Source organism: Mustela nivalis (assembly GCF_964662115.1).
Source record: "Mustela nivalis genome assembly, chromosome: 17".
NCBI lineage: Eukaryota > Metazoa > Chordata > Mammalia > Carnivora > Mustelidae > Mustela > Mustela nivalis.
In genome coordinates this window covers 6,149,552-6,435,573 of record NC_139036.1, presented here as the reverse complement: position 1 = coordinate 6,435,573, position 286,022 = coordinate 6,149,552, and the positions used below count along the sequence as shown (strand labels likewise).

Here is a 286,022-nt window from a genome sequence, read left to right as displayed (position 1 = left end):
TCCATGGGGAGCCTGCTTCTCCCTTTGCCTGCTGCTCCTCCTGCTTGGGCTTTCTCCCTCTCTGATAAATAAATAAAATATCAAAAGAAACAAAAAATAAATGAAAATAATAGAAAGCAGGGACTCAATCAGATATTTCTACACGCATGTTCAAAGCCGTGGTAGTCACTGTAGCCAAATATGGAAGGACTCCAGGTAGCCCATCGATGGTGGAACGGACAAACAAAATGTGGTGGAGATACACAACGGACTGTTCTTCAGCCTTGACAAGGCAGGACATTCCAACACCACCTACAACATGGGTCGACCAGAAGGACACTGTGCTAAGGGAAATAAGCCAGACATGCAGGACAGACTGCCCAATTCCACTCATGGGAAGCCTTCCAAAGAGCCAGATTCTCAGATCAAGAAAACAGAATAATGGTCACCATGGTCTGGGTGAAGAGGGAAGTGGGGAGTTACGGTCTAAGAGGTATGGAATTTTAGTTGGGGATGATGGGAAAGTTCTGGAGACAGACGGTGGTGATGGTTGTCTGACACTATGAACATTCCTGGTACTACTGAATTGTACACGGGAAAACAAATGGTTAAAATGGTGGATTTTATATTATGTTATTTTACCACAATAAAAAATGCCCAGTGGATGATAACCAGATGCTTGAGAGAGACCTCTCACAGAAAAAGAGCAAAACAGTAAATGTAAATAAGGAGCCTGGATTATTCAGAAATGACTCAAGGAGCAGGAAAAAAATGTATAAATAGTTTCTTGAGGGGAGGGAAAGAAGATACTGCCCTTACAAAACACAAATTATAAAAAGAACAGCATACTATACAAATGATCATCTCAAAAAGAAAGAACTTACGGAAATGAAAACATCTGAGAACGAAATTCAGCAATAGAATATAACATTGAGGAAATATTCCAGAAATTGACCAAAAGATCAAGAGGTAGAAAACAATGAAGGAACAAAAGAGTATTTTTTTTCCAGAAATTACAATATCAGAATAATTGGACTTCCAAATGACAGACAAAATAAAGAAAAGGAAATCACTGGAGGAAATAATAAGGAAAACATTTTTTACAGAACTGAAAGGCGTAAGTGTCTACATTGAAGGGGCCCATAAAATACCCTGCAAGATGAATAATAAAAAGCCAAATAATGCACATCGTTTAGAATTTTCAGAACCCCAGGGATAAAGAGAGGGTTCTAAAAATATCCAGAGAGGAAAATACAATAGATCATACTAAGGAAAAGAAATCAGATACACAAGCTCCTTATAAGCAACAGTTAGAATATAACAAAGAGAAACCTTTAGGATTCTAGGGAAAGACTCATTGCCAACCAGGAACTTTATACCTATTGAAACTGTAAGTTGAATGTGAAAAAGAATACAGATGCTTTAGGACATATATAAGGACTCAGAATGTTTTCTTGCCGTTCAGCCTCTCTTAGGAGCCTACCCCGAACTGAGCGTAAACAGTAAATGCAAAGGGGACGATTTCCACGATAGCATCTGTGCTTTATAGTCTAATGCAGGGGCACCTGGGTGGCTCAGTGGGTTAAGCCTCTGCCTTCAGCTCAGGTCATGATCCCAGGGTCCTGGGATGGAGCCCCACGTCGGGCTCTCTGCTCCGCGGGGAACCTGCTTTCTCCCCTCTCTCTGCCTGCCTCTCTGCCTACTTGTGATTTCTCTCTCTCTGTCAAATAACTAAAATCTTTATAGTCTAATGCAGACTTAAATTCTGCAAATGTGCTTTGATGTCCTTATTTCTCTTGACATCTGAGCAGCAAACACTTGTGTTGTCTTGTTTTCCCAACGAACCCTACAAGGCAGACATGATTTTTAACTTCACATGGTTAAAGGCTAGATAGGCTCTATGCCCGGAGAAGGAACAAGTTCTGGGAAGACGTGAACCTATTTTTGAAACCTTGAACTTGATGATGGTCGGATATATGGATCTGAAGCTTAAAACAAAGTCTGGGCTGGAGAGGCAGATTTTTAAGGGGAGAATGAAATTATGGGAAGGGATGAAATCACCTATGGAAGTCAACATATTTTAAAAACAAAGAGTTGACATAAGAAAAATGATAAATCAATAAGAAAACAGGCAAAAATGATTAGAATAGAAACAGTAGGGGTGCCTGTGTGGCTTAGTGGTTTAAGCCTCTGCCTCTGGCTTACGTCATGAACTCAGGGTCCTGGGATCGAGCCCCACATCGGGCTCTCTGCTCAGCAGGGAGCCTGCTTCCCCCTCTCTCTCTCTGCCTTGTGATCTCTGTCTGTCAAATAAATAAATAAATAAAATCTTGAAAGAAAGAAAGAAAGAAAGAAAGAAAGAAAGAAAGAAAGAGAGAAAGAAAGGGAGAGAGAAAGAAAGGGAGAGAGAGTAGTGACTCCTGGGTGGCTTAGTCAGTTAAGCATGTGATTCTTGATTTCAGCTCAAGTCACTATCTCAGGGTCGTGAGATTGAGCCCCACCTCAGGCTCCATGCCTAGTGTGGAATTTGTTTGGGATTCCCTTTCTCCCTCTGCTCCTCCCCTTGCTCACACGTGTGCATGTGCATTCTCAAATAAATAAATCTTAAAAAAAAAAAAGAATAGAAACAGTAATCAAACCAGTGTAGAAATACCAAAAGCTACCAATGAGAAGGTTTTTCCCATGTAGCTGGAAAGATTAATGAAAAGAGACCAAGATCAAGAGTTGGCTTAATTTGTTATAGTAGAGAAAGAGAGAGAGAGAGAAACAAATTTCCAGATAGAAAATGCTGATTACTATTAAGGGAACCGAACTCCTCACTAGTCTCATGCTTCCATGAAAGTAAACTTCCATGAGAACAACACTCCTACTTTTTCTCTCTACCCCTACTATTTTCTCCACATAAAAGGAGCAGTGATTTATCTGTTATTTGTACTTGAGAGAAGGAACTGAACATGCCTGGCCCAGCCCCTACTCTTGTCTGCCCAAATTGGAAGGTAGAAATTAACAAGCCCTTTGGCCTGGAGAGCTAAAACCGCCTTCTCCAATCAGCCTCAAGACTATACAACTCCCAAAGATACAGATGTAGTGAAAAGTAGGACCATATGCACCCCAGCGTTCGAACATAGCAGCCATGGCCACAATAGCCAGACTGTGGAAAGAGACAAGATGCCCATCAACAGACAAATGGATAAAGAAGATGTGGTCCATATATACCATGGAATATTACTCAGCCATCAAAAAGGATGAATAGTCAACTTTGGCATCAACATAGATGGAACTGGAGGGGATGACACTGAGAGTGAAATAAGTCAAGCAGAGAAAGCCAATTATCAGATGGTTTCACTTATATATGGAACATAAGGAATAGCATGGAGGACATTAGGAGAAGGAAGGGAAAAATGAGGGGGAGGGAGAGACAAACCACGAGTGACAGTGGACTCCTGGAACTAAACTGAGGGTTTCGGAGGGGAAGGGGTGGGGGGTTGGGTTGGCCCGGTGATGGGTATTAAGGAGGGCATGGATTGCATGGAGCACTGGGGGTTATACACAAACAATAAATCATGGAACATGACATCAAAAACTAATGATGTCCTGTACGGTGACTAACATAACATTAAAAAAAAAAAAAAAAAGACAATACCACTGACATTTTGATCTTGCTTTTCCTATCTTCCTGTTCTCAAATTAATCCCATAGTTTTAGACCACATGAGTCATAACTTGAAGGGAAGAGAGGACATAATTATAACACCCGTGGTGACCCACAGAAGATCACCATTGCATTAAATACGAGAAGACACAAACTGCTACTTTCTAGGTAGAATACAGCCCAGGTATATGTATTGTTGGGTGACTTAATTTGGCATACATAGTGCTTTACAAGGTCATGTAACGAGGCAGGTATAATATCTGTTTATAACACATCTCCCTCCAGAGCTGCTGAAGTTAAATAGAATGCTGTAGATCTCTCTGTAAATGCCAAAATGGCTAGACCTCCAAGCCCAGCATGGACTGGAAAAGCAGGGTGCCAGGGCGCCTGGGTGGCTCCGTCAGTTAAGCCTCTGCCTTCGGCTCAGGTCATGATTTCAGGGTCCTGGCATCAAGCCCTGCATCGGGCTCCTGCTCAGTGGGGAGTCTGCATTTTCCTCTCCCACCCGCTGTTGCGCTCTCTTTTAAATAAATAAAATCTTAAAAAAAAAAAAAAACTCAGGATGTAGAATAATGCATACCTGGGATATTATTTAATGTGTATTCAAATACAACATATTTTCTGATTTCCTGTCCCTCAGATGAAAGTGTTTTTTTCTCCTCTCCCGAACACTTTGTATGATTGTTTCTGTGCACTGAGGTACTGAGTTTCCTGATCATATGTCTTATGAACACGAGAGACAAAGATCCTGACCCTCATTCTAAAGGGAAGTAAACAACAAATGAATGAATACATATGCAACAGGGACAGAAATCTATGACTTAAAAAGAAAGAATAAGTAAATCATAGCAAAGGAGCCCCCCCTTACCCCCGTCTTCCCAAGGTTGTGGCTGATCTTTGGTGGTTTGCACAGGGCAGAACCACCGTATGTGGGGTAGGGGGAGAGGCGTGTTCCTGGGTGGCATGTTGGCAAACTCTTGCAAACTGCCTTTCCAGGGGGCCATACTGATTTATAATCCCACCCGCTGTAGGATGCTCTCTCCCCCACCATTTGATCGCTGAAAAATAGTATATCAATTTTTATTTCCTTGATTAATTTGCGATGTGCCTCTTGGTGTTGGTTTTCTATTGGGTTGTCGCGCTGACTCATATTTCTCCTTGACAGACCCAGTTTCTGGCTCCAAGTTTGTCAGTGTCCCCACGGTGCTCTGACCGCAGAGTCCTTCCTGGAAAGAGTACGTGATTCAGTCACCCAGTTTGTATTTAATTCCTGCTCTGGGCTCGATCGGGTGATTCACCACCAGTATCTTACATAGACCCCACCACGAGCTGAAAGGGAAGTGGAGAGTATCCTCATGACGCCGACAAGCAAACAGACTCAAAAGAGAAATGATAAATTGCTTATTTCAAGTTCCCATAGCACATAATCGCCGGGGCCAAGGTTCAAAACCATGCCCGTGGGTTTCTGAAGCCTGTGCTCATCTCCCTTAAATATTCTTGTCAGATTGTAGGAGCCAAAACTCCCTTGCTGCAGCTTGGTTAGTTCAAAGTTCAGCCAAGAATTCAGACTGGCGCTTGCCGTAGTTCCCCTAAATAAAACCTCTGCAGCTGCTTACAGACCTGCCTAGCCCATCCTCCACCTCAACCCAGTGTGAAAGCTGTTTTGTCCCCAAAACGCAAGACCTTCCTTCCCACTCAGGTTCTAGGTCCTCTCTCCCAATTGTGGGTCTTTTTTTTTTTTTTTAAGATTTTAAAAATTTACTTACTGGAGAGAAAGAGAGAGAAAGCAAGAGTAGAGTTAGATGCAGAGGGAAAGAAGCAGACTTCCCACCAAGCAGGGAACCGGAAGCAGGACTCGATCCCAGACCCCGAGATCATGACCTGAGCCAAAGGCAAACGCGTAACCGACGGAGCCACCCAGGTGCCCCAAGAAGCGTATTTTTAACACTTCATGGTAGTTAGAGAGGATCAAACAACCGGAGCTCTTTCTACCTTACAACTTCCACACTTCCTGTTCCATCTGGCAGACATGTCCCTAGGCTACCCGCCCTCAATATGTACGTGGCTGACTCCTTTTTATTCCACGTCTCCCTTCTTTCTCAAAATTCTGGTAAAATATACATAACATGAAATTTGCCATTTTACCTTTTTTTTCAGTGTACCATCCAGTGGTCTTCAGTGCATTTGCAATGTCGTGTGACCCTCTACATGATCTCCTTCCAAGCCTTTTCATCACCCCCAAAGGGAAACTCTGTATCCATTAAGCAACGATTCCCCATTACCCCCTTCCAGCACCCCCATAATCTAGAATGTGCCCATTCTAGAGATTTCGTGGAAATGGCATCATACACTATTTACCCTCTTGTGTTGTTTTATCCCATTTGGCATAACGTTTTCAAGATTCACTCACGTCATAACGGGTGCCCGACTTTCGTTCCTTTTTTATGGCAGAATAATATTCCACTTCACAAACACACCACACTTTGTCTTTCCAGTCATCTGTGCATGGACACGTGGGTAGTTTCCACCTGTGGCTAGCATGAGTAGTGCTGTGCAGGTTCTAAAGCCTGCCTCTCTCTTCCTATCACATCCTCTGCTTCATTTTTATAATCAAACATATCACTGCATAAAATTAATTTTTTCACTGATACATATCCTATCTCCCCACCCTCCCCCCAAGTCACAGTCCGCAGGAACTGAGACCCTTTTCCTTCACCACATTTTCTCCAACATGGCATCCCAGCACAGGGGCAGGCATATAGTGGACACTCAAAATATCTATTTGTAGGATGAATAGAGAAAGCCACAGAGAAATGCAGAGACCAGGCTGGTGGCCATGCTTGTTAACTTGCTCATAAGCCCTGCCCTCCCATCACAGGACAAGTCATGCTGGTTCATACCTTAGCCAGACGACAGTCCTACTTGCTATGGGCCTTAGGGATATGGTGCACAAGGTAGAGAGTGTTCATGTTAAATCCTCAATGCCAAATATCCTCAGCATTATAGGGTTGAAACTTGCGTTCATGGCAATGGGGGCAAAAAAAAAAAAAAAAAAAAAAATCCAGGACACAGAAATGCCAATGGGTACAAAGATGGGGGAAGGGAAGAGGAAAGAAGCTTTGAGCAGCTTTGTGCCTTGAAGGAAGGCCTGGAAATGTCTTTCTTATGCAAGGCAGAGTCTCATTTAGCATAATTGCCCAGGGAGGCATGTGGGAACGTGCCCTTCGGCTCCCCAAACCCTCACCTGATTTGACAGGTCTCTCCTTATGCCCACATTTGGGGCCCACTGGACTCTCCTTGATCTCCTCCCGGGAGACTGTGAAGAATTTCAGTCGGGGCACGTTGATCCGGTTAGGCTTACTACACGGCTATTTCCTGGGGCAGGGATATAATCCAATTCAGCTCATTCCCAGCACAGGGGCATAAAACCATAATGTATAACACATTATGTCGGACGCAGGCTCTGTCCAGCTCAGCATTCTGTCCCTAACACCAAGAGCAGGGGATATTTTGCGAGCACATCTAGTAAGTGTTGCATGTACTGCAACACCAGATCCTGCTTGGGGTCTGTCCACAAAGTCTCATTGCATCCTGCCTCCCGGTCGTTCATTCTCTCCGGACCACGTGCACATCAGAAGATGTCCCCTGGCGCCTTCCCTGGCTAGATTTACTCACCCATCCTTGCAAGTGGTCTTTATAATGGGTACTAGAGATGAAAAGAGGCATGAGCCATGACCATTGGTCCCACGGGGTTTACCATCATGTAGGGGAGGCAGAAAATACATCAGCCGCCATAAAACTCTTGGGTAAGTGCTCAATTAGAGTTTATTATAAAGCTCTCTGAGCATATGAATCAGCGCAGAGTGCCAGAGAGACCGGGTATTTTATCTGGCCCTTGAAGGTGAGTGAGAAGTTCACCAGAGAGACAGAAGGATAGACAGGAGTCCAGGAATGAGCAAGTATCAAAGCACAGAGGGATAAAAATATCTTCGGCGAACAGTGTGCGTTTTTGTGTTGAAACTGAAGTGTAGGGTGTGGTTGGAAATGGGTCTGAAAAGCAATTGGAACCAAGTTGTGATGGGTCTTCAAATGCAGGGCAAGAAGTTTAGACCTTCTCTTCTCGCCGGTGGGAGTGAGACTGTTGACAAACGTTACTAGCCAGTTCGATGAAGATGTGACAAGGGGAGATCTGTCAAGGACACCTCCAAGTTTTTGTAGGTTGGCCGATTTGATAGGGACAGGAGGAATGTTGGCCACATCGATGGAGAAGAGACAGAGAAGACAAAGAGAGAGAGAGAGATGGGAGTGAATGATATTACCACTGAATAACGTATACAGCGGAATCAAACAGGTAAGGGCCGAGGTACAGGGATGCCAACAGAGCAAGGAGTGAGCCATGCCGTGGAAGTCCAGACGGGAAAGTGCCTTAAGAGTTGAAAATCCCATAAATGTTGTATAGCCTGAGGTCTGAGAGGTGTGGACAGAACTGGGGAGTGAAGGGGTCTTTGCAGACCTTAGGAAGTTCCGTTTCAGTATAGATTTGGGATCATAATGCATAGAGATTTGACTTGGAAGTAAGGGAGGAGAGGGGTGGTCGTCAGCCTTGGTCTGTGATGAGAAGTAAGTTTGGGGATCTTTAAGAGCTCCCCCGACCAGATTTCACGGCTCAGCTAGAGGAAGGGCCCCTTGACAGGAGCAAGCAGGTCCTCCTTAGATAGTGAAGACCCAGAAGGCAGGTCTTGAAAGGGAAGCAAAGTAGAAAGAAGAGGGGAAAGTGGGGAGGAGAGAAGGAACGTGGATACACTCATCCATAGGAAAGAAATGCCTGGAGGGAGAGAGAAAGAGATGAGGGAAGGAGTTTAACTTTTCCTAGAGAAGAAAGCAGGAAACGAAAGAGCCCGCGGTCACTGATGGGAAGGTTAACTTTGGCAATGCATAACAACTTCTTGTGATAGAATCAGGGAGGAAGTACATGTAGGTGAACATACAGCTAGCTTTAGAAGACCACGGGTTTATGTGAGATGGGTCACCTCTGCTGGTGTCGGTCTTCTCTGTGGAGCTTCAGCTGGACACAGGCTGGGGATCGGGGTCGGGGGGTGACGGTGGGCTGGACACGGCAAGTGGGGGTCAGGGGCAGCCGCTGAAGGGAAAGGGAGAGAAAGTCAACTAGAGCTCGTTAAAAGGTGGCTGAGCAGCCCTGGCAGCCCAGCAGAGGCCGGGAAGCTCATCAATGTATAATGGAGCCAATCCAGCATGGTTCTGTGATGTTTCTCTAGCGCTGCCCAGCAGCCTCACAAGCAGTGAGACCCACACGGCCCTGGGGGTGGAAGGGAGACATAGCCCGAAGGACAACAGGGAGATGAGGTCACTGCGGGCTTGGATGAGGGTGTCCTTGCCAGGAAGGGTGATTCATCTAGTCTTGGGAGGGGAGAAGGGCAAGGTCAGGAGAGGTCGGACAGGCAGCAGAATCGGGAGTCAACTACAGAGAGTCTGGATTTAAGCCTAAGGCTTTGCATTTGCCAAGGGGCTCCAGAAAAACGGAACCAATTCTTTGTTTATCTCACTAGAAGGAATTGACTCATGTGATCGCAACTGTGGAGGTTGGGGACTCCCATGATCTGCTGTCTGTCTTCAAGCTGGAGAGTTAGGAAAGCTGGTGTGGTTCGGGTCCAGATCTGAAAGCATAAGAACCGGAAGATCCAATGTTGTAAACCCCAGTGCAAAGGCAGGAGAAGACCAGTGTCTCCATTTAAGCAGACAGGCAGAGAAAAAAAAAAAAAAAAAAAAAAAACAAACAAAACGAGAGCCTTCCTCTGCCTTTTTGTTCCATCCAGACCCTCGGTGGGTTGGATGGGGCCCACCCACATTGGGAGAGCCATCTGCTTTGCTGAGTCCACCAATTCAAATGCTAATCTCTTCTGGAAACTCACTCACAGACAGAAATGATGTTTAACCAGATATCTGGGCATCCCATGGCCCAGTCAAGTTGGCACATAAAATTATCCATTACAAGCTGGGTAATAGTAGCCCTTACCACAATCCCTGGCATTTATGCCCTGGGCATTATGCTAAGCGCTTTACACATAGGGTCTCATTCAATCTTCTCTCATTTTACTGAAAAGTAACCACGCTTCAGAGAAATTAAATCACTCTGGACTTCTCTTGACTCCAAAGATCATGTTCTTAAACACCTGGCCCCATGGGGTGGTCGGGCTTGATTTCCAAGCATATGGTTTTGTAGGTTGAGCTATTCCAAGTGAGGAATAAGCCATAGGAGGAAGCAGTGGGTGAGAACTGCTAAAGTAAATGGATGTAGAGTCATCAGCACTGAGGAAGTCAGAGCATTCTGTGACTGGAGCATCAGAGAGTCTCGGAACAAGGATGCCGAAGTTTGGGGGTGGGGGAGAAGGAGTCAGGGACCTCAGAGATCACAAGGAAAGTTTAATTTTCCAGATGGGTTTATGTGAAGAAAAACCAGACCTAAGCCAACTGTGGGGCATAACATTGTAAGCGTCATGCAAACTCCAAAACTTGGCAAAAGGTAGCAATTTATGGTGTTTCCAGTTGGGTCAAGGGTCCCCAAGCCCACCCTCAGGTTCAATGATGCACCGGAAAGACTCATAAAACTCAGTGACACTGTCATACACATGATTATAGTTAATGACAGTGAAAGAATACGAATTCAAATTTGCAAATTTGGCGGATAGGGAAGAGTCAAGGGAGTTATGGCGGATAGGGAAGAGTCAAGGGAGACCAAGTCAAGGGAGACCAGGTGTGAGTTTCCGGCTGCCCTCTCTCCATACAGTAGCACAGATAAGACAAAATTCTTCTGGCGATGATGTTAAACAACACATATGAAGTGTTGCTAGCCAGGGAAGCCTACCTGAACCTTTACGTCCAGGGCTTTTATTGGAGGTCAGTGACATGGTCATGGAGCCTCCACATGACTGAACTTAGGACCCTCCAGAGGTGAAACGGAAATAGCATGTCCCAGAGCCCCAGGTGAACAAGGTGAATTATGTAATTCACCATAAATTACACTGTGCCATAAACTATTTGGGGTGGCCCAAGGCCCCAGATATACAAAGACAACTCCTATCAGGCAGAAAACTCTGAGGGCTTAGAAGGTCTCCCTGATCAGAGGGTCAGTCCTTTCTTTCAAATGTGCAGGTTAGCTGGGCTAACCCTTTATGCAACACCATGCCAGAGACCTGAATAAACAGATCTGTAATGCCTGAGACCCATTCTAACCCAGAATACCACACAGACCTCCAAGGACCAAGGGTGTCCTAGTCAGTTGAAGGTAAATTTTCATTCAAAGCTAGAACGTCATCCTTTGAATTTGGGGTTCATGATGAACCCAGTCTCTGAGGCCAACCCAAGGATTTACATACTGTGGAGGATCTATGCCGTCTCTGCTCAAGGCAGCTCAACTCTCCCAGTTAGCATTAGAAGAAGCAAGCAAACAAATAAACAGACAACGTTAATGCCCAACCTTGGAAAGAGAGATCAGAAGTCCTTGATACCCGTCAGGCCTTATAAACACAGTGCAGTGAGGACCCAGAGATTTCCTCTCTGCACCATGTGTTGGAATCACGTTCCTGGGATCTCCATGGCTGGAGCCCTTCTCGATCCAAGCAACCAGGAAGCTGCTGTGTTCTTTGGGTTAACTTTGCAGTGAGCTCACTGGACAGAACTGAGGTTATCATCCTTTTGCACTTAGAGGACACGGTAAGCAACAGACATCAGTTTCTCCTGGGTCCACAGGCTTGTAAAGAGTAGAGAGAGAGGAGAGAGAGAGGAGGGAAGGGGAGAGAGGGGGAGAGAGGGAGAGGGAGATTAGAGTGGATGCTTCTGTTAGCAGAGCATTTCCATCACTCACTAGCATTCTGCTATACCTTCTGAATAGGGAGGAAAGTAAACAGACCCTTTGCACATAGTACTCTAGACCATGGGCAGCATGGACTATATATATGGACATATGTCATGGTCCCATAGACTACAGACTCTACTCCTCCCCTTCCTACTGCAGCCCCGTCTAAGATCCAACAGCGCTACCTGTTTATTCCTCTCAGTGAGTAACATTTTAGAAGGAAGAATGCTCTGTCCCTGAGAATTTTGCGTGGTTACTCCTTGATTCCCACCTTCTATCAACCAACAGTGAGACTGTTCTGTTCCAGCTGCCCTGGGGGAAGGTTGTTTCTTGTTACAGCAATAAAAAAGGAAAACAATAAATAAACTCATGCTCAGCTTTCATATTTCAAAAACACTGTGGCTGAGGCAGTTTGAGAAAAAGGGATACTGAAACTCCAAAGCAGAACCCATAAAGACCCCATGCAAAAAGCTTATCCCCCCCCCCAAAAGTAGGCAAAAAGAACCTATAAATCAGTTAGAACCAGTTTTTATGAACACTCATATTAAGTTAAAATCTCCTAAAATGGAAAAAAGGGTGAAGTGATGAGTGGTCCTATGAGTGGTCTGCTCTGTGTCCTGTCCCTTTGGGGTCAGGTCTGTAGGGCTAGTGGAGAATCATAAGGCCAAGAACCTTCCTTGTCTCATTCCAAGAAGGAATCATAGCCCACCTGCTGAGCAGGGCCTGGAAAAGTGAACAAGGTCTCAGAGTTCTCCAACTCCACCCCACCATGGAACCACAGTGGTGGAGAAATTGAGTCAAGGGTCTTACTATGGGGTGAGGTGAGAGGACAAATGTTTTCCATTCAATCTCTGGTGTCTCCAGGTCCTCTTGTGGAGATGAGAGCAGATGAACCAACCACCAGGGAAAAGATGAGGGCTCGGACAACCCACCAGAGGCCAGCAAAGAAGGGCTGTGACAACTGGGCAGTAGTGGTAGAAGCAAAAAGAAGATGTGGTAACCAAGAGCCGGACGCCACTCCCAAAGCCTTGATAGACAGCCCTCCGGCCTCCTGGAAGTTATGCAGTCATGGAGGAAAGAGGAGAGGGGGAACCGACTTAGAAACCCTTGAACTGGTTCAATCTGTCCTCATGTGACTCAGGTTAAGTTTCCCCTGGCAGTGGCACGGAGCTGGAGATAGGAATCAAATCCAGTTTTGGTGAAACAAAGACCATCAGCCATGACTTTGCAAACCTGAATTGGAAGTCTATGAAGTGGGCACGTGCCATGTTTGAAATCCCTAAAATCTCAGAGATTTGAAATCCCTAAAAGCTCAGTGGTGGCAGCACTAGAAACAGAAGCAGTGGGCCATTTTTATGCTATAGGCATGAATTCTGATTTGTCCAAACAAAAATTCGGGTTGCATTGTTCTGACCGTGGAACACGTGTGAAAGGGACTGTCCCTGAAAATGTAAAGTGTGTGTGCTCGGGAACATGGACTATGCCATCCAGGTAACAACTGTGTTGACTGTGCATTTCAAAAGGGGAGCTATGTGAGCCGCTTCTGGGTATGCAAAGCTGGGCCCCAAAATATCTGGAATAAGGTAAGGATCAAGTTCAAACTCCTTAGTACAGCAATCGAAGCCCAACATGGTGGTGGGACTTCCCAACAGCATTCTGCTCTTGATGAGCACTGGTAGACTCCTAAACCCGCCGTGTTGCCTTGCCCCTGGGTCTTTGCACAAGCTGCTCCCTCTTTCTGAATTGGCCTGAAAAGCCCTCTTTATCCTTCATGTCCCAGTTTGAACTTACCTCTTCCAGAAAGACCTCCCAAATCTCCCCCAAATGCTTTTGGTGCCCTTCCCATGAACTCCCATGGCATCCTGAGTGTACCCCTGTTGTAGTGCTTATCACACTCTATTTAGTGTCTGTTCACCTATCCACATCCTCCCCTCAACCGTCAGCTACTTGAAGGCAGAGGCACATCTTTGATCATCGTATCCCCAGAACCTGACTGTGGTGCCTGGCAATTAAAAGGTATGCAACAGATGCTTGTCACCTCAACAAGGTTAATGGCCAATGAAGAAGGAATAGCTTAGGTTTGGGCTGTTTTAGAAAATCCAGGTTGACTGGTCTGCCTCCCTGGGGAAATGGCCCCAGGAAATAGACATCAGAGCCAGAGTTGTGGCCAAAGAATTTTTCCTTGCCTGTTCCCCAGGGGAAATGATTGTTCTGAGCAGAAATGTTGTAAACCTGGTTCTCGAAGGAAGAGAAGTTCTCCCAGGGCCAGCAATTCAGTCAAGCAGCCAACCCTCTCTCCAGACCGTGCTGGTTCCACAAAACAAAACCTCCGCCCCCTTCTCCCTGTCTTTTGTAGATTTCTCGTGTGGGCCTCCCAGGGGTCTCCCTTCCACTCGGGGTCTCTCGCTAGGAATGCCCTGAACAGAAAGTCTCAGTGGGAAGCCTCTCAGGGGCGAGCTCTGTGCCAGACACTTCTACGTAGACCATTGATTTAATCCTCAAGAAAACACCGTAAGAGAAAACTGTTACTTTCAGATTTATAGAGGTGAAAACCAAGGTTTGTGGAGGTTAAGCAACTCACCCAAGATCACAGCTAGTCAGGGGCTGAGCTGTTCTTGGGGGGAAAGAAATAAATAACCTCTGTCACGAGATTGTTCAGTTTTTTTTGCATGGCTCACACACACACACACACACACACACACATACACACAAAATGTACTCCACAACTTGTTTCCGAAGTGACAAAACCCGTGAAGCGTCCAGCAGGTGATAATTGGTGTTGTTTCAGCACGAAGGAGTAAAGGGAACTGTGAAATTCTCCACCATCCTGGGAAGGAATCAGGCATTTTTCTACTTTGATGACCACGCTGCTCTCAAACATATTAAGCAATAGTTTCCCATGCTGCTGATTTAAGTTTAAAATTTCCAGGAAGAGCAGAATGTGTCAATTAGTTAGGTCTTTGCTTTTTTTTTTTTTTCCTTTTTCTTTTTAGGGATTATGTAAGTTGTTTACTCTCACAAAGAGCCAGAAAGGGTCCAAGTGCCTTTCCATGGCCGGCACATCGATATCCTGAATAGTCATTAATCCTTCCCAGACTGCTTTATACTCCACACATGCCCTCAAATGCCCCTCTACTTAGGTTGGGCGGCCCAAGTTTAAATGCCAGTGCCTGATGAGAAGCAGACCCATAATACTACACGTCAGAGTCGCAAGGAACATGCACAGAGGGGTCTCGGTGACTCAGAGAGCGAGTGCTCTGCCTGCCTGCAGGGGGCGTCATGACTCAACCTCCTGCTAACCGTTGCCATGTAGGATCCCAGAGTCACTGTGGCTGAGCCTTCTGATTTTTTCCCCCCAGAAGCCACAAATCTGGAATTTTACATAAAATGTCCTGATTTCTAAGACAGGATGTGAGCCAAACCGCATATGCCGGTGGGGAATTTTCCATCCAGTCTACGACCCCCGGATTACTGTCTGCAACGTGCTGTCTCCTGGGACCCAGGTCCTCGATGAGCTCATCACAGTTCATCAGCAGCACAGTCCCAAAAACCCAAGAGCAGACGGTCCCAGCAGGTAAGGATGGGCAACCACGGGGAACAGCAGCGGGATGGCTTCATGTCACAAAATCTTGAGCACCGAGCCAAGGAAAGAAGAAACTATCTGTCCCATCAGAAAAAGGCAAGGCTCAACAAGTCCTTCTGGTTTCAATTTCAACATTTTTTGGTGATTCTGCTGCAGGAGCATCTGCTCAGGCCACGTGAAACTCAGCTTTGGGAACATTGTATGACACCTTTTATCTCAGCTCTGGGTGAGGTGAACTACAAGGACGACTGTTTACAAGCAAGACCATCACAGAGGTGTGCCAGGATGCCTGGTGCAATTCAGAAGGAATCAGACCAAGGGATGAGACCGATCTGCAAAATGGTTGTGCTAGGTGTTATCAGACGGAGGGCTGATGGCGAGCTCATGACGGCGTGTCCATCTCCAGAAGCATCTTCGTTGCTGTAGCAAAGAGGTTGTGGGGCTCTCCTTGTGCCAAACACGATGCTAGACACCAGGGATACGGCCGCAAACCACACTAACCATGTCTACCGGCAGACATGAAGAGGGACCCCCCCCCCCAAGTCCCAGGCAAGAGGACCCTTCACCCAACCTTGCCCTTCCAGCAGCAGACCTGAAAGGAATTTGAGGGCTCCCTGCCCCTGACCACACTGCTCCTCCTTCCCTTCTTATCTGAGACACCAACAGGACTGATTCCATCTTCATCTCTGCTCACTTCTGCCTAAGAAGCCTTAAGACTCCTCAGCTTATCTCTTACCACCCCTTAGACCTCTGTCTACACGTAACCTGACTATTCCCTAACTACCCAGGTTCTCCCATTGGGCCCTCTGGAACCCATAGTTCGTCATCAGCAAAATCCCTACACCTTCAGCAGCATTTCTTAATGGTCCCTTCAGCTCTCTGTCCTAGCAGAACAAGGAACCCACCAGGAGAAGAACATTAATTTTAAAAAATAATAATATTTATAGCAGGAGCTAATATGCACACTTACCATGTTCTAGGCTCTGTTCCAAGCACTGTGCCTGTATTGATTCCATTAATCTTCACAACCACGCCATAATTAAGCCCATTATTACCCCCTGTGTTTCTGATGACGAAACTGAAGCACAGAAAGTTTAATCAATTAGCCTAAGTTCACAGCGTTAATAAGGAACGGAGCAAGATGCAGGTCTGATTTGAATCAGGGCAGTCGGACTCCAAGGTCTGTGTGATGCTGACCGCTGTAATACACTGCCCCACAGAAGGGACTGTGGCCAGACAGAAGACAACTCCAGGACGGGGTAACGTGACCACAGTAGGGAGGCAGCTCTTGGAGGAGGCCGGATCCCTAAGGGTCTAGAACCCGTCTCTAAAAAAAAATCTCCAAGCTATACCTAAGGATACAGCTTCCTCTGCTGCCCTCTCAAGAACTGGCTGGTTTCTTTTCATTCTCCCACCCCCTGTTCCACTGGGCCTAGAGGTGGGGCAGGACTCCTCCCTGCTCTTAATGAATCTCCCATACATCTGCCCTCGACCCCCCAAAACTCTTGGTTTCAAAGGTCATGCTGCCAGACCATTCATCCCCTTCACTCCTACAAGACCTGAGCACCTGCCTCCCTGTCTCCCTCTCTAATAATACTATTTCAGGTTGGGTTCTCAGTGAATTCCCCTTCTGCAGAGAAAAACCCCTGCAGTGCCCTGGACCCACCGTTCCATTACTTCCTTCAGTCCCTTTCTAACTCACCCTAAGTCAGCCACTCCCTCCCACAGCCGTACCCGAGATCTCAATCTCACTCTCTTCACCATTCCGAGCCTTCGTCCAAACAACTGGACTTGGTGGGAGAAAAATAGGCCACTGTTCTGACTGGCTTACTTCGAATGCGTGATGCCCAAGCTTGGTGGGCCTTTCTGCATGCGATCCTGTCTGTGATCCTACCACATTTCCCAAGTCATTCGTTCATCTTCCTTCCCAGTGTAATTCTGAGGAAATCTGATCAGAGAACTAAACAATCGTGTTATAACTACTCTCGCCTGCTCCTCACTCTCCGCTAAGAAAATAAAAGCAATCAGAAGAGAATTCAGCAGACTCCCGACAGCACAACTAGCAGCCTCAGGGCATCTGGCCTGTCTACTCTGCCTTCCCTCCCAATACCGTAGATGAACCAAAAGGCTCCTGTCTAAAGCCAATCCTTCCACTTGAACCTGCATCCTCATCCTCTTTTTCTTTTTTTTTTTTTAACTTTTTATTTTTTATAAACATATATTTTTATCCCCAGGGGTACAGGTCTGTGAATCACCAGGTTTACACACTTCACAGCAAGTCATTGGTCAGTCAATCGCTCCCTTCCAAGCATCATCACATTTTCCCCTCTCTTCTTGATCATTCCTGTCAGATTAGGAGGTGGGGCAAGAGCCTTCCTGACTCTACTCTCTTCCAGCATCTACCATTTCTCTGCTTCCCTTTTCTTTTGAGCCCAGTCTTCCCAGATGGGCTTCTCCATAGCGCCACCAAAACAGCTCTTATCCAGGTCATCAATAACTTCCAGGTTGCCATATCCCATGGTCAGTTCTCAGTCTTCATCTTACTAAATCCCAGAAACATTCAATAAAGTTTGTCCATCCCTCCTTTATGATTCGCCTCCAGAATGTTTTTTTTTTCTTTCTAATTTCTCCTTCTACATGACTGACTACTGATTCTTGGTCTTCTCTCTTGGCTCTGGCTTGTATCCCAGACTTCTAAACTTTGGAGGGACCCAGACTCAGCCCTTAGCTTGCTTGTACCTACCTGTCTTCCTGTCTGGGATCTCATCCAATCTAGTGGCATTAAAACTCACGTACAGTGATGACTTCTGAATTTCTATCTCCAGCTGGTCCTCTCCTCTGAATTCCAGACAACTCAACTTTGCAAAGCTCAACTTTGCATCTCAGTGAAATTTCTAATAGGCACCTCAAACTTCATATGAACAAAACCCAACATCTGATTCACCCACACGCATGCATACACATGCACACACGCACCTCTCCACAGTCTTCAGCAACTGGAACCTCAAGTCTTCTACCTAAAAGCCTTGGAGTCCTTCTTGGCTCTTTCGCATCAATCCCATTACTCAAACAACAAATCCTACAGACTGTTTGGAAAGGAAGTTTCATGCAGTCTTTCTACCCTCCCTTGGCTTCAAAGAATGGGCTTTGGGCCTGGAATGCTTCCTTACCAAGAGATTACAGAGTCTGCACAGCCTGCGTGGTCTTACCGTCTCTCATGTGGGCATATCTTTCCCTGTTTCAGGCACAGTGAATGTTCCCTTGTTCTGCTTAAGTGTGTATATCAGTGGTCTTCATGCACACCCCTAGCTTCTATTATTTTTGACTCCACGAGAGAGAGGTTGAAGTCCTTCCGATGCAGTCCTAGAAGGGTGTGCATAGGCAGTTGGCCTGTGTGCTGGCCGTTGGGGGACCCTGCTTGCTATGAGGGACTGATCCAGCTCTGCCTCTTCTCTCCATGAGTAAAGTATCATCCCACCCAGTGCCAGACAGTGTTGTGTCTTCCTTAGTGATTTCAAAACAGACATGCGGTGGGCAGAAGTGTTTGGAGTTCTCTCCGGGATTGATAACCGGTACATGGTTCGCAACATTCTTCCTGCAGGATATGTAGACCATCTGCTTCTTACCATCCTAGTCTAAGCCACTCTCACCTGGATTGTGCAAGAGGAAATAAGTCCCTGCCTCCGTTCATGACAGTCTGTTCAAATGGCAGCCAAGGGAATCCTTGAAATGTTCATCAGATCATGCTACCAATTCTGCTCAAAAACAGCTTCCCTTCTGGCTCAGAATAATAGCCAGGGCTACCTGATACTTTTTATTATTTTGTCTTCCACCACTCTAGAACTGGGTCCTTCTGCATCAACCACATTGGTGTCCCTGCTCTTTCTTGAACGCATCCACCATGTTCCAGCCTTAAGGCCTTTGCACCTTCCATTCCCTCTTCCCAAGTGCTCTTCCTCCAGATAGCCTCATGACATGGTCCCTCACATTTTGCAGAAATCTCGAATGTCACCCAACCACCATGTTAAGTAGTAGTAATACCATCTATTTCCATCCCTGGAAGGAGACTGGTAGTTCTACAAGGCAGAGAGCAACTGCAGGGCCCAGAACAGTGCCAGGCAAATTGTAGCTATTTGTGGTATGAACGTATGAATGATCCCTGCCCTCCTGGAGCTTACATTCCATGGAGCAAACATTGACCAACTGATGATATATCATTGGCTACATTGTTGATAAATGTTACAAAGGGTAAGGATGAATTAAGGGTATATAACTAGCATGTTCTTGGTCCCAAGAGAAGAAGGAAATGGCTTCTAGATACTAAGCTGTGTTAACTCCTTAAGGATCAAATTTATGTCTTCCTTAACTCTGGAGGAAAAATATATGACGTAGTCATGCCCAAATTAATTTGTCCTTGGAATTCCATATTCTCAAGCATTCACTTCCTCAATAGCTTTGCCTCTGCTTTTATCTATATATAAAGGCAATCTCAGGGTAGGGGGTGAAGGTAGGAGCCATCCACTTTCAGCTTGCCTTGATACAACCCTGTCTCCCCCAGACCCAGGGAGGATTGGACAGGAAAGCTTCTAGTATTCTGTGCCTGGAATAAATCTTCCCTGTGTCAGCTTGAAGATGCAAGTAGACACATGGTAAAGGAGAAATGGTCCCATGCTATTTGGCAAAATTAAAACTTCAAAAGTAGAAAGTATGTGCCTCGTAAGTACAGTACATAGAGCTTGATCAAGGGTGGATGGATGGATGTAGAGACAGATAGCAAACTGGGAAGGTGTCAGATGCTCTGCCTCTTTCCCTCTCTACTTCCTAAAGTTCCTCACCATACCCTGTGGAACAAGAGGGAGAATTCAAGAAGGACCTGTGTCAGCCTGATGGATTAGACTCTTAGGGCCCATACCTTGGAGTTGGAACTCTAGAGAAAATAGTTTTCCACCAACACCCTCATCAACCAGCTTCATTCAGCTTCTTAAACCACAGTGGTTGGGACGTCATCTTGGATAGACTTCCCAAAGATTCCGGAGCTCATAACTGGCTTGTTATGTCATTGGGTATCACCATCACTTGGATGATAGGGTGCTTAGGAGCTATTACTCTATGCAGACAGGTGGATGTGTGTGTAATATAGACCCTTTTCTTTAATTCAGTGTCATCTTCTGTTTGCTTTATAAGTATTCACTATTTGTTTACAGATTAGGAAACAGAGACCCACAGAAAATAAGCAACTTGCCCTAGGTCACAGCCAAAAATGGACAGAACCAAGATTTAAACCCAAATCTGACCCTTACTCATTCCAAACCAACACATAATGGAACCAACAGGCGCCCTGTCTGTGCCTGATACTTGCGCCATGCATTAAACACATTATCTCAAGTGGTTTTATCCTCGTGTCCACTCTCTGCCACTTTTTCCAGATTAAAAAAATGAGTGTCAGGGAGGTATTTATAAATCACTTGCTCAAGGTCATTGTGCAAGTAAATGGCACAGGTGAATCTCACCTAGGGCTATCTGTGATGCCAAACTTCTGCAATTATAAGGAAAAAGACAAGGGGCACCTGGGTGGCTCAATCGATTGAATGTCCGACTCCTGATTTCAGGTTGGGTCACGGTCTCATGGGCCATGGGACAGAGCCCCACATCGGACTCTGCAATCAGCGGGGAGTTTCCTTGAAGAGCCTTTCGCTCTGTCCCTCCCTCCATCTGCTCCCTGTCACTCTCTCTCTGTCTCTCTAAAATACAAATCTTTTCAAAAAAAGAAAAAGAAGGAAAAAATGCAAAGTGAAATGCTGAAGGTCAACATCACTAATGACTGAGAAGTGGGGGGGAGGCTTCGCTAAAAGTTGGCAACTTCTCAAGGGCATCCCGTGCCCTCTAAGCAGGGGGGTTGGCACCCAGCCCCGTGACCCCAGCGCAGTGAATGCAAAGCAGTTACAGAGGCTGAGCCAGGATTCCAGTGGGCGCTCAACCCTTGGTCATTCGCTCCCCAAGACTAGTCTAGCAGACTAGGGTCCAAGTCCAGCAGACCTGGAGGCAGACAAGGACAGGCAGAGGGGATTCAGCTCTGCTTCTGGACCATGCTTCTTCCCAACAAGAGAGCAAGAAGGAAGCCACCGAAAGGCGGCACCCATCCATCCGCACAGCACTTGACCCAGCTGCCGTCTGTTTGTCTGGGGGATGGAGCATAAAATACCGGCCGGATGCTCACCACATTTATCTTGTCCTCTGGGCCCCAGAGTGTGCTGTTTACTTTCTCACTGGAGGTGCAGTTATTAGACGACGTGCCAAAGCCTGGGGAAGATTGCACATTTTAATCAAAGCACCAAATGAGCGCGTCTAGATGACTTTACAAAATGGATCTGAGGCGAATTTTGCACAGCAATGTCTGAGTACCAGGTAATTAAGTGAACGGGAAATAAGTTCCCAAGGGGTGTAAACAAACACACCAAGTCAGTCCCATCTCGGTGTTGTGCTGAGTGGGGAGAACGGATTTCTGAGTGGACTGCAACCCCGGGGCTCCTCCTCCTATGTCAACTTGGGCTTTGCAGGGGTGGGGAGGCCGGGGGCAGGGCTGTGGGGCCATGGCGCCTCCTGCAGGTTGAAAGGAAAAAAATCAACCCTTGGAGAGAGCCTTGTCAAAGGCTCCCCCTGGTTCATAGAGAGGAGGGCTGCCTGGTTACTTTCTCAAGGGCACATGGACTCCAGGGCAGAGCCAAGAGCAGGTGCTGGCTTCTTGATTCCCAGCCCACCGCACCAGTGCTGCCCAGGTGCCAGCTATTAATAACAAGAAAAGCAATGATAATAATAATAATATAATAGTATTAATATATACAATAAGTGTATGACTTATATTAAAATAATATATTTATATTTTATCATTTTATATTATAAATTCTATAATGGTTATATTAAATTATTATATTAAAATATGATATTTTATTATTAATATTATTGTTAATAATATTGTTATTATCGTTAAGCCAGCGATGGCTGATATGCATGAGTATACGTGCCTAGTGCTCTGCTTCACCCTCTTGCTAAACTCCTCCAAGGACCTCAAGGAGACACTGCTCTTACCGCCAGCTTAGAGGAGAGAAAACAGAGGCAGAGATCGAAGAATCCAGCCCCCAGTTATGCCAGCAGAGAGCGCCATAGAGCGGCGATCAGATGCAAACCACCTGACCCTCCATCTAGCTGAGCTTGGGCCAGTCCTGGGCTCCTCAGTCTCTGGGTGTCCAAAGCCTTCCCCAGGGCCCACAGACAAGTGTTTGCACGTCCGCCTCCAAGCACCCGCGTCCAACCAAACCTGCTGTGTCTGTTTGGGACCACCCTAACCCTACCGAGTCATTCAACCTCTTCCTCAATTCCCACAGTGGCACAAGACAATTGACAAAGGTAGGACACACACAATGCAGGATGCCCTCGAGGATGCCACAAACTCAGGGGTCCAAAGACACAAAACATGTCCCAGCCACGCCCCTGAAAACCACTGGCTAGACATTTCCTGCGGAAGCCCGGGCATTGCTTCCCAGTGTTCTCACAGGGATTTCTTACTCTTTTCCTCCATGTAGGTCTCAGCTGTGATTTACTACCCCAGACTTTATCTCCTCCCTTACCCCCACAGTCTTCTATCCCTTTTCTCCCTCCCTCCGTGTGAGGAGAAAACAAACAATTCATTGCACTGGACAGCCATGCCTTCAGGGGTCTCACCTTCTGCCCTGAGCAGCATATCAGGATATTTTCCTGGACTGAGCCAATTTCCTCCTCTGAGAGGGATTCTAGAACTAGCTGCTAAGAAAATTCATTATTCACTTTGTGACACCAATAAATATAAGGTCTCCACTTGCATTTCTTAAGCCCACGTATATGTTTATTTGCCGAGTGTATGGTTTCCTGCCTGATAACCCACGCTGGGACCCAGCGAAGTCAAGCGTATTCATTTATTCTGTATCCTCTAGGAATAATAATCCTTCCTTGACTTTCACTCCTAAGGTCTCCTAATGATGCACACTTTATTCTGGTTGAGGCTGAGGGCTTGTCCACCCACCTCCTGACTTCAAGCCTCATGCAAAAGCTCTCTCAGAAGCTGCTTGAGGGTAGAAGCCTCGTGTGGTTCAATTCTCTATTCCCTGAGTGTAGCACAGGGTCTGCAAACAGAAGGCAATTATCTATTCATTCTTTCACTAAGTGAATCATTCACTGAACAAACAGTTGTTCAACCTACTGTGATCCCGGTTCTACTCTAGGTTTTAAAGACATAAAAATTAAGTGGATGTAGATCCTGAATTTGAGAATGAGTGGATACTGGAGGTTTTTAAGAAAACCAAGGGATGTGGCTCATGGCGTAAAAACTGGCGAAAGCCTTAAATCATCTTTCCTGAAACTACATGGTATTTTGGCACACAGTCCTTGGTAGAGAACAGCACCGGCCCTAAACCTTCCCTTTTTTTCCTCCTGCATCCTTTCCTTGGCCATACAGCTTGGCAAGACCTGCCCCCACCACTTTGCTTTGAGCTAGTTCATGTGCGGAACTTGCTTTGTGAGTGGGAATGAACGAGGCTGAAGCTTGAAATGAGCTTGCACTTTGGGGCTTTCCATCTAGGGCTCCCACTGCCACCGTGAGGAGGACAAGCCTGGGCTAGCTGCCTCACCCAGAAGGGAGATGAGAAACACGGGGAACAGAGCCCAGCTGCCCCAGCAAAGGCCAATCTAGGTCAGCTGAGAGCCGGGATCCCAAGATTTAAACAAGCCCAAGCAAGCTAAACAGAACCCTTGAAAGAACCCCAGGGAATAGTCGCTTGATGTGGGAGGTCACTGGGGTATTGTGGTGGCTTGAATCCACTATGCCTATGGCAGCTGGTACATCATTCAACATGTACCTTAGTGGATACTTAGTGGATGGTCCAAAGGTCTGTAGACCTCCAACTGAGGACCCTTCTTCTCTTAGGGGACAATGAAGACACATGGGAGTAATAGCATGGAGCATTCAGCACTCCAATGGGGCTAAATTTGGGTGCTTTAGGAAAACCCATGGGCTTGCTTTGCAGAGGAGCTGATGCCCAGTCTGAGGTCAGAAGAAGAGGCGGGAGTCTGCCAGCCCAGGGGGGAGGAAGCCCTTGTAGAAGAGGGGATTCATGAGGACAAAACCCATGGGGTGAGCGAAAACACGACCAGTGAGTCATTTTGGTGGGATAGCACAGCATTTTAGTTGAAGTTCCTCAAACACTAAGAGAGGAACCTTGGACACTTCCGAGCTTTGAAGATGCTGATAAAATATTTCTTTTCGAATGAAGATACACTAAAAGAGACTACCAAATAGTGCTATAATTGAAGCATTTCTCAATGAACAGGGGAACAGTTTTGACACCAAGAGAAATGCAACGATCCTAGGTACAGCCTAATTTGGATGTAGCATTAAATGCCTAAGCAGGTCTTCCTTGAACGTGAGTGGAGCCCAGTGGCCTTCCGGTCCTCCTGCCCAACCTTGTCTGAAATAGAAGGAGGGAAACGGCCAGAGCTGAGACTCCATAGTTCCTTGATAAGCTGAATTAAAAGAAAGTGACTCAATTTCAGCGGTCAGCAAGGATGCCTGCCAGCTCAGGGAGGGTCCTTTCAAAAGCCCCCGCGTGGGCAGACAGTGGAAACCCCAACCACAGGGTTCAGTGCCTGGGCCCCATCTTGGCCATCATGGTCACCGAAAGGCTCCCAGCCATGTGGCCCGACCCTCAGAGCTGGCCCACCTTGCTCACTACCCCCCATGGGGAGGTACCGAGGTGACGATGGTGTCACACCGCCATCTAGTGGCCACTTCTGAGAAACCATCTTCCTCACCTTTGGGATTCGTGAACCCACATTCAGGAGGGTCTTCGCTTGGGGAAAAAACTGCTGGGGACTGACAGGATTTAGAGTCTCTACATCATAGGAATATCAGAGTCAACGCAAAGTACTGGCCCAGAGCCTGGCGCGTTATGCCCCGCGTGTAGGGACTGCCATTATTAATAACATCATTATTATTGCCATGATGCTGTAGAAATACTTGAGTCTCTTTAAAATTAATTGGGCTGTGGGAAAATGAAATTTCTGAAGATAATTAAGAATCCATTCCCCCTTTAATTTCATTCAATAAACACGTACTAAATGTTTAATAGATGCCGGCGCCGTGCCGCGTAGCTGGGGCAGCGTGAGGAGGACATTAAAAATGGCTGAGATGTGGTCTGCTGTAAGCAATTCCCAGTCCGAAGGAGAGGTGGGCACATTCGCAGGCAGCGCTCGTGCCCTACACGCAGGCACGGCCGGAGTGCTGGGTATGAATGCACAGAGGTTGCGAAGTCTCCCTGTATCAGAATGAAACCGTGGTCTGTAGTATGACCCTACGCTGGGTGGTGGCTCGAGCTGCCTCTGTCTGGGACTTCTGAAGCTCCTTCCAGAACCTTGGAGAGCTCCTGGCTTTGTGGAGTTGCAAAGACGCAGAAGGTCAGAGAGGGTTGGGAGCACTGTTTCTGGAGTCAAGGTGCAAGCCAGATGACCTTGGGCAAGTTACTTCTCCTCTCTGTGTCTTATTTGCCTCATGGGAGAGAAGGACGCTGTTAAAAACCACCCCTGCCCCGTGGGGCTGTTGCGAGGGTTGAGTTCATGTAAGACACTTTGAACCCTCCATATTTTTGTTATTTTACTCTTCATGAGATCTAGGTCCAATTTTGTGGGCTTTGGGGCGTTTTCCTTTATTAAAGTTTGGTCCAACCCCATTTAAAACTTCATTCTAATACATGATTCATCTCCCCTCACCCAACCATTTCGGACACTAGGACCTGGGGAGAGCGGGGGAGAAGGGGCATCTGGTCAACTTGCTTCTTTCTTCTCTCCTGGCATATTCGCCTCCATCGCTCTATGTGACCCTAAATCCTAAAGGGGTGCTCTCCCTGGTCAATGGTCCAGCAGCAAGAATTGGAGGAAAAAAGATTCCACTCGTGTTACTCATTTTTAACCCTGAATGTGGTTTGGCGGAAGGAAAAGGAAGTTGAATCGTCCTGATGTTGATGGCTTCTGTGAAGACGGGAGCTTGGCACAGGTAGCGTTCCCAGCTACCATGGAAAGTCTCACACTGTCCACTCCCGACTCCTTCCCATAGGCCCCTGGGGCTCCGAAGCCCTTCGACTTTAGTTCACATACTACCTCCCTCTCCAGGTTGCTTCTCATCACCTGGTCTAGACTACGGGATCCCCTCCAGCAGAGGTTACTATGGCCACTACTGTGGTATCAGATCTGGACACAGTGCCTGGCCTATGTGGGTCTACATGGCACACGTCCTTTTTTCCCTTCTCTAGAACAGGAAACAGATGGGATCCCTATCCGTGACCACTGCCTGGTATTCTTAAAGTAGTGGAAGGTACAAGAGCACCTTCCAAAAGGCACACTGTGCATTCTCCAGGGAGAGGAACATATGTGTCACCTACAAGTCCCTGCTGAGGGCTTTGGTGCCCCGAGTCCCTGCTTGTTGGCTCTTCCGGTACATACATCTCTAAACGGTGAAATCGTTATGAAGCAAAGTCAGGTAGAAGAGGTGATTAAAATGAGACTTTTCCTGTCTCGGAGTTCCAGAGCTGAGAACAATGGGTGCCACGTAGACCCATATAGAGGTTGCTGGGCCATCTACACAGACCTAGCCAAGGCGCCACGCAGAGCTACTTCCATTTTCATCAGGCTACCGTTTGTCTCCAAGCTTTGTAGGAGGAAGTCAAGATTCCCAGAAGGGTGAGGGGACGAGAAGTGATAGGGTCTCTAAGGAGAGGTGTGGACATTCTCTACGGGATGCTCTCCAGACAGGGGCAGGACAAAACAGAGAGGGGCTCTGTGGCCACCTCCTCCAGACAAGCAAAAGATGCAGGCTTTGGAAGGACTACTCAGGACACATCAAGCTTCCCGAAGGTTGGACGGGAGCCAGGCTCACGATAAAAGAGTCTACAGTCAAATCAATGAGCAAACGACACTCCATTGAGAATGAAACAAAGAGCTTGTGACCACGAGGAGTTCAGACGGAAGCCTGGAGGAAGGAGCCAGCCATGGACCTTCTCGAAGAAGACCCTCTCTCATTGCGTCGGACAGTAAGCATTTTTCAGAGTTTCGCTGAGTTATAACTGACCTCAGTGAGCTGCACCTTTTTAAAGGATACAACGGGCCACGCCCACAAGATCGCCTCCACCGTCAAGACAATGAACAAGGAACGTATCCATCATCCCCAGATGTCTCCTTCTGCTCCTTTGGAATCCATCCCTCCCACCCTCCGGACTTCCCTCCTGAAAGGCAGTCGCGGATCTGCTTTCTGTCACCATGAACTCGTTTGTACTTCCGAGTGTTCTTTATAAATAGAAGCACACGGTATGCACCCTTTTTATTTTGTCTGCTTCCTGTCACTTGGCATAATTATCTTTATGTCCATCCTTGTCACCGTTGGCTTCCCTCTTACGGCGGAGCATACCCCGGCATAGGAATGTCCCACAATTTGTGTCTCCATTCATCCATTTGGTTGTAGGCTGCAGGCGTTTGACTAATTATCTTTGGTTCCATGATTTCAAGAAATATATCGCCTTTACAATCGGGGCACGATTTTTTTTTTTTTTTAAGTGAAGAGGAAGAAACGAAGCTTGGCCATAAGAGCTTTGTGGTTGAGCTGAGAGGTCGGGAGGCATGTTTCCTAAGCAGCCAGCTGTGATGGTTTTACCAGCTTTCAAGGGTCTGCAGTCAGAGGGCTCGCTGAGGAACTCACAAAAGAACCCTTGGAGAAAGTCATCTGTGCACACCTACAGTCCCGAGTTGCAACTATTACGATAAACCTGTTCTTTCTTCCTCTCCTTCCCACCTCTGGCTCCCCCTGCATTGCCTGCTCAAAGGTCGGGGGAGGTGAGGTAGGAGTGAGAAAAGAAGTAGTCGCAATGCTGGCCCCCAGTACTGATTTCTGGACCCAAAATAGGTCAAAGAGTTGGAAGGGAAGTCGGAGTTTATTTATTAGTCTGGATTAGGCTTTCTATGACCTGAAACTAACCTAATAAATTTTTTTCCCCCTACTGTTGTTTAAGAGTGACCAGAACTAGCTACTGTATTGACCCAAAATGTTACCCAGGGGCAGAGAGCTGGTAAAACATGAAAAGATGTGGTGCACCCGGGTGGCTTGGTTGAGCAGCCGAGTTTTGGTTTTAGTTCAGGTCATGATCTCGGTGCCGTGAGACTGAGTCCTGCTTCGGGCTCCAAGTTCAGCACAGCATCTGCTTGGGACTTTTCTCACTCTCCCCCTGCCCCTCCCCTGATCACTCTCTCTTTCCCAAATAAAACACATAAAATTTTTTTTAAAGATTTTATTTATTTATTTGACAGACAGAGATCACAAGTAGGCAGAGAAGCAGGCAGAGAGAGAAAGGAAAGTAGGCTCCCTCTTGAGCAGAGAGCCCAACTCAGGGATTGATCCCAGAACCCTAGGATCATGACCTAAACCGAAGGCAGAGGCTTTAACCCACTGAGCCACCCAGGCGCCCCCACATAAAATAGTTTTTAAAACCATGGAAAGATGTGAGAAACAGTGAAGCTGCTTTCTGCTTGAGTCTAGCTCATTCAATAAACCAATTGCCAAATTCGGATTGAATGGCATTAGGAGGCCACAATTTCTTCTCTAAGGAAGATCAAAATGTGGGCATACACACACATGCTCACAGCCTTAAGAGCAAACTTGCTTTGCAGGAAGCCACCACTTGATACCTTCAGAGGCTTAACCGACTGAGCCACCCAGGCGCCCCGACCAGAGACATTTAAAACATGTGAGTTCTGCGGTCAGCCCCCACGGAACCAGAACTCTTCCAGGCATTGGTTAAGGCTCCCTGTTCCCTAGGACGGACCCTACCATTGTTTGCCTCTGGTGCTCCCTGCTTTCAGTGGGAGCTGATCCTTCCTCTGATGGACACATCCTTTCTTTATGGTCACGCACTCGTCTGGGGACCGTGGAGGCTTGCGTGCCTGGGAACTGTGCCCTCTCCTTCAGCCGACTTTGCATATCTTTTCAGTTATCCCCCAGGTCCACTCCCACGGGGCAGTCTTCCTTTATTTCCAGGCCTGGAAAGGCGAATGCCTACTCTACTCAGGGAAGGATGACAGAGGGAAAGGAGGGTACAGTCTCTGCCTCTGAAGCATCTTCCATGTCTAACATCAGACTTTTAAAAGACAGAACTCATTATCAGTGGGCTTTTTAAGAAGATTTTATTTATTTATTTATTTATTTATTTATTTATTTAAGAGAGAGAGAGAGAGCATGCCCAAGGAGAGGGAGAGGGACAAGCAGACTCCACACTGAGCGTGGAAGCTGATGCGGGGCTCGATCTTAATGACCCCAAGATCATGACCTGAGCCTAAATTAAGAGGCAGACGTTTAACTGACTGAATCCCACAGGCACCCCCAGACAGAGTTAGGGTTTTTTTTTTTTTTTTTAGATTTTATTTATTTATTTGACAGACAGAGATCACAAGTAGTCAGAGAGGCAGGCAGAGAGAGAAGGGGAAGCAGGCTCCCTGCTGAGCAGAGAGCCTGACGCAGGGTTCGATCCCAGGACCGTGAGATCATGATCCTAGCCGAAGGCAAAGGCTTTAACCCACTGAGCCATCCAGGTGCCCCAAGAGCTAGTTTTAATTAAGGTACATACAAAGGACCCACAAAGGAATGATAACCACGAACTCCCAAATGCTTAATAAAGGTCTGGTTCAATGCAAGGGGCTTTGGGTCCGCCGGGCAATCCTGGGAAAGAACATTAGTTCTCCCACTGTACAGGTGAGAGAAAAGGGACTGCCAGTTCCAGGAAAGCTGGGGTCGCTACACTGGCCTGCCTGAACCTGAGACTCCATCCGGAACTCGAGAGTCAGAGAGAGCGCTAACATGTGTGAGGCGGTTTTGTGAGATGCCTGGGTCTGGAGTCGAAAGGAAAGGAAGGTGTGAAAGGAACCGCACTTCCCAATTAGCAGACGGCTTTTTCAGCTGCAACAGGAGAAACTTTCTAGAATGCTTTGCAAAGAGTCTGTGGTATCTGGACAGGTTGCGTTTCTGTAAGAGCATCGTTTAAATCCTGCCAGACTGAGTCTCCCGACTACAAACAAGCTTAGCAGATCCTTCATGGAACCCCACCCTGAAAGACTAGGGTGATGAGGCCACAGGCTTCCAGGCTCCTTCAAACATAAAAGAAGGGAATGTCCCTGTGAGAAGCCCATGTCTGTCATTAGAGGCATACACAGAGGTCCCCCACACTTGTAGACAGTGAGTCCTTTAAAGACATAATAAGCTGCTTAAAGGGACATGGAGGAAGCTTATTCTAGGCCATGACCAGGAAGCAGTCTACTGGGAACTCTCCAGTAACCCCAACACATCCCGTACTTGGTTCTCTGACCCTTGTCATTCTATGTGGCAAGAAAAGAAAGACAGAAAGAAACCCTAAGGGGCTCCCACTCCCAGAGATCAAAAGATCCCACATATGGGGGAGGGAAGGAAGCAAGAGAACTTTGTGGGTTGCCGTCGTGGCCCAAGGCTTGTTTCGGAGTCCTGGCCCGAGGTCACTTCTGCAGCCAAGACGCAGTGCGTGGTCGCTTGCTTAGAAGGATTCCTAGTATATCTAGTTCGTGCTCCCAGGCCCTCATGATGTGACGAAAAGAAGAGAAAGGGAAAGAGAAGAAAATAGGTATTGATCAAGTTTTAAAAAAAATCATATTTGATTTTGTTTAATTCCCCAAGCAATACCATCACCATCTGCATTTTATGGAGGAGGAAGTTGGGGTGGACCTAAGGCCAAGATGGGGTAGGACAGAGCCCAGCCCTAGAGGACGGGGAAGCCCATTTTCCTTCCACCCAAGTGTGGATTGAGGCTTTCATGTACCAATCGGAAAAGGAAAATCTCCACGTTTACTCCTTTAACCCTCGGGTTTCCGAAGCCAAATGAGTATTTTTAAAGAATGTTATATATCAACATTTTGTCCCCTCTCTCTCTCTCTTTCTCTTGAATCAAGGTACATCTGGTAGCAGAATGATAGCTCCCCCCCACCCCGATGTCCATGACCTAATCCCAAGAACCCGTGAATGCTTAGAGTTACATGGAAAAGGGAAGATAAAGTGACCGATGGAATTAAGGTCCTGGTTAGCTGACCTTGAGATGGAGGGAGGTGCCCACCTTATCCAGGTGGGCCCGGCATAATCACCGGAGGGCTACGAGGGGCTTGCAGACAGTCCGGGAAAGACAAGACAGCAGAGCTGGAGCACGAATGAGCTTTGTTCTGGTTTGAAGCTGGAGGAGGGGACCATGAGGCAAGGGATGCGGACACGCCCCCCGGAAGCTGGAAAAGGACAAGGAAGTGACTTCCCTCTGGAACCAGCAGAAATCATGCAGCCCAGCTGATCCCTGGGTTTCAGGTCAGTGAGACCCATGTCAGACATCCCCCCTAGAGAACTGCAGGTAAAAAAAAAAAAAAATGTATGCTGTTTTAAACCACAAAGTTGGTGTTCATTTTTTCCCAGCAGCATTAGAAAACCAAAATAGCACATGAAAACCAGACCGTTATGCAATGAGGGGCTAGCTTTCGTGGTGCAGGAGATCAGTGGTGGGTTGTCTATCTCAGAAGCAGAGCAGGGTTTGGGGCTCCTGGGTGGCTCAGGCGGTTAAGCATCCAACTCTTGGTTTTGGCTCAGGGCATGATCTCGTGGTCACGGGATCGAGTCCTACATCGGGCTCTGCGCCTGGCGGTGAGTCTGCTTCAGATTCTCTCTCCCTCTCCCTCCTACTCATGCTCTTTCTCTGTCTCAAATAAATAAAATATTTAAAAGAAGGAAGAGAAGGAGGAGGAGGAGGAGGAGAAGGACGGCTTAATTCCTTGCCTGGCCATGTCTGCCTGAAATAGACTGACCTACCCACCCCACGCCTAGGAGGAGGACCTTGCCAGAGGAAACTGAAATGGGCAAGTCTGTTAGCTAAAGTGCCACCTTAGTTAGGATGGTTTCGTTGCATGGACCTATCCCTGCCCACTGAGGTTTGGGTTAGAAAGGAAGGCTATTTAGAAGCATAGGGGGCTCATAAAACCTGAAAAATCAGTCGTGCGCTCTCTCTGTCTCTGTCTCTGTCTCTGTCTCTCTCTCTCTGTCTCTGTCTCTCTCTCTCTCTCTCTGCCCAGCTCTCTCCACTTTTCCGGGCAGATTTATTCTCTCCTTGCGAACGCTTCTTTGCTAAATCGCCTGCTTGCACAAGGCTTCAGCATGGCCATCCCAGGAGGGTGGCCTCGGTCCCAGTGACCTTCCAGACTTTCAGCTTGGATGCCCCCCACCGCTACAGTCAACTGATCCGGTCTCCCCATCCCTGCTCCATATGGTCAGAACAACCAAGTGATAAGCTGAGCAATTCTCTGGGCTTTCCTTCTGACTCAATCAGTCATGGTCGGTGTGGAGGGGCCAGGAGCAAGCGTGTTGGCTCCCAAGGCCTGCCACATTCCGGGGCTGCCGATGCGGACGGCGTCTTTAAGAAGGCATCGGGGAGCAGGGAGGAAATGACTGGCATCTTCAGGACATCAGTGCACTCTAGAGATGGCCTTATCTTTGGAAACAGAGATGCGGCCCTTCTGCTGGCTGGGCTCCCGTTTTGCCCGTGTGACAACTTTTTCTGTTCCTCCATTCTCTGATTGACGTCCCCTTTTTATATATGTTAATATATTCAGCCAAGTTACACTCAGAGGTTACTGGTCTGGGAACCAGTATATTTCTGGTGACTTTGCACAACAGCGCCGTTTAACCCTTACAGGCGAAGAATGGTCGCCTGATTCTTGAAGGAAGGAACCACCTCGCTGCGGACCCCAAGATCTGATGCTTATGATGATCCGCAACAAGGATGATGCTGATGACGGTAAACATTGGAGGTCTGGAAACGCACTCCTGGTAATAACTGAATGTGAGAGAGGAGGTAATAACACAGGTCGCGAAAACGAGGTCCAAAGAGTTGAAATGATTTATGCAAAGCCCCATGGCATTGTGGAATGCCTTGATCTTAAAAAAAAAAAAAAAAAAGTAGTTTTCATTTACTGGAAAGTAATGCTGGCTAGTCGGTTTCTGCTATTTCTAATCTTCACCCTAGTCTTTCTGGGTAGAGTCCCACCGTTTTAGGAGCATCTGACTTGAGAGCCTAGGTCCATCCCCAAGGGTCCCATCCATGTCCCTAAACTCCAAAAGAGTGAATGTCTCAGATGAGATCCTCCGGTCCCCTCCTTCAAAGCTCACTCCAGACACCGGCTCCTGTGAAAAACCCTCCCTGGCTATCCTTGGGGATTTTGCTGCCCCTTCTCCAGGGTCCCACCAGCAATCAACTCATTCACAGACATGTGCCAGACTCCACACTGATGGTGGGGCATAGAGCTGGACGGCGGGATGAAGCAGACATGGCTCCTGTCCTCAGAGTGAAAGCGTGGTAGATGGGAGAGGTATGAAGAAATACAGAAGGGCAGGAGCCCAGCCTGGAAGGCCAGAGAGCTGGCTTCCTGAGGAGTCGGCCTTTACGGTGAGGCCTGAAGGAGGAGCGTAGCCCTAGTAGGTGAGGAGGGGACCTCCTGAATGCTGGGGGCAATTCCAGGCAAGAGCGTGACAGGATGGGGACAGAAGAGAGGACGGCGTGACCGGGAACTGGGAGTTTTCCTGGGATGACAGGAGCCTGGGGATCAAAAGGGGATGAGGCCAAAAGAAGGCTGGAATGATAATCCAAGACTTTGGGCTGGCTTCGGAATTGGGGTTGTATCTTCAAGTCAAGGGGAGTCCAGGGGGCGGGGGGCATGGACATGACGAGTTCACAGTGTGAGCTAAAACCATGTGGCTGGAGGAATAGAAAAGGGCTCAAGGCAGCTTACGCACATGATAAGCAAGACAAAAGGCCCCCAAAACGGCATCACTGATGCTTAGCCCACATCACCAAACCAAGACGTAACTTAATGACAGTCTCGGGGCGCTCCCAGAAATGGAACCTTAAGCCAGTTGATCGGGAGTCACTTGGTCCGCACTAACACGTTGATGTCCCTGTGACTCCCTGGTCTTCCCCCAAAGGGAGGAAGGCGACAGTAACAACCCATATTTTGCTTCTCTGCTTCTCCAAAAACAGCCCCCTTACGAGCCCTAGGTTGTAAATGATCGCCCTAACCCTACAGAGAGACACAAAATGGCGCTGCTTCATCCCAATTCACAATTCCCAGAGAAAGAATTCAACTGAGCCACTGTGGGTCAGAGCATTTACCCCTAATTCCATGAGCGGGGAATCTCATTATACAAATGTGGCTTCCAGGAGATGGGACGGGGGTCCCTGAGAAGGAGACACAGCAGACCTCACATGGCTGCTTTTATAGACCTACTTGGATCCAAAACACACACGGATCACCCTATCTGCCCTGCGGAGGTGTGACGGTGGTGCTAGAGATGCTAAAAATTTATCCCAACCCGATAAGAGAAGGTGAAGACTGACGTCAAGGTGGTGGCTATGGGCCTGGGGGTTGCTCCAGAAATACTGAGGGGGTATGGGTGACTCGTGGGACCTAAGGGGCGAGGGAGAGGATGGCCGCGTGGTTGTCAGTTTCACAGTTATGTCGTTCATAAAACATGGCGGACACTGGAACAGAAGCAGGTTGGGGTGGGCGGAGTTTGGAGAGCAATGGATTCTCTTTGGGGCATGTTCTGTTTGAGACATCCAAGTGGGGATGGCCGTGAAATGTTGGATACATAGGTCCAGAAGAACGGGCTTCCCTTAAGAGACTGGCAGAGAGGAAGTAATTAGAATGACAGAAGTGAAGGAAGTGGTCTGGGTGGAGAACAGAGCATAAGGAGAGAAAGTGGCTGAGGACAGGCATCAGGGGTCTCCAGCTTCTAATTGTCCAGGTGGAGGAAAAGGAGCCCACGGGATAGACCAAGAAGGAACCGCCGAGGGACACAAGGGAAAGCCTTTAGACCAGCCCCGAGCCCAGATGCCACAAGAGTAAAGTCCCGGTAACCGTTGAATGAAAGAAGGAGTACGTCCTAGGCATTCAAAGATACTGAAAACCGCTTCTGGGTGAGAGAGGAAACACACTGAGAGTCTCCAGTAATTCGCGATTAATGAACAGCGCTGCCCGCAGCGTCTCTGGAAGGAAGCGTGGCGCTACCCTGCCCTTTACTGGGGTAAACTGTGGCTTGCAGGGACTGTCTAGCTCTCGTCCTCGTCCTTTCGAGGGCCACCGTCTAGACAGCGACGCGGATGCTTGGAAGCACTTTTATTTATCTGCTTTTAGGACTCAAGTTGTATTTGCATAATTAAATCTCATTATCTCCAAAATCGAGGCCGTCTTTGGTCCCAACCCTTGCTTGAACGATCCGAACTGTGCCATTCGTGGGATGCGCTCCTCTTTATGAAGTCCAAGTCCCACCGCGTGTATCGATGGGCACAGCCAGAAATCGCTGTCGGACGGCAGCTGGCTCAAGCCAAGAGACAGTTGGGAAACTCCGAGAATCACTCTGCTTTCCGTTGGTTGGAAACGCAAACAGCCACCGATTCACAGCGTGGGTAGTGAGTGCTCTTCTCTGAGTACGTGGCTATCGTCAGAGGTCATATGAAGGTTATTTAGCCACGGGCACGGCGCAGGGTACCGGGGAGGCCGGAGTGGAGACCCTGACAAGGCTGTGTCAGGTCAGGAGGTCCCCGCGGGGAGCGGGATGGGGAGAGCCAGGTGAGGGAACCCGAAGCCAGAGCCATGCAGAGGCCATGGGCAAGGGGGGTGGGGCAGGAGGGCTTTGGGGGGTGGGTAACTGCCAGTCACACAGACGCATTCCTGCATTTTATTTATTTTTTAGATTTTTTAAAAATTTATTTTAGAGAGAGAGAAAAAGAGGGAGCGGGGTGCGGGAGGGGAGGAAGCAGAGGGAGAGGGTCAAGTAGACTCTGCACGGAGCCCAGAGCAGACTCTAGGCTCCATTCCACGATCCCAGAGCCCAAACCAAGAGTTGGACCCTCTACCTCCTGAGCCATCCTGATGCCCCTAATTCCTGCATTTTATTAAAAAACTGTGATGTCTATACCTCCTTGCACTCACTGACCACCAGCTCCGGGCAGGAGCCCAAGACACAACTTTCAAAGTCTCACCTGTTTTACAGGTAAAGAAATGAAGGCTTAATGAGGAGAATTTTGAATCGATGTTCCCAAACCAGTGGCAGGAGACCTGGCATTAGACTCAAGTCTTATTCTCAGACCCAACATTTGATTCCTTGTTATCACCCCTGAATTTTCCCTACGACTGTCACGGGACTCAAACACTTATCACTGGTGGGTTCACTAAACCCGGCTTTGTTTAGCAATTGTACCAATGTCACGACCATGTAGCTAACAAGACCGTGTTTTCTTTCCTGGGAAACCCACATGGGATTTTTTTTTTTTTTTATTGAGGAATTATGCCTCCTTCTGAAGACCATTGCAAGGATCTCCCAACAGACAAATTCTAACCCTTCCTCCCGGGGTGAACCCCACCGCGAGGGATCTGTCTCACGACAAGGAGGACCCACCTCGGTGACCTTTTCACGCACCTGATAGACCCTCACTACGAGACACGATAATTAACTGCATGTTCCTTACAAACCGGGTGACAGTTTCAGCCGAGGTTGCTAAGCCGTTCTGAAATCGCTCGCCGTACAAGACGCAGTTTTCGTATCTTGTGACAATGCTCTGAAAAGGACACATAAGGATTCCTTGTGTGGGTGAGGCCCCTGCTAGTTATGTTTTAATTAATAACCCAGTTATAAGAGCAGAGCGAGAGGTAGTAACTTAGCTCCTTTGCTGCCAGTTCATTCTTGCTGGCTGTTCCGGAGCCGTGAAAGGAATTTGTTCCGGAACATATTCAGCTACAACACGGTCCCACCCTCCTGGCTCCCTAACCTTGCGTTCCTGAAATTTTTCGGCAGCAGTGGGTTGGGGGGTGGTCAGGAATAAATGAGCATCATGGTCTGGGTGCAGTGAGATGAGGCAGAACTGGTCCGGGGCGGGGGCCGGGGGTGGGGGACCGGCTGTGACGGCAAAGGCTGGGGGTGCCAAGCGCTGTGTTCGTACAAGGAAGAACTCATTCTCCATTCCAGATTCTCCCCAGGGAGATGATGGAGAGCTTGAATAATCTGCTTGGGTTGGTGGGGGAGGATTTTTCTCGCCAGCCCATTTAAGAGATGGGAATGTGGGTGGTTTCCAGGGTTCATTTTCTGCCCCTAGTGCCTTTCTTGAGTGTTCCACGGTCTTACTTCTCGGGCGAGGCCACCCCATTTCGCTCTGGATAAGGCTGGGATCTGCTTACCTGTGATGCTTCTCTGACTGATGAGGGCTACACCTGGCACATGATGACGGCAGGCAAGGAGGCGCACCCCGGAGGATGTGTGACCCAGGGAAAATAGACTGTGGGGCCTCTCCCTGGAGCCAGGTGTTTGGGAATGTGGTCTCCTTCACAGGTGGTTCCCAGAGTCAGGGGGGAGCCCAGTCTGCAAGACTGGACCCTGAAGCCAAGACTGGGAGGTCACTCACGTAGGTGCGCCGTAGCCAGTTAGAGTTGGTTTTCTAAAAAAAATAGGATGGAGGGACACGCCTGAGTGGCTCCATCAGTTGAGCGTCCCACTCTTAATTTCAGACAGTTCAGGTCCTGATCTCAGGGTCGTGAGATCGAGCCCTGTGTCGGGCTCCCTGCTCAGCGGGGATCCCACTTGAGATTCTGTCTCCCTCTGCCCCTCCCCCCTGCTCGCACCCTCTCTCTGTCTCTCTCTATAAAATAAATAAATAAAATATTTTTTAAAATGGGACAGGATTGGACACTTGCTCTTGCGACTTTTGTAGATAGAAATGTGCACACACGTGTGCGTGTTCAAGAAAACGCTAATCATTCCTACGCCTTTTACCGTTCTGCGGTTGGGTTTTCTTTCATTTCGCGGCATATCATGAACTTCTCTCTACCCACGGCTTTGTTGTTTGGTCATCCAGTGAATGCACGGTCTGGAAATGGGTGCCACGAATCATCTACGGTGGGACATTTTGTTTCAAATTTTTCTCTGTGGGCTGAACATCTGTCTTCTGTCACGGATCTGATATACCGTTGCTGCCTGGTCCCATGTTCCCATAGATAACGGGGGCTTGTTCTAGACCCCGTTCTGGCGCGTTCGTCTCTGCAGCTACTACACACTGAAACACATTGTGCTATTTATCATAACTCTGGTACGTATCTCTTACCCCTCCGAGCCCCTGATTCTTATTTTAAAATTTCCAGGATGTTCTCTGCATTTTCTACTCAGATGCAATTTTTTATTTGAGAAATTCCATGAAAAAGTCCTGTGACGTCTTACGGAAGTGACTTTGTGTGGATGGGTTAGCTTGTACAGAATCAACGTATTAACAGTCTGCGACTACCCACCAGGAACATAACGTGCCCCTGTTCGTTCCTGTCTTCCTTTGTGTCCTTCTGGACCATTACATAGCTTTGCTTCGTATCAAAAACCTGACTTTTTCTAATCAATCCGTCCTAGAGTTTATATACTATATAGTATACAAAAGGAGCACTTTTGAATTTTTTGAATGTTGCTCTTTTGTCCTTTTTTTTTTTTCCCCTCTTGAGGTATCTGCCCTTTTCTTATTGGTCCAAGCATTAATTAGGCTTTCTCGGGTGTCGAAGCAGTAATCACCTTTGGTGATGGGGTAAGTAGGCAGGCAGCACAAGAACAGCCAAAGGGTTAGGTCTTATGGAGGAAAGGGAATTGACAGAGAATGCAAACATCAAGGTAACTCAGAGAGCCCGAGTTATCGGAACACTTGGAGTGTCCTTCCGTCAGCCCTAGGTTCTGGACCTTGTGGTCCCACACACCGCTGCTGGGGTCCAGGACTCTGATATCACAGTCTTTCTCTGCCCCAGGCATTTGCTAACACAGAAATAGCACTTCCTCCTTTTTCCTTCTGCCCTCAGTATCAACTCCTACGTTTCTCTACGTGTTTTGGATGCATCCTCTCTAAGAGAGAGAGGGCCAAGTGCTTTGTTTAATCAGGACTGTCCCTGTCGGGGACATTAGATCCAACACCGAACTGTTATCCGTCCTGTGGATCAGCTGCCCCAAAGCAATCAGCTATGACCCTCATACAGGGTTCGCGGCGCAGAGGAGAACTCGTACAGCACGCACTTATCCTCGGGACATCTTCCCAAAGTGCAGATCCTGCCTCCGTAGGTCGGAGATGGGGCCTGAGGTCCCATCATTCTTGCCAGTTCCCAAGCACACCTGCTATGCGGGTCCGCAGACCACACTTTGAGTAGCAAGGGCTTAGAGCAGGGTTTCCCAATGTCAGCAACGTTGACTTTGGGGGCCAGAGAATTCTTTGTTATAGGGAGCTGTCCTCTGCTTGGAGGATGACTAGCAGCGTCCTTGGCCTCTACCCACAAGCTGCCAGTGGTGCCTCTACCCCACGTTGTAACAACTAAACTATCAGTTGGGGTTGCCAAATATCATCTGGGGAGCAACCCTTGGCCGAGAGCAAAATGGCCTGGAGGTCAAGACACCATCGAGAGGGGCCTCGGGTGTGACGGACATTCTGAAGTGAGGACCAAGTGTCCAGCAAGCAACTTGCTTGGCCTGTCTGGAGCAATGTCAGAGAACTCTTCCCACATGGAATGTTTTCAGTTCCTGCTTATCATATACATTTCAAATACATCCCCCTTTTTGACGATCTACCTTCCGCTTAAATAGTGCTTTCATCCAAAGGTTATTCCCTTTCCGAAGGCAAGAATAGGATCTCTGCCTAATACGGTTACTTTTTACCGATGGAACAATCGGCTGTTTGGGAAGGTCAAGCAGACCAGTGACCACTAACAGGGAAAAAACCCGGGATTCTTGCCACTGTCTTTATTCAAATGATTGAAAACTACATCCCTTGCAGTAGCCTGATTGCAGAACAGGTTTGAGGGAATGTGGGGGAGGGGAACTCTAAGATTCGTATTTTATTTTATTTATTTTTTTAAAGATTTATTTATTTATTTGAGAGAGAAAGAGAGGGCGGGGGGGGCCACAGAGGGAGAGGGAGAGAGAGAAACCCAAGTAGTCTCCTCACTCAGCACAGGGCCCAACTCGGGGCTTGATCCCACGACCCTGAGATCAGATCTGAGCTGAAACCCCACCCAGGTGCCCCCGAGGTCTCCTATTTTAAATCACACGACGTGATGATCACTTGCTTCACCGACACAGATGAGTTTCTAGAATTCTGTCTCATTGTCCATAAGATGATACCTTTTCCCTATTCCTCTCCCAGAGGGGTGGGGACGATCAAATAAGCAAGTACTGCCTTAACTTGCGTTTTCCAATTAAATTCGTGAAAATGAAAGAAAATTAAGATTTTATTTAGCTCTTCGGCCACATCAGCCACCTTTCAAGGACTCCTAACCACGTGTGGCCAGTGCGGTGTGGGACATTGAACCTAGAGGACATATCCGTTCTCAGCGGCGGGAGCTCTAACGACAGCTCTGCTTCCAAGGATAAAGCCTGGTACCCATATAAACAAGTTATGTTGCGATGACTGTTACCGGAAGTTGGAATTCTCATACACTCACAAGGAGGGGTCCCCAGCCACGCGCCAACAAGCCTCGGAGTACTGGCTGCATCTAAGATGTCACGAGAGCAATGAAAACATAATTAAACCCTTGAAAAAAATAGGAGCAGGGTCAAAACATCACGCGTGCATTGCTTTCGGCAAACATCAAGGTCCGGACCACAAGAGCAGCTTCATGGCCCTTGTAATTACAAAGAGTGAGCCTTACTTTCCTATAGGATGACTAGTTCAGACTCGCCACGTATAAACTTAAGCGTGTTATCGTCTAGATTCTAATATCCTTTACTCGTGTTCTGCGAGGCAAGGACTCAGATCCGTGAGCGGGGGAGAGTGGGGGGTAGCTCTAGGACGGCTGTCGCAGCTGGTCCCCTGCTCAGAGATGCCTGCCTGGCAGGCTCTGCTGATACAAGGAAGGGACGGTCATGAATAACACATAGCCCCCGAGCACTTAAAAACAGCAGCCGGCAGTAACAACAACGGGAACAGCATGTGTTATGTGTCAAGGCTCACGCTAAATGCGTTCTGTACCTTCCTGCTTTCACTCTTGCCAAAATACCAGTGAAGTCCGCATTCGGCATTCTTCCAGTATTACAGATGCAGAGACTGGGCTCCAAGAGCTTAAATCAGTTGCCTGAGGTCACCCTAAGTGTCAGACTCAGAGACAAAACTTAATTAAGTATGCCTAACTCCAAAGCCCATACTCCTCATGGCTCATACCCCTTGTCCCGGATCAGGATGGCTCCAAATGGAGGAAGAAATTCCACTTGTTCCTTTAAGGAAAGAATGTTTGGGCCCTGGTCTGACCCTCTCCCCGGTTCTTCCCAAACTTGGCCCCGTCCTAAACGGCAAGGGCCTCACTCAGCGTGTGGACACCCCAACCTGTTCCTCCAACTGCCTCTTCTACTCCCCGTAAAAGACCCCATTCAGGCTCTGGAAGGTGGCTCAAGGCTGCTTGTTGTGGAATTCTGGGATCCCAAATACGGAGAGTATGTCTAGGAGCAGGGAGCATGGGCCCTTGACCCCATAGACTTCTTCCTCACTGCGGAGGGGCACGGCTGCAAGAGGGTCAAGGAAGAATCATCCAAAGACTCATTACTCAAAGTGGGGTCCCAGGACCAGCATCAGCAAGGTCCCCGGGAAGCTGCTAGACATGCAAATTCCTGGAACCCACCCCAGACCTAGACCTAGAGCGAGACAAACACCAGTGGTCCCTCGCACCTGTGTCTCAGCAAGCTCTCCAGTGATCCCAATGCTCACTACGGCTCAAGAACCATTGATCTGGGACACAGGTCTTGCTACACGAGGGTGGTCCATGGGGCAGCTGCATCAGCAGCACCTGGGAGCTCATTAGAAATGCACATTCTAGGCCTCACTACAGACCCGCATCGGAATTGATGAGGGCAGAAACCAGCCATAGGGTCGGGTGTCCTCTCCCTGTGATTCTTACGCACAGAAGTTTGCCTAGAACTGCTGTCATGTAAGGGGTCCTTCCCCTTTCTTCCCTGCTTCCCTGTTGTATTATTATTAGCCAGGGCCATGTCTACCCTAAATAACAGAAACCAAACATAGCGGTTTAAAGGGGGGAAGGGGATTTCATAGATTATGCTAGTGAACAGTCCGTGAGTAGATCTGGCACCACTGGCTGGGTAGCAAGTGGGAGTCTGGGGACCAAACCCGCTCCCCACCAGGGCCTGTTTTCAGAGTTTAATTGGAAACAGCCACACCCATCCATTTACAGGTTGCCTAGGGCTGTCTGCGTACCTCAAGGCAGACGCACTGGTTGTGATGTCAACATTTAGGCCCCCAAAGCCTAAGATACAGAAAAAGCCTGCTGAGCCTTGCTTTCAAGCATGGAGCTCAGCACCAGGACCCCTCCTGCCCAGAGAGGGGGTGGACACTCAGCCTGTGGGCTCAGCAGCCTCTTAGATCTTGTTCACTCGAGGGCCATCAAGCCCCAGGAATTTTAGTAGTCAACCACATTCTTGAGTATCATACGTTTTACACAGACATACACACATACACACACACACACACACACACACACAAGTGTGTGCATGCATAAATACATATATTGCATATATATCTACATATAAATATAAAATATTCCTTTGTACTCATTCAAAAAACCTTTTGGTGTAGATTTATACAGCAACATATGAAGCCCTTTACCTACCACCGCTGGGGTGTAGATTTCTAATTGGGGTGTGTGGCACAATAAGAAATGCATATTTGGTCTTTGATCATAGTTTCTGGCACACAGGTCCTCAAACTCCTGATAGCTCTGGAGGGTGAGAGTGTCTTTTTATGTCATCAAGATGACTAATGGTTAAGAACCCTCAGAGAGGGGCACCCGGGTGGCTCAGTTGGTTGGGCGTCTGCCTTCAGCTCAGGTCATGACCTCAGGGTCTTGGGATCAAGCTCCAAGTCGGGCTCTTTGCTTGGAGGGGAGCCTGCTTCTCCCTCTCCCTCTGCACCTCCCTCTGCCCGTGCTCTCTCTCTCTCTTGCTCATTCTCTCTCTCAAATAAATAAATAAAATCTTAAAAAAAAAAAAAAAAAAAAGAACCTCCAGATTGCTTCAGGACAGAAGAGGGGCTGGAGGTTGGGTTTAATTGCCGATGCTGGATGGCTGAATGCATCCTATCTGTGTCACGGAGCTTCCTAGGAACCCTGACACAAAGCATTTCAGTGTGCTTCTGGATTGGTGAACACACTGAGGTTTGGGGAGGGTAGTGGGCCCAGAGGGAGCATGGCACCGCTGCCGTCCCCCAACCCACATGCCCACACCTTGCCCTGGGCCTCTCTTCCAACCTGCTATTCTTGAACAGCAACCTGTGTAATAAACCGATAAACGAAAGTAGAGTGTTTCCAGTCTAACAAATTTTGATCCCAAAGAGGGTGTCACGGGAACCCACCATTTATAACTGGTTGGTCAGAGGTATGAGAGGTTCCAGACCCATGACTGGTGTCTGAGGTGGGGACAGTCTAGCAGGACCGGGCTCTTGAATCTACGGAATCTGACACTAACTCTAGGTACTCGGCGTCAGAATTGAATTGAATTGTCGGACACGCAGTTGGGGTGTCCAGAGAACTGGAGAATGGGCCATTGGTGTCAGAAAACATCTCAGAGGGTGCCTCAAAGGTTAACTTTAATCTGCATGATCCCAGGGGTAATTTTTATACTGATTTATGTCCCACCGTTAATTCAGAAGAGTTTTGAGCTAAGTCATGGGGTGCTGTAGGGGTAGCTGAGGGATTTGTGGGCGTGGTCTGGAGTCGTCAGCATTGCCACCCTGTACTATCTTGCATGGCGGATTTGTGGACACTGGGGGGCAAGCTATGAGCATATCACTAAGCTGCATTAATTCTGCTAAAGCTACTCCAAGAGCTGGGGGTGAGGGGGGAAATGTGAGATCATAAGCCACGCCCACAGCAGAACCACAACTAATAACAGCAGTCATAGGGAAGGCTTTGAATTTCTGCAGCATTCTAGAATAATCTCGCCTGGGTTTCAAGAAGCAAGGACACCCAAGGACATTTTAGGATTTCCAGAGGAACTGGCTATCTCCATGTGTGGACGCTCCTGATCTTACATCATATTAAACTATGCCCACCCTGAACATAAATCACATATAATGATGTAACTGTCAAGTTGTATTTTAGTAGACTCCTTGAATTTAATGTTATCTTGGCAAAGATTTAATTAATCTTTTCCTTTTGTGTTTTGGAGACTTTTTTTTTTTAATTCCAATGATTTCTGTAAGCTCTGGTGAACTTTGCAGGGCCCTGACCCCGGGGAAGGCCCTGGGCATACATCTAAAATTCTGAGTCCACCCATCTGGACTGGATGGAAAGAGACTGCACAAAAGCCGCCAGCTTGGCAAATGCCGATTCAGATTCCAAGGTTGTGTCCTCTATGATACTGGGGGTGGGGGGTGGGGAACAGCACAGCATAGCTGTTTCATTTCATACTTATGCTTAGGACAGGGGTCCGGGATGCTACAAACACTGGCTGAAATTGTGTGATCCATTTTGAGAACCTCACCAGGGAGGACAGCTTGAGTCAAAGAGGCCCACAGAGAAATTAGTGGGAAAGGACAAGTGAATGTCAATTAAAATCAGCGATTGGCTTTGCAGGACAGGAGGAGACTCTATGGGATACACAGGAAATGCCCATCCTTTGGGGGCATAATCCACTGCAAGAGTCCTCCTCAAAGACCTTGGTGAGATTCTCAGCAAAACAAATGACCTCATTAATTAAATGGGTTAATACTCTCCCCATGCTTTCCCTAATTGCTACACTGACTTTCAGAAGAAGCATTTTCAAGGCAAATTGAGCACCCAGAGCCTCCCGGAGTCAATGTCACAATAAGCCCCATATGCTCTGAAAGCGATTTACGAAGGTAGCTATAGAGGCTGCAGATGCCCAGCTCGCCTCCACCTCCCGAGGGTCTCCTGTGTGAACCCAAGCCCTAAGTGCCCCACCCAACTGGCTTTGTCTTCCAGCCCAGCCAGAAACCCAAGAAGATCCTCCATCATCATCTCCCTACAGAAGGCATTTTCTTCCAATATGAAGACACGCTCTGTTTCCATTTTATTCATTGAATACGTATTACTGGAATACCTTTGTTCCTGCTCTAAGCACAAGAGATAAAGCCGGAAACATAACAGACCAAGATCACAGTTCCGTGGGGCTTGCATTCCATTTGGTGAGTTTCTATGACAACCTCATTGGAGTGTTGTTGGTTTGTATGAGAAGGGGTCCTTTTTCTGTCCTGTGCTGCCCGCCATTTACTCCTGTTGAACCGGAGGACAGGGACCTTTTTCTCATTCGAATTTATTTTTCCGATGCCCAGGTCAGTAGCTGGCACACAGAAGTCGCCTCAGTTAGGAACAGTGTCTGGCTATATGTAACAGGGACTCCTTCGCACATTTCCAAGTATTATTAAATCAAATAATGAGGCCCCCCCACCATGGTTTAGTCCAGAAGTAGGAAGTACAGGGATACCGTAGTGAATCCACAATGTCATTCGTGTCTGAGTTCCTTTTGCACCCATTCCCATCTCTTTCAGACTTCCTTGTTGCCTTCAGATGGCCACTAGACCGATGACAGTCATGCTCACAGTCCAGACCATCAGAAAGATGAAGGGGAAAGGTAAATGAGTCAAGTGTGCCCATCCTTGAAGAAGATGGGGAAACAATTCACCATGGCGTGAGGACATGCAGGTGACCATGAGGGGCTCACATGTCAAGGAAATGAGGTCTCCCACCAAGAACTAGCATTAACCTCCCTGGTCCTTTAGAGTGAGGAGTGGAGGCACTTTGGAAGCATATCCTCCAGCCTCAGGCAAGCCTTCAGGTGACTTGCTGACACCTTGCCACAACTTAGTCGTTGCCCTGGTCAACATGTTGGCCATGACTTCATGAGTAGCCCTGAGCCAGAGACGTCCAGCTAAACTGTTCCCAAATTCTTGACTCACGGAAACTTTGGGAGATAATAACTTTCTGTGGTGTCGCTCTGCTAAGCTTGGGCCTGATTTGTTACACAGCAGTTCGTAACTAATACAGAGGGAGACAATGAAATACAGATTTTGGTCAGCTCTGTGGTAGAGACTGCTGATTTTCCACCAAAGTCTACTCGAACATGGGGCCAGATGACATGTACCTTTGTCCCTTGCAGTCAGACACGGCCATGTGCTATCCAGTGGAATATAAAAGGAGGTAATATATGTATACCGTTCTAGGTCTGGCCAACAAGCCTGCACAAGCTCTTCCAAACATTTTCCCCTTCCAAACTGACTATTCTTCTCCTGCCGTCTCACTGGAGACAATAATGACATGGCCCAGAGAGATAGCACGGCCACAGTTTGGAAGGAGCCTGGGCCCCTGAGTAACCACGTAGAAAAATGTTGCCTTGACAAGCTAAGTCACTGTCAAATATTTTGAGAGCATGAAATAAGCTTCGATTACATTGAGCCACTGAACTTTGGAAACTAGCTCTTATCCCAGTCCAGACTATTCTACCAAATACAGAAATATTTCTGCCCAAAGGCAATTGCAATTGTTACAAAGGAAGAAGGGTGAGTGGGTAGACCCTAGAAGTCTTTGCTACAGGGGTAGTCTGGAGACAATTTCCCTAATGGATGAATATATGGAATGTCTACTTGCCTGTGGGCAGAGGGAGGTCTGCACCTGAGGCTGCTTAAGCTACAAAGGAGTAGAGAGACAGCACCATTGCCTGATCCTAGAGTCCCTAAACCCTCATCCCCACTACTGGGAACCCCTTGCTGGAAATGGAGGGCACCCTGTGTCCTTCAACAAGATATCTGGGACCAGACGTGTCAAAGATATTGTGGGGCAACTCTTGACCTCATTGGACTTGGAATCCTCTTTCAACAGCTTCGTTTGAGGGTTTCCACTAGGTTGGAACCCTGACTTTGAGATCACTATCTTGGGAAAGGAAAGAGGGTACTGGACCTTTAGGGACCCACACTCATCCCGTTATCACTCCCAGAGGCGCCAAACACTGAAGTACACTCAGTCTATCTCTACCCTGGAGTATTCCCCCAAACCTGTGAAAAACCCTACAATCTACCCTTGCTCGAACCTACCTCTTCCCCAGGCTTACCTAGGAATATCTCCTACCTTCCCCTCCCAAGAACATTGCTACCACTGTACTGTTATGCTGAAACCCACACAGGGCTACCCAAGGAAGCCCATCTTTCTGACACGTCCTTCACTCATCCATGGAAGCTAGCATTTGTCAAGACTCTGTTATAGCTTTATCGCAGCCTAGAAGGTGCGGCCAGGTCTGAACCAGCTCGAAATTCCAGCCTCATCATTTGTCACTGTCCCTATTTCTCTGCTCTCCCGCTAACTACCTTCCAAATGAGTCAGGCTCCCCCAGGTTAGGTCTTGGCCTATGATGTCCGCTCAGTCTGCAGGTCTCTATTAAAATGTTCCAGGTTCAGGGGAGCTTCCTTGATCCCTTAAACTAGGACTTTTTAGTCTTTATCACAATGAAGCAATTACTGGTGTAACAACCTATCCAACGCCTACCACTCTTCTGAATGTTCACAGGGAGCAGGGGCTCCATGTCTTTCTGGTCTACCATGCAGGAGAGCCTGGACTAGATAGAGCAGGTAGTGAAGAAGCATCCTTTGAATGAATTCATGTGCTCCAGGTGAGGGAAGTGGGGACAGGATCTCTCACCCCCCATGTCCTTGAGGAGATAAACTGGCTATAGGAGGAGGAACACACGTAGACAATTAGTGCAATAAAGCATAACATTGGATGAAATACACATTCTTAGGTTGGGCTTAAAGGGAAAACCACATTACATCTAAGATTTAACAACCCCATCTTCAGGAAGCCTTTCCAGGAAAGACGCAGGCCACTCAGATGCAAGGGAAGTTCCCTTGTTCAGTATAATTATGTACCCCCCCCCCCACATCCCAGTCTATACTTAGCAGGGATCTAATGAAGGTGCTTTATAAATTTTTGGTGATAGAACCTGCTTGTACAATCCACCAGTCCTGTTTGTTTCTGGTGGTGGAATCTGCAAGAAATCATGGTGCAGTTCCTTGTTTGAGGAAAAATCAGCAAAGAGAGACTGCTACACGATATTTAGAAAGATCATTGTCCTGAGAGAAGGAGTTAATAGAATATTTTGGTGGTGGTGTTGTTTGGTGGTTCAGTGAAGCCTGCCCCTGCCCTACCCTCCAGGGCTCCGGGGCAGGATGGGCACATTTCTTTCCCCTGAAAATTGCAGAAATGCCCTTTTGAGTAGGTTAAATAATAAGGATACAGATAATCTCATTCAAGAAGCCCACAGGTCAATGGCTCGGGGTCAGCGTGATCTGCCACCCACTCCACTTCCCCGCACAGCTCTGGGCTCTGCCTGAACCGAGTGTCACTTCATCCCCGGCCAAACTCCTCTGTTGTCCCTGACTGGTCCTCCCACTCATGACGCTTTGGAGGCTCACCAAGGTCTAAGACCTTTCCATGGCTGAGGGCCTGGCCCACAGCTTTTTAAAAAGAGCTTGACACTGTTCCCTTCTGAACAAATATAATGCTGTGTTGATCTCAGAGTAACAAGAATCAGGAGTTACTGGAATATTCCCCTCTGCTGATGTGACCCATCCCATGCGGTGTGTTACTGCTGTTCTCCGCTAGAACCCACCTTGGCTGATGTTCTTGGGCCCTGCTACCAAAAAGCCAGGAGGTGCACAGATAAGAGTAAAAGGACATGCCACACAAGTGACAGAATCAAAAAAAGAAACCTCGAAAGAGAAAATCTTCTCCACCACGCCCCACTATGTGCATTACCCCATCGTCCCACACCCAACCGTGGGAATGGATTCCCTGAATGGAGAGGCAGAGGTTCACTGGTGTCCTCAGGCTACCATAACCAGGTACCATGACTGGGGCGCTTAAACAATAGAAGTTCACTTTCTCCCAGCTCTGAAGGATGGAGTCCAAGATCAAGGTGTTGCCAGGAGTGGTTTCTTCTGGAAACTTCTCTCCTTGACTTGCAGATGGCCGCGTTCTCTCCGTGTCCTCACATGGTCTTTCCCCCGTGTGCAGGCGCTTCTGGGTCTCTTCCTCTTCTTACCAGTCCTACTGAGTTGGGTTCCCACCCTTAGGACCAAATTTAACCCTCACCACCTTAACGGCCCTATCTCTGATGCAATCACATTGGAGGTTAGGGGTTCAACCTATGAATTTGGGGTTGGGGGAGCGGGGTAAGGAGACGCAATTCAGCCCATAACAGGGGATAAGGGGAGAAAACATAGACGTGATTTCCAGAGACAGGGACCCTGCACCCCATTGCCTGGCCTGAGGCCCATACTGAGGAAGACCTCAGCCCTATTTGGGAGGAAATACAGCAGGAGAGAATGAAGTCTGTCCACCACATGGAGATCCAGGAAAGACGCAGGACGGAGGCCGGATGCTCACGAGAGACGGCCATTCATCGATCCAGAGAAATACCACTTCAGATGGTTGTTGGGCAATTTTTTGCCCCGTCCCCAAGCACTGGGGAAGCAAGAGGATTTCTGAGGACTCAAGAGTGAAGAAGTAGAGGTGAGGTTTCACATCCAACAAGGCCATGAAGGTTAAAGCAGCAGAGGCTTAGCAGTGCCTAGCTCAGAAGCAGCGTCTAGAGATGACTTGAAGATCAGATGTCCCTTTCCAGGCTCTGGCATCCCACAAACTCGCCCCCAAAACGTATAAAGCAAAATTGGATCTACCCATACTAAGTTTCTGTCCCTCAGGCACAATGGTGGCTCAAGACAGAAGTCACGTTATTTAAAAACAAAGGAGAGGCTGGTGATGGTTCTGGCTTCCATGGGTGGATGGAGGTCCAAGCCCACACTAGTGGATTAGGTGCAGGATGAAGATGGCCCTCCGTGCCCTGCTGAGGGAGATGCACATTAGCTGGTGGTCGATGGAAAACAGGGCAGGGCAGGGCCATCATCCATGACCACCTTCCTCGAGAGAAGGAGAAGATTGGCTACACACTGGGAGAAAATACTTGCAAATCACATATCCCCTAATGAAGGACTTGTATCCAGAGTCTATCAAGACATCTCAAAACTCAACAGCGGGAAGCCAGACGACACAATTCAGAAACGGGCAAAGGACATCAGCGGGTACTTCACCGGTGAGGGCATAAGGATGACAAGCATAGGAAGAGAAATTCAGCATCATTCCTCAGGAGGGGGTGTGGAATAGAGATGAGATAACACTACACATCTGTTTGGTTGGCTAAAATAAAAGGAAAAAAAAAAACCACCCTGGCAACGTCAAGCTGATAGGCATGCAGAGAAATGGGAACTCTCATACATTGCTGGTGGGATCCAAATGGTGTGGCTCCCCTGGAAAACAGCCTAGCATCTATAACATTAATTGTGCATTTACACTATGACCCAGAAGGCCCATTCCTGGAGAAAGGAAAACTTACGTTAACCAAAAAAACAACCAAACAAACAAACTAAACAAAACAAAACAAAAAACTAGAAACGAGTGTTTCTAGCAGCTCTAGTGGAAACTGTCAAACACGGAAACAGCTCAGACAGCCTTCGCAGGTGGATGGGTGAACAGTTGGACCCATTGGACCAAAGCGATCTTCCTTGGCCCTAAGAGGGACAAAGCAGGAAAAGCAACAGCCCCAGTGAAAGCTGAAGTCATGACGCTGAAGGAAAGAAGCCAGTCCCAGAGGTTTCCATGGTGCACGACTACATATACCTGCCATTGTTGGGAAAGACAAGTTTGCAGAGACGAGCAACGCATCAACAACTGCCAGCGGAAAGAGAGGTGCTGCCCAGGGATAGCCTACAGGAACACCTTGGGTTCTTTATCCTGATTACAGTGGTGCTTACCCGAAACCCTCCATGTGTTAAAAGTCATAAACGTGTATGCCCGCCGGAAGAAAAGAGCCAGTCTTATCGTGGAATCCTGTAGTGCAGGTATCCCTGGGAAGGGTTTAACCTTCTGTGTCAGCCCAGCTGTGCTCAAGGAAAGTGTTCTGAGTCGGAAAAAGAAACAATTAAGTGGTTCCCCACCTGAAAATCCCCTGCTCTCTCTCTCTGATTTGGAGTAGGGATCGGTACCGTGCACGTGCCCTGAGGTGGTGGAGCTTTCTGCTGGTGGCAGCATGCAGAGGACTGAGGGAGACCAGGACAAAGGTAGGCATGGCCAGACAGCAGCCAAGGGCGAAGGTACACAAAGGACTGGCCGACTCAGGAGCCCCTCTCTCCAAATAGACAACAGCGAGGGGACCCCCGAAAGAGAAGGGCAAGGACCAGACCCTCCCATTGCCTGGATATGGGTTATCTGTTGCCAGTTGTCTACACCTATCTACCTGTCTGTCTCTCCTACTGGACTGTCAGGCCCCTGAGGGCTGGGCCAGAATCTTACACACGAGTCACCAATATGCCTAGCCTGGCACAGAGCAGCTAGTTAAAGCCGTTTGTTGAATTTAAAAGGAAAGAAGGAAGGAAGCGGGGAAGGAAGAAAGGAGATAAAGGAACAAATACATCTGATTCTTCCTGTGGGGATGAGGTCAGAAGAGGGAGCCAGCTAAGATGGGGAGCCCCTTGGGCAGGCTGTTATACACGCCCCTGTCAGACTTGGTCAAGATGCCATCCCAATCCCCCAAGGCACAGGAAGGTACCACTATTTTAGCAGAGAAACTAGGATGCAGTATAAATATTAACAGAAGTATTGCTTAAACATATCAGATATCATTTCTTTGATATCCTTCCCAGCTCCAAAATTCCATAATAATAGTATTATGAATGGAATACTCTGTTAGACAACATACTATAAGATTTTGACTGGATTTCTGGCGTTCACAGCAGAATGCTGGAGAACTCATAGAAGAAGGACCTGAAACGTGGACGCTGTCCCATGGTCTGTTCCCTCTGTCTCCCAACCATGCCACGGTCACCAGCTTTACCTCCTGAATCAGGATCCTCTCCAGCACGACCTTCTCCGCCGACAACTGCCCCACCCCACATCCTCCACCAGAACCTACATCCCCTCCATCATTCTTATCTCTGACTCCTGTACTGTATGTGCTTCAAGACTCATCTTAGCCATCTTCCCCTTCAAGAAGCCTCTCCCCCCGTCTCAGTTACCACCCCAGACCAGTCTGTGCTAAGAGGAGCTCCCAATGTGTTCTCAAAGCACAGCACAGACTTTCCTGCATCGAAGGGTTTCTCCTTCTGGATCAGAACTGTTGGCCGAGTTGCCTGTCTTTTGCACAGTGCACCGAGGCAGTCTCTTTATTTGCAGTGCCCAGCCTGATATATGCCTGGCATCTAAGAAACACACGGTAAGTATTTGATGACGTGATGAATACATGAATCTTCTAAATTATTCAAGAGCCAGCAAGCCTGAACCCTCTGACATGTTGTGATGGTGATGACTATTTTTGTGAAGCCGCTTTTATCAGCAAGCGTCGGGAAGCCGACTTCTCCAGCTTCAGGTCCCGGGTTAAACGCAGACCACTGACAGATTGCCAGGGACCAAGGAGAGCCAAGAAGTCCTTGAACTTCGGACAGCGACACTACCTAGGCTCGCCACTAGATGGCAGCCGCACTCAAGAAGCAAGTGGCTTCTGGCCTCTGACCACGCCCCCGCCCCAGGTCTGCCCCCCCCCCCTCCCCGGCCGGGGGCAGATGACCACAGGCCTTGGAGCCACTGGGACTGGACCTCCTGGTGGCTCTTGATGCCACTGATCCATCTCCCTGAAGATATGTCTTCCTCCTTGGCTCCACTCCCACTGGCTTCGGGTCCCCACCCCCCAGACCCTACCTCACATTATAAAATTCCCGCTGCGGAGGCCGTGCCCAATTTCCCGCACAGAACCTGGCGGGGCTGCTGCGTTAATAGGTGCAGACAAAGAAAAGGCAGTAGTGTCTCCTTGGGTGTCCCCCACCCCCACGCCCAGCCCCCACCACCAACTTCCCCCAGGAAATAAGGACGTCTTGAGAACTGTTAGACAGGAGGAAATGGATAGGTAGACACAAGGGAAAAGTGTGAGAGGAGACAAGAAGAAAGAGAGAAGCTGAGATGGGAGTAGCTGGAGGAGAAGGCCCGAGTCTCAGCCCCAGGCTCTGGACCGGCACCTGACCCGGCAGGAGGGACCAGGAGACAGCTTTACATAACTGAGTCGCTCAAGAGGACAGAGGGGCCAGACCAGGAGAGACTCGGGGCCATCGAGTCCCATCTCCTTGGCCATGGTGCCCTTGATGGGAAAGGCGGCAAAGACGGGCCGGGGAGTTGGGGCCGGTGGAAGGGGGCAGCTCTTCCCGGGCGTGCCTGACTTTGAGTAGTTGCTTTGCATGATTTTCCCGGGCCCCGGAAAGCAAAAGGCCTCTCAACTGTCTTAGAAAGAGCTGAGGGTCCCGCAGACCATGGGGGCAGGGGGGGCCTGGGGGGAGGGCAGGGGGGCCCTCGCCTGGTATCTATATCACCCCACAGGCAAGGTCTGGGTCAGAAACATCACTGCGGTACAAACTTACTCTCCAAAAGTGATGGTGTCTTGGTTTTTTTTCTCCTTTTTTGGTTGTTGGGTTTTCTTAAGCTAGGAAGCCGCCATGAAAGGTTCTTAAGATACGGCAAAAAGACACTGAAGCAAAGAGCGTGAAAGATGGGTGTCAACACAGACACCCCTTTACTAGACTTGTGGCCCCGCAGCCCATCGTGGGACCAGCCCCAGGAGTGGCTCCCACGGAGTGGCTCCACGGAGATGGGCAGAAGGAACATTCCAGAAGAGGACAGCCTGTGTGCAGAGGCACAGAGGCTCCAAATGCCTTTATCAGGGTAGCCAGCTCTTCCTGCTTGGCTTGGCACTGGCTTGGTTGAGCCCCAGGAGTCCCGCGCTGTGTCCCAGAGGCCCCTCCGTTCCGGGCAGACCTGGGTGGTCGGTCACACCATTAGTCATATCCTGGAACACGGGACTAGCAGGCAAGGGGGAGCAGAGATGAACTGCAGCGGCTGGCAGCTCCAGGATGGAGGTCGGAGGGCTAAGAGCCGTCCCCCAGGCAACACTGGACTTTCACTCTGCCCCTTCTGCTGCCCAAATCTCTCAGTAGCCCTTCCTCCCGGGGCGGCTGGAGTCAGCTGCCCAGGGACCATGCTGGCTTCCCACCCCTCCTCTTCTGTCCCACGAGGGTCGAGCTTGAACACAGCGCAGCTTCCACCCCAGACATTTTCCCCTGGACCCAATCCCCCCATCTGCATATATGGTAACCTATGTACATTGCTTCTATGTGTACCTACATACACACATGCGTGTACATATATGTGTATCCCATACACGCATACACTCTGTATATCACAGAGCAGTCCTTGCTGTGTCTGTTTGCTTATTCAACCCCCACACAAGCTTTCCAAGGTCCTAGTGATCACGTCCCCTCGCCAAGTGGAGAAGTCAAGGCTCAGAGAAGTCCTTTGTGCAAAGCCAAGTACCAGGATAGCAGCACGCCTCACAGAGCTACGTCTGAGGGCTCCATGGGGCAGTCAGTGGATTATGACACAGGCCAAGAACATGGACTAGCACGGACGTGGACAAAGTCCTCCGCAAGGGCCGGTCTCCCCCACGGCCATGCCGACGCCACCTGCACCTGCCACACCCCGCGGCCCGCACAGCAAGCATGGGAGCCTGAACAGAGGGGAAAACAGGACTGATTTGATTATGTGCATGGCAGGGTAATTCACTCCAGGGTTTCTTCCCGGATTGGAGAGCGCAGACGCAGAGGCGGTGACGGCAGAGCAGAACGTCCTGGAAAGCCTCCGCTGGGGCTCCCGTGGACACCCTCCCCGTGCCCCCGAGCAGAGAGTGCATGCCGTTCCCGCCACCCCTCCTGCCATCTCTCCCGGTCAGATTCTCCAGACCCTTCGCAGTCTGGGAAGTTCCCGTTCGTTTGTAGTTCAGAGATCCACAGAGATGGAAGATTCCCTTGCCTGTTTTGGTCTTCCACATCCCTGGGAGTCTCCCTGATAGACCATGGAGGAAGCCCCCCCGCTCCGTGGACTGGGACCAGTGGCAAGGACTGTCCCCCACCCCGTGGCCAGTCTGGCTGGCAGGGTTCCAGGCAGTTTTGTTGGCTTCCGGGTACCCCTTGGGGCACCTTGGGGGCAGACAACCCAATGTCTTACAAGCAGCTTGTGAGAGAGGTAGAGACCCTTCCCCACTGGATGGCCCATTCCAGTGGGCCATCGTTCCATTCTCATTATAGTCAGACACAAAGCCAGAGGGGCATAACCGGGGAAGCCAGGCAGGGCAAGGGTGAACATCTGCCTCCTGTCCAGAGAGACACCTGGGCCTGGGGTGGGGCAGGCCCCCGCTGTGCTCCTGCCCTTTTGTCACCCGAGATGCCCACCCACAGGCTCCGGGAAGTTCCCAGAGGCACCCCCACCATCTCAGAACAGAGGACGTTAAGTAAGCCTCCACCTGCCCTCTCCATCCACCCAGAAGGACCACGGCTCCTGGATCTCATTGTCATGGCCTGCGCTGGACAGAGCCTGCAGAGCCTCTGGGAAAGCCAGCCTTTGGCCATCCATCTCCACCACCACCGTCACTCACTCCACCAACCCACAAAGCCCAGCTTGCCTGATGTCTGAGCCGGGGCCAGGAGAATCAGCCCTGCCAAGACACCAGCCTAATGCAGGTCTCCACTCAAACTCGATGACAGACTGCAGAGAAGCCTCATTAATTTTTCACAAGGTTTATCCAACAGTGGCGGAGCCGAGCTGAGACAAAGCCACATCACGGGAGTGCCTGTGCCAGCAGCCCGCAAAGGGTTAACCCATTAGCCCACATCCTGGTGAGCTCATCCCCACTGGAGCCCGCGCAGTGGCTGGGATCAGAGGCACATCAGCTCCTCCATGGGGCCAGGGAGGCTTTCTCTGGCTGGGATGCAGAACTTGAACAGAAACTCGTTGCCGGGTTCCGCCTCCCATGCAAGCCGCGTGTGGTCCCCAGGTTCACCATCCTCTCCCCTGGGACACTGAGGACAGTAAGTAAGGAGGGGATCGGTCCCCTCTGCCCTCCCACGTCCCTGGAGAAACGGGCTGATTTTTAACTTTGCTTCGCGGCGTGCTGAATCTCGAACTGGAATTGGAACGCAAATATGCTGCACCGAGCCTCGGGATGGGGAGAACCGGCCACCAGCAGGCTGGAGGGCACTGCCTGGGGAGAACGGTGACAGCCCAGTGGCAGGGGAGGAGGGGGCTGCCCTGCTGAGGGCCCGGTAGAGGGGAAGCTGTATGCAGACGGGGCCTTCAGCCCTAGGTGTAGACCATCTAGACTTCACCCTTGGCCACTGGGAGGGGCGGGGAGGGCCGGGCAGGGACCTCAGTCTCAAACCTGGGCAGAGGTAGGAACAAAAAGACTAGACAGCAAAGCACCGGGCAGCCCTCCCGTTCCCAGTGTTGCATGGGCGGCGGCAGGGGTGGGGGTGGGGGGTGGGGACTCACACCCAGAATGTCCTCCTGGGAATCCCAGATCAGACCTCAGCGTCTGCTGCTGCCGGCAGCAGGCAGGCGTGGCAGGCGCCGAGGGCAGGTGCCAGGGAAACGAGGGACAGCGGGCTGGCTGGGGCAGGCTTCATCTCAGCAAGGGGGAACGGGGCAGGCACGGAGCCCGGGCTGAAACACGTAGGGCAGACCAATCGTCTGTGGAAAAGCAGGCGCCATCACCTGAGCTGGGCAGGGTCTGGGTGCTGGCTGGGTGACGGGAAGAGGGGGGTGCGTGGCACGGTCTGGGTGGAGCGTGGCCTCTGGGGAACTTCCCTTCCTAGAAGTGCCGTGAGCGGGTGACAGACGGGGTGGCCGAGTGGCAGTGGCAGCGTATTCAGAAATGCTCTGGCCTCTGCTTTATCAGCTCAGGCACTGGGCCCCACTCACCTTATCAGAGGAATGGGGTCACCCGCTGCATGTCTTGTTCAAGGGAGGGCAGTGTCTGGAACTGGTGGCCGTGTGGGGTGGTGAGGGGACAACTCCAGGGGAGGGAGAGAGAGAGAGAGAGCAAGACCTTCCAGGGCTCGGGAATGTCATAAAAAGCCCGTGCACGCGGGTCTTTCTCAGAAATAACCCATCGTGTTATTTCCGATGCTTGTATTGCCAGCTCTCCGTCCCAGAGGCTCCCACGGGACGACCTGGCTCTCTGGGCCCAGCCTCCTGCAAGGCAGTGTGAGCCCCCTCCCCTCCCCGAGCTCTGCTTTGGGTCCCTTGCAATTCCCAGAATAGCCCAGCTCCTATCAGGGAGGAGACACTTGGGAACCGACAGATAACCCCAGGCCCCAGCACAGAGGGGTCTCTTGTGGAGCTTGCTGGAGAGCGCAGAGGCTGCCTGCCCAGCTTAAACCGAAATCGAATCTCTCATAACAACAAATATTTTGGGCGTATGTCCTGTGTATGCAGTCGTTGGCACATTCTTGCACCAAAAAAAAAAAAAAAAAGCATTTGTTGCGATTTCCCTGGGCACCCTGTCATTTTATTAGTTACGTCTCGAACCTGCTAATAGAGACCAAGTTTTGGCACATTCAGAGGAGAACGCCACCAGCAAAGCCCCATAGGAGCGCCGATGTGAAGATGAGCAGGAAGTTGGTGGGGGGAGGGCAGGGAAGACAGCACCGGGGAGAGGCGGGTGCCACGCCTGAGAAAGCCCCGTGCTGTGTATAACAGGCCAGGGCTTGGGGCCAGGCAGCTCTGGACCTCAGTTTCCTTATCTGTAAAATGGGAGTGAGGACAACAGGGGCCCCTCCTAGAGCCACCAGCAGGAAGAGGGGGTGCTCTGGGCGAAGAAAGTGGCCCTAAGTGGTGTATTTCAGGCGCCGGAGGGGAAGCGTTTGGTCTTTATCATCTTGGACCCTCACTGCCGCCCCGGCACCTTGCATAATCCACACGCACGGGGCCCCAGACCATTTCTACACTGGGGGATGAATATGTGATAGCGTGAGAAAATGCCCAGGTCTTCTGGCAGCTTCTCTCCCCTGGCGTCTGAGACATCTCCTCGCATGATTGGTCGGAGACGCCACTGAGCAAGCCACGACGGGCAGGGAGGGAGGAAACACGCGTCCCCCTGAGCTCCTCTGCAGAGCGGGAGACTGGCTTTCTTGTACCCTGGGTGCGGAGGCCGGCGCACAGGAGTGGTTTGGAAAGTGGGGTCGTGCTGGTGAGCACTGTTTGCTGAGCACTGCGTACCGCCCCCCCCCCCCGGGGCGGGGGTTGGGGAATGCAGGTCAGGAGCCAAGCTCTGAAATGACACAGCGTCTCCAAATAAGGGCGTGAAGGCAAACAGCAGCCGGTGAGCGGACCAGCACTAACGAGATTAAGGGACTGTCCTAGGGGTCTGTCCCTTCTGGAGGGGATCATTCGGGCCACCAGACCCAGTCTTTGCTCCCTCCAGCCCCACCTCCCATCCCCCAGCTTGCGGGACGTCTGTGTTTACCTTCACGGGGTGGGAGGTTTCCAGAGACGAGGCGGACAAGGTGAAATTCCTGTCTCTCTCCATCGCTCACCTGCATTTCCTGTCCCCATCCCAGTTTCTCCCAGAAGCACCTTCTCTTCCTTCCCAAACTTCCTCCTCATCTCGGAATCAGCTCCACGGTCTTTCCCGGGTGACTCCCTCACTTTGCCAATCTCCCTGTGACAACACGTCCACCCTGTCCTGGGGTCACTTCGCCCCGGCCCTCACCTCTGATTTTCCAGGTAACGTGTTTCCTGCCCACGCCCTGACGACGGATCCCCGTGATCCACTAGCGACATCCTGCCTTTCTGGTGGGAGCCGTCTTTCCGCCAGCTCTCCACCCAACCCACCAATCATTAGGGTTTTTTCAGTCACTTTCCTGTGGCGTATAGTTTGCACGCAGGGAAATGCACAAGTCTTAGCAGGCTGTATGGACAGACAGACAATCCCCCCTCCCATGTAACCCACAGCAAAAATACCACGATGGAACCCTTCCATCCACCCCGGAGAAAGCCCTTAGTTCCGTCCCATAATTCCCTTCCCTACAAAACTGTTTCGAGTTCTGTCCCCTTAGATTACTTCTTAGAAGCTTCTAGGAGGCCCTATAAATGGAAATAGACAATAACGTTACTCTGATACATTCACCCGGTGTGTCTGGGAGACCTCCAGGCTGTGTGCCCATGTATACATGTGGCCATATATTCTCTTACGTCGTTCAGTCCTTTTCGTGGCTTTAGTATTCTGTTGCGTGAATCTACAATCTGCCGCTGGGTGAGTTTCTGGCCTGGGCTGTTATCAGGAGAGCTGCTAGATGCATATTCTTAAAATAGCCACTAGTGGACACAGGCTTTCATGTCTCCAGGACAAATAAGTAGCTAGGAGCGCAACTCCGGGGATGAAGGGTGGGCACGTGCTTAATTTTGTAAGAAACTACCAAGCCTGTTCCCAAAATGTTTGTGCCATTTTATATTCTGCCAGTAGTGTATGGGTCACCATTTGTCTTGTGAGATTTTTTTTTTTTTTTAAGATTTTATTTATTTGAGAGAGAGAGCGCGTGAGGCGGGTAGGAGGGGCAGAAGGAGAAGGAGAAGCGGACGCCCCGCGGAGCAGGGAGCCCGACACGAGACGCGATCTCAGGGCCCTGAGATCATGACCTGAGCCGAAGGCAGACACTTCACCGACTGACCACCCAGGCGCCCTGTTCTGTGAGATTTGTAAACATTGCGCATTCTAGTGGGCGTCCAACTACATTTCCTTGTGGTCTTGATTTGCATCTCCCTGTTGAGTACCCCTGTCAAGCGTCTTGTCCGTGCTTTCATCTTCCGTTGGGATGGTCTGTCTAAGCCTCTTGCGCATTTTAAAAAATTAGGCTGGCGAATGGTTTTACCCATCAGATGTAGTTCTTCCTGTGTTCCAGATACAGATCCTTTGACAAATACCTATTTTTGCAAAATCTTTTCTCCCAGCCTGTAGTTCGCCTGTTCATCTCTTCTTAGGAGACTTTAATGAGCCAGGAGTTTCCAATGAAGACGAAATCTTACTTAATTGTTTTTGTTTTCACGTTTGCTTGCTGCCTACTCTGTCCTGAGGAAGTTCGCCTGCCTGTGGGTCACAACGGTATTCCTCTCTGTTTGCTCCGAAAATCGTCCTCGTTCTCGCTTTTATGTCCAGGTTATGCCTGTGATCCGTCTGAATTAATTCTTGGGTGGATGCCGTGAGGCGGGGGTCAGGTTTCACTTTTTCCCAGTAGAACATCAGTCGCCCCATCGACACCTGTCGAAAGGACTTTCTTTTCCCCCAAGGAATTGCTTCGTCAAAAGGCAGCTGTCCTCGGTGTCTAGCCTGGTTTTGGGAGACAGTGGTCCGCTTTCCTAAAAGCCAGACTTATACATAGCAGGCTGGCTTCCTGGGCTGGTTCCTGCAGACTGGTGTGTGTGTGTGTGTGTGTGTGTCCGAGTTCTGTTTTTTTAAGTAGTCTCCACTCCCCACATGGGGCTCGAACCTTCAACCTGGGGTTCATCAGCCACTAGCTGAGCCCGCCAGGTGCCCTTCAGAGTTCTGGCTTTAGACATGGTCTGGCCGTGGTCTGTATATTCCGTTTCCCATTACTAGAAGCATTTGCAGACGTACATAGAAGTCGAGATCGTAATCACAGTGAAGGTCCGTGTTTCCACCACCCGGCTTTGCTGTCACTGAGCATCGTGTCAACCTGCCTCTGGCCAGAGTCGGAGGTCTTCATGTGAATCACAGCATCACGGCATTTCTTCCCTGTTATGTTGTTTCAAGCCTTAGCTCCGTGTCGTGAAGACATTTTCTTTGGTGTCCCCGGGATCGTTATCATTCCAAATACAAATGTTAAATTCTTGGTGTCATCTAATCCCCAATCCAAATTCTGACTTCCTTAAAATTATGCCCAGGTGTCTTTGTCCAGTCGGTCTGTTCTAGTCAGAATCCAGAAAAAGGGACCGTGTTGCGTTTAGTTCGACCTTTCAATTACCTTTGTTTACACATTTGATTGCCGTTTAACCTCCACCCAGAAAGGCAGTCCTCCGGCGAGTCTCCGGCACGAACGGGACACGCCCATGGAAGCAGCTGTAGCAGATCGAGAAACAGAACGTTAGAGCCCCCCAGAAGTGTCCAACGTGTCCCCACCCACACCCCCACCAAAGGCAACCGCTCTCCTCATTGAAGGAGCACAGATTTTGAATTTGATGTAAATGGAATCTCATTTTATGTAAATGGGGGTTTTATGTAAATGGCAGTTTGCCTGGCCGCTCGTGGTCGGGGTCCTGTTTGGACATCGGTGCCCGTTCAGGCTCAGGGCTGTCCCCCTTTCCTTCTCGTGGCTGTGGGGTCCCAGCCAGGGCGCCATCTTGGCCTGCCCAACCCCAGCTGTGAGCTACAGTCTCCGTCCGCTAAGTCCGCCTCCGGACCCTCCAAACGTGGCCTCTGGGGGAGAGGGATTCATCCCTCTCTTCTCAAATGGCTGCCCCGAGGGCTGAGCCCATATTCAAATCTTGGGGAGTCCAGGAGGCCCGACCTCCGGCTTTCCTTCCTTCCTTCCGCCTTCTCCCCCACAGGCCCAGCCTCCGGGCCTCAGTACCTGTCCACCACTGAGGTGTCTGGGACGTTAAAAAGAGTCGGGTGTGTTCGGTTTCGCTGTAACAAATTCCCACAGATGCAGTCACTGAAGACAAAGAAGTTTATTCTCTTATGGTTTGGGAGGGCAGAGTCCAAAAATTGAGCAATCCTTAGAGCTGGTTCCTTCTAGAAGCTCTGAGGGAGAGCCGGGCCGTGCCGCCCTCCTAGCTTCTGGCAGCGGCTGGAAATCGTCGGCTCTCCTTGGCTCGTAGGGGCATCGGTTCAGCCTCTGTCTCCACCTTCAGCAGGGTTTCCCCTCTGTGTGTCACATTCTCCTCTCCTTTCTCTTATAAGGACACGGTCCTTGGACCGGTCTACTTGAGGAAGACCTGGGCTGGAGACCCCTGCCTTCCTTCTACTTGCCAACGCCTCTAATCCGAATAAGGTCACATTCTGACGTGCTGGGTGGACCAGTCAACCCACTGCTGGGAGTGAGGGAGCCTCTGAGATGTACGGATCAAGCCCCCAGGAACTTAATCCAAACCTGGAAATTGTTCTCACCGGGCTGGCTCAGCTCCCCAGATGTCCCCTGGTCCCTCACGCAGCTACAGCAGGGGGCCAGGCCCTTGGAGAGCCTGCCAAGGACCATCCCCTTGGAGGATGAGTCAGCTCGGCCTTGGCCCTCGGGCAGCTGCAAGCTAGGCAGGAAGGACAAGCTGGTGTGGAGCTGCGGTCCACACCAGATTGATTTCCCCCTCCCCCACCACACACAGGGGACATCTGGCAATTGCCGGAGACATTTTTTGATCATCATGACCGGAGGAGGTGGTGGTGTTACTGGCATCTGGTGGGCAAAGGTCAAAGCCATTAACACACTCTCCTACAATGCACAGGACAGCCTCCCTACAACAGAATGACCCCGCCCCAATAGTACTGCCGCTGAGAAACCCTGATACTGGAAAAAATAGAGAATATTTTAGGACTTGAATAAAGGGTTATACAACTCGTAGCACCCTGACTTGGGGATTGTCAGGCAGCCCGAAGTCTCAGAATTGAGGTCTAGGTCACCACCGGTGGACTGATCTAAGAGGATTTTAGAAGTCCCTTACCCCAAATTCCTCATTTTACAGATGAGAAAACAGGGACAAAAATAACAATAATAATAATAATTATTATTATTATTGTATTATTTATATATAATATATAATATTATATATTAATAATGTTGTAATATGTTATATTACAATATTAATAATATATATTATTAACATTTATATTATACTATTATAATTATAATTATTATCATCATCATCATCATCATGGTTCTGTCTGGAACACCTATGTTACACAAGGCTGCAGTGCTTATGGAATGTGATGGTCCTCACAGCCCAGTGGGGCAGATGTTGTATTCTCTTATTTTAGTTGGGGGCTAGTAAGCCTCCGGTGTTCACAGAGCGGCCCAGGGTCCCACAGCTCAGGTAAACTCACTTCATGCTGTGGTCCCTCTGATGTCAGGAACTTAGATCTTCCCGTCATCACACACAGATACAACAGATAAGCCCGCGGACTTGCAGGCATCATGAAGGAGTGATTTTTCTCGGAAGCCCTGCCTGTCCCGTGACTGTGCCAAGACCCACATCGCCTCCTAAGTAAGTCAACTAAATGAAAGGTTCCCGTTCTTGGAGATTTCATGAGCCATCACAGTTTAGATAGACAGATGAGAGACAGACAGACGTCTACATCAGGTGACCAACTTCTGCCTTGCCAGGGACAGATACTAACGAAACCGACCATCCTCTTCCCATCACGGTCATTTCATAAAATCAGGAATATTTCAAAGCCAAAAAAGAAAAAACAAAGAAAGACAGACAGACCAGTATCTCAGAATGAGATTGTCCTTTAAATTGAGTCATTGAAAAACTGAGTATGAAAAACCGACCACCATGCTCGTATTTCTCTATTTCACAGGGAATCCCTGTAGAACTACTTCCTGACATGCCTCCATATTCCGTGAGAAGTTACATGTCGGGCGAGCGGGTGAAGCCCCAGAGTGAAAAATTCAGAGTCTCCTTGTTGAAGGGCTCTCAGGCCACATTCAGACCAGCACGATCTGGCGTGCAGAGCTTTTAAGTCCAAAGACCTTGGTGTGAACCCCAGCACAGCTGCACGGGACATTCGGTGAGGCCCTGGCCATGCCCCTCACTCTGTCTTTGCCCTTAGAAAATGGGAATAGACAAGTGACTTCCCTGCAGGGCCAAAGAGCATGTGCTTGGTACTTTCACCCCGTGAGCTCCCCAACCTCCCCCCACCCCCGCCTCCAGATGTGCATGGTGCTGTGAGCTCCCCGCCCCACTCCAGGACCCGTGGCCATGATCCGTGTCTCCAGCAGCATAGTTCCTGCAGGGGAGGCAGAGGACACCTCCCACCCAGACAGGACCTCTCATGGGAACAGGTCCTTCTCCATCCAAGCTACCTCCGACAAGACCGAGAATCTCTGCATTCCTACTTCTCCCTGCCAACACCCCCAGCATCACAAGGCAACAAGTCCTTCTGCCCTGGGTCTCCACTGCCAAGTGGTAGAAAGGGCCACCCAGAGGTTGCGGGGTGGGTGGGTGGGGGGTGGATCCTACTGGAGATGTCAGAACATCCACAGAAAAAACTAGGTGGCAAAAACCAGTGTAAGTCCCCGACCCCCAGGACCTCACATCAGGCTCCGTGATCCCTCCTTTGCCCCCAGCTCGCAGTAGCAGTAGGGCGGGCAGAGGGAGAGATCACTTTACAAAGGGCCTTTGGCTTATGCAAATGGTCCACAGGATCCCAGGGGCAGCAGCAAACACCTGTGTCCCTGTACTCACAAAAGCCCATCGGTTTTTCGAAGTCTTTGGAAACCGAGACCCAAATATCTTCTCTCTAGATGAGTGTCCAGGAGCATAAGTATTCACCTTCTGAAGGCACGGCCCTGTTACGATTCCCATTTCCTCCATGTCAAAGGGGACGGGTCTGTAACTGCTTGTTCTGGAAAGGGGCGGGGGGGGGGGGCATTACGGCTGGAGGAAGTGGTTCAAGCCTGAGCTGCTGCGGGGTGGAGGAGGGTGGGAGTGAGCGATCAAGTTTGGAATGAACATGGTGGGAAATGTTGGGGGAGAAACCATTCACTCCGGGACCCAGCTTTCCATGGGAGAGCCTTGGTAAAGAAGAACCAGCAGGTTCCAGGAACCATCTCCTCCATCCCAGGCTACCCTTCACACAGGGGCCAGACTTGCACCCTCCTCTCCATATTTGGGTCTGACTCACTCCATTTGGGGCATTGGGGGAGCCCACTGTGACTGGGATGAGTTGCCCCCCTTCCCCGATACACTTTTGGCTCTTGGAAAGCAATCTGATTTGGGTGGGGCCCAAAGAGAGCCTCGGGGTTCCTGGAGGACGGAAGGACCAGAAGCCGAGGACACAAGGCAGTTCATGAGAGGAGGGAGACAGAGCAGAGGCTGGAGAGAGTGTTGCTTGAGGGAGGATAGTCATTCTGGGCAGGCAGGCAGGGCCCTGCAGAGAACAGTGGGAGAGTCTGTGGCCTGGGGACACAGGAGGAGAGTGTGGCTGGCAGGGTCCCAGAGCTTAACCCAGGGAGGCACCAGCCTCCGCCAGGAAGAACCCGTCCAAACAGTATTGTAAAAAATGCTGAATTCATGCTCGGGACCACCGGGAGGGAGGAGGCAGAAAGGATAGTCCGTTGTTCGTTCACTTGCTCGCTCACTGAAAGGCAGGCAGCATCTCTGGGGTGCACCAGGCCAGACCTTCTGGAGACAAGTCAAGGATGATGCCTCGGGCCCGGGAGTCGGTGAGGACCTCTGGGAAGCGGACCGGGGCTCTCTACAGCCTCGCCTTCCTCCCACATGCAGAAAGTACCAGGGGAAGAGAGGGCTCTGGTGACTGAGAGGTACACGGACGGGCTCAGATGAGAAGTCGGAGGAGGTCACCGGCTAGAATCCGTACCTTTACAGGCCTGAGATTGACCTGATGTCATCACCACGGAGGACAGGGCAAGGGGGCACTTAGATATTCAAAGGTCACACTCTGAACCCGGGGCATGCCCCTGGCTGAAAAGCACATAAAATCCTGGGCTGGGCTGAAAGATGTCCTCCACACGGTAAGGACGAGAGCAAGAACAGAACGGGTTCAAATCCAGCCTCTGGCAGCTGGACATGGGTAGTACTGTTACCCCCATTTTATAGATAAGAAAGCTGAGGCATAGAGACGTTAAGTAACTCATTCAAGTCATACAGCTAGAAAGTCGTTGAGTCTGAAAATAAGGTGCTATTCGCAAAAACACAGCTTTTGCTTTTTTTTTTGTTTTTGTTTTTTGATGTTTCACTTTCTTTTATTAATTTTTTATTTTTTATAAACATATATTTTTTATCCCCAGGGGTACAGGTCTGTGAATCACACCAGGTTTACACACTTCACAGCACTCACCAAAGCACATACCCTCCCCAATGTCCATAATCCCACCCCCTTCTCCCAAATGCTTTTTTTTTTTAAAAAGAGATACCCCTGTTCCCTGTTTTAAATACTAAAAGCAGTTGATTTGAATGCTGCAATATTTATCTCTCACAAGAAAAAACAAAGAAACGTGCCAGTGCCAGTGAGTGGTTTCTTATTTATGTGGAGCTCATCTGACTTTCTGTTTGGCTTCAGCACAAAACCCAGTGTCGCCCTCCACTGAGAGCCAGACCAGAGACGGATGCTGAGAACAGGAAGGGCGTGTGGGGACCCCTTGGGCTTCACCCTGGTTTCTAAGTGTTGCGGGTGCCAGGTGCCCAGTCCCGTGGAGCCATGACGATGGAGGCTCTCCCCAAGGCCCCGGAGGTCGATGAGAAGTCTCCAGAGTCCAAGGACCTGCTGCCCAGCCAGACGGCCAGCTCCCTGTGCATCAGCTCCAGAAGCGAGTCGGTGTGGACCGCCACCCCCCGGAGTAAGTGGGAAATCTACCGCAAACCCATCATTATCATGTCGGTGGGCGGCGCCATCCTCCTCTTCGGTGTGGTCATCACCTGCTTGGCCTACACCCTGAAGCTGGGTGTCAACAGCCTTAAGGTCCTTAAGATGATAGGGCCTGCCTTCCTGTCTCTGGGACTCATGATGCTGGTGTGCGGGCTGGTGTGGGTGCCCATCATCAAGAAGAAACAGAAGCAGAAACAGAAGTCAGTTTTCTTCCAGACTCTCAAGTCCTTCTTCCTGAATCGCTGATGGTGGCCTCACTTTCTCTTCTCCTCGTCACCCTGCTGCCTCGCCCGGGAGGAGATCTGCAACGTCCAACATTCCCCATCTTCTTGGTGGAGGTGGTGGTGGTGGAGGGGGTTTAGCCATAAGACAGACAGGCAAAGCCTTTTCCTGGCCCTCTGGGAAAGAGCTCAGGGCTCCACATGCAGCTGGGGAGCGCTGCAGGCTCCATCTCATTTCGTCTTTCTGATATTGCTATGCCTCCCTTGACGCTGGCCACAGCCGTCCCCTTTCGTGGCTCATTCCCCACTCCTGCATCTAGGTGCCACTCATCGAACTCTCTCTGCCAAGTGCTATGCATGCTGGGAAATTCCTGGGGCGAAGTTGTGTCCCAAGGTGAACCTCATGTTTACACACATCAGAGTGTCCGAGCTAGACTCCCCGTCTACATCCTTCTAGAACCCAAACTGAACCATGGAGGCCCTAAGAGAGGGAAGACTGGCTTCTGGCTCCCTGGGGTGGCCAGCCCCAGCTCCCTCAGTGGGCAAGATACTGATCTGCATCTCGAGGGACAAGTCACCAGTGTGAAACATTCCAAAGAGGGAACAGTGGAGGGTGTCCGGGGAGAAACCCTTTCCAAGAAGGCGCATTCCCCCCTGGAGAAAGCTCTGGGAGTCAACCAGCGGGGGACATTTAACTCCAAATTACACAGTATTTATGCCAGAGACCATCGGGGTGGGCTGGGGTGCCAGAGTTTGACCTTCTAACATCTTCTCGTTGACTGTTCTCCCCTCTGAACTTGACAATTAGCCATGGACAAGTGCATGTTGCCCTAACTTCTTCCCGCCCCCTCCCTGCACCTCCACCCCCAATTCTAGAGCAGCAAGAGGAAGACTGCAGCGGGTTCTGTAAGATTTTTCTCTCTTTACCTGCATGGAGAACCAAAGCCAAGATCGCATGCCGCATTTGAATGGTCTGTGGGTTTCCAGAGATAGGATTTGTTTCAGAAAACCTTATCTGCTTTCCCCATCCCTACCCATCACACAAGCAAACATTGATGGGGTGCCTGACTCGGGGCCAGGCCCTGGGAGGGAAATGGGCCAAACAAGGTCTGTGCTCTCGTCTTTTTTCCAAAGTGAGACATAAAGGCCGAGAGGCCATTGGACGACCCGCGGAGCGCTCTATGGGGGAAAGGCAGCAGGTGTGGAAACGCAGCGGGACATCTCACCCAGACTGGGGAGAGGGACAGAGACTGTGTCCTCTGAACTGAGAAACAAAAGGAAAGATAAGAGCTAGCAAAGGGGATAAAGGTGGAAGGATTTGGGGCAGCAGGAATTGCCATACAGAAGTTTGGGGGGGGCACATAACAAACACAATTAGGAAACTGCATAACGACTTCCCCTCTCCTTCCTGCTTCCCACTTGCCAGAGTGCAGCCTCTCCCTGTCTTTGGGGACCACACTGAGGTCATGGACTGGAAGGGAGTTTCCAGGGGACTCCCCCACAAAGCAGAGAGCACCCATGGGGTAAGTGCTCCCAGAACCTGGCGCTTCCAGTAGCAACCAGAGGCTCTGGGGTGACAGACCCAGAGGCTGCCCTAGGCCATGCCAGAGGCCCAGTGGAGTGCACTGATAGATAATGAGGTGTGAACGGAGGGCATCCTGCTCTAGAATCACCGTTGGCTTGAGCTGCCTTCCTTCCCTGGTGCTTCTGGGCCCGCCTCCCCTGTCACCATGGCAACCTCTTGTTCTCTCTAACAAGCCACCAGGAGTCTCCATCCTTCCTGGTGGTTCCCTATGCAGAGTCAGAACCTCACCTAGTTCCCTCTGCATCATGGGAAATTCCATGGAAGCAGGAACCTATGACAGGACACACCCCCGACCCATCCCCTCTAAGAAGCCAGAGTTTGGGGGAACCTGTGACTTTTGAACTTCATCCAAAATGACCATGTCTGTCATCCAAACAGTTGTAGCCAGGTCTTCGAGCTAAACTGTCTCCCGTGCAAAGGTGGTCAAGACCAATCCAGGGGGTGGGTGTTGCAAGGCCTTCGTCACTAACTGTAGCTCTGATGCCTCAAGTGGTTGGGCTTATAGATCATTCCCCTTTCCCTGACATGAACACCGATTCCATATTGGTCCTATAATATCACTCTTACATTCCTGGTGCTTTCTGGGAGGGGAGCAAACGGGGTGGGCTCCCAGCGAGCTCCCTGGGAACGCATGACCCCTGGGTCTCATGTCATCTGCCCACAAGCTTGTGGTCCAAGCGCAGCTGTGGTAGAAGGGCCCATGGATATCTTGCTGGAAGGAAGTTTGGGGACAGACATGACTCTAGAAGGTACCCAAAGTCTGGATTCCCCTTGTGGTTTCCACCAATGCTTGCCCATACACCCGGCCCCCTACAGCTAGTGTCTCAGGAAGAAAGATGATTTTGGAAAGCTCTCCAAGCCTCATTCATCCCCACTGGGATCCCCCATATGTGTGTGGACCAAGGAGCATGCCAGCATCACGCGGAGGGACTTTTGCCAAAGACCGTTGCCACACAGGAGACTGGGGTACGGATGGGCTTGCCCTGTAAATTTAGCCCAGACCATATGCCTCATTTCTGGGAGAAAAAAAAAAAAAAAAAAAAACTTCACCACCATGACTCCTTTGGCACCTGTGGATTGGAGGACAGGGCCAGCATCCCCGTGTTCTGCGAAGTGGACTGTATTATTCTGCCCCGTAGCTATTCTGTTTGGGAGACTGTGATTTACTCTGAGTCCCAAAGATGGATGTAATGTTGAATTGTATTCTATTCCCCGGTGTCTGCTGTGTTTTCTTTCTGTTCCATCCACCAGGAGTTCTAAGATCATATCCACTAATTCTTTCCTCTAAAATGCACCCCTTTACCACATGCCCTTCCAAGCAGCCTGGGCGGGGGAGGAGGGGGAGAAAGGGAATGGTGGGGGTTTCCCACGAGGGTCCTTGGGTGCCTGGCAGAAGCTGAGAGCCCCACGCTGAGAGGCTAACACAGCAGGCAGAGCAGAAAAGCTCCCGACTCTTCCTTTCCCCACAAGCCCAATATTGAGACCAAAAAGAGACAGGGAAAAGAACCTTCCAGAATGAGTCAGCAGGCAGGGCTAAGGCAGGCGGCTACCTGGAGGTCAGCCTGTCGATGTCCCCATGAACGTAGGAGACCAAGCATGGTGGGGGGCAGCGCAGCTCCCAAGACCCCCGTGGCCTCCTTCTGCCTCGTAAGCCTTTCTTCTTTGGCTCCTGATCCAGCCTCTTCTGCTTCTCCAGGCCTTAAAGCCTGACCCTCTTCTACTGTCCCCCTGCCCCCACCAGGCTCACCATGTCCTTGACTTTCTGCCTGTCCTGGCTCGCTCTGTCCTTAGAGGGGAAAAGAAAGGACAGCTCTGGGTCTGCACAGACACGCAGTGTTTTATTGCTTCTTCGGTTCCAGCAGCTTTGACCGACTCATGACGCCCCACAGCCCTCCGTCCCCTACATCCATCACTTTACCTCTGTCTCCAGCCCTCGGGGATCAGGGTCCCTAGAAAATGACATCCTAGACCCTGGAATGTGTGTGATATGAGATGCACACAAGGGGGTGGCCTGAGCACGTACCTGGTGGAGTTTCTGGGCCCTACCAGCTGCAGGCCATGGGGGCTGGGGTGGGGGGAGGCTCTGAGAAGGGGCAGCAGGAGAGCAGGAGAGCAGCTGGCAAGGACACTCAGGAGTGGTGTCTGGAGAGCAGAGGAAGGGCCTGGGCTGAAAAGGATGGACATTTCTCGGGTGCTCACTGCATGCCGGGAACTGACCTCAGCACTCAATCATTACCTCAGTCCTTCCCCAAACCTGTTCTCAGGTGCTACTGTTACCATCATCCCCACCTTACAGACGGCATAAGTGAGGCACAGAGACACCACGCTATAGGACAATATCAAGCCAGGATTGAAATCCAGATGGTCCAGCTCCCGTGGACACAGCCATTACTCCCACCCCATCCAGCTCTCCAGAAGCCCCAGGGTCACGGTCGTGGGTGGGGAAATAAAGCAGGAGTGCAGCTGGGGTTGGGAGACTGGCGGGGAGACAAACCAAGCAGGGGCTCAGAACGCCCCAGAACCAGGAATGTGGCCAGGGGCCAAGAGGAGAGACAAAAGGGCCAGGAAAGGACCCAGCAGGCTGAGCACCTCCTGAGAGCCAGGCGGCATGCTAGGGGCAGTCACACGGTAGGGTCAGAGGCAGGAGTGGGGGCCCTCGAATGGCCAGAGCGGGGTGGCCTTGGTACCTCCGGTCTTTGTCCCATCGGCAGGCTCCTCTGCTTGCCGCTGGAAGATCTGGAACCAGCTGACACTTGGCTGTTATGTCCTCACAGCACATCACAGGACAACTTTGTATCCTCCCAAAGTTTAAGACCACCTTCCACAGGGGTGCTTAGAATCAAAGGATCGAAGTCAAGATCCAACGTCACTATTCCAGGAAGCCAAGTGGCTGAGCACCAAAGCTTTCTGCAGGGAAAGGGGCTGGGGCTTGTCCCCTTTTCTCAAAAGACCCTCCTTGCCTCTTTTAAGACTAGAAACAAGTCCCTGATGAGTTGTGGGCCTTGTCCCTCTTTGACCCCATCCAGGTCCCACCTCCTGCCCCGACCCGGATCCCTCAGCCTGTGCTCTCAGCACCCACGGGGCGTGGCTGGTTGCCATCTGAGCTTTCTGTCTGTGCAGACTGCTGCCCACAGCTCTGGGAGCTATGCACACTGAGCCAGGCCCTGGTCTTGGGCCGTCCAACCCCTCCGTTCTCTGGTGGGGACCTGCTGTATCTGAGGGACTCTGCTTTCTTCCCCCTGGAGCTGCAGGCGCAGGAAGGTGGGGCTCTCCAGGTCAGGTCTCCTTCCTCAAGGAGAAAGAAGGCTCAGCAACCATCACCCCCTCTCCCGAAGGAAGACCATCTCCCACTGCCCAGCAGGGCCCTCCGGCAAAGGCACCCAAGTGAGTGATTGCCAAGAATAGGAGAAGCAGCTGCCCACGGTCCCTCTGATAATCATGTGGACCAAGTTGGGCTCATATTCCAGGACTAAAGAGGTGTGGATATAAATAATGGGCATTTTCCTGCAGGGCTGCCGGTGGGGAGGGGAGGCCCGGAAGGGGAGGGACCAAGGAGTCTACTCTGGCCTGGCACCCAGGCCCTCCCTTGCTCCGATCCCTTCTCAGACACAGTTTCTGGATCTGGCCCTCAGGAGTAGCCCTTAACCCAGCATTTCAGTCCCCCAAGCACGGACCGTGCATCAGACATCAGATGTGGGGCCGAGGCATTCATGCTTGGACATGCAAGCAAGCAGGCCTGTCCTCGGAGGAAGGGGCTGAGCGGTCACTGATTGTGGGGGAGTATGACAGGGCCGGAGGGAAGCAGAGGCGCAGTGGGAGGACAGAGGGTGCGCCCCCAGGTCAGCCCGGCCCCTGTCAAACTTTCCAGGCTCTGGGATGGTGGTGCACCAGGTGATCACATCCGGGGTGGGAAGGAGGAGACTGGACCCTGGGGACGGCAGGGCAGGAGGAGTACCTGGCTGGTTAGTGGGGTTGGGGGAGCACATAAAAAGCCAATCCCCCGCGATGATATGCGCTACTCTGTTTCACGGTCTTGGTGTCCACTGCTCCTTCCAAAACAGTTCCTTCATAGTCTCTGAATGTGTCCCAAACGTGCAGCTTTTGAAGAACATGCTCAGAGTTGGGGGGCGGGGCGGGGATCCCTTCTTCCTCTTCTGTCCTGGGACCCTCCCATCTAAGGAACAGTGGTGTGAGTTGCCCTGTCCTGCAGCAATGATCTCTCCGTGGGTTCTGCCCTAGACATCACCTGTCCTCATTCAAACACATCTCTGGGCCGTTTCTTCTTGACAATGGCTTCAATTATCCTGTGTGCTCTGAGTCTCCAAATCCATCCCCATACTGGCAATGTGTTCGCTCCCTATTGCTGCTGTTTAAAAAAAAATTAAATACTTAGTAGCTTAAGACAAGCAAATTTATTACCTTAAACATTCTGGAAGTCACAAGTCCATGACAGATCTCACAGGGCTAATGTCAAGAGGTCAGTGGGGCTGTGTGCCTTCTGAGGGCTCTCGGGGAACACTTGCTCCTGCTTTAGCCAGCTTCCAGAAGCTACCACACCCCTTGGCTTGCTGCCCCTTCCTCCATCTTCAGAGCCGGCAATCACATCAGCCTGACCTCAACTGCTACTGCCTCTTCTCCTTCTTGGACTCTCTTGTTTCCTTCTTTCACGGGTAAAGATCCTTGGGGTTACATTGGGCCCACCCGGAAAACACAAGATAGTCTCCCCAGTAGGAGAGATCCTTGGATGAACTTGCTAGGACCGCCATAACAAAGTACCACTGGCTTAGGGGGCTGACACAACAGACATTTATTTTTGCTCAGTTCTGGGGGCCAAGATCAAGGTGCCCGTGGGGCTGGGTTCTCCTGAGGGCTCTCTCCTTGGCGTGCAGAAAGCCACCTTCCACCAGTGTCTTCATGAGGTCTTCCGGCTGGGTGTGTCTGCATCCGGATGTTCTTTTCTTATAAAGACATCGGTCATAGCTGAGCCAAGCCCACACTCACGACCTCATGTAAATTCAATTCCCTCTTAAAGACCCTGTCTCTAAATTCAGTCATATCGTGAGGGGACTGGAGTGAGGGCATCACCATGAATTTGTGGGGACCACAACTCTCTCCTTAATTCCATCACAATTTCAAATTCCTTTTTGCCATGGAAGGTGACCTCCTGGCAAGTTTCAGGGATTCGGATGCAGACATCTCTGGGATTCTGCCCACCACAAAAAACCTTCATCCGAATACCACCAGCAGCTTAAACTCAACCTGCCCCCAAATAGAATTCATCTTGCTCCCCCTTTGACACCACCATTCGACACCACGCAGCAAGTTTCCCAAACCAGAAATTTGGTGTTCTGGAGAAAATATCAGAAAAAACTATCTGCCTAGCCAATATTCTTTTCCCATCTTCCTTTGTAATAAAACCTCTTGGAGGTAGCAACATGCCCAGCTAAAAAACACAACACTCCCCTGCCTCCCTCATGACAAAGGCTGAGCACTGACGTATACAGGGAGATCGTTAGCAAGAAAAGCTCTTCATCTGCTGGAAGCTCTTTTCCCTTCACCCTTCCTCCTTCGAAGTTGCAGTTGGAGCTGCAACTACCGTCTTGGGGCCATGAAATGAGGTTGAGAATGGAAGCCACCACCAAGGGTAGCAGAGCAGGAAGTGAGAACAGTCCTGCAACACCGATGACCTCCAGGGAGCTGTCGGAATCCTAAGCCCATCTCCCCCAGGAGATGACCATCGCACCTTACCCCCACTTCAGACACCATCATTCTGGATCTGCTACCTGTGGCCAAATGCAGTTCCTGTCTCTGTAGGTGACAAGGCTGGGACGAGCGTGCTTTTCTTCCTCTGAAGTCCAAATCCTATGTGATGAGATCCGGGATGGATAGACTCAGAACAAAGGCTATCATAAAGAAACAGCTCAGTGCAATGTTCCTGGTTCTCCCCCTCCGAGCATTCTCTAAGTCTTCAAGGAGAGAGGAAAGGGAGGGCAAAGTAGGACCATGGTGGTCCCGACTTCTCGCCCTCCTGCCTCTGAGGCAGGAGGGACCCTCCCCAGACTGGGCATCTGGGTGGCAGCCCGGGAAAAGAGCAGGCTTCACCCAGGGCAACCCCCCTTACCCTTTAATCTATCAAGCTAGCCCACCTATTATGAGAGCAGAGGCAGGGGTGTGAGGGAAAGGGTGGTAGGAAAGGACTGAGCCTACAAAACTAGCATTAATTGGACAATCTACGTAAGGTTCCTGTATGGTCAGCCCTGAATATTATGTATTATTAATATAACAGACGGCACGAGGCTGTGACGGCAAGATTTGGTTGTTCTCCTAAATGAGGTTATGTAAGGAAAGAACGTGAGTTTATCTAACTAAGCTTGAGCCGCCTAGGAAAGAAAAGGTCCAGCTTGAGACAAAGAGACGACTTCTTTGGTACGGAGCAGTTATGCTCATGGGAAATTCGGAGCTTTGGCAATCGAGGGGCGTGAGTTCAAAACCCGACTCCACAAGCTAATTCCTACATGGCGTGCCTTCTGCATTACTAGCTCAGATTTCCAGTTATGGGTGAGGATGGTAAGGACCCTCCAAGGGCCTCATCAGGGTTAAATAATAATAGTAATAGGAGGGTCCAACCACACGCAGGTGTTCGGTGAAAGGCAGATGTTGTTGCCATGCTTTATAGAAAGAGAGAATTCTAGGCTACAGATGCAATGCAGGAATTCCCAAACCCTTGGTTAGAAGCGATTTATGTCTGGGCTTGGGAAGCCATAAGGAGACTCCCAGCCAAGACATCGATATCTGATTGTACACGAAGAAAGGCAGCCGTTTCGCAACCGAGTGCTGGGCTCTCCCAGCAGCATCCGTGTAATTGTTAGGGAGCCTCGTCCCAGACTAATTCACAACGTGCACATTTGCACTTAGAATCTGGGTAAGAGCCTCATAAAACTCAGGTAAGAACCCCGAGTGAATAATTCTGAGCACGATCGCCAAGCCATCCCCTGGTGCCCATTCACTGGGAGAGGGAAGCGAAGCTCCATGGAATAAGCCCGCTGTAACTGCCGGTCCTGGGGCGAGGGTGTGTTCACTTTCGGGGGACGATGCAGAGTAACCAGACTAATGAGAGGCGCCGAGTGTGCAAGCCCCAGCCAAGGCTAGGACGGCTGCAGTCAGGTTCAGCCCAGCAAAAGGTTGGAAGGGAGGGAGGCAGGCTCCCTGGAAAGCGGGCGCTGGGGAGCAGAAAGTCTGGGGCGGGTGTGGCCGCCTCTTGGCCAGACAGGTAGCTGCAGAGGAGGCCTGCCTGGTCCAGATGGAAGACGCCACCTGGGAAGGGCCTGGGAGGGCTTACAAAAGCCCTTTCACATGCTGTGGGTGAAAGACAACATTGTTGCCTTCATCCATTCCACCCTGAGCTGTGAGCACCTTGCACCTTGGGAATGCCGGGGGCGGGGGGCGGGGGGGCGGTGGGCAGGGAGAAGGAGTGAACCCGACAGAACCCCCCCCCCTCCCGCGGAGGGCCACGAACAAGGACATGAGCAACAAACGGGCTGTCAGAGAGCGATGCGGACCACGGAGTCAGGGGACAGGGAGAGGGTGGGGAGACCTGAAGGAGGAGGAGGAGGTCTCGGGGAGGGTGTGGGGAGAACATTCCAGCAGAGGGAGCCCCCCTGAGGAGGGAAGCCCAGTGGGTGTTGGAGACGCCATCCCTCCCCTCCTCCTCGCCTCCCCGCTCTCCTCCCCACGGTGGTGTGAGTCCCACCCCAACTCCTTCCCAACGGGACCTGGTGTGGAGGGGGCGCCGTGCTGTTGGCCTGTGGCCTCTCCTTCCGCTCATCCCTCTCCTGCTCTGGCTTCTCCTTCACGACCCACGCCTGTCCAGGATCCTCTTCCTCGTGCCTGTTCAGCCCTCCATCCCGCTGTGCCGGTCACCCCCAGCTGCCCCGCCGCCTGCACCCGAGCCCCGGCTTCGGTGAATGCCACCCAAGCCGGCCGCTGCTGTTGACACCTGTGGCGAGCCCCAGACAGCACGTCCCACCCTGGATGGCCCCTGGACTCAGGCTGGCCGGTGTCAGAAGAATTCACCGTGTGTCCCCACGCTGCGTCCTCCAGACCCACGTGTGTGTCACTGCCACACCCCTACATCCAATCGGTCTCCTAAACCCTCCCAGTCCTCTCTTTCTCCAGCACCAGTGACCCTGGGTTCGGTCACTAGTGTCCTCATTCAGGCCTCTCCTGCTCCAATCTGCTCCAACCTCTACCGAGGAAGAGGTATTCCACAATCCTTTGTGGGTTTGAGAGAGCAGGTCCCAAAGACCCCAGTGCAAGGCCAAGGAGGCCAAGTGTTCTGAGCCCTGGGCCTCCTGCCCTGGAAGGACCCACCCCTGGCCGTGTGGACAGCAGCCCGCTCTGTAGATGTCCCTACAGATAGGTCTGAGCAAAGACATTGATCCTATCCGTTTCCTAGTCTTCCCTCCTTCCGCTTCCCCATCTTCTACCTCCAGGAACCATCTGCCTGCCCACAGACATCATCCCTGGGGAAGAGCCCTGGAGCTTCTCAGAGCCCATGGGTTCCAGTACAGTGTGTAAGGTGCAGGGCTAGACTGGTCCCATGGCTAAAGGGGGCAGAATCAACCTTGAAGCTGGGTCTCTTGATCCTAAGGCCACAGCACCCTCTTTGGAGGTCTAGGGAGCTCAAGAGGGCTCGTTGGGACCTGCCAAATGGGAAATCTCCAAGTCTCTGAAGAAATGGATGGCGCTCTCCAATAGGGTAGCCACATCTGGGTATTTACCTTTAAATTTAGGTTAACTGCAATAAATACTGGAGTGTTTTGTTTGTTTGTTTTTGTTTTTTTGCAAATCCACCAAGTTAGGGCATTAGCCCACAGCTCCCCAGGGACCTTCCCTCCAGGCCAGCACCAGACCCCCATGAGCCAGGCTTCACAGGGTCTTTGGGTTTCAGTTCTCGCTGTAGACTTCGCACCATTTGGGTCCTCGTTCTCATGCATCCTACAGGTAAAAGCTTCCCATGCCAGCTTCCTCTGGCCAAACTTAATAGAGTCAAAGCCCGGGCGGAGTCCACGTGCCTGCAGTGCCAGGAGCCATGGGTTCAAGAGGACAACCAGCAGGTGCACTGCAGAAGAGAAGGGAAGGCAAGGCCATTTTGGTGGATCAGCCCTGCTGGTTGAGCCCTGGGAAGATACATTAGCCGACTTGATCTTTCAACAGCATTCAACACAACAGACCAATCTAACCTCTTCTGAGACATTTTTTCTCCCGTTGGATTCAAGATAGAATGAGCCCGTGGTTTCCCCCTATCTCTGTAGTGTTCTTTTCCGGTCTCCTTGGCTGGCTGACTCTACTCCATCCAGCCATTCAATGGGGAGATGCTCGGGACCCGTCCCAGGGCTTCTTCTCTTATCGTGCTCTATCTCAAGAAGACAACACTTGCGTCTCCGTCACCAACTTGCTGTGGGCCTGCAAATCCCTGTCCCTGACCAGAGCTAGAGCTCCCAGCCCATCTATCATGATTGCTGAGCCCCGCCAGGCCCCCTTCCAGTGTATCCCATCTCAGGAGGCACCACGGGCATCCAGTTTGATGAAAGGTCATGAGCAAGGGGGAGGTGGCAGAAGGGGGGCGCTCTTGAGCTCTGGATGGGAATGATGAGGGTTTAGGCCAGCCTGCTGGGGAATAAGACAGGAAGACCAGGGGAGAGAGCTGAGCCTGTGGGTAGCAGGTGGATGGATTCTAGAAGCCCAGGCAGTACACTCGGGGGAAGTCTCTAAAGTCCAAGTTTATAGCCCAACAGAGGAAGAATGAAGAGCTGTGAGTAGTGTCAGACACGCCTAAGGCAAGCGGGAATATAGTTCTGAAAACTGACCCTAGGCTCCAGCCTGAGAAAACACTGCATTTATCCCCTCTAAAACATGAGACTCTCAGGACTTAATTAGACCAAAAAAAGTACAGGTGTCCGGTTTCAGCAACCTCAGTTTTGCAGGAGTTGATAAGTTTGGCCCACTGCCTGGTTTTGTAAATAAAGTTTTATTAGAACACAGCCCCACCATTCATTTATATATTGTTTATGGCTCTTCTGCTACGACGGCAGAACTGAGTGGTTGTAAAAGAGACCTTATGGCCCACAAAGTCTAAAATGTTTGAGGATCTCTGGTCTACTTCAATTACATTGTTTTGTTTTCAGTGTATGCATTCTAGAATACCTTCTGTCTGTTGTGAGTGACAGTTTTCCACTGAGGCTGACAGTAATGAATTGAAGTTAAAAAAAAAAAAAAGAATCCAAAAAATTCAACAAGTTGCTGTAACAACACATTAACAAATTAACATAATCTATAATAGAAGCAGACCCCAGCTGTGGCCAAATCCTGGACATGGTGCATGAATGATAGACACCGGATTCTGGGAGTAGGAGAAGTCGACAGAATTGAGAATGGTGCAGATAAAGATGAGAGTCTGGGGACTGGAAGGGCATTTCATGAGAAGAAGGGACCCACCACCGCTGGCTCTGTGCCCATCAAAGCTGGAGAAAGGGCTCGGCATGTCCACACTGGACTCAGTGGGTGTCAGGGGACTCAGGAGGGCAGGGAGCTGCAACCAGGCGAAGCCAAGATCGATAAAAGGAAGAGATGCTCGTGAAGAGGGTCGATGTGGATCCCTTCCAATCTGGGGTTTCCCCCACGAATGCATCAGGGCAGAAAGAAGGTAAGGACACCAGTGACAACCACAACAGTAACACTTCCTGTTACAGTGTGCTGGTGCTAAGCTCTTTACATCTACAAACTCATGCAATCTTTCCAATAGCCCTGAGAAATAGGGATTATTTTGCAATGAGGAGATGAAGGCACAGAGAGGGCAAGTGACTTGCCCAAGGTCACACAGCTGGTGAGTAGCACAGGCTGGTGTGAGGCTACACCCGCCCAACATCCGAGCCCTGACAACTCAGCCGGTGACTGGGCCTTGGTCATTCACAGAGTTGGGCCCAGGAACTGTGACTCTGGGTCAGCTGAGCACCTGGCTAGCCTGTCCCCGGTCTCTCGATCTCAGACCGTCCTTTAGAATCCAGGTCACAGAGACACTGTCTGTCATCCTGGTGACATCACAGGCAGATGACAGATGGTGACTTTCCATGGGAGTGACAAGATGCCAGCCGCCAAGATGAAGCCAATCTGTGAGGCAGCAGCAGGAAGACTCACCCCTCTAAGCCCCAGGGGCAGCAGCAGCCCCGGCAGCATGAGAAGTCTTAGAAGTAGAGGCACCAAGGGGCTGGGTTTCCAGCTATGCCCTCCACACTGTGCTCATGGTTTGGAAGGCATCACACATGCCAGCTGTCCTACGTTTCCCCATCTTTGTAATTCTTGTTAAGATTTTATTTATTTTATTTTGGGGGGGAGGGGCCAAGGAGACGGAGAGAAGCAGACTCCCCACAGAGCATGGAGCGCCATATGGGGCTTGATCTCAAGACGCTGACATCGTGACCTGAGCCAAGACCAAAAGTCCAACACTTAGCCGATTGTTAACCCATGTTCTTGTAATTCTTTCCATTGTCGGTATCACCTCCAGACATTAAAGCACTTATGTATTCTTTAATTATTATTCGTCATGACTCCCCCCTTCGACTGTTAGCTCCGTGGTGTCAGGTTCTGTACCAGGTCCTATCCCCAGCTGCCTGACGCAGAGTCGCACTGGTCTAATCTAAATCCCTCTTTGGTTGAGGCTTCTAAGTGTGTTGGGGTCACTCAGGGTTACCCAATTGCGGAGGACGAGCTCCTTGCTTTAGTGGACAAGGGGGGGGGCAGCCAGCCAGAGCCTAGCGGGGCCTCCTCAGCTTCTCTCCCAATGACATAGGAACAGTCAGGACCACCTCTTTCCTTAAGGTTGCCTGGCGGCATGGTGGGCCACCGCTAATAGGGTGCCGACTTTGTAATTATGTCCGTTTCGGAAAGCCCTGTTTTCAAGTCTCAGTCGTTATCTACACTACAGCTAAGTCAAGGGATGTCCAAAAACAAATAAACAAGCTTATTAGCTATTGTCAATGATTGAATTATGTCCCGCCTGAATTCCTGTGTTGACATCCTAACCCCTAATACCCCAGAATGTGACCTAGTTTGAAAACAGGGTTGTCACAGATGCAATTAGCTAAAGGGGGGACAAACTGCAGTAGAATGCACCCTTCATCCTATATAATTGGGGCCCTTACAGAAAGGGGACATTTGGACACAGAGATAGGCGCACAGGAGAGTGATGCTCCAAAGGGAAGGCGATGTACCTACCAGGCAAGGGATTCCCGAAATTGCCAGGAAACCCCTCCAGAAGCAAGCGGGAGGGCAAGGAATGGAGTCTCCCTCCCAACCCTCAGAAAGAACCCACCCTGATCTCACCAAGATCTCAGACTTCTGGCCACCGTTTCTGGGGCTGGAGCTCCCAGTTTGGGGTTCTCTGTCAGAGCAGCCCCAGGAATGCCACAAGGTGATTCCCCACAGTGGCTGCTCCCCGCTGATGAGGGGAGAGGTCAGGAAAGCTCTGTGTGGGAGAAGAAGAGGCTGGCGTCCTTGTTCCAACTGAGACCCCCAAGCTGTGCCGTGTCCAGTCAACTGAGGGTTCCTGCTCGCCACCTGCCCCTGGCCTGGGCTCTCCCTGGCACTCTCTGTGTCCCCTCGGCCAGCCACGCCCTGCCGGCTCCTCCCGTCCCCACCCCCTTTTCCAGCGGTCCCACTCCAGGGCTCTGGTCTCACCTGGCTTTCCACCCCCCACCCCCGCGTCTATCCCAGCTGTGTAAACATCAGAGGGCCTCACGTGCAGGAAATGGGGCACTGGGAAACAGGAGCAGGAAGGACCATGGGCTGGGGGGCAGCAGGGTTCTTCCGGGGCCCACATTCACCCCACGGAAGAATGGCCACACGGTGCAGGGAGAGAAGGCAGGCTGCAGAACTGGGTGTGCAATGTGGCCCGTTTCCAGAAGACAGGAAAGGGGTACTTGTGGCTCTGGAGGATGAGAGCCAAGTGGATGGTGAGGAGCTCTGGATCCGAAGTTGTGAGTGGTTTGGATTTCGTTCCTTTTGCTGGTGAATGTGTCGGAGTTTCTTCAGCTGGAAGCGTGTGCACACACGTGTGTGTGTGTGTGCGCACGTGCATGTGAAAATAGTAGAAACAAAAAGGAGGCCTAGTACCCAAAGAACACGTGTTTTTCTGGGATGCAGAGTGGGGTCCGGGCCGAGTGAGGCCGGGCTGGCTTCTCTTGGACCTGTCCTCTGACATCGGAGGGGAGTGCGGTGACCAACCGCTCCGAGTTTCCCAGTCAGATTGTTCACAGGCATGCAGCACTCTGCAAAGGCACTGGGGAGCCCGCTGGCAGTCAGGCCTGGACACGTCCCGCCACCCTCCCCCCAGCACTACACAGCCACTGTGGGGCCACAGCTGTCCACCAGCTCTTCTTCCCAGACGCTCTTTTCATCAAAGCAGGCGGCAGGGGATGGAGGGGGAGGAGGGGTGTCAGCTTCTCCAGCACTGGCAGGTGCTCCTGCATCGATAGCTAACTGCTTCGGAGGATATACCCAGGAAAGGAAGCCAACACTGTCTGGGAGACTGGCCTCGGCTGCTTCTCACTTGGCGATGTTCCAGAATGGCTCCTTGGCTTGAGTCAAGTCTCTGGGTATTTCAGATCCTGAAGTCTATAACACATGGGCACCTGGGTGACTCAGTCCATGGAGCATCCGACTCTTGGTTTTGGCTCAGGTCATGATCTCAGGATCATGGGATCGAGCCCTTCATTGGGATCTGCGCTGAGCGTGAAGTCTGATTGAGAATTCTCCCTCTCCCTCCCCCCTCCCCCCACTCACATGCTCTCTCTCTCTCTCTCTCAAACAAATAAGTAAAACCTATTACACATAATGCTCTCACCCATTCTGGCCTCTATATTGCACTAGGAAACAAAGTTGGAGCCACTTGTTTATTCTCACCTACCCGGAAAGGTGAAAGAGTGGAAACTGCTCCTCTCACTTGTGTGGGGAAACCGAGTCCCAGAGAGGCTCGGTGCGCAGGTCAAGATCCCACAGCGAACTGGGGACATACCCTGTGAGTGGCCACAGGGACAAGACCACCGTGTTATACATAAGCCCTCAGGGATGTGAGCAGAGTCCCTGAGACACGAGGCAGACGTCAAGGCCAAGGGTCTGGAAAAGAACAGAGAACCAGGTAGACCTTCCTTGACTTGTGCCTGAAGTAAGTAGGCTGTCGGTCCACGCCCAGTCCTCCACAGCCAGAGGCCAGAGCGCCAACCCCCCTTCTCCCCGAGTCTGTCTTCTCAGATACTTTAATCTCTGGGGTGAGCCTCCCCGTGCAGGAAACTGGGTCCCCGGGACTTCAGAGTGCAGAAATCCGTAAGACCCCACCTGCCCCAGCTGCCTGTTCAGTCTCTAACATTGACCAATTCTCATGGCACAATTTCAAAATCTATTTATGTCAACAATCTCCCTTCCCTATCCTTTACTTAAAAACCTCCCTTCTGCACCAGGAAGAGCTGGGCAGAGCAGTGAGGGGGACGAAAACCCCACCCCAGCCCAGGAGATGGAGAAACCTGGAGGGACGTGCCTAGGACTCGGGAGTCCGAGGACAAGGCACCAGACTGCCCCTCGATGGCACCGAAAATCCCTTGGGGGGCGCCCGACTCCTCCCCTGCCACGTCATAACTAAGTGGGCCCAGCCATGACCAGTCCCATTACCAGTGATGTCAGGCTGTTTGGGTCGACCATTCCTGAGTCATGAAGCAGTTAAGGAACACCCTGCCCCAGGACCGCAGGGCTCATAAGGGCAGACCCACGTGGACTTCCTTGTGTATCCAGACAGCCTGACGGCTCCCTCGTTCGCTCACACCCAGCCACGAGCCAGCCAGCGAGGGCAGCGGGAGGCAGAACCACAGCCCGCCCATGCAAATCAGCCCTGGGAGTGCAGCGGGGCTCCTCCTGCAGCTCCCGGGCAATGCTCCTGGGGAGGCGATGGCCAAGATGCAACCCCGGGCGCTGTGCCTTCCTCCTTGTCCTGGCCCTCCTGCTCGACGCGGTGGGTCTGGTCCTTCTGCTGCTGGGTATCTTCGCCTCCCTCGACTACTGGGACTTTTTGGTCTACACAGGGGCGCTGATCCTGGCTTTCAGCCTCGTGTTCTGGATCAGCTGGTACTCCTTCAACATCGAGGAACCTCTTGAGAAACTGAGCTTGTAGTTTGGCCGTGGCAGAGGAGGAGGGACACGGGCTCTACGGGCTACCTCCACGGCTACCTGACTCTGTACCTGGGCTGTCGGAGGCGTGGGGACACGCTGCCACTCCCACACGGAGCGCCCCAGCGGGGACGAGGTGAGTGCCCCGAGGCCTGCCCGGTGGAGTGGGGGTTCTGTCCATCTGGGTTTCGGTTGCACCTGTGCTGGCCACAGGTGTCCCCTCCCCGGGGGCTCTTCAAACTTATGGAGACTAGAAAGAGGGTCTCCACGGCCCCCTCCACGTCCAGTATGCCAGGAGTTGTCCTGCCAGGCAGAACGGAAAGTTGCCTGTTCTGCTCAGAACGTGGGGAGAAAGGAGCCCATCCTGATTCTCTGTTGGCAAGAATCCAGCTTGGGAGTGAGGGGGAAGACTTGAGCCCTGGGAGAGGATGGACAGCTCCCCGATGGTTGGCTGTGCCCTTGCGAGGAGGGAGGTCGTGCAGGCGAGACTGTGGCGGAGAACCGTCCAGAGCAGCCCTTCTCCCTTGCTTCCTCCCTGCACCTGCGGAGGGGACGTGCACCACAAAGGGGGGACCTGCCTCCACATCCCCTCCCAGTGCCACCGGACTCCTCTCCAGCACTGCCCCTACCCCACCCTCCTCACACACACTGCACGCCACCACCCTCCTCCTCAGCACCCCAGCCACGGCCGGCCCAGGAGTCAAAAGACCATGAAGTCAGGAGACCATGGCGGACCTTTCCCTCAGCCCGCTGCCCCTCCCAGCCAGGCCAGCAGCTTGGCTGACTGCATGCACCCGAGGACACAGATAATTGTAAGATTTTTCACAGGGACATGAAGCACCCAGAATAGAGCTGATCTGGGCCCCACAGCCCTGCATTATGAGCAGCTCTCCCCAGGAGACTGAGACAGGAGCCCCGCAGGGGCTGACGATTGTCATCTCCTCCCCCCTCCCCCATGGTGGCCAGGAACCTGGCAGAGCCGGGCACTCCCTTTCCAGCACTGGCTGAGAGGATAAAGGTCATGGCTGGGTTGGAAGGAGGAGGTAGTGATCCCCGTGTCTCTTCTGGGGGATTCCATCTGACCCTTGGAATGAAGAGATCGGAGCAGCAGTTTGACGAGGTTTCTGGAGGTGGGGGGTAAAATCTGGTCCCGGCTGATGAAAGGAAAGGCGATGAGAAGTCTGAGGGCCTGGGTCCTGCTCCAAGTGGCACCACTGGTTCACTGGGTGACACTGGCCAGATTGCAACCTGCTCCAAGCCTCAGTCTTCTTATCTGTGAAACAGGGATAATAGTACCTGCCTTTGTTGTTACCATGGCCAAAAAAGAGGAAATGGCAGGAGAAGGCTCTTGGCACATGATGTGGTTTTTACAAAGGTCACGTGTCCTTACCAAACAGATAATAGAGGATGCGTAAACTGACCCAGAGTCCCCACTGAGAGTACTTGGTACTTGGTGCACCTGAAACTGGTAGTGAAGGCTTATACCTCAAATCAAGAAGGAACACCTAATTTATTGGCTCATTCCAAAGGCACATCAGGCACCAGGCAAGGCACTAGGGATGCAGTGAAGGGTAAGGTGCACAGGTCTCTATCTTCAAGGGATTTCCCGTCTAGTGAGACACAGAGAGTAATCAAATAGTCTCACTCATGGAGGCACGAGAAGAGTCAGGTGAGGACTAGGAAGCAGAGGACCATCACTTCCTGGGAACAGTCTACTGAGAAGCTGACCCAGAAAGTGGAGTCTTTCAGGAAGAGGCAATGGCTTGAGCAAAGGTCCTGGGGCAGGACAGTAAGAAGACAGAACAGTAAGAAGTTATTAAAGAGACCTAAGCAAGGGTGGGAGCTTACCAAGGTTCTGGATCTATGTTTCCAAAAGACTACTCTGGCCATGGCACGGATGATGGTGATGATAAGATGATGGTCACGAGGGTGATGATGACCAGGTCAAGCTCGGGGAGCTAAGCCACTTACCCAAACAACAGGGGTTCCCTCGTGTGAGGCTTCTTGGCCTTTATATCCTTCTCTCATTGAATAGAAAGAAGTTCAATAGCCCAATGGCGACGAGCGTGGGCCAAGACCCAGACTGGTTTGAATCCAGCTTTGTTCCTTGCTAACTATGCGTCCCGGAGTGAGCTACCTCCCATCCCCGTGCCCTACTTTCCAAACCTTTAAAATGGAGATGGTGCTAATGACCATCTACTTCACCTACTTCAGAGATGATGATCAGATTAGCTCCTACCTCGTAAAGATGTTGCACAAATCAAGTGGGTTAATGTGTGTACAGAATCCAAGACTGACAATTAAATGAGACAAGGGACACTCCACCGACACTCTCTCACGGTGCAGGTGGTTGGCGCCTTACAGAGGGGTAAGACTTTCCTCCAAGACAGATACCCTTAAAGCGTTATGATCACATCTTAATACAGGGTAGGGCATTAAAAATTTTCAGTAGGTGTGAGAGAAAGGAGGCTCCCCCCAGAACCCAGCGTTTTGTCCAGGATCAAGGGGGGCTTCAGAAGCTCGAGATCCACTGTCTTCTCTGTTAAATACAGTCATGCAAATGTCACTTTCATCTTTCTAGTTCCCAAACTCCATGTTCAATGGGACCCTCAGAGTCAGCCTCCCTGGGTCCCTCCGTCTCCTGCAATGCCTGAGTCTGACCCAGAGTAACAAATCACTGTGGGCTGGGACCTACCCACCTTTGGGGGGGGTTCCCACCACCCCCAGATGACCTTGGGCAAGTCACCTTACTTCTCTGTAGAGCAGGAGATTTGGTCTCCTTGGAAGGTTCTAGCCAGGCTCTGGGAAGGGCCCCTCAGCGGCTGGGGTGGGAGATGGCAAGCAGGTAGGAATCCAGCGGCCCTACCCACCCCACGACACACACATACCCTCCCAGAATAGTGGGGTTTCCCGCAGTTTGGTCATCTGAACTTTCACGGAAGGCTTCCTGTGAACACGACTTCTGATCCTCACCTGTATTTCTGAAAATGACTCATCTCCATCCCCTTACATTTTATGACCTTTGGCCTGGGCATATCTCCAACCACATCTATGATTTGTGGGCAGCTTTAACTGGCTCTGCCAGTTCTCTCATTCTCGGAGCGGAGTCAAAAGAAAGAGCATGGACCCCCCCCCCCCCCTTATTCCAGGGCCTGATCCTATCCTTCCAAGCTCATCCTTCATTCTCAGGACGGTGAGTTTGCTAGAACACCCCCACCCCTCCCCAAGCTAAGTGGGTAGCATCCCTGGCACGAGGTCAGGTACAGAACTTGGGTCAGGCCCCCCCAGGAGTTTCAGAATGAGTGCCTTGTGTACCAAGCGAGACAACCCACCACCTGATTTTATCACTCGGTCACTATATTTTCGCAAGATCTGTTTGCTCTTTGTTCTCCCTGTGGGGCCTTTCTTGTAGATAGAGATAAGCCTCCAGGCAAAGTCAGGTGAGGACTCTGATCCTTTTACTAGAGGGTGTCTGGCTACAGCCCCCTCCCAAACACACACATGCACGCACACGCACACACACACACATCCTCACACTTGTCACACCCCTACCAGAAATACACACTCACAGAAACACACACCCATTCACCCCTTCTGCAGCGACCAAAGTCCCAAAGGCAGAGAAGGCTCACACCCCCAAGCCCGGGAAAGTGAAACCTGTTTCTCACCATCGACTTTCTCCCCACGTGCAGACATCCCCTGTGCCCACAGAGGGGCTGGTGGGGTTAGCAGGTCAGCTCAGGGTAAGCACGCCAGCTCGGCTGAGCCAGGCCACGTGCAGACGCGGTGCTGGGGCTGTGTGGAGGGCCCAGCATTTCTCGAATCCCTAGAGGAACGTTTAATCTAGAGGGAGCGATAAAGCAAGTACACAACACTCCGGGAAAGTACACGGAAAATGTGCGCCGGAGATAAGCGCCGTCTCGCACTGGGCTCTCAGGGCCCAGTGGAGGAAGAAGAGATCCTACTGATGGGGAGGGGAGGGGGGCCGTGTGTGGCTTCAGACATCTGGCCTGGGTCCCGAAGTGCAGGAAGGAACGTGACAGGCAGAGATGTCACTTGGGGAGAGCGGGAAGGAAGGACTGACAAAAGAAAACAGATGAAAGAATATTCCGGAAAGAGCAGGCGGGCACCTGCGACTGGGCCGGGGGGTGTTCACCGGTGGACACTGGAAGCAAGATGAGCACTGAGATGTTTGGAAATCGGGGAGGAGACTTCGGGGACTGCAGAGGGACGCGGTTGGGCTCTGCCTGTGGTAGCAGGTGCGGGGGTGGGGCAGGCCGGGAGACCATTCGGGAAGCTCAGCAGGCGGGTAGGGAGACAGGGACAGGGACAGGAATGGAGGGCCATGGAAAGCAGAGGAGACAGAGACAGCACAAGCGGACGGTCCCTCCTGGTCTCCTGCAGTCGAGAGAGCTGTCAGAGGTTTGAGAGAGCCCTGCCATGAGTGCCGGGGAGGGGCTGAGGGAGGTCGGGGGTCAGCACAGGTTTGCACATGATTGTGATGATGCGTCTTCCTTTGCACACATGCAGGGGTTGAAGCAGACTGTCCAGTTGGCGTGGAATGTGCAGATTTTAAACTCAGAAGGGAGATCAGGGATGGAGTTGGAGGCAGGGGTGGGAGACGGAGTGTGGCTGGGACTGTACAGACTGTGGAGGCAGGGGAAAGGGGAGGAAAACAGGGCGTGGGGGAGTGGGGACCAGAAGGAGAGGAGGAGGACCGGAGCCCAAGCTTCTCTGAAGGAGGCACCACACGGGACCCCACTCCCCCACCAACAGCACCACCGAAAGCATCAGGATTATTATCAATTGATACTATTATCAATTATTATCAATGATTAATCCCCCTTATAGATGAGGATATCAATGGCCACAGAGTCTAAGTAACTTGTCCAACATAATGGAACCCGTGAGGGGGGCACGCAGATTGTGAAATAGGGTCTACCTGCCCATATGGTCCATACACTTTCCACCAGGTTGGGGAGGGCACACGCCAGCTTCCAGCCAAATCTGGCCCTTCTCCCACTTTGTAAGCTGAGCTGCCCTGCAACACAGCCAGGCACAGTCACTCGTGTGCCGTAACGACAGAGCCCAGTCATTCCAGCAAAGGCCATATAGCCTGCAGCACCTAGTCTTTCCTCTCCAGCATCTTACAGAATGGCCTGCTGACCTCTGACCTGGCCATGGTTACTTCCCACAGGAGCCAAACTCAGAACCCCGAGCCATGCCCGTTTTGGGGGGAGCGGGAGAAGGAAGGCGGGTTGGGAAGCCCACAGAGTAGTTCCCAGTAGTAATAAGAGAGTGACACCTTGCCAGTGACAGGAAGAATGAAGGATGACAGGTTGCCAAGAGTAGGACACTGACCGCGGAATGCCTGAGACCCGTCAAGATGGCTGTGGCCTGAGGAGAGTTGATTGGACTTGGCCATGAGCTTTTGCCACTACATGGTGGGGACAAAATGGGACCAGTGGCGGCTGAGATGTTCGAAGGGACCAGCGCAGATCCATCTTCGGTGTATCTGGGGCAGATATGACAGGAGTAAGGCTGTGCTGGCCTCCCTGGCCGGCAGTAAGATTTCTCTCAGAGATGGGGATCCAGAACATCAAGCAGGATGGTAAGGGGAGGCGAGGAGTCAGAGGACATGGAGTCTGTCCACTCCAGGTGGACGTGGGGGTGGACATCCGGAGCCCCGGGACAGCTGTTAGCTCTGCCTGCAGGGAAGGGCGAGGAGAGGGATGAGTGTCTCGGAATTTACCGGCCAATCACTGATGCGATGCTCACACCTCAGGGATTCAAGGGCCCATTTCACAGATGGAGCAAACTGAGTCTCAGAGCAGTTCACAACTAGCCCCAAAAGACAGCGCTATCAAGACATAGGGCTAGGGGCGCCTGGGTGGCTCGGTGGGTTGAGCCTCTGCCTTCGGCTCGGGTCATGATCTCGGGGTCCTGGGATCAAGCCCCGCTTTGGGCTCTCTGTTCTGCGGGGAGCCTGCTTCCCCCTCTCTCTGCCTGCCTCTCTGCTCTACTTGTGATCTCTGTCTGTCAAATAAATAAAAAAAAGAGAGAGAGAGAGAGAGAGGGCTAGAATTCACACCGAAGTCCCATGGGCTCCAAGCACCGCATACAGGTCTTAAATGCCATATTCAAATCTCGGGCTGACCCATTCCATCCTCATTTATTCATCGCAGATCCCGTTGGATGGAGGAGCATCAAAGCGGGAAGATGCCTCTCTAGGCCACACATCCTTTCCTCGTATCCAGGAGGAAGCAGAGGCCGTGAGGCAGAGGCTTCCAAAGCACCCGCTAGGATGCCCACGAGTGGCAAGAAGGCCGGGCTTCTGGAAGGTTCCGGTCTCCGTCAAGGGCCCAGCGCCCCTGCACCATCCCTGCACCATTCCAGCTGCTCTAGGACAGCCTGAGAAGTCCTTGCCCTGGGCATTCTGACGGAAGCAAGCTTGTCGGGGGCTTCGATGCCCCCAGAAGTCCCGTCCCCTGCTGCTCCTCTTGTCAATGTCCCATTAAAGACTAACAGTCGGGGAAGTCCAAAGGGGGTCCCCTGCAGGCACGCACCACGGTGTGTTATTGCTGCTTTCCCTCTCCGGCTCTGGGGACAGGCCATGCGAGTCCCTGCAGGGCTCTGCCTCACCCATCTCTCGGTGCGGTCTGGAGTGCCCACGGGGCGTACTGCAACATGCTAGTTGCAAAAGCAAAGCACAGGGGAAGCCATGGGCCGGCCGCTGCCCTCCTCGGGGCCGGACACTATTTATGATGCGTGCGGCCCCGCCCGTTTGCACGGCCACACTGCCGGCGGTTCCTATCGAGCTTTCAGTCAATGGAAGCCCTCCTCTGGGTGGTTTTCTGGACGTGAGTGAGCTCCTGTGTGCTGTCCACGTGTTACGCACTTCTTGATCCCACGAGCGGGACCCTATGTTTATCTTAGCTCGATGGCATCCAGTCAGACGCAGCCCAGCCCTGGTTACCTGTGACGGTCACCTTTCAGCTTGCTTCCAGAGGCTAAGCAGACGTGCCTGCACTTGTCCCCAGTGCTTGGCCTGCCTCGATAACTTATATTTCCCCTGGTCTAATTTTGTACTTTTTATTTATATTTAACCTCAAAAAAAAAAGTTTAAGTGTTCTCTATAAGCTGCCTCAGATGTTCTGGGGTGCTAGGTAGTTCTCTAGATATAGAAATAGATTTGGCCTCTGGCCTCACCATGACACGACGTATTTCTGAACCTACATGGTCTCTAGGAATTCTCAAAGTCCCAGTCTTACAGCATCCTCGTCTCAAGAGCTGAACCTGCTTTCGTGCAAGTCCTGGAACTCAATGCTGGGCACAGCACCTCCTTGAAAGGACCACACAGAGACCAGTGGATGGAGACAAGACGGAGCCTATGCTGACACCATGGAATCTTCCAGAAGTTTCCTGCTCAGCCTCCATCCCGGCCTCTCAGAGCTTAGGCTGGGCTCAGAAACTGGACAGACATCATGGACAAACATTCCAGATAAGCCACGAAGAAGGAAGATCCCCCTCCTACTCCAGAAGGCTTCTTGACCACCCGCACGTGTAATACTATTGACTTTTCCGAACTGGACACCTCTTGGCGGTTCCAACACCGTGAGGAAACCTTCCTCTTCCTTGAGGCGTGAACATTAGTATAGAAAGAAGGGTCCCATGTTACTGATGTGGGACAGGAGCCCTGGCGTCCAGGGGTCTGGACTGCCAGTCAGGCCCTCTTCCCCCTCCGTAAACCTCTGACTGGCTTCCCCAGAGCCCTGCTGAGCCTTGGGCAGGGCAAGCAAGCAAGCAGGCAAGCCAGCTGGGCAGTGGCCGGAGGAGGTGAGACACACTCGTGTGAGCGTGAGTCATGAGCCATTACGCCTGGGGCCTCGACGTGACTGTGCTGCGTGCCCAGGAATGTGATCCCGACCTCCCAGGCCTCCATCCTGCTCCATGTCTCCTCAGATGCCAGAGCCATGAGCTCTGAGTGCCCATCCCGCAGGGCAAGGCTGGGCAGAGAGGGAGGAGGAAGCAGGAGGAGCTGAGTTTTAGTGGGCGGGGCCACCTGGAGCTGGTCTCATCTTCCCAAAAGTTCTCCTGCAGGGCTCTCCAGAACCATCTCCGTGGCCCCTCCTCCTGTCTGTCCCCTGAAGGCAGCTGGGCTTTTTCCATGACCTGGACTCAGTTGGCTCAGCTGCCGATGGGCTGAGTGACCTTCTAGGTCATCCTCACCTGTGAGGCCGTAATGATAATGACATCCTAGTCACAAGGATCAAAGGAGATGTGGCACTGGCCTTTGGAGAATCCCACATCCTCCCGAATGGGCATATACCTTTGAGAGCCTCACTTCTCCTTGGTAGAAATCAAGACGCAGAGCTGTCCATTTTAGACTCCTGATGATTCGAGAACCTTAGACAAACAGCCTCAGCCTGGTAACAGATGCTGATTATAAGTGTGCTGGCTCCTTCTGCAGTAACCTCTGTTTGTTCTTGAGAAAAACCCGTCGTAAGACAGCTGAGGCAAGGTTGGGGGAGGGCCAGGGAAGAGGGGAGGCCGTGTGTGATGTTGGGGACCTTGTCTTATCACTTGGAAGCATCTGGTGTAGACTTGGGTTGTGTGAGTAGAGCCCCACAGGCTTAGCAGCTTGGATGCACCTTGGGCCTCAGGCTGCTCCCCAAATACAAGCACCCAGGTGACAAGCATCTCTGTGTCTTTGCTTCCTTGCTGCTCCTCCTTCTCCAAGCCGACTGCTCCCATGTTAGCACTAGCCACTAGGCGGCCATTTTCCTCTTCACCAGCTTCCATTCCAGCCCAAGGCCTAGGGCAGAGGCCCTCTGGAGGGCGTACCCAGGGTCACGTGCTCAGCACACACAGCCTCAGCCCGATGTCCTCTCATCCCGACCCCGCCTTTCTGGCCAGCCTTCCTGGCCCCCATCCATATCAGACTCGGGGCCCCAGTTCCCAAGAGCACATCTACCTCCCTGACAAGAGCCCACCAGCGTCTGAGCTCTGGTCCCTGTTCATTGCCTCTCGTGGTCTGGGACGCCAGGCCCACGTCTCCACGGCCACCTGGGATGACGATGACACAGCCATTCTCCAAGTGCAGCCCTGGGACTAGTAGTATCCGCATCGCCTGGGAAATTGTGAGAAGAGCAAAGTGTCCGGCCCTGGTTGGGGGACCACCTCATCCCAGTTCACCTGCCTCGAGCCAGGGGTTCCTGTTCCAGACCTACAGAGTGAGAGCAACCACGTTCCCCAAGCCCTCCCAGGGGGATTCTGATGCACCTGTGCTCAAGTCTGAGAACTGTCACTGGGAAGATCCCTGATGCTGAACTGGGAACCTGGAGGCTTCCCTGCAGTTGTCCCCAGTTGTTCCCATCTCCTCCATCTCCCATGGGTACTGGAGAGCAGACCTTGCCCCATCACACAGTGTCCTGGTCCCAGGCTGTGCCAGCCCCAGGCAGCTCTATCAGCTGTGGGGAACTTCGTGTCCTGGCCAGCCCATCCTGTCCCCAGTCACCTATGACTAGTGTCCCTTACTAGCCAGGAGGATGGACTGGTTGTTCCTCTGGCCTCGCACCCATTTTGGTTTTCAAGAGACTCAAGTTCCCCATGGCTCAGGAAGAAAGTCGGGTGGGGGAGGCTGCGGGGTGCTGGTGTAGGAACAAAGGAGGGAGGAGGCAAGAGAAGAGTCCAGGGGAGAGGCCTGGAGGGAGTGAGACAGTGGGAGAAAGGCTGGGGTGAGGAAGGGTGACAGGAAAGAAGAGCCATGGAAGAGAGAGCAAGTCGGGGGAGAGCATTTCTCAAAGTGGGGTCCTGGGACCCCCGGCGGCAGCAGCACCTGAGACCTGCTTTGACATTGGGTCTCACCCCAGACCTTCTGAACCAGGAACTCTGGGGATTGGGCCCATTTTGTCTGCGTTGCAAAAAGTCCTCCCTGGGACTCTGATGCAAACCGCAACTGGAGTCCCGCTGGGCTGAACGGCTGTATTCTGTGAAGCCTCTGGATCCTGGGTTTTTTCCAGTGTTTTTGAATATCTGCCTCGGGCATAGCAGCCTCGGAAAAAAGATCAGGGTCTCCCTCGGGCGACTCACACACATACCAAATCTTGCTCTTGACCTACTAACTCCCTGAAAGGGCAGGGACTGTCTCCCCCAATCCCTGTCCTCCATCACTCCCCGTACACCACTGGAACCCCCAGTCTCTGGCAGCTCTACACCAGGCAGCCTTTTCCCGGAAGGTCTGTGGGCTTGGAAAGAACCCCAAGGAGCCTCTGATCTGTTCCTTCTCAACCTACTCAACATCAAGACCCTTCTTTATTATTAAATCCACCCCCCCATCTCTCTTGTCTTCAAATCTGCTGTCTGCCAAGGAGACTGATCATTAAGGAATAATTAATTCATTTCCCCATGATTTATTAATCAAACACATCCACAACTGGGCATGCAAAAAGCAGAAAACAGATGTATTATGATTTCCATTGGAGTTTTGAGACATTTAAAAACACTCCATTACAACTGCCAGGAGCCCCTAGGGACCTGGGGAGGGACAAATGCAGCCAGAGTTTGCAGACCTCAAGTGCCTGTGTGGACAAAAGGTAGAACGAGAAGAGCAAAGTGGCTTTGAGTCTCCTGCCAGTCTCCCCCCATACTCAGCCCACTTTGTCCCTTCCACAAACTGCGCATTAACCCCTCTTTCTGGGGGTCTCCAAAGGACATCTGCTGGACTCACAAACAAGGCCAGTACAAAACCAGGTGAGGTCTGGGAGCAGGGTACCTACTCATCTGCCCTGTCCTGTACCCCGACTTTCCCAGCATGACTGGCCTTCCCACACCAGACCTCCACCTCCTGCAAACGCTGGAGGTGGTCCTGACTCTTCACCATGAAACGGGACCCCAGGCCAACAGTGGTCCCTGGCAGAGTGGGGGTGGGCAGGCCGCTGTTCCCCTCTGTCACAGCAAGATCAAAGCCAAGCTGTTTGGGCCACAGGGCAGTGCAAGGTCCTAGAAAAGGGGTTTCTCTCAGTTCCATCTACGGAGCCCTGCTCAGAGGCAGATCCATGGGACAGTGGGGCTGGAGGCAGATAGAGGGAAGCACCCCCTTCTGCCTGGATGTCAAAGGTTTGCTAGTGCTTCCCTGGGTGGGCGTGGCTCCCTCGTTGCCGGGGACACTTGTCAACCCAGGCATCACGTGGCAGGGGAGAGAAGGAGCCAGGTGCCAGACCTGGGGAGCCGCGGCGGGGTGGGGGTGGGGGGCCGCTGCCCTAAACAAGGAATTCTTTAAAACTTCTCTTGCTCTTTAAAATTTGTACAAAGTTGGCGCCTGGGTGGCTCAGTGGTTAAGCCGCTGCCTTCGGCTCGGGTCATGATCTCAGGGTCCTGGGATCGAGTCCCACATCGGGCTCTCTGCTCAGCAGGGAGCCTGCTTCCTGCTCTCTCTCTGCCTGCCTCTCTGCCTACTTGTGATTTCTCTCTGTCAAATAAATAAAATAAACTGTAAAAAAAAAATGTGTAAAATTTGTACAAAGTTGTCTTTTGCTTCACAATACGTTTGTGCTCAGTCACCACGTTTTAAAATGTCCCTGAGTCTTCAAATAAAACTGGTTTCATTTTACCTGCAGGTTTACTGCACGATGGTATGGACCCCAAGAGGGTCGCGCGGCACAGGTGAGAAGCAATTCCCTCCCCAGAGGCTCCTCAACCCTATTGCACGTGGATCTGTGCCAAGTTCAATGGGCAGGTAGCCAGGTGGGTCCAGCCATGCCTAGCACCTGTGCTCACGATCAGGAAGTACCTCTCTTGCCCCAGCCCCACATTTCCACGTGAGAAAGCCCAGTTCCCAGCATGTGAAACCGACTCACCCAAGGCCACACAGGCCGTCGCTAACACAGCCTTGAAGGGGATCTACGTTTTCTGACTCCTGACCCGCTACTCCTGCTGCCGTCCCCATCCTCCCTCCTCTCCTGGTGACGCAGGGTGCTGCTGGGGACACGGGGACTCTCTCAAGCACAGCTCAGAGAAACTTCCTGAGCCCCTCCTAGAGAATGGGACTATTAGGGCCAGGAGTATGCACTCCAGAGGGCTGTTTGAGACGCATGCTGGGTGACATACATCAGGGGCTTTGGAAAGGTACAAACCTATGACAAGAGAGGGGTTGCTCTTGATCCCGTGCTGGGAAGGCTTGGGTATAGCTTTGCTCACTCAGTCCTGTCCTTTCTCTTGCTCTGTGCACAGTGGCTGGGACGCTGATTCCAATGGTGACGGCAAACCTGGTCCCTCCATGCCCCAATGGAAGGCATCAATCGGGGTCACACAATTATGCCGCTGGGCATGTCATGGCCCGGAGACCCGGACTGCAGGGGCCATGGAAACTGGCTCCCGAGGGGAAATCCATTTATCATCCCCTATCATTTACAGTTGGTCTAAGCCAATTGGCAGGGGCCAACTATTCAGCCACGACAATGGACAGACGCCTATAAATCACAGCCCCCTCCACGCCCTGGGCCACAAGTGATTCAAACCGAAAAGAATCTTGCTAATCAACACTTGCTAATCAACGTGGTTCTACCTTAAACCTATAATACTAGTATTGCCACCATGCTTCATTCCTAAATTTCTCTTGGCTTCCTTGACTCAGTGAAAGTCTGTGCCTTTTATGGGTCAGCTTTTCTAATGGGTTTGAACATGCCCTGCTTCCCCATAAACCAAGGCAGCTTGCAAAGAGACCTCAAAGGAGGCCTGGGATGGAATCAGAGTGTGAAAGCAAGAAAGGGTCAGCGTAGCAGAGGATTGCTTGGAACCTGCCCTTAAGTGCTTGAAGCCTGAACCCAACAAGCTAGCCCCATGGCCTGAGGTTGTACACTTGTTAGTTACCTTATCCATAAATAGACCCTACTCTGTATTATAAATAGCTTTACACTTGAAGGGGTTCTGAATGTGCTGTACTACAGCAGATGGGAGGGGGTGGAGAGGAGGGAGGGAGCAAAGGAACCAGATCATAAACCCAGAGCCCTGCCCTCCCTCCACCGTAAACACACTTCCAATTCCCTGAATCTTGGAGGTCTGGGAAGAGTCACCCAAGAGACATCGACACATGCTATCCTATCAATGGGGGCTTTTATCTGGAGTGTAGTCCAGGACTTAGAATAATAGGAAACACCACCATCTGGGGAATCCCCACAAAGTAGAAAGCTTACAGCTGATTTGGCCCTCACGCAAAGTGAAATGAAGTTTCCCCTCAATATTGCAAATACACAAACACACACACTCACCTGCGGTCCCTCTCCCCTTGGTGGTGGCTCTCTATCCATCTTTCAGATTCAGCTGAGGGAGAAAGAGCTTTGGATTAGCTGCCAGACCTGCGACTCAGCACCAAATGACGGTATCACCAAGTCTCTCGTGGGAGCTGGAACTTCATCTGTAAAGTGGGATCTTATCACCCTCAAATGAGATAACACATATGATAGTAATTAACATTAGGGGCGCTTGGGTGGCTCAGTGGGCTAAAACCTCTGCCTTCTGCTCAGGTCATGATCTCAGGGACCTGGAATCGAGCCCCATGTCGGGCTCTCTGCTCAGCAGGGAGCCTGCTTCCCCCTCTCTCTCTGCCTGCCTCTCTGCCTACTTGTGATCTCTGTCAAATAAATAAAATCTTTAAAAAAAAAAATTGTTCACCAGATGCTAGCACTTTACATGGTTTAACCTCTTACTGAACAATGCTATCAACCAACTTGACTTAATTGGCATTTATGGAACATTTCACCCAATGGCAATGGGATATACTTTCTTCTCAAGGGAACCCAGAACATTTACCAAGATAAACCATATTCTGGGCCATAAAACGAGTGTCAATACATCTTAAATCATTCAAATCATACAAAGCATATTCTCTCACCACAATAGAATTCAGTTATGAACTAATTACAGAAAGATAGCTAGAAAAATCTCCCAAATATTTGGGAAGTTTTTCAAGTAGTTCATCATTCAAAGGAGAAATGAGAACATATTTTGAATTGGATAAAAATTATACATAACATGTCCAAACGTGTGAGATTCAAGTAAAGAAGTGCTTAGAAGGAAAGTATCATTTTAAATTCTTGTATTAGAAAAGGAGTTCTCAAATTAACAACCTAAACTTCCATCTTTAAAAAAACCAACAAAATAAATGCAAATCAAGCCGAAGGGTAGAAAACATAAAGATCAGAGTAGGAATCAATAAAATAGTACAGTTAATTAAAAAAGAGAAGAGAGAGAGAGAAGAAAGCAAGGAAATCAAAAGCTACTTATTTGATAAATAAAATTCATAAACCTCTTGGTAGACAGATCAGGAAAAGAGACACAATTATCAATGTCCTAAGTGAGGAGAGTGACATGATTAGATTTTATGGATATTTTAAAAATATTAAACGAATAATATAAACAACTTTATGCCAGTAAGTTGGATAGACAGAATGAAATGGACAAATTTCCTGAAAGACACAAACTATAAATGCATACTCAATGAAAAAATCAATAGCCATATATCTATTAAAGAAATTGAATATGTAATTAAAAACCTTCAGAGAGAGAACATTTCTCCACATTGAAAACTATAAAACACTGCTGAGAGAAATTAGAGAAAGCCTAAGTAAATGGAAAGATATACCTTATCCACAGGTCAAAGATCTATTATTCTTAAGATGTCAGTTTCCCCCAAATTGACCTATAGAGTTAAACAACCCTAGAAAAAATCCCAACACACTATTCTTTTAATGGACAAATTCATTTTAGTATTCACATGGAAATGGAAAGGACTTATAAGCATTACCTGATTTCATGACCTGTTACAAAGCTAGAATAATCAAGGTCATATGCTGTTGGCATCAAATAAGATAATTTGATCGACATAACAGTATAGAGTCCAAAAATAGGTCCAACAATTTTTAAATTTTTTAAATTTTATTTATTTATCATAATTATTATTATTATTTTTAAAGGCACAAAGACAGTTCAGTCAGGAAAGTCTCATCATTTCAACAAGTCATGTTGGAATAACCAGAGAGTCACATGCAAAAAATGTTCCATATCTAGCACTTTATACAAAAAATTACTCAAAATAGATCACAGACATAAATGGGATACCAAAAACAAGAAGACTTCTTAAAAAAAAAAAAAAAAAGCTTGAAATCAGGTAATGTGATGCCCCCCGTTTTATTTTTGTTTTTCAACATTTCCTTAGCGATTCAAGGTCTCTTCTGATTCCACACAAATTTTTGGAAGAATACCGGTGGAAGTTTGATCGGAATAGCATTAAAAGTATAGATTGCTCTAGGCAGTATAGACATTTTAACAATGTTTATTCTTCCAATCCAAGAGCATGGAATGGTATTCCATCTTTTTGTGTCTTCTTCAATTTCTTTTATGAGTGTTCTGTAGTTCCTCGAGTACAGATCCTTTAACTCTTTGGTTAGGTTTATTCCCAGGTATCTTAAGGTTCTTGGTGCCATAGTAAATGGAATTGATTCTCTAATTTCCCTTTCTGTATTTTCATTATTAGTGTATAAGAAAGCCACTGATTTCTGTACATTGACTCTGTATCCTGCTATGTTGCTGAATTGTTGTATGAGTTCTAGTAGTTTGGGGGTGGAGTCTTTTGGGTTTTCCATATAAAGAATCATGTCATCTGCAAAAAGAGAGAGTTTGACTTCTTCATTACCAATTTGGATACCTTTTATTTCTCTTTGTTGTCTGATTGCTGTTGCTAGGACTTCTAATACTATGTTGAACAAGAGTGGTGAGAGTGGGCATCCTTGTCTTGTTCCTGATCTCAACGGGAAGGCTGCAAGCTTTTTCCCATTGAGGATGATATTTGCTGTGGGTCTTTCATAGATAGGTTTGATGAAGTTCAGGAATGTTCCCTCTATCCCTATACTTTGAAACGTTTTAATAAGGAACGGATGCTGGATTTTGTCAAATGCTTTTTCTGCATCAATTGAGAGGACCATGTGGTTCTTCTCTCTTCTCTTATTAATTTGTTGTATCACACTGATTGATTTGCGAATGTTGAACCATCCTTGTAGCCCAGGGATGAACCCCGAATCGCTAAGGAAATGTTGAAAAACAAAAATAAACGGGGGGCATCACATTACCTGATTTCAAGCTTTACTACAAAGCTGTGATCACCAAGAAAGCATGGTACTGGCATAAAAACAGACACATAGACCAGTGGAACAGAGTAGAGAGCCCAGATATGGACCCTCAACTCTATGGTCAAATAATCTTCGACAAAACAGGAAAAAATATACAGTGGTAAAAAGACAGTCTCTTCAATAAATGGTGCTGGGAAAACTGGGCAGCTATATGTAGAAGAATGAAACTGGACCATTCTCTTACACCGTACACAAAGATAAACTCAAAATGGATAAAAGACCTCAATGTGAGACAGGAATCCATCAGAATGCTAGAGGAGAACACAGGCAGTAATCTCTTTGATATCAGCCACAGCAACTTCTTTCAAGATATGTCTCCAAAGGCAAAGGAAACAAAAGCAAAAATGAACTTTTGGGACTCCATCAAAATCAAAAGCTTCTGCACAGCCAAGGAAACAGTCAAGAAAACAAAGAGGCAACCCACGGAATGGGAGAAGATATTTGCAACTGACAGTACAGACAAAAGGTTGATATCCAGGATCTATAGAAAACTCCTCAAACTCAACACACACAAAACAGACAATCATATCAAAAAATGGGCAGAAGATATGAACAAACACTTCTCCAATGAAGACATACAAATGGCTATCAGACACATGAAAAAATGTTCATCATCACTACCCATCAGGGAGATTCAAATTAAAACCACATTGAGATATCATCTTACACCAGTTAGCATGGCCAAAATTAGCAAGACAGGAAACAAGATATGTTGGAGGGGATGTGGAGAAAGGGGAAACCTCTTCCACTGTTGGTGGGAATGCAAGTTGGTGCAGCCTCTTTGGAGAACAGTGTGGAGATTCCTCAAGAAATAAAAAATAGAACTTCCCTATGACCCTGCAATTGCACTACTGGGTATTTGCCCCAAAGATACAGATGTAGTGAAAAGAAGGGCCATCTGTACCCCAATGTTTATAGCAGCAATGGCCACGGTCGCCAAACTGTGGAAAGAACCAAGATGCCCTTCAACAGACGAATGGATAAGGAAGATGTGGTCCATATACACTATGGAGTATTATGCCTCCATCAGAAAGGATGAATATCCAACTTTTGTAGCAACATGGACGGGACTGGAAGAGATTATGCTGAGTGAAATAAGTCAAGCAGAGAGAGTCAATTATCATATGGTTTCACTTATTTGTGGAGCATAACAAATAGCATGAAGGACATGGGGAGATAGAGAGGAGAAGGGAGTTGGGGGAAATTGGAAGGGGAGGTGAATCATGAAAGACTATGAGCTCTGAAAAATAATCTGAGGGTTTTGAAGGGGCGGGGGGTGGGAGGTTGGGGTACCAGGTAGTGGGTATTAGAGAGGGCATGGATTGCATGGAGCACTGGGTGTGGTACAAAAATAATGAATACTGTTATGCTGAAAATAAATAAAAAATAAATTTAAAAAATGGAAAATAAATAAATAAATAAATAAATAAATTTTTTTAAAAAGGAGAAAATCTTTGTGAACTTGGGGGAGACAAAAAGTTGCAAGTTGTCAGAAATATCAAAAGAAAAAAAACTAAGGAATTTGACTTCTTAAAAATTAAAAATGTGTGTTCTGCAAAAGACACTGTTAAGAGAATTAGAAAACTTTCCAAATCACATATCACATAAAGGACCTGTATCTAAAATAAATAAAATATTCTCAGGAGTGTATGGGTGGCCCAGTCAGTAAGCATCTGACTCTTGATTTCGGCTCAGATCATGATCTTGGTGTTGTAAGATCAAGCCCTGCTTCGGGCTCTGTCCTCAACGTGGAGTCTGTATGTCCCTCTCCTATTCCTCCCCTGTTTCATACTTTCTCTCTCTCAAATAAACAAATAAAATCTCTAAAAAATAAAATTATAAAATACTCTCCAAACTTAACAAGAAGCAAGCGAACAATACAAAATGGGCAAAAGACACTTCAGCGAAGAGGAAGGCAAAAAAGCATGTGAAAAGATGCTCAACATTATTTACCCATTAATAGGTAAATCAAACCCACAACGAAATATCCTTACACATGTTTTAGGATAACTAAAACGCAAAAGACTGATTTGCCAAGTGTTGGCAAGGATGTGAACTCGCTGGTGTTCTCCTGCATTGCTGATGGGAATGTAAAATAAAATGGTACAGTCACTCTGGGCAAGAGCTCAGCACCTTCTTACCTTGAACAAACACCTCCCCAATGATTGGATGATTGAGCCGTTCCAGCCCTGGCTGTTTACCCAAGAGAAAACAAAGTATACATCCAGACAAAGACTGGCACACAGATGTTTGTAGCAGCTTTATTTACAATGGCCAAAAATTGGAAACAACTCAAATATCCATCAACACTTCAACAGGTGAATAGATACACAAATTGCTGTGTGTCCATACATACTCAGCAATAAAACAGAATGAATTATTGATACAGGCAACAAAGAGGAGACATCTCTGAATAATACTGCTGAGTGAGAGAACTCAGGTGTAAAAGAGTACACAGTACACATTGTATCATTCTCTCTATATAAAACTCAAGAAGTGGAGGCTATGCTATAGTAACAGAAAGCAGATCCCTGGAGGGAGGTGGGAGGGGGAGTTGGACAGGGAGAGACAGATTTCAAAATTTAGCGTAGGGATTAAGGGATTACCTCCCTATTTTACTCCCAATTCCAGACTCCATAGCCGATGTTGCCAACTGAATGTGATGCCTTCCTGCACATCTGGGCATGCATGACGCCCATCACTTTGTCCCACGTCCTTCTCCTTGGGTCTTCCATCATGCAGCTGAGCACCTGGGTCTGTCTATGCTCTTGGCACGCTCCTCATCCTCCATGCAAAAAGGTCAAATGGCTCAGACACCTACCCACATCCAGCTTGGGTGATTTGAGAAGGGTCTGGGAAATTTACCACATTTACCATGTAAATGATATTTGCATGAAATATAATGTAAATGTAAATATCATTTATAACATGATATTTAAGATTTGTTTAAAAATGATCCAGCACAAAAAAAGGGGCTGGAGGGGGACAGGATACATGAAACAAGATGGATGAAATGTTGGCAGTTGTTGGAGCTGGATGACGGAGCTTCATTCTACAATTCTCTCTATTTTATGTATGTTCGAAAATTACCTCCATAAAAAGATGTGTGGGGAAGCTTCTCCAGCACAGCTAGGAGAGTACAGACCACACTCAAGGAGACCTGGGAAGAGCGATGTCTTAGTTACTAGACACCTACTTTTATACTTTTGCACCTCCCCTAATCAAAAAGTTCTTATTTGAATAATTATCAATGATCCACTCATTCTGTCTAAATGTCTACCCTTCTATCCACCTATCTACCTATCTACCTATCTTACCCATCTACATCTATTTATCATCTACTTATCCATCTACCTATCTATCCAATCCATCCATCCATCCATCCATCCATCCATCCATCCAACCATCCATCTAGCTATCTTACTGATGTTTTATGTATCTGTCCATCCACATGTCCATCCATCCACCTATCTTCTTATCTATCATCTCTCACTCTTGGATCAATGGAATCAGAACCCCCAAGGGAGGGGCCTGAACATATTTTAAGGAACCCGGGTGACTTTAATGTGCAGCCAGGACTGAGAACCACCAGTAAGGGAAAGTTTCTGAGGGCTTCTGAGGGTAAACCTCAGGTCAATCTTTTTTTTTTTTTAATAAACCAGGCTGCTTTTGCATGTCTGTGAGAGCACAGACTATACAAAAAGAGGCCTGAGTGGCAGTAAGAACCACCACCATTTATGAAGTACCTCATATGTGCCACTGGCAGGTTCCCTTATGCACATAAACTCCTATCACCTAACAGCTGTCTTATGGAGAAATTACAGCTGGAAGAGAAGAGGTAACTCACGCAGGGCCAAATGGCTTCTGAGTAACTGAGCTGGGATTCAACCCCAAGCATCCAAGTCTTTCTGCTCCAACAGAAAAATTAAGAGGTCTGTGGCTCTTGAACAATCTTTCCTCCTCAGCCCATCCTGTTTCTTCATCTCCCCATCTCGCCTGGATATTTAATTTCCTCACTCTTGTGACCTACATTTCAGCTGAAGCAACATCTTCCCTGCCTCTCTAAGCTTCCCCCATTTCTGCCTCGAGGTGTTCAAAACCAGCTGCAGAATGGTAGCGCTCTCCTGCCAACAGCCGCTTTGTGTATATCTATAAAAATCTGTCCTAGAAATGTTTTTCCTGTATTTAAAAAACATGTTCACTGCATTCCATATGTCGTTTATAGCCTTACATTTGGTCAGGTTTCAGAGTGGTGTGACAACAAATGGGCAGAGCTAAGTAACCAAAATTAATTCCAAAATTACATTAAGTTCCTGATGGCAAGTTTCATGTGTAAGATGTACAGTAACTACGACATAAGGGGAAGGGCAGAGACATCTACATTGTGAGAAGGTCTTCACATTCTATGAGAAGCAGCGCAATACTGGTTCTATGTATGCTGAGAGCAGGGAAACCCGGTATCTCCATTGTAATCCCTAGAGCAACCATTTGAAATACGACTTAAAAAAAAAAAAAAAAAAAAGATCGAGTCAAAAACACAAAAGAAAAATTGAAGTGGCATTTGAAGAAGTCAGGAAAGTGGAAACCAGGGAACAATTTTTTTTTTCAGGGAACAAATTTTTAAAAGAGATAGGGAAAACATATAATCAAATGGTAGACCTAAGCCCAATATATAAACAAAAAGGTATTGTACCAATAGATTTGTCTTTAATTATCCAATTATGTGTTATCCACAAGAAACTCACTTTGAATATGATACTGGTATGTTAAAAGTAAATGGATGGGAAAAGATACCACATGCAAACCTGCCCTCCCAAAAGCTGCAGTGGCTATATATATATTATAAAGTTATATTAAATTAAAACAAGCAGACTTCAGAGCAAAGAATTTCACCAGGGATGAAGAGAGATGTTACATAATTATTTAAGGGTCAATTCACCAGAAGGCAGAGCAATCATAAATATATATGTACCTAATAACAGAGCTTCAAAATATATAAAGTAATAACTTACAGAATGGAAAGGAGAAAGAGAGTACATTCAGAATTTGTTAGGAGACTTCACCTCCTCTCTCAGTAATTAAAAGAACGAGTAGGGAGAAATTCGGCAAGGCGTCAACCATAAAATTGAAACTTTCTGTCAGCTCAGAACTGGTAGAAAGGAACAACCATAAACCAACGGAATCTAATTAACATTGATAGCGTGCCCCACCCCACAATGGCAGAACAGACATTCTTTTCAAGTGCTCGTGGAACACTCACGAAGACAGACCCTATGCTGGGTCATAAAACAAATCTTAACAAATTCAAATGAGCTGAAACCATACAGTGTATGTTCTCTGATCATAATGGAACTAAACATAATGGAACCAAATCAAGACCAGTGTCTTGCTTTGGTCCATGCTCCATGCTCTGACGCTGGGGGGAGGGGGTGGTGAGCGCTCAGCAGCTATCAACACCCCTTGTTACCCCTGGTCTACAGTTTGCTCACCTTGACACCCTGCCCATCTTTTCACTTGCTTCCAGGTGAAACATGCCTTTCATATCCGAGGCAACCCTACAGGGACCCTCACTCGGAGAAGGAACACTCAGGGTGGCTGAAATCATGTGAGACAGGGGGATAGAAGCAAATTGGGGGAATAGGGAGGGTGGGAGCCAGGATACTTGGGACCCCCAGACAGAAAAGTGTGAGTCCCCCCAGGGAGCTGTAAAAATATACAGATGCCCCAGCCCCCACCTCAGGCATTATGGGATCCAAGCATTAGAATGTATTAGAAGCTCTCTAAGGTGATTTTTTAAAATTTTATTAACATAAAATGTATTATTTGCTTCAGGGGATTTGCTTCAGGGGTCAGGTCTGTGAATCATCAGTCTTACATAATTCACAGCACCCCCCATAGCATTTCTTTTTTTTTTTTTTTTAAGATTTTATTTATTTATTTGTCAGAGAGAGCGAGCACAGGCAGACAGAGAGGCAGGCAGAGGCAGAGGGAGAAGGAGGATCCCTGCTGAGCAAGGAGCCCGACGTGGGACTCGATCCCAGGACACCGGGATCATGACCTGAGCCGAAGGCAGCCGCTTAACCAACTGAGCCACCCAGGCATCCTTCCCCATAGCATTTCAATGTGCAATCTGGGTTAAGAAGCTTCCCTAGGTCAGGGGTCTGCAAACTTTTTCCATAAAAGGCCAGATATTGAACATTTTGGGTTTTGTAGGCCATGCAAGATCTCTGTCATTTCTCTGACTCCTTTCCCTCCTCCCTCACCTTCTTGTCCTTCTTCTATGAACCTTTAAAAATGTGCAAACCAGGGAGCCTGGGTGGCTTAGTGGGTTAAGCCTCTGCCTTCGGCTCAGGTCATGATCCCAGGGTCCTGGGATCAAGCCCCGCATTGGGCTCTCTGCTCATCAGAGAGCCTGCTTCCCCTTCTCTCTCTCTGCCTTCCTCTCTGCCTACTTGTGATCTCTGTCTGTCAAATAAATAAATAAAATCTTTTTTTTAAAAAATGTACAAACCATTCCTAGCCTATGGGCAATACAAAGCCAGGCAACAGGTTGGACTTGCCCACAGGCTGTCCTTTGCTGATCCCCCTCTAGGTCAACAACTCTCCAATATTAGTCGTTGGACCAGAAATGAGAAGACTCTGTGGCGTGTGGGCAAACCAGCTCTCGTAAAGCAAAACAAAACCCTCATTGGTGGCATTTGCTGGTTTCTGCGGTATGAACGGACCCACCAAGCCCCATACCAAACACCAATGTGATGTCCCTGAACCAGAGTTGAGAGGTGGTGCACAGGTGGCTCCCACAAGCCGGGCTCAGGCAGCTCCAACACATCGCTCTACGGGAATCATCTGGGAGGCTGCTCATTAGCAAAGCAGCTCTGGAAACCTTGTGCTACCAAGTACGGGAGCCACTGCCCTTGGTTCTACGAGGAAACAATTGGATGATCCGTGCACTCCACAAACGACTGCACAAGGCACGAGCTCCCCATGGGGAACCCAAAGGTGAATGACACATGTCCCCACCCCCAGGGTCATCGGACCATGATAAGTGGGTGCAGGAGCTGTAACATGAGTCTGGGAGATAGCTGCTGGGAAATATTACTCATGACATGGAATTATGACAAAAAGATGACTGCATGACCATTTAATGCCATGCTGGAGGGTTTTCTGTAAAACCCTCTGAAGGGTCATGTGACCCTCTTGGGAAATGTATCTTTGTTGTACAAATTCGTCATTAGAGCCTAGCCATAAAATTAGGAGTCAACAGGTATAAGACTGAAAAGAGAGATGATTTTTTTTCTGTCTAGTAAATAAGCACAGAAATAAAAACGGACCCTGATGCTCTTCAATTCTAGCATGATTAAGTTTATACCATAGCTACGGAAAACCATGGTGCTAAAGCAAAAATGACAGGATTACTGTGCCTGGCCCTGGGCCCCTACATCATAAAACCTTGGCTATTTCCCAGAAACTTTAACTTCCTAAAAAAAAAAAAAAAAAATCCACTTATCCTTGATTTTTGCCATGCTGATATCTGAAGATATGCTATGACCTTTGGAATTATAACAATGGCCTGAGAAAGTTGATGCTTTTAACCATGGGAAACCTAATGTAAACTTGACAGCCTTGGTGATTTTGCAGTTTTTTCTTTAAACAGTCGTTGCATTTTGTATTGGGTAATCCAGCGCAGTGTCTAACTCCCTGACACTGTTGGAAGGGAAACTTTCTCTTTCATCTCTTAAACATTATTATCCTCTGAGCCTTTAACAGAAAATAACTCCAAAGGTTACTTTTTATCGTCCTGTTGGATATTAATCAGACTTACACTTTGATGCTAGCACTCTTTTTCCCAGTAACTGCATAAATCCCAATTTCGCATATCGTTAGTGAACCAGCTGTCTTTCTTTCCTTTTTAAAGATTTTGTTTATTTATTTGGCAGAAACAGAGAGAGAGAGAGAGAGAACCCAAGCAGGGAGAGCAGCAGGAAGAGGGAGAGGAAGAAGCAGGTTCCCGGCAGAGCAAGGACCCCAATGCAGGGCTCAGTCCCAGGACCTTGCGATCATGACCTGAGCCGAAGGCAGAGGTCATTACTTAACTGACTGAGCTACCCAGATGCTCCAGCTGTTTTTCTTTCTGTTGATTCCATCAGTTAGCCTCAGCTGTGTAACAAAACCCCAAGGTGAGTGGCTTAAAACAAAGACCATTTAGATAGCTCCTGATTCTGTGTGTTGGCTGGGAAGTTCCTCTGATCTGGGATGGCACGAGGAATCCCTACTGTGCTTGCTCACTCATCTGTAGTTAGCAGGCACAACACCTGCCCCCGAGTGATCTAAGATGGTCTTGTTTCCATGTTCACGGGTGACTGCCCAGCTGCTGACCAAGACAAGAGGGACAACGGGGGCCTGAGTCTCTCATCTTCGGGCAGGCTAGCCCAAGCTTGCTATATAGTGTTGCTGGATTCCAAGAACAGCAAGTGAGGCCAAACACCAAAGTGCAAGAGTTTTCCTTTGCATCTCGGCTTGTATCTCATCTGTTACTCTCCCACTGGTCACAGCATGTCATATGCCTGAGCTGGGCGGAGAGGTGTGGATAAGGTGGTGGCCGTTACTGCAACAACTAGTCGGACACGGGCTAACAAATAACTTGGCCAAAGAACTATGCTTTTGTAGGATGAAGAGGGGGAGCCCTGTATGAACACAGGGGTCAGAGAAGTGAAGGGACGGTGAAGAGGGGTGTGCTCCAGGCAGAGGAAGCAGTGTGTGCAAAACCCTAACGGCCCTGCTCACTTATTCCAGAAAGCTGCTCACTGGGGTTGGAATAGAAGGCCGAGCTGGTGTATCTTCATTTAAAACCTCTGTTCTATGTAGGGGTGCCTGGGTGGCTCAGTTGGGTAAGCATCCCACTTCTGATCCTCAGCTCAGGTCTTGATCTCAGGGACGTGAGTTCAAGCCCTGTGCTGGGGTCCTTCTTGGGCGTGGAGCCTCCTTTTAAAACAAAACAAAAAAACACTTCTGTTTTATTCAAATGTGCTAAAGGCAAAGAGCTATCAATGCAACTTCAACTGTTTTTGCTTTTGCTACCTATCTTTGTCTGCTGAGAAGTTTGGGAGGTCCACACCAGCCTGCCCCCGAAGGAGGAAAATGCGGTCTTCGGCTGACTGAGGATTGGGTCTAACGGGTCACCATGGTCTACAGTGCAAGAACCAGAAGGAGAGAGAAAGAAGATCTTGCCTCTGGGGAAAGGAAGGGATTCCCGGCGATTTAAAAGGAGGTTGTAGGAAGAAGGGAAGAGAGGAAGGTATTGTAAAAGGGGACTGGCAGGGAGCAGGGCCACGATCCTAGGGAAGGGGAGGTAATGCAGTTGGAGGAGGCCAGGGTTGGGAGAGAGACAGAAGACCACAGAAGCACCTGGTTCTAGAGACCAGAAGCGGCAAAGGCTCCCAGCCTCCGCAGGGACCAGTCGCCTTCACCAGCCTACACTCAGTCACCACTCAAGCTAATCCTCCTGCTGGGGCCAGCGGAGACGTGGCTTTGACAGCATTGGGCGATTTACCAAATGACCGCATTCCCTGACCTCTATCTGAGCACCTCACCTCTGTGCCCCCAAGCTCCATAAACCCAAGGAAAGGACCGCCGGGACTGGGACTGTTAGCGAGATGGGGTTGGGACATTCTCTCGCTCTGCTTCGGTTCTTTGGGTCCTGAATCAGCTAAAGAATCCCCTGCCCCAGAAGATTTTGTATAAGAACATGGACCAGCTCAAACATTAGACCCCTCCCCAGGAACAATTACCGTGAATTGTCTCTTGTGCAGTGTTCCAAGTATTTTGTGGGTTTATACGAACTGAGTTGTAACAGCCACAACTGTGTGTTTCCAACAACCAACAACCTGATGAGCATTGCTGGGTCGGCTGTATGAAAGGACGGGGTGATTTCATGCAAAGTAATTCGTACCCGGGGCTCAGTTTCAAAGCCGGCGGGAATGAATGATTTAGCTTCCATCCCAACGTCTCTAGTCCTTAATTGCAGGAAGAAAAAATATGTCAGTCAGTTCCTACAATTGCCTGCCTTACCACTCCAGATCACAGAGAGGAAAGAAAGCTAAAGTGACTTACAAAGAATGGGCCCCTGGGGGGAAGAAAATCAGATTCTCCCCACCCTTAAATGCAAGGCTGGGGGAGGAGCAGAGAAGGCCAGATTGACAGAAGTATGGCTCAAAAGCTAATGAAGTCGGGACGCCTGGGTGGCTCAGTTGGTTGGACGACTGCCTTCAGCTCAGGTCATGATCCCAGAGTCCTGGGATCGAGTCCCCATCCGGCTCCCAGCTCCATGGGGAGTCTGCTTCTCCCTCTGACCTTCTCTTCGAGGGCTCATGCTCTCTCTCACTCTCTCTCTCAAATAAATAAATAAAATCTTAAAAAAAAAAAAAAAAGCTAATGAAGTCTGCACCCCAGCCAAGCAGGCCTCTCCCCGGTTCGCTGCCAGCCGGCAAATCTCTCCAGTGCCGCTGTGAGATGTGAGTGGGCGGGGCCAACTTCAGGCCCCAGAGGGAGGCTTTGGGTTACAATGGACAGAAGTGTCCAGAGAGGAGGAGGCTAAGACCTGGTCTCTGGGCAGAATGAACACCACCCACTGATCTGGCAAGACCGTGTAGGAGGGGCACCGAAACTCTTTGTCTTGATAAATACGTGCTTAGTTCAGTAAGTAACTGTATTTTAGTCAAAGGGGGCCAGACAGGTTCTCCAGGGAGACCTCGACACCCAGGCCACGGATCAGGCGTCACCCAGTGGCAGCTTCTGGAATTACAAGCACAGGCCTTAACGGGATTTGGCTACTTTTGCAAAGTGTTAACTCATAGAATTGAACAAAAACTACAAGCCCCTGAAGCTTCTTTCACTACGACCTTGCTGTAATTACACACCCGCCTCTGGCCTCCTTTTTTGACGACAAAGGGCTGACACAGATAATGCTGGTAATAGCTCCTGGCATTCGTGTGCCTTCCTTTCAGAACGTATAGAACTCTTTTCTCATAAATGACCTCAAACCATGGGCAGCAGGTGGGCAAGAAGGTGCAGGGATTCCCAGCTTATTGAGAAGGGAAATGAGGAACCGGGAAGACAAAGTAACTTGCTCGAGGTCAGAGAGGATTGCACGTCGACGCCCGCACCGAGACCTCCCCGCTCCGAGTTCGGTGCGGCCCCCTCTCAATGCATATGCCCCACGGAAGATGGAGGAGAGCCATGCAGCCCACGCTGTGGCTCAGTCACTAAAGCACCATACATACCAGGGACTGAGTGTGGCAGAGGCAGAATCCAGCTCTGCCCTTCTGATGCCCGTCTCCTCAACACACACGGACACATCCAGATAGACACGTGGGACAGCCTGATGATACGTAATGGATACAGTATGCTTTGCCAGGTCAGGACCGGTGCTCTTTTCTAGGTCATTCATATCCAGACCAAAACAGGGGATTACTAGGTTCTGAGAACTCCAGGATTACAGGACCCCTTTGCGCCTACTGAATACTGTTCATTACCCATGTCAGCTACCGGAACTCAGGAAAATTGCCCAGGCCCTGGCCCATTGCCTGCTTTCTCCGATCTGAGGACCCCAATATCCGGAGAGGTCTCAGGTCAGCGGGTCCACGCCAACCAGTTGTCCACAGAGAAACCCAGAGTGACTTGATGGCCTGAACTTTAGGTGACATTTGGGTATGTCATGTGGCATGTTCTGTACTGGGCAAACACTGGGTTGAAGTAGGACACCTGTCTACCTGTCGGGCCACCCCTGCATGGAAGCCAGCAATACCGGGGTTAGCAGGGGCAGCTGTACATTCCGGTCCAGTCTCCACTTTACACCACGGCCAGGAGACAGCACCCCTACACACACAAGGCTTCAGGTCCTCTGGGTGTGACACAGAACATTTATTCACTCGTTCAACTGTTCTTTAAGGAGCACTTGCTGTGGGCCAGGCTCTGGATATATAGCAGGGAACCAAACACACAAAATCCCCACCTTACAGAAGGTTCCATTCTTGTTGGATGGACAGACAGGAAGGAAAAAAAAATATTAAAAAAAAAAAAGCCAAAACACATGCATATCACCTAACAGTTAAGGCTTAGGAGTAAAGGCGGGAAAGGACAGGATGAAGTGTGGGAATTTAAGATAAGTGGGAAAGAAGGTGACATCTGAGTAAAGGTACACAGAGACACAAGAGCAGCAGTGTGTAGATAGGTATCTGGGAGAAGATGAGAGGAGTATATGCAAAGGTCCTGTGGTGGCTACAGGACCAAGGAGTTCAAGAAACAGTGAAGGGATGAGTCCAGAGTGAAGAGGAAGAAGAAGCAAGAGAGAATCTGAGAAGAAGAAAATCACTCCCCACACATCTTTCTCACCATGGATGGATTTGGACCTGATCCTCCTGACAGTGTCCCATGTTTACTGGCCCACAGTGTCCAGGATCCAAACAGTTCTAAGATCACCCAGGGAAGAAGGGAGACAGGCAGGACCTCCCACTGACTGGGCCCAGCATGTGGGATTGGACCAGGGGTAGAGTGAGATGCTACAACGTGGATGAACCTTGGAACATGTGTGCAAGTGACGGAAGCCAGGCACAAAGGGTCCCCTATTTAACACTGCATTGATACGAAGTATTCAGAAAAGGCAAATCCACGGAGACAGAAAGCAGATGCGGGTGGCCAGGGGAGCAAGAGGTGGGGAGTAACCGCTTCAGGGGGACGGGGCCTCTGGCAATGAAGACAATGTTTTGAATGGAGGCAGAGTCATAGCCTCTAGGCAAATGCAGGCCTGGCCTTTAGGGGCCCAGCAGTGGGTCTGTGTCCCCTTCGCAGCAAGGAGTTCCTATCCAGAGGCCTGGAGCCCATGGTCCACCCCGGATTAAATTGACCTGGGGACACAGCACCGCTGACCCTACCCAGCACAGGTCCGCCACAGGCCAGACCCTACCTGGGGCAAGGTGGCCAGTGTTGGAGCTGGACTGCCACCGAGACCTCCTAAAGGATAAAGACAGCCAGGAGAGTGAAGAGTCTAGGAACTTTTCTCTCTAGGAGGAAGGGCCCTAGGAACTATAAGGTTCAGGCAGACCAATGGAACAGGGTGGGGGGGTGTGCTGTCTTCAACCATGCAAACACCAACTGAAACGAGATGAACTCTGCAGGGACCCAGATAATAGAATTATAGCAAATGGGCAGAAAGATAAACATGCAAGTTTTATTCGATGTGAAGAAAAATGTTCCAAGAACTTAGGATCTGGGGGCGGGGAGGCAGCTAGCCCATACTGTGCCTTTGTGGGGGAAAGAGAAGAGGACCACCACGGCCCCCCACCCCGGGGAAAAGGCCATTCATACAAGTGGACACCTGGGGCTGACGCAGCCAGGAGTTAGGCCCAGGCCTGGTGGACTTCGATGGGCAGCCCTGCATGTGAACAGGACAGGCTGTCCTGGAAAGCAGTGAACCCAGAAGGCTCCAGTTACTGTGGCCCCATAGCTGCTCCAAAAGGTAGTAACTTAAACACCATCACCTGGTTGGTTTTGCTCACCAGTCTGCAAAACTGGGCAGGGCTCAGCAGAGATGGCTTGTATGTGCCCCGTTATGTGTCTGCTGGGGCGGCCTAGAGGCGGAGGGCAGGACCTGCATGGGAGCTGTCCAGCAGAACACCGACATGAGGCCTGTCCCCATGGGCTGGGCTTCCTCACTCCACAGCAGCCCAACAGAGAAAGAGCCAGGTGGCAGCTCTGTTGCCTTTTAGAACCGGTGTTGGATGGGGCGCCTGGGTGGCTCAGTGGGTTAAGCCGCTGCCTTCGGCTCAGGTCGTGATCTCAGGGTCCTGGGATCGAGTCTCGCATCGGGCTCTCTGCTCGGCGGGAGCCTGCTTCCCTCTCTCTCTCTGCCTGCCCCTCTGTCTACTGTGATCTCTCTCTGTCAAATAAATAAATAAGATTAAAAAAAAAAAAGAAGAAGAAGAACCAGTGTTGGAGGCCACATTGCATCTGTCCCCCATGGTCTAGTCCTTGACAGAGTTTCAAGGGGAGCAAAAATGGACTCTGCCTCCTCCCTGGGGGGAGTGACAAGGCTTCTAGAAGCATCTGTGGAACTGGAAAGAGTACTGTGGCCATTCTGGGGGATAGACACTCTGACACACAGGAAGAGGCAATGTGATTGAGACAGCTCCGTTCAAACTGTCCCACAGAGCCAGGTCCCCAGGACACCAATAGCTTGACACCCCACTCTTCCCAGATGCCCACTAAACCCTCAGTGCTGGGAGGATCCTTCTGTCCCAGATAGACCAGGGCTTCAAGTCTCCAGCAATCCCCTGACACATGCTACAAGTTCTAACCCCACAAGCACGGACAGGAATCTATTCTAGATGTACCCCAACGTCTCCATAACTATTTCAAAAGTGTGGAATTTGGGGGTGGGCCAAGCTGGATCAAAGCCAGGTCTGCCGCTGTGTGTCTCTGGGAAAGCTGCCTGGCTACTCTGAGCCTCAGTCCCCCTAGCCCGTAAAACGTGGTAAGTCTAGGGCTGCTATTAGTGGATTTAATGATGTCCTGCAGGTACAGTGCCTCACTCCAGAGCCCCGGAGGGTCCCAGCCAGGCATGCTGTGGAGGGTGGGGCTGGAGGCCGGGCCCCCACAGAGGGGGACATGGCACCACATGGCCGGCACACAGCTGTCTCCCCACCCCTCTCTAGACACAGCCCTGAGGGCTTCTGCACCACCCCCACGACAGCCAGGCCCCGTGTGTCACACTCACGGCGCAGCTCGCCCAGATGTAGCATTCCTGAACCAAAAGCCCTCTGCTCCAGAAGGTCACCTTCCCGGCAGTGCTGCCATGGAGCTAAGAGGAGCGGAGGAGTCTAACAGGATTAGGTTAATGAGGTCGTGGCCGGGTGGCCTGCCTGCTTCTTACATGGCTGCATTTTCCAGCTGGTGATTACGCGGCAGGCCTTGCAGGACTCAGGCTCATTACCACGCAATTGAATCTCTTCCCAGACGCCAGCTGAGGCATGGAGAGGTTAAGCACATTTCTCAAGACCACAAAGTCGCCGTCAGGGCTCCTCGGGGACAGTTCCAGGACGCTGGAAAGTGTCAGGCCCTCTGGGGACTCTTTCTGTCCACTGGCGTGGGCCCCAGCAGGTGCTCCAAACAAGGGCTACAGGTGGAAGGCCATCCCCTTCCCCTCAGCATCCACCCAGTGCTCCCCGAGGGCCTCAGGCCAGAAACACGGGCTTGGTGCCCTCGCTGAGAAGAGTGACAGCAAGAGCCTTGGAGTTGGGTGGCAGGCCAGGGTCCCTTAGCTGAGCTGCTGGGGGGGTGGGGGGTGGGGCATGGAAGCTGGAAGAGTGGGAAGGCAGCAGGACTAAGCAGCGAAGTGCAAGGCTCTAACTCAGCTTCTTCCACTTACTAGCTGAGGGACCGTGGGCAAGCTACCAACCTCTCTGTGTCTCAGCTTCCTCGCCTGTACAATGATGAGAAGAAAATGATCTATCTCAGTAACCAGCATAAAACGCCAGCCAGGGGTTCACAGCTGGTCTCCTCTCCTGGGTTTCAGGCTCTGGGGGGGCTGTTAGGGAGCAAAGGCTGCTCGTCATGCCTGAGTGGGACTGCACGTGCCCAGGACACCATGGGGATATGCAATAAGCACTTTCCATGTTCCATGTTCCATATACTGAACTAGGCACTCATTTCATGGCATCCAATGTCACTGTCTGTTACAAGGGAGCAAGCTCCAGACCCTGCCCAGGGTCTCACACCCATAGCCAGTGAGTGACCAGGCCTTGATCTGATCCCAGGTCTTCATGATTCCAACATTCGTGTTCTCACAGAACATGTCTTGTGATGCTTGAACCGATGGTGGTCTTAAGTCCCAGGAGGGCATCAACCCAGGAGGGTTGCCAAAGAGACTCTCATACCTCTGTGTCAATGGAACACAGATGCCTCAAGATGGGAAACAACATTAGATGCTGTTCATTACGTTGTTTGTGTCTGCATCACTTTCCTCTCTTTATTCAGTGTTGACGCAGACATCTCTGTTCTTTAGCTGCCATCTGCATCACTCTGTCTGTGGGAGAGGCATTAAAGCTGTCTTTAATGAGTGAAGCTCTGGTTTGCAACAGCAAAGTACAAGAAGCAGAAGAGACTTGCTAATTCTACTCTTAGTTAATGCAAAGCTTCTCAACCTGAGCCAGAAGATCCTTTGCTGGGGGGGAAACATCCTGTGCGTTGTAGGATGTGTAGAAGCTAGCAGCCTCTTCTGCTGTTAGATGCCAATAGCACACACATCTTTCGGCCCACCACAAGCTATGACAACCATAAATGTCTCCACAGATTGCCAAATGTCCTGGGGGAGAGGTGGGACTGGGGGCAGAAATCACCCAGGGTTGAGAACCCCCATGCTTAATCTTAATGCCATTCTAGTAAGTTCAAGCCTTTGCAATCAGACAAGAATATGAAATAGAGTTATACAAGGAAGTTAGTTCACTGATAGCTGTTGGTTCACAGTTCAGGTTCAGATGGAAGAAGGGATTGAGGTTTAAAAAGAATCAAGGAATTCAAAGATAGGAGAATGTGAGTCCGTGATCAAAATTTAAGACTCCATAAATCAAAACCACCATAAATCAAAAATAAAATACAATGTTACATAGTCTGCATGACACATGTAACAGATCTAGTAATATATATGACAGTCTACATTCATTGTATCATAATAATACAATGAATGATAAAATTCTGAAGGATAACCTGGTGTTAAAACTGGCACATTTCTGGCCCAAACATGTCACTTCCAGGAATTTTACCCAGGAAAAAAAGCATAAATGTGTAAAAAATGTACCATCAACATTGCTTATTAGAGCAGGAGGCAGCTGGCTGCGTTAATGATGCCATATGGATAAAGGTGAATACAGAGCAGTCTGTTAAAAGGATGCATAGGCAGTATTTTCCAAACTGGCCCTTCCCAAGTCCAAGGCATTCCCTGAGCTGATTCAGTGTTTTCCTGGGGTGTGTGTGTGGGGAGGGGAGATCATAGGAAGGGAGAAAGCCAGGGGACAAGAGCAGGTAAGACTAGGAGCTTCCACCCGTTTCAACAATTCCAGTTCCACTTCTATTTGTTCTATATATTAGGCTGGTAGGGAAAACCTCATAAAGAATGCATGCTAGTTGGGGTGCCTGGGTGGTTCAATGGGTTGAACATGCAACTCTTGGTTTTGGCCCAGTCATGATCTTAGGGTCCTGGGATCAAGCCCTGCATGGATACCCGTGTCAGCCTCTACGCTCAGCATGGAGCCTGCTTAAGATTTCTCTCTCCCTTCCCCCACTCCTGCTTGTGATGTCTCTCTCTTAAAAAAAAATTTAAAAATGCATGCTAGAGCTAAGAGAGAGAGAGAGAGAGAGAATGCCTGAGCTAGAGCTAAGACAATTTGGAGAACATTGGTGTAGAATGACACGGTGGCAGAGCAGGCATGGGTTTGGAGGTCCAAGAGATTTAGTTATAGACCTAGTTCTGCTACAAAACTAGTCGTGTGACCTTAGGCAAGATACATGATTCTTCTGTGCCTTGGTTTCTTTGCCTGTATCACAAGAATAGCAATGCTTCCTCTTATCATTACTGTCCTGAGAATATAACACAGGTAACGGGCCCAGAGCTCCGCACAGGGTAAGCAACAATGAAGGATAGCTATTATTATCTATTATTCAATGAGATGCAAAAATGTTCGCAGATGCCTTGGACAAAGGAGAACATGCATGCTATGTTCACACAGTGTCCACGCATGATGGATTGTGTGTGAGAGAATGTACAGAAGAGGATAGCGCTCATGCTTGCTGGGACGTAGTGTTACGCTGGTGTGGAGTTAAAACTTTTTGCTTCCCCTTCCAGAACGTGCTCTCATAGATTACTAAGACCCTGCATCTTCTTACGTGTAGGGAGGGTCATCTGATATTGACTCACATTCCCTTTTATGATGTTCTGACAGTCTAGACAGAGCTAGACTTCACCTCTAGCCTCCCTGGTACGTAGGATTTATATCACCTTCAGCATTTATCTCATCTACTAATAATGCTGGACATTTCGGAGATGATGTATCGGTGTCAAGATCTGGGGATCATTAAATCCAACTCGGAACTGTCTCCTGGGAGCAGATGGCAGGATGTTGTACATCACCGGATGCCAGCATCTCATGAGCCCCGAGGACAAGTATCTCTGAAATGGGGAGGGGGAAGGAGAGTGCCGATGTACCAGCCATTTCTCCTGTCTCTTTTGATCTACACGCTGCTGCTTATTATGAGATATCCTTCCCATTCTGACAGGAGATGGCGGGATCGCGAAGGGATTGTAGAATGAGAGAAAGGGCATGGCTTATATAAAACCAACTCAGATTTATCTCTTTTGAGCTATGCTTGAGGCACACATTATCTGGCAGCCATCAAGAGGGCAATGACATCTTCAAATCAGACTGACCCCTCTCCTTTTCAGCTACTGCTGGGAGTGCATGTGCATGCATTTTGCAAGGGATTAGGGGGTTGAAATGGTGCAGACAGAAATGTCCAGGTCTACTGCAGAGCTGTGCAGTAAAACTCTCTGGGAGGATGGACACATTCTCTCTCTGTGCTGTCCAATATGGTAGCCATTAGCCACACGTAGAGAGCCATTTGAAATGTGGCTCAGGGGGACTTACTGGATTTGAATGTTGTTTAATATCAACTGATTTATACTTCAATAGCCACGTGTAGCTAGTGGCTACCTTCTTGGATGGCTCAGCACAGTGGTTAAGAACGTAGAGTCTGGATTCATATCGTCTGGGTTTGAATTGCAGCAACTCTCAACGCTGACATTGGGTGAGGTATTTAACCTCACGGTACTTATCCGCGAAATGGAGAGATGCCAGTACCCCAGATTCTTGTGGGAATTCCACGAGTTGCTATGCATGTTATGTGCCACCAAGAACCCACAGGAAGTGTGACGTAGGCAGCGATGCTGGATGTTCTCTATCCATCCTTCCTGATCCACCATCCACTCTTTCCCACCCCACTCAGTCCTCCAAAGCTTGACCCCTATGGACACATCAATGACCTCCTGATTTGCCCTCTGGCTTCTAGTTGGGTTCAGTCACTGAGAAGTACTGACTGGAAGCTGGAGGGCAGAAGGAGAGAGAGGTCACTCCCTCCCTGCCCGGCCGCCAGGTTGTTTCCTCCCGCCATCCCCACCATCCTCACTGAAGGCCCTGGTTCGCCAGGTAGCCCTACCACAAGTACCCTCTCCAGACCCTAGTTGCAGCTCCCTCTTCTTGCCCCTTGGGCCTAGAGGACATGGGGATTCGCTCCTGTCTGTTGTGGGTCCTGTTGCTTCACTGATGATGGTCCTAACTGGTTTCTCCTACTGTTGCATCTTGGTGAAGAGTCTCTTTATTAAGTTTTCTTCAGTCGCTCCGCTTGAGGGTGCTTTCTGTTTCCTGCCAGACTCTGACCCGCAGAGACCATGCTGTTCCCACTGTTATCATTCCACCAGTCCCCATAGTTACCACAGAACCGTGTGCAGGTGCCTTCTAGGCTTGGGGCCCATTGGCTTTCTCTTTTCAACAGACCCCTAAGTCTTATTCACTGACTTCAGCTGGCTGGTTGGGGTCTTTAGAAGTGGGAAGATGATCATCAATGAAGAGAAAATGTGTTTTCTCCACGGGAGTCCCTACCCCAAGAGGACAGTTGGATACACTTCATTAGCAAGTCAAAGCCAGAGAACATTCTAGTTGCTGCTTTTCTGTTCTTTGTCTGGGAATAGTGAAAGCCTAAATCCATTGCCCGTGTCCCAGTGAGAGCAGAGCTCTTCCCTTCCCCACCAGCCTGCCCACTTGTCACACCCCTGACCACAGCTATCATTGAGGATGGCTGGCATTAACGCTGTGTCCTTAAGGAAGAAACAAAGCTATGTCTCTACTGGCCTAGGCATCATTGGCAAGAAAGATGGCCAAGGTCAGGAGGTGACTGCTGGGTGCTCAGGGTAAGGACCAAGGGTTTCGAGATGAAAGCTGGACCAGCAGCTTTGAGCCCAGAGAAGTTGTCCACTGCACCAGCACACACTTCTTGTGAGGGGCCAGAGTATCTGTGAGGGTGTATACGTGCAAGCGGGAGAAGAAGTCAACTCTTCTCGATGTAAGGAGAAAAGTAATTCATTGGGAGGACGTGGACTGGGTCCCAGCATGGCCACAAACACTAGAGAGTCCGGTTCTGAAATGGGCAGCTAGAATTGGGACCCGACCAAAATCATGCCAAAGGGCCAGCCATGCAGCTTCTGCCCCCCAATCCTGGGTCCCCAGCTCACTCTGCCACAAGGTTGCCTCTGGGAACTGGATCCTGCAGTGTCGTCACCCAAATGCCTTCTCCCCTGTCCCTGTTTCTCTGAGTCTCCAGCTCCTGATTCAAGGTCCCAGGTGGGTAGGAATGCTTGGTTGAGACAAAGCCACATGCCCATGCAGCTGCTGCCAGGGGTCTAGGAGGGCAGCATCTAGACCTTCCATCTTCTATGGGGAAGTGGCCTTTGTCTCCTACCAGGACAACATGGCAGGGAATTCCCCAAGCGTGGGAAAGGAGTGAGATCTGGGCAGCCTTCGCCCCAGGGTGTGCATGAATGAACAGCACGGCCTACGGTCTGGAGGGACTGACAGCCTCTAGACCAGTCCATGTCAAACATTTGTGTTAACGTACCTAAGAACCAGCTGGGGTAATTAAGTAGACATACAGATTTGCCACGGCTTTTTTTAAAAAAGATTTTATTTATTTATTATTTATTGAGAGAGCGAGCAGGGTGAGGGGCAGAGGGAGAGAGAGAATCTTAAGTGGACTCCACGATGAGTGTGGGCCTGACGTGGGGCTCAGTCTCACGACTCCGAGATCACAATCTGGGCCGAAATCATGAGTCGGACTCTTAACCAACAGAGCCACCCAGGTGCCCCATGCCCCGCCATCTTAAAAGATTCTGACTCCTTGGGCCGGTGATGAGGTCTGGAAATAGACCAGGATATTGAGGCAAGTAGCTCCCACACAGTGCAGACAACGAAGCAAATGCCAGTCCCATGCCCCAGGTGCTCCGAGGGCACAGGGAAGCTGGGATCTAGCCCACGGAGATAAGTGAAGAATGAGGTAGGCAGGGGAAATGAGGAAGGCGAGAAGACGATTCAGGCAGACAGTACGGGATACGCCCCAAAGTCCCCCGAGGAACTTAAGGAAAACACAGATTGACGAGACTCCAGAACAGGGGAAACAGAAAGAGGTCTGGGTCACCAAGCAGCCTTCTATGCCGTTCCAAGGGTGTCCCGCTTTGTCTTTCCGCAAGTGTTTTCAAACAGATCGCGGCTCAATGGTGGATCGCGAAATCGGTTTAGGGGGTCCTGGCCAGAAGTTTTTAAAAAGCGGTGTTGAATAGAAACCCAAGTGTCAGTTCTTGGAAGCTTTACCTCACTTATAGAAGTAAGTGCCCTGTAAAATCAACTGCAATGTTAAATACATTTCTTACTGCGAGTCAAGGTCACAGAAGCTTGGAAGGCACGGTCACGAGCAGGAAGGTGGTTTGAAGCTTTGTTTAGGAGGAGACTGGTATGATCAGATAGGCAGTATCAGCAAAGACCCCCTGCTGCTAGAGGGGGTGGAGGACAGAAGCGTTGGGAGAAGCGTGCAGCCCCTGTAAAGCAAAGATGCTGAGGGCCAACCCCGGCAGTCCTCACCAGGAGGGAGAGGATGGTTCCAGGCCAAAGCAGTAAAGTCGGCGCTGGCTGGAGGCCTGGCGGAGAAGAGGACGGGCTCCCCGTTGCCAGTGTGGGTGACCAGGAGGAGGATGAGCTGGGGAGCAGTGGGGAGCTGCGCATTTGGCTGTTAGCAGAAGCCGAGCCAGTGCAGAAAATGAGTGGAGGGCTGAACACTGTGATCAGGGAGGCCTGTGGAACCTCACCAGGGTTAGCCTGAGACGTGGGCCACCTGCCCTAAGCCAAGCCACCAGACACCGTCCCTGGGAATTGGAGCCATGGGCAGAGGCACCCAAGACCATTCGTCCTTTCTGGAGGGTCACCCTGGACAGAGCCACATTCCTTCCAGAGGCCTGGTCCTTCGGTTTTCTGCTGAATCAGTGAGCTTCCTTGTACGTGTCCTTTTCAGTTGTTAGCCAAAGCCATTTTCTGTTGCTTATGGCCTAAGAGCTCTGACTGATAAAAAAGCCCCCACCCTACTGAGCTCCCATGTCCGCAGGATTAACGGGCTACGGTTTCAAAGTGTTGCAAACTGTCAAGTGCTGGAGAGATGTAAGGAAGGACATGTCCTTGAGGCCCCTCGCCTCTGCTTGTGCTGGGATGCCACTCCTTCCTCCACTTCTCCCGCTGACCCGCTGAGAACCTCGGGCAGGGCTCAGTGCTAGGGTAGCAGTGAAGAACAGGGGGAGGGACAGTTAATGGTCCTGAACCACCCACCCAGAGAGCAATCAACCAGAACACCATCTGCAACCCCGGCTGCCTACTGCCACCCTTTCCAGAGCAGAGCAGGGTCCCGATGGGCAGGGAAAAGGGGAGGACGGTGACCAGGCATAGGGACAGAAGCTGCAGCTCTGCTGGCCAACTCGGTCGCCCGGTCGAGTCACGGCACCGGGTGTCTATCCTCAGACTCCTCTCTGGTCTCCCCCCCAGGGCTATGCTTGGTTGCCTCCTCTGCATTCCCAACAAGGCCCCTGGGCTTCCGCAGGGTCATCGTCCTTGCTTGACTGTCTCCACAGAAGCTGGCAGACTCAAGAGGGCAAGCACAGTATAGGCACCATGTCCTTTGTACATTGCCTCACGCTCAATGAGTTCCACAGATATCACGAGAATGAATGAATAAGCCATCCTTGTTCCTACCAAGTGGCCCCTCTTCCCGCTGAAGCGTCAGACACAAAGGTCGTAAGCACACGGCCCCGTGTGGCTCATCGCCCCCAGAACCTGCCGTCTTGGTTCCTTCCCTCGGGGCTGTGTGCCGAGCTCTTGTTTACCCGGGAGATAAGCGGAAGCCAGGTCTGGTCACACATCAGGCAGCGGTGGAAAATCCCCAGCCCAGCCCTCAGCTTACCTAGCCACTGCAGGGAACACCTGGGAGCAGGAGCTCTGGTCAGGGACTCCCTTCCTCAGCTGCCCTGGAGGGCAGGTCAGTGCCCAGGATCTCCCTATACCCCCCGTTCCTCTTTAACATTTGGCAGCACCGGCTGAGGAGAAGGCCCAGGCCCAGGTCCTTCTACCTCAGCCCAATCCGCTACACCCCCACAAAGGCTGCACAGGGGCTGGCAAATGTTTCCTGCTAAGGGTCAACTCTTAAATGTTTGAGACTTTGCAAAACCAGACAGCCTACATCAAAACCACTCGACTTTACTATTATAGCAAGAAAGCAGGGTGCGCAACAAGCCGGTGGATAGGCTGGGCTACGTTCCAGGAAGGCCTCGGTTAAAAAAACAGCGAGCAAAATAGGGAGAAGTGGATTTGCCACAACCCTGCAGAACTCCTCCCCAGCAGCCCCACCGCCAGGGCGGAAAGAGCAGGAGTTCTCGCTCAGGGTGACTGCGTCCCCCAGGGGACCAGGGGCAACGTCTGGAGACATCTAGTGGACGGAGACCAGTGATGCCATTTCTACAGTGCACAAGATGGCCTCCCGTCTCCCACAACCACAATCACCCAGCTTCAGATCTCCATGGTGCCCAGGTGGAGAAACTCTGGCCTGAAGCAGGAGGTTTCAAAGCGTGCCCATTATCCACTGGGGAGCTGTTCGATTTGCACACTTTCAGCCCCTGCCCTCTCCCACCTGCATCAGCAACTGGGCAGGAGGCCTAGGATCTGTATTTTAATACCCGCTCCATTCTCTCCACAGCGTCACCAACACATGTCTTTCTTCTTCCTGCTAGGAGCCGGTCAGACAGGTACGCGGTGATGTCTCACTCTGGTTTTGATCTGCGGCTCACGTGATGGGAGTGATACTGAGCCTCTCTGTTCCTGCACCTGCTGCCGCTTGTGTCTTCTTCGGGGAAAGGTCCATTCCGGTCCTTTGCTCGTTTTTTACATCAAATTATTTGCTTGGGTTTTTGGTTTTGGTTTTGGTTTTGGTTTTGGTCCCCCCCCCCCCATCAAACTGTAGGAGTTTCCTTACACGTTTTGTGTATTAACCCGTTACAAATTCTGGAGCTCTTAGGTACGGCGGTAACAGGACTATAGTTAAGGATACTGTACTGTCCGCTTGAAATTTGTGAAGAGAGTAGATCTGAAGTGTCCTCACCACCACAAAAGGAAAAGGAGGATAAATGGTAGCTTTGGGAGGTGACGGATATGCTAATTGGCTTGCCCACGATGATTATTCACAATGGATACATACATAAAGTCACCAGGTGGTCCGCCTGAAATATACAGTTTTTAATTGTCAGTTGTGCCCCCAAGTAAAGCTGGGAAGAAACACAAACTGTCCAGGGGATGGGGCTCCACGCAGAAAGCCGAGAGCCGCTGGGGGAAAGGGAACCGGAGGCCCTGAACAAGGGGAGGGTGGGCAGAGCTGGGAGCAGAGCAAGCTCGGAGCTGGGGGAGAGGGGGCGGGAGCCCCACAGACCAGAGACCTACAACCTTATGACCTGCAGGGACCGGAGCCAGTGGAAGTGGGCAGTGCACAAGGGTGCTAAGACTTCAGGGAAGACTCCAAGGAGGGGAAGGGCTGTAGCAGGAGGGGCTGGGGGGGGGCTGTCGAGACAGAGGCCCGAGAGGGCACCTTCCCTCTGGGACACTGCCAGCCGCCCAGCTGCCCAGCACATCGCTAGCAGGTGGGTGTCATGAAGATGGAAAGGTGGACAGCCAGAACAGATGGGGCTGGCCCGGCACCCCACGGTGGTTCTCAGCCCAGGGGGAACCCAAGAGTCACCTGGGGGGCTTTTTAAAAACACCAGTGTCCAGGCTGTGTTCAAGACTATGGAGTCAGAAAGAGGCAGGAGAGGCCCGCAGAGCCTGCTGGCTGTTTACAGCTCGCAGGAGATGCTACGGGACAGCACCTGAGTTAGGGAGATGGGAAGCTCTGGTGGGGGGGCAATTCCAGCCACTGCTTCATGGGTCCCCCCACTTGGCCAACCTTGGTTTACAGATGAGATCCTCAAGGCTCAGCGAGAGCAGGAAGCTTGCACCAAGTCACAGAGGTCATAGGTGATGGGTCCAGGGCCCAGAGCTGGGGGGCGCAGGGCCCCAGGGCTGGCAGGCAGAGAGGCCCGCAGAGCTCCACTGGCCATATGCTGGCCACTAGAGCCTAAGGACATTGCAGGGGAAAGGCAGGAAGGAACAAGACCTGGTCTCACCTCCAGCCATGGAGTGAACAGCCAGGCCTGGCGAGGGCTGGACTCAGTGGTCATTCGGGAGTCCTCTCCTACCCACAAAACAGGGCTCCGCATCCACTCCCTCCCTATGCCCTTGCCTCTCCCTGCAGCCTGGACCAGGATGGGAAGAAGGACATTCACACCATCTTATTGACTCCTCACAGCAATCCTAAAATGTGGAGTGGACTCTCACCTCTGTTGAATGGATAAGAAAACTGCAGCCCAGAGTGGTTATGGAACCTACCAAGGTCACACAGCAAGGACATGGCAAAGCTGAGACTCCAAGGGCTCAGAAAGGAACCCATGCCCTTGTTGGGGGCATGGAGGTGACTAGAAATCAGGAGGGAACACAGAGCCTGGCTTTCCCTGCAGGGGCCTGCGGTACAAGAGCTGACGGGCACCCATTCATGTCAGCAAGCAGCACGCCTCCAGCGCCCTTCTCCATGCAGTGGCATCCCCGCTCCTTCCCCGCCTTCACTCCCATCCTTTCTCCTGCTGGAGGAGGACCAGCCAACTGAGACGAACAGTTGTGGCAAGTTTCAGAGAAGCCCAGCGCTGGGCGCTAAGAATTCCTCTCCAAGTCTTTTCTCTGCGAGAGATGTGGCCGGGGACAGGGACGCAAAGACGACTCTCCTGTACTTGTCCCCACCTCTTCTGCCCCCTGCTCAGACTCTAAACTACACGATACATCGTCCTTGGATATGCTCCCTGGGTAAGGTTCCTCCCTGCCAGACTTTCTGCTGGATTTCAAGAACGAACCAGAGATTTTTTTCTTTGTGATTTGCTTCTAATGTGTTTGCTCGATGGTTAAGAAAGACAGGCTTCACCACTGGTTACACCTCTTCAAAGGCCCTTTTCTGGCCTCTGAAGAATCGATCTCCTGGCTGCTCCTGGCTGCCCAGCCCAAGCAGAAGGGCACTGAGTGTGCTGCTGGCTGCTGGAGCCCCCCGCACCCCCAGAAAGGAGGGTCTACCAGATGTATCATAAGAGCAAACAGGCAAATGCTATTTGCTCTCTGCCTAAGCAGTGGTGGCTACCTTAATGGGTGGCTTTGAGCTCGTGGGAGAAATGCATAGAAAGGAGGAGCAGCACCTGCCCCCAAGGTGGCCCTTGCTGGCCAGCACCTTGGGAAAAGAAGCACAATCTCTTGGGGCACCCGACGTGCTGGGATGAAGAGAGTCAGAACGGAGGCAACGAGGCAGTGTCCCCACGCTGACCATCCCAGGATTACTTTCTTTATCCAAGGGGACTCACGCACCCTCACCCAGTCCCAAACCAGCCCCAAACCAGCCTGTCCCTTGGGTGGGCCTCAGAGTATAGGCACTGGGAAACCCAGCACATCAGATGGCCCCCACAGTGGCGTCAGTCCCAAGTTCTGGGTCCCGGCTCCAGGCATGGTGCTCAGGAGAGCATACTTTCTGGAAAAGTACAGGAGAGGGGAGATATTTGAGGAGGCCCTGAGGCCAGCAACTCAGAGGCCGGGGGCCTGGGAGCATTTGGAGACATCCAGTCGGGTTGACCAACAGGGAGACAAATCCTTGACTTGTCACAGCAGAAATGTACTTGGGCATGTTTGTCACTTCTCTGAGCATCGCGCTCCACCTCTGTAAAGTGGAACATTGTCCTGCATGGGTGCCAAGTGTCCCCCACCCTGGAGGATGCTGTCCAGGCTGCAGCCCCACCCTACCCCCTCGCATCCCAGACTGCCTGGTCATGCCCCTGTGTGCTCATATGTTATGGGATATTTGGATGGGTGTCCAGCTTTCCTATAAGCGTAGGGTTTACTGACCAGATTAAACAAAACCTGGAGGTCAAGATGTGGGTTTTAAACTCCACACTGGGGCACAGCATGTGAGACCTGTATGCCAACCAGAGATAGTTCCAGAGATAGACACGTGTGAATGGCTTGAGAAATAATACCCAGCAGATGCACTGGTATATTTATTGAGTGAGGGAGTAGGTGAGGGAGTGAATGAACAGATTTGAATCCTCTTGTAGCTCTTCCTGTGAGGACGGACCCAGGACATCTCCCCAGGCTCCTTCCTAGGGGCCTCCATAGGCCCAAGCTCTGGGTAACGGCCCCAGGGGGAGGGGCAGAGACCAGCTGCTGTCCCCCAGCAGGGAGGGCTGGCAGTGGGGCCAGGAGCTCGCCGGACCAACACTCACACAGCACCCCACAATCAGCATGCCAGGACCCTTTGTTCCCTCTGCCCTCTGTGCATACCCCACGCTTCCCCAGGGCTGCCTGTGCCCATGCTGTTGCTAAGGAACCATCTCTTGGGGCACCTAGGGGAGGGGAGCTGTGCTCACCAGGGCTCCGGAGCCTGTGCCTGCACCCCTCTCCAGGGCTTTGTGGTGGGACCAGATAAGGCCACACCTAGACCATCACCTGCACTCACTGGGTGATGCAGCTCCCTTCCCGAAGGGGAGAGAGAGGAGGTGGGCACTCCAGCCTGTCCAGTGAGGCAAGAGGATGATGGCGAGGCCACAAGCTCTGAAATACTAGGAGAAGTTTGGGGGGCATAAGTTCTTTGGTGGGATGTCCCCGAGGGGGGCAGAGAAATGCCAGTGCTGCGGGCAAGGAGACAGGCCTGCTGTGTCTGGCATGCCCTCTCCTCTCTCCTCTCTGTGTCCAGCCTCCCTGCTTCTCCCACAGCACCCATCTTCCCCCTGCCTACAAGGCTCTTCCTTCTTTGTTAATTGCTGCTCATTCTTAGGATTTCCTCTTGCCCAGGAAGGCTTCCCAGACCTCCACGCTGGGTCAGTTGCCACCCCACTCCCTTCTTACTCTCTCGGGACACCCTGCACTCAGCAGCCGTCTTATTCATGGAGTAACCCCCAGTCCCCAGAACGGACAGACTGATGAGGAGCACATTATGTTCGGCGTCCTACTCTCCTTCAAATCTCTCATTTCTTAGCACGGTTGTCCTGCCTTTTTAGACAAATGCCAAATGCCTCAAAGGTGCTTACTGAGACTCTGTGAGTCTCCATGCCCTCCCCCTCCCCACCGCTCAGCCCTTGGTCCAATGTCAGGCACAAGAGGGGGCCATGGAAAGCAGTTGCTGAGTGCCTGCTGACTGCTCACTGCCGGGCCTGGGCCTCCAGGACACCCCTGCCAGGAAACAGTGAAGGATTCTTGGGTGTCTACAGAGACTGAGGGCCAGGAGTCTGGCCTCGGCCCCCAGGCAGCAAGGAAGGAATTAGCTCCAATTGCATTAACGTGCTTCTCAGGAAACGCTGCTGAATCAGAGGTTACAGCCACCACCAGCTGCCTCTGTTTTAATAGGACACTAATGCTCATTCTGAGCAATTACTCTATTTGCAATGGCTTCTTAATGTTCAGCCTCTGGAGCCCTGAGAGGAAGGCGTCTTGTGTTTCCAGTAACCAGCTCTCCACTGGGCAACACAGGAAAATGAGCTGGAGGAAATGCCCTTCCTGGCCAGTCCAGTGGACCCAGGCTCCAGACAGCCTGACGAAGGGGCGGGATGCTGGCTTCCCTACCCAGCTCACACTCCGGGGGCCTCAAAGAGGGTCGGCCTATATAGGCAGAGGCAGGCAGGTCTCTGTGCACAAAAAAGCCTCCCTGAGCCTTCTCTGGGGCTCCCTGCACAGTTGCACCGCTGTTGAAGGCGAGCCCCTGCTAAGTGCTCTAATAGCATCCAGCACCTCTCACAGTGTAATGCTTATCATGCTTAGCATTTTGATTTTAATAGCATTTCCCATATTGATTATTAGAGTAATTAAGGTTGGTTGGGGAGGGGAAAAAAAAGCAAACTATAAAGGAGGAAACAGATTCTATTACCACAGCACTCAAAGATCACGCTTCTAATACATTTTCTATGCATAGGCACACATAAAGATCTGAAAATACCATTAAAAAAAAATAGGGCTAATCATACCATCCACCCTGTCTTTTAACAACAGGATGGCCATACTTTATTGTAATTGCTTATGTAATCTCCTTGCCTTTTCAGTAAGTTTTTGGGGCAATGTGGACAGCACCTACTGGGGAGGAAAAAATCTTCCTCTGTCCCTCAAGATTCCTCGGTTGATCTAAGAATTAAATTGACATAAGGACAGATTAACCAAGGAAAATAAAATTTAATTATGTACATACAGGGGATCCACATAAATATTAGATTCCAAAGACAGGCAAAATGGGGTATATATGTCATTCTGGAATAAGGAACAGGGCGGGTAGGGGTCTGGGGCTACAAAGGGAAGAAAAGCTATTCACAGGAAGAATGGAAATGGTGAATGTTTGGTAAACAAATGTTTGCTGGGCCATTGAAACAGGATTTTGATCACACCAGCTTTGCTGGTTCTTCCTAGTCTACCATACCTACGTCCATATTACACTAAAGTATTCTATGGTGAGAACTCCCTTCCCTGAGCAGGTCTTCTATCCGAATTCTTTTAGGCAGTTAAGGGGAGGGGGAAAAACAGTCTTCTGTGTTTTCAAAATAGCCTAAAAAAATCTGCATACCAAAAAGATGCATTTTGGGGAAGGAAATTTTGTTCCTCTTCATACCCAATTCCACCAAGTTCACTTGTGTTTACTGGGAAGAGAACCTAGCACATTGCAGTCACTCCATAAATGCTAACTGGTGAAGTGGTGTGTTAATCAGGAATCTCTGGGGTTGCAAGCAACCCAATTAAAGTACCTAATTAAGCAACCAATTAAAACTGGCTAAAGCAAAAAAATAAAAAAATAAAAAAATAAAAACCATTTTAGCTAAAAAAATCTTGGATGTTCAGAAAGGATTCTAACCTTAAATGAGACTTGATCAAGTAACTCATCGAAGACCTAATCAATCTCAGTCACCGTGTCTCTCTCTCCTATCTTGTGTGGGATTAGTGTCATCTTTAGTTTCCTCATGGTGGTCCAGAAACTCTGGCTAGACAGCATGCCATGTCCTCATACCACATGGTCCAGGAGAAAGCAAATTACTTCCAATAATGGTAGCATATGTTCTCACTCCCATTAGCCTGTATCAGGGCACACACTTTTCTCTGAACTCACTCCTGTGGTCAAGGGGATGACTAGAGCTCAGGGTGGTGTCTCTTGTCACCCAATCCCCATGGGGGAGAAGAGAGAATAAATGAATTTGACAAAGGAAAATCCCAGTATTGAACAGGAAGAGAAAGGAATATACCCACACATATACCTACTAGAAATGAATGATGGATAGATGGATGGACATGTAAGCAAGTATAAGAATGAATCAGCTGGGACGCCTGGGTGGCTCAGTTGGTTAAGCAGCTGCCTTCGGCTCAGGTCATGATCCCAGTGTCTTGGGATCGAGTCCCACATCGGGCTCCTAGCTCAGCCGGGAGCCTGCTTCTCCCTCTGCCTCTGCCTGCCATTCTGTCTGCCTGTGCTCGCTCTCTCCCCCTCTCTCTCTCTGATAAATAAATAAAATTTAAAAAAAAAAAAAAAGAATGAATCAGCTACTGAGAAGAGCATTACGGTTCCCACTCAGAGAAAGGAGTTTGTGAGGCAGATGGAGTTCATGGGGAAGGTAGGTTCCTGCCCCATTGCATGAAGATGTTAGCACAGAGCTGGGCCATCATGTCCAGAAGCAGTCCAGCTGTCATCCAATCACACAATGACTTGTCAGGCATTTCCTCCTTTTAGGTCTTGGTTTCTCCATTTGAAAATGAACTGGGGTTTGGGGATGGACTAGGCTTTATCTCTTCCAGTTTTAAAATCCTATAGTTGAATCGTGTCAGACATCACTCTGAAAAGTTAGCTGGCTTCAGCACCCCACCCCGGGGTCAGGCAACCCCTGGGAAAGAGTGAGGGTTAGCTGAGTGGAAGGACCCTGACCATCACTAATCGCCAAGAAACCTGAGTAACACAAGGGGAACCTGTAGATGCAGAAAAAGTGTGCTTGGGCCCTCTACCCCAGAGTTCTCTGGAACTTTGGTGATTTGTGTCTGAAACTGAGGACTTTGGCTGACTCTGAGTGGAGTGGGAAGCCTCTGGAGGGTTCCAGGCAAATAAGGATGGGACAGTCTATTCTCAACACAGCAGAGTGAGTGACTCTTAAAAGGGAAGTCCAACCACATCAGTCCCTTGCCCCAAACCCTCCTGTGGCTTCCTATCCACTCAGAGTCAAGCCAAAGTCCTTGCAACGAGGTATGGAAACCATCTGTGTTTCTTACTTAGCGAGTTTATTGTCTGTTTCCCCACTGGCATGTGTGGCTTCCATGGGGGCTGAGTCTTTTCTCTGTTTTGTTCACAACGCTAGTCTACCTCCAGTCCTGATGCCCAGAAGATTCTAAAAAACTGTTTGCTGCCATCTGTTAAGTGCACCCTCCTCTCCGATCCTTCTTTTGGAGTGGGAGGCAGATGGTGGAGCCTTCGCGTGTGTACAGCAGTCCGAGGTAGGTATTTCCAAGCAGGGAGCAGGAGGAGGCAAAGTGGAAATGCAAAAAGTGGCTACAAAAAGCTTGCCTGGGTGATCTCATTATTTATAGAATTAATTCATGCAATTTTGTGTATGCTGAGGTCAAACTTTTTAGTTCATTTATTTCATTCTTTTACCATACTATCAAAATGGAGGCACTCGGGAATGAATAGAAAAACATTTAGCTGGTGCAAGAACTTGGGAATTTTGTTTCCTCAGAGATCTGTCTTGGGTAACTGGTTTCCTTCTATGTCAAGAAAGAAAGTGGAATGCAGCCTCACTGAACCATCAAATGTCTGGGTTTACAAAACTCGCACTCAGGGCCATTTCATTTCCACCAGAGCACCTGGCTTGGCTTGAAGTGAAGTCATGAGGTTGCTCATTGAGAGGAGGTGCCTTAGAGGCAGCAAGAGATTGGGACAGGAATCTGTCCCTAGAAGAAGACTTATAGACCTTCCCACTTCATTATCCTTAATAATAAAGGCAATTTTGCATTACACAAGTCAGTCACAGGGGCGGTGGGCATGGCTACCCTGCAGATGGTGTAAGGACAAGTGCCCCACCCACAGCTCTGGCTGATTGCTATGCCTGCAGGTTTGGTTCCAGGTGGCTTCCATCCTCCCTTCCCCACACCCCCCAACATCCCAGCTCTGCCAAAGCTGATTGAACAATGGTGGGCAGGCAAGCTACCTATGGTGTGGCCTGGGATGGCAAAAGGAGCTAGACAGATATGCTCTCTTAGGAATGTGATGGGGGTGATGATGCTGTTAGCTATGGGAAAAGAGCAAAAAAAAAAAAAAGAGAGAGAGAGAGAGAGAGTGGGGGTGGGGGTTGTGGGGTCGGGAGATGGGCAGAATGATATAGCAGAGAAGAAACAGAGTGGCTGAGTGAGTAAGCCAGCAGAGGCATAAGAACGAATGGACAGCAAAGTAGCTGAGCCCCGTTAAGGATGGGCCATTACTGCCAAACCCAACCCTGAAGTGGATGTGGATGCAGACCCATGTTCCACCTCCAGGTTCTGGGAATCATACCATAGTGACCTCGTCCAGGTTCAAGAATCCACCCGGACCCCACTCTGGGATCTGTTTTTCTCTTTTTGCCTGTGCCATTCTTAAAATAACCACTCTACCCCATCCCATTCTTATCTCTTGAACTAGCCATAGTGCTTTGTCTCTCTTCCAACAGAAAGAGCTCATTCAATGCAATGTCTTCATTAACTTGACCAAGCATCAGTATTAAAGGGTGAAGTGGTTATGTTGGGAGAACTAGTCATTAAAGGGAATTCTGACTTCCCGATTGATGAGCAGTTAGCAACAGCTGCTTAATCTAACATGGGTTCCCCATCTCAGAGTTCAAAACAACTATCATTTATCGGGGGTCTGACACAGAATGTGCCTTTTCTGTGTGCTTTACATATTCCCATTTGCTTAACACGCTATGGGGTCCTACTGCTTTCATATAGCCCTTTTACAGACAAGGACATAAACTGGTAGGAGGTAGAGCTGGGATTTGAACCCACGTAGCCCAGCTCCAGAATCTGTGTTCTGATGTGTTCTAGTTTTCAGTCTGTCAGTGCACATGGCCCTTTCTAACGTACCCTACACCAACAGTTCTTTTAAACCTCTTTTCTCAGTCCGTATATTCCACAGTATAGAGAACAAAACTGGGTGGAGCTGCTCTGATTACAGATGGGGTGAGGCAGCTGGAGTCACAGCCACCTGACCCCCTGCCACGCCCCCACCCTTTCACAGTGGTCCCTGGAGAATCACCACCTCCCTCCTCCCCAACATCAAGTACGGTTTAAAAATCTCCAGTGTGCGTGTTTCTGGGCAGGGGGAGGGAAGCCAAGCATCTGGGACCTAGGCTTCCAGGGGGGCTCTGCCCCCAACACACTCCATGACCGGACAAGTCACTTCACCTCTCAGATTTCAGGGTAACACCTGTAACTCACAAGGGGACCTGACTTTCTGCCCATCCCAAGCTGCTGCTTGATAGTTGGGCCAGACTGCTGCCAAAGCCTCTCTAGCAAATTGTGTCCTTCACAGACCGGCTGGAAGCCAAAGACAAGAAAATGAAGGAAGGAAAGGGCAAGGCTTACTGTGCCCTTAACTCAGCTCACCAACCAGATGCAGAAGGAACCAGACCTCCCGTATTAGTCATCAGCTTGAAACTTTGGGATCACTCCCTCTCAAATGGGAGGGGTTAACTCCCTCCCTTCCCCTTGGCCCACCTAGCCCCTGTATGTGTGTGTTTCTCAACCTCCCCTCTTTGTTTCCCGGCTTTCTATCAGGCATTTGGACTTTAATCAAACGCAAGTACTACATTATCAACCAGGAAAGCACTCAGTAACTATTTGATTGTAGAACTTAAAATGTCCTTTCTGATAAATGAATCCTGCTTCTTTCCATAGACTATGATGTCTTAAAAACACATTTACACAGAACATAATTCAATTTTTAAAGGAGCTATAAAGCAGGTTTCCCCACAGAGATCAAAGGCCCCACTTCCTGCAGGTTGTATGCAGGCCTGTATCTATTTGCAGAGATAAGAAGGGCCAACATCCAAGCTGAACTAATTTCAGAGCAGGACCAGCAGATCAGTGATAAATGTTTTTTAAGAGACTCTGTTGAAATGTGCAATTGCACTGTCTTGCAGACACAAGAAAGCCATATGCTCTGTCTGGGGTGTAATTACTGAGTGGTGGTATGTTAGGATCATTTCAAAGAAATGTTCTCCAGGCAGAAACAGGGTTTGGGGCGCTAAATGAGGAAGGGGCTTAGGGAGGAGAACATAACTATTTACCAGAAAGGGGGTGGCAGTAATTTCTGGGTCATGTGACACACCAGCCTCCAGGTCAACAAAGCAACTTGTGACTCACACCAACAGTGAAACTGCCCAAGGGATTCAGGTATTTTCCACTCAGGTCTCATTTGGGACCAGAATCAGGTCTTCCCCCATTAATTCTGTACTTTTTCTCCATAAAGGGCCATAATCATAAAGGGCCTCATAAAGGGCCATAATGAAAATTATTTTCTGAAAGCATTTTCTAGGCCAACACTGAGTTAGGTGTTTGTTCACTCGTTCATCCATCTTACAAATCTTTACTGTCAAGCCTACTATGTGCCAGGCTCTATTTGGGGTGTTGGGGATACAGGGATGGGTAGAAAACAGAAAGTCTATCTTCTCATGGCTCACATTCAAGTGGGAAGAGTATTTTTAAATGAGCAAATAAAGGGGTGCCTGGGTGGCTCAGTTGCTTAGGCATCTGATTCTTGGTCTCAGCTTAGGTCTTGATCTCAGGGTTGTTGGTTCAAGCCATGGGTTGGGCTCCACACTGGGCATGGAATCTACTTAATAAAAAAAAATTTTTTTTAAAGAGAGAGCAAATAAATATACAATGTTAAGCAATGAGAAGTGCTTAGGAGAAAAATAAATCAGGCTAAAGGGGTAGAAAGTGAAGAGGGGTACTATGTCAGATAGCAAGGTATAGTCTTCAGGATAGGATATCATCTGAGAGTAACCTAAAGGAAGTGAGACATCAAGTAACAGAGAGAGAAAGTAGTCCAAGTAGAAGAAATACCACTGGGAAACACTACAGCAGGCATGTTTGGTATGTTGGAAGAACAGCTGGGAAGTCAGTAGGTATGGTATAGAATGAGCAAAGGAGAGAGAGGTAGGACATGAAATCGGAGAGGTCATGGACCTTGTAGGAAGGATACAGACATGGGACTTTATTTTGGCACCAACGGAGAATCTTGATTTTTTTTTTTTTCTTTACAACAGTCTGGCTGCTAGGAGGAAAACAGAATTTAAGAGGACAATGGTGGAAGATGAGAAGTCATTTAGACAACAAATGGAACATTCCAGGTAAGAGACTTCTGTGCTAACCACAAGGGTGGAGAAGAGTGGTCTCACTGTGAACATATTTCAAAAGTGGCAGCAACAGATCTGTTGCTGAATTGACTATGGAAGAGAAAAATAGGTCAAAGATGATTTTAAGGATTTTGGCTTGAGCAAGTGGGAGAACTGATGGTGCCATTTACAAAATGAAGATTTGAAGGGGGAGCTGGTGGGGAGGGATAAAAAATTTGGCTTTACCACAGGTGGGCCCCATCCCCAGTGCTCTTTTTTGGCCTCACTAAAGCCAAGAGTGTGCATTGTCCCAGCACTCACACCTTGCATCAATAAAACTGTGGACAGGGGCGCCTTGGTAGCTCACTAATTAAGTGTCTGCCACTAGCTCAGGTCATGATCCAAGTGTCCTGGGATCAAGCACTACATAGGGCTCCCTGCTCATCAGGGTAGTCTGCTTCTCCCTCTCCCACTCTCCCTGCTTGTGTTTCCTCTCACGCTGTGTCTCTGTCAAATAAATAAATAAAATCTAAATAAATAAAAATAAAGCTGTGGGCATGTCTCACCCTCCACACTCTCCCAGAACCTTCCTAAAGCTGGTGGGAAACTGCATTCATTCAGGAAACACCTAGTGCTTGTCTGTCTCTGGTGGCCAGAGGAGGATTGTACAATCAGAAAGACAGGTTAGAGCATACTCAGGGCACTCACACACAGAGACTGAAACACACGCCCATTCTGCCTGTGAAAAAGGTCCATTTCTTTGTGGATAGGCTTTAGGTTTGCCACATATATAGAGGTTACAAAGGAACTCCCAGGGAATGTAGGCAGAAAGACATCATTTTTACAGTCTCCCGTGGCCTTGCCAGCTTGCTGGCCCCTCCCAGAAAAGAGCTTATGTGTTTGTCTGAAGTCCTGATTCTTTCAACTGTCATCCAGGGGATACCTCCAGACTTCCAGAGGTCAACAACTGCAGTTCCACAGGACTGTGTATGCCTACATATGTTAAAAGTGGCTGCCTGAGGACCTGGCTTCCAATCAGCCTGAAGCTATGTGCTTACTGAGATCACTCCCTCTGGAAAACACTTGACAGCCCCTCAACAATTAGAAGCTACTGGAACTGATCAAGAATAAATCAGACTACGTTGACCATAATGAAGGTACAAGAGACAACTAAGAGCTAGGGCAAGGTTGAAAGATAAGCTTCCCCTCCTACACAAGCCACTCCTTCAAGACTGGGAGAGGCATCTGTTTTGCATAACACACAGAAACAAACACAGAGAGTTGAGCAAAATTAGAAAACAAAGGAATATGTTCCAAGAAAAAGAACAAGACAAAATCTCAAGGGAAAAGAAAAAAACCACAAACCCTTAATAAAACAGAGATAAGTAATCTGTCTGATAAAGAGGTCAAAGTAATAGAAGCTCGCTAAACTCAGAAGGATGGATGCACACAGTGAGAACTTCAACAAAGAGACAGAAGATATAAGAAAGTACCAAACAGAAGTCACAGAGCTAAAGAACACAATAGCTGAAATGAAAAATAAACTAGAGGGGTTCATCAGAAGACAAAACAGAAGAAAAAATGAACAACCTGGAAGATAGGGCAATGGACCTCCCCAAATAGAGCTGCAAAAAGAAAAAGCTTTTTGAAAAGTGAAGATATCTTGGGGTGCCTGGGTGGCTTAGTAGGTTAAGTGTATGCCTCCGGCTCAGGTCATGGTCTCAGGATCCTGGGATCGAGCCCCCCATCAGGCTCTCTTCTCAGCAGGAATTCTGCTTCTCCCTCTGTCTACTGCTCCCCCCAACTGTTATATCTATCTCTCTAATAAATAAACAAAATCTTTTTTTGAAAAAAGTAAAGCTACCTTAAGAGAATAATAAATAAAATCTTTAAAAAAAAGTGAAGATATCTTAAGAGACACCATTAGCAGAATAACATTCGTATGATAAATGTCCCAGAAGGAGAAGAGAAAGGGACAGAAAACTTACTAGGAGAAATAATGGCTGAAAACTTCCCTCATCTGGGGAAGGAAAGTCTCAGGGAAGGAAAGAGACATCCAAATTCAGGAAGCCAAGAGAGTTCCAGATTAGATGAGCTCAAAGATGTCCACACCAAAACACATTATAATTAAAATGTCAAAAATTAAAGATAAAGAATCTTGAAAGCTGCAAGAGAAAAACAACTTGTTATATACAAAGGGGTCACCATAAAACTAACAACTAATTTTTCAGTAGAAACTCTGCAGGCCAGAAGAAATTGGCTTGATATAGTCAAAGTGCTAAAAGTAAAAAACTTTCAACCAAGAATATCCTAACCATCAAGACTATTATTTAGAATTGAAGGAAAGATAAAGAGTTTTTCAGACAAGCAAAACTAAAGAAGTTCAGCACTACCACACTGGTCTTATAAGAAATGTTAAAGAGACTTTTTTTAAGCAGAAAAGAAGCCATTGACAAGAAAACATATTAAAATAAAAATGTCACTGGTAAAGGTGAATATAAAATAAAGGTATGAACCACTTATAAAGATAGAATTAAGGTTGAAGGAAAAAAGTAGTAAAATTAACTATAGCTATAAAAATTAGTTAAGGGTTACACAAAATAAAAAGATGTAAATACAACATCAAAAACATAAAACATGTGAGGGGAAATAAAAATGTAGAGGTTTTAAAAATGTATTAATATTCAAGCTGCAATTAATTTAAGATACCATATAAATAAATAATATGTAATACCAAATTATTATTCATAGGCTGCTCTTTGTGAACTTCATGTTTCTTAAAAAACAAACAAAACAAAAACAAAAAAACCCACAAAGCAAAAACCTACACAAAAGATCATCAGAAAGGAATATAATAAGCATAATACAAAAAAATGTCATCAAACCACAAAGGAAGAGAACAGGAAAAGAAGAAAGGAAGAGAGAGGAACTATAAATAAATGTAAATGGACTAGAATCTCCAATCAAATGACACAGAGCTAAAACAAAACAAAACAAACAAAAAAGACTCATCTACATATTGCCTATGAGAGACTCACTTCAGATCTAAGGACGCACATAGACCAAAAGTGAAGGGACAGAAAAAGATATTCCCTGAAATAGAAAAGTAAAGAAAGCTTGTGCAGCTTTACCTGTGTCAGACAAAATAGACTTTAAAACAAAGACTGTGATAAAAGACAAGGGCATCCCATAATGATAAAAAGGTCAATCCAATGAGGGGATTTAGTTGTAAATATTGATACATCTAATACAGGAGGACTTAAATATATAAAGCAAATATTAACAGACCTAAAGGGAGAAATTCACAGCAATACAATAATGTAGGGGACTTTAATACTCCACTTACATCAATGAATAGATCATCCAAAGAAAAAATCAACAGGAAAACACTATACTAGATGGAATTAATAGTTTTATATAGAACATTCCATCCAAAAGCAGTAAAATATACATTCTTGTCAAGTGCACATGGAACATTCCCTAGGATAGAGCACATGTTAGGCCATGAAACAAATGTCCATAAACTGAAAAAAACTGAAATCATATCAAGCATCTTTTCCAACTACAATGGTATAAAAGAGAAGTCAATTACATGAAAACTGAATAAATCACAGATATGTAGGGGTTAAACAACATGCTACTGAAAAACTAATGAGTCAATGAAGAAATCACAAGGAAAATTCAAAGAAAATCCCTGAGACAGATGGAAATGGAAATAATCCAAAATTAATAGGATGCGGCAAGAGCAGTTCTAACAAGGAAATTTATAGCCATACAGACCTACCTTCTGAAACAAGAAAAACTCAAACAATCTAGCTTTACACCTAAAGGAACTAGAAAAAGAAGAACAAACTAAACCCAGAGTAGTAGAGGGAAGGAAATCATAAAGAGTAGAGCAAAAATAACTGAAATAGAGACTTTAAAAAAAAAATAGAAAGGATCAATAAAACTAAGACCTGGTTCTTTGAAAGAATAAACAAAGCAGACAATCTTTTAGCTAGATTCACCAAGAAAAAAAAGAGAGAAGGCTCAAATAAATACAATGAAATGAAAGAGGAGAAATTACAACAGATACCACAGAAATATGAAGGAAAGATCATAAGAGACTAATATGGACAATTACATACCAACAACTAGGTAACATAGAACACATGATAAACTCCCAGAAATATACAATCTTCCAAGACTGAACCATGAAGAAAGAGAAGATCTAAATAGACTAATTACCAGTAAGGAGGTTCGATCACTAATCGATATTACCCAAGTGCCCCAATCTGTCATTTTTTTAATAAGTTTCAAGTAAGATGCAGACATTAGGACCCTTCACCTGTAAACACTTCAGTGTGTGTATCATTAACTAGAGTTTAATATTTGCTTACTGCTTTCCTTTTCTGAGATAAAGTTTGCAAACAGAGAAATTAACAAATCTCAAGCTTTTGTATGCTGAGTCTGAACAAATAACATACACACCCGGGAACTGAAACCTCCATCAAGATACAGAGCATTGTCATCACCCCCAGAAAGTTCCCTCCTGCCCTTTGCCCCCTTCACCCCATAGACAACCGCTGATCTAATGTTTTTCCCCATAGATGATTTTGTCTATTCCAGAATTTCCCGTAAATGGAATCCTCCAGCATGCGCTCTTCTGTGCCTGGCTTCCTTGGCTCAGCACAACGCTTTTGCAATTCACTAACACTATAGTGTGTTATTAGTAGTTCATTTCTTGTTTTTTTGTTTTTTTTTTTTTGCTAGTAACATTCCATTATGTGCATATTATCACAAGCTGTTTATCCATTCTCCTGTTCACAGCAGTGATTATTTTGATAAAGAAAATGATTCTTTAACGATTTTCTAGTTGGGATGCTTCTGCTTTTCTGTTAAGAATTCTCTCATTATTTAAAGCAAACTGGGTCCGAGTCATGGCTTTTAGGAGCCATGTCTCTGACATCAGAAAGCTGTGGGTTCCAATTTACTAACAAGGTGATCTCTTGCCAGTCACCTCGCTACCCACACTGTGCTTTGTTTTTCCCAACTCTGGGCATGAAAATATCTAAAGGATGTGAGAGCTTATCCAGATGAGAGCAGCTAGTTCATTCCTTGTAACAATGTAACCATAAGTAACAGGTGCCTGCTCTGTTCTGACTAGGCTAAGCCAGCAGGAAACAAAAGGAGGCAGGTCTTCAGGAGGCTTTCAGACCATGGGTTACACAGAACACCAGACAGCTAGCTGCACAGTTAATGATTTAATTGTCATTGTTACCAGCGCTGCAGGGGGAGAAGAGGCAGCTGGGGGGAGCCTGTAACAGGGTTACTCAAGGGCAGAGCTAAGTAGGGAAAGGAAGGGGAAGCCTTCCAGGAAGAAGGAGCCACAGAGCTACAGGCTCTCTGGAGGGATGGAGCAGCGCATATTGGGAGAAGGGGAGAAGGCTGTGTCAGAGGAGAGCACAGGCAGGTATGGGAGGTGGAGGAGAAGCCAGAAGGGCCATGGAGGAGGGAAGGCTGGCCAGACTGAGTTTTGTAGACAGTGTTCAGAGCTCAGAGCCCTAGGCAGTGAGGACAGGCTGGATTGGATCCTTCACATGAAACTGTTAGCTGGGCGCTGTCTGCTTTGTTCACTGTTACAGCCCCAGTGCTCAGAACAATGTCTGGATGGATCTGGGGAAGGGAGGGAGGGAGGGAGAGTGGGAGGCTTGATTTGAAGCCAAGGTTTGGGATTTGTGTCTGACACAGGTCGCTGGCTGCAGTGCAGAGACTGAGTGGGAGGAAGCTGGCAATGTGCTTGCATTTGCTGGGGGGCCATTAACAAAAGAGCATGGGCTGCGTGGCTGTAGCCACAGAAATCTATTTTCTCACATGTCTGTAGATGGGAAGTCTGAGACCAGGGTACCATCAGGGTGGCTTTCTGGAGAGATCTCTCCTCCTGGCTTGTAGGTGGCCAGCCTCTCACTGTGTCCTTACGTGGCTTTCCACCGTTCCTGCCCAGAGAGATCTCTGTATCTGTTCTTACAAGGATGTCAGTCCTATCAGATTAGCGCCCTACCCTTGTGATTTCACCTAACTTTATCTCACCAGAGCCCCTGGTATCCCAAAGCAATCACCTCTGGCGGTCAGAGCTAAGATACAGGAGTTGGGGGGGGGGGGGCACAGTTCCATCCACAGCAGGATCATCGCAGGGAAACCAGGTAGGAGGTTAGGGAAGAAATGCTGATGGCTGGAGTTAGGTGTTGGCATTGAGCCAAAAAGTCTGCTAGCGTCAGTGGTGGACTTTCACAGGGAAGGAGGAGTTGGAAGTGTCCAGGAGAACACGGAGGTTTCTGCAGTGAGTGTTAGTGAATTGAATGGTGGCCCCCGAAAAGATCTGTCCCCGTCCTAACCCCTGGAAACTATGAATGTGACCTTATTTAGAAAAAGGGCCTTTCCAGATCTCTAGGTGAGATCATCCCAGATTACCCAGGGGGGGCCATACATCCAACAAGCCAGTCCATCTGTCTCTATATAAGAGAAAAAAGAATGAAGACAGGGACCAAAGAAGGTGCTGTGAAGGGACAGTCATGCGACCACAAGGAGCCCCACCCCCTCAAAAGCTGAAAGAGGCAAGAAATGAGTCTCCCAGAGCCTTCAGAGGGGGGTGCATCCCTGCTGTCACCTTAATTTTGGACTTCTGGTCTCCAGATGGTGGGAGAATGCATTTCTGTGGGTTTAAGTCACCAGTTTGGTGATAACTACTAAGGCAACCCTTGGCAGCTAACCCTAAAGAGTAACTGAGTCTCGGGTGAAGAGGTCACCTGGGAGAGCCGGGGCCTGTAGAATGGGAGGGAGGGTTTAGATGAGGAAACGGCTGCTCTGTGGTGACTACAGGGTGCGAAGGACATCCAAGGGCAGAAGCCCGGCTCATTGTGAATTCTCAACATCTGACCGCTAGTATCATTATTATTTACTTTCATTGTGCCCTGGTGTTCGAAGAAGTGATCTCTCCCCTTGGACATACCTGATCTGCCCGGAATCTCAGAGTGGCAAACAATCTGAGTTTCTGCCAGGACACGGTGGAGCTCAGGTCTTCCCCTGCAACACTCCCCTTTGGACACCAGTATTTCCGGGTACAAAGTTCTGTTTGTACCTCTTCGCCTTGGGCTGAGCCCGGCTCCGCACCCTCCAAGAAAGTCTAGGGCACAACCAGGCAGGCGGAGCCAATGGAAACAGCTGGCCTGCCCCGCCCTCCTTCCCTTCTTCCTCCCACAGAACCGCCGCCAAGCCCTGTGGACTCCATTGGTAGCAGGAGTCCGCCATCTTGTGGACACCCACCGTCCTAACAGCCTCGTCCTAAATCAGGTCAGGATGAGAGAGAAGGGGGCTCCAAAGTCCCTTCACTTTTCTCACCTCCAAGTACAGCTTCATGGAACCAGGCTCCAAAGGCCAAGGGTTTGGGTGAAACCATCTTTCTGGTCGTTAAAAGAGCTAAGATGCAAGCACAAGGGCATCGAAGCAAGCCATGAAGGACTGTCCCTTTGGCATCTGGTGGGTCTGCAGGCTCTCCTTTAGGCCCCTGGCTCTCCAGTTAATGGGGCAGGAGCGGCTGTTTGGTGGTAGAGAGAGAGTGATGGGCTTACTCGCCTCTCCGCTTTCACAAACCTACAGGAGGCCTCCTTATGCCCCTGGAGAGGTCCAATTCTGAGTCACAGGTCAGACAAGCTGGGGTCTTTCTCAAGGACTGTACTTAAGAGCTGGCACATGTCTCACTGTCTTCATCCATTAAATGGGGATCATAACCCACTTGCCTGATTGATGTGTTGTTGGCATGAAATGGGTTCCTCTACACACGTGCTTAGAATATTGCCTAACCCTGCAGGCTCAGTACATGTTAACTATCACAGTCCACACACACACACACACATACACACACACACACACCCCAAACCCAACCTTCCAGCAACTTCCTGGATGATGGCTACAAGGTCAAAATTAAGTCGTGCTTTAAAGCAATAAGAGTAAAGTATAAGGAGAAGCAGGAGAAGCTAGGTTCCACCTGAAGAGGCACTGTCCCTCGCCTTCTCCACCGGCACTCTCCCTTCCCTCTCCAGGAAGCTTCTCGAAGCCCTTGGATAAAACCCGATCCCCCTTGTTGCAGACATCCCTATGGTGGTCCACGCTTACCCACAGTTCCCTGCTGGGGTCACATGCCTGTGTATGTGATTACTGTTCCGTCTTCCCATGCCACAGGGCAAGGACCATGTCTGTCCTGTGCACAGTCACAACCTTGGTTATCAGCAGAGTGTCTAACACATAGGAAGTCCTGAATAAATATTTAGTGACTGTGTGATGGGGAGCAGAATGATGCACAGAAATACATGTGGAGGGTACACTGAGCTGTACATATTCCCCCTCTGGAGATATAAGGGAACATCCAGGATTTCAAGGAACACTATTTGAGCCTAGCATCTTTCATTGTCAATCAGGACGATTAAGCCTTAAGGCTTTCACAACATGGTCTGAGTTTTGCTAACAGTAGAAACCAAGTCCTTTATGGAGACCAGATGGGTTTTGCAAAAGCAAATCAGTCCTCGTCACAGTGAGATGCATGTCTGATTTCAGAGAGCCTGGGAGGGAGCAGTCTTCATAGCTGGGAATAGGATCCTTTCCTTGTCCCATTCTAACCCCACCCCCTGCCAACAACAGCAGATTCCTGACACAGACTCGGCAGACTGGAGGGAAGGGTGGACATCCAGCGTGGTGGATGGAGAAAGGTGGATGGGACAGTCTCTGGCACAGGACAGGACTCCTGTTCCCTGTCATCTCAGTCCCCAACACGTCATCCAGGGAGCATCACCAACACCCACATTTAAAACACTCTGCAGAGCGAGGGTCCCCTCACTGATGAGGATCTGGCCGCAGACCCTGTCTCTCCCGCTCCATCCCACTCGAGTGGTTGACCCCCCTGGCAGGAATATGAGCGGGACGGCTACAAGATCAGCGAGTCTAGACAAGAGAACGGTGCTGTCAGGATCACACCTGAACACTCAGAAACCAACCGATGGTTGGCGCCACACGTCATCTCCTTCTCTACTCTGTAGCCCGGGTGGGTGTGAGGCCATTCTCTCTGGATCTAGAGCTCTGGAACCACAGCAACAGGAGGAACAGAGCTTGTGAATCGCCTCCCGGTTCCCACAAGGATGGCTTGATGGGGAAGTGTGAGCGTCCACGGCCAGGGGAGAAAACCACCTCTCTGGCCTGGGCCGGGATGGGCTGTGCCTGCCCTTGCCCTCCGGGCAGACAGGACTCTGTGGTTTTCCACAGCCGCCAATTCCCCTCTGCTGACGCTCTTCTTTTAGATTTGTTTGAGCCTTCCCCAGCCCTCCCTCGCTCCCGTGGCCGCGGAAGTGGGTTTACCAGTGTCTGTTTGGTCCCTTAGTGGTGAATTCATAACCTTACTTGCAGAGAACAAGCAAGCCCCTCTATTTGCAAGCCCTCTGAGGACAGATCCCTGTCTGCTGCCCAGTCCCCTTCACTCGACACTGGGGGCTCTCGCTGATCTCACGATGCTGTCGCTGACCTGGTAGCTGGGGGCCAGCCCAGCAAGATGAAGGCCTTTGGAGCCGGTTCTGCAGAAGCCAGCGGAACAGGCCCCTGTGGCGGTGTGACACGGCAATTTAAAAGGAAGATGAAGTGACTTGCTCATGGGATAGCTCTCTGGGAGACTGGATTCATTTAGACTTGTTTCTCATCACTTTTCAGACCAGGCCTTCTCTTCCTATATTTGCAAAATTGGACTAAAGGATTTCAAGCATCAGCTTAACGACTGAATCATGATTTTGCAAGTCGCCATTTGGTGTCACGGGGGACAAAAACCCAACTCACACAGGTTTATACATAAAAGCGGGACTTCATTGGCTGACAAAACTGAAAGGTGGAGAGGCCGTTCCCAGCGACCCATGGGGATGGTTCTGGAACCTCAAGGGATGGCATCAGGTACCCACCTGCCTTCTTCATCTCGGAGCTCAGATTCTTCTATGTCAGTATACCCTCAGGAAAGGCTTGCTTCTGGTAGCGTTGGCCCATAAGCCATCAGCCCATCATAATCAGCAGAAAAAGAAAGCCCTTCACTAATAGTCTAGCTAGGGTTACCAGTCTTTGCAAATACTGGGGACAGGCTTATACTAAAAAAGCATTCCCTGTTGATCCGAAATGCAAATTCTGTACTTTTTCTGGCAACCTCAGTCCAGCACAGGTCCCAGGACCTGTTTGAACCACTTGGCCAGTTTGAACCACATACTATCCCAGACCCCAGTCACTGTGGTCAGGGGGATGGGTTACGCCAAGCGGCAGGCCAGGGTCACCTCCTTATCTTTGGAAAGGGGGCAGCATGGTCAGCCCTCTGAGTATCTATGCCCCAATAGCAGGAGGTGGCTCCCTTCCCAAATAACTGGGATGCCAACCCTAGAAGAAGGGGAATGAAGCTGGTACAAGTGAAAAGAACCCATGTCCACACAGTGATCCTGAAGGTCTCAGACAACAGGGAAAAGTAAAAAACTCCACAGTGGCTTTATGGCACACCATTTTCACACCGTTCCTTCCTTGCCATGCACACTCCTGTCTGGTTGGCCGAGCAGGTATTAGAATCCCTCCCTGCATGAGTTTGCTACGGCTGCCATGACAATGCACCACAGACTAGTGAGCCTAAACAACAGACAGCTATTTTCAGATTATAATTCTGGAGGCGGGAAGTCCACGGTCAAGGTGTCAACAGGGCGGCTTTCTTCCAAGGCCTCCCTCTTGGCTTTGCGGATGGCCATCTTCTCGCCGTGTCTTCACGTGGTCCTTCTGCTGTGTGTGTTGTGTGTCTGTGTCCTAATCTCCACTTCTTAGAAGGACACGGGTCATATCAGATTAGGACGCACCCTATTGGCCTCATTTTAACTTAATTACTTCTTTGAAGACCCTCACTCCCAGTGGAAGGTGAAATAAAATGGAGTCACTTATGTCAAGGGGTTTTATAAAGGGAGCCAGGGAACCATTAAGGAGGTGGGCGTTACACACATCCTCACTGGGTAGAACTTTGGCACTGGGCCAGACCACAGATATCCCAAGGACTCTGCGTGAACACCTACAGCGGGCTACAGTAACAGACTTTTGCTTAGTGATAGCCTTGGCAACCAATCATATCTCGCCAACATTTGCTTTCTGCCACCAAAGCCAATCCAGATTCTTTGTAAATGACCTATGCAAGCATTCCCCTTTGTCTTTAGGAACCCAACTCCTATTCTCTCGTGAGACACAATTTGGGCTGCTACCCAAAACTGTGTTCCCCAAATTGCAATTAGGGTCAAGACTTCAACGTAGGAATTGGCATGGGGATGCTACCTTCTCCTTCATTTATTACTTTTTTTTTTCCAGGTAAGGAATAGGGCAGTGAGGGTGGTCACGACTTGTCCCCAGTCCCAGGGCTGGCTGAGCAGTGGAACTCACTAAGAAGCCATGTCTTCTGACTGGCCTTTTTCCCCAACACGTAGCCAGCCCTCCACTGGCCTGCTTGATCTCTTCCAGAAAAACACTGGGCAAATCCACCCTCCTGGGCTTGGCACTCAGTACAGGGCCAGGGCCCAGCAGGTGATGTTCTTGAAATAAGCATTCCTTAGGAGGACTGAAACAGAAAAAAAAAAAAAAAAAAAACCTTAAAGCATTTTAGGAGATTAGCTAAAAGGAGAGGAGGACAGGAGCACGTGCTCATGATTTGAAGTGATAAAGACTCCTTAGAACAGCAAAAATGATGAGGCCTATGGATGTGTAAATGAGCCTGGGGAAGACTAATCAGAGGATAAATTACAAAACAAAACAAAACAAAAAAAGACTGTAAAACAAGTAAGAGGGAGAACAGTGAATATTTCAGTGTCTTTTAGTTCATAAGAAATTCATGAGCAATGTGTGTGGAAATTTTGTTGCTTTTGGTAGTGGGAAAGAATTGTAAATATGTATAATATGTAAATACCTTTTATAATAAAAGCCCATGAAGATAAATGAGGCTGTCTGCAGAAAAGCTGTGAGCTGTGTAAGATGCCAGAATTAACCGTCATCACTAAGAAATTACCATAATGCTTACAGGGCACTGAAAGTTCTTCCCGCTCTGGAAAGATATGCATAAATACTAATCAGAAAATGCGCACAGACCCAGCGCCTCTTTCTTTCTCCACCCCGCTCTGGCTCTCCATCTCTCTCTCTCTTTCTCTCTCTCTCTTTTTTTTGTTTTCAAGTGAGGAATGCAGTTTTGGTGACCAGGCAGCAGAGATGGACCTATAGAGTTCAAGTATGACCTCCTTCCGCCACCCATGACCTGCGCTGAAAGTGGACCCTAACCACCTCGAAGACCACCTCAAGCTTTCTGACTCTTTTCCAGCTTATCTCTCAACTGGGGCAAAAGACCCTGCTGGCAAAGCACCCCCTGATGGGAACCAGACCTCCCCTTCAACCAGTAAGGATTTCCCACAGCCAGCAAGACCCCGCCCATGACTGACCCCAAGACAATGACACACCCGACCTGCATGCCCACCTGCACCGCCAGCAGAGCGCACACACGCATCCCTGTCCCTCATTTTCCTCATGTAAATCTGGAAGTATTTTCAGCACTTTGGAGACAGTCTTTGAGCAGCCGTCTGCATTCTTCCCTGGTATCCGCCTCCCTGAAATAAATTCCTTTCTTGTTTCCCCACCACTCCTCTCCCTGCCTGCGGAGTTTGTCAGCGGAGCAGTGACCAGATCTGGTCTGTTTGGGGCGCGCGGAGCCAGGTGCTCTGCGCCTCTAGGCACTGCAATCTTGGCCAAGTCATCCAATCGCTCTGGGACCCGCTTCCCTCATCTGTGAAATGGGGACACCACGCCTTCCTTCCTCACGTTTTGGGGAGAACCTAACAGAACAAGTAAGGGTCTAGTAGTGCCACCTCCTTATCCGGCGGCGGCAGCCAGCGGCCACTCAGCACCTGGGGACCAGAGAAAACTGCGCAGGACAGGTCGGTCCCAGGGGAAGCAAAGAGCTCTGCGGGTGGGCCCAGTCCCCGCCCAGGCACCCGCCCCTACGCCACGCCCCGCTCAGGGCCTTGTCCCGCCCAATCCACCCGCCTCCAAGCCATCGCCACGCCCGGTCCCCGCCCCCCCGCCCCCCCCCCCCCCGGTCTGCGCGGATGCCTCGCCCGCGCCAAGCCCCACCCCGAGCTGGCGGAGCCCATGGCGCCTACGACCGGCCGCTGGGCCCGGGTCCTGTGGCGGGCCTGCAACTGGCTCATGGCCGCGTTCTTCGCGCTGGCGGCTTTGGTGCAGGTCAGCGCCCCGGCCCCGGGAGGCAGGAGGTGGGAGGCGGGCGAGGGGCTCCGCGGGCTCTGCAGGACGCGGGACTAAGAGCTCCGCCCCCGGCCTGGAGCGCTGTGTAGACTTATGGGGCGGGCCGTGTACACCGACAGAGATTGGGGATTACGCCCCGGGGCCCCTACCCAGTTCCCTCCCCGAGAGGCAGGCGTGTCCACGTGACAGCCCGACCCCTCTGCCGTGCCACGTGCTGGGAGCCAGAGGAGCCTGGGATGGGACCCAGCGTGGTTCCGGCGAAGGCGAGGAAGCAGACAGAACCCGCTGTGGCGCCGGGACCCTCTCCGGTCTGCTCTGGGACCCCCTTCATAGGAGCTGTCTTTGTTCCTTAAGACTGGAGGCCCGTACTGTACTTCGGTCAGCCTGTGCGGTTCTGTGCCCAGTCGTGTATGTGCTCAGCCAGAGCCCCCTCAACCGCTGTGACCTCCCAGACTAGGTCTTAGTCCCATTTTGTACCCTCGCTGCCTAGTGCAGCGTCTGGCACAAAACACATCACTGCGGTGGATCCCAGAGCAGGCCAAAGGGAGGGCGGGAGCACCACAGAATGACTGCTAATGCCGCATGTTTTGGCGTTCCAGGTCAATGATCCGGATGCAGAACTGTGGATGGTGAGTATAAGCTGCTTTCCAACGTTTCCAGGAAATGCGCAAGGACACAAAACACGGTTTTCTCTATTTGTTCAGCCTCCCTGCCTTATATACCTAAAAACTTAGAAACCAAATCATTTCCCTAAAATATCAGGGGAGAGGAATCAGAGTGGTGGGTAAGGTAAGGAGTGTGAGCATTCAGAACTTTCCAGAGACATTAGGGGCATTTCAGCAGTACTCCCTTTGAATAAAAATGGGCCAAACAACGACACATTTCTGAAGACACACAGTAGACCTCCGAAGTCAACTGAGCCCTTCCTCATGAGTTTCTACCCAGAAACTCCTACAAACATTCGACCATAAAAATGGTAGGCTTAGGGTGTGCGGTTCTTGGAATTCAGTGAGTTATGTTTATAAAAAGTAATTAAAGCCCATAAAATCTACAGAATACATTTAACCAATGTTCTTGGTTGAGTTATTTGGAGAAGAGGGAGATCATTCCACACATTTTCTGAAATGTGCGGATTTTGTCTGGTTTCTTTCAAAACAGATACATAAGACTGTGTGGGATCACCAATGAGATGATTTTCGGCTTTGGAATAATATTGACTATACAGATTAGCAACAAATGAAAGCATTTGGATCTGTAAGGTAAAGTTCTGGTCAGTGTTTTTAGTGCAGTAGAACTCATTCTGACATTGCTTCTTGTCCAGACTCACATGCCCTTGCACTGAATCAAATTGCCTATTCCTCAGCACTCTGGTCTATATCCTGGGTTCCAAATGTTATTTCCCTGCAGACAAGTCTCCAATACCCAGCTTAATGTTGAATTTCCAACACTGACTTCTCGAACACACCAAGGTCCTACAGCATCTTTCCCTCCTAAACCGCCACCTCCTCCTGACTCAGTCATTTCTGTCAACAGCAGAATCATCCCCAGGGTCATCCTCGCTCCAGACCACAGGCATCCCTAACATCTCTTGGTTCCTTATTACCACCTTAGAGATCCTTTTAAAAAATAAAATGAAGAACAAAGCAATCCAGCAAAATCCAGTCTAGGTCTAGCTACTTATCTGTGAGGTACACGTGTACTTGATCTCCCACTCCATGCTCAGGTGTCACAGCATGAATAATAATAGACACTGTGTCCCCACAGACATCCTCCCTGCTCACCAGTTTAACCCTCTGTCACCTCCCACATGGACTTCTGTAGTAGCTTCCTAATTCTTGGAGCTGCCTCTTTCCAGAATGGTCTTGGAAGCCCAATCCACCTATAATACTGTGTCTTGCCCCTAGAATTCCTGTATGTCATACCCACACTTTGAAGTCTGTCTCAAATGCTCTGTCCCTCAAAAAATCCCTCTACCTCTGTACCATAGGTTCCAACCGTCCTTCCTTTGAACCTTCTAATGCTAACACATTCTATTGTGTATTTGATTTGGTTCTGCACACTCCAGCTCCTTGGAGAACAGCGACCACTTCTTCTTGGTGGTCCTTAGGCAACCTAACACTGAGCCTCCCTAGGGCAGCCCTTCTGTATTGACTCTTGAATGAAAGCATGCACATATGAGCCAGTAGAATGTAATGGGGCTTGGGGACTTGAGCCATGCCTGACTCATTTTCATGTCCCCTACTTCCATCTTGCTCATGAAGGATGCCTGTATCAGGATGCATATGGGAGCAAATAACAGAAAATCTGACTAGCATCAGGTTAGAATAGAGGCACTTAACAAGAAGTCCAGAGACAGCTGCTTAATGCTGACATCATCAAAGAGTTGGGCTTCCTGGGTTTCTTCTCTGCCACCTCCAGTGTGTGAGTGATATATCCCCTCATGTCTACAGAATGGCTGCTGCAGCTCCATACATCGTGTCCAGACAAGAGCATCCCAAGTAGGAAGGAACAGGACAGGAGCAAAACAGTTTTTCCTCCTGAGCTTTCTCCCCTTTTATCAGGGCGGAAATGTTACCCAAAAAGCCCTTCAGACAGTGTGTGCGTACCAATATGGTTTATGGTCTAGGACCCATCCTGCTTGGTCAGTGTCCACATACTGGCTGTTAAAATGTTCTGAGTATCAGCCTTGCCCCTGTAAGACTTCTTACATTTCATGGCCGGAGCATGATCACCCCTAGCTGGAGACACCGGGAAAAAAATATTGGCTTTTTTAGTTTTTATAATGGCAGGTGGACAAAGGAGAGAGACGTTAAGAATGAATGCCATGGCGGGGGTGCCTGCCTGCCTCAGTGGGTAGAGCCTGTGACTCTTGATCTCAGGGTGTGAGTCTGAGCCCCAGGTTGGGTGTAGAGATGACTTAATAAAGTCTTGGGATGCCTGGTGGCTTAGTCAGTTAAGCGTCTACCTTGGGCCCCCACATCATGAACCCAGGATCCTGGGATCGATCCCCCCATCAGACTCCTTGCTCAGCAGGGACCTGCTTGTCCCTTGTCCACACTGCCTGTCATTCCCCCTGCTTGTGCCCACCCTCTCACACTTGCTCTCTCTCACAAATAAAATCTTAAAAATTAAAACAAAATTTTTACAAACAAAACAACAACTACAAAACAAATGCCATTGTACTCAAGAACTAGATAGTGAATGAAATATTGTAAAATGATACTCTGGGTTTAAAAAAAATACACCAACATAAAAATAAAAGATCATGATAAGTGGGTTCTACTGAGTTCATTATTGAATATGTTGTGTATTATTTTACCTTATATACTAGAAACCATTATTTTCAGTCTCTTGGTCCTCAAAAAAATTTATCTTATTTGAGATAGAGAAAAGCATTTAGGGATTAACATGGCACAACTCCCATGAGAAACCACTGTTTAGTTCAAAGGGTTATTTTGTTCATGTGGTTATAACATAAAAGATATAAGAAAGTCTCAGATCCCTTAATCTGCTAATGACAGATATCTCATACATTTGAGTACACACTTTTAAAAATCTCTGCCAAACCTTTCTTACAGAGAGCACAGTTAAATGTTGTATGGTGTGTGTGTAACTTCTCTCTCTCTTTTTCTCTCTCTCCCTCCTCTTTCTCAGTGGCTAGTCATGTAGGTTTTCATTAGGAGAAAACTATCCCCTTCCTGCTCCAGCTGTGGCCCTCAGAACAACGGCAGCAGCGCCCCGTGGGAGCTTGTTAGAAAAGCAGAATTTGGGCCTTACCCCAGACCTCTAGAATCAGATCTACATTTTGGGGGTCTAGCTCAGTGGAAGAGCATTTGACTGCAGATCTACATTTTAACAAGCTTTCCAGGCGATTCACATACATACTGAACTTTGGGAAGCCCTTGTCTTACCCCTCAGTAGCATGAACGCCTTCCTGTGAGAGATGACCAGACTTAGCAAATGTCAGTCCTGGCCCTCATTAGGGATGGAGCAGGAAAGATGGACCCAGCATCTATAATCCAGAAGCCCTCTCCCCGGGATCCAGACAGACATGTTTCTGGAGTGAAAACCAATCACGTAACGTGTGTAGCTCTGACAATTCCCAAATAAGGGAAGACGTCAGATGTGCGTGTCACCGTGGATACAGTGAAGCGGCTGTGTTTCTTGGAAACCCACCACGTCTCTTACTCTGTTTGCTCTCGACCCACAACATGCTCGCCACAGCAGATCTGGCTGGAGCCCATCTGCAGAGCATGAGGCTTGAAAACGGCCTCCACAGGGCCCGTCTTCCCAACTCCAAAACAGCCTGTTGGCAGTTCCAGAATGAAGAGCCCAATCTAACCTAATGCAGACACTGTCGGTCAGTGAGTCTGGGGTCTCACCATCTTTCTGGGCTTCCTGGGTCCCTCTGCACACCCCCAGATCGGGCATACTTCTAACCCCTGTCGTCTCCCTCTTCGCTAACAGGTGGTGTACATGATACCCGCGCTGCTGAGCCTGCTTGTGGGACTTAATCCTCTTGTCACGGGTATGGACCCTGGATTCTGCACGGACACCGAGCAAATCCAATTTCTGACAATAAGGACAGAGTCCGGGAGAAAAACGGGGCCCTCCAGGTCTCCTCATTGCTGATACCAAGAGAGACTAATCCTATATTTAGATCACCCTCACCCATCTTCAGGCAAACTTCACAAGGACCTGTCACACCAAGACAGCCTTTTTAGCAGCTCAGAACCTGAGATCACTTGTGCTGGAGTGGAGCGGGGGTTTTGCAGTGTAGCCCACGAGAGAGAAGGGCTCTGGTCACCACGCTGATTTCTCACGCTAAGGGAAAATCAGCAGCAGAGCGCAGACCATGTGTTTCTCTAGTCAGTGGCCATCAGGGTCCAATACCACTCCCAGGGACCACTTTCTTATTTTGAATCCATTCAATACGTGCGTATATGGCCTGCTACTTATTTAGAAAAGCAGTTTATAATGTCCGTAACAAATGTCTAGGTTTTTTATTCGTCCCTTTTGCTCTCCCTAACCTCCCTCTGTACCATCATAGTACATACAGTGATTTACTGCATGCTTTTGTGTGTGTTTCCCCTGCGAGGCTGTAAGCCTCTTAAAAGGGGGTCCATGTCTAGCCCATCTTTGCCCAAGCCTTGCTGAAATACAGCCAGGAAGATGGTAGGTACTTAATGCTTGTTGAACGTGAATGAATGGCTATAAGAGGCTTTATCACATATTTTCCTGCTCCTTGGAATAAATATATTTATCTCCATCCATCCATCTATCCCAGGTGGGTATACAGGTTTAAAAAAAAATTGCTTAAAATAGCTGGTATGTACTACCTACAGGCTGCCTACCTCAACGCTGGGCGAAACATAGTGGCTTTAATTTTAACAGTCCTAACTAAAATCTCTCATTAAACCTTAAGTTGGACAGTTTTATACCATAAAATGGTGTTTTATAACCCAAAAAAGTACATTTTACACTGTGTGCTAATATTTTCTTATTACTAGGGACTGTCAGTCCTGACAGGTTACTCTCCGCTGTCAGGAAAAGAGCACCCTGGCCAGTGGAGCTGTCAGAGTTCTCAGGGCCTTAGAGGAAAGACCAGTGATTCCCAGCTGGGTGGGGAAAACTCCTGTCCCCTGGATGCACGGGCTTAGTTCGGGCTCCGTTAGTTGCAGGCAAGGAAAAAACTCAAATGGGCTGTGAGCTACAAAGGAGATGTACTGGGACACTTGAGGGAGAAAGTCAGCGGTCCTGGCTTCACACGCTGCTGGTGGCTCAGAACTTGAACTTCCCTGCACCTCGCAGCCCTGCCATGTGCTGCTCTGACTTCAGCCCCAGGCCCCTAGATGGTAGCCTGGCAGCTACCATCAGAGTGTCACTTCTTAGTGACACTCCATCCAACAGAAGATAGAAAATGCTCCCTAGATGTCTAAGCAAAAGTCTCAGAACTGAGCTGTGGGCCCTGATTTGTCATCTGCTCATTTGGAGCCAGATCACGCTTGCCACAGGAATGAAATGCATTGGCTAATCAAACTAAGGTTCAAAGGTTGGGGACACGTGACCTGGGTGTGTGGGAAGGGTGGATCCCCCAAAGAAAATAAAAGGTAGTCGTCACAGAAAGGGGACACATTGGGCAACCAAAACACTAAACGTTCACCTAAGTTTATTGCTACTGCTTTAAACTCTGTCATGTCCCTCAACACAAAACTTAAAGAAACCTAGCTTTTTTTAAGGAGGCTCTATACCCAGCATAGGGCTTGAACTCATAACCCAGAGATCAAGAGTCGCACGCTCTGCTGACCCAGCCAGATGCCACCCCAGCTTTTTCTGAAGGTTTACCTGAAAGTAGACTATGGCAGAGCAGGTACAAAGAGATCGTTTTTCTCTGGAATGTGATTCCAGGATTAACAGCTCCAGAATCTCTGTTTTTAGGCAATTTTATTTGGAAGAGTATCTCCGCGATACACATATTCTTTTGTATCACGTGGGCTGTCGGCTTGGTGGGCCATCTCTGGCTTCACTCCCAACAGAGCATCTTGCATGAGGAAGAAGGCAGGTGAGCCGTGACTTTTGCTCCTTGGAAGGGGTGAGGTAGAAGGGAGAAATCCATTCCTCTGTAACCCCTTAGCCACACCACGATGACTCAGCTCCCCCAACTGCACCGTGAGGATCAGGGGAGGTATTACCTCCTTGATAAGCTGAAGAAGCAGGAAATGAACCAGGATCCATACCCAGCACCGTGTACCACGTTCTGCAACCACAGCCAGAGGCTGTCAGCACGCACGTTATGTTACTGTCTGGCAGTTGACCTTAGCTCCCTTACAATAAACGAGCAAGGACGCCATACAGTAATACTCCGTCCAGTCTCATGAGGTGAAAGCTCTGTCAGCACTCTGATTTAGTTGTGGTTCCGGCCAAAATCTCTACAAGTGTGATCAGCCAAATCAGAGGTCAGTATGTTAAGTCCACCTCTGTCAGCCTTGCCCTGCCACGTCCCATGCCATCTCCTCCCTTTGTCAAGGCCATGTGTTCATCACCTCTTTGCTCCTGACTCCCTGGCCTCACACATAGCCCCTTGTCCTTTCTGCCCATCCTACTGCTAACACTGAGATCTAGAGATGTGGAAGGTAATCAGCCCTGGTGAAGTGTTACAGGCCCTAATCCTTGGGAAACTGGAGAGCAAATCAGGTTGGATCTGCCCATGGGACCATCAACCCAATGGGCTGAATCACCTCCACCACCTTGAGGCCCACGAGTTACAGTGGTACCAGGGCCAAATAGGACTTTTCTACTCTGTGTAAAAGGTGTGTGCTTTTAACACACACGTCTAGAAGCATAGACCCACCCCAAAATCATTAGCCTGACTCATCTTACAAATCATTCCTCTCCCCTAAGATGTGATCCAGTCTTTTGCAGCAGGCGCTCCATTATTTATGGATCTGAGCTCATCCTGACCAACACAGAACACTCTAAAACAATGTAAAATTGATGCCTGATAAATCTGGGATAGTTTTATTGGTTGTACTATACTCCTCCCAGTGACCTGAAATAAGTGATTTATTTGTGTTTTCATTTTGTTGGGTTTTTTTTGTTGTTGTTCACTTAGAAGTTGGGGCAAAAGGATGGCGTTCACATCTGTCTCATAAGATGAAACTTATTTTCAGATAAGCCTTTAAAGTATCTGAAAAAAAAGGTAATTTTTGAGTCATAGCCAGACTTGAGAATATTCTGTAGATACTGTGTATCTTGAGGGAAGTCTTCCAATAACCAGCAGAAGCTAGTGGTCATGGAGAGAATGGGAGGATAGGCATCTCACTCATAGCTACTCCAAAAATCTGAACTGTGTGCTATTTTACAGGGAGCTGTTAGGTCTGCTGATTGTCACAGTGTGGATGGGCCTGTGTCACAGTTCATCCAAGTAAGTTTTCAACTTCATAGCTAAAATCAGATGTCTTCAAGGTTGGTCAGGTCAGACAGGCAAGTCAAAGGTAGCCTAACTGGAGAATTATACCTAATATTTAAGGAAAAAATAATGCCAACCTTTAACAAACACCTCCAGAGAACAGAAGAAGAGACACTTTATAATTCATGTTATAAGAACAGAATAATCTTGATACCAAGACTTGACAGGAACATTTTAAAAGGGGGAGGGAAAGCAAAGAAATTATGAGGCAGTCTCACTTATGACTAAAGATTGAAAAATCCTAAACAAAGCATTAGGGAATCAAATCCAGCAATATATAACCCAACCACCAAGTTTATTCTAGGAACACAGTTTAACATTCAAAAACCAACCAGTGTTTTCTACTACATTAACAGAAAATAATAAACTAACAGGAAAAAATAAACTATCTTCTCAATCTATTCAGAAAGAGCGTTTGGTAAGATTCATCATCTGTTCATAAGAGCTGTTAGCAGGTGTAGAAAGGAACTGAACCTGGGACATGGTGTCAGCACCAAAGCCTGAGACTCAGTGGTGAGCAGCTGAAAACTTTCCTTCTGAGATTAGGATCAAGAAAGGGTTAGCTCCCACTGCCACTTCTGCTCCACACTGCTCTAGCTACGATGGTAGCCAGTCCAATAAGGCAAGAAAAACAAATAAGAGGCACAACAACTGGAAAAGAAACATGTTCATTATCCAAGGCTGACATGATTGCATATGCCAAAAAATCAAACAGGGTCTAAAAAGTTACAGAGTGAGTGAGTTTAGCACGATTGCCACACACCGGGTGAATGTACTGAAATCAGCCACATTTTTATCAACAAGTAACAAAATGATTAAAATGATAAAAACAAAAAGTTAACCAGAGATAATAACATCAAGAAATCAGCTCCCTGGGAGTAAACCTAGAAATGGGTAAAATCTCTATAAATAAGACTGCCAGACATTGTGGGAGAAATGAAAGAAGATCTGAGTAAGTGAAAGGATAAACCTGTACTGGTAAAAGGATAAACTAATGAAAGACTAGACTCTAGGGACAGGTCCACACACAAGCAGACCCTTGACTCAGGACAGAGGGAACAGGGCAGGTACAGCAAAGAAAGGCAGACCTCCGAACACCGTGCTGGATCAACGGAAGCCCACAGGGACGAACTTCCCTAGCTCACTTTCATAAACGTCAGTTCCAGGTGGATTACAGCTCTAAAGTGAGAAGCAGAATGGGAAGGCTTTTAGAGAAGATAACCCCATATCTCCAAGACCTTGGGGAGGAAAAGCTTTCTTAAACACGACACAAAAATCATTAGGAAAAGATCAATTTTAACACTGCCCAATCAATCAGTGACTTCAGTTCCTCAAAAGACAATCATGATGCGAGTGGGAAAAGCTATTTGCAACACATCCAAACAATAAAGATTTGGGCTAAGAAGGAAGATCTCCCGGGGCTGCCTGGGTGGCTCAGTCAATGGATTTTTATTGATAATAATTCCTGTGTGTCTTTATAGGAATCCAGTTGGTGGAAGAATTCAGTTGGCTACTGCCGTGGTGATCACTCTCCTCCCATTCATCTCTTGGATCTACATCTACATAAACAAGGAGATGAGGTCCTCCTGGCCAGTTCACTGCAAGACAGTAATTTAAATGAAGTCAAGAATTCTCCTCTTCAAATGAGTATTGTTAATCAATTGTTTACAGACATGGTTGTAAAGGGGCAATTTCCTAGGAGTTTATTTCAGGTAATTTGAGTGAATATTAGAAGGGATTAAAAAAAAAATTCCCAAGAACTTTTCAAGGATGCCTGCGACATAGCACGGGGATTGCATGGGACTGGGAAGAGATGGGGTCTGACATTCAGTCGTGTCAGTGTAGCAGAAAAGGCAGAACAAAGTTTCAGAAACAAAAATTCTAACTCAGCTTAATCACTATCTAAATGACTTGGGCAAAGATGGGAACCTCCTGCTGGATGTCTTTGTCTGTAAGACAGGATTAATGCCAGATCTCCTACTCACTTGTGCTGTTGCAAGGATTAAACTGCAAGTGCTTATAAGGGGCAACCATTGATTAAAACAGAGCAAAGCGGGGTTTAGGTGACAGGACAGACACAGAGGTTCAAGAAAGGGATGTTACCCCTGCACTGAATTCACTATATGGGACCAGCGCCATGCCACGAACTAAATCAGGATGTAAAATGAACGAGCGTGTCTTAGAAAGAAAGGAGAGGGTAGGTAGAATAAAGGCATTTGAGACCAAAAGGAATGGGAATATAAACTACATTGCAAATAAAAAATAAGACCAAAATCTATACACATTTTTTTTGGAAATGAGTGTCAAAGGTAACCCTGGGGAGAAGACTATGTTGGAGCTGTACTGTCCAAAGTCGTAACTGGCAAGACCACAACCATGATGTGCGCACACACACACACACACACACAAACATGGGAGTGTCACGGTGGTGCAGACTCCCACACAGAACATGGGAACATCACTATGGTGCTTACATATGACATGAGAACATAATGTGGTAACGTATCATGTTGCACTGAGCACCTGAAATGTGGCCAGAATAAGGAAGTAAAATCTTCCTTTTTTCATTTTAATTTTAAAACATGTCAATTCAATTATTAGAAAACATAAATGTGTTTGGAACACTGAAGTGTGTTTGGAACTGGATATGCGAATCTACTTCTTTAACTGCAAGTTTTATACCCCAGTATAGATCAAGTATTTCCAGTGAGAATGTAGTATCAATGGATGGCTTATTAAGTATAAAATACATCCTGCATTTTAACAACATTGTACAAAAAGAATGTAAAATATTCTTATGTTGATTACATGCTGAAATGATATTTTCATATATTTGACTTTAATATAAAATATGTCATTAAAATTGTTATGTTTCTATTTACTTTATAAAATGTGACTACTTTTAAATTACTTCTGTGGCTCATGTCGTATTTTTGTTGGACAGTGATTGTTTTACATCTGCTAGCATCCACCTCTGGAGTCAAGATTCCATTCCATAAGATTTAGGAAATATTTCGCTCAAAAACTATGACTAACCAACCATATATCGGGTGAGTGGAAATAAGTTAGGCCATTTGTCTATTTTTATAGCCTTTAATATGATATTAAGTATTCTATAAACACTTGCTAAAGGAGGTATGTATGGTTTTTGTTTGTTTTACACAATGGCCACTGGACAGGCAAAGTTCTCTATTAAGGTTTAGATGAAGGAAAAGGAAAGAAAATTCTAAAGCAAGTAATGTGAAATTTATTTTAAGGGTCAGTCAAGTACAGATAAAAAACCCCGTGTTCCAGGGAACATTTAGCTTCCATGATACCGTTTGTACATTTGTTTTAATGTAACTACTAAAATCACACGTGAAAAAAAACAACGGATTCACTTGCAAATTCTACTAGAATCTACCTATCCTCCAAGTAATGCGTGATTCTGTGCTTAAAAGACAGAAATGTTCCAATTTTTTAAAAAAGGGGAAAAAAAGGATGTTCAAAACATACTTTGATCTGTACCTCCGGAATCACACTATGAATTCTGTGATTCTAATCATCACAATCCCTTTGCTACGTCCCAAGCACTGCCTCCTGAAAGGGTCTCTGTTGCACAGATTGCTGCACACTCCAGCGCCCAACTGAATTCTGGTAACCTCGAGGTCTCTGTTATCCACGCCTCTGCCTCGCCACCCGTCTCTCTTCTTCCCTCTGGCACTCCTCTCCATCAGCCTCTCGTTATATGCTGCCGGGCCTGAGACACAGATCTAATCACAGCTTCGCCCCCAGAAGCCTTGGCTCCTTGCTGTCTGACAAGCCCAGTCCTAATTGTGGGCTCATCATTCGAGGCTTACCACACAGGCCTGCTTCTCGCCACAACCGCAGGCCCCTTTCCATGACTCTTCAGAGCTAGCTGTCACTCCTAAATTCACATGCCCTTTAACCTCCGCTCACACTGTTCTGCCCGCCTGACAAAACCATTTTCCTCCTCCTTCAACTCATGATCAATCGGGTTAAACTTAAACTGCCCCCACCACCCCCTCCACACTCCAGGCCCTTCTTTACATATTCAGGGTCTATGCATGGTAAGGTCAGTGAATGCAGGGAGCATGTGACAGTCGCCTGTCTGGCGGAATCACGACCCTCAAGGATCTCCAGGCCCTGGTCCCCAGAACCAGGACTGTTACTTGCATCACAAAACAGACTTTGCAGATACAATAAAGCTAAAGATCTTGAGATGGGGAGATGAGCCTGGAGGTAATCACAACTGTTCTGATAAAAGGCAGGCGGACACAGAGGGAGGTTTAAAGAGGATGCCCTGCTGGTCTGAAGATGGAGGAAGGACCCCTGGGCCAGGAATGGAATGCAGGAAGCCAGCTAAGAAGCAGATTCTGCCATGGAGGCCCTGCAGGGGGGACCACGCCTTGAGCTCAGGGAAAACCATTCAGACTTCTGGCTTCCAGAACTGTAAGAGAGCATGTAAGGGCTGTCTGAAAATACCAAAGTGGTGGTCATTTGCGACAGCAGCCAGAGAACACAAACACACCTCTGCTCCCCCAGGGCTTGGGCACTCAGCAGGCACGCGGACACTGACTAGTACTGCTTTCACCTCTCCTGATGTTTTTAGGCCCTGAATCAAACCTTCTCTACATTCCAACAGTCCCTTTGCTATCTAGTAAGTGGTGCCACAAATAAGCCTTAGCACATAGGACTACCCAGTTAACAGGCCCCATTTGTCTAAAAAGGGAGTCAAGAGTAAATTCATTTACCCCTGTTGTCTCTAGCTGCTGCCAAACGGACCACACACCGGCAGGCACACAGCCGCACTGGCCCTTGGTCCTGCTTTGCTTAGAATCACAAGGCCTCCACGTGACTTCTCGGGAGGCCCTTCCCATGGCCTCACGCGGGAGACCACACATTCACCTGTGAAAGAACTTCTTTGTGGTTTACACAACAGGGATACAAGCCTACAAATGCACAAACAAACACGACAGGTATTTGGAGCAAAAAACGTCCAAAGTTCATTCACATGGCAGGATACACAGAGAAAGCTTACCTGAGCTGGTTTTATTTTTTTATTATGAATTTTAAGGTACATGTTAATACAGGGATACATCCTCCTTGTAAAAAGTAAAAAGTTTCAGATAAGGCTAAATGAAGTCAGTTTCGAGAAGTACGCCACCCCCTCTCCTCCCTGGGTGACTCAGGCGGCTTGCTTTCATTCATTTTGTTTCCAATCCTCGGCGCTGGATAGATTACCCAGAAGTGACATTTCAGAATATCTCATGAGCTGGTGCACACTGAGGCCATAAATACATTTTGTTATGCAAATAGAAAACTACACAATCAGCCTGAGGACCGGGGGAGGGGAGAGAGAGACACAAACACAGCGCTCAGCCCCCACTCTCCTTCTACAGCCGTGTTCAAGATAAATCAGACTAAAGCTGGATTTCCCGCTTATAATTCATAATTCTGTCTGGAACTCTGCCTCTACCTTTCAGCACCATTTTGTCAGGATAGACATAAACGGTGCCGAAAGCCTGGCTGTCCGGAGCCGTTTCAATAACCCCTTCTAGATTGATGTGGTGCACACCGAAGGGGTCCTCACAGTAGCCACCATCGTGAGTGTGACCGGCGAAGAAACACACCACACACTTGTGAGACCAAATGACTGCCAGGGCGTCTCTGTAATTCCAGGCCAGGCACACACTGTCGGAGGCCTCTGGGTAAATGGGAAGATGGCCTGTTAGTTAAAGAGAAGAAGAGTTATGAGCCAATGAGGAAATGTCTCTTTCATCAAAATAAATGGCTAAAAACTAGTACTTAAGAAAAAAAAAAAGGGATATTGCTACTTATTTCAAATAGACCAGAGAGAAGAACTAGATCATCTCCAGCCACATCTCTGTAGCATATGGAAGGGGGAGGCAGTCCACGTCCACGGGGAGAGGCCACTGTCCAGGCAGAACCCCTGAGATCCCTATGGCCTAAAACATCCAAAGAGGCACAAACACTGAGAAGAACTGAGGGCATCCCATGCACAATGGCGAGCGAGGGCGGCTAGGAGCCAGGCAGATACCATGCTAGAGTCTCTTAACATGAGTGCTGCGTACACAGAAAGAGGTACTCCTAAATTTAAAACAGTTTGGAGGTGGGTCATGGGTTATAGGTCATTTAGGCACTCAGTGCTTTAAAATGGATTTAAACACCTCCGGGAGCCAGAGCCATTTTACAGATGAGAATGATGAGAACAGCGAGGTAGAGCAGGGAGGTTTTATACTTGGACCCAAAGGACATATGTGGAAGTAGAATGAAGAGGATTTCAAATTCCTGACACCAAGACACACAGGAAATCACATCATGTCTCACTGTGGAGCGCAGGCACAAAGCTCCCTCCCTCGGCTTTGCTTCTTGCCCTGAAATCACTTTCCTATTTTGGTACTATTTATTTGTTACCGACGTTTATTCTGAATTTTTCTTATGAGTATTTTTACTGTTTAGTATCAGTTTGTAATACAAGTTACAAAGGAGGGTGTTAGTGATCCCTAAAGAGTCAAAGGCACCAGAAGAACTTATGAGTATGCACGAGCGCGCACATGCATGTGTGCGCGCGCGCACACACACACACACACACACCCCACAACCACACTTGAAGTTGTGATGATGGCTCAGGGTTCAAAGGGGCCCGTGACTCTCCAGATCAAAAGGTTACACTGGATTTCTCTGACACAGTGACCTGCTCCCCGCCGCTCCTTGAAACACTGGGCTGTGGGGACACCACTAGTCGCCCACATCTTCCTCCAGCCTCAATGGCCACGAGTTCTCATTCCCCTCCATGGGCTCTGTGTCTCTCCACTTCCTACTGGAAGTGCCTGAATGCTTGGACCTTGAGCTCCGCTTCCCTACTAACCCCTAAAGGCCTGGTGATCTAGTAATTTCTCAAATCTAGTAAAGTGATTGGTGACCTAGTGAAGTCTCGAATGTCTTCAGGATTCTTTCCACTCCCACATGTTTATACCCAGCCCAGACTCCCACTCAATTTCAGACCCAACATCCAAACTGCTTTCTCAGCATCTGCACGGATGCCTGACAGGCGTCTGAAACTTAACCTTTTCATGGCCAAACCCCTGAATTCCCCACCACGCACCCACTCTTAAGGCAGCACCCCGTATGTCAACGAACAGCGTGCGAGCCTTCCAACTGCCCAGACAAAACCCCACAGGTGGGGGCAAAATGACCTCTCAATCCCCAAAACGCAAAGTCAAAGTGCAAAGTAAAATGAAAGAAAATTGCTATAAGCCATTTAAAACTTTGCTACAGATAACCTGACGCACCCAGTTGTCAAAGATTTGTTCATCCAGGCTCTGAGCTTATAGTGAAAGAGGAATTTAAGAGGTGGCTAATGTAGACAGGGGTGCAGACGGAAGAGGAGATGGGGGAATCCAGGACAGGGTAGGAAATGAGATGGGAGGGACTCAAGTCTCAGCCAAAAGCATGCGCTGTGACATTACTAGGTCGTTTAATCTCTCAGTCTCCGGATCTCTGAACTGAATGGGTTGATGGCATGACCTGTAGTCCCTCTCAGCTCTAGTATTCTCTGAGGTGACAGGCACAGCCTGGCAGTGGGAAGCCAAACAGCAGAGACAGGTTGGGAAGTGTTCTGGTTTCAGGCCATCTACGGTAGACTGTAAGAGGGTCACATCGCATTACACCTGCTGGGCGTCCCGTACTCTCCAAGCCTGGAAGGACACTTCAAAGTCCCACGGCAGCACACACACTCCTACTCCCATCTACCTATTTGCCCCGCGTCACGGAAAGACTCACAAGTATTTACGGAAGCGTACTTTTAGATCAACTATCAGAAGAGCTTGTCGCTTTTAAGGGATTTTCACGTTCGTAATTCCATTTGTGCCATCCAGAGAAAAACCACAGTTTGTAGGCTCCACATTTACCCAAACTTACTCAGGTCCCATCCTTGGGATCCCGAGCACGGTCTTCTGTGCCATTTGGCCACATCAGTTCTAAAGCGAGGGTCTACACTCAGTGCCCAAAGTGAGTACACCAGCTATGCTGCAAATCCAAATTCAGTACCCCGTGTGTGCACACACGCACACACATGTGTGTGCACCCCTGCAGCTGAGTGAATGTTAAGCACCTCCAGAGTCCTATGACCTGTGATGACAGCATGTCTGCAAAAGACGATTCTACGTGGAAATAACAGCAATCTCGTTTCCTCGCAAACACGTGGCAGAGAGTCTAGAACTGAAGTTCTCACTGCCAGGTGAGTCGCTAACACGAGTCCCGTGACCAGCGTTGCTTCTAACTAGACAGCAGAGGTCCCCAGCTGGCGGCCACCACACTGAACAGCAGGTCTCCTGAGGCTGAGGCCGGGTATGGGGTCTGGCCTGAACTGCTCACTCATGTATCACACTTGACCCATGAACAAGGTTGGAGCCACGCGGGTCCACTTATCCATACATTTTTACAGTAAACACAGAAAATACGGTGAATGTGTTTTCTCTTTCTTATGATTTTCTTAAGACATTTTCTTTTCTCGAGCTTATTTATTGGAAGAAGACAGCATATAATATACATAACATCAAAATATGCATCAAACAACTGTTATCCGTAAAATAGTAGTAGGCCATTTGGAGTTAAGTTACTAGAGAGTCAAAAGTTGTACGTGGATTTTCGACTGTGTGGGGGCCGGGGGGGAGCACCCCTAACCTCCCCCATTGTTCCAGGGTCAACTGTACTACATGAAACGGTTCCATGTGCTGAAATTCTACTCAGAAACCTAAAAGGCCAATGTACAGGCACTAATACATGGCAAGATGCTTTTTTTTCTATTTTACGGTTCTTTCCTGACTCAGCTGTAAAAGTCACCCTCATACTCAGGTTCTCAGTAGAGAAAGGTAAGCATTCACTTGACAGCAGAAGGACATCACGACATAAATACCATTAGTATACTTTCGGGCCTCACTTTTCCGTTCTCTAAAAGGCTGGCATGATCAAGTAATTCAAATACTTACTCACAATCACCACCTTTTCCTGGTTTGTGTCAGAGAATGTGAGAACTTCATTCAACCAGTTCAGCTGGTCTTGGCTGAATCCTCCATTAAACTGGACAAACTGGGGCTCAGAAAGTCCTGAAATGAATGCAGTATGTCAGACCCACCTGATGTCCACTTTTTCCTCCTTTGGGCACACACACTTGGCTAATGGGGGCATGCCTGCACTTTTCTGTAGGAATGCGTGGCAGCAGTTGACTTAAAATAGGAAACCACAAGAATTTAGAGCAACAGACAGATAAATGGCCTGTATCCCACTCCCCTGCTTACCCCACTAGCTCCGTGTTACACTGAGAACAAAACACAGGCTCCTGGCTGTGTCCACAGGGCCCCACAAGTCACCCTGCGCCTCGCTGACCTTTTCCTGAGCCCTTTCATGATGCTAACGTGTCACTCTGCTCAGCACCTTTCCATCTGCCCTACCTCTGTCCTGAACACTCCACCCGCCCCGCACTTCCTGAGGATGACTCCTCCTAATCATTTAGGTTTCTGCATAAATGTTTTTCTCCCTTGGGGAGGCCACCTCTGACCGGCTAAGCTAAAACACTAGCCTGAGTCTTTTACTTTAAAGTTACACATCATTTTCTTGGTAGCATTGATTACTGTGGATGGAATTCTATTGGTTTCATTTATGGTCTATCCTGCCCGCCTACTTATCTTGCTTTCTCCACTCCTTCCATTAAAAGAAAAACAAAGGTGACACTGTCACCCTTGCTCTGGCTCTGGAGAGCCAGCCCCTGAAAAAGGGCCTGCTCAAAAGTGGCATTCAGATGCCCATTAAATAAATGAATCTTGAGCTGACAGCAACCAATCCACGCGCCATGAGGCCTGTGAGAAATCCTGACCCTGAACAACAGCGACAATATACTTTTACCTTAATCATCCATCTTCCTGCTGAATAAAAAGTAGCTGAAGAATGGAAAGACAATGTATTAGACTCTCAGCTCAAAGGAATAATTCACCTTGCGGACTATTCAACTCCGAGTTTGGATTGTGTTCCCTCAGTATCTTCAGACACTGCTGGTATTTCGGAGAGGACTGATCCACGCCTAAGACGCTCAGGTCGTAAGCATCCAGTAAAATGAACCGGAACTGGGGGAAGGGGACAAAGTGATAAGCATAGTAATCCTCCGAAGGCACAGTCTTGGGATCATGCACAATCCGGTCTTCTAGAAACTTTGTGTTAAGTTTAGAATTTGTTAGGTAGTTTCTGCTGAAGTTATAGAACTCGTGGTTCCCCCACGTGTGATGAACGGGGACTTTGAGCATCTGGAAAGTGTTCATAACAAGTTCGAGCGACTTTTCGGACACTTTGTATTGCGCATTATATCCGTCAATGATATCTCCCAGTTGAAGCACGCAGCGGGGCGGGCGGCCCTCCGTATTCCAGTGTTCAATAGCACCCCGTAGGTGAAGCAGACTGTGTCTGTAGTATCTCCGTCTGTTTCCTTGGAAGTTATAGCCATCTTCTAAATCAGCGTATTGGATATCTGCTATCACTCCAAAGGAGAAGAGAACTTCCGAATTCTCACTCAGGGTTCCAGGCTCAGGCTTAACGTCCATAACCTCCAAACGGGTTTCTAAACAAAATAGAGAACATAACTACACTATAAACCTCTTACTTTTCTAAATGGGCTGAAGAGGATGGTAAAGTATTAACAGTTAATCGACCAGGTAGTGTGGTACAGAGAAAAGCACATGGGTCTTAAAATCTAATTGCCCTACGGCCGAAGTCCCAAGTCTTTGAAAAAGTTCAGTGTTCTCATCTGTGAAATAACCTCTATTCTTCAAAAGAATCATTTACAAAAGGGTATTATCTTGTTAATGAACAGGCATTCTGTTAAATTCACATCCGGCAGAACTTATAATGTTTAAGAAATATGCACGAGTTTTTTACACATACACACACACATAGAGTACTTTCTTCCACAAATACCAAAACAATTCTATCAAAACTTCAGGATTCTTTTTATAGAAAGTTATGTATTATACTCATTCACTGTACTTTATACATTAGATTCCTGCTACAGATTATTTCAGGCTGGATCTTTTGTCTTCTTTGGTAGGTAGGTCACTTGAAAGAACTTGCTTATATTTTATATCCGGGATAACAGGGGGAGGCAATGAAAAAGGAGGAGAATCATTTTAAACAAACAAAAACTAAAATATTGATGTGACTATCTTCATTTCTGACAAATAGTTCCTGGTTCTTCGGTGGTTAGATTCCCAACTGAACCAGCTTTTTTTTTGGTTTTTTTTTTTTAAGATTTTATTTATTTATTTGACAGACAGAGATCACAAGCAGGCAGAGAGGCAGGCAGAGAGAGAGGAGGAAGCAGGCTCCCCGCTGAGCCGAGAACCCGATTAGGGGCTCGATCCTAGGACGATGAGATCATTACCTGAGCCAAAGGCAGAGATTTTAACCCACTGAGCCACCCAGGTGCCCCGAACCAGCTTTTTAAAATCTGAATATTAACTACTCTGTCCCCAAAACCAAAATGGAAAATATATCATCTTTTCTTCTCCCCCGTGATCTGCCACACTAGCCAAGAACAAGGGATTTGGACCTGAAAAGCTATTATTTTACTAGACTGTTTACAATCTAAATTTATAATCATTTCTAATGCCTCAAAAGAGCTAAGAACACTAATGACTAAAAATAAAAACCAGGGGCGCCTGGGTGGCTCAGACAGTTAAGCGTCTGCCTTTCGCTCAGGTCATGATCCCAGGGTCCTGGGATCGAGTCTCATGTCATGCTCCCTGCTCAGCAGGGAGTCTGCTTCTCCCTCTCCCTCTGCCCCTCCCCCTGCTTGTTCTCTCTCTCTCAAATAAAATATTTAAAAATAAACTAAAAACCGTGAACCTAAACGATCAACTATTCTTACAAAATCTAGAGTACTACACTGTGCTGTGGGATGGAAGCATATTAAACCCTTGTTGTTTCTGAAACAGCTTCATGTGGCATTTCTAAAATTAATTCCTGACTCCTGGTCTCCAGTAGCCCACTACAGCTCCCAAGTTCTCTTCAATCATCCGCAGATACGTGAAATGCCTGCTGACAGAGCATCACTGGAGGTGACAACTCCACAGCCAGCAAGAGGGCCAGATGGCAGTATGACTTCCTTGAGAATGAGAGGCTTCTTTTCATTCCAAAACTGTTGTCACCAAGGATCCACCCAACTAGGAGCTTCGGCGACTTTCCTTTCTTCCTTAACCAGGTTGGGTATTACTAGCGCTAGCACAGGAATAAAGCAGCATTAGAAAAAGGCTGGAAATCCCAAAAAATGGCTTGGTGTTCTGACACTTTTTTTTTTTTTTTCCCATTTGCTTGTTTCATCCTGCAGTCCCCACCTGAAAACCCAGTAGCTATCATGCCAGCCAATATGCCTGCAGGGTGGCTCAGATCATCTGATTTGAAACGTGGAGAACTCAAGATACAGTAAACTTAAGACTCATCTAAGTTAGATGAAAACCTGTAGTCTTACTAGGTTTCAAAAGTTTGTGATTCAAAGTACAATTAATAAGAGAGTCCAACCAGAAGATAATTGGGTACATGTATCACTGGAACATTATTACCAAGCTTAAGAGAAAACAGTTTCTGGGGAGGCTTTTATCCTTTGCCAAATGAGCTTGCTTTCGTCTGTAAACTCATGGCTTTAAGGTGATAATCCATACTGTGGATCTCCTAAGGGGAGCTTTTGTCCCAATTAATTTGATCTTCTAGAAGAAGCTATTATTTGTGCCTGCCTAGCCAGTATTCATTTCCTGTTCTTCTGGTAACAGCACCTCTGACCTCTCCAGGCATCTGCACATCTCCGTGTATCCGCTGTGACCTTCACCCCCCTGGCTGCCAAAAGGGCACACACGTGAGCCAAGCCTGGCCCATAAGCACCCAGTTTCTCTCTGGTCAGTTGGGGGTAAGCATAGGACCCACACCGGAGACAGTGAGCAACAGCTCAGGGACTTTTGCAGCAACAACTCGTGCGAAGCTGACAACAAAGGCCAGAGCCGCTGGGGAAGGTTACCTGAGAAGAAACCCAACCTGGAAGGAAGCACATTTGAATGATGCAAAGAAGTCAAGTCCTGGAAACATGACTTGAACACCTGGATCCATCCACCTGTCTCTGCTAGAACTGCTCTCAGTCATTCGGTTCTATTGGCCGTTAAGTTCTCCACTGGGGCACTGGGTGGCTCAGTCGGTTAGGCATCCCACTCTTGGTTTCTGTTCAACTCATCATCTCAGGGTCATGAGATCGAGCCTCGCATTGGGCTCAGCGCTCAGCAGAGTCTGCTTGGGATTCTCTCTCCCTCTCTCCCTGACCACCCCACCTCGTGCTCCTACACGCTCTCCCTCTCTCAAAGAAGTAAAATCGTAAATCAATCAATCAATAAACTCACTCTCCTGTGAGTCAAGCCAAACTGAATTGGCTCTAAGATTCCTGTTGTGTTATGCAAGAAGTCTCATCAGATACACTTTCCACTGGAACACTGTTCAATTTAGAGAAACTCAGGGGTAAATGAAGATAAGCCGACCTTTTAAAGAAAATTAAGCAATGTGCTGAGAAGCAGCCAAGGCCGTACACTTCAAAACAGTAATGTGTTTTGGGGTAGAAAACAGATCTGTAATGTCAAAGACATATGGCTTTTGAAAGTAAGGCTAAGGACAGGGAATATACAGTTTTATGAAATAAAGAAATTATTTTTTAATATAGAAGTGCAAACTGATACTGCCAACTGTTAAGAGAAAGACAGGAAGCAAGGACGAGGTAAACGAATTAAGGATAAAGCTGGTAAAAGAATCACTTTGGCAAATGAAACTTAACAGACCAGCTAAAAACAATGCCATATTTTAATTTATATGACTGACATCATTAACATCCAGCAGGGGCAATGACAAAGGTGGACAAAAACTGCATATGCCCATTGCCTGAACGGCTAAGACACTTTGGCGTCTTTCTGGCAATTTGAGAGAAGTCTTCTCCCAGGACAAAGAAATACACAGATACTATTAAAAAAAAAAAAAAAAAATCTCACCCCCGGGTAACCTCAGGACAGAAAAATTCGTTTGAGAACGATGTGAAGTGCACCATGTACTTGGGGGCAGAACTTCCAGAAAATTCCAGCTCAACTCGGGAAGGAAGAAACATGGGTCTCAGCAGAGTCCAGCTCGACTGTTGGGCAGGGGCGCACTTCCCTGGCCAGTTATGCCAACTCAGAGACACATCGGGCATCGGTCCCACAAGCACCGGGGCGCGAGCTGCTTCTGCTCACGGGAAGCTCCCTGATCCTACCGAGCCACGCAGGAGCGAAATCTGAAGTTAGGGAAGAGAATTAGAAGGCCCTTCTCCTTCCCCGCAGCCCCCCACCCTGTTTTTGCTGCTTGCCAAGCCAGCGCGGAGGTGGGCAGGGGAGACGTTTAGGGTGCAGAGACGGGGAGGAAAACACAGGCACAGAAGATGCGCGTGCAAGCTGCACCTTCGCCAGCCTGGAAGGAGCTGCCCGCGGATGCTCCGCGCCCACGAATACGGGGCTGTCCCCGGGCGAGAGACGCGGTCCCAGGGACCTCATCCCCACACCTGAAACGGCGGCGCCGAGGGGAGCCAGCGAGAGCGTCCAAGGACGCGGCGGCCCAGCCGACAGACTTGGGGAGGGGACAGGGCGCAGGACCGGCGAGTTCGTGGGCGCTGCTGCTCCCGGCGAGGTGACAGACAGCGCGACGCGGGAACGGCTGGAAGCGCCCGGCGCTCACCTCCCCAGCCCCTCCGATGAACCCGGCGAGCGAGTCCCGAACGGCCCGAGACTGCGTCAAGTGCAACAGGCCCGCCTGCACCCCGGGAGGGAGGCAGCGGGGTTCGCGCCCTGCGGCTCCGGGCGGACGGCGGGGCGACGCGGGTGGGGACGCGAGCGGGGAGGGGGAGGGCGGCTCTCCCGCGGGTGCCTCCCGCGCCCGCCCGCGCCGCCCGCCAGCCAGCCGGCGCCGCGAAGCCCCCGCCCAGCCCCGACTGGGCCCGCCTCCAGCCGCGAGGAACCACCTACCGCGCGTCGACTCCACAGCCCAGGGGCTCCCTGGCTACCGGCTGGGCGACCTCGCCACCAACGAGTGGAGCGCAGAGAGCGGCCCCCGGCGACTTCCGGAGGAAGTGGGAACGGCGCCGGAAGTCGGGGGGCGGGCCCAGGAGGCGCGGTTCCCCCGAGTGCTTGGCGGGGTTTTGGGTGGACCTCGGCCCCAGCATGCTGCTTCCGGGGGGCCGGCTTTGGCGGCTCCTGCCCTACGGGCTCAGGGTCTGGGGGTCGGCGGAGGGGGCCGCCGGAGTGTGGCTGAGGCAACTCGGCGCGCGGCGAGGGGAGGCGAGGCTGACCTCGCAGCTCGCTCGCTGCGGCTGGGGAAGCCGGTCCTGGAGCACCGGGGTCCCGCCCCCGCCGAGGTCGTCCGGCCCGGAGCCGAAGGGCGGCAGACACCCCACGCGCCCCTCCAAGCCCGGGGTGAGTGTACACCCGCAGCCCTCCCTGGACTTGTCGCGCCTGCACGGTGCCTCGCGGCCTCCCCACCCCGTTTGGTGGTGACCTCGGAAGTGGCCTCCGGCTCAGCCTTACCCGGGTCACAGACTCCCCTCCCGCCTTTCCCTTGCTTCGTCCCGAAGTCCAGCCAGAAAGGGAGAACGGGAGAAGCGACGTCTTCCCCCACGCGGCTGGATTTTCGGGCTTGGTTTTATATTTGCGCCGCCTCCTCCCAAAATAACCCCGAAATAGGGGAGCGTGTTTGCTTCTGTCACTTGAACCCCCTTTAGAGGTTTGGCGTATGTGTTGAAATTGAGCAAAAATGAGGGGTCGTAGTTGCGTGCAGGGTATGCCTTTTTCCTTGGTTTCTCTTGGGTTCTAGTTCTGACCCCAGGAGAACGTGAGAGCCACTACCCACTAGTGTTGGGTAAGAGAAATGGGGTCTAGAAGCTGGGGGAGGTAGGTTAATGAATGAGGCCGAGGCACTCGACATCTTACCTTGGGACTTGAAAAAGAGCGCAAAGAAATAATTTGCAAGAAGCTCATTTCTGCTTTCGCTTTGTTACTTCTGGAAGCCAGAGTTAGAACTACCTCCCGAATTTCGTTTGGTTGATTTATGTTCCCAGTGTCAGCACAATCACATCATTAACCGGTTTTGAAATCAGCATTTGGTGTCAGGGTGACCCTTAGTAACAGTCATGGGACTTGAGCTTTGGGTCATCTTTCACATGAAATGCGCTTAACGACTTTTTTTCTTTTTTTAAGATTTTGTTTATTTGTCACAGGGAGAGAGCACAAGCAGGGGGAGCAGCAGGCTGAGGGAGAATCAGGCTCCCTGCTGAGCAGGTAGCCGATGTGGGGTCAATCCCAGGACCCCAGAATCATGACCTGAGCTGAAGGCAGACGCTTAAACCAACTGAGCCACTCAGGTGTCCTGCACTTAACCACTTTCCCTTTATCAGTGAATGGCCCTGTCATTGTCATCACAGCCCAGATAGAACCACCCACTGTCAGTACTTTCTCACCCCAGAGTCACAGGAACGTTCTGTGTATTTAAGGGGATCAAGACCCATGTTTATGTACATTAAATGCCATGATAGCAAATTTAGTATGGTTAAATGTTTGCATCTTACTAGTATTTTTATCTGAAATCTCTGCCCCAGTAGCCTGTTTCCTGGAAGTCTTTGGCATTCACATTTGCAATCGGTGGAGCTTTATTGGCTGGAATGAAGTACTTCAAGAAAGAAAAGACACAGAGTAAGTAGATCTCCTCTGGGCAGCTCAAAATGAAATCCTTTTCTAACATCTTTTCTTTTGTTTTTAAACTGCTTATCTTTAAATAATTTTAGATGAACAGAATAGTTACAAAGTTGGCATAGAGAGTTCTATGTACCTTTCACCTGGTTTCCGCTGTGTTAACAAATTCTATAACCATGGCTCATTTATCAGAACTAAGAAATTAAAGTTGGTGCAGTACTATTCACTTGAATTGGAATTCACCAGTTTTTTCATTGTCTATCATCTGGTCCAGGATCTAGTCCAAGGTACCAGTGTCTAACAATCTAAAAAGACTTAATGTGGACTGAATTGGAGGAGGGTGGTATGAAGCCCAGAGGGTAGAGAGATGACTAAGATGTAGTCCAGCCATTGAGGTACACAGGACAGGGGAGCAGACACGGAAGGAAAGTATTTCACTAGCTGAGGTTCTGCTAGGCCAGGGGCAAGGGTGCTCTGAGGGCCAAAGAAGAGCCAACTTCTAACCACTTTGAGTATCAGCAGAGGGAGAGGCCGGACAGAGGCTGACCACAGATGATGGACAGAGATTGGGAGAACCTGGTCAGTGGGTGCCAGGAATGGGTCTGGATTAGCAAGGAAATGCTTAGAAATTGTTTGCAAGAACTTTATATTTTAGTGAATGTTCCAGGTTTTTTTTAAAGATTTTATTTATTTGACAGAGAGATCACAAGTAGACAGAGAAGCAGGCAGAGAGAGAGGGAGGAAGCAGGCTCCCTGCTGAGCAGAGAGCCCGATGCGGGACTCGATCCCAGAACCCCGGGATCATGACCTGAGCTGAAGGCAGAGGCTTTAACCTGTTGAGCCACCCAGGCGCCCCAGCGCCCCACCGCTGGACTACATCTTAGTCATCTCTCTACCCTCTGGGCTTCATACCACCCTCCTCCAATTCAGTCCACATTAAGTCTTTTTAGATTGTTAGACACTGGTGCCTTGGACTAGGTCCTGGACCAGATGATAGACAATGAAAAAACTGGTGAATTCCAATTCAAGTGAATAGTACTGCACCAACTTTAATTTCTTAGTTCTGATAAATGAGCCATGGTTATATAAATTTTAGGCTTTTAAGTTTTGGGTTAGAAGTTTCCAATAAACCTTTAAAATATCATTTAAATCTGTTTTGGTTCTTTTAGAGTTTCTTTTGATGCCATGATACAAAGAATGTGTTTAAATCTGCAAGGATTCGTAGGCTTTACACCTTAGCAATATAAGATCCATATCGATATGTAGACGTGTTTCATTTATATCATATATGTATGTGATCATCATGGTCTAATGAGAAGTTATGTTCCTTTAGTTTCACAAAGAAACAGGTCTGAGAAGCTGGGGAAGTAGTGGCAGAGACAGTTCTAGGATATGCAAGCCTTTGGCTTTAGTTTGGAATTTCAGCTGCAGTAGTAGTTGTTTTATTAAAAAAAAAAAAACTATCGAAAGTATTTCTAAATTATCTGAGAGTATTTGCCGACATGATGCCTCATCAAATACCTCATTGTGTACTTCTTACAAACGAGTACATTCTCCCGACATAGTCATAATGCCTCCATCCGATCAGAAAATTAACATCGACGTGTTAACTGCCGTTCAGCCTTCAGACCTCATTCAAGTGCCGCTCCCTGATGTTCTGTGTCGCAGAAGGGTCGGGTCAGAACCATTCCCGCTCCTGCAGGTCTCTGCAGTCCCCTTCCACCTGTCACAGTCTCTTCAGTCTTCATGTGACTTCCATGACCTTGAGAACTGTTATTTTGTACAATGTCCCCTAGTTTGGGTTTGTCTCATTTCCTCACAATTTAGATTGGGTCCTATCTTTTTGGCAGGAATGTCCCCAAAGTGATGCTGTGTTCCCACTGCTTCTAGTCCGGCGCCATGTGATTTCATTCTGTCCCATTACTGATACTGTTCAGGTTGACCGTGTGTCTGTCAGGCTTCTCTACCGAAAATCCAGTTAACATGGATTTTGTGGTGTGTGTTTACACATGTAAATACTGTAGTCCGCACCAAACTCTCTGTGTACATGTGCCCAGATGCCTGCTTTCCTCCGTATTCCGAGAATTGTAATCCGTATTCTCTTTATTTAGAAGCTCAGATTGTCCCATATTGATCCTTGGGAGTCTGAGCAATTTCCTGTTCCTTTTCACCTGCCTCCAATGTTCTCTGAATTATTCCTAAAATCTGGCTCATTTTGTTCGTCCTCCATTTCTCCACAAAACCCTGTTTCCTTTTGGTGAAGGATGATAGAAGTCAGGATGGGCTCATCGCTGCTGCGCTGTGTCTGCTCCAGGGTCCTCTCTGGAGACCAAGCTAGAAACTAGACGTATGTACTTACATGTCTGTTTCCTTCTCTATCTGTATGTGTCTCAGCCCTGAGGTTCACACCGGCACCCGCAGTCTCTGCTCCATGCTATGGGGCACGTTCTGATTGTCTCTGTCCATCTTTCTACCTCTTCTGCCGGGTGTTACTCTTACCTTTAATATGCTTATTTATGATTCATCCCTGCGTGTAACTCAGGTTCCATTGCTGCTGTCCCCACCCCACTCAGATGCCCTCCTCAGGACACTCAGGCTAACCCTGCAGATGCCAGGCCACCCAGCCTGCCACACTTGGGCTCAGACAGTCCACTCTGGGCCATAGCAGCCCCCACCCCACCCGGTCCTAACGACTGGACTGAATTGTTCCAGGAGAGGAAGCAATATCTTTACCACTTGGTTTTCTTACCACCCTTACTACACAGCATAACATTTGATTTGATTTTGTTCATTGCTGGATCTTATTTTTTAAAGAGACTTTTTAAGCTGCTTGGGAACAGTCTGTGCTGCCACAGTCACGAGTATAGAACTGACTGTACCTCAGGCATTTCGGTGCCTGTGGCTAGACTGACTTTTGTAACCTGCGTGTCTGTATCTCTTCCAGAGCTGGAGAAGGAACGGCAGCGAAGCCTGGGAAAGCCTCTGCTCGGGGGCCCATTTTCCCTCACGACGCATACTGGAGAGCCCAAAACTGACAAAGACTACGTGGGTCAGTGGGTGTTGATTTATTTTGGTTTCACTCATTGCCCTGATGTCTGCCCAGAAGAACTAGAAAAAATGATACAAGTCGTGGATGAGATAGGTAAGCTGTTGCTGACTATAAAAAGTACGTTTGCGTTACCATGCTTTTCATGTTCTTACATTTCTGTCAGGTCGCATGTCGTGATTATTGGGGCTCCTTGTGAGAACATAAAATCTCCGCGTCGCATTGTTCGCTGCTTTGATTCCTGTGGCCATATTGTCTACCAGAGAGAGCTTGTTCTGATGCTGAACGTCAGATTGCTTAAAGATGCCGGGGAGGTCTGGTTTCCCATAGCTTTGCATTGTGTCCCTTCCCTGATTGTGGACGCCCGCCACTGACCCTGCTCTCGTCCCCATGACACACAGACCCGGAAATCACCAGTATAGTCTGTCATGTGATCAGTCAGCAGTAGTTCCTACCAGTGAGGGCGCAGTCTACGTCCTTCTTAAAATAATTGTTTCAGGGGATTTGGGCCTCGTTGATGGCTACTTTGCCCTTAAGATACAGTGTGGGGAGCAGACTGCGAACATCAGATTGGATCAGGACACGAGAGAGCCACACGATGTGATCTGGGTAATGTGCACGTGCTGGTGCAGGCATTAGGTGGGATAAGGACCTAGTTCCGCTGCAGAGGCTGTGGACATCTCCTGTCCCGCAGGCTGTCCCATCGCCTGCCCCGGCCTCTCCACTGGAACATCCGGTGTCCATCTATTTCTTGAACGCCTTGCTGTAGCACTTCCTGCTCTCCATTGTTCATGCTGCTGTCCTCTTTTCCCCTAGAGTGTGAATACTGACCGACCAGAACTTTCTTTCAGATAATATTCCAACTCTGCCAAATTTAACTCCACTTTTCATCACCATTGACCCAGAAAGGGACACAAAAGAAGCCATCGCAAATTATGTGAAAGGTATGTTTTGTTAATAATATTTACATCTCGGGGTGTCTGGGTGGGTAAATGAGTTGAAAACATCCAACCCTTGAGTTCAGCTCAGGTCATGTTCTCAGGGTCGTGGGATTGAGCGTCAGGCTGTCTACTCAGCGGGGAATTTTCTGGAGAGTCTCCCTCTGCTCCCCCACCCTACTCATACACGTGCTTTCTCTCTCTCTCAAGTAAATAAAATAAAAATATGAAAAGAATAATAAGACTTTACATCTGTTTAAGCTCTTAAAGTTTCTGAAAGATCACCTCATTTAACCTCACGTGCCTCGTGGAATAGGGAGGGCAAGTGACAGATTCAGATGAGAAGATGCGGCTCTGCTGTAACTTGGGCTGATCAGCAAATAAACAGATTTCTCAATTCCTAATGCACGGCTCTTTTTATTTCGTCCCAGGAAAGGCTGAAATTGGCCTTCACATATCAACAAAGCTGACAATGTTGAGTAGAGAGTGAAGACACATGGCTTCTAGTTCCAGCTCCGCATCTCACTCTGTAAAATTAGGACAGACGTATGTCCTGGGGGCATGCAGATTGGGAGATGAGAGACTATACACAGTTTGCGTTCCTAACACGTATTTTGTAAATCCAGAATGTTTATTATGACAGAGACGTGTAACTTTCCATGGAAAAGTTGAAACGTCTCCACATGCCGGCTAAAACCTATGAGGAGGCACTTTTACAGACTAAGTTATGACAGAATTAAGGATGAGTACCTAGGTTCTTCTGAGCTTGGGCAAATCGTAATTTCTTGGGATTCAAATTTCTTTAACTGAAAAATGACAATAAATCTGTCTTGTTATAGGAGTGACAACATGGGTGCTAAAAAATCAGGAATTGGAATTTTCTTTTATGTTATGTTACTTTATTTATTTGAGAAAGAGACAGTGAGAGCATGAGAGAGGAGAGGGTCAGAGAGAGAAGCAGACTCCCCGTGTAGCTGGGAGCCCAATGCGGGACTCGATCCCGAACTCCAGGATCATGACCTGAGCTGAAGGCAGTTGCTTAACCAACTGAGCCACCCAGGCGCCCAGAAATTGGAATTTTAATTACGGTGAAACTGGCTAAGCTACTGGTCAAAAAAACTAATGAATAGTTTTACATTTAATGTTACATATGACGCATTATCACACATACTGTCTAAAGCTTTGACGTTATTTTAGTGTGTTTCATGGAGGATCTGCTGTGTCTTCTGTCGTGTGACGTATTTATTGAGCTATAACAAACACATGCTAACACGTACATGTATGGAGTGTGCGGTCTGTTAGCTTTCATCGTGTGTCCGCGCTTCTGAGACCATCACTGCAATGGAAAACTGGACGTTACCGTCTGCCCCAGCGGTTTCCTTGCACCCTTGCTTCTCCCTCCCCTTTGCCCCCACTCCGGTCTCTGGCACCCACTTATCTGCTCTCTGTCAATGTAGGTTACTTTGCATTTTCTAGAAGTTGATGTGAAAGAATTGTACACTTTGTACTCTTTTTTTTTTTTCTTTTTTAATGGCTTCTTTCCCCATAAAGAGGCTTTTGAGACTCGTCCATGTTTTCGCCTGTGTCCGTGTTCACCCTTCTGTTGCCGAGCCTTGTTCTGTTGGTGGACACGGGTTACTTCTAGTTCGGGGCTGCTGCAGAGCAGTCAAGTCCAAGTCTTTGTACGGAGACGGACTTTCCATTTCTCTGGAGTAAATGCATCCGAGTAGGTTGTGGGAGCATGTGCTGGGTGCACGTTCATCTTTTTTAGAAACTGATGAACAGTGTTCCAGAGTGGTTGTACATTTTCACACTCCCGTCAGCCATGTGTGAGAGCTCCGGCTCCTGCCCACTCACCCACACCTGATGTGGTCAGCCTTTAATTTTAGCCATTTCACTCGGACTTCAGTGGTTACTCATCGTGGATTTGATATGCTTTACCCTAATGACCCTTGGGAATGGGCACCTGGGGTGCCGGGGTGGCACAGCTGCACAGTTGATTGGAGTATCTGACTCCTGGTTTCCACACAGGCCTGATCTTGGGGTCATGAGATTGAGCCCCTTGTCAGGCTCTACACTCAGCGGGGAGTCTGCTTAGGATTCTCCCTCTGCCCCGTCCCTCCCCCCAGTCGCTCATTCTCTCTCTCGAATAAATAAATGTTTAGAAAAAAATACTAAGCATCTTTTCATGTTCTTATTTTTGATCCTGTCTGTCTTCTTTGGGGCTGTTCGTTTTACTTGCATTTATCACAGACATTTTCTCCCAGCCTGTGGCTTCTCATCTCAGTCTCTCAATGTGCCTTGAAGAGTGGTTTTCAATTTTGATGAAATCCAGTCTATTAGTATATTCTTTTGTACATAATTCTTCTGGTTTCATTTGCAAGAAATTTTTGCCCAACCAGAGGTTAGGTTTATTTTTCCTTGAAGTTTGGAGTTTCTATTAGATATTTAAGGCAAATACATATTCATAGTGTGCAGGCTTAGCAGGAATGTGAACAAGAACAATAGTTACTTCCTAAATAAGTAAAAAGCAGGTCTGGCTCATGGGTGACTGACGATCTCTATTGTAAGTGTGTTATGGTGGCAGTGGTTTGTTACTGCGGGTTACCCGAATCCTAAATGTCCCCAGATGAGAGAGCTGAGTTCTTGCAAAGGAATTGCAAAACCCTTACAGTAATCTTTTTCACTGGCACATACGTACACCTGTTTAAGCTTTTAGAGTTTTTGAAAGCTCCATTCTTTCAAAATTCTTTAAAGATTTATTTATTTATTTATTTATTTATTTATTTATTTGACAGAGAGAAATGACAAGTAGGCCACTAGGCTCAGTGGGTTAAAGCCTCTGCCTTCAGCTCAGGTCATGATCCCAGGTCCTGGGATCAAGCCTTGCATAGGGCTCTCTGCTCAGCAGGGAGCCTACTTCCTCCTCTCTCTCTGCCTGCCTCTCTGCCTACTTGTGATCTATCTGTCAAATAAATAAATAAAATTTTTTAAAAAAATTCTTTCCTAGGTATGTAAATAGGGGGAAATGTAGAAAATTATTGCAATTTCAACAATTTTTCCTTAAAAATGTCTGGACGTGCAACTAATTTAGACGCCATTCACTTTTCTCTCTACTCAGAATGGGAAGGAAAACCTTCTTGCATTTTCAGTATCTGAGCAGTTTTTCAAATCAGAATGAATTAAGAAATGACTGTAGGCTTTTTTCCTCCACTTCTGGAAGAAGGTCCTGCTGTTAGGTGTTGGACTGTCATCTCTGTAGTCTGTTGAACCCAGGTGTTTAAGTGACTTCCGCCAGCTCATTCCCTGAATCCCAAAAACCAAATAGCAGGTGTGTGCCGTGAGATTGTTTGCTGGACAATGAGATACAGCCGTTGGCGTGGGATGACTGAGTCGTGGAGCAAACCTTTTTTTCAGAATATGATGAAAACCTGTCCTGCCTGATTCTTGACAATATCTGTAAACGTCACATGTCTCGGAAGTACATCTAAGTATTTAAAAATAACCAAGTTCTTTAAAAATGTGATTTAAAGGGACGCCTGGGTGGCTCAGCTGGTTAAGCGGCTGCCTTCGGCTCAGGTCATGCATGATCCCAGCATCCTGGGATCGAGTCCCACATCGGGCTCCTTGCTCAGCAGGAAGCCTGCTTCTCCCTCTCCCTCTGCCTGCCACTCTGCCTGCTTGTGCTCACTCTTGCTCCTCTCTCTCTCTGACAAATAAATAAATAAAAATCTTTTAAAAAAAAGTGTGATTTAAATAATTAAAATCCATTCCCTCCTGGTCTTTACAAGATCGTTTTGAAAGGATCTGACTTACATGTTACAAAAAACCAGCTTTGGGTTTCCTTGGTTTATCTCTATCTATTTCTTCTTTTCAGTTTCATTGATTTCTGCACTCATTCTTTTCTTCTGTTCGCTTCAGATCTAATTTGCTCTTCTATTTCTAGCTTCCTGTGGGGGATATTTAGGCCCTGGTTTTAGGTCTCTCATCTTCTCCAGCGTACCAATTTGGTGCCACAAATGTCCCTCGGAGCCGTGCTCTGACTGTATCCCACAAATTTTGATAAGTTGTGTTTTCATTGATTTCTGCTCGCGGGTTTTCATTTTCACTTAGTTCATAATACTTTCCAATTTCTCTTGAGATCTCTTCTCTGATCTGTATTATTATTCAGAAGAGCATTTCATCTCCGTGTGGCTTGGGATTTTCCACTTACTTTTCTGTTACTAACTTCTCGGTTAACTCCACTGGGGTCTGCAAGCACATGTCATACGGGTTCTGTTCTTTTAAATCTGCTGCAGTGCACTTGATGGCCCAGAAGGTGGCCTGTCTTGGAGACATGACATCTTTATCAGAGAGGAGAATTTGCATCTGTTGTTTTCCTGTGGCTCGCGAGGGCAGGTGGTCAGGGACCCACAGAAGAAAGTGGCTTTAGAACTGAGACTGGTTTTTAAAGTCGAGGTGGGGAGGCGGATTTTGCTTGCTTCTCATCTTTCACTGTGTTTCTCACTCCCCCCCCTCCCCCAGAATTTTCTCCCAAACTGGTTGGCCTGACTGGCAGCAAAGAAGAGATTGATCAAGTGGCCCGAGCGTACCGGGTATATTACAGCCCTGGCCCCAAGGACGAGGACGAGGACTACATAGTAAGTAAATGCTCGGGTCGGCCATGGCCGGCTCTCAGGCCCCACATGGTCGTACAGCTCAAGTGACTGGCTTCAGAAATGAAAAAGAGATCTGCACGAATTCCTCAGGAATTGGGGATATTTGAAAGGACAAAAGAAGTATCACCTTTTTAAGGCTGCTTGTTTAATGTAGAGTCACTGTTCATGTAACTTCATTGCCCATTACCTTTCTTAGTGGCCCATAAAATTATGGGAAAGTACACAGCAAGTGATATTTTAGATTCAGTAGAACCTGCTGCTTGGATACCACTTTGGAAATAAAGAGAAGCCATCATTTGGGAACGGTGGTTCTTTGAGTTCAAAACATAGTGTAGGCCAGTCAGAATGACTAAAATTAACAAGTCAGGAAAGGACAGATGCTGGCGAGGATGCAGAGAAAGGGGAACCCTCCTACACTGCTGGTGGGAATGCAAGCTGGTTCAGCCGCTCGGGAACACAGTATGCAGTTCCTCAAAAAGTTGAAAATAGAGCTACCCTACAACCCAGCAATCGCACTACTGGGTATTTACCCTAAAGATACAAATGAAGTGATCCGAAGGGCATGTGCACCCGAATGTTTATAGCAGCAATGTCCACAATAGCCAAACTATGGAAAGAACCTAGATGTCCGTCCACAGATGAATGGATAAAGAAGATGTGGTATATATACACAATGGAATACTATGCAGCCATCAAAAGAAATGAAATCTTGCCATTTGCGACGACGTGGATAGAACTAGAGAGTATTATGCTGAGCGAAATAAGTCAAGCAGAGAAAGATAATTATCATATGATCCCCCTGATATGAGGAAGTGGAGATGCAACGTGGGGGGTTTGGTGGTAGGAAAAGAACAAATGAAACAAGATGGGATCAGGAGGGAGACAAACCATAAGTGACTCTTAATCTCACAAAACAAACTGAAGGTTGTCGGCCTCAGGGGGGTGGTAGGGAGAGGGTGGCTGGGTGATAGACATTGAGGAGGGTATGTGCTATGGTGAGTGCTGTGAAATATGTAAATCTGGTGATTCACAGACCTGTACCCCTGGGGCTAATACTACATTATATGTTAAGGGGGAAAAAAAAACATGGTGTAGATTCTCCCTGTGTCCCCAGGGAAGAAGTGTAAGCAGCAGTGTGAGGGCCCGGGGAACTGCATTTTTGGAATGCCTCAGAGTTCTGAAAAGCAAGAGAAAAGATTGAAAGCTGTGAAAAGGTAGACTTCCTGTAATGTGTGCTTTTCTAGGATTGGTATGCCTTGCACTGTTCTGTGTTTATATTTACCTTCTGCCGAGGAAGGACAGACAGAGCCAGTGTTCAGTAGCGCCGCCCCACGAGCCTGGGGAGGATGGTGCCTTCCTTGTGCACAGCCCCGCCCACCCAGGTTTCTTCTCAAACTGGACATTTCTTCCTGCCCGTGAATAGTTGACCTTGTAGGAGTGGTTCTATTTTTCCCCTCGTGCTCTGGCTTCTCTGTCACGTTGGTTGGGCAAAGCGACTAGTCATGAGTCTGTCTACAAACCGTGGTTTGGGTGAGCCCACTCTCAGATGGATGCCAGGCTGTCCCAAGCTGCTCCCCGTGTGTCCTGTAAAACACCTGGGGACGTCAGGCTGTGTGGTCTGCGTTGACTGGTTGGTCTTGGCTCAGCAGGAACACGTCATTTTCATGGTGTCTGCCTGTAACCAGCAGCGACACCTAGTGCCCTGTGGGTCGTAAACGTGCCTTTGGGCACTGAGGCTTGTACTCAGTCAGAAGGTGGTGCCGCACAGAAATCAGAATGGCAGTGGCCACTTTTTGCATTTTAAAGATTAGAATGCAGATATTTAAGTCTTTTTTTTTTTTTAACATTTTTATTTACTTAGAGAGAGAGAGAGAGAGAGGCTGGATCCCAGGACCCGGGAGATGGTGACTAAAGCTGAAGGCAGACACCTAACAGCCTGAGTCCCCTGGGCACCCCTGTAGACACTTGAGTCTTACAGTGGCTGAAGCCCCTGGAATACATGCTGGACCCTGTCTGAGACCTACTAGTCCACTGCTCTAAGAATTTGACCTTTTGCTCAGACACAGTGAGTTAGATGCCTGAAGCTAATGGAAACCTGCGTGTTACTAAGTGCGCTGGAATTAACAGGTACAGCAAGAACCAGTGAGGTCGTTATACACATTCGCTAAGCCAACCAGTAGGGGGAGGCGCTCTCCAGCTTGTTGGGTTTCTCACTGCTAAGCCTTCTGTGCCTTGAGGTCATAGATCTTCCTCCACGAAACAGTATGGGAAGCTTCCGTCAAGACCTAATGACAGGCCTGCGGGGAGTGAGGGAGTGTCTTAAAAGCTGGGGTGTAACCGAGTAAGGTTTTCTCAATCTCAGGAGCTGCAGAAGGGAAGCTTTCTGGCCCGTGGAGTCTTTGGACAGATAGGACGTGTCAGGTGGGCACGCCAGACACTGAGGATGCCGTCGGAGGCTGAGCGTGTATGTCGCCGTGTTATATATTGATGGTCCCTCCATCTGCGTTACGTACCAAGTGTTTCTGCTACTTGGGGTACCTGGCTGGCTCAGTCCGTTAGGCATCCAACTCTTGATTTTGGCTCAGGTCATCATCTCAAGGTCGTGAGATGGAGCCTCTGCCCCTCGCCTCCCCCTTACTCTCTCTGTTAAAAAAGAGAGAGAGAGAAAAAGAAAAAAAACTACAACTGGCTTTTGAACCCCAGAAAAGATGTTCTGTTCCACTCAAAAGAGTGGGAACTATACGATGTAATGCCACTTTCTACCTGTTAGATCAGCAGAGGTCAGAGATTTGAAGTATTGTCAAAATCTAGTGTGGGTAAAGGGAATACACAGTCGGAGTGCATTTGGAAGAATAGGCAGGACCCTGGGTGGATGGTAGGAATTTAAGCGATACACCCTGTTCGGGCAGCAGTCCGTCACATTGGAGGCGGAATACTTTTTACTTTAGAGATTCCACTCTGGGGGATTTGTCTACACCTGTACCCTACAGCACTGTTCTTGAAGACTGAAAACCGGAAGCCACCGCATACACACTCCGGGAACAGTGTGCGGTTCCATGTAGAATGGGGAAGCAGCTGCCCAGTGCTGGTACTTCTGCACGGATGGTGCTGGTGGTGAAAGAAGTAGGCAGGCGCGGGTAGTTTCTCTGGAAGCATCCAGAAGGAACTGGTGGCAGTGGTTCCCTCTGGGCACAACGGAGGGCCGCTGGGTGTCTGGAACAAGTGGCAGATCTCCAGTGCGTGAGTTCACTGTTGTGCTCATTTTTATGTGTGCACGTTACCTTTTCAAAACATAGGGAACGTATACATGTGTCCAGCAAACTCACCCATTAGAAAATTTGCATTGCTGGTCCTCAGTAGGACGCCAGCATGAGCTGATTGGTAGGAAGGGGGACTGTGAAAGTGGACAGACCCAGGTCCTAAGCTTAGCTCTGGCGCTAACGACTTGGCTTTGGGTCATCTGTAGAGAAGCAGGGTACCAGACTCCCAGGACAAAGGGCGCATGAGAATGAGTATGTCCTTCAGCACAGCTTCCTTCTCTCCTAGGAGCTACTTACTCCCACCTTAAAGTCCTCTGTGTTAGAAACACACAGTGATATGCTGTGCCCACGGGTCGCTGGACATCAAGACGTAACAACCACCGACAAGTTTCGCAGATGCAGATAGAACAATATTTCCGTTGTATATTAGAAAGTAACACATTAAGAACTCTCGTCAAAGAAATCCACTGGAGTTTAGTCTTCTAAGGAAAGAGGGAGCATAGAGTGGGGAAAAAGAAGAAGTCAGGAGAAGGATGTAGGCCACAGAGTCACGCTTGCACAGCAGAGCCTCCGCTGGCCCTCTGGCCGACGTGCAGTGCAGAGAGGCGCAGCTCCCCGTCCTGCTCCTGCAGCGGGTTATTCCAAGATGCGTGGAATCACCAGCTGTTGGAGCCCTTGGCCTACATTCCTTCCTTATGTGCTCGGGCAGGTGACTCTTTCCATTCACTCTGTCTTTACGAACATGTGTGTATAAAGAAGTAATAAGCTCGCAGACCTGTGTTGCCACGGAGGGTGGCCCCAGTGTGCTATGTGTGATCACATTTCTGTCTTCCTTTTCGTCTTGCCAAATAGCAAGTCAAGCCTGCAGTGAATTCCAAGGACGCCAGGCGCCACGTCTTCTGCTCATTTAAACTTGGATTTGGTGGAAGCCTATAAATAAAAACATTGAGGACTAATCTAAGCCTCACTTAGAGCTGAGAATGTTTTCAGAGCTTTGCCTGAAAAAGAGATAATAAATTGAAGATGACCCCTTGGAGACATAGCATTTATGGCTCCTGAGAAGTTTCCAGGTCATCTGCTTCTGATGGGATCATTCTGCATAGTATAGACAAATTTCCTAGGGGAGGAAACCCTTGTTTTCACATTTCCATTTGCATCGCTAATATCAGGACTAAATATTGTGCTGGAATTTATAAATTATAAACTCAGAGTAGGGGTGAGTTTTCTGGATTTTCTCCTAAAATGTGGTAGGCAGCATTGAGGCGCAGTGCACTAACCAGTGCTTCCAAAAGCCCCAGCCGGTTCATGGAAGGAGATTCTCAGAGATTGTGTGGGTACGCATGGTACAGATAGAACCAGAATTCCAAACCCTCCCTGCTGTTCACGGCAGTAGTCCGTGCAGAGTTCTGGAACCCAGAAGATTTTAGTTATTTGTCCCCGTGAGTTTATTACAGCAGGCTTCGAGCCATTCTACAGATGACAGGCTATTGAAGCATGAGCGTGGACTTCTCTACTGCAGCACTCAGTAAAATAAGTGTATTTCGGTAATGTTTGTGTCCGCTCTCTCCCCCCTTCTCTGCAGGTGGATCATACAATAATCATGTACTTGATTGGACCAGATGGTCAGTTCCTAGATTATTTCGGCCAGAACAAGAAGAATGCGGAAATTGCCGGTTCCATCGCTGCGCACATGAGGGAACACAGGAAGAGGAGGTAGCCCGGGCCGCGGCCGGCGGTGTGTTCTCTTGCGAAAGAGAAGAAGAGCTTTGTCTCCCTTAGGAGCCACATGTGTATGCACACGCACTCATATTTGCAACCCACAGAACGTCCTTCGCACCGCAAGAACACCTGTCTTTGGAACAGGGCATGTCACTTTGGGTTCAGCCAGGAGAGTTCTTGGAACCGTGAAGATTCCTGCCAGGCAGGCACTTGAGCGCAGGGGACCAGGTCAGCGTGAAGCTGGAGGAGTGGACCCCGGGAAGTGGGGGAGGCTGGGCAGGTACGTTTCCCCACGGCAGCAGGGCCCTCGGATCAGCGTTGCTGCCTCTCCGGTGCCCTGGACCCTTGTCCAGGGTGTAGGGCTGAATTCCAAAAAGGGTGACATTTCCTTAGTGCCCTTGCTGTTCCTCTTTGAGTTCTTGGTGGCGGGTAACAGTCAGATCGGGCCCTCGGACATTCGTCGTGAATCTTCAGACATGAAAGCATGCATGTGTACAGTCCTGCGTGCTGGCAGCTCTCACGGTCACGTCCACATTGTGTTCCCTTGTCAGCTGCTGAGTTTACTGATGAAGAGGAAATCTGTTGTTTGGGGGAAGACCGCTAGATCAGTTTCTCTAGGGATCTTTTATGTGATTTTAATTGAAAGGTGCTGGGTTTTCCGTGACCTACCAGATGGACAGAAGAGGATCTCGATCATGACTGTGACTCAGGGCGCTTGTCTGCCGAGACCGGGTTGCAGTGGGTGTGAAATAAAGGTGTGTGCGGTTTTGCAAGCCTGACCTTTATCTTGGGTGCGCACAGCCCTTGGACTCGGGGAGCCTCCTGGGTGCTTGCTACAGCCCAGGTTCCTGGCCAGGGCTGGATCTGCAGGCTCGAGTGGGATGCAGACCCCTGCACTCAGAAATCACCTGTAGGAGCCTTAGGTGCCATCGGCCTGGGGCCCAAGCCTGGAGAGACTTGTGTGGGGAAGCAGGGGTTTGATCTGGGCAGGTGAAAACCTGACCAGCTTTTGGTGGGACCATCAGAGTGCGGTGCATACAGCCGTCCAGGAAAGTGACTGCCCAGTCATGGGATGAATCTTCTGTTTGTGAAGTCAGCTTCCCTGGGTATCTGGGCCTGACCGTCTCTCTCTTCCACCTGGAGCTGCTCCCCAGGGCAGCTCTGGAAGGTTCTGTAAATCCTAACACAGCAGGTATCATTTCTAGTCAGACGACAGTTTTCTTAAACGGCGCTTGGGTTTCACATGCACGCGATACAGGCCGGTCTGTCTGTGGAAAAGAAAAGCCGTGAGCCCTGTGGCAGCTCTAGGGCTGCACTGTGTCCCCACCCACCAAAGGATCCATCTGGTGAGGCACAGTGCCCCAGTACCTCAGAGTGTGAGGGTGCCGGGACAGAGGGTCTTTACAGGGGTGACTGAGTGAAAATGAGGCCGGGAGGGTGGGCCCTCGCCTGGTCGGACAGGTGTCCCTGGAGAAGAAGAGACACCAGCTCCACGAGAAGCCACCTCTGCTTCCGCTGACACCTCGCTCTCCGGCTCAGAGGCCCCAGCGCCGTGGGGAGACGGGGGTCTGTTGAAGCCCCCCGCATGCGGGGCTTTGTACCCACAGCTGTTTTCCCCCCTCGGTGCAGGCTCCCTGAGAAACAGCCACAAGATGGAGTTTATGGAAACTCCAGGTGGGGGGCCTTTGCTGGGAACCTTGTCAAGAAGGCGAGGGACTTCACCGAAGGACTGGTCTTGGGTGACAAAAAAGATAATAAATAGGGACGCATGGGGGGCTCCGCCGTCCAGGGCTCTGACTCTTGATCTCAGGATTAGGAGTTCAAGCCCTACACTGGGCTCCGCCCTGGGTGTGGAGCTCACTTAAAAAAGAAAAAAAAAAAAATACTAAATATCTAAAATACCGGACCTCAGAAAAGAAGGTCTGTTTTAAGCCCCAGAGCATCTGTGTGGATCGCTTTGCCACAGGCTGGCTCCCGGATAAAACAGTCCTCGTTCTCAGCTGTCACAGGTTGGAGCTGCTGTCATGATCCCAAAAGGGAACGGCAGCTTTTGAAGAAGCATATTTGCTCCTCATTCCAGTGTCAAGTTTAAGGGCTTATCATCCGGATGTTAGCAGCAGGGAAAGGGGCCTCAGGGATGACGTCCAAATCTCTTTTTACTCGTGAGGGGACAGTCGCAGCCGTTCTGAAGCTACATTAGAACTCGGGTCCCGGTGTCCAGTCAATTCCCAGTCTGTTCCCCTGCCATGGGGGAGCTTACAGTGGCCCCAGGAATCCAACCACACCTGGGGGTGCTGGGAGGCTGGGAAGCATTTAATGGACCCGGCTGTCCACGAGGCTCCGAGGTCCGGGGCTCAGGTGCACCGAACCACCCATCTGGTCCACGGGAAAACACCCACGAGTTGGGAGGCTGACGTGGACCCAGTAACAGCGATTCAAGGTCGCAAACGCACCTGCATTGAAATAGTTAAAAATAGTTCTTATTGTGTTTAAATGAGTAAAAACTGACACGTCTCACATCATCCATGACCCCTCAAATAACCTCTGTTTTTTTCACATAGTCCAGTTTAAATCCCTGTGTGCGAGAGCTGCCGTTGCAAGAGCGGTCACCCGCGGAAACCTCTGTTCCTTAACGCCGCTAGAACTTAGGAGGTCATCGTTGGTTCTTCCACAGCTTCACTACATCCTCAGTAAAGAAAATTTGGAATATACAGAAAAAGGGAACTAACAGTGTTGGGCTCCATTTCCCTTGAATCATCAACATTTTAGAATCTCTTCTTAAATCAAAAATTCACAAGTGGATCCCTTTATAAAGTGAGGCAGGATGTGGCAGGCTCAAGCCCCTCTTGCCCACCACTTCCTGCCCCCCGTGTCCCCGTCACCTGCGGCTTACCGTTGGACGGGTGTCTTCCAAGAGCCCCGGGGCCCGAGTCGGGCTCAAGTTGCGAGCCTGAAGCTAAATGTGTTACTACCATGACTGGCACAGATGTTCCCGGTTTTTATATAACTGGTAATGGTTATATTTTTGTTCTGATATTGCATATTTGTTGTATTACTGAGTTTGATAAATACTGAAATTAGCCCAGAATGCCTGCCAAGGTTAGGGGGTGGATTAGCTAGAGGAAAAATAGTTTTCAGGGTGATCTTCACTTGTCCTCTCAGTGCTCCCCTGACCCCCCCCCCCACACGCACACACACGTGCACACACACAGGTGGGCACTGTGCTCAGCCTGCACGCTCCATCAGGGCACTGTTGCTCAGGAACACGTTGCATTGAAACCAAACCTGGTTTCAATACTGACAGTACAGGGGGGTGTCCGGGGGGCTCAGTCGGCGAAGCGTCTGCCTTCAGTTCAAGTCATGATCTCAGGGTCCTGGGATCGAGCCCCGCGTCGGGGGGTCCCTGCTCAGTGGGAGGCCTGCTTCCCCCTCTGCCTGCCGTTCCCCTTGCTTGTGTGCACGCTTTCTCTCTCTGTCACACAAATAAATAAAATCCTCGAAGCCCTGCAGTACACCAGCACATGCCTGGCCGGTGAGGGCTGCGGTAATTTTGGTCCCGGTGCCAGTGCCAATTTGGGGACTTGCTTGACAGATGGTGTCGATAAGTGGGTTTGGTTATAAGTGCTTCCTGCCCTCCCTTGGTCACCGCTCCGCTTCAGCCTGCCTGGGGTGGGGGTGCTGGTTTCTGCCCCCTACGCCCGCGCCAGCCCACACCTGAGCCTGGAACTGTGGTCACATCACTTTCGTGATCCGTTCACACCTGCTTGCTTCAATGGCATTTGAATTTAGAGACAGTTTCTTGAAACAATGGTGAGGTTCGAACCAGAAACTTGGGGCATTTGGTCTTGATACAGGAACACCAGGGCTCGATCATATAAGAGGAGGCAGCCTGATGGGTTCTTGCTCTAAGGCCGGTAGGCACGGAGGCCCACGAAGTCCCCTTATCTTTAGTGAGGCAGACTGACTATAAACAAATATGATCAATGATGTCAGGTAGTAGTAAGTGTTGTGAACTCAGAAACTAAAGGTTTGGGGATTGATGTGGAGGATGGGCCTTACTAGTCCTGGGAGGACCCTTGGGGGAGGGGAGCGGTGGCCATCTGAAACCCGGCAGTGAGCCACATGAGTATCTTGGGGGTGGGGAGGGCTCCCAGGACCAGAGCCCTGACCCCAGAATGTGCTTGGGAAGCAAGAGAGACAAGAGCCCGGAGCCACAGCAGCTCGTTGAGTCAGGGAGGACAAGAGGTAGAGGCTGGAGGAGGAGCTGGGGTCACACCTGGGGCACAGCCAGGACTCTGGCTCTACTGGGAGTCTGGGGGCCCCGGGGAGCTCTGGAAGGGTTGAGAACAAGAGCCTGGCCTGACCCACCCACACAGGGCCCCGCTGTGATTGCTACTTTGGTTCATGGAGGAGTCGGGGTGCTAATGTCTCCCCTCACAGGGATCTTAAAAGTCACACACCCTGAGTACTATTTCGGGAGAAATCGCTGATTTAATCGAAAGAAAACGAGTTTTCTTTTCTCTTTTTAGTGTGGAAATGCTAAAATATGATCACAGCGAAGACTAGTTCCGTGAACTTGACCGCCAGGCTTCAACAATGATCCGCATGGCCGAGCTTTCTTCACCCACCCCAATCCCACGTGCGTTCGCCTCTGAAAGGTACCAGCGCTGTCTTCTCAAAACAGTCACCGTCCCGTCGTCACCTCCGAAACGAGCTTGTGCATCTTGTTTCTTGCTTTTTCAGCCAGTACGGGTCGGTGAAAGCTCAAGTCCACGCTGGATCCTCTGTCGCAAGAAGCCACGACACTGTTCGTCCTGGAGCATGTTCTGTCCCTGCGGCACATGGGACTCCGTGTCCGTGCCTGCGCTCCGCGTCAGGAGGACACGGGGGTTTTGACGCCACGGCCCCTGCGAGCCTCCCCGCCGTTCCCACCTAGCAGCGACAGTATTTGGGTTGGACCGGATTAGAATGACCGCCCCCCCCCCGTCTTAGTTGTTTTATTTGTACGACAGGAATAACTGGGCACGAGGGGAGGCGCTGTGAGAGCAGGGCCGACTGGCAGATGATGGATGACGGACAGTCATCGCCGGGAGCTGGGCGGTTATGGATGGCAAAGCTCGAGGGGACAGCTCGGTCCTGGTGATGACATTCGCATCTAAAGTGTATTGGGCTATAAACTGAAGGTGTAAGTGGTTGATTGGAGGCAGGGAAAGCGAGTTTCCACGAAGGCAGCCTCCAGAGAAGACCGTGATGTGGAGAAGCAGCTCGTGGTCCCAGGGGTGGTGGCACAAGCTGACGGCCAGTGCCTGGCGGCCGGGTGGGCGGTGGGCTGCACAGAGACCACATGGAAGGCGAAGCCCCCCAGAGCTTCAGCAAACCCAGAGGAGCGATGTCAGCAGAGCCGGGCCCCCGTGCCGCACACGCTCACGCAGGGTCCCTCCTCTCCTTGCCACCAAAGGTACCAGAAGGAGCCCGGTGACCGCCACCCACCCCGGCCCCAGCTGGCAGAGAGGCAGAGAATCCCGCTCAGACCCTTCTGGAGGCTCTCTGGGCCCAGGATGCAGGGCGGAACAAGCAAAAGGAGGGAACAGGCGTGCTCCTCGCTGGCTGTCCCCAGGAGCGGCACCTGGCCCGTGTCAGTCAAGCCCGGAGGCCGCTCTGATGATGCCAGTGCCGGTCAAATCCCTTTTTAGGGACTAACCCGGCGACACTGCCCTTATACTTGAGCCATCTGAAGTATTCTTGGGCAGGTCTGCAGTTGGCACCCGTTATCCATTTTCCACTGAATATGGCGCCAGGGCGGGGGGCCAGGCTGAGCTCTGTGCTCCAGGAGAGCCTTGCTGTCTCCAGGAGTCGCACCAAGAGACTTGGGCTCTGATCCGCTGGGCGGCAAGGTCTCAGGCTGTTCTGCCCCCACGCCGTCGTGGAGGGGAGGAAGGGCCCAACTGGAGCCCCTCTGCCAGTCTGTAGCAAGACCAATACCAGAACCTCTTCTCCAGTCCTCTCCCCACGCACGGCCCCGGCGGCCAACAGCATCGCATCACCTGGGCTTTCTAGAAACGCGGGGTCTTGGGCACCACCCCAGCCTTCCCGAATCAGAAGCTGCATTTTTACCAGCTCCCTAGGTGACTCCTACACACATTAAGGTATGAAAACCACCGCTCTGTGGCACATTGACTTTTCCCCAACAGGAAAGAGAGAAAGTAAAAAAATAACAAAGTAATTCATCCCACCCCCCACCCCGCAGCTGCCAGGAAGCTCTTTCTTTAATTAATTTTCCTTCCGTGGAACACATAACTTGAAAGTTGTCTCTCAAGCAAACAGATTCCATTTCCTGGTAATGGTTTGATGGCTCCATTTTTCAAAATTTAATCAAAGACATCGATCACTCCGTCAAAACTTCTGCAGCGCAGGATGCCAAGGGTTTCTCGGGGGAGAGAATCACAGCAAAAAGCAGAGAGATGGGCTCTTTGGTTAACCTGAGGCCGTATGAGGGTTAAATGCGTTATTTCCATTTGGGCCTTCGGGAGCTGGATTGAAAAATACTGAGGGCCATTGGCCCTGCAGTCTGTCCCGGGGCTGATGAGAATAGCTACTGCGATTAAGTGGGACTGGGAGCTGGGCTGGGAGAGGCTGCACGTGCCCGTGTCCTGGCCAGCCCAGGCTCTGTAGGACTCTTAGTTATAGAAGACCACCAGCCGCGGCTTTCAGTCTCAACAGGGTCCGGCGTTTGGTGTGTAACTTGGGTGTACACGTGACCTGCGTCTCACCCACATATCTCAATAAGCCTTACTTTTAAAAAGTTGCAGTGGCATTTTTGGGGAGCTCAACAGAAAGATTCAGAAATCAGTCTGGAAAAATGCAAGTAGGGAGTGAAAATAAGAGCCAGGAGAAAGGACTTGCCTTCCTACTGGTCAAATTATATCACTGAGCTGTCATTTTTTAAGAAGTGGAGTTAGTGCGTGTACAGCCCTCACCAGATCAAATCACAGAGAGAAGTATGGAAACAGACATATTTTGTACAACTCTCTAACGAGGGTGGTACACTGGATTGGTGAAGGTCCCTTCCAATCAGTACTGGGACTCAGTGAACTTCATGAAGGGAGAAAAGGAAGCCGGCTGCTTTGTATCCTCCACTCACATGGGCATAGGCAGATTAAGGATTTAGGTGTAAAAAATAATACAGGCACTAGCAGGAAATACGTGTGAATAGTTACCCTACGGGGGGGGGGGGTTCCTCCAGGTGTCATGGCCCGCGTTTTGCCCACACGTGCCTAATGGCAGCAGTGGCCCAGGTCCTGTACCACACGGTCACACCCGTGCAGCCCAGAGTCAGTGGCCAGTTCATGGGCCAGACCACTCAGCTCCTGCCCTCGGGAGCAAGAGCAGGGGAAGGCTGAGCTGGTTGGCCTTGGGAGCTGCCACACGGCTGTGGTGAAGCCGGCCTCCAGCCAGGCCAGAGGTGGGGAGCCCTGAGCCACTGAGCCACGCACACACGGAAGTAACACGTGCACAGCAGTGAGCAAAGGGAGCCTCCTGGCAGGCAGGGGGAGACAAGCAGAAACCCCAAAAGAAAGATTTCCTTGAGTGGCATTCCCCAACCTTTTCAAGTAACATTTTTTAAAGATAAAAAAAGGTGACAGGCATCCTCCCAATATATACACTTACTATATATAAATTATATACACATACTACTGCACAAGTACACCTGGCAAGTGGTTGCCAGATGTAGTACATTAAAAAGAAAAAAAAAAATGAAAGGCTGAAATAGCAAATAAGTGATACTTTAGACTGGGTGCTATATACATCAGTATTTATTAGTCTATAAACTGCATGTGTGCACATCTGTGTATCTTATGTATGTTTGCTCTATTTTCCTATAAAAATTTAAAATGTATATCTATGTCTCTAAGTAGAGGGGCTACTATCTTCCCAGTGCCGCCGCGGCCCGTGTTCTTGACCTGGAGACCAACGCTTTAGAATGCCTGGGGCTTCCTGTCTTAGGTCAAAGCTCCACCTGTCCTTACAATGCCCACCCTCCACATCCCACTTCCTTTCTCCGGAGGTTCTGAATGCGCCCGTTTTTTGCAGGCATAAAGATGCCGACTAAAATAGTAGAAAAAGCTTTTGTAAACTAAGGGCAGCAAGCACAGAGTACTTCACTATTAGACCTCATCAGAAACATCTGAAACAGAGTTACCTTTGCTGATGTATAAAGAATGTTTCCAGATCCCTAAGGAAATAGAAGGGAACACCCCAAGGGAAAGCTGATCAAGGGATATAAATGGGCGGCTCAGGAAAGGGGAATATCAAAGAGTGACTCACCATACCAAAACGAAAACAAAAACAAAAACCATTATTAGTGATCAAACAATGCAAATTTAAGGAGTGGAATTTCTGTCTCTCGGGATGACATAACGCTAAGAAGAGCGTTACTCGCTGAGTGTGAGGGTATGGAGAAAGGGACTCTGCCACAGAGCTGGTGGAATAGAAAGTGTGACACGTCCTCTGAACTTGTCACTGTAGTACAGCAAGCCTGCTAGTCTGTGTATATGCATTTATCCACAGAAAGAATTGTAGATGACACACAAAGATTTGGTCACTGCAACGTTTTTGTAATGGTAGATGATGGAAGGTGTAAGTAACAGAAAGCAGCCTAGGTGACCAACTCTAGGGGATCTGGAAGGTGCCCAGCTCCAGGGGATAAATAAACCATGGTCCATTCTGAAGGGAAGCACCGCGGACCACTGAGAGGGAGCAGCTGGCTCATATTTAATGATCAGGAAAGACATCCAATATGTACTGTAAGTGAATAAGTAAGTTGCAAAAGCTTGATCTCATTTTTTTTAAAGATTTTATTCAGAGATCACAAGTAGGCTGAGAGGCAGGCAGAGAGAGAGGAGGAAGCAGGCTCCCTGCTGAGCAGAGAGCCCGATGCGGGGCTCGATCCCGGGACCCTGAGACCATGACCTGAACCGAAGGCAGAGGCTTAACGCACTGAGCCACCCAGGAGCCCCTTGATCTCATTTTTTTGTATAAACCCAAAAATACATACTAAAGTGATTAACAATGATGGCCTTACAGATTATTCCCATTTTCTTAATTTTGACCATCTATTTCCACGGCCCCCAACAAATGTATTTTAATTTTGTCATAAGAAAGTAATCTTTAGGAAAAATATCCTAGTGTCGGGAAGACAAACAGCTTACCCCGTGTCAATTTTGATCAGTTATTGCCTCCAAGAACACAGTTCCAAGGATCTGAAGCTGTGGCCGAGCTCAGATGGTGCGAACTACGATCCACTGATGATGTCTGCAGGGACTGTGGGAAGAGGAAGTAAGTACCTTGACCTAGGACCCTCCATCTGTGACACAGAAATGTTGGAGCTCATCGATGTGGCCTTGTGTCTTGGATTGCTTTTGACTAGAGAGAGACAGAGCCAGAGTCAAGCTCCCAGTTCCAGCCCAGGGAGGTCTAGGAAGGAAACGCTCTTGGTAACACACAGGGACACTCACCCTGCACTTCCTACGTGGACAAAGACAACCCCAGGCCCTCCTGCATGCCACGGACATGCTTCGAGGATACAGACAACACCCTCTTCCACGTGGAGCTCTTTGGCACCTCAAATCACAGAAGCAAAAGACAGTAAAGCTAAAGAGAATGTTAGGATCATTTGACCCGACTCCATTTTTTTTTCTTTCTACAGAAGAGGAAACGAGGAGCAAACAGTTAAGAATTTCTGATTAGTATAGGAGATATTCCTCCCAGAACCCTGAAGGCTGCCATCAGGACCCTGCTGGAGCAGTAGGATAGCTTGGCATGCCAGACTCCAAGCAAGGAAAGCCAAATATTCCCCACTGAGTCATAGTTTCCACATCAATTAAGTGAGGATAACTCCACCTGCTCCGTCTAACCCCAACCCCAGCACTGCTGTGAGGCTCGGATGAGATCAGGAACAAATGAGGGGAAACATGTGCGATATACACAAGAGATTACCAAAATCTTTGACATATGAAAGTTCTTAAAATAGAAGAATAGTAACCTCTCAAGAGGAAAAAGGCAAAGGACGTGAAGACTATTTACAAAAGAACGACAAGTGACCAGAAGCTTATGAGGTCCAACCTCGCGCATAGTAGAAGAAAATCACACCAAGACATCAGGAAGTAACATTTTTCACCTATAAAACTGGCACAAATTAGAGCCGAGATACCCAGGGTTGGCGAAGATGTGAGGAAATAACCTTGACACGGTGGGGGAGGTGGGGTGGGGGGTGGGGAGTAAGTAGATTTGATCCTTTGGGATCAAGGATGTTCGTCACTATGATATTTTCAAAAATGGGATTTATAAAATTAATTATGGGACGTCTACATAATGGAATTGTACAGCACCATTACAAATGGACACAAATCATAAATCCCAAATTCCTGACCTAGAACGATGTCCACAATAACATCGTGTAAAATCGAAGTGGATTACCAATACATTGTTGCATGGTATCGTTGGACGTTTACAGGGAGCATATGCTGCTTTAATAAAAAAAAAAATAGGTACACGTCTCCCCTGTTTATTTTGAAAGGACATATGTGCACAGGCATGTAACAATATTTGGAAATAATATATCGTCCTAGCGGTTGTTAGTCTCAGCTATAATTTACCTTCATTATCTTGTCTAAAATTTTAATGTTTATGACTCTTGACTTTATTTTCAGAAAGCCGTCTTGTCAAAGGGAGCCTTTCCCCACAAGGTCTGGCTGCTACCTCATTTCTAAATGAACTCTTCAGTCATTGTCACTCCCAGGTTTCCGGAGGACCCCAGAACCTGCTTTTCTAGAACGAATTATTCTGCTGGAGAGATGGTCCCCGGCCCGGAGGGCTCGCGTTTCTGGCTGGACCCTCCCTCGTACTGATGGTTGCATTTTCACACCTGAGGAAATTCGCAAAGATTTTGTATCTAATATCGAATATCCAGATTATGCTCAGATTTTCTCAGTTTGTCCCCAAAACGCCTTTCCAGATGGCTCCAGATTGTTCTTTCTTCCCTCTCTCCCAAACTTCCTCTCCTTTCTTTCAATCTAGGATCTCACCAAGGTTCAGGTGCTGCACCTGGTTCTGTCTCTGTGGTCTCTTTTAACCGAAAACAGATTTGAAAGAAAATAACATTGACTCGTTTTGAACTATCTTGGCCAGTTTTTCGTTTTTGTTTTCTTGTGTAATGCCACTCATTCTGGATTGGACTGATGGTTTCTCCTTCCTGGCCTCACTCATCTGCTCCTCTGCTTTCTGAAGGCATGATGCGGGGGCCAGAGGCTTGATGAGATTCGGGTGCTGGAGGGTATTTATAGTTCGTCCAGGTCGTTACCGCAGGATGTGGTGTGTGGTGCTAGGTTTCATTGCCTGGTTAGGGCGGTGACGATCCCCCTCCCTCCCGCCTTCACCCAGTGGTTTTAGCAGCATTAATGATCCTGGCTTGGACCAGCTCTAAGGGAGGTGGCAAAATGATGCTATTTCTCCTCATTCCATCTGGTCTGTTAGTGGCATTCTTCTGTGAAGAAGAGGAAGGGCTTCCCTTCCTCTATGTGCCCACCCCTTCACCCTGTCTTACTTTAGCACTCAAGGATTATTTCCTGTCCAATCTGTTGCTATTCAAATAAAATCATTATTCCTCCGGATACTCCGGTTGATTCATACTAATAGGTCCAATTCACATGAACATCACCGGATTCTCCTAACCTTCTTTTATTTTAGGCTTATGCCTTTTTTCTCTAAGCGTGAAATTTGGGTTTCTCATCAAATGAATATTTTATGAAAATTTTATAATTTCGTTATTTGCATTATCCAAAAACATATGGGTCACTTTGAATTGTAATCCAGTATTACAATTAATGAGCCTACAGAGAAGAGTTCCCAGTCTCTTCGCGGTTTTTTCATGCTTTGAAGGCATCTCCCTAAGAACGTACAGACTAGTTTTCAGAATTGGCATCAGAATTAAGATTTTTCCATGTGTGGGTATGCTATGAATTTGATAGACATGAGGTTTATTTCTTTTGTTTGTATTCAGTGTGGGGAATTGCTTTTTTTCCTGCCTTTTTAATTTAGGTTGATTTTTGAAAATATAAACCACCGACATGTCTCAAAAGTCAAAACCAGGCAGAGCTGTCATGATTCCGATTCCCCCTCGATACCAGACATTTTTCTTAGTTTCTGGTTGATCCTTCTTACGTTTCCTTTTGCAAAAATGGGCAAATATATATAGATATTCTTCTGTCTCCTTTCTATACACACTGTTCTGGATCTTTCCTTTTTCACTTACAACATATCCTGGAAATTACTCCCTAACAGTTCATAGAGATCTTTCTAGGCTGTTTGTTTGTTTATTATGTCTGCAGATGGCAGATTCGGAGAGACCCTCGTGTGGATTTAGCCTCATTTAATTGGTAAGCATCCTGTGTAGATTCTTGGGCTATCTTCAGTCGTTTACTGTGCAACAATAACCTGGTGTTTGTAATGTTTTACTCTTGGGGGACTTCTGTCTTCAGGGTGGGTTCCTAGAATGGGGTCTGGAGCCAAAGGGAACCCGCATATTTAATGTTGCAAATCTTTGAAAATTCTCCTCTGTGGCAGGTGCATACTTTTCCACACCCCCCCCCCAGAGAAGCATGAAAGTGTATGTCCCATCACAGCTCATCAAGGGAATCCGATGCTCATGATATGGATTTTCTCCACTCCCACTGGTAAGAAAGTTTGATTTTCATATAAACTATAGGCAGACATCTTTTCCTATCTTCTTTTTAAAAAGATTTTATTTATTCATTTGACAGAGAGAGACATAGCAAGAGAGGAAACACAAGCAGGAAGACTGGGAGAGGGAGAAGCAGGCTCCGTGCTGAGCAGAGAGCCCGATGTGGGGCTCGATCCCAGGACTCTGGAATCATGACCTGAGCTGAAGGCAGGAGCTTAACAACTGAGCCACCCAGGCGCCCCATTTCTTCCTCTCTTTAAATGCCACCTGCATATCTTTATCTGTGAATTGCCTGCTTGTTAGCCCTTTATTTCTGAGGGTTTTTTTCCTAATTTCTTTTCTTCCCAAGTTCTAAAAATTCATATATTAAGGAAATGGGCCCCATGCACAATTTGAATTGCCAATAATTTCTCCATTTGTCATCTGTCTTTTTTTAAATTATGATTTGTCATTTGTCTTTGACTCTGCTAATTTTTGGTCTTTTTTTTTTTTTTCATTGTATAAACCTGGGGCCCTCGATATGCATTTATTACCTTTCCTCCGGTGAATGATTTTTTGTCTTTCAACTCCCCAAGCTTTAACTGCTATGATACTGAATCTCTCTATTTTTTTAATTTTGCCACTGTGAATCCAGAGGCCTGCTAGACCCTCCCCGTTCCTGGACCGTAAAGGACTTTTGCCCATGATTCTGTGGTGCCTGTTTCATTTTCCCATTTGAAAAGGTGAAGTAACACATTTCATGTGTGTGTTACTTCATCTGGTGGGTGGGACGAGGTACGGGTCCAGACGTACCTTTTTCCAGATGGCCTCCAACGCGATGATGGGAGACGCCATCTTTGCTGCACTGACTTGAGATGCCACCTTCATCCTAAATCACATTTTCATATCTATCCGGGTCTTTCCACTACATAGGGGGCCGCCTGCCTCTTCAGGCACCAAGATGACACTCTTCAATACATCGAGTTTACGGCATACGTTTCAGTATCTGGTAGAATGTCCTGCCTGTGACGTCCCTTCTCAGCGTTGTGCATACGTGGAATCTAGAATTAACTATCCGGCTCCAGGAAGAAAAAAAATTGTTAGTATTTTTATTGGGGTTTCCCTGAATGTCTACATTAATGTGTGCATAATTGGCGTGATTGTGACTGTTGACTCGTCCTGTCCGGAAGCGAGGAAATCACCTTTGTGATTCTCATCACCTGTCCTGTCAAGTTCGCGCTTCGGCATTTCTGTCGTGTTCGTTGCCGTGGAGTCTCCTCCGCAGTGTAACGTCACGTCTTCCAAGTGGCTCTGCAGAGTTTTGGTTTTCTCTGACAGCTCCTCGGGTGACTCTAAGGCAGGGCTAAGTTTGAAAACCACAATTTAAAGTGAAAATTCAGTGTTATCCTTCGATGTAAAGGTCATGCCTTTGGGGCACCACGGCAGTTCAGGTGGCGAGGCATCAGACTCGGTCTTGGCTCAGGTCACGATAGCAGGGTGGTGAGTTCGAGCCCCGTTTGGGGCTCCACAGTCAGCGGGGAGTCTGCCCAAGATTCTCACTCTGCCCCGCCCCCTGCTCATGCTCTAAATAAACAGATAGGTAGATAAAAATCTTTTTTGTCTTTTAAAGGTTATGCTTTAAATTTAACCAACTGCCACCGCCCAAACGGGCCGTCTTTCTTCCAGATTCTCTGTTCTCTGCTGTCTGTCCTCCTACTTGTAAGCTCCCAGGGGTCTCTCTGACCGCTGCCTTCCAAGTCCCACATGCTGCCCGAGGACCGGCTTACGTGCTTCCTTCTGTATGCCGTTGTTCTGACCCTTGTATTACTGTTCATTCCTGTCCCCAAATCCCCTGGCAAGGCCCCGGGCCATGCCTGTGCCCTCCCCTTGGAATGAGCATCTTCTCCCGACCAGCTCTGACCAGCTCGAGCTCGGGGCATTCCTCCCTGCTTCAGTCATGCCCTGCGCTCCAGAGCACAAGGGCCCATCAATCACCTGCATCTCAGGCGGGCTTGGGAGGAAAGCACAGGGGCCCCACCTCAGGCACGGGACTCAGCCCCTCTCTGCCGATCCTGCCCTCACTCATCTCTGGGGGTCCTCTCCTTACACTTTCAGTTTGGGGGGCCACTCCTCACCTGCCCCCCCTTCTGGCACCTGCTCCTGCTTTCCCTTAGGGATTCCGATTTGACATGTTCAAGCGTGTGCTCTGGTTGACTTGACAAGCCCCCGGCTCACGTCCTCGTTCCTGATCCATCCATTCCCTGAGCTCCTCCCAGGCGCACAGTGAGGGGTTCCTACCCACCACGGCTTTGACCTGCGCCCAGCAGCATCGCGGTCCTGCATGTTTCTTTTCTTTACTAGGCTTTGAACTTAGCTGTACATTTGCAGTTTTTCATAATGGAAAGTTGAGAAAAGTGCGTGTTGCGTTGGATTAAAGGACAGCCGTGGGCCCTCTCCGCCTGAATTTCTGTCTGGGGCTCTGGGCCGTGGCACGGGACCCCCACCCTTCATGCCAGTGCCAGGAACAGTCTTGGCTCAGCACAGCCAAGTGCCTTGCATCGAGCAACACCTAATCCCCCTCACAGCGGGACGCGAAGGTCCTTGATCTGGGAGGCATCTGCTCTCCACGCTGACTTCATGCTCTGGCAGAGAGCGGGCCCGCCAGCGCCGCTGTGAAAAGCCCCGTGTCCCCTTGGGCCGGGGACATCAAACAGCAGCAGAGGGAAGAAGCTCCAGAGGAAGCAGCCAGGCCGTTGGAAGGGGAGCCCGGCCGTTCTCCTTTAATGTCTCCCCAGCCAGGGAGCATTCTTGAGACACCAAACAGTTTCTGTCTCCAGCTGACCCGGGAATAAAGGCAGCTCTTTGCCCTGGCTGTGGGGATTAACTCGAGCTCGGGGAGGGCTGGAGGAACAAGGGTGCCTCCTGTTCCCAAAAAGCTAATAATATACTGATAAGTCATCTGTCCCCCGCGACTGGAGAACAGATTCCACACTCCCAGAGCGTTCCTTAGCCCGAGAGGTTGTCTCCTTTAGCGATTCTCTCTTTGGACATCTTTTTAAAATATTCATATTCTGTGTGTCCTTTCCGCTGCTTCATCTCAGTAAACGGACAGTCGCTATCATCTACTCCCGGTTATCAAGAAAACTGGTCACACTGTCCTGGGACGCAGGGAAGCCTTCAGATACAGGAGAAGATTTAAATGTCCACGATGTGCCCTGCGCCGCGCCTGGCATGGTGTGTCTGACAGTTCAAGATCCCGCAGAACACACGTACATAGCCTGGGAGGCAGCGACCTCGTCCCCATTTTACAGGCGGGAACACGGAGGCTCCGAGAAGTGAGGCCCAAGCCCCGCCCCCTGTCCCCCAAGCAATTTCCAAGGGGTTCTTCCCTCTCCTGAAAACACGGTTCCAGAGGACCAAAGTTTTTGGTTCCTGATGTCTAGTTTTTAAGCTGTTTTCTGCCCTGGAGTTGTTCTTGTCCCTTCGTCTGTCTTCCTGGGGGTTTCTTCTGGCATGTGCAGCCCATCCCCCCCCGGGGTGCTCTCCTTTCCGGCTCCCCTCTCCCTCGGAGGAGCTCCCGGGCCCTCCTTCCATGTCCTCACACGAAGATGGAGCTTGGTTAGCAGACGGCCTGTCCAGCCGTTCAGGTGACACATCAGATTCTATGACCACAAATGTGACAGCCAGGAGGGAGGGAGGCCCGTGCTTCTGGAAAAGCCGGGCTCGGGGGCCAGTGACGTTTCAGAGCTGAGCACGGCCATGTGACAAGTGCTGTTTTACAAGGCACTCCAAGGACTCCTGTACCCAATATGTCCCCTCCATCTCCTGGGTATGAATGTGGTTGGACAGGGAGATGGATACACGGGTGACTACAAAACGGAAAACACAAAGTCCCACAAAGTCCGTCCCAGCCCCTTGAGAAGGAAGGGCAAGCACCCACCCGAGCACAGCCTGCTCCGCCTACCCACGACCCAGACGCAGCCGGGCCCCCTCTCGATGGTGCTGGGCCCCTTGGCCTTGCTAACACCCCTGCTCCCAGGGGACACGGCCCTAACCAGGCCTCCCGACGAGAGGGCCAGCCGACAGCATAGGATTTAGACTGAGGTGAACAGGCTCCAGGGAGACCACCGTATTTTGGGGCCTGGATAGAGACCAGGAGCGCCGGTGCTCTCTCCCTGAATGAGGAGGGCGTCCTAGTCCAAACCGGAAGAGAAGGGGCAGGGAAAGGGGCGTCCCGGTGGGGAGGCTCAGTCGGTTAAGCATCTGCCTTCAGCTCGGGTCATGTTCCTAGAGTCCTAGGATCGAGTCCCATGTTGGGCTCCCTGCTCAACAGAGAGTCTGCTTCTCCCTCCCCCTGCCCCAGCTCGTGCTCTCTCTCAAATAAATAAATAAATAAATAAATAAACCCTTTAAGGAAAACAAAAGAAGACGACGGGGCAGGGAAACACAGCCATCCCAGCAGGCTGGAGGGGCAGGCAGGCGGGGTAGCAACTTTGCGTTCTGGTGGCCGCTCACGAATGTGTTACTATGATCTGAAATTGCCTAAATATTTGAAAAACAACTGACTCATCCTTTAGAGCGTAAAGTATTCAGAGCAGCAGAGGAGCTCTACGTCGCATTTCCTTCGTGTCTTCTTGGGTGTCCCACACAGGGACCAGCATCCAGTCGGTGTCTCCTGAAAGTCCCTCCACCTGGGGACGGCAGCCCCACTCCTTCTCCCCCTCCCCCGCTGTCTGCGTGGCCTCCATGCCTGCGCTTGGGATGGGAGGGTCGTCAAGGGGCAGCTCCTGCTCCCCAGTAGAAACGCTGACCCAGTCCTAGCTACAGTTACTCACAGGATGTCCACCCGGCCACCCTCCCAGCGGTCTGACCACGGAATAAAAGGGGGGTGGGGTGGGGGAGAGAAACAAACAAAAAGTAGAATGAGAACAAGCAAAAGCTTCAAATCTAGATCGACTCTCATCTTGAGGTTTTATTTTTCCAACCTCGATTTGGAAACAACCACATGTGTCAGACAGCCCCCCGCCCTCCCTCTCCCTGCGGGGCCCTCCGCTCCCCCTTGCCCCCCACCCAGGCCGGCAGCTGGTCCTCCCCGATTGGCAATATGTCTTAATCCAGCGGCCCCCAGGCAGCTGCTGCCGAGGACACTGGCTGTCAGAATAGCTCCCCAGCGTTCATGCACTTGTCGGTCCTACTGGGGCTTCAACAAGGATTCGGTTAATAATGACGCCAATCAGGCGGAAAATTGCACAGTAAATGGGGAGCAGGAGGAGGCATTATTATTATCAGTGGTGGTGTTCCTGGCGCTGTCCCACACTGCCACAGCCCTGTCAGGGCCCTGCGTTGGGACCACAGTCTTGCTCGCCATCCCCGGGGGATTTTAACTTTCCTTCCTGGGTTGCATTCACTGGGACGAGCTCTGCGCACAGGCGGGCTGGCCCTGACTGTGGAGGGGCAGCTGCCCGCAGGGTCAGGCCCCCAGCAGCCAGACGGCTGCTCCCAGCACGGCGAGCACGGCGGGGCCAGCCCCAAGTCCAGAGAAAGGCATCTCAAACTTCCCACTTCCACAGCTGGAAAACGGTTATGGACCCTGCTCATTTCTATATATACCCTTCCCTTGGCAACGACCAAAAAACGTGAGGAAGGAGCGGCTTCTCAGCTTGTGCTGTCGGTCACTCTCTTTCCAAATATAGAGAAGGAATGAGCCCATGGGGTTGCCGGGGGGCCTATAAAACCCTGGGCGGCCGCAGCCCCTCTGGAGCTCCCTCTCTCCTGGGCGGAGGTAAGTCACAGCGCCCTTCCTGCGCGGTGCACTGCCCTGCCTGGCTTTGGTAAGAATCACTTGGATGTGGGGCTGGATCTCTCCAGCCCAAATGGCCACCCCCTCTGCCTCCAGCACCCCACCCAAGCAGGTGTCCTTTAGCCCTCCTGCGGCCTCCTCACGCTCCCGGTGACCTCATCTTTGGGTGCTTCTTGGGTAGGATCCGTCTGCACACGTCATAGACTGCGGCTTGCCCACCGTGGCCCGTTGTTCTCCCTTGGTGGCTCCCTGGGCTGTGTGCCTGTCCCGTGCCCCATCCCATCAAGACCATGCTGGCTGTGCAGGCATGAGCCACTGTCAGACACCTCTCTGTCCCCCGAAGACTAGACCTGGTCCTGGCTGGAACCACAAGCTTCTTATCAGGGATCAGACCTTACTGCCCGGTTCTACATGGGAGCCACTGCCGGTCGGAGCCAGATTTGGGGACACCTGAGGTTTTTCCTGCCTTAGAAGCTTACCGTGGGTCATGCCCCATTTGCCCCTTCAGCTTGCCTCTGGGGCAAGGCTCTTCTTAAACCACCAGCCTTGGTCCTTATGTCGTTATCCCATCCAGAGCTGAACCAGACACTCCGCCCCCCCACCCGGGTCCTGACTCTGTCTTTTGCATATTTGTTGCAGGTCTGATTCTCCACGGCTGCTGTTTTGTGCTGCCTTCCTGTGGGTGTGACCGATCAGGTGAGAAAGCAGATCAGGTCCCTCGGCTGTTGGAAGCCCCCGGGTAATCCGAGGTTCCCTGCCCTTCCCACCTCCCAGTGGCCTTGAGGGCGCGGAGTCAAATCGAACTCAGACAAGCACATCTTAGGTGGGAGAGGAACCTTCCAGGCGGATGCTGGCATCTGATGCTGCTTCTAGTCTGAGCAAAAGCTGGTCTCCTTGTGAGAGGAGGCAGCCACCTTGAATCAGAATGGTCCCGAAAGTCCTTAGCTATTCGCCACTATCACCCTTGTGAAGAATGATTACTTTTCAGGGTGTTTACTTGTAAAGCTTTCCGCGGCAGCTGCTGGGTTTTGCAGACCAGGAGAGCGAGGTCCCGGGAGCTGCCCTCCCCTGGATCACCTGTGCTCTGTGCCGTTTGCACAGAGAAGCCCCCGGGGAAATACACACACACGTGATTTTTGTAGCCCTCGGGCCCTGTGGGTGGAGGCCCAGGGGATGGAGGGCGGCTGAGCCCGCTCACGGGGCTGCCCCGGACAGGCAGAGTGGGCAGGCATGCAGGCTTGGAGCGGGGTGGCGGCGGGGCTCACCTGTCCCCTGTGCTCTCCAGCGGCACCATGAGTAGCGACACTGAAATGGAAGTGTTCGGCATCGCCGCTCCTTTCCTCCGGAAGTCGGAAAAGGAAAGGATCGAGGCTCAGAACCAGCCCTTCGACGCCAAGACCTACTGCTTTGTGGTCGACTCAAAGGAGGAATACGCCAAGGGGAGAATTAAGAGTAGCCAGGATGGGAAGGTCACGGTGGAAACCGAAGATAACCGGGTAAGCCTCGCGCACGCCCTCTGCCAGCCGCCGGGCCCTCTGTGGGCTTTGCAGGGTCGCCGAGTCAGTGCACCCGCCACCCTCACCACCCGCCTCCAACAACAGCCCAGTCGTGGCCGCTCAAAGCAATTTGAGTTCAAGAGGGAGGCTTTGCCAATGTTCACATTGCTTTAGGGGATCATAAGGGTGTGAGGCTGGAGGGCCAACAGTGAGAACACGGCCTTCGGTAGAACACTCTCCTTTGGTAGCCTGGGTCCCCCCGCTTTTTCTAGCAGTAGCTGTCTAGCTGAGGAAGGAGGGAAAGCGAGTAAGGGATCCTAGTGGACCACAGGCTCCGTGTGAAATGGCAGCCTCCCTGTCTCATGAAGGCCATGAGCAGCGTAGCCCATACATTCTGGCCAAGAACATGGTAGTGAAATCCTGGACTTCACTCGTTTTCTGGAATCAAGACCAGAGGAATCGGGAAATGTTCTGAGAAAAGTTTAGAAAATATTAAAAGAAAAATAAAAAGAAGACAGTGTCACTGGGCTGGGTGTGAAGAAAGTGGGCAGGTGGACTCGCCCTTCAAGGCCATCCCCTCGCCGAGGCTCCTGGAGGGGCTCTCTGTACCCGTCAGATGTCTGGGCTGCCAGGGGGTTTGCAAAGCAGCAGGAATGGTGGGAAGCAGACGGTCCAGACGCATCACAAGGCGGGGGGGGCTAGTTGCTCGGGGTGGTTTAAATTACTCCTACCTGAAGGCAGGAAAAGGCAGGTTTCCCACCCACCTTGCCCAGAGTTGGGAGCGCCGTAGACAGAAAGCAACAACATCCCTGAGGGACAGAGATAATCACACGCTCTCCGTGTTCCCGTGACTCTCCTGGGTCCTGTCTTCTCCCGCTGTCCGGGGGCCCTTTTCCCCAGGGTTTGCCCCTTAGGATTCAGGCTTCTCATAGGAGACAGACAAGAAAATGAAAACGGGGGTGGGGGCAAGACCCCCCGATGACACCAGGTGGTCACCGTCCGTCTTCTCACTCAGACCCTGGTGGTCAAACCAGAGGACGTGTATGCGATGAACCCCCCCAAGTTCGACCGGATCGAGGACATGGCCATGCTGACGCACTTGAACGAGCCGGCCGTGCTGTACAACCTCAAGGACCGTTACACGTCCTGGATGATCTACGTCAGTGCCCAGGGCCCCTGGGGCTGTCGGTGCGGTGGGGGTGGCCCGGGTGTGACGGAGCTGTCCCATGAGAGGGGAGTCGGGAGGAAAAGAAGAAGGGGGGGGAGGAGAAAGGCAGGGAATGAGGGAGGAAGGGGGCATTGGGAAGAAGAGAGGCAGGCAGCCGGGAGTGGGGAGGGAGCAGGAGAGCCAGCCAAGATTTGGGCCTGGGCAGGGTCCCTTGCGAGTCGCAGGAGGGCCGACTGGTCCCCTTTGCATCTCCGTGGCTCATCTCTAAAGAGAAATCCACCCCTCCTTTACAAGTTCAGCATCAAGAGACAGAATAACAGAGGCGAACGGTTTTACGCACGCACATGCGCACACACGTTTTCCACTCCCACAGACCTACTCAGGTCTCTTCTGCGTCACCGTGAACCCCTACAAGTGGCTGCCGGTGTACAACCCCGAGGTGGTGGAAGGCTACCGAGGCAAGAAGCGCCAGGAGGCCCCGCCCCACATCTTCTCCATCTCCGACAACGCCTACCAGTTCATGCTGACCGGTGAGTGTCCAGGAAGGGGCCGTGCTGGGGCTGCTGGCTGGCCTGGGCCTTCCGCAAGAAGGGAGGAGACGAGGAGGTAGTTCAAGAGGCTGCAAGAGGCCAGATCTTTTAGGGCTTTGCAGGCCCGGCGAGGAAGTTTGGATTGAACGTAAGCATTGGTTAAACCCTATGAAACTGACATGGGGGGCGGGGGCCGGGGTGAAGATGAAGACCCACTGCTCCACACGGTTCCGCCCAGTGGGATGAAAGGCCACTGACTGGCTTGAGGTAGAGGCTTCTACTCTGAGTGTTGCCATCAAGAAGGAGGCTCTTCGGGCTGCCCCCAGACCCCCACAAAATACCACAAGGAGGAGGCCTGGAGTAGCAAAGCGTGACTGCTTGACAAGGGGCGGAGGACTGGGGGAAACGTTTCAACGTTTCATTTTGTCAAACGTTTCATTTTGTTTTTGGCAGATCGTGAGAACCAGTCCATTCTGATCACGTAAGTATCCAAGACCCAGGGCAGCTCCGTAGCTGCGGCTCTTTGTCTCCAGGGCAGAAGGCAAAGGCACCGTTTGCTCTATGCTATTCATTAGATGAACTTGGAGCCGGGGCGCCCAGTGGCTCACTCGGGAAAGCGTCCGACTCTTGGTTTTGGCTCAGGTCATGATCTCAGAGTCGTGGGGTCGAGCCCCGTGTCGGGGTCCGCCCCTGTGGGGCGTCTTCCTAAGATTCTCTCTCCCTCTCCCTCTGCTCCTTCTCCCCTTGCGCACTTTCTCTTTAAAAAAGGAAAGAGGAAAGTACTTAAGAGCAGAGTCTGTGATGACAGGACGGAGGTGGGGACGTATACCCAGAAGGGAATATGTAAGGTCTCGGAAACTGGAATCACCCACTGCCGGGGGAGCTCAGCTCTGATGACCCTTCCCTTGGGCCTCTGCCTCTCTGAGTAGTTTCTCACCGTTTGTCTGGCAGGTGTGGGTCTGCTGTCGCTTGGAGTAGGTCCAGGCCTCTGTGGGACACTGTGGGGAGGCTGTTTCTACTAAGAGGACACGTTTCTCTCTCCCTCTCTCTTATATTCTCTCAAATAGCGGAGAATCCGGGGCAGGGAAGACTGTGAACACCAAAAGGGTCATCCAGTACTTTGCAACAATTGCAGCGACTGGAGACCTCGCCAAGAAGAAGGACTCCAAGATGAAGGTGCAGGGAAGGGAGAGGCTTGCCGAGTTTCCACCTCTGACCTTGTGTTAACTTCACAGCGAGGGGGGAGGGCAGGCCCGGATCTGAAGTCCCAGGAGAGCCAGTTATGCAGACAACCCAGGGTGTGTGCTTGATCGTCCAGACCCTGCGGTTCCCTAAAAAGCAAGGCTCTGAGGCTTAACTAAGGAAGGTCATTTGGGGAGCAGCTCAGAGCTTGTTCTTTTCCGCAGAATGACATGCACCGACTTAAGAGAATTGTAGCAATACCTGCTTTTCAAAACAGATAGGTTATAACCCGTAGGAAATGAACGCAGACAACCAGACTCACTAGAGAGAAGCAAGGCACTGAAGCATTAAGGGGATTTTACATCGAGACACTCAAGTGCACGAGAATGTTACAACACAGCCGAAGCGTTTCCGCAGATGTGCAGGAGTTGGTTGAGACTTGTCCTGGAAAGCCAGGGGGACAGGGACGGGCTCTGCCACGGGCTGCCAGGCAGCAAGGGCGGGTAGGTGGGCAGAGTTGGGGGGCATTTCCCAGTGTCATTTGTGGCTGCTTCCTCCCCTGCTGGCTTGCCTTAGGGGACACTGGAAGACCAGATCATCAGTGCCAACCCGTTGCTGGAGGCCTTCGGGAACGCCAAGACCGTGAGGAATGACAACTCCTCCCGCTTTGTGAGTCTGAGTTCAGCTCGGCTGGGGTTTCTAGGGGCCTTCACGACAGGCCAGTTTCCTGTCCTCACAGAAGCTACAGGCTCGGTGGGGAGGGAGGGGTGTAGGGGGGCGGGGGGTAGCCAATGACGGAATGCAACACAGCAGCGAGACAATTTCAGGAAAAGCTCCAATCAACAGGGAGTAACTGGAGGCAGGGTCTCCTTTAGACAGGGTTGGCAGAAAAGGCATCTAGGGGGGCCGGCCTGCGAACCCAGGGCCTGCAGGATGAGGAAGGATAAAGGGGAAGGGAAGCACACACTGTCGGAAGTGGGGAAGGGCTGGGTGTAGTCAAGGGACCCATGGAGAGTTTGCGTGGCGGCAGCAAGGTGGGCAGGAGGCGGGTCCCACGAGGTGGGGGGAAGAGGTAGACAGAGATCTGGTCGCATAGGAGCGTGGAGGCTGTGAGAAGGGAGGAGGAGCGCCTCAGCGATTCTGTAAGCCGGGAAGCGATATGGTTTGATTTGCATCTTGAAAAAAGTCACTCTGTTACTTTACGGTGGGATGGGGACCGGGGGGGGGGGGGGACATTCGAGGAGTTGTGGAGCAAAGGCATGGAAGAAAGGGGACCTATCAAAGTGGGCAGAGAAGGGAGAAGAAGGAAGACACGATTTTAAGTAGGGCAAGAAAGCTCCTGTTCATGCCGCCCAGGAGACTAGCAGGGACACTTGGAGCCATGTAGACACCTGCTGTCCCCTTCCCCCGACAGGGCAAGTTCATCCGAATCCACTTTGGGACCACTGGGAAGCTGGCCTCTGCAGATATTGAAACTTGTAAGTGGACTCCAGGGCAGAGGGCGTGTCAGGGTGGGGGGGCGGTCTGGCAAACAGTGCCGTGTTTGTGGCCATAGATCTGCTGGAAAAATCGAGAGTGACCTTCCAGCTGAAGGCTGAGAGGAGCTACCACATCTTCTACCAGATCCTTTCCAACAAGAAGCCAGAGCTCATAGGTGAGGCATGTGGGCCCTGATGTCACTGCACCAGGGAGAGTTGCACCTGCCTACACACAGGTGTCTCAGCCGCCAACGGAGGATGTTTGTGTTAGAAGTGGGACGGGGCCATTTCTGACAGCCGTGTGCCAATTTGAAAGGAACTGAATCCCCTGGGCAGGAGGGGGATTAAACCACGCTGAATTGCACAGGGGCTCCTGAAAACCAGCTGGAGCTGAGCATTTGGTTGTCCTTCGGCGCCCCCTAGTGTCCGGACACAGGAAGCAGCCTCTCCCCAGACCAACAGCCCCTCTTCCTGCGCCCGACGCAGGCAGGCCTCTGTGAGCGCGGTGGGCTTTGCTCTTCGCAGTGCTTGCTAGGCCCTCTGGTCTCAGTGCCTGGAAACGGGCTGCAGCCCTTCAACGGGTTTGGAAAAGGCTGCGACGATACCGAAGCACCTGTGCTTCCCTCCCTGTGGGCTCCTCTCCTGACCCACGCTCCACCAGCTTCAAGTAGTAAACCTCCCCAGCCTACGCTGAGATGCACCATTTACGCACAAAGCAAGACAATCTAGATGTTCTCTCGGGGGCTCTTAATCCTCCACGCAGCGACAGGCTGCAGGAAAGCAATTTCAACCCTAAATTCAATTTGGGCTTCCCCGGTGAAAGTCTCAGCCCAGAATCTAGGAGCTCAGATACACTGGGTGGGCATTTCCTCTGCATCTGTGTGACATCTTTATTTAAAATTTCTCATTTAAGAGCTGCTGCTGATTACAACCAACCCTTACGACTACCCATTCATCAGCCAGGGTGAAATCCTGGTGGCCAGCATTGATGATGCGGAGGAGCTGTTGGCTACGGACGTAAGTAGAACCGAGAGGAAGCTGCGGGGTGCTCCTCCTCCATCACCAGGGTCAACCGACTAACGTGCTGTCCTTTGACGGGCAGAGCGCTATTGACATCCTGGGCTTCACCCCAGAGGAGAAGTCTGGGCTCTACAAGCTCACGGGCGCCGTGATGCATTACGGGAACATGAAGTTCAAGCAGAAGCAGCGGGAGGAGCAGGCCGAGCCGGACGGCACAGAAGGTACGAGATAACCACAAAGCTGGTCATTGGAGATCACTGGGTCGTCTTTTGAAAGCAATGAATCCTCCTTCCACGTGGAGAGGTGAACCTCTCCGGGGCTCTGACACCTAGCGTTACCACCCCCATTTGCGGAATCACTGGAATGGGCCTGTTTCCAGGGCAGTGAGATGGGACCAGGGCTCTCTGGAACCCAGTCCTGCCTTCCCGTGAATCCTACCATATTCTCAGACTGACTTAGCTTCCACTGGGCACATACAAGCAGCTTAAAGAGAAGGGATGTAAAAACAGCCAAGACAAGCTTCGAGAAGCTTTGAATATCATGCAGACGTTTCAAACTGGGTCTTCTACTTTGCCGGGTATGAGGGGTGCCCCTTTGTGAGCGTCTTTCTTTTCTTGGCAGTGGCGGACAAAACGGCCTATCTGATGGGCCTGAACTCGTCGGACCTCCTGAAAGCTTTGTGCTTCCCCAGGGTGAAAGTCGGGAACGAGTATGTTACCAAAGGTCAAACCGTAGATCAGGTGAGCAGCTGCTTCAGGGCTGTGCGAGACACAGGCTCCCGATGGCCTATGCCTTCTGACCCCAATGATCTTTCCCCCAACAGGTTCACCACGCTGTGAATGCCCTTTCCAAATCTGTTTATGAAAAGCTGTTCTTGTGGATGGTCACTCGCATCAACCAACAACTGGATACGAAGCTGCCAAGACAACACTTTATCGGTGTTCTGGACATTGCTGGCTTCGAGATCTTTGAGGTCTGGGTTCCTTTGCTTTGTGTTTTCGTGTGGGGAGGGATGGGTCTGCATGACCCCATAGGAAAATGTCAAGGTAAGCAACATGTCAGAGCATCACATCGTGTAGGAAACTGTAGGGCAGATCAGGTAGAGAAACACCTTGTGGGGAGGAGAGTTGTGTGATTTCAAGAGAGCCGAAGACTGGGGACAAGTGGAATTTTATAAAGGACACCGTTAAATGGATAAAAGAAAGAACTCAAACGCAATCATTGACATAGGAAGAGCCAGGCATGTGGGGAATTTGATAAGCCAACCATGTGACCTTTACATAAATATCCTGCTGGTTCTGGGTTAGAAGCATATAACCGTTCTTGAGAGCATATATTTCGCCAGACACGCTGGCGAACAAAAGATGAGTTTGTAGCTCCTAGAGGAAAGCAGAAGGTACATATGGTATAGGGAAGAGTAGCTATAAAATAAGGGAGACCGTGGTTGGTGCACAGGAGAGATCCCAAACATGGGGACTCAGGAGACAAAGAAACACCTTCTAGCTGGAAATTCAGAGAAGCTTCCAAGGAAGAGATGTGATCGGGGTTAGACCTTGAAGAACGTGCCCGTAGCTGAAGGAGTAAATGAGCTGGCAGAGCCTGAGGCAAAGAGGAGGAAGGTTGATGGGTCTTGAATTCTGCAGGAAGTCTGACTTTGCACGTGAACCCTCTGTGTTGGTATTAGTACAACAGCCTGGAGCAGCTGTGCATCAACTTCACCAACGAGAAGCTGCAGCAGTTCTTCAACCACCACATGTTCGTGCTGGAGCAGGAGGAGTACAAGAAGGAGGGCATCGAGTGGACCTTCATCGACTTCGGGATGGACTTGGCTGCCTGCATCGAGCTCATCGAGAAGGTCTCCTGAACTGTCCACTCAGTAACGTCTTCTCGTAAACTCCCCGACTCTTCTTACAGCTCATATTTACCCTATATGCATTTTGTTTTGCTTTAATGCAGCCCATGGGCATCTTCTCCATCCTGGAAGAAGAGTGCATGTTCCCCAAGGCCACAGACACCTCCTTCAAGAACAAGCTGTATGACCAGCACCTGGGCAAGTCCAGCAACTTCCAGAAGCCCAAGGTGGTCAAGGGCAGGGCCGAAGCGCACTTCTCGCTGATCCACTACGCGGGGACCGTGGACTACAGTGTTTCGGGCTGGCTGGAGAAGAACAAGGACCCGCTGAATGAGACAGTGGTGGGGCTGTACCAGAAGTCCTCCAACAGGCTCCTGGCGCACCTCTACGCCACCTTCGCGACAGCAGACGGTAACAGACTCCACAGACTGCCTCCTATCTGTGCTTTCTTGTGCCACTCAGTTCACAGGTCCCCAAAACCCCTGGAGATCTGGTAACAGCACGAGCCATCTTTGTCTTTCAGCTGACAGCGGAAAGAAGAAAGTCGCCAAGAAGAAGGGTTCTTCTTTCCAGACTGTCTCTGCCCTTTTCAGGGTAAGAAAAATACAAGTTTATTTGCTTGTCATTGGTTTAAGTGAGCTCAACATGAACAATGTAGAGATTCTGACCTTGGTTTATTCAAGAATAGGAATGTGGTCTTAATCTGTTGTTATTTGGTGAAGCTGAACAGCAGTATGATAAAATATACATATATGAATATATATTATATCTAGTAACTATATAAGTATATATAATATGTAAATGAGGTTTAACAAATGTTGGTCCAGAATTCAGTTATTTTGTACAGTGGGTAGCTGGGTTGGCCGGCCTGGAGGATGAGTCCTTGGCACAAAGTTTCCCACTTTCCTGAGGGACACAGACAAGATCATCTCAAGCTCCCAGTGGAGCCAGACACATTTCTGGAACTTGCTTCGGAAACCATTTTGTACGTGGTTAGTCTCTGGCTCACCATGAGGCAAAAGACCACTAGATCAGTTATGTGCCTGTACCTCTAGTCATTAGATTACTAAAAGAAAGAGTTAAATAATTTCATTCTTTAGAATTCATGGTGTGTTGAAAATACAGATCTTATTTTTCATCACGGTACATCTCCATCTTTTAAAAGCCTACTGTAGACTGTCAAATTTCATCTTTTAGGAAAACCTGAATAAGCTGATGTCAAATTTAAGAACAACTCACCCTCACTTTGTGCGCTGTATAATTCCCAATGAGACCAAAACCCCAGGTAAGACGCCTGCTGACGCTTGGGGTAGACAGTGCTCAGTTTCCACCAAATCCCATGTGAAGCTGATGTCTCTCACTTCTCTTGTCAGGGGCCATGGAACATAGCCTTGTCCTGCACCAGCTACGGTGCAATGGTGTCCTGGAGGGCATCCGCATCTGCAGGAAGGGGTTCCCAAACAGGATTCTCTATGGGGATTTTAAACAAAGGTGTGTAATCAAAACGTTCTGTGTGCTTCTTGCTGCGGTGTGTAGATGCCGGAATTTGAGAGGGAGAAATACCAACATGAAAAGGCCCACTTCAACAGACCCGTTGTAAACTTTCATGTCAAATGATTGACCTACCTCCCAACCAAGGTATACATCTTCTTTCTTCCATGTTTTCTCAAGAGCGTGTCTGGCATATGACACGGTAGGAAAAGACCTGCTTCAATTGTCAGGAGGCTTAGATTCCAGGCCACCACCTAGCAGTGTGATGATGGGCAAGTTTCTTTCTCTCTCTGGACCTTGGCTTTCTTGCCTGTTAGATGGAACAGGGGCCTGAATTAGCTGGTCTCCAAGGTTCACATCTTTGCTAATGGTCTGTGACTGTTTCTGTGTCTGCAATGACAGATACCGAGTGCTGAATGCCAGTGCCATCCCTGAGGGACAGTTCATTGACAGCAAGAAAGCCTGCGAGAAGCTGTTGGCCTCCATTGACATAGACCACACTCAGTACAAATTTGGACACACCAAGGTAATGTCTCTCAGTTCTGACAGATGCTTGCCTGTGGTCCCTTCTGGACTTCATCATGGACTCATAACATCCTTCTTCCCTGGAAGGTATTCTTCAAGGCTGGCTTGCTGGGAACCCTGGAAGAAATGCGAGATGACCGCCTGGCCAAACTGATCACCCGGACCCAAGCGGTGTGCAGAGGGTTCCTCATGCGTGTGGAATTCCAGAAGATGGTGCAGAGAAGGTCAAGCAGGGCCTCTGTTCAAACATGAACTCTTTGGGGGTCGGAGTGGGGGGGATCCTCCTAGAAATAACACATATTTTGTTTTCAGGGAGTCCATCTTCTGCATCCAGTACAACATCCGCGCCTTCATGAACGTCAAGCACTGGCCCTGGATGAAGCTCTTCTTCAAGATCAAGCCACTCCTCAAGAGCGCGGAGACCGAGAAGGAGATGGCCACCATGAAGGAAGAGTTTCAGAAAACCAAAGACGAGCTCGCCAAGTCAGAGGCCAAAAGGAAGGAACTGGAGGAAAAACTGGTGACTCTAGTACAAGAGAAAAATGACCTGCAGCTCCAAGTGCAAGCCGTACGTGTTTAGGATGGTTTACAATTGCTTATGGATTTTATTATTTAGAAAGACTGGATTTGGGGTGGGGATTTTTGCTTTGCAGTTGGGATGCTTCCTAAAGGATTTCACTTATACCAAGGTCCTGGAATGTCACAAACCTTATCTCATTAAAGGAAATCATGATCCCACCCCCCCTTTTCTTTAAAGGAAAGTGAGAACTTGTTGGACGCAGAGGAGAGATGTGACCAGCTGATCAAAGCCAAATTCCAGCTGGAGGCCAAGATCAAGGAGGTGACTGAGAGAGCAGAGGATGAGGAGGAGATTAACGCCGAGCTGACGGCCAAGAAGAGGAAACTGGAGGATGAGTGTTCAGAGCTCAAGAAAGACATTGATGACCTGGAGCTGACCCTGGCCAAGGTTGAAAAGGAGAAGCATGCTACGGAGAACAAGGTGCTCTCTCTGTGGGTCTCTCTGATTTCATGTAGTCACCGTGAACCAGACTATTTCTTCTTCTAATTTGCTTGTGGCCTTTTCTTAGGTTAAAAACCTTACTGAGGAGCTCGCGGGGTTGGATGAAACCATCGCAAAGCTGACCAGGGAGAAGAAGGCCCTCCAAGAGGCCCACCAGCAAGCCCTGGATGACCTCCAAGCTGAAGAAGACAAAGTCAATTCTCTGAGCAAGATCAAGAGCAAACTGGAACAGCAAGTTGATGATGTAAGTAAATAATACTAATGGGAGTCCTAGAACTTCAGGGTGGGAAGAGCCCCCCAGGGATCCTCCAGTGCAAAGCATTTGTTCTCAAAAAGGACATGGTGCCCTTTTCAGCTTGAAAGTTCCCTAGAGCAAGAAAAGAAGCTCCGTGTTGATCTGGAAAGGAACAAAAGGAAGCTTGAGGGAGATCTGAAGCTCGCCCAAGAGTCCATATTAGATCTGGAGAATGACAAGCAGCAGCTGGATGAAAGGCTTAAGAAGTATGTCCTAAAGTCATTGATTTCAGTCTTCTGAGTCTCTGGCTACTCTGTCTTCACACATTCTGCATTTCCCTTCCCAGGAAGGATTTTGAATACAGTCAGTTGCAAAGCAAAATGGAAGATGAGCAGACGCTGGGCCTTCAGTTTCAGAAGAAGATCAAAGAGCTACAGGTAGGAGGTGTCCCAGATTTTCCAGTCGTGGGAAGGTCACGCATGTGGCTGGGTCCCATCTGCTGTAAGCCATTTAGAGCCCGTGGGCAGGACCACGGGCCTGCCCGCCTCATCAGTTTCCTTTCTGCTAGGCTGACATAGCAGTGATGAACTTTGAATTTAATTGAATTTTGAACTTTTGAATTATGAATTTTTCTGCAATTTGAGATAAAATACATAATGAAGGTATTGGTTGGGGGTCAACATTTACTTGAATGGACAATGTCCTAGGTTGGTCCCTGCAGGAATGATGACCACGTTGGGGCACGAAAAACTCCTAGTAAAGGAAATTAACAACAGTCCTATTCCCCTGGGAGAATCCCAACCACTGGTTTGTTTAAAGAGAATGGAAATGAGCCTGTACTTGATGTTCAGAGTGAATCACCCTGGGGACCTACTTCCCGTGGGTGAATGGCCGCCCTCCACAGGCTCGGATTGAGGAACTGGAAGAGGAGATTGAGGCGGAGCGGGCGACCCGTGCAAAGACTGAGAAACAGCGCAGCGACTACGCCAGGGAACTGGAGGAGCTGAGCGAGAGGCTGGAGGAGGCGGGAGGGGTCACTTCCACGCAGATCGAGCTGAACAAGAAGCGCGAGGCCGAGTTCCAGAAGATGCGCAGGGACCTGGAGGAGGCCACGCTGCAGCACGAAGCTGTGCTGGCCACCCTGAGGAAGAAGCACGCAGACAGCGTGGCCGAGCTCGGGGAGCAGATAGACAACCTGCAGAGGGTCAAGCAGAAGCTGGAGAAGGAGAAGAGCGAGTTCAAGCTGGAGATCGATGACCTCGCCAGCAACGTGGAGAGCGTGTCGAAATCCAAGGTGCTCTGGCAGGATGGGGCCCAGTGCTTTTGAGGGAGAGATAGACACCTCTGGGTCGTTCCATAATGATGTTCTCCCCGTTCTCAATCCTTTAGGCTAATCTGGAGAAAATATGCCGAACTCTAGAGGATCAGTTGAGCGAGGCCAGGGGCAAGAATGAGGAAATTCAGAGAAGCATGAGCGAGCTGGCCACACAGAAGTCCCGTCTGCAGACGGAGGCCGGTGAGCGATGAGATGGGAGGGGTGGTCACCTCCGGGGGCAGGGAGGCCACTGGTCAACACCAAAGGGCAGCTCCGTGTAGGGGAGAATCCCTAGGAAAGCATATTTGCGGAGAGAAGAAATCAGAATGACTCAAAAAAGAGTCATTCAAGATATCATGAAGGAGGGAACATTGAGAGTTCAGTAAAAACAGGAGCGAGAAAAGCGGATCTGGACGAGAGGGGAGTCAGAATATCACTTGCTTCAAGCTCTTTCAACATGCATGATACCTTGCATCAAGAAGAATCTAAATGGCAGAAACGATACTAGAAATGAATTCCCAACGCTCTTGATGCACACGAATTTCAGTTCGTGGTCTGCAATCAAGTGTTTTAGACAATAGGTAAAGAAACACAGCCAGTGCGTGTCAGTTCCTGGTGTGTAGGAGAAACATAGGGGAATATTATCTAGGGCTTTCACCTAGAAAACGTGGCCCCGCCCACCTCTGGTCCTCCTGCCCATCATCCAAGTGAATTAATCAATCCTTTGCTGGCAGTCACAAACAAGATTGCGAAGAAAGATGGTTTACTTGCCTCTTCTATAGTCATCTTGGGGCTTCACCTCTGGAGGCACTAGGTCTCTCCCTCCACCTTCTTCCTCTTACTTCTGCGTAAGCCTATAAACCTGAACCCACCACATTTACCCAACTTCAAATTATGAGCTATAAAGTCCTAAGGAAAGCACTATTTCTCTATTGACAAATCGACAAACATTTGGACACACCAGCCACTAGGAGGTCTGATGGGTGTTTTTAGGCGGTAATGTTTAAATTTACAATCGTTCTCAGTGGGTTTTACCGACAAAAGTCACTCCAGGCTTCTAGTAGTTTAGAACAATACCTTATGGGCTGTGTCTTTGGTTTCTCCCTTCTCCCTTGTCATTAACTCTCTCCCTGATCTTAGTACAGTGCCTTAAACACACTAGGAGCTCGATGAATGGATGAGTGCATGAATAAAATGAAAATATTTCCTTCTGGACCTAGGCGAGCTGAGTCGTCAGCTGGAGGAAAAGGAAAGCATAGTGTCCCAGCTTTCCAGGAGCAAGCAAGCATTTACCCAGCAAATAGAAGAGCTCAAGCGGCAGTTGGAGGAAGAAAGCAAGGTAAGGCATTTGACGGACCGCTTTCTTGGTCTAGCCTTCAATTACTCCAGGAAAACAGGGCAACGTTACTCAGCCGCTGGAGAATTTCCTCTTTCTTGACTCCCGCAGGCCAAGAACGCTCTGGCCCACGCCCTGCAGTCCTCCCGCCACGACTGTGACCTGCTGCGGGAACAGTACGAGGAGGAGCAGGAGGGCAAGGCCGAGCTGCAGAGGGCGCTGTCCAAGGCCAACAGTGAGGTGGCCCAGTGGAGGACCAAATACGAGACGGACGCCATCCAGCGCACGGAGGAGCTGGAGGAGGCTAAGTACGCAAGTCCATTTGCCTGTAGAAGAACAAGAGAGCTCAGACGATAAGATGATAGAGGGTGTGGGTGTTAAAGCTCCTCGGGAATAGCTTTGTTCCATTACGAGGGGCTTCCCCACCTCATCTGTGTCTTAATGCAGCGCTGTGCGCGCTGACCTGGCGTTAACACTTCATTAAGACAAACAGCTTTGATCTTGGTTAGAGACAAGGCCAGTTATTGATCACTGGTTTCGAGCACACAGGAGGTTCCCCTGGGCTTAGGAAAGCAAATGACTGCTTCAGTCACACAGAGGAGTGATTCCAAATTGATGAACAGTGATGTTCACGAGAACTGAGATTTGAATACTGCCTGCTTCTTTTTCATATTCTTTAAGGAAAAAACTTGCTCAGCGCCTTCAAGATTCGGAGGAACAAGTCGAGGCAGTGAATGCTAAGTGTGCCTCCTTGGAGAAGACCAAGCAGAGGCTGCAAGGGGAGGTCGAGGACCTGATGGTTGATGTTGAGAGAGCAAACTCTCTGGCCGCCGCTCTGGACAAGAAGCAGAGGAACTTTGACAAGGTATGGGGTCAGCTCCACGCAGGCTGAATGGGGCCCCAGGTAGTCATGGAAGGAGGACGCTAGGACGCTGCCCCCACCAGCCGTGTGGCCTTGCGCAAGTCCTAAGCTTCACTGGGCTGTTGTTTCCTTGTGTGTGAAATGAGACGGGCGTGCGAAGAGGGTGGAGGTCCCTTTCAAGCTGTCAGCAGAGACAAACCAGTTGCTGGCATGTGTTCAGTTCCCCGCTCTGCTGGTCTGTCTGGGGGGCTGACATGTGGGGGTCTAGCTTGGGTCCCCTTGGGAGGCTCTCTGAAAGCCTCCCTTTCAGTATGACATTACGATGACTTGAACCAAAATTTTAAGGAAATATTTAGAAGTGCAGGGTCATTCTCATATTACAAAAAGGGCAGCTGGGCCCAGAGACTACCACCTCAGAAGACTGAGGTGCTTTTGAGAGATGACGACTGTTGCTGATAGGTTACGGATCTCGAGTAAACTTATGGAAAGAAATCTGGGCTCCTCAAATCAAGACCAAGGCACCAGGCAAGAGACGCCGCCAAGGGGAGCCCCAGTTCTAGGAATATTTCCCTTAATGCTGATGCCTAGTTGGGAGCTTGGAGCAGAGCCAATCAAGGGCATACCTGCCATGTCTGTGTTCCAGGTGCTGGCCGAATGGAAAACCAAGTGTGAGGAGAGCCAGGCAGAGCTAGAGGCATCTCTGAAGGAGTCCCGCTCCTTGAGCACCGAGCTCTTCAAGCTGAAAAATGCCTACGAGGAAGCCTTAGATCAACTCGAAACTGTGAAACGGGAAAATAAGAACTTGGAGCGTAAGCGGTTTGACACAGCCTGATGTCCCCCCTTGGCAGTGGTGGGGGGGGCTGGCTTTGGGATGGAGATCCCTGCACACCACTGTCTCGACCCAGTCTTATCTCTAGGAAGCAGCCACCTTAGAAGGACGGGGAACTAGTCACCAAGCATTCAGGAGGTGTTTGTCGTGCCTGGAAACCCGGGCAGAGGCATTCGAATGCAATCCAGACTTCTGTGTTTGCAGAGGAAATTGCGGATCTCACGGAACAAATCGCTGAGAATGGTAAAACCATCCATGAATTGGAGAAATCAAGAAAGCAGATTGAGCTGGAAAAGGCAGATATCCAGCTGGCTCTTGAGGAAGCAGAGGTGAGCAGAATGTGAACAGGCAGCAGCGGGAAGGGTTTGGATACCCCCCCCCCCCAGGTGGAGCTGCAGTCACCCTGGGTGAGGGGGGTGCTGGGAGGCGTGCTAGCCGGCCTCCCTCTGTGGCTCCCTTCCTGCCTCCCCGTTTCTGTCAAGCCACAATCTGGAGGCCGGCTCCTTTCCTATCAAATGGCAAGAAATTACACCTGTGGATTATCTTGGACTTATTGGAGAAAAATCATTACATTAAAATTGGTCTAAAAATGAGCATTTACAAAACTTTAGATGAATTTAAAGTCTCTGTAAGGTGCTTTATGCTCCTGAGAAGTAGAGGGTTTAAATGTGATTACTGTTCGATAGTATAAGAAAAAACAAACAGCAATGCAAGAGATGTTATTTCGGCCCTGAAGGTATGTTAGGGAATTTTTTTTTTTTTTAAGGTCATCTTGAATATTGTAGAGTCACGGTCATGAATCTCTCACTGAAGCTTTCTCATAGGGTGAGGGGTGCGGGGGGTGGTGTACCAGACGCTGTCCCTTCATCGCACCATTTCTGCTCCGCATTTGTGCTCCGCAGGCCGCCCTTGAGCACGAAGAGGCCAAGATCCTCCGAATCCAGCTTGAGCTGACCCAGGTAAAGTCAGAAATCGACAGAAAGATCGCAGAGAAGGACGAAGAGATCGAGCAGCTGAAGAGGAACTACCAGCGGACAGTAGAGACCATGCAGAGCGCCCTGGACGCTGAGGTGCGGAGCCGGAACGAGGCCATCAGGATCAAGAAGAAGATGGAGGGCGACCTGAATGAGATCGAGATCCAGCTGAGCCACGCCAACCGCCAGGCCGCGGAGACCCTCAGGCACCTCCGGAGCGTGCAGGGGCAGCTGAAGGTCCGCGATGCCCCTTGGCTGGAACCTCCGACCCCACCCCCGCAGACGCTCACAGAGGGGGACTCGCGGCCCTCCGGCTGCCACGCCAACGCGACCTGTCCTTGGTTGTCTGGCTAGGACACCCAGCTGCACCTGGATGACGCCCTGCGGGGCCAGGAGGACCTGAAGGAGCAGCTGGCCATGGTGGAGCGCAGAGCCAACCTGCTGCAGGCCGAGGTGGAGGAGCTGCGGGCGTCGCTGGAGCAGACGGAGAGGGCTCGCAAGCTGGCGGAGCAGGAGCTCCTGGACTCCAATGAGAGGGTGCAGCTGCTGCACACCCAGGTGAGGGGCGGGCCGGCCGCGGGGAGGGCGCCCACGGCCCCGCGCGCCCACGGTGACCGTGCTGCCCCCGCCCTAGAACACCAGCCTCATCCACACCAAAAAGAAGCTGGAGACGGACCTGACGCAGCTCCAGAGCGAGGTGGAAGATGCCAGCAGGGACGCGAGGAACGCCGAGGAGAAGGCAAAGAAGGCCATCACCGATGTAAGGCTCTCCTCTCCCGCGCTGCGCGGCGAGGCCCTCCTTCTCCCAACCCCAGTCGTTCCCATCAGAGGGTCCCGGGGCCTCCCCCGGGGCGGGGCGGGGGAGACAGGGGTGCAGTCCGCGCTCCCTGCGTCCGAATCAGCACCGCCCCTCGGCACCTTGAAACGGCCAGTGTGGTCAGTATTGGAGCATAAGGATTACAGTCCGTTTCTAGGGCCCACAGAGAGGGACGCCCTTCTTTCCTTCAACATCTGACTTACTGCAACCATGAACATGAGACCCTTACGTGTCGTGTCTCACCCGCTGTCGCCTGGTTGAAGCGGGCTTCCCTCCCTCCCACCTGCACCTGCGGCCCCGCCCAGAGTGCGGTCCCCGCCTGCCACGGCTCCCACAGCGCCACCTGCCGCCTGGGGGGGACCACTGCGGCTCCTGCGCTCTGGGCCGTCCACGCGCCCCGCTGCCCTCCCCGCCTGCCCTTAACTGGCTATCCATCCACAAAGCTGCCCTGGGGGGTACCAGTCGGTCTGCTCCAGGTCTCAGGTTCCTCTGAAAACATACTGGTGACAGCGAAGTACAGAATTCTCCGGGGCGTTTGGGAGGGTGTGCAGGGAGGATAAGGTCCCAAAGAGGCCAGTTGAGGAAAGTCCCTGGACATGGCAGTTCTCAGGTTCTGTTCTGTACCCAGCGTAGCTCTTCTTGTGTTCCATTGTGGAAGGAGGGGCTCGGTCCCTGCCTCGCCTGCCGTCCTTCTTCTCTAGCATGGCTCTGGTCCTCTGGGTGCCCGCCCAGGCTCCGACCTGATCTCTGTCTGCGCTCACAGGCGGCCATGATGGCCGAGGAGCTGAAGAAGGAGCAGGACACCAGCGCCCACCTGGAGCGCATGAAGAAGAACATGGAGCAGACGGTGAAGGACCTGCAGCACCGTCTGGACGAGGCTGAGCAGCTGGCCCTGAAGGGCGGGAAGAAGCAGATCCAGAAACTGGAGACGCGGGTACCGGCGGGATGAGGTCCCAGCACGGGCAGGGCCTCCGGCCTCAGCTGCGCCTTCTCCAGCCCCAGACTAACTTCCCAACTGTTTCCCCAGATCCGGGAGCTGGAGTTTGAGCTGGAAGGGGAGCAGAAGAAGAATACGGAGTCCGTCAAGGGCCTAAGGAAATATGAACGGCGGGTCAAGGAGTTAACTTACCAGGTGAGCGAAGGAAAGCCCGACAGGCACCTTCCCTGCGAACGGCAAACACCGCCCTGGGTTCTCTCTCCAGGAGAGGAACCTGTTGTCCCACAAAAGGGGCCAGACCTGGTGCAGCTCTGCCCCTCTTCTAGCTACAGGCTGTGTTCTTGCCTTTAGAGCGAAGAGGACAGGAAGAATGTGCTACGCTTACAGGACCTGGTGGATAAGCTGCAAGTGAAAGTCAAGTCCTACAAGAGGCAGGCTGAAGAGGCTGTAAGTCAGTCACGCTGTGGTTTTTGCATAGCAGCCTGGCCTGTCCCACACCCGGAGCGCCGAGATGGGTGTGTACTCACCTTACCTGCCTGGTCTCTTTGGTTTTAGGACGAACAGGCCAATGCTCACCTCACCAAATTCCGTAAAGCTCAGCATGAGCTCGAGGAGGCAGAGGAACGCGCCGATATTGCGGAATCCCAAGTCAATAAGCTTCGCGCTAAGACCCGCGACTTCACCTCCAGCAGGGTAGGTGGCTCTGGTCCGGCACTGGAGAGAACAGCAGGTGCATGCCGGGGCTGCGCTTGGGGGCCAGCGGGGAAGCTTCCACAGCGGTGCAGACACTTTTGAGCTGGGAAAACCTGGAGAACCCCATACTTTAGGGCTTGGTCAATGTCAGGCTCAGGAAAGGAAGGGATTTGAGCCCCACCAAAACCCAAGTTGCAATAAAGCAAACACGATCCAGAAAAGGAAGGAGGGTTTTCTGGCTGAGAGCTTTCAGATGCCTTCTGCGGGCCCTAGTCTTCAGTCCCTGGACCCGTCGATGACCAGAGGGAGGACGTCCCCCAGGATGGGGCTTGCTCTCCGGGAGCCAGTTTCTCAGGCTCTGGGGTGACTTCTTCCACATATGCAATCCTGTATTTTCCCAAGACCCCAAAAAACACCCTGCATCCTACTGAAAAACCCAAGCGGGCAACTCCCCGATGCCTGCAGGGAGAGGGGACAGGAGGAAATAGGTCTCTGCCATCTGAGGGAACTAAAAACACCCTACTTTCTTTCCAGATGGTGGTCCATGAGAGTGAAGAGTGAGTGGTCTTCTGGAGCAGGACAGAAAATATGCAGAATGTATATTTTCTTGGCTCCTGGCCGTTATGGTGAATTTCCCCACGACTCCTTCTTCACGCGCATTAAACTTTCCTTCGTTTTCAACTCGAGGCTGTTTCCCTGTATTTGTTTCCTCTTCCCTGTGTGGAAATGGTTCACTGCTTGATGATTTCTGTGCCTCGTGTTGAAATCTCTGTCGGCTGAGGGCTTGATAAATTCCCCTCGAGTGTGTAGTTGGGGACAAGGAGAGATTGCTTTTCTTTTCTTTATTTATTTTTAAAGATTTTTTTTTTTTCCCTAGAGCAAGTGGGGTGGAGCAGGAGGGAAGGGAGAGAGAGAATCTTAAGCAGGTTCCACATTCAGTGCAGAGCCCAGCACGGGGCTCGATCTCACAACCCTGAGATCATGACCTGAGCTGAAAGCAAGAGATGAACGCTTAACTGACTGCTGAGATGAGCTCATAAAGGAAAGGTATTGCTTTGGCCGCGGGCTTGTCAGAAGAGTTGCCTCAGTGTGATGTGAGGGAAACATAAAGGTCTCGGGTTGGGGAAACCCCATGTCAAGCTGAACAGGGTTATAGGGCAAGGGACAGACTCCCCACCTCCACAGTCTATCAGGAAGGACCCCTGGAGTCCAGCAAGGCTTTGTTGGGCCGCCCTCCACGCAAGGGCTGGGGTAACTACTGAGGACACATGAAGGAACGGGGTGGCATGGGGTCCCTCCAAGGGCTCTGTCAAAGCCGCACAACAGGAAATCTCACCATTTACTCAAGGGTAAACCTGTCTTTACCTTAAGAGAGGAAAAATGGTAGGAAGTCACAGTAACCCTCTGGCTGATCTTCTACCAGAAAGAGCCATTTTCTAACTGAAATCACCCATTTCATGTCATAATTAAACTTCCCAGAATAGTAGCCAGGTTCCTTCTTTGTCTGATTCTAGAAGATGAGGAGATGCTCAGTGGGCATCACAGACCCAGGGAGGGGCTGGGGCGTTCTCCTCAGCACCCAGCGCAGAGTTTAGGGCCTCCTCGGACCTGTCACTAGAAAGGAGGCCAACGTCGATGTTAGGTTTGGCATGTCAATGGTTTCAGAGAATTCGGTCTCCAAAACTACATCTCTTTGACCTGCTTTCAATACTTTCTGTGACACTGGGACTAAACAGTAGCACCTCTCTGTGGGGCACCTGCTGCTGAGAGGAGTCATGGTGGGAACAAGTCTGACCAGGACCCAGGCCCGAGGCCGGACCAAACAGGCGGTGGTGGCCCAGTGCTATTCTGAATGACAAAGACGGCTACCGACTGCCTTCCGTGGGAACTGGGTGACCCAGAAAGCAAACAGTTTCTTGTTACCAGGGTCCTCAAACTGGTACATAAGGAAATGAAACAACTGTAACATCACGACCGGGGTCTGAATTAGGAACATCACAATGCTGATGATTTCTGGTTCCTAGGATCACCAAAATACAGACCACTGGACATCGTATGCCTCCCGACAGATGTACCCACCGCTGCCCATGAAGAATTCCTGCCCCACTGTCTGACTGGGTCTGCTGGTCTGGTGACCACTTGGGAAATGCAGGAGACAGAGACCTCAGAGTCAACCAATAAACTCCAAGATGTGGGGATGTTGACTGAAAAAAAAAAAAAAACAGTTTTCTCAAAAAATAAATTGCAAGGAAAAATACACAAAAAAATGGAAGGAGGAATTAGAGGTTAAAAGATATTTAACAGACCTACCCACCAACTGCTCTGCATGGGCTGCATGGGCCTTGTGTATGCCCATGCACACGTGCGTGTGCACACACATACACACACACACACACACACACCCCAGTTGGTGAAATTTGAATCCTCGTCCGATATTTGATAGCACTATAGGGTTCTTGCTCATTTTCAAGATATAATGCTATATTATGATTAACATGATTTTCTGAAATAGTCCTTACAAAAACACATACTCAGATATGGATAAGAAAGGAAGGAGGAAGGAGGAAGGAAGGCCATTTTTGAAGTAAATATATTCTCTAGAACTCCAGACTTAACAGACGTGGGGCCACGAACATGAAAACCTTTGGGGTCGTGGGATCCGTAATGTTCTCCTACCAGCAATGTGCGGGGTTTCTCACAAAGGAGGTAAGCTGCTGGTTCTGGAAGCTGTCCGTGACTGTCTCTAGTAGGCTCCCATTTAGGGAAGGATGAAACGGAAAAACTAATTTTCTAAGACTTCACGGGATACCCAACGTTGCTTGTGTATCTGCTCCATGAAGCGAGGGACGGTTTTCTATATATGACTCTAGAAGACACAAGCCTTGTGTCTAGAAAATGATACACGACCTCCTTCCAAATTCCGAGTAAGGACTTGATGGGGCCACAGAAGCAGGAGAGGGGAAGCCTTGCCCAGGCATGAGGAGGACGAAGATGATCTCAGGCTCTATTTACTGATTCTTGCCGTGGGCTCTCAGCACGCAGCCCCCACGTCATCCACGGACCAGCGCGGTGAGGACGAGCGAGGCCATGCCCCCTGCTTGACAGATGAAGACACTGAAGTAGAGTGATATGCTCCGGGTCAAAATGGCAGAGACGAGAAGCTCTCTAGATCCCCAAACTCTTAGATCACCAAGCACTGCCTACCAGAGCATCTGGCAAAATGGACATGAGAAACACTGGGGATGCGGGGCAGATGGGGCGTGGGGCAGAGGTGGGTTAGGACTGGGCGGATGAAACCCAAAAGGTGCATTTTTTTGTCTTGTTGACTGTTGACTATGTGTGTTAACTCCTCCAGGCATCGACCCGAAACCCTTCTCTTGCCCACCAGCTCAGCCTGTGCAGAGCTCAGCCAGCCATCCCTCGGCCACGTGACCATGCAGCAGGAACTTGGGTGTTCTTTGGCTCATTCTCAGTATCTCCTGGCCCTTCTGCATGTGAGCCCCCAAACCAGATGACCACAAAGCGTGCACGGGTCCCTCCATTTCTGGTTCACTGCTTCAGGTGGAACCCCCCACACTTCCAAATTAAGGGCCATTTCAGATTACTTTTCCTTTTGCTAACTGGCCTGCCTCTTTTAGTATTTTTTTCTGGGATCTGGGCATAGAATTTATTTGTGTCCCCGTCCCCCAGTAATCCTTACACTATCCAGAAACCTTGGACTCTCTGGATTCTATACTCAGCCTCAAATCTCTCATGAGATTTCTATTTCTTATTACCTTTTATCATTTTTTTAATTACACAAGCAATACATGCTCGAGCACAGGATTAAAAAAAAAGTCTCCGTCAACTATAAAGGGACTGCCAACTAAGACGGTTAGACTCCTTCTTTATTTGGAACAGATGAGATCTTGATTTATGATGGGCAGATGGCCCCCTTCTTGAGGACATACGAGGGACACAGCTTCTAATAAGAGTAACATGTCCTTATGGGGGCACACTGGCTGCTCTGCGGCCTGCCAGCAGCTGGTGAGGGCTGCTTCTCCTTTCTCCACGCCTGCATCACCATGACAGCTGAGAGCCTTAATAAAGCAAGGTGCGCCTGGGAACGTGGGGTGAGGAAGCCACCAGAGCACGGCGGTCTATTTCTGCCCCAATAATCCCACTGTCACGGCAGCTGAGGCGGAGAGCGTCCGAGGATGCCTGCTGGTGCCGAGTGGGGCTCCCGTGACCCTGAGCAATGCTGAGACATTCCGGAGACTCTCCTGTCCCTGGAGGCAGGCCACCAGCAGCTGGGGGCCCAGGCTGGCACCGATTATTTTTAGCTGAGATGTTTCAGGCTTTCCATGGCAGCGAGGAGCAAGAAGCCCCACCACCTGGGCATTTGTGGGCCTTCTCCATGTTTTATCAAATCTGATGCGGCCCTCACTGGGGAGTCCTAAGGAGAGTCAGCAGAGCAGGTGACAGACACCCTTAGACCGCCTTTCCCCAGAAACCCGACACTAGCTTGCTGAGAGTCGTGACAGCTTACAGAAACTGGAGTGTCACCAACACCGGTCACCCAGGGAGCTAGACACAGAAAGGTAGAAGAAAGACGGAACCTGCGTCCCTGAGGACAGGAGAGGAAATACAAGTACTCAGACAATTACGATGAGAAACAAAACAAAACCCAGGGGTAAGGGGACATGGAGGAAGACGAGGGGTGACACGCTTTTATGGACCATAAGCAAGTCCACCCCATCAGCAGTGAGCCCAGGCCTCCGTGCACAGCAGGAGCTCAGGACTGCTGCGGAGCTGAGTTTCCCCACAAGAAAAGTGAACTGGTGGGAATCTGGGTCCTTGGGGAAAACATGTTCTTTCTCTACTGACCCTCTGCCTCCCAGGATCTGGAATAAAGAGTAACACCCCAGCGGGGTGCTCTTTACAAATCTATGAGCCATCCTACCCATGAACTTGATTTTCTTGGCCTTCTGAAACAATGCGTGTTTGCAGTTCACACTGGCTCCTAAGCCTGCGGAGAGAATCAGGCATCAGAGAGGAAGCCCTTGAGGGAGGGTGTTGCGGTGCGAAGGCTGGAGTCCCACAGCTCCTTGCTCCAGGGCCCGAGCCCTCGGCTGCTAGAAGTTTCTTTACATGCTCCTTTCTTCATCTGTCACTTACCAACTGCCTGATATGGGGCCCAGGGAAGGAGACCAGGAGAAGCAGGAGTCCCCAAGAAGGCTAGACCAGGAACAGGAGTGAGAACTCTTGTCCTGAGGCCTCAAGGCTCCGAGTGGGGAGGGCAGGGAGCGGGGTGGGCATACATTTCCAAACAGGGCTTGGCCTCAGCTCTGGGTGCGATTAGCTTCCGTAGCAGCTGTGCCTATTTTGGGCCTGGGGGTCTCTGTCCCATGGGCAACAGGTGTTGAGGCCTGAAGAGCAAGGCCTACTTTGTGAGAGCCCCCTTTGCAGGGCATCCCGGCTCCATTCCTGGGGCAAAAGCCGGCTTCTCAAATAATCGTCCTCAGCTAGGAGCTCCTGATTTCCCCTTTTTTGTTTCCCCCGGGGCCCGCCGGCTTGTGGCTGTCTGAGCCAGGCTTGGCCTCACGCTGGAGGGCCTGCAAGTTTCTGGGAGGGGAGTAGGTTGGGAATGTGAGCCCCTCTCTGGGCTGGGAGGGTGGGGTACACTCTCTGCTCACAGTCACAGCTCGCACCGGGAGAAGCCCACTGAGCAGTCAAGGCAGGAGGCAGCCTGGGCACCCCCTCGTCCTCCGCCCTGAGGCGTGGCGCCCGGCTCCTGACCGTGCTGCTGAAGGAGTGACAGGAGAACTTGCCCACGCCTGCCAGGCGCTGTGTTAGGCGCCATCCTGATGGACACTCCCAGGATCATTTCCACGACCGCCCCAGGAAGCAGCCAAGGCTGTCAGCCGGCCGACATACGTGATGATCGTTTGTTGAAAAGCTAGAATGACCCGAGTTTTGATCTGATAAGTGACCTGCTTTCAGTCCCACAGTAAATCCAGATTGGAACAAGGTCTTCAATGTAGTGTAACATGTGATCAGTAAATGCGCCTGATAAGATCTGTGGCTGCAAATCATCTCCCGTGGCCAGAAGTGTGCAGCTGCGCAAGGCTCATTCTCACCTTCTGAGAAATGGGTTCTGTGGGACATGGCGGGAGGCTATCCCCTCTGGGAAGAGCAACATGTCAGCTGTGACCTTGGCTGGTCCTTTGTACTTGCGAGGGAGCCGTAAAGAGAGTGTCTTCTGTGCCTTCCTTCTCTCCACTTCTTCTGTGCCTCCTGAAGGAAGGCTCAGAGTGGCGAGGCCAGCTGGGCTGCCCTCAAGCCAGGAGTCAGTCCTGTCAGTGATGAGGGGCCCCTGAACTTTGGAACCCCGGACAGCTCCATAGGCTGGGATTGGAACTCCTGCCCGTGGCCCCAGGCACTGGGCGCAAACAGCTCCCTGGACCCGGGTCCCACCCACTCTTCTTCCTTGAAGCTCTATTTTGCCTCGTAATCCTGGGTGACATACTGCTTTTGATTCATTGCCTGAAATTTGCGGCTGAAGATGAACATGGGCTGTGTGTGTGTGTGTGTGTGTGTGCATGCCTGTGCCTCTAGCCATCTCTGTAAGGACAAATTAACGGTCCTGTGTCTTAAATCATTCTGAGCCTCTGAGATAAAGACAGTGGGGACACCCATCACTGGTCTGCAGCAGGAGGAAGAAGCAAGTTTGTCAAGCTCTTCTGCCTTGTGTGGTTTGACTCAAGCCCCTATTTGGACATTAAAGGTTAGTGATTTGAAGATGTGGTGATCTTGGGTACACACGGGTCACAACCCATTTGGCCAAGAGTCTAGGGTTCAAGGCAACCGACGTCACAGCCGAGTCTACTCACATTGGCTCCTACAGCTCAGTCCTCCTTAGGCTTTTTGGAAACACGACTCCGATCTGTCTCTGCTCTGCCCAGACGCCATCCGTAGCCCCCTCTGCCCCTGGGCTGAGCACACAGGCCCCAGACACACACCTGACACCCACACGCCCAAGCTCGTCATCGGTATCCACCACAGGTCTCCTCCTGGTTGTACACATCTCTGGGGACACGTTCGTATTCCCCTGACCCCCTCTAAGTAGGACTTGTGATGTTGTGACTTACTCCCTTGCCTACCTTGGTACCTCAGTTCCTACCCTCATACCCTGCGTTTTCAAACTTGCACACACACGGAGCCTCGGCACTGCAGCCACGCTGGAGCAGCAGTAACAAAATCGAGTTCAGCGTGAGCTTTGCTCCCAGTTGCCTTCATAATCGTAAACAACGATAAGGGGAAGTGACTGCTTGGAGACCACCGCTCAGGTCCGGCCTGGCTGACTGCGTCATGAGAACTTTCCGCCCGGGGGTACCCAGCCCGTGGGGACTGAGCCCCGATGACACTACCGCACCCTTTCTGTGTCCTGGCTCGCCTGTTCGCACAGTGCCGGGCTGCCCTGCCACAACGGCCACCGCCAAGCCCCAGCAGTGGTTCCCCTGTGTAAACCTCCCCGTGACCTCCAGGCCAAGCCCTTCCAGAGAGGCTGCCTCCGCCCGTCACCATTTACATGGGTGGGGCAGCCCCCAGGGGCTGGCAAGATGCTTGGACAGTCGGCTGAACTCTGCCTTGAGAGATCCATCCTTCTGGCCCTGGGTCGGCACGAGGGAGAAACAGACAGAACAAACCTGCTCTCCTGATTCTGTGGGGGTCATAAAACAGCTACCCTTTTCCTATAACACCGTGTCTACCAAAGGAGCAGAGCCCCCGTTCCTGTTCCCTGCCCTTCTTTCCCGGTTACCCTCTGCAGAATGTGCTTGGCTGGGAATATCTCTTCATCACCTGCAACACCCAGAACTTAGTCTAAATTTAAAAATACAGAGAGGGGAGGACCTGGGTGGCTCAGTCGGTTGGGTGTCTGAGACAATTTCTGCTGGAGTCACGTTCTCCGCGTCATTTTCTCAAGCCCCAGGCCATGCTCTGGGCTCAGTGGGGGGCCTGCTTGAGATTCTCTCTGGCCCTCTCCCTCTGCTCCTCCTCCTCTCTCGGAATAATATATGTGCCTTATTAAAATATATTTGTAAAACATAAAATGAAGTAGAAGTGCCACTGCCCCCTCCACTGCCCTCTCGCCTCTCGTTCCTGTGCTTCGAGGCTGGGGTCGGCAGCAGGGTCGACTCCATTGTTAACAGGTTAGTGCACCCAGAACTGAATGTCATATTCTGTAGCAAGAGGGCAACTTCCTCTCCGAGCCAGACTCTTCATCTGTAACCTGAGGAATTACAGGCGCTGTCCTAGAGATCAGTAGTAAGACAGTTCAGGGCCTAGCCCAATGCCTGTCACATTACTGTGTTTGCATGTTAGTTCTTCTTCTTCTTTTTTTTTTTTAAAGGCTTCATTTATTTGAGAGAGAAAGCGAGAGAGGGAACACAAGCAGGGGAAGTGGGAGAGGGAGAAGCAGGCTTTCCCACGGAGCAGGAAGCTCGACGTGGGGCTCGATCCCAGGACCCCGGGATCACGACCTGAGCTGAACGCAGATGCTTAATGACTGAGCCACCCAGGCGCCCCAGCATGTTAGTTCTTAAAGGCTAACTGAACGGTCTGGAAGAAGACAGACGCACCAAATATGTTTCTCCCCTGCTTATTATACTCACAACATAGCAGCTCATGTAGATGGGTTAAATTGGTCCCCAAACCCAAATGCCCAGAGCATCTGCTAAGAAGTTGTAAGCAGAGGCGGCTCCCTCTAAACCAGCGAGCGTTGACAGATGTGACCACCAGAGGGCAATGGCGGGCCGCATATGGAAGGCCTGCTTCCGGGCTGGTAGGAGGCCGGCGCCTCAGAGCAGAGCTGTGGGGCCGCTGCCTAGATTCTGGCCGCCTCCAGGTGAGCCTGGGGTCACCCTGTCTGCTACCCTGCCCAGATCTGCCCTCAGCCGAGCCCCCTGGTACCAGGGAAGCCAGAACAGGGTGCCCCCTAACTCGTCTCTTGTGCCCATCTGTAGTATGGGGCCGCTTCAGTGTCTTGGAGCTCAACCTCTGTTCTCACCTCCCCCAGCAGAACGGGACCGTCCATTTGTCCATTTTGCTCCTCGCCACTCACTCACGTGCACCTGTGGCCCATCAGTCCTGAAGTTACAGCATTTCCTGCTGAGCCTACACCAAAGCTATTTCTCAGCTTCTCGGGTCAGAAAGATACAACCAGCCGCTCCAGACTCCACACCAGAGAGCTGGTCACTCGGCTGGTATTTACCATCTGCTCTGCGTCAGGCACGCTCCTCTCTGCCACCCTTTCCCTGTCCAAGGCAGGCCAAGAAGGGGTGGCTTCCCCGACACGGAAGGAATTTTCTGGGGCCTCCAGATCATACCATCCCAGAGCAGCTCGCGGCAAGGGTGCCCCCACACTATCCTGACCCTGAGATCTCAAATTGGCAGGACACACTCCTGGTCAGACCCTGCTGCACACCTCTACCTAATTTCAGAATGGCAGCAGCTCCTTCCCAGCCAAACGGATTCAAACCTCAGTCAGCGCTTATGAGGGTCTCACGCAGGCCCGAGGCTCTCTCCCCTTTCACACCTACCGAAATGTGAAGGAAACACTCAACAGAGTCTACTTTCCAGGACAGTTCAGATGTCAAATAGCCTCTCTCTGAGCCAGACATGCAAATACTCTTGGACTTGGCAGCCACCTGCCTTGTTGACTTAGGGGCTCCCCGGCCCCACCCTTGGCTGGAGGTTCGCATTCGAAAATGTTTTGATTATGCATTGCGCCTTCAAGGAAAATACGAGAAAGTGTTCTTTCACAATTATACAGCTTTAGAAAAACGGGAGTCAGTCCAGTCCTTGCCTTGAGAACTACAGACTATTTTAAGAAAGGGGAGAGGAAGGATATAAGGAATCAGAGGGTTTCGTGCCACTTAAACCAGAGAGATCATAAAATCCTTGTGGGAGATTTATCTCTAAGATGGAATTTAGCTGACTGAGTGATACGAGATACTCAAGACAGCAATGAAAGAAGGGAAGATCTCAGCCCTTCTAGTCCCTCCAGGAGAAGGAAAGAAATGCACCAGAGAGGTTCACAGTCGAGAGAGGCCACGGGGACCGGGGAATCTTGTGCACTTTATGTACTAATGAGAACTAGTCTGCCCAAGTGGGAGGATCAGAGAGGACATGATGATTAAAATGAGAGTCAAAGGTCATAGGACAAGGTGTTCGAGAGGTCACCTGATGGCCTGGGGTTCAGAGCACTAGCAAAGTCCCATTCACCGAAAAGGACCGTGGACTCTAGAGGCCAAAAGCCTCCCTGCCTCAGCAGCCCCGAGGTTCTCGGGAGCGCACTGTCAGTGACAAGAAGCCTAAACCACCGGGAAATGGTAAATTCCTGTTTATTCTGTGGGAGAGGACGGAAGCAGAAGGCCACATGGAGGATTCCATCTGGGTGAAATATCCAGAATAGGCCGATCCATAGGGGCAGAAATAGGTTAGTGAGTGACTGTTTCATGGGATGGAGTGTCTTCTGGGGTGTTGGAATGCTCTAATATTAGACTGTGGTGATGTTTGTACATCTCGGCAAATATACGAAAAGCCTCTGAACTTTGGAGAGGTGAACGCTGTGACTTGTGAACTCTGTCCCTATAAAGCTGCGAAGAAACAAGGGAGGTCGGAAGGTATGTGATAAATGTAAATAATTAGAAATATTCCTTCAGAAGTTATTGCAAACTTTAGCAATATAAAGGGATTAGACTCATTTACCTAGAGAATTCACAGCGTGGAAAATACCATTCTCAGGCAGTGCTGGAGAAAGTAGGTGTTTATAATAAAGCCTGAACAGTTGAATTCTGTTAAAAAGATTAGAGAAGGAAATATAAAACATACCCTCAATCCAAGAGAATGACGGGCTCTTGGAAAAGGGGCCCAGAAGACCATACAATCCTTCAGATATAATCTCTTATTTAATGGATGAAGAAGCAGTCCAAAACAGCACAAAAGGCTTTCAAATGGAAAATGTGTCTTTCCTACCTCAGTTCATTAAGTCACCTTCCCTAAAGTAATCACTGTTTCCAGGTTCTTGTATATCCTTCCCTAAATGTTCTGTTGGTGTGCGAGGTCATGCAGACACACACTTCCCCGTTCCAACTAGACTAAAAGGAGGAGAAATGCACATTAATCTTAAGGAAGGGTTTCCTTACCATAAGAGCAAGCCCTCAGAGTTACTCTAACATTTCTATATGGAGGAAACATTTCTTTTTCTTATTTAAGCACACGGAGAAACAGGGACAGCAAGTGCCAGAGTCTAATAAATTTATGCCCCAAATCAGGACAACATCTCAGGGACACTCACACAGCTCATTGACTCAAAAGCATACACAGATGCAGACATAGATCCACGGTTCAGTGTTCCACACTTTTCTTTAGCCGGACACCAGCAGTTGGGTAACACAAGAACATCGCTGTCCCTCTGATCTTAGGTGTATGTGGAGCTCACCAACCCTACGACTGGCACGGGAGGTGGTGGTGGCACGTAGTAAGATGATGGCTGATGCAGAAGGATGGAAACTTACACTGGCAGGAAGAAAGTGGAACACTGGCATGGTGCGTGGGGAAGGTGGCTAATTCTGCACAGGGAGGCTGAGTGGTGGCAGTGTTATCAGGGAAATAAGCAGGCAATGTGATTCTTGGGTGTGTTCATGGGGAGAAGGCAACATTGTTGCAAGGGTCAGCATAAAGTTGGGCTTCTAAACAACGACCACATAAAATCTTGGTCTAGCTGGTAATATGCTGCTTGAGTACAGTAAAAAGGCTACTGCTCTGAAATACGGTAGCAAATGATGAGGAACACAGCCCAGGCTGCAGACTCCCCTTGAAAATTGTTCACACTCCAAAGTATTTTTAGGTGAAGTAATTGTAGACGGTGGACCTCAAAATAAGATGGCTCCCAAAACGAAAGGTCAGCAGATGCCGTTTCTGTAAGGCCAGCTGCTCGAAGGATGGGATTAGCTGTCTATAGAACAGCTTGCCAGAAGTAACCCATCTTGCGGAGTGACTTGGAGTGACCTTACGGAGGAGATTAAAGTGCCCGGCCTGAGTATGTCATTGGCCAGCAGCCAACTTCAACATGAGCCGCCCCAACACTTGGGAGACTGTTGTGGTCAAGAGAATGCAGGGCACAGTGGGGGGTCCACATGAATATTTGAAAAGGGAAAATGGCGCCATGAGCATCTGTCAGTGTGTCAGGGAGAGGTCTGAAAGGCACTCTGGTTCCAGGAGGTTGACCCTGACCCTTTACACTGAAAGAGCCTTAAAAAAATGGAGGCCAGGCCATCAGGTCCCTGAAACTTGGTAACAGTGGTGTGTAAGAAGATCCAACATCTGTTTTGTGCTCACAGAGTAATCTTCTGATTTCATTCACTAGGAACAGATTGCATTGGGACAGACTGGTTCCACGCCTTGGACCCTGAGAGCTCCTTTTAGAAACAAATAGGCTGGAATTCAGACATGAAAACTAGTCTCTTGTGAGTTTGGTTACTAATTTCTGGTGAACTTATTAGTCCTAGATGTCTTCAGAAAATATGTTCTTGAACTTCAATCTATCATTATTTCATCTAACATTTTTTAAGCACCTATTCTAGACCATGCACCATGGTAGGAACAGGTAAGACCCACGGAAAACTCCTCAGGGAGTTTCCAGACACCCATGCTGACCAGGCCTGCCCAGTGGTTAAATACGACCCTTGGTATGGCTGAGCCTGGAGGGGGCAGTGAGCCTTCTCCTCCATCACTGAATCAGTACTTTTATAATTTACCCATGGGATCAGAAAATCAATTCATCCTAGATCTGTGAGGAAAGTCAGACATCATTATACCTGCTGGTTTTCAATCCTGCCTGCACATAATCACACAAAGAGGTTTTTTTTAAAATTCCGATGTCTGGAATTTTTAGAGACATTCACTGAGTTGTCTGCAGAATGCCAGGCATCAGTAATTCTAAAATTCTAAAATTTGCCCAAGCTACTCAAAGGTGAAGGCTGGGCTGAGAATCACTGACCTAGTTCAACTCCTGTATTTTCCAGGCAGGGAAGCTGAGACTCTGAATTGAAGAGGTGTGTCCAAAGCAACACTCACTAGGTGTAATGCTCAGGTGAGCACAGTGGCTTATCATACACTGGGCTGGACTATGCTTTGGCTCAGGCAATGTCTTCTAAATGTAGTCATTTGCAAAATACCTTCATAATATCTGCTAGAGACACATGCATCTTCATGTATTTAATATTTTTCCTTTTAAACTAATGACTTAATGGCTGAGCTTCAATACTTATTTTAGCCTTGCCCTCTGCCATAAACTGTGTGAAATATGCCTAACATATGCATTTTAACAATAGATTTAGCAGGAAGCCACCTTAGTTCATGCTGCCTATCATGCCTAGTGTGTGCCACAGAGCCTGGGATCTGACAGCAGTGGGGAGCTTGGGAACATCTGGGCTAGGTGTGGCACACCTTTGTACGCCCCTCATGTGGGGCTGAAGAAACTTCAGGTGACCAGAAGTACTAGGTAGGAACTGACCCTCAGGGGATTTGTCAGTCCTGGGGAGTACTCAGGTTGCGAGGAATGATTTACGACAAGGTTGGAGTGAGGCAGGAAGGAGCAATGTCAGAAGGATTTATTTTACCTCTTCTAGAAAGGCCACAGGTCACTCCTGTGATCAACAGACCCTTAAACTGAAGCTACCTATCCATCACCTGGAATCTGCTGATGGAAACATGCTGAAATTGATCTGGAAGGAAGGAAAAATACCATCACAGCCTGCTTGCCAAGTAACAGCCCAGAGACATCCTTTAGTCTGGCTCATAACAACTCAGGATCTTGAATTTACCATTCCACTTAGCAAGACATTTTCTTTCTTGAATAAGCTCATTGGCCTTGAGAACTTGTTTAACATGTTCTAAATCAATATGCAATATTCCCAGAGAAAATAAAGAAAGCTCTGCTTTAGGAAGAGTCAGTTCTCTGAGATCTGACCAACGAATTCTTCCTAATCTGGGCTCTGAGGAGGAAGGTTCCCAGTTTTCAAATTTGAAAAAAAAATAGTGAAAAGAAGTGGGGAGCACAGCCTCACATGGAATGAAATGACCCGTGGTTGTAACTAACCGTTTCCCAAAGATGACCAAGACTTTGTGTGCGTGTCCCCCTCTCTCTTTAAATTTAGCAGATGTTTCAGATGCCAGGCATCTCTCCAGGCATCAGTAATTCTAAAATTTGCCCAAGTTACTCAAAGGTGAAGGCTGGGCTGAGAATCACTGACCTAGTTCAACTCCTGTATTTTCCAGGCAGGGAAGCTTGGAGGGTCCTTGGTATCCCCTAAGGACAACCGCTAGGATGGGCTCTGGTTCAAGTCCACCAGAGCACACAGACACGGATGTTCAGTGTAGCAATTATTATAGTAGATAAAACCAAACACATCGTGGTCTGAGTAAGAAACTACGTCTATGAGTACAAGAATGGATGAATAAACCGCAAAGAGCTATACGGTGAGATGCATATAGCAATGAGAACGATGAATGTATCAATGTGGATAAACCTCTAACGAAAAGAAGAGTTGATGGGGCACCTGGGTGGCTTGGTAAGCTAAACATCCTTGACTCTTCATTTTGGCTCAGGCCATTCATTGATCTCAGGGTTGTGAGATCAAGCCCCCTGTTGGGTTCCATGCTCAGCAGGGAGTCTGCTAGATTCTCTCTCTCCCTCTGTTCCTCCCCACACCTCTCTAAAAGAAAGAAATTTAATGGGGTGTCTGGGTGGCTCAGTTGGTTAAGCAACTGCCTTTGGCTTAGGTCATGACCCCAGAGTCCCAGGATCAATCCCACATCGGGCTCCCAGCTGCATGGGGAGCCTGCTTCTCCCTCTGACCTTCTCTTCTCTCATCCTCTCTCTCAAATAAATAAATAAAATATATTTTTTAAAAAAGTTGATGAAAAACAACAAAAAATAATCATATATACAGAGCCATACTACTTTGGTATAATTTGGTAAAATATAAAATAACGGTGCCTATTATTCATGGGTATGCACATAAAATTAAAGTCTAAAACACTAGACAGTAAGATACACATTAATTTCAGGGACACAGTCGCTACTGCAATAAAGGCAGGAGATAAGCAGCTATTATTATTATTATTATTATTATTACTACTACTACTATTACTATTATTAATTGCAATGATTTTAAAGTTCTAAAGCAAATATGGGAAAATGACAGCTGTGGAACGGAGATGGTGAGTCATGGATATTTGTTAAATGATTTCCCGGACTTCTTTGTCAGCTTGAAACTTCATAGTAAAAAAAAAATCACTTGAGCTACTGAAGCTCAGAATTAAATGCACATATTGAATCCATTTGGTGGAAACATTTGCTTGCGGCAGAAAGGCCTGTATGGTCCATATTGAGGGATGAATGCAGAACTCAGCTTTCGCCAGGTGGGCTGACACATGTAATATTGGCAGTAAGGATCTGCTTAAGAGTTAAGGAAATAACATTTAATTCACAAAATTTTATACATTTTAAAAAAGCGAACTGAGAGTTTCCCTTAATGGGACAGATTTGCTTTTGAAAAACACATGGCAATTTTTTTTTTCTTTCTTTCTTGAATTTCCTTAAAAAATGACAAACGTAACATACACTCATTTGAATGATCTAAGCAATAGAGAGATAGTTAAAAAGTTGGCAAACTCCCATCTCTTGTTCCAATTCCACCTCCACCCCACAAGTTAAGGCCAACGATTTGGAACGTAGCCCTTTACCATATTCTCCGTAAAATCTTACCAAATTTACAAAATTTTACAAAACTGTTTTCACATTTTTTCCTACCAATTCAATTTTTACATTTGAAGATAATATATTTTTACCATAGTGAACACAATCCACACTCATTTTATAGAAATACAGAACGTGCCCATGAGTCAAAAGAAGGCAGACTCAAAGCATTTAAATGAGTGTGCATTTTCATCTGCTGTTTGAAAAAAAGCCTAATACGAATTTAAATCCTGAATCAAAGGTTCAGATGAATTCCACAAGCCAGCTCCCAGATGGCTGGCTTTGTTCATTCCCAACAGTCACTTGCCACGAGAGGACGTTCATGACCCCAGTGAGTCACCCAGAATGGTTTCCACTTGAGGCATTGTGTAATTTGGGTTGATAAATCACTGATGGCACCTGAGGTTCAAGGTGGGGCACACCTGTGACCCTGCAACACGCAGCCAGAAGTATGGTTGGGGACAGGACACCCCACTCCCCTCCCCAGGCTGCTTGCTGGCTGTGGCTCATGGAGTCCGGCTTCACTCCCTGCCACCTTGTCCTTCCTTTCTCCTCTGTCCTACTCTCCACCACCTCCCTCACCCCACTTGTGAAGTGGGAGAGAAAGTCCAACTGGCAAAGTGTCACTCACCTCTTGGGTAACCGGAGCCCTTCAGCTGTTTGGGTCCTTGTTTGGAAGGACATCTCAGCGTTGCCTGGGGCTCCTGGAACAGCCAACTTCCCACAAGGCTTCGTTTGTCAGAGCAAGAGGCTGACATAGGTTTCCTTACAAGGACTTTGCAAGAGCACTTAAAATAAGTTATGTTAGGTGCCGAGAGAAATCTCTCCAGAGTTGTCCCTGTCCCTTTCTGAGACTTCTGGTTCAAAAAACTTGCCCCATCATAGTTTGAGGACCCTATCAGAGAGCCCTGGAAACTATGTTGGTGGTGGTGGTGGGGGGGTGCTGGTTAGCAACGAAGAAAAGTCTCAAAGCCAGAATTCTCTCTCCACGAAGAGGAAGGCCCAGAGGCTGGTGCGGGACAGGTTTAGGAAACAGGAGAAGAGTAGGGACAAATTTCCTAAGTGTTTCTGGGGTTGGGGGTCAGACTTGTCTGGATGAGGGGATGCTCCTTTGAGTTCTCTCTCCTGCCTTCCTGCCTTTCTCCCTTTCTTTTGTCCTTCAACTCAACCTGAAATGTTATTCTCCAAAACAGGTTATTGGGAAATAGTATTACCAGCATTACCCCCAAATTATTTGGACAGCCCTTCCTGAGGCAGCTGCTGGTTGAAAAAATTAACAAGTCTCTAGGGTCGCCTGGGTGGCTCAGTGGGTTAAATCCTCTGCCTTCGAGGGTCCTGGGATCAAACCCCGCATCGGGCTCTCTGCTCGGTGAGGAACCTGCTACCCCCCACCTCCGCCTGCCTCTCTACCTACTTGTGATCTCTGTCTGTCAAATAAGTAATTAAAATCTTAAAAAAAAAAAAAAAGGAAAAAAAGAATTAACAACTCTCGCAGAAGGTACAACACCAAGAGTCAGCCCTCACGAATATTATGGGATTTGGGTAAGATGGTGCCTCAGTGTGGGTTTGTCGAAGGTAACCAATGTACCATTCCACTGGGGGATGCTGATAACTGGGGACGCTGTGCGTGACAGGGCCGGGAGGGAGGGGCGGAGTGTGACAACTCTCTGACTTTCTGCTCGGTTTTTCAGTGAACATGATATTGCTGTTAAAAAAATAAAATCTAGTAAAGCATCTCTTTTAAAGGCAACGGACACTGCCAGTAAGTAGAGACCCGCTCTGTGCCCACTGGTATACGGCAGCTGTTAAGCACACAAGGACAAATGGGAAGAGAAACAAGAACTTTATAGATAGTCTCCAGGGCCTAATATCAGCAGGCACCTAGTAACCATGTGGGGACAAGGAGCCTTGGATGGGGGACACGTTCCCTTGCTTAGTGCCAAGAACCTTTGGCATTATCATTTTACACAGGGAGATGCAAGTCTTCATAATCCAAGGCTCGGGCTCCCTCTCCTTGATCCCTAGGGGAGAGAAATCTGAGGACAGAATGAGCCTGCTGGGCTTGTCCTTCCAACGCTGCAAACCTGGCTGAGACATGAGGCCCAAGCTGTAAATCCCACCAGGGCTCTTCTCAGAAACCAAGTGATGGGATTATCTGACCTCAGTTGATCTACCAGACCCTGAGCTTCTCCCCTGACCCTGACACCAAGGAAATGTTGTTATCGATCAAATGTTATTCATCAGACACTAATACGAATCATGTACTATTACCAACTCAACATTTGCTGAGTTCTTCCTGTGTACCTGTCAACGTTTGTTGAGTGTGTCACGTCCAACCTCTCTCGTTCTTATGTTCCTAGCTACGAAGAAAATACTACTCTTGGGGCCATTTCACTGGTAATGCAACTGAGGTTGAGGGAGGGTTAATAATTTTCTAAACCCACCGTTACAGCAAGTTTTGCAGCCAAGGAAACCACTCAAGTCTGTTGCACACCAAAGTGCACACTCTTGCCTCCTAAGACCTGCTCTCCATGTCTCAGTAATATTCGGGCATGACCAAAAGAGCCTTTGGGGTTTTATTGGTGATTGCAAGCAGTTTCATAGTGCCCAGACCTGAACTGATCAAAGACCCTTTGTCTTTTACCTCTACGCAGCTCTCCAGATCCTTCTGTGCCCATGTGTTCCCTGCCATACCCCGTACAGGAACCACTTGGACAGTTACTTTCCTCAGATTTGTCTCTATTCTCTGTCTGGCAAAGCCTCCTTTAAGAGTAAATGCCCATGTTGGGGAGCTTGGCTGGCTCGGTCTGTGGAACATGAGACTCTTTAATCTCAGGGTCATGAATTTAAGCTCCATGTTGGGTATGGAGCCTACTTGAAATTTTAATTTAACTTAATTTAATTTTTTAAAAATTTAAAAAGCATAAATGCTAGTGTTGTGTCCCTTCCTCAGTGAAACCTTTCCTAGCCTTGAGGGAATTCACTTTTCTTCCCCTCACTGTGATCTCCACATTGTGTCCCCCCGAAACTAGCCTCTAGCATATTGCTCTTCATTATTTGTGTGCATGCCCATCTTTTCCACTGGACACTGTGCCGGCAAAAGTTGTTCATCTTTTGCCTTATCTTACTCATCTTCAGAGTGAGTTCCTATTAGTATTATTGTGCCCAGTGCATGCAGGGTGGCCTTTACGGTAAGCCCTAGTGCTACTGTACCAAGTGCATGCTGGGTACTTACAATATCTTAGTGTAAGTGAATGCATAATGTGAGTTAAACCGGGGGAGAAAATAAGTTTAATTAGAAAACATAATTAGGACTTGAGAGGCCACTTGTTTTGCCTTTGCATTTGTAGACACGGAAGCTCACAATGATTGGGTTGAAGTCACATTACCCAAATCACGGAAGAACTAAAGGCAAAAGCTAAATCAGAACCAGTGTCAGTCTGTTGAGCAAACCCTCAGTCTTATGTGGTAACCTGCTAGTTGTACATTTTGTTTTTATGAAAAATAGTCCAAGATGGAAAGTTTGTGCTGAAAACTAGACTTATTTGATGACACACAGGATCTAATGGGAAGATTTTCTTTTAAAGATTTTGTCAGAGAGAGAGAGAGAGAGAGAGCGAGCACATGCACAAGCAGGGGAGCAGCAGGCAGAGGGAGAAGCAGACTCCCCGCCGAGCAGGGAGCCCGACTCGAGACTGGATCCCAGGACCCTGAGATCATGATCTGAGCCAAAGGCAGACGCTCAACTGACTGAGCCACCCAGGCACCCATGGGAAGATTTTTTTACTCACAATGAGTCAAGGAGATTTTCCTCATCTGTTGACTTCTAAGGGTCAAACCTCCTTCCTGAGCCCTCTCAGAAAGAGGGGAAATTGCTTCTTCTGGAAATCAGTAGACACCAACTAGAAAAAAATTTAATTGTAACTGTGTGCCAAACAAGGATCCTTCATTGTGTGCCTCCATGCTGTTAAGGGTACTTTGGAGTTCGTTCCAAAATGGGTTCGGGGGCACCTGGGTGGCTCAGTGGGTTAAGCCTCTGCCTTCGGCCCAGGTCATGATCCCAGGGTCCTGGGATCGAGCCCCACATCGGGCTCTCTCCTTGGCGGGGAGCCTGCTTCTCCCTTTCTCTCTCTCTGCCTGCCTCTCTGCCTACTTGTGACCTCTCTGTCTCTCTATGTCAAATAAACAAATAAAATCCCAAATGGGTTCAGCATGGATCAGAGAGACCACAGAGCGTGCTTTCACCAGGACTCCTTGGCTGCCTGTCTAGAAGCCCTATCTAACACAGGTGCTGGGAGGTGAGAAGCCCTTTTATGTTAGAGGCTGGACAATGCTTTGGAGATGTAACTGGTGCAGGAGGGAATACTCAGGGAGCTCAGCTGCCAAACTGGCCCCCAACTCACTTCAGTCCATCAGTCAATCAACCAAAGGGTTAGGACCAGTCCTAGCATGTGCCTGTGTCTAAGCTCAGGCTGCAGCCCAGGCACTGCCCTCTACAGGAGGAACAGTGGAGTGGTAAAGAGAGGCAAAGCCGAGAGTAAGGACTCTGCGACTTCAACCTCTGTCTCCTCTTCCCACCCTCATCCATCACATATTGTTATTACCGCGATTGTGAACTCTGGCCGCTGCACCAGGTCACGGTCAGACTTGACATTTCAGGTTGAGTGGTGAGAACAAGCAGGTCACCTTGGCCCAGGTTCTCCTTTGCTGAACACAAATAAAGCCTAGCTGTGAGTCCGGCTTGGCCCCGGAGTCACGTGCCAGGAGGTTAGCGTGTGGCTGTTCTCTGCACCTGTGTTCAGCCAAGCTTAGCAGCAGGGGGGTTTGGAAACGGGTGTGGGCTGAGAATTCTTTCTGGGAAATACCACTGCTAAAGCACTTGCTTTTTACCTGGGATGGGCCTTGGTTTCACCGGAGGAAGAGCTCCAGAGTGTTTCATCCACTTCCCTGTTTGACCTAATAGTCACTATCTCTATCATTTTATTTTATTTTATGATTTATTTATTCATTTTAGAGAGAAAGAGCACGTAAGTGGTAGGGCAGGGGGAAGGGGCAAAGGGATAGAGAGAGAGAGAATCCTTAAGCAGACTCCCCACCTCTGATGCGGGGCTCGATCTCACGACCCCGAGATCATGACCTGAGCCAAAATCAAGAGTCAGCCACTCAACCAATGGAGTCCCCCAGGCGCCCCTCGTCACTGTTTGATCATCTTAAATAGTAACACTGGAAAGAGGCACAACATGGAAAGAGTTGATTATCCGTAGGCATTTCAGAGACATTCAGAGCGGTCCATGTTTCTTATATTTCCACTGAAAGCTGAAGCAGGCCTGGTTCCAACTATTGTTGTCTGGAGGAGGGAGGTTTCATGGTTCACTATTTTAATAAAGTTCTTGATTGCATTCTTTATTACACCTGATGCTCCTGAAAAGTGATCTTACTACGTTATTGCTCCTATGAATGGACAGCCTCCTCGATACACTAAAGCAGCACCCTGGTAGGGATTACTCTGAATGATTGTGGCACAGGCTTCTCCATGAGAGAATGCAAGAGAAGGGCCAGGCGGGTGTCCTGGGATTACTACAACAATAAACTCAGCAGCGGGGAAGGTAAAATAGTGTCCTGCTGGCATGATGGAATGCTTCGTCCACATTCCAAAAGCTTAAAAGAGGTGCCAGCTTTGGAATCCTACAGCAGGGATGGCATGGACTGGCCACACAGCATTCCTACTGCTGCTCGGGGGGGAAAATTTAATATACAGTGACTTCCGGCTTCCCACCTGCTGAGCCATGCTGTGGGAATTGAATGAATTTATTGAGCGGCTTCCAAAAGTTCCAAACATTGTATATATGAGCTCTCTCACAAGGGCAGTTTTCCTCTAAAAAGGAAGTTCAGTGGTCTGTTCTTACTTCATTGAGTGACTAGTAACAGAGATCTGAAGGGAGCTGGCTTCAGCAAGAACTCATATTTAGGAAACGAAGGAGCTCTCTTGTCCATTCTGGCTCTGCGACAAAACGGCTCTTGGACCAGACAGGAGTCATTCAGTTACTCGATGAGCGTTCAATCATCCATCTGAGGGCCTAGTATCCGCCAAACCGTGTGCTGGTAGTCATGGAAAGCGAGAGAGTCATGGAATCTGCTCTGACGGCAAGAACAGTCTAGGGTCTGATCGCCTTAATTAGGGGCTAGATGCTGCAGGGGAGACATAGTCATCTTATAAAATCTCTTTTTCAAAGGAAACCCATGATTGCCCACATGCCACGCTCCTTCCTGCCTCAAGGCCTTTGCTTGTACAGATCCTCCTGCCTAGTGCTCTTTGTCTGACCAGACAGATTTCAACTCAAATGCTTTCTCCTCACAGAAACCTTCCCCGAGCATCTCGTCTAATGATATCCCTCTCTTGTTCACGTCACTATATCACTGGTTCATTTATTTCCTTCATTCTTTGAAATGACTGCATTCGTCTGCGTGCCTCCCGATTCTGTTTCGCACGCGTGAACGTAGCTCCATGGCAACCCGATCTCACTTGTATCCCTAGAACCCACAGGGCACCCGGAATGTAGTGAGCACTCAGCACACACTCGTTGAGGGCGGGGTCGGTACAGCCTTCCACAGAGAAGAGGAGCGGAAGACACAAAGTTTCGTGCAATGTGAGGGGGGTGAGTATGGTCAGCTGGGTTCGTCAGCAAATGCTACCTGCAAAATTTAGGGAGAACCTAGATCCTGAGGAACGAAGAAAACCTGAATGTGGCTGGGGCCATGTGAGGGTGGGCCAGAGGGCACGAGCCAAGGACCCGGAAGCAGGAAGGAGTTAGAGCAGCTGAACCCAAGAGTTCATGGAAGCAAGCAGTGAGCCCGGAAAGGCAGGCTGGAGCAGCCCATGGAAAGGCTCCAACACCGGCAGCAGAAAATATTCTCCAAGAGGAGAAAGGACTCACGAATATTCAGTTGCATCCCTACTCAATAAAGTCCCTAGCTTGTTGTTGATTTGAAGGAATGATCATCGACACTTCTTAGAAAATACCCTACAGTATTTTTTTCAAGTTTTTCTTTTGAATTCCAGTTAGCTAACATCCCCTGTTGTATTTGTTTCAGGTGTACAGTATAGCGAGTCAACGCTTCCGTGCATCACCCTGTGTTCATGTCCACAAGTGCCCTCCTTAAATCCCCTCCTCTCTGGTAACCATCACTGTGTTCTCTAATGAAGAGTCTGTTCTCTTGCTTTGTCTGCCTCTCTCTCCTATTTCCCCCTTTACTTCTTTCTTTTGTTTCTTAAATTCCACAAGACTGATATCGTAGGTTATTTGTCTTTCTCTGACTTCTTGTGCTTGGCATTATACTCTCTAGCTCCATCGATGTCATTGCAAATGGCAAGATTTCATCTTTTGGGGGGACTGAATAATAGTCCGTTGTGTCGGCATACCACACTTCTTTATTCATTCATCCGTTGATGGGTACTTGGGCTGCTTCTGTATCTTGGCTATTATAAATAATGCTGCATGGATCCCTCTGAATTAGTGTTCTTGAATTCCTTGGGTAAATACCGAGTAGCACAATTGCTGGTCATAAGGTAGTTCTATTTTTACATTTTTGAGGAACGCCCACACTCTTCCCCACTTTGGCTGTTCCAGTTTAATGGCATCCAACACCTAGACTCTCGTCTCCTACTTAGAACGTAAGTGAGTCAATGAGAAGCTAGATCTTCATGGGGCTCTCCCAGGCTGACATGGTGTGAAAAGGGCTGGGGAGTTGAGGTGGGCACCGCGAGAGTGTCCGCAGTGCTCCCCCCACTCCCAGGAGGTGGTGTGGAAGGCACTGACAGCAAAGGCATACAGAGTACACTGAAGATGAGACTCAGTGTACAAGGACCATAAATCCATTGGCAGCTCAGGGACTTAATAAGAAATAGATTACCAGGGAGCCTCACATTTATGAGGACTGACTTTGCCATTTAAGACAGTTTAAAGTACACCTAAAAAGGACCATTAAAAGCCTTCATTCTTGAAAAACCATTTTGGGATAGCAGAAGGGAATTTGATTAAAATTTGATGAGTGAAAAATGCCATTTCCTTGCCCCTTTCTTCTTTAAAAACTCTCTTTTTACAGCTGAAGGGGTCTGAAAAAGGGTCTGTGTGCGTGTGACGGGAGGATGACACTGCAGAACTTAAAAAAAGAACCTGATGCTGTCTCAAAGCAAATGCATAACACTTGAAGCTTCCTTGACACGGATCAGCTTCTGTTTGCAGCTCAGCAAACCATATGCTATATTCACTCACTCCGCAAGGATCATCCGCTCCTTTCCAAGTATTAAGATGTCAGCGAAAATCTACCTTCTGGGGAAATTTAATCTGCTGGAGAAGAGCTGCTGACGCTCATAAAAATAGCTGTCAGACATTATGACTCCTCCGGGACGTGCACGATGAAGAAGGGGTCATGGAGCCCAGGGTGGAAAAGTAAAGCTATTCAGGATCCTCAAAGGGCAGGCAAGCCAGAAACTCTTGACCCAGGGTCCAAAAGCCCTAGGAGGCATGAGGGTATCTAGAAACTCCCTGAAGTTGAACAAAAACTTTCATACCTTTGTGGGATTTGGGGCTGGGGGGTGAAATTTTCATCAAATTCCCAAAGTCATGACCAAAAAACAGCTAAGAACCATCAATTCAGGACAACATTGCCATGGGTATTTAGTGCGCTCTCAAAAATTGTTTTTCACTGCACAAGAACTACTTGATTACATAAATCTTACAAGAAATTTAGAAATTATAGATAAGTCTGAGGCCTCTTCTATGCTTGTCTTCTATCCGTTCCCCTTACTGTTGCACCCTACAGAGATGATGGTCTTTCTATGCATTTTCATGATTTTGCAATCACAGAGAAAATTAAAGCATTTGGGTGTGATTTTCCAAACTTAAATAGTACCATGTTTTATATATATATATTTCTGCAACTTGCCCCTGCATTCTACAGTGTCTCAGGGAGAGCCCCACATGTGTACATTTGGAGCCGTGTCTTCCTTTTTACCTGCTGCATAGTATTCCACAGGAAGGCTGTGCTACTCAGACTGCTTAGCCATTTCTCTACTGATAAACATTCAGGTTGTTTCCAGTTTCTTTTCATTGCCAATGATAACACTATGAATATCCTCATATGTACCTGTTTCTGCCTAGTACTAGTGTTTCTCTAGCAGAGAGGCTAAGAGGGGAAATTGCTTGGTCATATAATAGGCTTACTTTGAATTTTAAATTAATCTGGCAAACTCTACTCTAGTCAAAGTCGCTGCATTGGTTTACCTTCCAGTAGTCATATCTGCAAGTATCTGTTTCTCGTATCCAACTGCCACACTAGATAATCAATCCTTTAAATTGTTGACAAACTGAAAGATAAAAAGTATACCTCCTGCTGTTTTCATGTGGATTTCCCTAGTTGTGAGGTTGAATATCTTTCTGTATGTTTACTTTCTGTATTCCCTTCCCAGTGAACTGTCTGTTTGAAGAGAAGGGCTCCTTACACTTTACCTCACATCAGAATCATCCTGAAGACTGAAAACCCAGTTGTGGGGCCCCAACCCTCAGAGTTTCTGAGTCAGTGAGTGAGTGTGAATATGCTTGTCTGACATGGTCCCAGGGGAGGCTAATCCTCCTGAGTTAGGGACCAAATTTTATTTTTTATTTTTATTTTTTTAAAGATTTTATTTATTTATTTGAGAGAAGAATAGCACAAGCAGGGGGAGCATCAGGCAGAGGCAGAGGGAGAGACAAGCTCCGCACTAAACAGGGAGCCCAACATGAGGCTTGGTCCCAGCCGAAGTATCTAGCCAAAGGCAGATACTTCACTGGCTGAGCTCCCCAGGAACCCCTAGGGATACCAGATTTTAAAGCACTATACTGAGAAATCTTCTGGTTCCTGTCCCTCTCTACTGTTCCATCTCAGTGATTATCAACCCTGGTTGCACAATGGAATCTTCTGGAGAGCTTTATAAAAGTAGCAGTGCCTGAGCCCCACCCAGATTAATTAGGATGGGATGCCCTCCCTATCTGTATTTTTTTTTTAAAGATTTTATTTATTTGGCAGAGAGAGAGAGAGGGAGAGCTCAAGCAGGCAGAGTGGTGGACAGAGTCAGAGAGAGAAGCAGGCTCCCTGCTAAGCAAGGAGCCTGATGCGGGACTCCATCCCAGGACCCTGGGATCATGACCTGAGTAGAAGGCAGAGGCTTAACCCACTGAGCCACCCAGATGCCCCCCGTCTGTATTTTTAATTTTATTTCTTACTTGTATTTTTTTAAGTCCCCAGGTAAGTTTGATACTCAGCCAGGATTGACAACTTCTGCCAGCCGATACCAGTACTGTGAGGGTGGGCAAAGTCCTTCATCCCATCCCTGACCTGAGATCATATATCAGAGTTACACAGTGCTTTGCTCAGGACCATCTCAAATGCTCTCGCCCTGTGTTCTACCCTTTGGGTAAATACTTTCACTCATATTTGTTCAAAATGTTGCTTGTTTGTTCTGTTCAGGGGCAATGCAGGGTGGCAGCCATTCGGACCCGAGTTCTTATCTTAGTTCTGCAGTTCACTATCTACCTAACGCTTAGATTAGCACTAAACCTATCGAAGAAACGGGCTTCCTTATAGCTACCTGATAGGTTTACATAAATAAAATAAGTTATGTTAGGTGCCAGGATGGTGCCCAGCATTTAGTGGGTAAGGGCTTACCAAAACCACACTCAGATTCCTTCCCACTTTGTGACTTATTTGAGGTAAAAAATCTGGATTCCAGCTTCCCTCCTCATAGATGGAACAATCCTACTTCCATGCATCTTGTAGAGCAATTACAGGTCATTGTCAGGGCTCCAAACAAAACTTTCATGCTACTCCTAAAGCTTGCTTCAATTTTATATAATTGGGTATGAATTCCCTAGAAATGAAGGCTTCAGTAAAAATGCTTTTGGTACTGAATGATAAAGGACAACCAATCCGTCAATATTATTGTCTGTTATATGCCAGGCATAGTTCAAAGATTAGTAAGACCCCAGTCCCATCCTCAAGAACTGGTAATGGGTTTGGGGAGACTTGAAGCTTAAAGACAGCCAACAGAATCAGGTGTGGATGCTGAGTGACAGAGAACTCTTCCAAGTAGTTCCAACAGAGAAAGGAGGAAGTGGTCAGGGAAACCTTTAAGGACTTTGATGGAAAAACAGACTGCGGGTAGAGAGGCGAAGACTGTTTCTCATAAGAACGTGGAGTAAGTGACAGCAAGACTATTGAGGGCACTTGCAGGAGCAATGAGTAGACCTGACTCATTCACAGAGGGGTGCTGAAAAGCAGGGCCGAGGAAGCAGAGCCTGGGGGAGCTGGTGCAGGACAGTAAAGACCAAGGAGAAGTCTGGGTGTCACCTGATCCGCTGGATTTTTAGCAGCAATTGCTTTGTTTCGCTGAAACTGAAAAGGAATATGATTTAACTGCATTTTTTTTTTCATTTTACTATTTGCTTTTAAATAATTAAATATAATTTTTTGATGTGTATGACAGTATGGCACAGAACACAAAAAGTATTACAGTAAAAAGTCGCCTTTCAACCCCCTCACTCAGCCACCTAGATTTGCCCTCTGGAGCAATCAGTGTTATCAGTTTTTTGCATATCCTTCAAGAGAGCACCTATAGAAACAATTATACATAACGAAAAATAAATAGCATATATCGAATGATTGCAACTAGGGGCAACACGGGGCTCGGTTCCTGTGAGCCTCTGGTCACAACATTTGCATCAGTCGATCAATACATAATCTTGTTTTATGTGTCATTCTGCTTAAAAACACCTTATTCAATATACATTTTTTGATTCATTGGCATTGAACCCATGGCCAACAGCACAACTCCTGCCTGAACAAAACTTAGCAAATATGAGTATCTTCTCCATAAGGCACGTCATGGCCTTCTTGCACTTTGGACAACAAAAGAGAATGTTTTTGTCATCCTTGGGCTTGAAACTATGATTTCACCAAGAAAAAGCACAGAAATCCAAAAAATGGGACACCTAATAGGCCAGGAAAAGGGCATTGCTTACCGTATGAGACCTGAAGGCAGAGTGTCACCTTGCTCTCCCTCAGCTGGGAACTCCCTCAGCTGGGACATGCTGAGCATGTCCATGTGACCACAAAAGTTCGTGAGGACTGACTTGGGGGTCAAAAATGCATTTTAGCAACAAGGCAAGTTAGCAAATATGGAACCAATGAATGACGAGGATTGCCCAGATCGGACAGTAGAAGATACAATTTTCCCTTATTTTCATGCACATGGTGAGAAACGTGGTAGGGTAGGTAAGTGGCATGAAGGTGAAGAGAGGCAGTGAGGCGCAGTCCCCACCACCCTGAGGCAGCACCGAGATCTGGAGAGGGGACGTCAGTGTTCACAGGTGGACCACCAGGAGGCTGGCTGGCCCGTCAGGATGGGAGGATGGGGCAGCGGTGGTCCTCACGTCTCCATCCACCCAAGCAGCAGAGCAAGGAGCGGGCCTGAGAGGTCAAAGGGAGAGCAGTCTGACAAACAGAGGCCAGCACGGGTCTTGGGCAGAAGCAGCAGGCAGGGAAATGAAGGAGGGCATGGCTGTGAACTCGGGAGAAATGGAGGGGTCCATGGTGGAGCAGAGAGATAGAGGGATGACCTTAGTGATCCAACTAAAGTCTGTAAAAAAAAAACAAAAAAAAAACCAAAACCAACCTGAAGCTTACACATTATTTGTCATGCAAAAACATTCAAATCTTGGGCTGCTGAGAGGACAGGAGGAACCGTGTCCGAGCTGAGGCTTACATGAATTCCAGGGGCCCTGGCAGCCCTGATTTAAGAAGGCCAAGTTCGCAGAGGCCCTTTTAGGGGCTGTTGCTATTGTCAGTCAACCTAGCTCTGTGAAAGCAGGGCCTCTGGATTAGAAGTAAAATCTTAGAGTCTGGAGGATTTTAGAATAATGATTGGACTTGATTCTAATCTAACACTGTCCTCTTCCTAGAGCACCTGCTAGGAGGGCTTTGGTTAAACACAGCTGGGAAGGAGTTAACTTTCCGACTCTGTCTCCCCATTATACAAAAAATTTTTACGTCTCCCACAAATTCTTATGCTGTAACTGATCCACCATTTGGAGGTGGAGACTTTGAAAGGCAAGGTCAGGTCATGAGGGTGGAGCCCTCATGAATGATTAGTACCCTTATAGAAGAGTCCCGTGCCCTTCCACCACATGAGGACAGAGGAAAAGATGGCTGTCTATCAAACAGGAAGCAGGTTCTCACCAGACACTGAATCTGCTGATGCCTTGATCTTGGACTTCCCAGCTGCTAGAACTGGAGAAATAAATTTCCGTTTTCTATTTGCCTATGGTATTTTGTTACAGCAGCCCAAACTGACTAAGACACTTCCTATAAGGGTCCCCAAGAGTCCAGGGCTATGGTCAAGAAGAACAAGACCAAGAGTCACCATGCTTATGAAGCTCTGAAAAAGTCACCATTTTGTTCTTGAGAACTGATTGCTCTGCGTATCCCAACAGTGCTCTGGCTTGGCTCATGACCCAGGATCTCCTGATTCCAGAGTCAGTAGAAACTACCACAGACCTTGTGCAAGAAACTGTTCTATTAACCATAAATGCGTGTCTGGGGTAGAACAGAAAACTGTGTTTGCCAATGATATCAGACACCAAGCCTATTCACTGAGGGCCCGCACTCTTAAAACTCAGCCTTCTAGATCTTTCCAGCCAGTGTAGAGAAGCTTCATTGTCTGATATGGTATGATCTCAGCATTCTGCCAGGAACAGACATTTTTCCTGAGTGTGAATATTTCCATTGGCATAGGGCAGTGGTTCTCAGCTGGGGGTTATTTTACCCCTTGCGGTGACATTTGACAATAGTCATTTTTGATGATTGCATCTCGGTGGGGGTGGGGGGGGGTAGGGGTGGGACATGCTCCTGGTATCTGGTGGGAAAAGACCAGGGATCCTGCCAAACACCCTATAGTGCAGAGATCTACCCCCACAACAAAGAACCACCTTGTCAGTGTGGAGGGTGGGACATCCCACAACAGGGATTTTATCCTGCTGTAGCACCTTGTTCAAAATATATTTAAAATATATTGAAATGTATTTCAGTTTTTACTTCAAGTCCATCTGCTGACAGGCCGTTATCCATCAAATTCATAATTTACAGCTTGTAGGAGTTGACGTATAATTGGCAATCAAAAACCCAGACACAGGAATTAATTTGAGATCTGTACTTTTGGTCACCTTCAGCATTTCATTTTTGAGACTTGCACTGCTGACTCAATAGTTTTCCTTATTTTATTCACTGTGTCTCAAAACTGTCAGTTAACAGTGACTCCGAATGAAGTCAACTGGAGCTCACTTGGTGTAATCTGCAATTTCATAGACTGTTGATTCCTCTGGATCCTGCAGAGGTGAGAGACAGGACTGGCTCCCAGCCTTGGGCATTTATCTCAGGTCAGCTTCCAGTGGTAAGCAAAAGGGTGACAAAGATATACAGACATGTATCTTGACTGATCACTTGGAGTGAAGCATTAGTTGTGTGTATATAAGAAAGAGTATTTTTTTTTTAAAGATTTTATTTATTTTATTTGACAGAGAGATCACAAGTAGGCAGAGAGGCAGGCAGAGAGAGAGAGGAGGAAGCAGGCTCCCTGCTGAGCAGAGAGCCCGATGTGGGGCTCGATCCCAGGACACTGGGATCGTGACCTGAGCCGAAGGCAGCGGCTTAATCCACTGAGCCACCCAGGCGCCCCTAAGAAAGAGTATTTTAAGAGATAAAACAACATTCTAGAATACTCTATTTTTCTTCCTTTATGAAACTCTAGAATTTGGAAAATGATTTTCTGTGCCCTAAATGTGAGCTGGGTGGACATCTCATTAGGCATCCTGGACATTGGACTATGAAAGAGGCATATGAATCACCTGAGAATCTTGTTAAATCCAGATTCTGATTCAGCATCTTGTGGCAGAGCCAGAGATTCTGGATTTCCAGTAAGTTCTTAGGTGCTGCTGATACTGCTGGCCTGTGGACCATTTCTGAGTAGCACCAGGATGTGGAGGATACAAGGTAGCCCTTTGTTAAAATCTGCTGCTATTTAAAAGCCACAGGTCATAATATCCAGTATTTAGAAATCACTTCTATTCCCTCACTTCCCTCCTTATGTGATGAAATAGAAATTTTGGGGCCTTTGCTCCACTGAGGGTCTAGAAAAAGGAATGTTTGTATCAACCAAAAAGTAATAGAGCATGGAGGTATGTATAATCATTTAGGTACCTATTTTGACTTGAAAGATGGTCCTCGTTCAAAATGAATGTCAAATATTTTCTTTAAAAGATGTAGCAGCATTTCACAGCTGAGCAATGAAAGGCCCACTAGATCAAGAATGGGTAGAACCAGGCAACAATCCTGCCCAGGGGTCACCTTGGGAGTCAGGAAGTTTCCATACCCCTGGTGTGAAAGGGAATGAGGACCCTTTACATTCTGAAAGACCACTAAGGTGGGGAAACTTCTATTACTATTAGTTAAACTATACATACATCTTGGATATGCTCTTCTGTAGGTATGTTTCATAATACTAACATTTTTTTAAAAAATTAAATGGTGTCATTGTCAGGAAGTTAGAGATTGGTATTCTATTTCTAGGCTAACTTATTTACAGAGAACGGGTAGCATGAATGGGTAGAGCACAGGGGATTTTGAGGCCAGTAAAACTATTCTGTGTGATATTCCAATGGTAGATAAATGACATATGGCTTTGTCAAAACCCAGAGAACTTACAGCACATAGAGTGAACCTTAACGCATGCAAATTTTAAAAAATCTTTAGGAGGCCAGAGGATCCCAGTAAGGAATGCAGACTCTAATAAGGGAATATAACGATATTACAAATATATGAAACAATCACACTGAAGGGGGGAGGGGAGAAGAGGTGGTGACCTAAGTAACTTTAGGAATGAAGAAAATCTATAAGATTGAAAGCAAAAGGGCCTAAACATACATTCTGTATTCTAGTTGATGAAGCTGTTTCCCATGGGAGTACAGGGTAAGAAGTCCGATACTGCTCTACATTTATACTGAAATTGAACAATTAAGTGAATGGCCAATGTTGGGATCCAGGTTTGTCACTCCTGGAGCGGGAGTTCGCAGACAAGCAATGGAAGGAGGCTAGAATGATCCACGTGGTAATAGAATAAAGTTCACCAGGATTAACTCCTGTTTAGCTTAATAGACAGATGGTTATGTGTTGACATATTTAATATTTATAAACAGGTGAACATTCACACATATATTTCTTTGCTCTGTCCATGAAAAGGCCTAAAAGTAATGATACCCCACTAGCAACAAGCACACTTAAAGCCCAGATATCGGTTTCTAATACCATTCCCCAATAAAATAAAGCAGGGTTCCTTGAAGAAAGAGCTGAATGAAGGCTAAGAGAGGGAAATACAGAAGATGAGCCTAGAGTACCTTATGGTACCAGAAAACAAGGTAGTGCTAACAGAAAACAAACAAAATAGCCCCCACACAATAATAGGAATATGTCAATGGGGCATGGGAGCCAACTAAAACAGTTCCCAATGGCCAAAATTACAATGATCTGAGCCACAAAATAAATAAAGTAGTAGATTATAACTCAAAGCATAAAATAAATATCTATACTGACATAAATACTCAGTGAAATTAATAAGTGGGGAGAGGAGATAAATTTCTCCTGCAGAAGAATTCCAAGTAACTGATATAGACACTTGGCCCTTGAGAAGGGGGAACATAACTCCCCACTCCCTGAGTGTGGGCTGCCTTAGTAACTTCCTTTGGAAAAAAAAAAATACAAGGTGGTTCAGGCGCCTGGGTTGCTCAGTGGGTTAAGCCTCTGCTTTCTTCTCAGGTCATGATCTCAGGGTCCTGGGATGGAGCTCCGAGTAGGGCTCTCTGCTCAGTGGGGGGCCTGCTTCCCCCTCTCTCTGCCTGCCTCTCTGCCTGCCTACTTGTGATCTCTCTCTCTCTCTGTCAAATAAATAAATAAAAATCTTTTAAAAAATAAAAAAACAAGGTGGAAAGGGGCTGAAAAAGAGTAACTTTAGAGAACCTGACAAAAACAAATTCTGCCAGGTGATCAAACTCAACATTAACAGGAAATTGCATTTTACCTCTGTGATCTCAATATCCCAAACCAGTAACCCCAGTCCAATCGTAAGGAAAACATCAGACAATAGAGGGGCATCCTATAAAGTACCAGAGCAGTACTCCTCAAAACTGTCAAGGCCGGTAAGCCTGGGTGGCTCAGCTGAGTGTCTGCTTTCAGCTCAGGTCACGATCCCAGGGTCCTGGCATGGAGTCCCACATCGGGCTCCCTGCTCAGCGGAGAGTCTGCTTCTCCCTCTGCCTGCTGCCCTCCCTGCTCGTGCTCTCTCTCTCTCTCTCCCCCTCTCTCTCTTTGACAAATAAATAAATTAATTAAATCTTTTAAAAAAAAACTGTCAAGGTCATCAAAAGCAAAGGACACCTGCGTGACAAACTGTCACACCCAAAAGGAGCATAAGGAGACATGACAATTCAAGGTGGTGTGATGCCCTGGATGGGACCCTGGCACCTGGCACAGAACATGAATATTAGGAAAAACAGGAAACCTGGATAACCTATGTGCCTTACTTAATCATAATGTATCCATACATTATGGATTTATTGCTTTATTAATTGTGTCAAATGTTTTATACTCACATAAGAGGTTAATAAGACGGAAACTGGGCATGGGTATAGGGGAACAGTCTGAACTCTCTTCTCAGTTTTTCTGTAGACATAAATCTTTTAAAAAATGAAATTAAAAAAAATAAAATCCTTAAAAAAGGAAAGAATAAAATGTGTCAGATTGAAAGCCAAAAGAAGGAGGAGGAGGAGGGGGAGGGAGGAGGAAAAAGGAAAAAGAACTTGGGGTGCCTGAGTGCCTCAGTGGGTTAAAGCCTTTGCCTTCGGCTCAGGTCATGACCCCAGGGTCCTGGGATCGAGCCCCGCGTCGGGATCTCTGCTCCGCGGGGAACCTGCTTCCTCCTCTCTCTCTGCCTGCCTCTCTGCCTGCTTGTGATTTCTCTCTGTCAAATAAATAAAATGTTAAAAAAAAAAAAAAAGGAAAAAGAACTCTAAGCACTTTGGCTATAGAATAAAGTGACAAATGGGCTCAATTTTCAATTCATTTCTTCACATTCTTCCTAGAATCTATTAGGACAGTGTAGAGACAGAAGCAGGATCTCACTAATGGTAAGCAACAAGGTGGCTAATGTTCAGTCCTTTGCCCCCAAATAAGAAGGCATCAGTACGGTGGTTCTGGAAGCCACAGAGCTGTCCATCAGAAGCTATACTGAGTTTCTGGCCATACCAGCGTCATACACATTTCAGCGGCTACAGACGGACTGCCAAGAGCCGGCTTATCTACCACAGGGCCGGTGCTGAGCGAGTGTACTTGTAAATCCAGCACCTAGCATCTCAGCAAGTTTTATGATGATGTCAAGTTTCCATATTTCCAGCAGTTCTTTTGAAACAAATTCTTAAATAATCTTGTGAACACGGAAAGTTAAATGAGCAGCAGTTTGATCTTCTGTAACATGTATCTTTAACCAACAGGTGTGGTTATGTTTATTAGGCTTTTCTGATTTCTTCTACGAAGGACTAGGGGTGTGAGGACTAGGATGTGTTCCTTTAAGAGCACATCCCCAGGTATTTGACAGAAACAGACAGAAAGGAAATTTAAAACAAAACAAAACAAAACAAAACAAAAACCCATGAGGCAAAGAAAAAACATAGCAAAGGAGAAGTGAAATTCATGCTTTCCAAGACCGATCAAAATACAGGTATCCTGGCACATTAACATTAAGTTAAAGTTTGGATTTTTATCTCTTACATTATCAGTTCAGGAAAAGAACATTTTCAAAGTTCCTCTCATTTCGCTAAGTATCTTCAAACTCCTTGATATGAAAAAGTGTAACTCTATCACGCTCACTGCAAACATACATTCTCTTGAAATATTTTGTCTCATTTAAGGAGTAAACTTTGCTGAGCTAAAGAGTTTGTGGCAAAAAGAAGGCGGAATCAAGTAAACTGTTTTCAGATGGAACAGCTGGCAATTTCTCTCCTATTCAGTTTTCAAGCAGGGTCGAAGTTGCCTGCGCCATGAGCACGGCTTGTGGAATGCTCTGAATGGGGAACAGTGCTTGTGGGGGCTTTTCCCACCACCACCTCCACAACCTGGGATGTCATCTGGACTGGGGAGTAAGCCTCACCTCTTCTAAACAAAACTGTCTACTCTTCCAGGGCAGGGCGGCATAAAATATTCATATCTCCTACAATTACAACTGCAAACGACTGAGGATCCAATTATGAGGTCCCTGGGAAGTACAGAATGCTTTGGGGGCATTTAGAACAGGCATCTTTAGACTCATTTTTAAAATTCATTCATCATTCCTTTAAAAATTTATTAGTACCTATTATGTGCCCAGTAGTATTTTAAGTGCTGGAGGGAAAAAAAGACTATACACACACACACACACACACACACACACACACAATGGAGATAAGAATACATGTAAATGAACACATAAGATTTAGCTCGTATTTTAAAATACTGATCAGTATTCCATTGAATGAGTAATCATAATGTGTTCATTTGTCTCCCACTGATGGGCATGTAGGGGTTTTCCTATTTTTTTCTTACAAACTTCGCTGCCATTAATCTCGCGTGTGTATACTGGTGCACTTGTGGAACTAAGGGTACAAGTTAAATTTCTAGTAGAATTGCGTGGCCAAAGGATACACAGTCCTTGATTGCCCCCCTGAGAGATACTGCTTTGCTTTATAGACTGACACGAACTGAGAATCTCTCACCACAAGCATCTAGAAAAGGCAGAGGAAGGGCCACAGGGGACTAGAGCTGTACAAAAGACCAGAGAGATTATCCAACTCCCTCAGCAAATAAAAATCCTATTTCTGGGGGAGCAGACACCTTGTTTATCTCAAGGTTGCTATGTGACGAATATGTCCCCGGCTCAAATTTACAAGTTCCAGATGAAGGTGACTGTCTTTCAACACAAGCCATCTTTCACCAGGTTGACCATGAGACTCCCAAGGGCAACACTGTACTTAACACTTCCGTGCTCAGGACATTCCTGGGCACTGTGGGACCCCAGAAGAAATAAGGCCACTTTCCTTTCATTAATAGCAGATATATTTCATTTCTTAGACTGAGGCATTTCTCCATTTCAAGCTATTTCACTCTTTCGGGAAGGTTAACAGTGGGGACGTTTCAGCTAGGACATTTTAAGTCTTTGACCAAGACCCCTTTATTCTGATGAATTGATTAATAAAGAAGAAAACTCTGCACAAGACAAGTTACTCTGTTAAGATGATTGTCTAACACGGTTATTAATAGTTGTTAGCAAGATACACAGTACCAATAGTCTCACATACTACTCTGGAACCTTGACACATAAAAGTACTCCTTTAAGCTGATCAAAAAAATGGACTCACTTTGCTTTGGAGCAGGACCATGCCTTCAGTTCTCTGACTTAGACTTAAGTGGTTGAGGTGGAGTCCCTTAATTTTTCTTAGTAGAGTGAATGTTTATTCACAAGTCGGGAAATCAAGTTCTTGCCTTTCCGAGGCTCAGTAAACTGACAGATGCTCTGTATCCGATTACTTTTCTAGACGTGCTAGTTCTCTATGGGAGCTATTTCAAGGCCATAATTCTACAGGCGGGTAGAATGCTGGTGGGTTTGCTGGAAACTGAAGTCTCTGCCTCCCTGCCCCTCTTCTACCCACCCTGCCACCTCGGCCTCGGCTCCCCCTTCCATCTCTGCATAGCCCAGGAACCACCTCTCCTCCCATTTCTCTCCTGTTTTCTTCCCGCCTGCCTCCTCTTCCCCCCCGTTACACCCTCTGAGCCCTGCACTCCCATCACCTGTGTCCTCTCTCCTCAAATCCACTCTGGCCTCTTCTTTCTACTTTCTCCACGCTGCTGCCTTAACTCCTCCCTCTGTATTTGACTTGGTCTCCAATCACCAGGCACCCTCACACTTTTCCATGGACAGAAACACATGTGTAACTTTCTTGATGCCTACATGTCAGGAACCTGCAATTCTGAGTTTCCAAATCACCGTTTTCATTTCGCCCAGTGCTAGCACAGTCCCTCCCTTACAGTGGGCATAAAACTTGCCCCCTTGAAAGGCTGTCTATCCAACAGCCCAGTCTGATACTGGGTGGCAGAGTGTTGAAGACCATCCATTACATTTAATTACCTTCAATGAAAATTTAAATAGAGGCAAAAAGGAATAAGCCTAAAATGTTGAATTTAAAATACACGGGGAAGGAAGGAAGAAGAAAAAAGGTAGATTTAAAGTATCTTTGATAGGAAAAAAAATCATTTTTTTGAGAATCAAAGAGTATGATCTCCCCAACATTCAAGTTTATTTCTTACAGTCAAGCTTCTTTCTTATCAAAAGCTAAAAACTTAAAACATCACAAGTGCTGCCTGTGGGCATGTGGGCATGTCTTCAGAAGTAGCAGCCGTACCCACGACCATATTGCAGTGAAAGTGTTACCTACAAAACTTAAGTAAACATATCACATATTCACAAATGGTGCAGCCACTATGGAAAACAGTCTGGTGGTTCCTCAAAAAATTAAAAATAGAACTACCATATGACCAGCAATCCCACTTCTGGGTATCTATCCAAAAGACCCAAAATACCTCTCAAAGAACCAAATACCTCCCAAAGTGCCAAGATTTGCACTTCCGTGTTCATTACACCATTAGGCACAACAGCTGTAATGTGGAAACAGCCTGAATGTCCACCGATGGATGAATGGATCAAGAAAACATGGTTTATACAGACAATGGGATATCATTCAGCCTTTAAAAAAGAAGAAAATCCTGCCACATAAAACAACATGAATGAGCCTTCAGGACATCATGCTAAGTGAAATAAGCCAGTCACAAAAGGACAAATACCATGTGATGGCACTTACATAAAAAATCTAAAATAGTCAAACTCCTAGAAGCAGAGAGTCAAACGGTGGTTGCCAGGGGGTGCAGAGAGGGAGAAATGGGGAGTTGCTGTTTGATGGGTATAAAGTTTCTGTTTTGGAAAATACATAACTTCTAGAGATCTGCTGTACAATACCACGCCTACAGTTAACAGTTAATACTGTACTGTACGTTGAAAATGTATTATTAAGAGGGTAGATCTCGTGTTGAATGTTCTTATCCCAATTTTTTTTTTTTAAAGAGCTGACGTTCACCAGACTTCTTTGACTACTGTTGCTATTCAGTCTAACAAATGGCCATGTTTGCTGTTTTCCTGATAAACAGTGTGTAACAGGGTAAGTAAACACACACACACAAACACATGGGCTGGCCCTAGGAACCATGGCATGGCTGGAGGCAGGGAAAGAGGGGGGCACTGAATCACCCAGGAGGAGGCGAGCCGACGGCAACCACCTCCCAGTCTGCAGTCCCAGCAGAGACCAGGCAAGGACACTGGAGGAGTGTCCCCTACACTTCAGCTTGGCTATATGGTCCCCTGGTTTGATGATCAGCTTCAGCAGGGTAACCTCCGTGACCTCTTGTCCTTCTATTTTTCCCCTTCCAATCCTCAACTGCTTCTTCTACCTTATTCCAGAAAAAAAACAAAACCAAAACAGAAACCAAAACAAACCTATAAAACTATAGTTAACTACCAATGTTTTAAAACACAGGCATCATGTCCAACACTCCATTTACATAAACATACCTGTGTGGATTGAATGAAGATAGGTAGATGCCAGATCTGCATCAATATACAAATTACAAAGGAAGGAATTTGAATATTTAAAATGAATATATCAATGCTTTATAAAAATCTAAAACAAGAGGGGTGCTCGAGTGGCTCAGTCAGTTAAGCGTCTGACTCACGGTTTCGGCTCAGGTCATGATCTCAGGGTTGTGAGATCGAGGCTGGCATTGGGCTCCGCACTCAGCAAGAAGTCTGCTTGAGATTCTCTCCCTCTCCCCCTCCCCAACTTCAGCTCTCTCTCTAATAAATAAATAAATCCTTTAAAAATATATATAAAACAAGTTACAAATTGACATTATTACTCTCATAAAATGAACTAAAAAAGTTTTTTCTCTAACAATAACCACCTTTACAAAGCAAAACATCTTCAAGAGCCATTAATAGGTTCATAACACTCACAGAGCGTTTTATAGAGCAGTATCCTAAGTCAAATCCCTAAGGTACAGTCACTCCTGTTTTGATTCCTAATATTTTGCTTCTTTGCTCATTCATTACTGCTTCTATTCTGTTCATCTTCTATTTCTCACCGACTTACCACTTCATTTGACAGATTCTGCTGATGTACCAAAAGATGAAAATTATTGCTGTGAGCAATTCAGAATTTTTGCTTAAAGCTGTGGTTTTTAAGAGCAAAATATTTCTGAAATCAGTTTTCCAGTAGTGAAATACTCATATAACCAAGTTAAGAGTTTACTCTAAAACTGCCATCATATTCAAAGACAGACTACATTTTTTTTTTTTTTTTTTTTTGGTAGCCTCAGGCCTAAACTGGACCAAATGTTAACATTATCAGATTAACATGTAGAAAGGGGCTGCTGGGGGTACTGGTGATATCCTGGTTTGGATGCTTGACCACCTGGTGTGTCCAGCTGGTAAAAAATCATCAAGCTATAATGATATGTTTACTTCGGGGGGCCCCCCCAAGAAAAAGAAATAACAGGCCCCAAAATGTAGTCACTGTGCTAAGCCCAACGACAGCAAAACCCAACTTAATACCCAACCTACCTGCAGTGTCAGCCTCTTCCGGGAACAGAATCTTAAACCAATTAAGTCTGGAATTTCCTGGCCAGCACTAGGGAGGTGATCTGTTGATAGAGCCCTGCCCCTCCCCCAGAGTAAGGTGACCCTGCCGGAAGTAATCTCTTCTTTTATTTATGATGTCCTTGTCCCGGCCCCTTCTGTCTATGAAGACCTTCCACTTTCCATGGCTCCTTTCTACGAGCTGGATGGGATGCTGCCCAATTCATGAATCACTGAAAAAAGCCAATTAGATCTTCAAATGAACTTCACATTTAGAACTTCAAACAAGTTGAATTGGGTTTTTTTTGTGGGCTTTTTTTTTTTTTTTTTTTTTTTTTTTAAACAGACTTGGCATCAGTGATGGGATGAAAAAGAAACTTCTAATGGTGTTCAGGGGCAATGAGAAACACAGGCATGGAACCTGTGCGCTCCTTTTTGAGTTCTCCTCCCTCTTTTCGAGGTCTGTGGATAAGTTCCTCTCAGCGGTGAGCTCTGTCCTTGGCATGGAGATCCCAATCTAACTGGCTTTCCCATACAAGGCGGGTCAGCTTGAGCTGGTGGAAGGTTCTCTTTAGAGACCAACCAATTACCAGGTTTTTGAGTGGAAACCCCAGCCCCCAATTCTGCCTCAAGATCCATGTGGCAACTGTTAGTGGCAGTGTGCAGTCCCCACCCATGGGGAGCATGCAGTCTGCAGTCCCCCGTTGTTGCCTACCGGTTCAATCTTTTATCCCCACCCAAGATTCCACGGGAACAGGTAGTGGTGAACACAGGCCATTCTCCTGGCCAGAACACAGTAATACCTCTTGATTACTGCTAGTATGTTAAGGTGCACGTGTTTGTCTTCTGTGTAGATAAAGGCCAATTGCTAATGGGAATTTCAGAAATAAACAAAGCCATGATACCTTGTGGGCATGGATTAAGCATTTAAAAGCTGTTAGAGTGCTCACCACCTAACCCAAGGACTCCCAAGTTAAAATAAACAGGTCCCAGAACAGGTTAGACTGACACTAGGTCACATAAAGGCCACTTTAAGGCCAAAAACTTGAGCACTGGTAACCCGAAGAAGCAAAAGGGCCCACGGTGACCCTGGAGCTGAATGCAAACAGGCTCATCAAGTGACCCACCTTGAAATAGCCATAGGCTCTAATATACCAATTACAACTAGGCATAGTTCCTAAGATCACCAAAAAAGGGAAAATTCTATCTGTTCCTATATTCCCTCACTCCACCCTATAACTGTGATCTCTCCACCACCTCACGGCAGACAGTGTCTCCTTTGCTGTCTTGCCCTCTGTTCCCTTGCAGTGTAGTCGATAAACTTCTATCTCTTCTTTTCTATCTTGGGTGAATTCTTTTACCTCCTGTGCCATCAGCCTCCACCTAATCAGAGCACACCCAAATTTGGTGCTGCCCCCACCCCCCGTCCAATCAGACATTCTACCAATCACCTACCAACTTCAAGAAAATTTCTGCACCGTGATGTATATTGTAAAACAACACACAATTCCCAACCCAGCCCATGTCCCTTTTAGGTATTTGTTCAACTCTGAGAGACTCAAAGGCTTAGCTAAATAAAAAAAATAATAAAATAAAAGAATAGTAAATAGGATTCTCTAATTCCAAAGAGTTGAGTGTGCCACCTTCCAGCACACCTGCTTATTTTATATCTAAGAGTTGTAGATATCTAAAAAAATGACAAAATCTTATAACAACAACCTAGAATCACAACAGCTGTTATGGGGAACATTCTAATTCGATCAGACCATTCATTTAAGAAGTACGGTTGAAAGTAAGGGGTCCGCAATTACATAAACAGAACGGGATGCCTACTTTAATTGGCATGCAGCGCCCCTCCTGAAAAAGGTTCCAAAGTTCCAAAACACCTTCATTGAAAGATTCATTGCAAAAGGCTGATGAAAAATAATATATAATAAAACCTAAAACAAAAGACTTTAAGAAGTCTTCTGCTCCCCCTCCCCCTCCTTGATTTGACCACTCAAGCTAGAATTCCTGTGTCTTAGCTGCCTTTCCACTCTGAAGAGAGTATTGAACAGTTACCTTTGAACTAAGACCACTCAGGACACCTGGCAGGCTTAATCGGTGGAACACTTGATCTCAGGGTTGTGAGTTTAAGCTGCATGTAGAGATTACTCAAAAACAAATAAACTTTGAGGGCGCCTGGTGGCTCAGTGGGTTAAGCCTCTGCCTTCAGCTCAGGTCATGATCCCAGGGTGCTGGGATTGAGCCCCGCATCGGGCTCTCTGCTCAGCAGGGAGCCTGCTTACCCCTCTCTCTCTGCCTGCCTCTCTGCCAACTTGTGACCTCTTTCCCTGGCAAATAAATAAATAAAATCTTTAAAAAAATAAATAATAATAATAATAAACTTTGAAATAAGACCACCCAAGGCTCCAGGTGTCTTGATATCACATCAAGACTATAACTAAATGCGAAATTCTTTCTTTCTTTCTTTCTTTCTTTCTTTCTTTCTTTCTTTCTTTCTACTCTGGCATTGGCCTAGAAAGATAACAGTACCATCCATATCTCCTATGCTATTGCTAGGTAAACTTTCAGGCTGTTGGATTTGTCATCAAACTCTCATCTCTCCATGATGCGAGAGACCCCCTTGTCCATTTCCTTGTCTCTAGTCAACAACCCTCAAATTGGGGAATTTTGCATCCAGGCTCTTTGCAAAGAAGGCGGCACGAGGCAAAGGTAAAGAATAAATTTGCCTTGTGCTTTACAGACCTTTACAATTTTGCTGGCCTCCAAAGGCTGACACCCTTCCAGTCTTGAGAAGCAGATTCAAACAGGAATGATCAGGAAGCATTCATGATTCAGGCTTCGCTTCTTTTGGCAGGGCCCTTCTTCCCTGGTTTGGAAAAAAAATGTAAATGAGGTTATAATCAGGAACCTCTCCTTAACTCTTGAAAATATTGCAGAAACTGTTGCTAAAATAACAGTGGCCCAACAAAAGTCCTCAGGCTCTCTGGCCAAAGTTGTTCTTAGCAATAAGATAGCCCCTGGTTATCTTTTATCTGAGCAGGGGGTGCTGTGGCCCACATCACATTCTGCACTTAGATGAACACTTATGGGGAAGTTGAAACTCAATGACATAAAATCACTAAGCAAGCCACTTGGCTTTAAAAGGTGACTCTTTCAACCGGGTCTCTTATTTGATTTTGATTGGTTTGGGCCTTGGCCCTGAAGTATACAACAGGTATTAGGGGTTATCTTGTTTATAACAGTCATAGTAGTCTCCCCGGTGTGTTGTATTCTCTCGAAAGTTTCAAATGTGTATCAGCAACTTCTAACCACCAAGCAAATAATCTCCCTAAGACTAGAACATCAGGGGGAGAAAAAAATGAAGAAAATAACCAACCAAAAAATTGTGAATCTGAAGTCATGACCCACGAACACCACAGAGATCCAACAAAAACGAAAGAAAATAAAAACACGAAAAGAAAAACATTAGCAGTGTGAATGCTTTAAATTTTGACTCCAGTTCTCTGGCTGAGAATATGGTCAGAAAGGGAGAATTGTTAAATTAAAAAAAAAAAAATGAAAAGAAAAGAAATAACAGGCCCAAAATGGAGTGACTTGTGCTAAGCTACAGGTCAGCAAACCAGGACTCCATGGCTAACTGAACTGCAGTTCCAGCCTCTCCCGGGAGTGGAATTTTTACCCAGTCAGTCTGAAACTTCCTGGCCAGCACTAGGGAGGTGATCTGTTGATAGAGCCCTACCCCCTCCCCCAAAGTAGGGTGACCCTGCCGGAAATAATCTCTTCTTTTATTTATGATGTCCTTGTCCCGGCCCCTTCTGCCTAAAAAAGCCTTCCACTTTGTAGGGCTCCTCAGCACTCCTCTCAACAGGGTTCGATGGGATGCTCATAAATCTTTGAATAAAGCCAATTAGATCTTCCAATTTACTCCATTGAATTTTGGTCTTCGACAACTTGTTTTTGTATTTGTATTACGATTCAATAAATAGTTAAAAAATAAACAGGCCATCTTCGTGGACACCTCCATGGATTTACCAACAGTCTCTCTGTTTAAATGACTATAATGGGGGGGGGGGCGCCTGGGTGGCTCAGGTGGTTAAGTGTTTGCCTTCGGCCTGGGTCATGATCTCAGGGTCCTGGGATTGAACCCTGCGAGCACGGATCCCACTTCCCCTGCTTGTGTTGTCTCTTTGTCAAATAAGTAAGTAAAATCTTTTTATTTTTTTTAAATATTTTACTTATTTATTTGACAGACAGAGATCACAAATAGGCAGAGAGGCAGGCAGAGAGAGGGGGGGGGGAAGTAGGCTCCCCGCTGAGCAGAGAGCCCAATGCGGGGCTCAATCCCAGGACTCTGAGATCATGACCTGAGCTGAAAGCAGAGGCTTAACCCACTGAGCCACCCAGGTGCCCCAATAAAATCTTAAAAAAAAAAACCTGCAGTAATGGTTTTTGCTTGAAGCCAAGATGGGTATGTTCAGGGACCCAATCTTGCGCCCTGAAAGTGCATTTTTTATTTATGGGAGCATGTCCAACAATTCCCTCCCCTCCTTTATTGAGATACAATTAGTATATAACACTGTGTAAGTTTAAGGCATGCAATGTGTTCATTTGACACACTTATGTACTACAGTATGATTACCCACTATAGCATGAACCAACATCTCCATGTTATCCAATAACCATTTCTTCTTTGTGGTAAGAACATATAAGATCTATTAGATAGATATAAGATCTTACATAGATATAAGATCTATTCTCTTGGCAACTTCCCAGTATATAATTCAGTATTAACTGTAACCACCATGCCATACACTAGAGCCCCACAATTTATTCCTCCTAAAACTGGGAGTTTGTACCCTTTAAACAGTATCCTTTTAGTAATGATCAAACAGATGGGTTTTGCTCTCAGGTAGCCTGGCGTAAGGCTGTGGCTAGACTCCACAGGGAAAACTGCTCTCTGACCACAGCAATGCCCAAGAGACTGTGCTCAGCAGTAAGCAGCTGCGCGTGTCCTTCAGGCGGCTCAAGTTAAAGGATGTCAGATCCAGTTGCCACAACCTATTTACAAAGCCACATGCCCACTGTCTGCCTAAATCTCCTTTCTTCCCCTCCTCCCCCAGGATCTCTTCACTGGACCTCTAGACCCCATCACCAGTGACTCTTCCATTCTGCCTTCAAACAAGCACACGGACACCACATTGAAGAAGAAGGAGGAGGAGGAGGAGGAGGAGAAAGAGGAAAAAATTGTCTTGACTTTATTGACCTTTTGCATGGTTTCTCCCCTTACACTTGTTGACTACCTGCATCTGCATCTGCCAGTCTCCTTTGCCCCTTCTCAAAATTTTCTAATTTTGGTTTGGGTATCTAGACAGCTCCAGGGAAGGTGAATCTCCCTACACCTCTGGGGATGGATGGGGCACATGGCCCAAGCCACCTTGTTCTATTTTATGTTGCTGTTGATGTACACCTAGAAGAATTTTGAAAACCTACATGACCTATATTTTATGTTGATGCCCCAAATATTTCATTTTCAGTTTTAGATGCAAAAGAAGCAATCCTGTGTATGGAACTTTTGACATTCTAAAATAAAACTGGTAATTAATTCTTTTTACGTGTATACAATTAACCCTAAATTCTATACCAATTGGTTCCCAACATCTAAAATATATCTGAAAAGCTCTTCTATAATAGGTCAAATTTCCCACTGTTCTCTTTTTATTACTTAGAAGTTGGATTTCTATTCTATTTCTTCCTCATAATTTGATCATACTATAATGTTCCTTTTGCTTTTATTAAGCAAGCTATTATTTCTCTGTGCAATAACAAATGTCCATCATTTGCGATTGATTTATTTCTTGTGACCACAAGGTTCTAGATGGTAGTTTTTCCCTCATGAAGTTACTATTATCATTATCGCCGGTATAGATTTTATCAGAAATCTAAATATATGACAGATTTTGATAAATATTGCCCAAATATGAATAGTAAAATTATATCAGAAAGGCATTTTTAATGAGATAAATGGGGTTAACTTTTATATTTTAATTAGTTCAAAAATCCATGAATAAATATTACTCATTTTGAGATATTTTCAAAAATAAGACAAGTTCCATTGTTATTTTTCTTTTTATAAATGTAACTGCTGAGACCTCATTCATATAAATAAATAGAAACGGGAAAAGTAATTTTATCATAGAAATTAGTACCTTAATATAATGCAGACAAACTTACGTGCTGAAAAGCTCACAGTGGTCTATGAAACACTATTCTTAAGGATCAGCTGGAAGTCATTTAGGGTTTTTCTTTAATTTTGTTGGAAACAAAGGTTTGGAATTCACATGTCTTGCAAATGGATTTGTTTCCCAGTGAGAGACCTTCACTCTTTCAATTTGGAGGAATTATATCAAAAGGCTTTACCCAGACAGCAAATGACTCTGAACTATACTTGCTATTCTTTTACTAAGAGACACTTGATTTAATCTGATATACCTAGAGAGGGTGTGGAAAATAAAAGTTATACTGCTAATTTCAATAAACCGTTACCAGCACAGTTTTATAAAATAACATGTTTGTCATATGCCTTGGAGCAGATCCCACTCACTGGAATTACCGAAAATGTCTGTCATTTAATTATGTTGGCAAATGCAGACCTCACTGTCAAACCTACAGCTGAACAGACTTACTTTCTGTCAGAGGAAGCTTCTCATGGCTTTTCAATCCAAACACAATTGTTATGCATGGCAACCATCTCACCTCTGAAGCCCGGATGTCTGACGAACCAGGCAATCAGCCACCACCACTTTCCCTCTTACCTATTTTCCTTTGCTTTGTGCTCATGGATTTCTCTCCCTGGAAGGAAGCTTTCTCTCAGCACAGCTGGGGCTTCCCACGGAAACTGTCCTGCCACTCCATATATTCAATCTGGGTTCAGAACACACCAATGTGGTCCAAGTTATGCTCCATCCCAAACAAATTCACAGATAAGACAGGAATAGCCACAAAACCTCGATCAAAGGAGTTTGTTCAATAGCAATATATAAAGCTGTCCTTTTAGAATGTGCCCCAGAGACATTTATGCCCTGGGTCAGCACACCATAGTAACAGTTGGGATGGCTGAGACATGCCCCTGTTTGGTAGAGCAAGTCAAGGGTGATGAAGAATGATGAAAAGGGGAATGAAAAGGGAGGCCTCACTGAAGACAGATTCTCAGTTACATCAATTTAGGCAGGAGTGAGTATGAAAAGTGAATATATAGAAAGCGATTGCCTTAAAACTATCTAAGCCTGTGTGCCATTTTGAAAGTCATTTGCCCTCAAGGATGTGTATAGCTAGTTTGAATACTGATAACCTGGGCTAAGCCAATCACTGCATTCCCAATCCCTGGTCACATATATATGCATATGACTTATGCTTGTTCAAGAGACAGATGCTTTCTCTCTCCTCTGGACTTCAGTGGGGACACATGGAGATCTGCAAGCTGCTGGCAGCCATCTTGGAACCATGAGAAGAGCCAATCTTACAGCAAACAACCGGCAGGGGAAAGCAGAGAGATCAAAGAATCTGAGTCCTTGACAATATCACTGAGTTTCTGGATCAAGCTTTGCTAATTTATACTAGTCCTCTCTCTGACTTTTCCAAGTATATTAGACACATTTATTACTTCCCAGTTTCTTTAAATTGGAATTTACTTTTAATAAAAATATACTAACTGATACACTTTTTTTTTAAAGATTTTATTTATTTATTTGACAGAGAGAGATCACAAGCAGGCAGAGAGGCAGGCAGAGAGAGAGGAAGGGAAGCAGGCCCCCTGCTGAGCAGAGAGCCCCATGCGGGACTTGATCCCAGGACCCCGAGATCATGACCTGAGCAAAGGCAGTGGCTTAACCCACTGAGCCACCCAGGCGCCCCATAACTGATACACTTTTAAGACATTTCTTATACAAATAGCCACTACCCACCAGCTCTATTCCCTTGTTACTTCCTTTCTGAAATCAAATTCAGCTAAGGGATTCAGACATGAGCCAACCGCTCCCTGTGTGTCTATAGTCCCTTTTATAATGGCATTAGTTCTACTCTGCCGTGTATGGTCTATGTCCACCATCCCTTATCTGAAATTGTGAAATCCACTTGCTTTGAAAAGACAGAAACTTTGAGAGAGAGAGAGAGAGAGAGTTAAAAAAGAAAATCACAGGCCCAAAATGGAGTCACTTATGCTAGGCCAAGTCACCAAACCAAGACTTAATACCTAACCTAATTGCAATTTCAACCTCCCCGAGAAATGCAGTCTTAACCAATCAGTCAGGAATGTTCTGGTCAGCACCAGTGAGGTAATCTGCCACCCAGGGCCCTCTCCATCCTCGAAAGGAAGATGAGGTAATCTGCATGTTAAGGCTGTGCTCTCCCCCCTAAGGGAGGGTGACCTTGCCTGAAACAATCCTTTTCTTTTGGCAATAACATCTTTCCTTGTCCTCCTTCGCATACAATCCTTCCATTTTTGCACGGCTTCCCGGAATCCCCCCTCTTATTAGAGGGGATTCTCCCCAGTTCATGAATTCCTTAATAACGCCAACTAGATCTTCACATCTACTCAATGAAATTTTGTTTCTTAACAAAAAAGACAGATTTGCACCTTGGCAACAAGACTTGTCTTAAACTGAAGTGGAGATACTTATTTTTCTCACTTAGTCTGCATGTGTGCAGGGATTATTTCACTGCAGACACACTGAAGTGTGTGATTCTGAGATCCTACTCCAGACCTTCCTGGGTATGGTAGGAATATAAGTCTACAACTCCAAACCCAAAACCCTTAGTGTCAGGTGTATTTGGAGCTCAGTGTTTTTATGATCTTAGGAAAGTTTTCCAGTACGAATGACATACATAACTCTACTGGGAGTATTATGTAGTACTCAGTCATTCTTTAGGGGTTTCAGAACAAATTACCTCCAAAGCAGGAAGGACATTCAAAGCTCCTCCACATAAACTTACTAGCTTTTTACTTTCCTACATTATAATTCTCTTTTCTAACTCTTCTTCTTCTTCTTAAGATTTTTTTATTTATTTGAGACAGAGAGAGAGCATGCCTGCACAAGCAGGAGGGGCAGAGGGAGAGGGAGAGAAAATCTCAAACAGACTCCATGGAGTGTGGGAGCCCGATGTGGGGCTCAATGCCATGACCCTGAGATCATGACCTGAGTCAAAATCAAGAGTAAGACACTTAACCCACTGAATCTCTCAGCTGCCCAGTCTAAGAAATTTCCCAGACCTTAGTCAGTGGGTTCATTTGGAGATTAGAAGAACAGGGTGGCAAAAGGATGAGTGAAGAAGGAACTGTTTCCACCCCATGTCCTCCAACAGAGAGGGGTTGCTGGCCTTGTAAGGGATTTATTGCCCAAGTTCTAGATAGCCTATGACAAAGTTAGCAGAGAGACTCAGAATTAAATAAATCCCACAGTTTAGAGAATGTTGTCTTCTTAAAAGAGTGCTAGAGAGCCCAGTTCACCCCGGATTTATCAGTAGAAGGAGCCGTTTTGAAACATGCCTGCTGAACTCAGACACATTTTACTGGGCAGCACGTTGGGTCTAAAAGACCCCATCCAGCCTGTCTGCAATTCCTCATTGTGAGCTCCCTGCTCTTTCAGACTGTTTCTGAGTCATCTAGTCTCCTAGCTCTGGCAGACACTCAATCAGAAATCTCATTAGCCTCTGATCCCGTTTCCACTCTTCGTCCCTCTCTGCACTCCACTCCAGATCCACTTCTCCAACATATTGCTTCCTTGCCTTCCTCTTCCTTTATGAGACTTCAGTGGCTTCCATGGGTTCTACAGCAAAGGTCATGAATTCCCCTGGGCAGGTCCTAGAGCAGTCAACAGGTTCTCCTTTACCCAGGCAAACTTTTAGGTCACTCTTGCTCCACAGGGGCCCTCTAGTAAAACACCTCACTGAGTATCTGTAAAAGGGGCCTGGCCCAACCCCTTTTCCTTCTATACCATCTCCACTTTAACCATGGATGGACTTGAAACAGGTCCTTGTGAATTCTTGGCCACTGGCAGTCACTGGATCCTCATGCAGCCATCTCTTAGCCCCTCTCAACTGTTCTCCCCTTTCAAAAATCATTTTGTTCAAATCTAACGACTCTCCCATGATCAATATACTTACCTGATTATAGCTGAGCTTTTAAAGATTATTTTCCAAAGGGGAATCCTTGGTGAATTGTATTGTCTTTCACTATCTGATCTTTAAAGAAGCTCTAAATCTGGATCCCACGTATTTAAGAGATTGTATTATCAGAGCGATCAGTAGGGAGATTTGGTTGTCCCATTGTTTTCAACGGAAGATCGGGAAGGAAGGGATCATTTTCTTGATGTATAAAAGTACCATTGAGTATGAACATTTAACTGAAAAGAAAAACAAACCGGATTTGAAGTAAGTCATTTTTTCTCATTCCTGAAACACAGACAAGCAAGGGACCAGTCCTGAGATCAAAATTCAGGATGCCATTTTTCTCAATGTTGGTCAATTTTATCTATTGAATTTGTCACCTATGTTTTTTGTTGTTTTTTGGTTAAAGCACATGCATACAGACTAGTGTGAGGTTTCACGTTCATCTGTTTCTTCTCCTTGACTTTGCAACCCTTCTCCATCTTGACCTCCAGCTTTTGGAGGCCTGCTGACTTTGAACTTCTCACCTAACTTTGACTTGATCTCCCACTGTCCCTCTCTGCCGCAATACAGACTGTCTTTCAACCTGCTTCAGGATCCTCTTCCTGCTTTTAACTTGTCTCTCCTTACCCTGGACGACTGCCATTTTCTTAAGTCCATCATTTTCCATAATCAGATTCTATGAAGAATACTTGTCCCAAATCAGGGGCAGAAAAAGATTCTAGAGGTCTAAGTACTGAAAAAAATGAATGTCTTCCTACATAATTCAAGATCAAAGGGGAAAAGGAGGCCACTTAATGTACGTGTTCTGCTTTTACGGGGTAGAATTTACATAGACCTCTTTGAATCCTAGCTCCACCTTTTCTAGCTGAGCTACATTGAGCAAATTACTGAAACTCTCTGGGCTCCAGGATCATAGAACAAGTCAAGAAAATAATTATTTCTCTGCAGAGTGAGAATTCGGGGAAATACTGGAAGTGAAGAGTCTGGTGTCTAGTTGTCACTCAGTAAATGTTAGTTTGACTTCAATTTCACAATGTGCTTCAGCCCTAATAATTTTTTTTTTCATTTAAGTGATTATTCCTTAAAAGATGTATATCTGAACCAAACTCAGTATACAGAATATATGAAGAAGTTCTACATTCATTCAATAAAAAGATAAATAACTCAATTTTTAAAAAATAGACAAAGATCAAATGAGAATATCCCAAGAGAAGATACCCAAGCAGACAATAAACACATGAAAATATACTCAACATCATTGGTCATCACGAAAATGCAAATGAACACCACAGTGAAAAATGTCTTTATACCTACCAGGTGGCTACAATCAAAAAGACTAACATTTCTAGTGTTGGTGAGGATGTGGAGAAATTGGAGCTCTCATACCTTGCAGGTGGGAGTATAACATGGGAAAACCACTTTGAAAAGCTGCTTGGCATTTTATTATTAAGTTAAATGTATACCACCCTAGACTTAGCAATTCCACTCTAGGTGTTTACCCAATAGAAATGAAAATACCAGTTCATCCAAAGACTTCTACACGTGTGTCACAGAAGCTCTATCAAGAATAGTAAAACAAACAAACAAACAAACAAAACAAAAAGAAACCAACCTCAAAAAACAAAAACAAACTAGTAGAAATGACCCAAATGTCTATCAACAAGAGAATGGATAAACCAACTTATATTTTTACATAGATGGATAAATCTCAAAAAAAAAAAAAAAAAAAAAAACCATTATGCTGAATTAAGAAGCCAGACCCAGGGCACCTGGATGGCTCAGTGGGTTAAGCCTCTGCCTTTGGCTCAGGTCATGAACTCAAGGTCCTGGGATTGAGCCCTGCATCAGGCTTTTTGCTCAGTGGGGTGGCCTGCTTCTCCCACCCCCACCTGCCTCTCTGCCTACTTGTGGTCGCTGTCTGTTAAATAAATAAATAAAATCTAAAAACAAAACAAAACAGAAAAAGCCAGACCCAAAAGAGTACAAAGTGAAGATTATGTTTATGTAAGTCCTAGAACAAACAAAACTTTTATGTGAATTTATGTGAAAAATATTAGAAAGTGGCCACATCTGTGGTTGGGATTGACTGGGAAGAGACACAAGAAACCTTCCGAAATGGTGAAAGTGGTTTATATCTTAACCTATAGGGTGGTTATACGGGTGTATACATACATGAAATCCCATTGATCTGGAGATACCCCGATTTTTAGAAATTTTAAATATTTTTTCATAGAATTCAAAATTTACTTGTGTAATATAATTAAAATGTATTTCATCAACACTAAGATACATTCCCCCACATTTTAACATTTCTAAAGTCAGGATATGCCTTAGAATAAAGGACATCTCATAGCATATTTTCTTTCCTAGAAGTACATAAAATAGTGGTACTTCCTAGATGCCAAAAATTGGTAGCTTTCATTTTCTTTCAATTTTGCAAAATTCTTGCTAAAATAATAAAAATTAAACTTTTCTCACAGAATCTCTGGTTTGGTAGTTCTCTATTTGGTGATCTAGGAGTGCCCCCACTTTATGTCCTATAAATGGCATTCTTTAATGACTGTGTCCTCAAGTTGTCAGAAGTCAAATGAAAAATGGCTGCTGGTTCCAGCCCCACGTAGCCCTGGCCCCACATGGCTCCAGCACCCATAGCTGGGGCTTCAGCCTTCAGAACTAGGCTTAGCCATGTCCCAGCCCAAGCCCGCATCAAGCCAATGGTGGGACAAATATGAACACTGCCATGGCTCAGCAGCTCAGCTATTCTTGCTGCCAAATCCCACCCTGTCTTTGTCTGATCTGAATGACTAGTTTCACAGAATGGACAGGGGTGCCAAACAAAACCTTTCTCTTCCCCAGATTAGTGTAAAAAAAGACTACAATTTGACTCACTTAACATATATTCCTGACCTCATTGTTCCATATCATCCTCTTTCTAGCTCTTCCAACCTCCCTTGTAACTTACGGGAGCCACAGGACATAGTTCTGTCCAATGTATTCGTATGTCTGCTGGTGTCGGTGAGGGGAAGAGGTATCAGGGAAATCTTCTGATCTCTTGTTACTCTGCCTCCTGGCAACTTGTCCTGAACTTAGATTGGATGGTTGAAGCCAGGGAGCCTCTCTTGCAATGGTTAAACAATAAGGATAAAGAACCACATGCCAACGAGGGCAGAATGAGAAAACAGAAACCGCTTTGAAATTACATTTTTTATGAATGTTAATGAGCTTGTGGTTATTTTTCTAAGAGTCCTTATCTTTTAAAAATCCATACTGAAATATGTATAGATTAGAATGTGATGTCTAGAACTTGCTTCAAAATATCCCAGTGGGGGACTGAGGGGAAAGTGGACAGAGGTATAGATGAAATCAGATCAGCCATAAAGAGATAATTGTTGAAGCTAGATATAGATGCATATTCTCTCTGTTATGTATGTTTTGAATTCTCCGTAATAAAAAGACTGGAAGATCTGGCAGATACTACCTCTGTGATCAAGCCCAACATTATCAGTTGACCCTCACCAGTGATAAGTCATGTTGGTATCATGTATACCCTGATCTGATGCACTGAGTAGGGCACTCCAGCCCTGTGGTATACTTCCCCCAAAACCCAGAATCCCAGACTAAGTATGAGGAAACAGATAAAATCAAACTGAGGAACATTCTAAGAAGATACCAGAAACTCTTTAAAGGGGTGAGGCATGAAAAACAAACAAAGACTGAGAAACTATCACAGCTAAGGAGGAGTCTAAGGAGACATGAGGAAGTGAATGCAGTGTGGTACCCCAGCTTGGATTCCAGAACAGGACAAGCACATGTAGTGGGAAAACTGATGAAATTTCCGTAAAGTCTGTAGTTCAGTTAATCATAATGAACCCACATTGACTTCTTACTCTTAAACAAGTATACTGTAATTACAGGAGATATTTACATTGGGACAAACTGGGTGAGGAGTATATGAGAACTCTTTGTGCTTTCTTTGCAATTTCCTTGTGAATCTAAAATAATTCCAAACTTGAAGTTTGTCCTGAAAAAAGTCTAAAAGGAAAGAATTTGGATTCCCAATGGCATTATTGCACAGATTTCTTGTTGCATGAGGAAAATAAAACACATTTTTTTATAAGTAAATGCCACTGAACTAGTCTGTTCCTTATAGCTGAATGAGTATGAACTGGTGAAATGTGCTTACTGTTTGTCTGAGGCCATTAGCTCCTAAAACCCACCACTGAGAACAACAGCACTCAACACCCTGAAGCAATGAGGGGAGGGGCTCATCTGACCAACCCCTGACCCACTGCTCTCTCAGGTTCACCAAGGGAGGGATGGGAAGTAAGGGGAAGAAGTCGTCTCCTTGGGAATCTGCCTAAAGCAAACAATTAACAAAACCCTCTAGGCACCTGGGTGGCTCAATGGGTTGGGCCTCTGCCTTCTGCTGAGGTCATGATCTCAGGTTCCTGGAATCGAGCCCCGCATTGGGCTCTCTGCTCAGCAGGGAGCCTGCTTCCTCCCCTCTCTCTCTGCCTGCCTCTCTGCCTACTTGTGATCTGTCTGTCAAATAAATAAATAAATAAAATCTTAAGAAAAAAAAAAAACCAAAAACATCTAGGAACAAGCTGTGACACAAGATCAGCCAAAAAACAACAGCTTTCTTTTTTCAACTTTGTTCATCAGCTATAAAGAAATAGAGAACATAATGGGAGACAAGTCGCATATATCAAGTAGCAACGAAAGCTTCAAAACATCTAGGAATAAATATTAAAATGTGCAAACTGTACATGAATAAAGCTGTGAAACTTTACAGGACATGAAAGAAGGCTTGCATAAGTGAAGGACACATCATCATGTTCCTAGATATAAAGCTGCTACATTGTAAAGATGTCAGTTCTTCCTAAATTAATCTATAAATTTAAATACATCACCAATCAAAGTTCTGATGTAAAACCTAAATCTCATCTACTATAAAAAAAATTTAGGCCGAGTGGATTGTATATCTTAATGTAAGACATAAAACTGTAACACATTTATAAGATAATGGAAGAAAAAAATCTTTGTGATCAAAGTGTTCTTGGACATGACACCAAAAATACAATCTATCAAAGAAAAATATAGATAAACTGGACTTTACCAAAATTTAAAACTTCTGCTCTGGGAAAGACACTGCTATGAGAATGAGAAAACAAGCTGTGGGCTGGGAGAAATATTTGCAAATCATACAATCCAACACACGGGGGACCAGCAACATAATGCCTGAGGTGCAGCACAGACTGGAAATGTGAGACCTTTTGTTGAAAATTATTAAGGATTTCAAACTGTGACTGGTGGGGTGTCAAATGAAGTGGGGGGGCCCTTCTGAGCATTGGGTCTGGGTGACTGTGCAGGTCACACTCCCATCCCTGCCAACAACAGATCTGTATTCAGAATACACAACAAGATCTCAAAAAGGAGACAAATGGGCAACAAATTCAAACAAATTAAAAAATGGGCAAAACATTTGAACAGACACTTCACCAAAGAGGAGACAAGGATGGTAAATAAGCCCGTGAAAAGATGGTCAACACCCTGAACTGCTGGGGAAACACAGGTTGAAACCACAACAAGATGCCACTATGCAGTGATCAGAAGGACTACAGTAGAAAGAACTGACACCACCAGTGCTGGTGAGGACACAGAGGAGCTAGAACTCTCCGGCATTGCTGGTGGGAGTGAAAAACAGCATTGCCACTCTGACAGTTTTTTTTTTACACAAGGTTAAATATGTACTCACCATATGACCCAGCAATCTTGCTTTTTGGTATTTACCCGTGAAAAATGAACACTTCTGCTCACACAAAAACCTGTACATGAGTGTAGAAGATAGCTCTGTTTGTAATGACCCAAAGTGAAGACACTGTAAATGCCTGTCAGCAGAAGAGAGTGGATGAGCTGTGCTACCTCCGTACAGTGGAGTACTGCTTAACAATATAAAGGAACAAACTCAGGAACTTGGATGAGTCGCAAAGGTTTGTGCTGAGTGAGCCCCAGAAGGCTATATACTAGAAGATTCTACTTATATAACATTCTCAAACAGATAGAGTTTTAGGGACAGTATCGACAGTGGTAGGCAGAAATGAGGTTTGGAGGAGGGTGTGACAACCAAGGGGTAGCAGGAGGAAGTTCTGGGGAGACGCAGCTGTTCTGTATCCCAACTATGACAGTGCCTCCACAAATCCATGCTTGTGCCAAACTCATGGAACTATACGATTTGACTATATGCTAATTTTTACATCTAATGTAATTTTGTTGGTTTGTTTGTTTTTAGAGAAGGAGGGAGGAGTAGACTGAGAGGAAAAGAGAAAATCTTAAGCAGGCTCCATGCTCAGCATGGGGCCTGACATGAGGTTCAATCTCACGACACTGAGATCATGACCTGGCTCAACAGACTGAGCCACCCAGTCACCCCAAACCCAATATAATGTTAACGTGGAAACTGACAAGCTGATACTGAAGGTCAGCCAGGAGAAAATATGAGGATAATGGAAATATTTCAAACCAGAAAAATGTTCTGAAAATTTGACCTACCAGATTTGAAAATATCTTATAGAATTATCATAACTGGAACGTCCTGTAAGATTACCGTAACTGCTTGGTAAAGAGAAATGGATCTGCAGAAAGACAAATCAATGGAAGAATCAGAAGCAGGTGTACATGCAAATTTAGTTTATGGTGAAGTTAACATTTTAGACCAACAGGTTGGGACTATACAATAAATGGTTGAGAACAAATGGGTATCTATTTCTTTTAAAGTATAGTTACATCACGTTATGTACAAAATTAAACGGTAGCTGCATTAAGGGACTAAATGTATGAAACAAAATTATAAAAGGATTCTTCAGAAATATGTGCATATGTGTGTGTGTATGTGTGTTTACAAGAAGCATCATTTGCAATAGCAAAGAGGAAGAAAGAAGAAAGAGAAAGAAATATTCACCAGAAGAATGACATATATTCATACTGTGGAATTAGGTATGTCAATATATGTTCTGACATGAGATTTCTTTCAATGCAACACTAAATGTAGAGAATGATTTCTTTAAAAAGATCTTTGGGGGCGCCTGGGTGGCTCAGTTAATTAAGCGTTTGCCCTCAGCTCAGATCATGATCCTAGGATCCTGAGGATCCTGGTATCCTCAGATCATGATCCTTAGCCCCATGTTGGGCACCCTGCTCAGCCGGGAATCTGCTTCTCCTCCCTCTGACCCACTCCCTGCTCATACCGTCTCTCTCTCTCTCAAATAAATAAAATCTTTTAAAAAGATCTTTGGTTGTACATTTTAAAGCTGCACGCAACGTGATTTGGAAAGTCAGGCTCCATACTGCTCATTGTGGAACAGAAGGCAAAGACCAAAGCCTTCATTTTCTCTTCTATATACCTCATTTTTAAACCTTTATCGCTGCACACAGCAAGGTATTATTTATTCATGGTTAACAAACTAAATGACTTCCTCAGTATGTAACCAACATGAAGACCCACGGGAGTCTGAGAAAGGCTCAGTCCAGTCAGTGAACAGCGGTCACAAGAGAAGGAACCCTTGTGCCAAGAAGCCTGCCAGACCCTCTTGGCCAGCAAGGCTTTTTGTTCAGGCCAGGCCTGTCCCTTTGCCATCTAGGGCTCTATTTCCCTGGTAAGAGGTAGTTGTCGAGGAATAAGAAGACTTAAGATCCAGGCTTTGCAAGTTTAGAAATTTGCGTTTCCCAAGAGTTTTCACATGAGAAATAAAACCGAGGAAAGGAGAAAGCAAGAAACCAAGACAGTGTGAAAAGAATGCTCTATCTCGTGCTCTTCAATATGGTGGCTAGTCATATTCAGTGCTGCTAAGTGAGGTTTAGAGAGAGAACAGCTAATAACTAGACCCACTGAAATCCCCTGACGAGTGCTTCCTGTGAGATCTACACAAGCAAGCCATGAAGAGACCTCAGCAATAACCTCAGCTTACACACACACATACCATCACTCACATGTATCTACACGTATGTACGTTCCATAGAACACACCAGAGGGAAACATCACTGCTTGTTTAAAAAAACATATAGAGGGGCGCCTGGGTGGCTCAGTGGGTTGATCCTCTGCCTTCGGCTCAGGTCATGATCTCAGGGTCATGGGTCAGAGTCCCACATCGGGCTCTCTGCTCTGCAGGGGCCTGCTTCCTCCTCTCTGCCTCCTCTCTGCCTGTGTCTCTGCCTACTTGCGATCTCTGTCAAATAAATAAAATCTTTAAAAAAAAAACATATAGAAACATCAATCTCAGTTCAGCAAGAGACAGTCCGAAAAACATGGTTGTTAAAAATTCTTTTTTTTTAAATTTTTTTTTTTATTATTTATTTGACAGAGAGAGATCACAAGTAGGCAGAGAGGCAGGCAGAGAGAAAGGGGGAAGCAACCCCCCGCTGAGCAGAGAGCCCAGTGTGGGGCTCTATCCCAGGACCCTGGGATCATGACCTGAGCCAAAGGCAGAGGCTTAAACCACTGAGCCACCCAGGCACCCCGGTTGTTAAAAATTCTTAGTGAGTATATAAATATGACACATGTATTTATACTCATACATAAAAACTCCTTTTGCTAGAATTATTGATGCTCCAAATAATAGAAATGCAACCCAAAATTTCTTCAATAGAATAAAGAATAATACTCTCAAGGTGAATTCTGCCCTCCGTTCTAAAGTTATTGTCAGTCACTTTAATTTTTTTTTTTTTTAATTTGACAGAGAGAGATCACAAGTAGGCAGAGAGGCAGGCAGAGAGAGAGGAGGAAGCAGGCTCCCTGCTGAACAGAGAGCCCAATGCAGGGCTTGATCCTAGGACCCTGGGATTATGACCTGAGCCAAAGGCAGAGGCTTTAACCCACTGAGCCACCCAGGCGCCCCCATTTTAATTTTACTTACACAATTTTACTCATAACTACAAGGGGGGTTCTTTAACTCCTGATCTTACAGTCATTTAATATTGCTTGAGCAAATTGGGGCTATAATTGGAAGTCACTGTGAGTTACTTATCACAAGGTCATTGAGTCAAGTTATTCTCTTACGACCTTGCTTACCACTTTAGATGAACTAAGAAGCTTTCTTCAAAGAATAACAAGAAAAAAATTTTAAATGTAACGTACATAGGTTGGTTGGTTTGTTTGTTTTTATAAAAACATCCATAGCTTCAAGATTGTATGTCAATAGTCCTCGGAACTGGAGAAGCACATTTTGTAAATGTAATAGGGTATATCTTTGCTCATCTTAACCAAGGGACTTAGAAATCAAACTTCGAGTGGAACAATACAGAATAACTATGGATTTATGGTAAATCTCATGTAGCTGTGTGCTAGTTTTCTTCCCACGAGATGTGATGGCTAGCTCAGCCTGCTTCCTCACAGCACCTGACTCAACAGCTCCCCATCCCTTCAAAGCTTCTTTTTACAAGTGCCAGCCGGTGCCTGTAGTTTCTGTTTTCAGTTGTAATTTCTAGCTAGGGATGAGGCTTTAGAAGTTGTGTTTTGAAAAAAAGTTGTATTCAAGAAGACAAGGCTTCAAATGTTTCGTGTCTGTAACAGCAAACCCTTGCCCTGTACTATAGTGAGCCACATTCTGTCCTTCAGTCCTCACCATCCTACAGGGAAGGCAGAGACTGGGCAAAGCGAAGCCACATGGTCATGGTCACAGGGCAGTAAATTTCAGAATCAAGACTTGAACCCCACAGAGCCATGGGAATCCAGAGCATGGCTCTTCACCAGAGGACATAAAAACACAGACCTAAACTTAAATTAATGGGATTAATTAATTTAATTTAACTAATTTAAACTTAATTAGTGAGATCTAACACTTAAAAAGAAGTAAAGCACCTGTTTAATTTTGAATTTTCTTTGTTGGCATTTCATCTGAGAAATACTTATTGTGTCCACCATGGGCATAACCTAACTGGTCAGATAGGACAGTGAATGAGATTCTTGGAGTTCACATTCTGGGGATGGTGAAAGATAATAAACTCACAAGCAAGCGAATAGATAAATTAAAAAAAAAAAGAAAAAGAAAACGTTGGATACGGGCTCTGTCAGACACTAAAGAGGAAGGGGAAGGAGTCTAGCTTCTGTCTTCCTGCTTTCATCTCTCCGGGCTGTGAGGTCTTAGTAGGGATATTGTTTCAGTGTGAAGATTTGTCTTAAACAATGATTTGCACATAGTAGAACACATTATTTAAAGAGTACAGTACAAGCTTGGCTATTTTATTTGAATGTAAATCACAGTCTTCTAGAAATTACAGTCCTTTGTGGCTTTAGTTTTTTCTCCCTCTATCTGAGGGTGAAATGCAGAATTTTCCTCTTTAATTCTGCAGGTTGCAAGAGCTCATGTCACACTCGCTGTAGTCAGGAAGATCAGAAAACCATGGAGGGCTCAACGTGGCAAGTTCTCCAGATAGAAAAAAATTAAAAAAAAAATCATGTGAAATTTAACTTTGTGAAGTCATTTAGGTTTGAAAAGTCCGACCTTTCGACTTGATTTTCAGAATTCTCCCACAACCCAAATAACTAACTGGAGCTATTAGATGAGACTTCAGTGCATCATTTGTTAAATAATTGTTGTT

At 48.4% G+C, this 286,022-nt stretch overlaps 6 protein-coding genes and 2 long non-coding RNA genes across 16 annotated transcripts; 6 read left to right on the top strand and 2 right to left on the bottom strand.

The window, feature by feature from the left end:
* Positions 1-55,932: 55,932 nt before the first annotated feature.
* On the bottom strand, positions 55,933-56,916 carry LOC309851825. Its single transcript, XR_014304947.1, has 2 exons — positions 56,700-56,916; positions 55,933-56,230 (listed from the first exon to the last, which is right to left on the bottom strand). It is a non-coding gene; the product is annotated as an uncharacterized lncRNA (long non-coding RNA).
* Positions 56,122-69,785, top strand: PIRT (phosphoinositide interacting regulator of transient receptor potential channels). Of its 2 annotated transcripts, XM_082707589.1 has the most exons (3): positions 56,178-56,239; positions 63,319-63,422; positions 66,466-69,785. In XM_082707589.1, the coding sequence occupies exon 3, from the start codon at positions 66,604-66,606 to the stop codon at positions 67,015-67,017; it is 414 nt and encodes a 137-aa protein (XP_082563715.1). In that variant the 5' UTR covers positions 56,178-56,239; positions 63,319-63,422; positions 66,466-66,603; the 3' UTR covers positions 67,018-69,785. The 2 variants fall into 2 exon arrangements, with proteins under 2 accessions (XP_082563714.1, XP_082563715.1); XM_082707588.1 differs by lacking the exon at positions 63,319-63,422 and having other exon boundaries at positions 56,122-56,239.
* A 3,185-nt stretch (positions 69,786-72,970) lies between these two features.
* ADPRM (ADP-ribose/CDP-alcohol diphosphatase, manganese dependent) lies at positions 72,971-172,069 on the bottom strand. Of its 6 annotated transcripts, none has more exons than XM_082707584.1 (5): positions 171,979-172,067; positions 166,905-167,522; positions 165,904-166,020; positions 74,361-74,439; positions 72,971-73,535 (listed from the first exon to the last, which is right to left on the bottom strand). In XM_082707584.1, the coding sequence occupies exons 2-5, from the start codon at positions 167,503-167,505 to the stop codon at positions 73,490-73,492; spliced, it is 843 nt and encodes a 280-aa protein (XP_082563710.1). In that variant the 5' UTR covers positions 167,506-167,522; positions 171,979-172,067; the 3' UTR covers positions 72,971-73,489. The 6 variants fall into 6 exon arrangements, with proteins under 6 accessions (XP_082563710.1, XP_082563708.1, XP_082563706.1 ...); XM_082707582.1 differs by lacking the exons at positions 72,971-73,535; positions 74,361-74,439 and adding exons at positions 161,937-162,617; positions 170,977-171,254 and having other exon boundaries at positions 171,979-172,059; XM_082707580.1 differs by lacking the exons at positions 72,971-73,535; positions 74,361-74,439; positions 171,979-172,067 and adding exons at positions 161,937-162,617; positions 170,977-171,254; positions 171,519-171,913.
* Positions 83,444-92,515, top strand: TMEM238L (transmembrane protein 238 like). Its single transcript, XM_082707590.1, has 2 exons — positions 83,444-83,926; positions 89,976-92,515. The coding sequence occupies exon 1, from the start codon at positions 83,555-83,557 to the stop codon at positions 83,792-83,794; it is 240 nt and encodes a 79-aa protein (XP_082563716.1). The 5' UTR covers positions 83,444-83,554; the 3' UTR covers positions 83,795-83,926; positions 89,976-92,515.
* TMEM220 (transmembrane protein 220) lies at positions 148,750-159,799 on the top strand. Of its 2 annotated transcripts, XM_082707586.1 has the most exons (6): positions 148,755-148,899; positions 149,520-149,549; positions 153,388-153,448; positions 155,359-155,482; positions 156,785-156,844; positions 158,371-159,799. In XM_082707586.1, the coding sequence occupies exons 1-6, from the start codon at positions 148,807-148,809 to the stop codon at positions 158,504-158,506; spliced, it is 504 nt and encodes a 167-aa protein (XP_082563712.1). In that variant the 5' UTR covers positions 148,755-148,806; the 3' UTR covers positions 158,507-159,799. The 2 variants fall into 2 exon arrangements, with proteins under 2 accessions (XP_082563713.1, XP_082563712.1); XM_082707587.1 differs by lacking the exon at positions 156,785-156,844 and having other exon boundaries at positions 148,750-148,899.
* Positions 172,070-172,159: 90 nt separating the features above from the next.
* SCO1 (synthesis of cytochrome C oxidase 1) lies at positions 172,160-188,091 on the top strand. Its single transcript, XM_082707585.1, has 6 exons — positions 172,160-172,425; positions 173,607-173,697; positions 176,642-176,839; positions 177,595-177,687; positions 182,206-182,321; positions 187,182-188,091. The coding sequence occupies exons 1-6, from the start codon at positions 172,174-172,176 to the stop codon at positions 187,314-187,316; spliced, it is 885 nt and encodes a 294-aa protein (XP_082563711.1). The 5' UTR covers positions 172,160-172,173; the 3' UTR covers positions 187,317-188,091.
* Positions 188,092-191,851: 3,760 nt separating this feature from the next.
* Positions 191,852-192,495, top strand: LOC309851826. Its single transcript, XR_014304948.1, has 2 exons — positions 191,852-191,976; positions 192,062-192,495. It is a non-coding gene; the product is annotated as an uncharacterized lncRNA (long non-coding RNA).
* Positions 192,496-207,128: 14,633 nt separating this feature from the next.
* LOC309852092 (myosin-3) lies at positions 207,129-226,283 on the top strand (the record flags this gene model as incomplete). Of its 2 annotated transcripts, XM_082708324.1 has the most annotated exons (39): positions 207,129-207,332; positions 208,348-208,491; positions 208,874-209,030; positions 209,484-209,511; positions 210,098-210,206; positions 210,789-210,881; positions 211,627-211,690; positions 211,768-211,866; positions 212,604-212,707; positions 212,793-212,931; positions 213,332-213,450; positions 213,534-213,683; positions 214,395-214,565; positions 214,667-214,973; positions 215,086-215,156; positions 215,760-215,847; positions 215,936-216,053; positions 216,456-216,579; positions 216,666-216,802; positions 216,891-217,146; positions 217,336-217,578; positions 217,667-217,843; positions 217,955-218,100; positions 218,181-218,271; positions 218,739-219,128; positions 219,224-219,350; positions 220,370-220,488; positions 220,597-220,793; positions 221,167-221,350; positions 221,991-222,156; positions 222,381-222,505; positions 223,079-223,387; positions 223,505-223,708; positions 223,785-223,910; positions 224,731-224,901; positions 224,995-225,099; positions 225,256-225,351; positions 225,460-225,597; positions 226,132-226,283. In XM_082708324.1, 39 exons carry the CDS (start codon positions 207,129-207,131, stop codon positions 226,156-226,158), a joined length of 5,823 nt encoding a protein of 1,940 aa, XP_082564450.1. In that variant the 3' UTR covers positions 226,159-226,283. The 2 variants fall into 2 exon arrangements, with proteins under 2 accessions (XP_082564450.1, XP_082564451.1); XM_082708325.1 differs by lacking the exons at positions 207,129-207,332; positions 208,348-208,491; positions 208,874-209,030; ... (2 more) ...; positions 210,789-210,881; positions 211,768-211,866 and having other exon boundaries at positions 211,447-211,690.
* Between the last annotated feature and the right edge of the window lie 59,739 nt (positions 226,284-286,022).

Excerpts from the sequence above, each read along its gene's own strand:
- PIRT (XM_082707588.1), top strand. The coding sequence starts at position 66,604 with ATGACGATGGAGGCTCTCCCCAAGGCCCCGGAGGTCGATGAGAAGTCT.
- TMEM238L (XM_082707590.1), top strand. The coding sequence starts at position 83,555 with ATGCTCCTGGGGAGGCGATGGCCAAGATGCAACCCCGGGCGCTGTGCC.
- TMEM220 (XM_082707586.1), top strand. The coding sequence starts at position 148,807 with ATGGCGCCTACGACCGGCCGCTGGGCCCGGGTCCTGTGGCGGGCCTGC. Across the intron at positions 148,900-149,519 it reads CGCTGGCGGCTTTGGTGCAG|GTCAATGATCCGGATGCAGA; the intron begins GTCAGCGCCCCG and ends TTGGCGTTCCAG. Across the intron at positions 153,449-155,358 it reads ACTTAATCCTCTTGTCACGG|GCAATTTTATTTGGAAGAGT; the intron begins GTATGGACCCTG and ends CTCTGTTTTTAG.
- ADPRM (XM_082707579.1), bottom strand. The coding sequence starts at position 167,505 with ATGGACGTTAAGCCTGAGCCTGGAACCCTGAGTGAGAATTCGGAAGTT. Across the intron at positions 166,021-166,904 it reads GGAGTTGAATAGTCCGCAAG|GACTTTCTGAGCCCCAGTTT; the intron begins GTGAATTATTCC and ends CATTCATTTCAG. Across the intron at positions 162,618-165,903 it reads GGAAAAGGTGGTGATTGTGA|GCCATCTTCCCATTTACCCA; the intron begins GTAAGTATTTGA and ends TTTAACTAACAG.
- SCO1 (XM_082707585.1), top strand. The coding sequence starts at position 172,174 with ATGCTGCTTCCGGGGGGCCGGCTTTGGCGGCTCCTGCCCTACGGGCTC. Across the intron at positions 176,840-177,594 it reads ACAAGTCGTGGATGAGATAG|ATAATATTCCAACTCTGCCA; the intron begins GTAAGCTGTTGC and ends ACTTTCTTTCAG. Across the intron at positions 177,688-182,205 it reads CATCGCAAATTATGTGAAAG|AATTTTCTCCCAAACTGGTT; the intron begins GTATGTTTTGTT and ends CCCCTCCCCCAG.